At 41.8% G+C, this 243,793-nt stretch overlaps 2 protein-coding genes across 6 annotated transcripts in view; one reads left to right on the forward strand and one right to left on the reverse strand.

Moving 5' to 3' along the window:
• LRBA (LPS responsive beige-like anchor protein) overlaps nucleotides 1–92,496 on the forward strand; it is a 564,845-nt gene extending 472,349 nt beyond the window's left edge. Inside the window, exons 47-57 of the mRNA XM_054717692.1 lie at nucleotides 18,139–18,306; nucleotides 46,206–46,295; nucleotides 52,628–52,820; nucleotides 57,756–57,818; nucleotides 62,614–62,769; nucleotides 68,872–69,039; nucleotides 84,962–85,063; nucleotides 86,335–86,531; nucleotides 89,831–89,982; nucleotides 91,345–91,524; nucleotides 92,185–92,496. Coding sequence (XP_054573667.1) covers nucleotides 18,139–18,306; nucleotides 46,206–46,295; nucleotides 52,628–52,820; nucleotides 57,756–57,818; nucleotides 62,614–62,769; nucleotides 68,872–69,039; nucleotides 84,962–85,063; nucleotides 86,335–86,531; nucleotides 89,831–89,982; nucleotides 91,345–91,435 — 1,380 coding nt within the window. The 3' untranslated portion in view covers nucleotides 91,436–91,524; nucleotides 92,185–92,496. The remainder of the gene's footprint in view (nucleotides 1–18,138; nucleotides 18,307–46,205; nucleotides 46,296–52,627; nucleotides 52,821–57,755; nucleotides 57,819–62,613; nucleotides 62,770–68,871; nucleotides 69,040–84,961; nucleotides 85,064–86,334; nucleotides 86,532–89,830; nucleotides 89,983–91,344; nucleotides 91,525–92,184) is intronic.
• A 7,199-nt stretch (nucleotides 92,497–99,695) lies between these two features.
• On the reverse strand, nucleotides 99,696–232,380 carry DCLK2 (doublecortin like kinase 2). 5 transcript variants are annotated; one of them, XM_028151532.2, is made up of 17 exons: nucleotides 231,949–232,380; nucleotides 211,361–211,695; nucleotides 154,490–154,592; nucleotides 151,239–151,337; nucleotides 150,070–150,120; nucleotides 144,549–144,643; nucleotides 129,178–129,250; nucleotides 127,578–127,686; nucleotides 125,970–126,027; nucleotides 120,897–121,016; nucleotides 120,523–120,669; nucleotides 114,195–114,328; nucleotides 113,681–113,758; nucleotides 107,357–107,453; nucleotides 106,316–106,396; nucleotides 105,187–105,303; nucleotides 99,696–99,893 (listed from the first exon to the last, which is right to left on the reverse strand). In XM_028151532.2, the coding sequence occupies exons 1-17, from the start codon at nucleotides 232,367–232,369 to the stop codon at nucleotides 99,696–99,698; spliced, it is 2,316 nt and encodes a 771-aa protein (XP_028007333.2). In that variant the 5' UTR covers nucleotides 232,370–232,380. The 5 variants fall into 5 exon arrangements, with proteins under 5 accessions (XP_028007333.2, XP_008142221.2, XP_028007337.2 ...); XM_008143999.3 differs by having other exon boundaries at nucleotides 129,178–129,253; XM_028151536.2 differs by lacking the exon at nucleotides 150,070–150,120.
• Nucleotides 232,381–243,793: the final 11,413 nt, after the last annotated feature.

Genomic DNA, 243,793 nt, shown 5'->3' on the forward strand with positions numbered 1-243,793 from the left:
TGTTCTCTTAGGAAGTAAACAAAATACTTCTTTCATTTTAATGGGTCATTTACACTGTGCCATCAAACTCAGAGAATTTACCTCTCATTTCATTGAATTACATATGTTCTGTATATCAAAACCCATATCAAAACTATATCTTTTCAAAGTAGACATTCCTGAGTAATTTAGAACCACCAGGTGATAGCAACATTTCTAGTTTCATACACAAGTATATTTGGTTAAGAATAAAGACAAATTATAAATATGCTAGGGAAGTGGAATGTTCTGATAAACTAAAAGTAATTCAGAAATCACATATTTACTTGGTGAAAATGTCATAATGATAATGATGTTATCTTTCTTTGACAGGCTCTTTGATAGCTTGTGGTCACCATTATAATATTAAATAGAACCCTCCGTAGAAAAGAACCAGTAGTAACTTTGTTTTACTGTGTTATCCCTGAAATGCAGTAAGCTCCTCTGCATTTCCCTTAGGGGCGATTATGTGGCTGCTTTGTGAACACTTTAGTTGACAGGTGGAAATGTGAGTGTATTGAATAGGGAAAGAATGAAGGAAGAGGAAGTTGGTAGATATCTGTTAAATTTTAATTGAATTCCAGCTAAGAAAAGAGCATGTACAGAGATACGGATTACTATTAACCAATATAACATTTTTCAAAACATGTTGTCCCTGGAGAGGAGAAGCAATGAAATAAAAGACACTGAGATAGTTTTTCTTCAGAAAAGGACATCTTTAATAGGTAGTCTTTTAGTATTACTAATTTCTTAGTTTATACCAAGTAGTACTTACCTGTGGGTATAACTTCACTAAGTCTTCCAACAGCTGTTCATCTACTAGCAATGTTGACCCTAATAACTAGTGTTTAAATGATCTTACTCAAGGTTCATTCATTAAAAAAAAAAAAAAAAAAAGGTAGCCAGATTGGAACTATCAGCTTCTGAGTCCCCAGTCCCTTTTCCCTGCAGTCCATACACTATCAGATATTTAAATACTCAAAAAGTTTAATTGTTTTTAGCTATGTTCCAGTAGATTCAAATACGGTTCACAAAAAGACATCCATCCTGTTAACGTGAGTGAGAGGAAGAGAACAATTAGATAATGCAGTAATGTTTTTAGATGTATACACAAGAAGCTCTTTTTAGAATGATTTTTAAATTACTTGACATCAGCATGCCTAAGTTAAACAGGATTTAGTTCATAGTATTTTCTCCCTTGAGAACTGTCTTTCCAAGAGGGATGATAAAGTGAAATATAAACACCCCATGAGAAGTGCACTGGTTTCTAAACATGTCATTGATTCTTTTTAAATAAACAACTGATCATTGTTACCTTCAGTGAGGGTACAGTATTTTCTCAGGTTGTTACATAATGAAAAGTAGGTTTTAAATGTTTTTATATAGTGCATTACATATTGTTTGAACGTGAGCTTCTTGTTAGACACTAAGCCGATCTCTGTAGGTGCTTTCCAGAATAATGATAATGTGCTAATGATAGATACAAATCAGCCTTTTGTTTTAAAAATGTTAGGTTGATTTTGCTTTGCAGTTTTGTTTTTTCCTTTTTAGAGATGTATCTGAGGCTTTTAATCCATGTGTTTGAATAGTAAGTGCTACTGATGGGAATGCTTTCTGGAGCTCAGTAATGAACAGTGGGTTTTTCTGAAGATAAGCAGTATAGGTCCCTTTGATCCCTCCCTTGCACAAGAGAATGAGGACCTCAGAAGACCAAGTAGCACAGAGTACCATGAAACCTAGAACTTCTGGAGAATAAGGACCAACTCCTGGGGTTATTAAAGGCAGAGTTTGAAGGACTACCCACTCTGCTTGTGTTTCTTTAAGTCCTTTTAAATAGCGCACAGCGGGCTTTTATATAATATTCCATAGTCTTGGCCTTATTCATATTCCTGTTTCTAAAAATAAAAAAAAATAGCCAAAGGTAGGGGTTATATTGATAATCTTAAATCTGTTTGTGTTTCCTTTGTTGATGTTAAAAACACTGTCAGTGTGTATAAGGAGAATATTCTTCACAGGAGAAATGTGAAAAAAAATGAGCTAAAACGGTTGGATAGACATGTAGCCCTCTGTGCTTTTTATTGGAATGCATTGCTAAACGTGGTTCAGGGTATAAGCAAATTATTTTATTTGGATTCTAGATTCTCAGCTCCTAATAGCTTTTAAATTTATACAGTTTTGTTTAGCTGTCAAAATATTTAATTATATCATGCCCAAAGGTGTAAAGCTGTCAAATAAATCCGAGTTTAGGCATAAACATTTGCTAAGTTACATGTGCTACTACACACTTGGTTGTTAACTGGGCAGCTTGTGAACCTGTTTGAGAGGGAGGGGTATGTCGGGAACATTAACTCAGCAGGTACAGAACAACATTGGTCCAATGAATTAATGATTACTTGTAAAACAGCAGGTAGTAATGCCCCCAGTCTTTGTAATTCTCCTCTTGTAAAATAAAGCAGACTGGAGAGTGTGGTGGATTCTTTGGGTCAATTTGCACTGTAAGAAAGCTGTCTTTTTGCAAAAATATGTTCTCTTTCTTTCCTTGTCTTACATTACTCTTTTTTGTTTGTTTTGTTTTCTCTTTGAACAAAAGAGAAAGTACCCCATTCACACTATGTCCCTTTCTCTTATTCTAGAGTCTCTTGCCATAGGAGGAATGATCCCAGTGGCACTTACAAAGAAAGCATTTACACTGAGCAACACTAAAGTTTAAAGTTTTCTATGTAAAACATTTTTCCAGCTTCATTGAGTATGGTTGACAAATAACAATTGTATGTATTTAACATGTACATGCAATGTGGTAAAATATTTTTAAAGAAAAGGAAAATTTTAAAATGTTAATTCTCCTTATCTGGTTATTTCATAAATAACAACTTGCTATTTGATGACATTATTTGGAGTTAGACTGTTAGCGTAAATACTAATGCAGACTTTACGAATGCAAAATTCCCTAAGAGGTAGGGGAGTAAAGTAAATTAGTTCTACTTTGAAGCTTTTATTTTCTTCCCCTTTCAAAATGAATGGGAAGGTCCTTGAGAGGCCCTTGAATGAAAGCTGCTTTTCATTAGTGCTACCAGATACCTGCTTGAAAGCGCTGAGTTCTAACTGAACACCCACACCAGAGAAAGGGAAAGCCTCCTTTTTCTGCAAGAGGACCATCAGCTAAATAGCTCTTGGCTTCTCTTTTCCAATCAGGTGGCTTCACATCAGAGTTAATTACTCCAGTCATTTATTCTAATCACCCTCCTCTTATGGCTAGCTGCATTCTGTCATGGGGTGGCATCGTTTGAAGCCAGTTAAGTTTGAAAACCACTGCAGGGTACTTGAGGCTCATTAGTGAGGCCTATCCATGCCTGGCTTTGGATTTGCTCCCTGATTAACTCTGCATCTCTCTGCCTTGTTCCCTCCTCCCGCCATCCACCAGCCCCCACTCCTCAACTCCCTTGCTCTAAAGAGGAATGTTTCAATTAACTCTTGCCTTGCTGTTTGTCTTTTCACCTACATATTTAAGAAAAAATTAAATGTCAATGTTGCTAATAATATATTTGATAGACTCTGGCCTTACAGCTGCATCCTTTGTATTGAATGTAACTGAAAAGTTGTATTTTTGAACAACAAAGGAGGAAAATGATGGTCTCTCAGAATAAATGTCTGTGTCCTTGATCCATTTGTCCTAACTCTAACATAGGTGGTGATTCCCAGTTCTGATTTTACAGTACTCTACTGTGTCTTACAACTTACCATAGAAGTTATCTGAAAAGCTTAAAAAATATCTAACATCAGATTTATTTTTTAACATTGTTGTTTATTATTATAGTGGTTTAATTTAGAAATGTTTGCCAAGAGGGATATGTAAGGGCAGTTAAGTCACAAAAGCAAATGATGATTGTGCTGTGATATTTATAAAAGAAAAGAAAAACATATAATCCATGTCCTGAGTAAGATAGTTTGAGACAGTGTTATTGTATAAAGTATTTAAAACATTTAAAAATTTAGCAAAAACATATACCGAGTTTTGTAGTTAAATGAAAATGTTTATTTAAAAGGGAAATAAGATAATTTTCTTTGTTCTTTTTGCACAGTAGTTTGATTTAAAGAATTCAGATAGTTCAAGTGTCAAACAAAATAATGATACATATTAAAATACATGAAATCACATCTTTTTAAGTTTGCTGATGCTCATGGATGGTCATAAATAGCAAAATGAACTCATTGTTAAGTCTCATCTCAAAATAGTGTAATGGCTTGCTTCCTTATAAGAGTCATTGGACCTAGCAATGAACAAATATGTTAGTATTCTCTGTCTTGCTCTAATTTTTAAATTTGATTTTTAAAATCTCTGAAAGAATAGTTAAATTAATGAAAAATTAGGCCTAAAATGTCTGCTTTTTATTTAGCTCTATTATTGAGTGTCTACTACGTGCTCAGTTCCAAGAGGGCAGATATAATCTCTTCCTTCTAGGAAATCACATTTTTTGAGGAAGACAGAAAACTAATCTAATACACGGTGAAGATTTTAGTTTTAAAAAGATAGGTATAAAAGCAAAAAAAAAAAAAAAAAAAACAGTTGAAAGAATAATAAAACCTGTAAGTAAACCTCCAGGTTTACATGGCATATCAGATTTAGTATATACATAGCGTACTTAATATTAGTGTTATCAAATGATATATGTGAAACCCATTAAAATATTTCTTAGTACAAAATGGTTTCAGATTTTCATAATGTAACTTTGGGATATACCATTCTATTTCAGAAGCTTTAAAACTGATGTAGTAGTTAATAACATGGTTTTAGATGTCAAATCTGGGTTCAGATTGCAGCTCTGATAGATATTTACTCCCTGTGTAACATTAAACAATTTAGCATTCTTAGCCTCATTTGTAAAACAGTTTTTTAAAATATAGTGCTTATCTGGTAGTATTATTGTGAACTTTAAATAAAATAGCCCATGTAAAACATTTTGCGTAAAACGGGACATCATAAGTACTCACTAAATGTTAGGTGCTGCTGTTATTATTATATTGTTGTTGTTTAGCTTGTCAATGAATTTCTTCCAAGTTGACCTTCCGATTCATTTTCCTTGCATAATGTCTTTTTTAGCCTTTGTCATTTTTGTTTGTTTGTTTTTTAAATATGTTTTATTGGTATTTTACAGAGAGGAAGGGAGAGGGATAGAAAGTTAGAAACATCGATGAGAGAGAAACATCGATCAGCTGCCTCCTGCACACCCCCTACTGGGGATGTGCCTGCAACCAAGGTACATGCCCTTGACTGGAATCGAACCTGAGACCCTTCAGTCCGCAGGCCAATGCTCTATCCACTGAGCCAAACTGGTCAGGGCTTGTCATGTTTATGATAGACATTGTTTGCATCCATCAGGAGAAAATAAAATCTTCAAAGATGATACTGTAATATGTACTTTCCTTTTTCTTCTTTATGCTATCATCCTACCCCAAATTTGATTGTGTTTAACCAACTATGGACATCTCATTTGCAATGGCTAGAAGTCACAGAAATTCTTCACATTTTATAAAACTCTGCCAAATTAGCATTGTATCAACTGGGTAAAGTTTCTATGGTCCATTTCATGCTTCTTATACAAAGCTTTAAGATCATAGTTCCTGAGCATAAGCAATGAATTGTGCTAAATCACAAGAATTTCTTAAATACCATTCATTCATTCAACAGACATTTATTAGGGGGCTACTGAGTAATTAGGTCTGTGATCACAGAATTGGAAGAATATGACACCTGCCCTTTGGGGACTGTCATTATGAAGATCAAACAGATGTGACAGTAACTAATTAAAGAAGTAGATTAAGTGAAGTATTTATTTATTCAACAAATATTTTGTGCGTGCCTACTATCTGTCTTTGAGATTATAACAGTGAGAAAGCATAGTGCCTGCCCTTTTCAAACTTATTTAGTGAGGGATATGACAATAAATAAGAAACTAAACAAATAAACATGTAACTTGTGATAATATATACTCTAATATAACAAATAATATAGTAGTTGTGGTATGTACAATGGAGAACAACAAGCCATCATTAGAGCATTTAATATGTATTTGTTTTATTTATTTGTGCATGTAATATTTAGAGATATAATTGACATGTAACATTATATTTGTTTCAAGTGTACAACATAATGATTCAATATTTATATATATTGTGAAATGGTCACCACAAGTCTAGTTAATATCTGTCACTAGACATAGTTTTATATATATTTTATTCTGAGATCAAAAGAGGAAATGCCTTATTTTGCCTCCTGGAAAGATTGGGGAAGTTTTATTAACTGGGGAAACTGCATTTGATCACAATCTTGAAGAATAAGAAGAAGTTTGCCGGGAAGAAAGCAAGATAATGGGAAGGGCATTGTAGATAGAAGCAGTGTGAACAGAAATCTTATTGCTGTAGTATAGCACAACAGCTAAACTTAATTCAGAAGGTAGAGTGCAAATGTGTGTGAGAGAACTGTGAGTGATACCTATGGAAAGATAAGACCACAGGGAGGTTATATAAACAATCTTGAATGCCTTGTAAGTAACACGGACTTTTTTCTTTGGGGTTGTGGTACCCAAAAAGAGATTGCCAGACCTGGAGCCTCAGTGTTTCCTGAGGACGGATCTTGGGCTCAACTCCAGATCCACAGATCCACAGAAACAGACTCTGTTGGGGGATCCAGGTGCTTTCAGGGCATGTTCACTTGGATGGAGATCAGCTGCTCCATGGAAAGGAGAACCATAAAAAGTCTTGGGGGAGAGCCAGCACTTGGTCATGTTTTAGAGGAAGAACCATAGAAGGGAAATTTTAGAGATAAAGAGAACAGTTTGGATAGTGTTAGAATAATTGAATAGAGAAATAATGAAACACAGACGCAAAGATAGTCAAAGTGGAAGAAGAATGAATTTGAGAGGTATTTTGGAGGCTCGTTGTCTGATCCGGTTTTGGAGCGAGAGGAAAAGAAGTCAAAATGACTACCTCAGTTTTCAGATTAGCTGACTGGATGTAGAACTGGGCTGCAGACATAATCCAAAAAGCAAGAAAGGAGGTAGTTTAAGAGGAAAAAGTATTCTTTTCACACACACACACACACACACACACACACACACACACACACACACACACCACACTAAGTTTGAGTTACCTGAAGCACACACCAAAAGAAGTACTCTGATGGTCAGTTAACATTTTGGACTTGACACCTTTACACTCTGGAGATGGTAATAATTGTCAGGTGAGGTAGTTGATGTCTGGCTCATCTGGCCTGAGTTATTTCAGAAACCAGGGTCTGGAACTGAATAATGAGGACAACAAACACTGGAGAGGTAGACAGAGGGAAAGGACCATACATTTAAAATTGAGAAGGATAATCAGAAATGTAGAAAGAAAATCTGGAGGGAGGGTATCAAGGAAGCTCAGAGAAGAGAGAGAAACATAAACACCATGAAGCAAAGAAATGAAGTGAGGAAAGATAAGCACCCATTGGACTCAGACAGTCGGACATGGTCATCTTAGCAAAAACATTTTCAGTGGTGTGCCTGTAACAGAAAGATGATAGATTAGTTAAGACGTTGAAAGGGAGTTAAGGCAGCATAAATAACAAATTTACTTAAATCTTCCAAGAAGTTAAGGTTATTGATCTCATATTGCCCTGATAATCATGGCTGCATAAAAATAACTAAAACTGACCCTATAACTAGTCATTATTCCATTGATAACTTGGAAAGGACCATACCTACTATTTACTGTGATTTAGAGTCTCATAGACTTTTATCACAAATGTGAAAGAATTTCTAGGAGTGGGAAAACAGAGGCTAGTTCCAGCTGCTGCTAAAAGGAGGTGCCTTTTATGAGGTGTATGAATATATCCACAGTGTCTGCAGATTTAATGTAGCTGACTTTTAGTAAACCCCGTGTTCTAATAAATTGTAGTCCGTGTCTATATAGTTCTTAAAGTACATAACTGATACAGCTGAGTAGACAATATGCAAGAACTCTAACCAAGAACTTTTAAAGATGGAGGGTTTACAGATGACATTGTAGTTGGTAGAATTAGCCACTTACTTTTATTGGAGAGGTCAGTCATAGCGCCATCTTTCACATGCCACCACATCTCTTCAGAGATTTGTAAATGGCTAAAGAATATACATGGCAGAACATTATGTCTGTTTCACACTTGAAGATACTATATTTTTTTGCTGTCATGTCCTAAGGTATAGCCATTCTTCATGCGCTGAAAATTATAACAACCTTTTCAGAACCGCATCAAAGGTCATTTTGTAGTCTGGAGGTGCTTTGTGCTTTGGGAGCTTTATCTTTATCTTCAGTAAGAGAAGGTATATTTTATAAAGGGTTAAATAATGCTAATCCCTGCATTCTATCGTATTTCAGAATACTGTAAAAATTTGAATGCAGGTTCAGTTCGGGGAATTGAGTAGAAAGCTTTCCTGTCCAATGTCCACACTAGTCATGTGTGGCTGTTGAACACTTGAAATGTGGCTCATCTGAATGGAGGTGTGATATACATTGTAAGTGTAAGATGCATGCCGGATTTCTAAGACTTAATACAAAATAATAATTTTTACATTGGTTATATGTAAGGTGACCAGATTTTAACATTGGTAAAGCAGGACACCATTGGTGGGGGGGGGGGGGGAAGTTCTTGATTAAAAATTGGGTCTATATGGAGCAACAAAAATTTTCATAGAACGCAAAAATAGTATTGTAATATATTTTTTAAATTTCAAAATAAGTACAATTTACAAATATAATAAATAAAAATTATGTATAGTATTATTTTATTCTTTGGCATATTTCTCATTTGAGTGAATTATTTTAGTAGATTGCTGTCGTTGTTTAAAAGGTCATGAATTTGCCGTAACGTAAGTCGTAAGTGTCACTTTCAAGGCTGGCGCTAGACTTTTTGCTGCCACTATAAAATATAAATAATGCGAGTACTGTCTGCTAAATTCAAGAAAATTTATGTATTTATGAAATAAATAAATAAGTTACCTAAATTATCTGAATAGCTGATGTGTAATGACATCACTTGTTTAACTAGCTTACTAGAACGCAGTATGATGTGTATCATCTGAGAGACAGTTACAAAATGTTTTCGTCGTTGCCAATCCCAAAAAATGCCATTGTTCATTAAGTCCAAACAATGGTGGTCGAATTCTAACAACTGATCAATAATGCGAACTTTGATAAGCAGTTCTCGATAATCAGTTCTCAACAATTATTTGTTATTATTAAAGTGTAACATTATAAAATTAACAAAAATAATATAAAACTCATATCCTGGCTAAATAGCCACATGGCCGCCGAAAACCGCCTATTCCCTTCCCGTTCTCCCGCCGTTCCCTAGCTTGTCGTGCATTCTTTCCAAAAATTGGGACTTTTTTAAAATGCCGCGGGACGCAGGACAAATTGTTAAAAATCGGGACTGTCCCGCCAAAAGCGGGACGTCTGTTCACCTTAGTTATATGTTTAAATGATATCTTCATATTTCTGATTAAATATACTGTTAAAATTAATTTCATCTGTTTATTTTTTAAAATGTGACTACTGGAAAATTTTAAATTATATATGTGGCTTACATTAATTTTCTGTTGGTAGTCACTTTACTACCCAGAATTGTTTTGGCTTGGACATCCTAGTACTGAACATGAACATATTTTATTACTTAAGTAGTATACATATGTCTATTAGAATTAGCTGCCTTAGATTTTAAAAAAAATGCTTAGGGTTAACTTCAAATCTATAAAAGAAAATCCAAAATACTAATATTAATTTCAAAACCGAGTTAATCTTTTACTATATAAACTGTTCCTTCTCCATGATGAAGGCCCAAACTTGAAACCTGGGTGTCATCCTGAACTCCCTTTTCTTCCTCTCTCACATTGGCAATCAGATGGTGGAGTCACATCTTAAATCTTTCTAAAATCTTTCCCCTCCTCTTCACTCCCACTGACACTATCGTGAGGCGCTCAGTGCCTCTCATGTTGACTGCTGTAGTCATCTTAGAGATGGATGACCTTTTGCCTACCTACCCACCCTCCAAAGAGGCATCTCCTCTCACTATCCCCAGAATCTAGCATAGAACAGAACCTATAGTAAGCACTCAATAAAAGCTTGTAGATTGAATGGATGACAGAGCTGATATTAATCAAAAGTTGCAGAATGAAAAAAAGACTTTGAGTCCTACATTTAATGTATGTATATACAATTGCAGACACAAAGTAAATGCAGATGTCATTTTCTGGCTGAACTTGTCAGTGCTTTAAAAAATATTCAGCAACTTTTGTGTTCATTTTCTTTAAGTTTTTCTTTATAGGGTATTCTTGGAGGTGGTGATATAATAAGCATTCTGTTTTGCCAGGGATGTTGATTTGCCAATATAAGTTTATGGCAGTCAGTCCAGGGAGCCACTGGTGCCATGAAGACAGCTCCTTGGTTTTGTCTGGAGTCCCCATGGGATTAAACTACATCTGGCAATAAGTAGAGATTTTGGTCTGGCCCTCTTCAAAGGCAAAAGACTGCTAGTATTTATCAGATCTATGTGGATAAGCAAATGGGAAGGGATTACATATTTTGCTTTTGTGTTCCTTCCTTTTATAACTAACTAGAAAATGAAACTTCCAGAATTTTGTACAACCAATTAAGACATTTTTTCCATGATTTAAAGAAGAAACCTATTCTTTTTTCCAGACCTAGGTGGATCATTGAGAATTTTAGAATAATGTTTTAATTACTTAAGTGTATGTTTTTATAACTAGTGTATCCCAGCACAACCACAATTTACAATACTCAGAATTAATTTTCTAGGGATTTTACCATCCGTAAATATTAGGACATCTTGGTTGGCATTTGGAGGCTTTTGTTGCCCATCTATCTGTGAGGGAAAGTTTACCCAAAATTACTTTCAGAGGAGAAACTTGGACCTGACTCAGGACAGGCCGCTGTCCCTTCTTAGTGAAGATGGGCCTTCCTCTACACATTTTTAACAGATTATTAGCCCTGTGACTCAGCTTAGCTGTTGTTGGAGCCTGTGGCTCTTCATTTAACTGACAGAATAAAATGGCTGCATTCCAGATACTTGTCATGGAGTATAATCTAGAATTTACCATTCAAAGCCTCACCTACGAGAACTAATGTTTATGCAGGGTTGCCTGAAGAATATGTAGTCTCTCCATTTGTCTGTACTTTAAATCTATCTAGGATTAAGTCAGTCCCTTCGAGAGTCACATACCTGGATTCCATCATATTGCCAAGGGAGGAATTTCTTATCTCAGGAATAGAAATAATGTGTTTTTTTAGGCCATCTGGTTTATTTTTACATTATGGTCATATTTGACTCTTGTAAGTGTTCGTGTTTCTTTCTTTATGTTGCCTGATAGAAAGCTGAGAGCCAGATATATGGTGCACCTTTACCAAGTCGGTGGAATTTCATGGCGTGATTTTTATGTACTTCTTATCATTATTTTTATAGTTAAATTTATTTTTATCTTGATGATTATGCATTGTTGTAAGCTCGAAATTGTTTTCTGAATGAAGTCATGCAAAATATAAACAAATAGTAAAGTAGATGGGTATCTCTGTCCTTGTATATAGTTGTTTGCCATCCATTCTTAGGGGATAGAATTTTTTTTAAAGGCTCCATCTCCCTATGTGTATTATACTATAACTAGTTTAAAATATCTGTATATTATGAATTCCTAGATTTTAGATTAGGAGTGACCTAAGGTTGAAATGTTAATTAAATGTTTTAATGTTCTGTAGCTCTAAAGAAAATAGTTGGATAAAATGTCAGCATACTGGACTATTTTAAACATTGGGGGAAAAATCATCTCCCTGAAAAGGAGGGTAATTGTACAAGTTTGCCTAATCCTTTTGATCTTGGCACACAGCAATACAGACTTCAGTTGAGATTAAAACTATGAATTTCAAAGGAAACATGGCCTTCAGTGTGTAAAATATATAACAGCTGGTTGACTAGTCCATTTAAAACTACACAATAACAATCGTAGACAGAATGATTCTCCTGCCAAAAGATGCACGAGTGCTTGATGGTTATATCAAGATATGATACTAACTCACACTTTTCTTTAGTAATGGTAGAAACGTAGAAATGAGCAGTGTGCTGCCGACTCCAAAATCTCTCTCCTGCCCAGCAGTTCAAGGGCAGTTTAGAAGTACAGAACTCCCTTTACTGATTTCTCTATCTGCTTTCAGCCTGAACTTCAATGTGTTGTTGACTAAATTTCATTTTTTAAGCTGTCAGATACAATGTTTTTTCTCAGCATCCAACAGTTTTTTTCCCTTTTAATCCTTGATCCTACTTTTCCCCCTATGGTTTTCATGACTTATTGTTCTTAATGTCACAGCTTCACACACTTTTTAAGCCATAGAAGTTAAACTTTTCTTAGTAAATAGTATAAAATTTTTATTTTCTTTTTTGTTATATATTTATATTAAGGTAAATATCTGAATTCTGAAGCATGGTGATGTATGGTAATCAATATGGGAGAATGTTTACTTCTGTTAGTATATTTCATCAGCATTTTAATATTTTCACTGTTGTGTTTCACCTCAACAAGTAATCCTTAATTGGTTAATTAATAATGCATCTTTTAAAGAAAATGAGGATTAATATGGATTTTCCACTTTTGAATAATTCCATTTTGAAAGCATATTCACATTCAAAATCCATATCTATCCATAATGAAAATATGTTGATTTTTTGTGACCTTCGGTTCTTGAAATTTTTTGATATAACACAGCTAATTTTCTATTCATTCCATTTATTTCAAAGAAACTGAAAATTTGCTAAAGTTACTTGGATTCATCACAAATTCAGAGCCAGCATTTAAGGAGTTAATGTATCTTATTAGGGAGACAGGAAATCTGGCAACTATTGCAGAAACTAGACCTAATGGTGCACACAAACAATTTGTCAGTCTTCTTAAACGTGAATAGCTTTCCGCAAAGTGGCTGCTCTTGCTTTGTTTGAACAGGCTAAACTTTTCCTTTTTGGACTTTAAATCTTAGAAGTGAAATGTGATCCACATATTCAATCAAAATCATTTAATTCAAAGCATATTTTGATTGGAACAAAGTTGACATGGAAAGAAACTCTAGAATAAAAAAGTTGAAAGGACTTTATATCATATATTTAGCAGGAAAATTTGAAACAGTTCTAATTAGGCTGAAAAAAACAGCTTTCTTCAATGTAAATTACAAAGGTCATATATCAATGTTAAGGAAACATTACCACTAGTGTTTGAAATCCAGCACATGCAAACATAACAGACCAGTTCATTTTAAATGTGTGTGTGTGTGTGTGTGTGTGTGTGTGTGTGTGTGTAGAAGGCTGTATTACATGTATTTGAAATGAAAAATACCTAAAATTCCGAGTCTATAATGTTGTATACTACATTCTTGCCAATCCAAACATTAACTCCTTTGAAACATGTCACTATCTACACTCAAATGAATTAATACTCTTAATTGTAAGTACAATTAAAATTTTACAAGACAAATTTTATTTTTTCTTCCATTAAAAATATGATTAAATGCATTTTATAATACATATCAAGTCAAGAGAGTTAGTTATTTTTTTTTTTTTTTAATTTAAAACTTCGAGCCGAGGGCTGTGTATCTCAGAACTGAATGGGGCCTTCCAGAAGCTTGGGCATGCAAGTAGTGGTAAAGGTGTGCAGAAATGTGTATCTGGGCTGGTTATTTCTACACTTAAGGTTTATAAGTAATATTTACTCATTTTGTTTGATTTTTTAATAACAATCATTTCTCCTAAGATGTTAGTAGCTTTTTATTTAGTTGTTTTCTTTTAAATGGTGTGGTATGAGAACATTTAGCAAAATATAAATAAACATTTGGAATTATAAGTATGAGAAACAAATGTACAAGTAAGGTTTCCTGGTCTTGAGGTAAACAATTAACATATAATTTCTTTTGTTAATTGAAATTGATATGCTTGATTATATGTCATTTTTACATTAAAGAAAGTTTGATTGTTTGAAAATAAAAGGAAATTGCTAGAGTATCTCTCAGCCATGCATGGATTAAACACATGATTAATGCCTTTTATTTTAGACTTTTTATTCTCAAATAGCTTAGAGTTTCTTGAAAAAAGCAAACTACTTCTATGGAAGTTATAATATTATTTGACTCCACTGTAGGAAACAAGAATAATTTTATATAACATTTTTTTTACCAATAAATAATTCATCTCCTTAATGGGTTAGTTTCACAAAAATAGATTACATTCTTTCAATGAGATTTATTGTTAGACACATATTCATATATGTTATAATGATTTCTGACACAGGGTTATACAAACGAGTTATTTATGAATAATTTACTATTATCTTAAAATATTAAAGGTTTATTTTTTATGTTCTGCATGCATATCAAGCAAATAAAAGTTACTAATAAGTGTTGTATTTGACATCTGTATACTGTACTTTTTAGCATATCTCAAGTATTTTAGTCTCTATATAATAGATCTCATTAAAAAAACAGATATCAACCCCCAGACAGTTTGTCAAGACTAATATGAGTCCCCCTGGATTGGATTGACAATTTGTGTGAGGCTTCATATGATAGTCTTTTCATAGTCTTATTTGATCCTTAACAATTGGACATTAGTCACTGATTTATTTTATAATAACTCAGCTGAGTTGGATATTATTATATTGTGTTGGACATTTTAGTGGATTTTCTTGTTTACAAATTTTACTCAGAGCACACATTGGATGTAAATGATGTATCCAGCCTGCTAGGGGAGTACTAACACCTGATTGGTTAGGTTTGAGAGCAGCATGGGAAGCCTGTTACTGTCCCCTAGCTGCAAACCATATTTAACTCCAGCCTTAATGAGGACTGCCTGTCCTAAAGGCTTTGAAAAATCCCAAATGCTTAACATTCCACTGGCATGTTTTTATTTATTTGTGACTAAAAATGTGGATGTAAATAAGTATTTTATATGGAGTATTTTTAACAATCTTAACATATAAAAAGGGATTTAAGGGATTTTTAATATGTTTTATGGTTTATGTTTTTTGACTCTCAAAAACAAAAGTTATAAAATGTATTCCCAGGGTATTCTATTTTGAATTACTTGTATTTTTCCCCCTCAACAATTTCTTTCCCCCTTCTTGTCTTTACCTCTTCCCTCAAGTCCTTAGTAAGTCCATTTATATTAAATACTTTTGGTTAGGCAGTTGTCATTCGCTGTTATCAAAAGAATGTTAATGTCCTGAACTGACTTTGTACTGAAATGTACTAAAAGTTTTTGGAATTCTCTTATGTCCTTAACTAGCGGTTCTTTTTTTTTTTTTCTTTTTTTTTTTAAGATTTAGTATATTGCAAGAAATGCTTGAGGACAGTTAATGAGATTTTTAGTGTAAGTTTTTAAATTTTTATTTAAAATTTATTCATGAAGGCAATGTGTTTATCAACCTCTGCAAAGATGTTGCCAATCATTCCATGATACTGGCCAACCCCTTAAGGACTGACCAGTATGACATTGGAAGGGGAGGGCTGAACCATGACACTGGAGTCATTTCTGTGCGTGTGTTTATGGCACAGTGTGAGCACGGAGTCTTTAAATTCAGCATTTTTGCTTAACATTGTGATGTGGGATCAAGGTTTAAGCATCTAAATCTAACCAACTTCAACATTTTAAATATGCATAAAAAACTAATCAACATGTGTAAGACAATTCTTTGTTTGATGACAGCAAAATAAAATTGCTCTGGTTTTTAGGGCTTTAATATTGAGAAAATTCATTTGTACTTTGTCATTTGCTGAGCCTTCTAGAATTTTATAGTTTCAAATCACAATACCAGGGACACTTGGGAGACTCCTAACTGTTTTATCTTATTAAACAATTTTGAAATCATTAATTTTTAATTAGCTTGGATGCAGGGTTTTTATAGTTTCAATAATGTGTGTATATGAACTAAACGTTTTTTATTTAAACTACTGGCGAGAGTATTATTTACATAAATAAGTGTAGGTTCTTTCTGAGAGTACATACTGTGAGTTTGCTTCATATGGTTGCACTTTTTTTGTAGATTCAGATATTACATGCTAATCTATTACATGCAGAGCTTTTCAGCAGTTTATGGACTCAGATTTTGAACAAATAAAAAGGGTGTAATCTCAAAGATATGTAGAGGTTCTTCCCTGATTGAAAGTTCTAATTAAGTGAATTGGAGAAAATTAACTGAAATTAGCTGTCAGAAAGTCACATTTAAATGAGTGATGAGCTAGTCTGGCAGTAAACATTTAAATGATATAAATTGCCATTTAAGTGTATGGTTTAATGTTTGTCATGCATTAATGTGACATGAGACTGTAGTGACAATCAAGCAGCTTGCTCTAATTTGAACATATTTAGGGCTTTTGTGTGGAGTGCACTGCACACAAATTAAGACAATTGCTGTTTTTATGTGTCACTTTAAACATGTCCCCCACCCCCCATTCCTACCCAAGGCCTGAGTTAATGAAACAAATGTATCATTTTGGGGTGCATCTTGCATTAATAGTTCCTGGATTTGGGGATTGATTTTTTTAAAATCCATGTACTTAAAATAGAAATTTACTTAAAGTTATTACAAACCATTCTCTTCTTATGTCAAATAAAATATGAAGCAGTCTTGTGCTCTGTTAGCTATTTACTAAATGTATAAATATGAGTTTTACAAGAAATGTCAAATAGTAACTTTCACTATTGAAACACGCTAAATTTTTTTTAAGGTATACTTTATTTCACGTACACTTGGCAATATGAGAATTGCCTAGAGTTTTATTTACAGAATTATTTTTATATTTTAAAGAACACCATATATTGTGAATCCAAGTTAAATATTAGTTAAAGGAAATACTAGTATATTTGAATTCGGCCATGAATATCTTTCTTATTCTTAGGCATTTATTTTAATAAACCAAATATTTGCATAAATGTACACCTGTGAACTAATAGGAACTTATTTTGTCACGAGATGGTTTATTTCTTACTCATTGCTTCCTACAGAAGTTAGTCAATTTTGTTTTAAAAACAACAGACTTCTTTTTATAATATGGATAACATAGCGAGTCACACCAAAACACATCATAGCCAATCACTTATTAATCTAAAAATAAGAGTTTCAATGAGACATGTCACCTGATAGAACTTGGTACACTTTGGCTCACTCTTCAGAGTTTGAGTTTGAGAGATCTCTGATTTGAATCAGAGATAAAGTAGTCCATAATACTAAACTTTTATGTTGGAATAATATTGAACAATAATAAATGATATAAATATAAATACTTGTCTCAATAATGTCTCCAGTTTTCTTAAACTCTTATTTTTAACTTTATTAAATGTAGCAAACATTGGCATCTATGTGTTTTAGGTACAGTGCCCGTAACTGGGAATGCAATGATCTGGAAGTGGATCGGCGCCCAGCATTTCTACTGAATACTTGATTATGTTCATTCATTATTTATTGGACACTGTTATGGTACCAGAATCAGATAATTTGGACTTGTTTGATATTAATACCTAGAATAATAATTCAGTAATTATAAGTATCCCTCCTAAGATCTCATTTGTTGGCATGAAAATTCAGTTGAAATAACTAAATGATTTGGTTACAGTTGTCGCATGCAGTAAACAAAAAAATGTTTATATTTAGAAAAATTATAAATATTCTAAGTGGACAGTAAATTTTTAATGTTTTCACATTTGCTGTGCTACAGTAGCCTTTACGTTGTATGACCTATCTTTGAAGCATAAATTGAGTACCTGTCAGGCCTTGAGTTACAAATGTGACCAAGACAGAAGCTCATCCCTGGTCTTCACTGTGCTTACTCACAGTATGGTAGAATAACACCAAAATGTTAATGGTAACAATCTATTACAATTCAGCGTGACAAGTGCTGGAAAGACTCTAATTATAAATAAGGGAGAACAGATTCTGGAAAATAGGACATCACTGTTTACAGTAAATTTAGCTTCAAACGTTACTGCTTGATCTCAATTTCTCTACATATTTTAAAAATAGAATTCAGCATAATAATACAACCTATGCCCTTTTTCAGGCCCTGGAAAGTGAATTTGTTTCCTGCCAACTTCACCAGTGGATTGATCTCATTTTTGGCTATAAACAGCAAGGACCAGAGGCTGTTCGATCCCTCAATGTGTTCTATTACCTGACCTATGAAGGAGCTGTCAACCTGAATTCAATAACTGATCCTGTGCTGAGAGAGGTAATTATCTAACTGGGGCTAACAGGTGTCTTTAGACTAGAAGGTAGTAGATGTCATCTTCCTCCTACTTTCATTTGACTAAAGATGAAACTGAAACCAGGTGGATGAAGTATCTTAAGCAGGATAACCTTCCAGTTAGAGACTTAGTTGGGACTTGAACCCAGGACTTTCTTCTAAAAAAATGCTTGCTCAATAAAAAATGAGAGCTTCTTCAAGTTGAACCCATGAAGGGATAAATAACAATACTTATAATTTTTATAACTTTGAAGGCTACTCACTAATTTAAAGTATTAGGAAAATAATTTATTAAAGAAATAAGACTGTAAGCATAAATCTATTTAAATATTAATAAAACACATCCTATATAATAAAAGCCTAATATGCAAATAGACCAAATGGTGGAATAGGCCGTTGCTATGATGTGCACTGACCACCAAGGGGCAGACACTCAACACAGGAGTTGCCCCGTGGTGGTTAGTGTGCTCCCACAGGGGGAGCACCGCTCAGCCAGAAGCCAGGCTCACGGCTGGCAAGCGCAGCAGTGGTGGCGGGAGCCTCTCCTGCCTCCACTGCAGGCAGGCTGTAAGGAGCGAGGGGTCCCAGACTGTGAGAGGGATCAGGCCTAAGCTGGCAGGCGGACATCCCCCGAGGGTCCTGGACTGTGAGAGGGTGCAGGCCAGGCTGAGGGACTCCCCCACCCCCCAGAGTGTATGAATTTTGTGCACCGGGCCTATAGTATTTATATATAATACCTAAGTACCTGTATAGCCATAGAGAAGTTAATAGTAGGAATGAAGTCTAACATTCTCATACATTATCTTCATTCTTGAAAGTCTTACAGATGTCCCCTGTGTTTTTTCCCATTGACCCCCTCCACCCTGTACCCGCTCCTCCCAGTCCTTCACCACACTATTGTCAGTGTCCATGGGTTATGCATATATTGCATACAAGTTCTTTGGTTGATCTCTTCCCACCCATCCCTGCCTTCCCTCTGAGATTTGGCAGCCTATTCCATGCTGCTATGTCTCTGGATCTATTTTGTTCATTAGTTGATTTTGTTCATTAGATTCCACAGATGAGTGAAATCATGTGATACTTATCTTCTCTGATTGGCTTATTTCACTTAGAATAATCACTTTAAAGAGAACATTATGTGTAATAAGTATGGTTTGTCATTTTTCACCAGTACTCAATACATTCCTTTATAATTCTGTGTATGACCTGGTCATGTTGACAGTGCATAATAAGCACATATTTTAAAAAATATATATTTTTATTGCTATTAAAGAAAGGAAGTGGAAGAGATAGAGAGATAGGGACATCCATTGGCTGGCTCCTCTATGCCCCCTACTGAGGGATCAAGCCCACAACCTGGGCATGTGCCCTGACCTGGAATCAAATCCTGATCTCCTGGTTCATGGGCCGATGCTCAATTACTGAGCCACACTGGCCAGGCACTAAGCACATATTTAACTATATTTGCCAATAGGTATTATCACCTGGTTTATGTGCTGGGTAAAGGTTAGTACACAGACAAAAGCACCATGTACTAGATATACATATGTCTTAAAATGGACAGGTTTTGAATCGCTGTTTTCAGTTTATCTTAAAACTGGATCACATGAACTCTTACAGACACTTCAAGTTTTTCAGTTATTTGAAAATGTTCCTACATGTTTTATTTTATTTTATTAGAGCATAACATATAATGCACGTAGGGTTCTATGTATGATATTGAGATTAAAGCAAACATGCAAGTTGTGTTACCAAATAGAATGGAATTTTATTGTTAGAATACAACAGCATAGGCCCTTTACTTTCATTTTTATCGTTTTAACAATATTTGAATACTGCTACTTTGTTCTATAAGTGTCCATAATTCTTCATCAAATATACCACATTTTTATTTTTCATGTTCCCTTATAGTAATTATCCATAACTCTAATTGACTAAAATCATATATGTCTGATTTTATAATCTGTTTTACTTAACATACCAGCATATATCATTTTATGTTGCTATATAATCTGTATAGTTTTAATTTTGAAATTCCATAATATTCTATAGAGTTGCTTTGAAAATGTATTTAACACTATTTCTCCCAATATGGGATCCTTTTTTTTAAAAGACATGTCTATTGGTGTGTCCCAGATAATATAACTATCTCTTTCACCTCATTGAAGTTTTCTGGCAACTTTTGCATGATAAAGGCTGGTCCTAACCCTGTATCTGTGTGATGCTGGTAGTTACAATGTGAAACATTGAATTAGCTAGTTGTCTCCTCTCTAGAACAACCTGCATGATTGGCTCTTTCTTCCTCACACACACCAATGATCTACTAAAGGAATTTCCATATACTGTTTACATGTAATCTGAGAGAGCATGGTTCCAAAGAACTTCCTGTAGTGATGGAAATGTTCATTATTTCTACACTGTCCAATGTGGTAGCCACTAGTCATATGTGGAAACTAGAGGCCCGGTGCACGAAATTCGTGCACGGAGGGGGGTTGTCCCTCAGGCCAGCCTGCACCCTCTCTAATCTGGGACCCCTCGAGGGATGTCTGACTGCCCATTTAGGCCCAGTGGGACATCCCTCTCACAATTCAGGACTGTTGGCTCCCAACTGCTCGCCTGCCTGCCTTCCTGATTGCCCCTAACCGCTTCTGCCTGCCAGCCTGATCACCCCCTAACCACTCCGCTGCCAGCCTGATTGATGCCTTACTGCTCCCCTGCCAGCCTGTTTGCCCCCAACTTCCCTCCTCTGCCGGCCTGGTCACCCCTAACTGCCCTCCCCTGAAGGCTTGATCGCCTCCAACTGCCCTCCCTTGCATGCCTGGTCCCTCTCAACTGCCCTCCCTTGCTGGCCATCTTGTGGTGGCCATCTTGTGTCCACATGGGGGCAGGATCTTTGACCACATGGGGGCAGCCATATTGTGTGTTGGAGTGATGGTCAATCTGCATACTACTCTTTTATTAGATAGGATAGAGGCCTGGTGCATGGGTGGGGGCCAGCTGGTTTGCCCTGAAGGGTGTTCCAGATCAGGGTGGGGGTTCCCTTGGGGCGTGGGGCTGCCTGAGCAAGGGGCCTGTGGTGGTTTGCAGGCCAGCCACGCCCCCTGGCGACCCAAGCGGAGGCCCTGGTATCTGGAATTTATTTACCTTCTACAATTGAAACTTTGTAGCCTGGAGCAGAGCCAACCCTCCTGCTCACTCCGTGGCCGGCAGCCATTTCTGTTGGAGTTTATTATCCTTCTATAATTGAAACTTTGTAGCCTTAAGCGGAGGCCTGGGCCAGCCAGGGTGTGTGGAAAGCTTTGCTTCTTCCATTGCCGGGGGCAACCCCAGCCTCCCGCTCTTTCTAGCTCCGTGGCTGCCGCCATTTCTGTTTGGATTTGTTTACCTTCTATAATTGAAACTTTGTAGCCTTGAGTGGAGGCTTAAGCCGGCAAGGGCAGGCGGAAAGCTTGGCTTCCTCCGTTGCCTGGGAAACCCAAGCCTCCCTCTGCTCTCTGTGGCTGTAGCCACAGCTTGGTTGGGTTTAAACTAACATGATTTCAACTAATATTTTTTATTATAGTAAATAAATATAACACAAAATTTACCATTTTGTCCTTTTTTTAAAAATATATATGTTTCTATTGATTTTAAAGAGAGAGGGGATATAGAGATAGAAACATCAATGAGAGAGAGAAACATTGATCAGCTGCCTCCTGCAGGCTCCCTACTATGGATCAAGCCTGAAACCCAGGCATGTGCCCTGACCGGGAATCAAACCAGTGACCTCTTGATTCATGGGCCAACACTCAACCAATGAGCCACATCATCTGGGCCCATTTTATCCATTTTTGAGCGGCATTAAGTACAATCACATAGTTATGCAACCAGCACTACCATTCATCTCCAGAAGATTTCATCTTTCCAAACTGAAACTCTCTATGCTTTAAACAATAACCCCTTACTTCCCCTGCCCTCATCCCTTGACAATCACCATTCTTCTTTGTCTCCAGGAATTTGATTACTAGATACCTGTAGCAGTGGAATCATACAGTATTTGTATTTTTGTGACTGGCTTATTTCACTTAGTGTAATGTCCTCATGATTCATCCATGTTGTAGCATGTGTCAGAATTTCCTTGCTTTTTAAGGCTGACTAACATTCCATTGTATGAGAATACCACATTTTGTTTATCCATTATCTGCCATGGATGAACAAAAGGTTGTTTTTGCCTTTTGGCCTTTGTGAGTAATACTGCTATAAACATTGGTGAACAAGTATCTGCTTAAGTCCCTTTTTCAGTTCTTTTGGATATATACTCAGAAGTGGAATTGCTAGATTACATGGTAATTTTATGTTTAACTTTTTGAGGAACTGCCATAACAAATACGTTTTTTGTATTTATTTTTCATGATCAACATTTGCTAAAGACTATTTAAAACTTTTGCCTTAAGTTTATTTGACTCCCTTTTCTTTCCTACAACCTCAAGTAGTTAATATTATTAACAAATTAAACTTTGACTGCAGTTTTCCACTCATCACAACTTAATTTAGGTTTATATTTTACTAGAGGCCCAGTGCACAAAATTCATGCACTGGTAGAGTCCCTAGCGGCTGCCGGCCAGGTATTCCTTCCCTTCCCATGGCCGCCTGCTGCCACCACCAGCCAGGGTCTCCCTCCCTTCCCCCGGCTGGCCCTGCCCCCTGGTCGAACTCCCGGACAAACTCCCAGTGGAGGGGACAATTTGCATACTATGCTTTTATTATATAGGATGTTATATAAACATATATTTATATTAGATTTAGCATGCATTCTAATAATGTGGCTTGCTGTGTTCTAAGTATGGTAGATCTTTTTTAAAGAATATATCACTTCATTACTTAGTACTATTTATATAAATATATATGATTAATTCACAAAGCTTTTTTTTATGTAACTTGTCTAGCCAATTCTTTTTCTTTTTATTGAATTTATTATGGTGACATTGGTGAATAAAATGATATAGGTTTCAGGTGTACAATTCTAAAATACATCATCTGTATATTGTATTGTGTGTTCACCACCTTAAGTCAAGTCTCCTTCCATCACCATTTATCCTCCGTTACCTTCTTCTCCTCCACCCACCTCCCTTGCTCTCAGGCAATCACCATACTGTTGTGATTGCCTGAGAGCAAGGGAGGTGGGTGGAGGAGAAGAAGGTAACGGAGCGGTTCTCAACCTGTGGGTCGCGACCCACAGGTTGAGAACCGCTAGCAGGGTCGCCTAAGATGATCGGAAAACACAGATATTTACATTACGATTCATAACAGTAGCAAAATTACAGTTATGAAGTAGCAACGAAATTAATTTTATGGTTGGGGGTCACCACAACATGAGGAATTGTATTCAAGGGTCGCGGCATTAGGAAGGTTGATAACCACTGCCCTAGAGGATTATATGAGGTATAGCGCATGGTAGGTGCCTAGTGGTCCCTATACCATCATAAGGACTCAGCAAGTGTTAGTTCCTTCCCTTGTGTTGTTCACTGTTAAATCCCTGGGCTAGGAAACACAACTATAACAAGAATAGGAATTGCTGATTACATCACAGAAAGAATCATAAAATGTTAACACCAGAGAAGTTATTAGAGACCGTTTCCTAGAGGACCCATGCAGAGTTCACTGTGAAGTGAACCAAGGAGAAACAAAACAAGAATAGGTCATTAATTCATTCCTTTTTAAACAACCTTTCACTAAACCCAAATTATGTAATAAGGTTAAGGAATTGAAGGCCCTGCCCTCATCAGCTGGAGTTCACTGTGTAGTGGGGAAATATTTGTGGGTAAACAAGTATGATATGCTGTAATAAATTCAGTATAGGGTTAAGCACACTGTATGTATGTGCAAGGATAGAGGATTGGTACTAAACCCAGGCAGGAGAATCCAGGCATGTTTTCTGAGAAATGAGAGGCTGGGTCTGTAGATTGAAAGATGAATAAGAATATTGGGTAGAGTCATGAGCAAAGGATATGTACACATAGATGAAAGAGATTATAGCTGGAGAATGAAATGAACCGAAAGTGATAAGATGATAGAGATAGATAGGAGCCAGACCACCAAGGAACTTAAATGTCACAAAAAGTATTTTTACCTGTACTATAAGGCAGTGGATTGAAGGTCGGTTACACCACCACATGTATGGTTTTTTAGAACATGTCTAGAAGATTGAACAGATAAGAACTGAAAAGTACCTATTGGGTTATTCTCAGAATCCTTGGTGACCTTAGAGAAAGTAACTTAGACAGTACAGGGCTGTGCTGTGAATGGTTTCTGAGCAAGTAAACACGGTGGGAAAGGAAATAATTGAAGGGAGAATTTTTAATAGCTTTATTGAGATTTAGCTCACATTTGACACAATTTGCCCATTTAAAGTGTCCAATATAATAGTTTTTTGTATATTCACAGTTTTACAAGCATCACCACAATCTAATTTTTGTCACCCCAATAAGAAACCCCATACCCATGAGCAGCCACTCTAAGGGAGAGCTTTGTTTTTGTTTTTTGGGTTTTTTTTTGTTTGTTTGTTTTTTTTAGTATATAGATTTGCATTTATTTATTATACTAAAAGTTTCCTGTCCCCCTCCTTCCTTTCTGGATATTGGGAGAGAGGTCTGACCCTTTCCTTTCAAATGATCCCCCCCCTCCCCCATGGGGAAAGGTAAAATCTAAACTAAAATTTTTTACAAGTACTTCAAGAGGTTTTTTTTTTTTTAAATGGCTAGATATTTGACCATGTTTCTGTGTTTATTGAAAAGATCCAAAAAGAGGAAAGATGTCAAGCATACAGGAAAGAAAGCTCGTAATAGACTACCAAACTTTGTGAGAAAGAGGACAGGAACAAAATCCAGAACACAGATAAGCCCTGGACAGCAGGGAACAGTAGTGCCTTGTCTGAGAGTAAAGAGGTTAGCCTGGGACCTGTATGAGAAAGTGTGCATGAATTGGGTGGAAAGGCCCGAAGATTTGAGATAATACTTATGGACATGCCTAACATAGTGATGGGTGTTTAACAAATTCCCAATAATAAATAAATAAATATTTCCTTTCCACTTGGTTTCTCCTGTGTTCTCAACAGCAAGAGAGTAGGTGTAGGAACAAGCTTAATAGAGAAGGAGTGTGTGTGTGTGTGCAAAGTATATATGCAGGGAGAGAGAGAGAGAGAGAGCAAGAGGATTTTGCCAGGAAATATGGTGGAATATGTAAAAAAGGATTGAATGTGGAAGGGTGATTGATGATATTGTTAGAGGGATACTACTGAAATGGAGGATCTAGGCTAATTTGGATGAATAAGGAAGGGGCTGATGAATTGGGACAGTTTATTCTTTTATTCATTATTCATTCACTTACTCAACAAATACTCATTTTGTTCAAGGTGCTGAAAATACAGAGATAAACAAGAAAATCAGACAAAGTCCCTTCTTTCAGGGAGCTCACTTTCTAATGGGGTACACAGAAAATCAACAGTAAAGACTAATTTTATTTAGTAATAAGTGATAGGAAGAAAATAAGACTGGGTGAGGGGATTCAGAATGCCTGGGGGTAGTAGGCACTGTTTCAGAGGTTGCTTACAGATGGCCTCTTCCCTCATACACACTGTTTCCTTCTAAACCTTGATAGTGGAGCAAAGCTATACACAGAGACCCAGGGAGGCAGGTCCCACTACTCTCACCCTGGTCAACCACATGCCTGCACAGCCTCCAAGTCAAGTCTTGTCACAGGCCTCCTGCCAATTGTAAAACTCCCACTATTGCCATCTCCTAATTTACTTCCACCCCCATCTTCAGGCTACACCATCTTTTCTTCCGAATCTCGTTCCTCTGAGATGCTTTAACATCTTCAATATTAGTAGATTTGTGCATATACTTGACTTATATTAAACACTAGAGGCCCGGTGCACAACATTCATGCACTGGGGCGGCCCTCAGCCTGGCCTGCGCCCTCTCACAGTTCAGGAGCCCTTGGGATGTCTGCCTGCTGCGGAGGCGGGAGAGGCTCCCACCACCGCCTCTGCGTTTGCCAGCCATGAGCCCGGCTCTGGCTGAGTGGCGCTCCCCCTGTGGGAGCACACTGACCACCAGGGGGCAGCTCCTGCGTTGAACGTCTGCCCCTTGGTGGTCAGTGTGCGTCATAGTGACCAGCCGTTCGGCCATTCGGTCTATTTGCATATGAGCCTTTAATTATATAGGATTATTTCTGCAAAACCACAATAATGGTTCCAGCATAGATTTGTACCTTTCTAGTATTAAAGCAGACTAGACTAGACTTACTTCTGTTCAGTAGCTATTATATTGCATATTTCTGGTGACTGTTCTTTTAATGTTAATTTGGGAACTTAGATCTTCACACAGTCATGCCCAGAAGCAAGTTGTCTACGTACAAGTCATGCCTTCCCCTTCTACTTGAGAAACTTTTATTCTACAGTGAATGGTTAATGCATATGGTATAATAAGTGATCATAAAAATAATCTCTCTATAAAAAAGGCACTAAACGAAAGAAATAATAACCGTAAGAGGACAAAGAGTAATCAGAGAAACAGCCTGCAGCACATTAAACTTTTATGTTGTTTTTAATTTTTAGAAAACAGCTGGGTTATCAATATACAACATTGTCTGCATTTGCATAGATCACACAGCTGAAATAATTATTTTTCAAGCAAATACGCTAATGTTTTCAAATATCTGTGACCTCCAACTAAAGGATATATTCTTATCTTTAGCTGTTTATCTAAAAATCCTCTTTACTCTCCTTTATTTCTGTCTCTTTTTTTCCCTTTTTTCTCTTCCTTTACCTTTTTTTAAATCTGCTGTTTGCCTAGCATAGCATTCTTTTTGCATTTTAAAAAATTGAGGTATAATTGACATATGTTATATTAGTTTCAGGTGTATAACATAAGGATTTAATATTTGTATGTATTGCAAAAATGGTTACCATAATAAGTCTAGTTAACATCCATCATCATAGACAGTTACATAATTTTTCTTGTGATGAGTACATATATTCTTTTATAGACAAGTTACAAAAATAATTAAAGTTTGTTATTTTCTGATTAATTACACAGAATTTGGTTTGACTCATTCACTTATCTTCCTTCATACTTATCAAATGTATTAAGATCTTATCAAGCCTAACACCATTTAAAAAAAAAACCTAAGAATTAGGGAAAGAAGAAATTCAGAAGGAGAGAAAAAATAGGATAATTGAATTCAAGGTGAGAAATGAGTAAGAATAAATATTTTTATTAAAGGAAAAAAACACATTCACAATGAAATAATGTAATGTAAGCATGTTCCTTAAATAATTCCTTTAATATATTTAGAATATAGTATATATTTATAGGCATGATTTCTAGAACATTTTTATATTCTTAACTTATCCAGAATGCACCTACCAATTCTCATATAAATGATATTTGCTATATTCAAAAGTTGAGAGCTCAGTTATCTAGCCCTTAGTTTAAAACAGTTCATTGATGGAGTTTTACTAGGTCAGAAAGAAATTTTTAAAAATTGTATATATTGTGACGTGCTCTGAGTGAGACTGCCAAAGTGATAGTTTAAAGTAAATCAGATCATGTCACTCCTCTATTTAAACCTTCCTATTTCATCTTAAAAATAGAACAAAATCCTACTCAATCCATATGATCTGGCCTTGCCTATGTCTCTGATCTCATGCCATGCTATTCTCTTCCTCATTCATGTGCTCTGTCCACTGACCTTCTTTCTGTTCCTAGTCAGGTGAAGGTCATCACTGACTTAGCACCTTTTTAGGACAGCCGTTCTCTCTGACTGTCCCCAATTTTCACATGCTGGCTCTTTGTCACGTATGCCTCCACTTAAAGGTCATGTCTTCAGTGCGGATTGTCTCCATAACTCCAATCTACTTATTTTTTTGTTATTAATTTTAACTGAATTTATAGCTAAAGTGTGGTATGGATGATACTCTTTGAAATCTGTTGAGACTTGACTCGCATTGGGAATAGGCAATTTTTATAATATGTGTACTTGAAAAACAATGGTTCTACCATTTTTAGTAGAGGCCATTTTACAGTAAGATGGTGAACAAAGAGAAGTGAGGAGTATAATTAGAGAATATGATATTTTGTTATTAATATTAATTATTGTTCTGTGCTACACTTGACCTTAAACTAAAGAATTCCATGGTGCTCTTTTTTTTTTTTTTTTTTACTTCTTGTACTCTTTTAATCTTTTCCCTATTTCTGCCCTCAAGCCATCAGTTCTCACTTCTTGTTACTGTGTCAAGTATGTCTGTCTACTTTCCGGCACCCATCCACCTACTCTACAATTTATTGTGTCTTAGATGCAATAGTCAGAGAAACCAAGTAACCAGATTTGGTAGAACTAAATTAAAGGTAAAATAAATAGGTTTTGATTACTCTACCAGATAAAAAAACATAAACTACAGTAATCAAGACGTGTTTTAGTGAAGGAACTTAGAGGTTCAGTGGAGCAGAATAGAGCTTCCAGAAATAGACATTACATATGAGGGGATATCATAAAGGTGGTATTTTTAATCACTGGGAAAAGGTTTTTTTATTCGATGTGTGATGTAGGACATCTAGCTAATTGTCTAGAATATAAATTAATTCAGATCCCTATTTTACATCTTAAAGTGAAAGAAATTATAAGTGATATATATATTTATTTGGTATAAAGAACGTTATAAGTGTAAAAAAGTGAAACTATAACTTAGAAGATAATATAACTGAGTAGATTTATAAACTTGAAATAAAGGGTCCATTTTGTAAGGCTACTATCAAAATCAAAAGTCATTAAGAAAATGGATGTATTTGGCTACATAAAAACTGAAGTTTTTGAACATCCAGATATCAGGAACAGATACTCCACAAAAGATGAAATACAACCCACAAATGAAAAATAGTTTATCCTCACTAGTAATCAATGAAATTCAATTTAAAATTCAGCAGTATTTATTCATATGAAATTATGTAAGATTTAAAACATGAAAGTTCCTAATGTTGGTTTGAAAGCAGACGTTGTTATATATTTGATGAGGGTCAAAATAGGTTGAGTCTTCATAGTAGTCTGTATCACTTTTTAAAATATTCATGCACTTAGCACTTAACCAAAAGGAATAACTGAGCAAGTATGCAAAAAAAAAAAAAAAAAGCTCAATTATACAGTGTTTTAAAAACTAATACGTAGCCCTGGCCATTGTGGCTCACTTGGTTGGTCATCATCCCAATCAGTGAAAGGTTGCTGGTTTGATTCCCAGTCAGGGCACATGCCTAGCTTGCGGGGTTTGTTGTTTTTCTCTCTCCCTCTACCTTCCTCTTTTTCTAAAAATCAATAAAAAATATTTTAAAACCCCACATAAATGTCTAACAATAGAGAACTGATTTAATAAATACTGGTAAATCCATACAGTGGAGTGCTAGATATAGCACCAGAAATATTGCTCTATAGGTCTGCATGTATTGCCATGGAATTATATTTTGCCATAGTACAGTGAAAAACAGATTATGTTATGAAATACGAGACACAAATTTTACATGTGCGTATGGATATGGTCATGTAGCCAAAGATGGTCACTATCTTTGGTTAGTGAGACCATGGAATTGTTTCATTTGCTACTTTTCTGTTTAGCTTTAAAATCAAGGAGTAAAAGCCAACCCACAACTCTTTTTCTCTTTTGAGGGGAAAAGTCTCTGCTTAACAATCTGAACCTGTGATGCACGTTAACATGAGGATAAGGATTCTGACTGCTTTTGCTGTTTGGAGGTCTTTTTTATTATTTTCTGGTTTTTGGCCATGTTTGCTGTTGCTAGGATAGTGACTTTGTATAACGATCTTTATGTGAGTATCTCCAATCTCTTAATTTCCTATTTTACTCACTGAGTTATGATTTTTGTCATACTTTTTAGCTATTTGAGTTAATTTTTTCATTTTTCCTGTCATATTTGAAGATCAGTCAGATCACTTCTACTTTTAGGGAAAATATCTTAGATATGTCACATTAATTGTAGTTCTTGTCATTTTTTTCTAAAAGCAAGAAGGCTTTTGACCTAAGATTTGTGAATTCTGTATCTTGGGGTTACTACTTAGTGGTGTGTGTGTGTGTGTGTGTGTGTGTGTGTATGTGTGTGTGTCTGTGTGTAATTAAATCCTATCTAATAAAAGAGTAATATGCAAATTGACCATCACGCCAACACACAAGATGGCTGCCCCCATGTGGTCAAAGATGGATGCCCCCATGTGGACACAAGATGGCTGCCACAAGGTGGCCAGCAGGGGAGGGCAGTTGGGAGAGACCAGGCCTGCAAGGGAGGGCAGTTGGGGGTGATCAAGCCTGCAGGGGAGGGTAGTTAGGGGTGACCAGGCCTGCAGAGGAGGGAAGTTGGGGGTGACCAGGCCTGCAGAGGAGGGAAGTTGGGGGCGACCAGGCCTGCAGGGGAGAGCAGTTGGGGGGAACCAGGCTTGCAGGGGAGGGCAGTTAGGGCCAATCAAGCTGGCAGGGGAGCAGTTAGGCATCAATCAGGCTGGCAGGGGAGTGGTTAGGCATCAATCAGGCTGGCAGGCAGAAGCAGTTAGGGGCAATCAGGAAGGCAGGCAGGCGAGCAGTTGGGAGCCAGCAGTCCTGGATTGTGAGAGGGATGTCCCTCGAGGGGTCTCAGATTGGAGAGGGTGCAGGCTGGACTGAGGGACACACACACACCCTGCACGAATTTCATGTACCGGGCCTCTAGTAGTTATATAAAGGTCTTTAAGAACTCATTTATCAAAGTAATACATGTTAACTGTATAAAATTCAAATAATATGAAAGTATAAAGTAAAAGTGGAAAGGTCTCACCCCCAATTTGGACTTTGTTAACTAATGCCTGAGTCATATGCTGACATCAGCTATGACAGTTCCTGCATCATGTGGTTTGATAGGTACCGAAGAAGCCTCTGCCACAGAATACATCGCATTTGCTAATGCTTAAAATTCTATCATCAGAGATCATTTATTTGCTTACAAATCTTGTGTGTGTGTTTTTAAAGAACGCTTTCCAATCATGCAGCTGTCTGTGCACAGGATTTGGTAATAGGTTTTGACAAAAGGGAAAGTAGAGGCAGAACGTGGGGTCTGAGCAGCCATTGTGTAAGGGGTCCACGAGCAGAGCCTGGGGTGAGTCGGGGTGCAAGGGGGGGGGGTGGCGGTTCAAAGGCTGCTGACACACTGCAGATAGGTGTTGCTCAGGAGCAACATTAATATAAACAATATTGTCTATGGTGTTTCATCGTGTCCCTCGCCGTAAGTCCTGCCTACATTTCCTCTGGAAATGTCATTTTCTCTCTTACTTTTCAAACAAATACAATGTTTATATGAGTTCAGAAATTAAAGACATTAATTTCCTTTGTAAAATGGAACTCAGCTCTTTTTACATAGATGGGTAGGGAAGAGGGGCAGGAGAGCCATGATGTTGCTCCATTTAAAGGATTATATGCGATGGGTCTCAACATGGAAGTCAGACCTGAAATTTCTCTCTGAGTTGTGTTTAGTGTCAGGGGCTGGTTTTCTCTCTTCTAAATTTATCCTTCCAAATGCTGTTTGAGCAACACATAATCACTCTGAGAAGGTCTGTTTTCCAAAAGCAGCAGCAGCAGTGTTTAAGTTTACATGACCTCAGCTTCATGACAGCAGTAGCAAATCAGATATCTTATCCAAGGAAAAGCATTTTTGGCTTAGAATTCAATCACTCTCATGGTGGGAGTCAACAGCTTATTTCAGCTCTAACGCTGCTGCAGGAGACTGGCTGCAGTGAATCTTTCAGAAAGCATAAACACAATTGGTATTTATAGCGTTGTTAACATTTGTTAAATAGTTGGGGGAATGGTCTGCCAGCCCAGTTCAAGCAGGTGGGGCAGGAGTCTTTTTTGGTGACTACAGGGAGATTTAAGAGAAGGACAATAGGACAACATGATTGTGATGGTTATGGCAACAGAGTAAATTAGAAGTATTGAATGCAGTAAGGTAAGGTTTTATGCAGCCACAATTCAGTGTTACAGACATAATGCTGCAGCATCTCTGGCCAGAAGTGTGTTACCCAGATGGCATATTTGACACAGTGCAGGGCAGGAACTGTACAATGAAAAGCCAAATAAACTGTAAGGATTAGTCAAGTTTTAATTGAAAACCTACATAAAAAATACCTTGAAATTATGCCAGACTTTTTTGTGTATCAAAACCACAATAATCAACATTTCCCTTAGTGAACCAAATGGACATCAGAGTTGTCAGTAAAGCTAATCTATGTTTTTTGCTAGTTTTGTGCCTATTGCAGACTTCTTTGTTAAATAGTTCTGGCTGAATTGCGCATCCAAGGACGTAGCAGCAAAGTATTGATATTTTTGTGATTTTATTTCACTATTAACAATCCAAGGAGCAATTCTGTTATGCTGATGATTTCTGTCATGAACCTCTGCTTCCTTTAGGCACCATATTTTATTTTATTTTACTTTATTTTATTTTATTGAGATTATATTACATTTATAATGGTTTCAGTGATAATTATTTTTAACCCTTTGCACTCGCTTGCTTTTTTCTCGATTCCTTTATTCTAATGCTAACTGTGTCGAGTCACACTCGACATCCGAGTGCAAAAGGTTAAAACTCTTAATTACATGTATTGGGGTGACATTAGTTAATAGGATTATATAGAATTCAAGTGTATGATTTTATGTTACATCATTTTATTTTTATTCATTTATTTTTTTATGTTTTTATTGATTTCAGAGAGGAAGAGAGAGGGAGATAGAGAAACATCAGTGATGAGAGAGAATCACTGATCGGCTACCTCTTGCACTAGTAATAGAGCCCACAACCCAGGCATGTGCCCTGAAAGGGAATCAAACTCATGAACTCCCAGCCCATAGGTTGATGCTCAACCACTCAGCCACGCTGGTTGGGCTTTGATACATCATTTTAAATCAAGAGTGAGAAAAGTAGTTTCAAATCAAGTGATTGAATTTTGTTCTCTAAATTTTAAACTAAATACAAGCCAATAGAAAGGTTAAGGTGAAGAAAATATTTCATAGACTGGAAAAATCTACATAAGATTGTATGTATGACAGTTTTCTAAATGTTCAGAATAACAACTTTGTTTTCTTTTATTTCTACCAAAGAATATATTTCCTCTTAGAGTATAATCACTGCTTTTACTTTTCATTATCAGTGCAAAGCAGCAACTGACATTCTATTAGTATTTGTGAAACATTTGAGTCAAGTGAAAAATTTTTAAATGTTAAGTATTATTAAACTACTAGAGGCCCGGTGCACAAAATTCGTGCACAGGGTGGGGTCCCCTCAGCCCAGCCTGCACCCTCTCCAATCCTGGACCCCTCGGGGGATGTCCGACTGCCAGTTTAGGCCCGATCCCTGAGATTGGGCCTAAATTGGCAGTTGGACATCCTTCTCACAATCCTGGACCGCTGGCTCCTAATCGCTCACCTGCCTGCTGGCCTGGTTGCCCCTAACTGCTCCCCCCTCATCGGCCTGGTTGCCCCCAACTGCACCCCCCCCACCGTTGGCCTGCTCGCCCCTAACTGCCCCCCAACCCCCACTGGCCTGGTCGCCTCTTTCTACCTCCTCTCTGCTGGCCTGGTCACCCCCAACTGCCTCCCCCTGCTGGCCTCATTACCCCTCACAGCTCCCCCGCTGGCCTGGTCGTGCCACGCAGCCTGCTGTTCGGTCATTTGGTTGTCCCTCACTAACCCCCCTGCCAGCCTGGTCACCCCACACAGCCTTCTGTTCAGTCGTTTGGTCGTCCCTCACTAAACCCCCTGCTGGCTTGATCATAGGCAGCCATCTTGTGAGGGTGTGAGGGTCAATTTGCATATTACCTCTTTATTATATAGGATGTAATAACAGTAAATTTGTTCTTACCTCTTTCTGTTCCTGCCAGTACTGTGTAATTGAAGTAAGTGTGTGTGTGTGTGTGTGTGTGTGTGTGTGTGTGTGTTGCATTTCACATTTTAAGTTATTTGAAGTCAATCTGACTTCTCACTGTATGAACCTCATTTCAGTGTTTTCCTGTAGTGGATGCTTACAAATACTATTGAGAAAATAGACTAAATGATACTTACCAAATGAATGACCAAATGACTGCTTCTTTCTATGACATAGTTTAACCATATTTTTCTGGTTTTACGAAACAATTTAAACTGTTAAATGCAGAAAATTAATTCCCCTGATTTTTCTTTAAGAACTTTCCACTGTGTTTCACTGTGTTTGCCTCTTAACATTGGAAAGTCCTTTGAAGCGGCATTCCACTTATTTTTCTAGGCAGGCGGCTTTATCTACTCATTTCCAGTAGCTGGAGATGGAGGTGTTTTGAATGAGCACATCAATGTTCTAGACAGAGATACTGTTTGAAATTATCCATGAGCACAGTGCCGCTGAACATTATTGAGTGACATTTGTTTCTGTTGGTTATGTCTGCTCTGACTAGCTGGTTTATTTCAGATTGGCAGCTGGGATTATGCTGCAGTGGATGGACAGCTACAAGAAGTGGAGATTGTAGTGAGGTTGGGCGAGGCTTCGATTTAATGTGCCTGGAATGTATAGGCTCAGTTAAAGGCACTAATGGGAAATCCATGAATATTTTCAAAACTTAAAATTAGTTAGTTTTACCCTAGTAACTTCCATAATACTATTGAGTAGATGTGTAAGTAAAAATACCCCTTTCCCACCCTAATTTTCTTTCTCTTGAATTCTTACCATTGCATTCTTATTTTTTTAATGTTTTACAATATTTAGCAAGCTACTCTTTCTCTTTGCTCTTTATATACTCAATACCATCATGACATTTTTATGTCTCCAGATACCTGTTGCATTGTAAAAAGCATATACTTATAATATGTATACACCTTTCTAAATATTTAATTTATACTAAATGATGGTAAACTGTTGCTAAAACTAATGGCTCCTTGAAATCTGATAGAAATAAATTAGGAAATGAACTAAAAATAAAATTAACTTTATAGCAAGGTCTGCTGATTTCATTGTTACAACCAATTTATCAACTAGAGTTGTTCCTAGATGCTTAAAAAGTTCTTCTGGCTACACTATGAATGGGAAAATTGAACTTCATAAAACTCTATCCGATGTTGACAGATTTTTCTTTATATTATTATTTTTTTTAGTTTTAGAATTTTTTTCAAAATAAAAAGGTTTTGTTATTCTTTATTTTTTGGCTTCTCACACTTGCTTTCTGTGAGAAGCCAAACCTCACCAGGAATAACAGCTGATAATAGTTTGGTGCATTCTCTTCCAGATTTTATATGTGTGTGTCCATGTATGTATAAAGATTTCTTGGTAAAGAGTGTTTCTAGTTTCTCTTTTTTAATTTTATGTGAACTCACATAACACACGTAAGTATATGTCTGTTTATATTTTTAAATTTAAGTTTTTACCTAACTGAGATCACATCCTATATTCTTTCATAATTAGGAATTTTCCTTTTGTCAGTATATTGCAGACTACTTTCCATGTTAGGTATATTCAACTCAACTCAACTGACTACATAGTATTTCATTATCACAGGTTAAGTAGCTTTTCCCTAATTTTTACTGTTATAGGATGCTATAATACTTTTAAATATTTTTTGCATTCATCTAATTCTTTCCTTATGAGAATTTATAGAATTGGAATCAGTAGCTCAATCTTTATTTGAAAACATAAAAACCAAATTATTGTTTTTCTCTATGTCTAATTTCTCAAAATTAAAGAAAAAGTCTTTCAAGTCTGAATTTACATAGATTTCTCTTTAATTTAACTTATTTCTTCACCATAGCCCTTTTCTCTATGGATTATTTTGTATATTTTGCTGATTAAATATCGTCTGGTCTATATTTTGAACATTCATCTGGTTGAGTTTTAAATATTTCATATGCTATGATAGCCATGACATTTTTTTTGGATAGGCTATTTCCTTTGTTTTAAAAGTTTGAATTTTATATATTTTTTTATTTCTAGGGCACTTTGAATATTTACATTTCAATATTAAATGATTCCTTTTTAAAAATTTGAATTAGGCTTTTATGTTATTTTTAAAAATTTTTGATGCCTTTAATGCTCTGACTACTAAAAGGTAACTTTGTATTTCTTTCATAGGTTAAGTGTTAGTCTGCACCAACTCCAACATAGAATTGACTAAGCAGTCATTTGAGTAGTGCACTTTTTAGATTTGCTGATACCAGAGCTAGATGTCATAGTGGCCCCAAAGGGCACTGCGCTGGTCACCTAGAACGTTGATCAGTAAACTTTGAGTGGAATATCCAACAGGCTGTTCTCCAGCTTAAGTTCAAATGTGGAAGGGCGAGAGGAATACTGGCATAAGTGAACATGATACGTAACACATATTAATGTGATGGAATCACTGGTGGTCTTAATGTGACTCTTAAAATATTGAAATTCGAGTTGACTGAAATCCAAATATGAAGTCTTGTTTGAATTTTTAAACATTTCTTGGTAAAGAGTTTCCCTAGAATCTTAAGACAGCTTTCTAGAATTTTCTTGGTAATGTAAAAAAATTTTAATATATTAATAAATGGCATGTTTTTTCTTAATATATTTATTAAAATTTCTCTATCTCAATTTTATAGTGCTTTTAGATGTAAATATATAGGGGAAAAATTCATTTTCAGAAATGTGTGCTTAAAAATGGCAGTGTGCATGTGTGTTTATTTTAACTGTGTCCATATGTTTGTAATTTCTTTCCCAAATCCATCTTAAAATAAAATTTTACCACTTTATTGTTGGTTACTAAGTGTTGTATTGAGTAAAATTGTTTCCTCCTTCAGATTAAAAAGACTAGTTCAGAGAGACTAAAATAGTCATTATTAAATTGAAGCCAAATACTTCATTGTCACTAAGCCAAGTCTGCTTTCCTTGACCTTTATTTTCTTTATCTTTCTTCCTTTCATTGAATCTAATGTGTGTATCTGTATTCTCTTTCAGATGTACTATCTCTTTCTCTATATATAGCCTTAAAATCATGCAAGTATGCAATAGTTGGCACAGAAAACAATAGAATACACAACCTGTTGAAAATCTTTTCATAATATTTCCATTTGGCAATCCATTAATAAATTCTCTAGGTAATATTTGAGATGCTGTTTATAAAATATAAATAATGTGGTTTTACTAGACTGTCTCGAGGTATTTGCATAGTCTTTTTTATTGCTATGTATTTCAACATCTGGAATGCTGCCTGCTGAATTCAGGTTTTATTATAGAAAGTAGTAACAGGCTATTTACAGAAATAATTGGGAATTGATGAATAAGAATGTTACATAATAAAGGAAGCTTTTTAGTAGAAATGTTTAATAGAATGTTTTATTCAATGGTGGACTGCTCTGTAATGGTGGTAGAAGTATATTTCTTATCTGCATCCCACTGAATTATGTTGACTTAGATGGCCATTCATTCATTAAGTGAATTGAGCATCTACTATACATCAAGCCCCCAGAAGCATAGAAATATGTGGCAGTCTCTGGTCTCGAGGAGATTTCCAGTGTAATTGATAAGACAGAAACGAAACCAGTATTTAGAATGTTAGATAAGTTGTTAGTATGCACATTGCTCCAAGAGCGACAGGGAGGGACAGCAACAGTTTGGATGAGAATGGGAAAGAGATTTCCCAAAGAATGAGAAAGGGGCAACCACACGGGGAATAGGAAAAGAAAACAATATATACAAATGCCGTATGACACATTACCTCTCACACTATAGAGTATGAGAGGACAGTGGCAGGGGATGAGACTGGGAACACAGAGAGGAGCTAAGTTCTGTTACTCATCTTAATTGAGTAGTTGGTAACATCTGTTAAATGCTTGCTTAACCCTAGCCAGCCACTGTGTTTAAAGTCTTTTATGTGTATGCTATAATAATATCAGACGCTTACTGATATCTTACAATGTGTAAAGAACTGTTGTCTTATGTTAACTAATTTAATCTTCACAACAACCCAATAAAATACCCACTATTATTATCACCATTTTTAGATGAGAAAATTGAGGCCTAGGAGGTTGAGTGACTTGCCCAAAGTCGCTCGGCTAATGTGTGAGAGCTAAGGTTTGAACTGAGGGGGTCTGATTCCAGTCTGCAGACTTAACCCTGTGCTGTGGTGCCACCCCAGGATAAGGAATTTGGATGGAAAGATTTTTACTAGAGAAGTTTCATAATCAAATTTCCAACTTTAAGTTTGAACATCTCCTTGCAAGTCTAGTTGTGTTTAACCCCCACCAAAGAAAGATGAGGCTACTGGCTAATGTTTATAACTTTTGGTCATTGTAGAATATTTGTTCTCGGTGTAGATTCGCAGTAGAGGTAAAAAAAATAAAATAAAATAAACTGTTTAAAGGCAGGAATACTCTCTTATTTTTCATATGGCCTAGACCAGTGGTCGGCAAACACATTAGTCAATAGAGCCAAATATCAACAGTACAATGATTGAAATTTCTTTTGAGAGTCAAATTTTTTAAACTTCTTCTAACGCCACTTCTTCAAAATAGACTTGCCCAGGCCATGGTATTTTGTGGAAGAGCCACACTCAAGGGGCCAAAGAGCCGCATGTGGCTCACGAGCCGCAGTTTGCCGACCACGGGCCTAGACCAGTGGTCGGCAAACTCATTAGTCAACAGAGCCAAATATCAACAGTACAACAATTGAAATTTCTTTTGAGAGCCGAAAACCGACTTCTGCGCATGGGCCACGAAGTTTTAATCACACTGTACATGCGCGCCCGCAAATGGTATTTTGTGGAAGAGCCACACTCAAGGGGCCAAAGAGCCGCATGTGGCTTGCAAGCCACAGTTTGCCGACCACTGGCCTAGACTGAGCTCCTTTAAGATGACTGAAGGCCAAATGTGTTAATAATTATTGAAGTTAACTAATGGGTACATTGGGATTCATCATCCTCTTCCATTGCAAATTTAAATGTTTAAAAGATAACACCTAGCATTAAAACTCTCTAGGCAAAGGGAAGTTCATTCAAAACAGTTTAGGCATTTGGTAGAGTTCATCTGGCTAACCTATTACCAATCCCACTTCCTAAACCTCACACCTGTGTGTTTTCTGTGATTTCTAAACCTCCCTTTGAAATTTTCTGTTGCTCTATGCAAAGGGCTAAAGCAAAAAGTGAAGAGAGAGAGATAGGCCAAGTTACTTGCTGGGCTTTTTTCAATCGCACATTTCCCCCAGGATTTCTGACTTGGCCTCACTGCTTTGGTGAGACACTGGAGTGTTGCCACGTCCCTCAGGTGTGTGAGCTGAAGAAATGAGAATCACCACCTTCAGTGACATCTTTCAGAGCTTCCCTGAAAGGCTCTTTTGGTCTCTTGGTAATAGTAGCTGTCAGCCTTTGCATAACACATTCCATCCTCCCCTGCACGCCTATTTTCCCCTCAAGAACTGTGCTCATCTCTCAAGCTCAATTTTATCCCAGTACGACCCTAGATGAGGCTGAGAGTCTGGGTGAACTTTCTATAGAGGAGACACTTGGTAAACTTTTTTGTTGTGTGAATACTAGGTGCAAGGTACTGTTCTACCTGCATGCCCAACTCTACAATATATGTTATTCTGACCCTTATGTCTAGTTGTAGAGACAGACTAGTAATCTATTAAAGGTTAACTTTACAAGGAAGCCCAAATCAAGTGTGTAATTGGCAGTGTGAACAAGCTATAAGATTGGGAAATGTTTATCAACAAGGCGAACAGGGTCTCCTAGAGATGGGTAGGTCTTAGAAAATTAAAGATGAGGGTGGCCATTCTAGGAAGGGCAGTGGTGTGAGAAATGATAGAAGGTAGGCATGGCTGGTTATATTTGTGGAAGAAAATGAGCCTCGCTAAAAGGAACACTGAAAGGGAGTTGGATGAAGAAATGAACATTGGAGAGGTAGGAAGACCTTCACTGCCTGGCATCAGGCCTTTATCTTTCAAGTGCTGGGGATCAAATAAAGACATTGATCAAGGGAATATTGCATAAAGGAGAACTGGGGCAAACTTGGTGTACACTGAAGGAGGAAACTAAATGGAGACCATTGCCATAGTCTCAATACCTGAAATTATAAGGAACATGGATTCAGAAAGGAGTGATGAATATGAGAAATTTTCTAAAAGAAGTGATTGGGTCTGGTGACTGATTATATATGAAAGAAAGAGGTAACATTTTTAAATGGCAGTGAGATTTTGAGCATTAAAAAATGAAAAGGAGTCTAACCCTTGACTGGGGAATGCTGGAATAACAGTAATTTTTCCAGATTTTAGATATGTTAATTTCAGGTGTGCTGAGACACACATGTGTATGCGTAGACGGGCATCAGGCAAAAGTGTTAAGTGGACTTGTCATAGAAATCAATGGTCCTCTGGTTTTAGATTTGGAAATCGTCCAAACAGAAGGTTTGAAGTTATGACAATAGAAAAGGTTTCCAGGACAGAAAGTTTAAATTGCAAAAATGGGAGCACTAAAAGAGAACTCGCAGTGATGAGTTCATTTATGGCTGAGAAAGAGTAGAAGTCAGCAAAAGACAGAGTAAACGTGGAATAAAGGGGAGCCAGGCTAGTGTAAGGGCATGGAAGCCCCAGAAAAAAAGAGTGTGGACTGGGGGTGATCAGCAGTGGAAACTGCTTCAGAGATCAAGGTGCATAAAAAATGGCAGGTGAGTCTTAGACGCAATGAGACGGATCTAGAATTATCATTTGATGATATAAAGTGTGACTAAATATTTGGGTTATAGCCATTGCCTTACAATCTTATTCCATACTTTTCACATTTGAAAAAGCTCTTTCTATTGTATTTTTATCACCAACAATTTAAAGGTTAGTCAAGAAATAAAGCATTTGTGTCTAAGAATTCTATAATCTTTTTAGTTGTCTTGAGGACTTGGAAAGAGAATTATTTTTTACCTATGTTGGATAATATAGCTTGTATTCTGTTATGGAGACAGAATAATGAGGCCTCTATATTACATGACCTGAAAAAAGTCTTAAGCCCTGGCCTGGTAGCTCAGTTTCTTAAAGCACATACAAGAATCAAGCAAAGAATGTGTAAATAAGGGAACAACAAATCTCTCTCTCTCTCTCTCCCTCTGAAATTAAAAAAGAAAAAAGTATTTTCCTCAAAGAGATCTATAATGTGCAAATTATATTAAAACTAGAGGCCCAATGCACAAAATTCGTGCAAGGGGCTCGGCCATCGCAGCCCCAGCTTCATCCGGAAGGTCGTCCAGACAGTCATTCCACTGTTCGGCCATCTTATCTAATTAGCATATTACCCTTTTATTATTATAGATGTTAAGACTTTAAGTGTTTAAGAGAGGAGACTGGTATTTTTTAAAGTTTTCTCATCAATATTTCTTTTATTTCAAAACAGTGTTAAATACAAAACAGGGTATGTAGTATTAAGACCAGTTACATTAAATATACATCTATAATCTACACTAATAAAAGAGAAAGATGCAAATTGACCGTACCTCTGCGACATCCACCAGCCAATCAGGAGTGAGTATGCAAATTAACCCAACAAAGATGGAAGGTTAATTTGCATACATAGGCACAGAGCAGCCAAGCAGGGCAGGGGGCCTGCTATGAGGAGGAGGGCGGGGGGCAGAGGGAGCTACAGGAGTGGCGCTCGGGCCAGGAGCAAAGACTGCAAGCTCCTAGCCCCAGCTCCATGAGTAAAGACTGCAGGTTCCCCAGTAGCGGGGCGGGAACTTCCGCTGTGTCACCATGGCGACGCGGTGGATGTTCGTGCCCAGTGACCAGGGGCGGGACGGGGAGCTTGCAGTCTTCGCTGGCGCCGCTCGGGCTGGGAGTGAAGATTGCAGGTTCCCCGGCCAGCCGGACCGACTCCGGCTGGAGCGAAGGCCTGGGTCCTGGGTGCCGGAGGAAAACCGGTGCCAGCAGCCAGGTAAAGGAAGGCCTATTCTTGCACAAATCTTCGTGGGCCTCTAATAAAGGTTTATATGTAGTAATGTCTGTATTCTTGGTTTCTCTATAGTAGTTAGCATTGCTGACCACTCTGTCATTGGAACTCTCTTCGTCGGCTTCTTTATCATCCTATCCTGCTCCTCACTACCAATCCCTCCTCTCTGTCTCCTCCATATTGTACCATACACCTGTGTTTCCTAGGGTTCAGCTCTGGGTCCTTGTGTGAGTGTGTCTCTTGTATTTGCTTTCTGCAGCTTAACCACTGGGTTTCTAACTGAGCTGCAAAGCCCTACTATTTCTCAGAATCATCTCTGGAGCTGCTGAGGAAGCTTAATAAAGCTTCTCCCACCTTCTAAGAGAATCATCTCTGGAGCTGCTGAGGAAGCTTAATAAAGCTTCTCCCACCTTCTAAGTAGAACAGCCTTATCTCTGTGTTTTTTATATGTTGGAGTTTCATGTAAAATTTCATTTGAAAAAGTCATTGCTGCTTCAAACAATATATACACACACACACACACACACACACACACACACACACACACATATATATATGTATATATGTGTATATATATATAATCTCCACAGTGAGAGGAAAAGACCATTGACTTAAATTTCTCTTGTACGAGTGACACCCAGATCAATGCCCCCATCTCTCACCTCAGAGCCAGTCTTGGGCTTTCCTTTTGCATTGCACACCTCGACCTGGAGAGATGGCTATCACTATCACTTCAGATTCCACCTCTGACATAAAATGTGCTGTCTTTCTCCTGCCAAACTAGTTCTCCCTAACAGAAATCTGTATTTCCATTCATTACTTTACCACTCTCTCAAATATGCAAGTTCAAAAGAAAGCAATTAGTTTTACCTTTTTTTTTTTTTCTTTTTGTCATTGCTCAAAGTCATCAGTCTCCAGGACTTTTTGATTTTTCCTTGGGTCATGGTTTGCATATTCTTCCCTTTCTCCCAAATACCACAGCTTCGACCAGGACTAGGGCATATAATTCCTCATGTTTTAGAGTGCTCTAAAGAGATCTGTCTCCGGGTGCTTAACTCTGCAGTGTATTTTGAAACCTTGATCCAGATTTCAGTTTTCTGAAATAATGTGTTCATCATTATCATCATAAACTCCTGAAGTATTTATCCCTTCCCTATTCTAGCTGTGTTAAATGGGGATCACACTGAGCCCCACACCTAATAACAATATAGCATTTCATTTAGTGCTTTGTATGTGCTAGGTACTGGGCTAAGCACTTTATTATTTAATTTAATTTTCCAAATGATTCTATGAGCTGGGCGTCATTATTATCTCTGTTTTATAGATGGGAAACAGGATTAGGCTACTTGTCCAAGGTCACACAGCAGGTAATTTGTAAAGTCAGGATTAGCACTCTGAACCTCCGACAACATAGGCCAAGTGCAGAAACGGCCTGTTCCCCCTCTCTCTTATAGGGGAACAGGCATTGGGGCTGTTGGGCAGGGACCACCAAAGGCAGTGGTCAAGGGAAAGGGCACTGGCTTTGCTAACTGCTCTTACAGAAACATAAGGCTCACATTCATCAACTCAGCCCCCAAATCTACATATCATAAAATAACAGTGCCCCAATTTTCTTCTTTGTGACTACTTCTAGGCTTCACGTTGCCATTTTGTTGTATTTTTTCTTCCTCAACCTCAAGACTCTCCTTGATGTTGATCATAAATTGATTTTCCCCCATCAAAAAAACCCTTGAGATACAGTTCTGAAATGGTCCTAGTCTCTGTTCTTCACTTCCTATTGGCCTCTTGTTTCTAAATTCTAGGCCCTGTCTTACCTCCCAGCCCTTGCCTAGCCATACTGCTCTACTGATTGTGTCTGAAAAAAACTTAGTGTACTACATTAATGATGGTGATAATAGAGATACCTTATTGATTCATTCATTAGATTGTAAGCTCATGGTTTGTGTTTTTTTGTGTGCTTAGTCTTATCCCCAGGCCCTGCCATAGGCCCTTACAGATATGGAGAAAGGATAGCTGAATGGTTGAGAGTACAAGATCTAGAATGAAGTTGCTTGGGCGCCAGTTTTGAGCCTGCCACTTAATTACTGTGTGACCTTGGGCATGATATTTAAGTTGTTTGTGCATTATTTTCCTCATCTATAAAATGGATATAACAAAGTACTCACATCATACAGTTTAAAGATGAAATGATATGATTGTAAATCACTTAGAAAAGTTTCTGGTAAATAGTAAGTACTAAATAAAGATTCATTATTGTTGTGTTAGTAGCCCTCAATGAATATTTGTTGACGGCATAGTATTGAGCATCTAATCTATACTAAGCACTTTGCTGTATTTTTACATTTGTATCATTTAATTTGTAATATAACACTATGAAGTGGGCACTATGATTACCCACATTTTACAGGAGAGAAAATAGAAACTGAGAGAGATTAAATAACTTACCCTAGGTCACATAGCTTATAAGTGGTGTGCATTCAGGATTTGCACACAGTCCGTTTGACTTCAAAACCCAGGCTGCTCCACCATACCCCTCAGCTTTCACAGAGGTGCTTCCCAGTCCTAACTGCCCACACAAGTCACAGAGCATGCCTGAACTTCCTGGACTGAATGCATCCAACTATTATTCAAACATCGAATTACACTTACCCTGTTTCCTGTATTAGGAAGACATTCTTCAAACATTGAGACCTGTCTGTGTACATAGTTGATGATCATTGAGTGCACACATGAGTGAATTGCTCATTGTTTCATACAAGTTCATTGTAAAAGGTTATTAGTGCTATTCTCTTCAAATAAAAAAAGGAAATTAATGCTGGATATTGATTATATTTTCTTGTTTATGATTTATTAATTTACTACAGCCCTTCAGAGCATATAAAAATTGAAGACCTGTTTTCTTAGGGGTTAAAAAAATAACATGATGAACATACATTCTCTTATGAATCTGGGACTTTCTTCATCCTGCTACCCTGGAAGTTAAGAACAGTGACTGGGGAGGTGTAAAAGTAGTCTTTATATATCTCTGCTTTCCCCTCCCTCACACATAGCATAGCATCTATTCAACCAGTTTATGGATCCAACAGTGAAGAAGATATATATGGTCCTTGCTCTCATGGGCCTTGTATTTCAGTGGGAGGAATCCAACATAAACAAGTAAACAAGTCAAATAATTACAGACAGTGATGGCATCTGGCATTTCCTAGTTTCCCTGCTGTGGGGGTCGTTGGTGAAGGAAAGTGAGCATCTGTAGAGGTGTGCAGGAGAGCCTGGGAGGGGAGTGCCTTGCACAGGGTGCATGCACACAGCTTTCGAACAGGGCACACACATAACACACATGTTTAGTTTCTGGTTTAACCATCGCATGCTTGGATGCAACATATGGCTTTTACTTTGTTGCTTAGCCACCTAAGTTCAAAGAGACTGTCAACAACAATGCTCTTCCTATGGCAAAACTAATAGCATCAAGCCATTCTCACAGGTGCTCTGTTTCTTTCTTCCTCCTTTCCACTGTCCAGGATGAAATGGGGCCTAGAATCAAAGCCACAATGGGTTTTCTCTATACCTGTAAAAGATTAGCTTTAGTCATCGGGGATGATGCAAGCAGCAAAAAAATGCAAGAAAACAGAAACGAAGCCAAAAAGGACAATTTCTGATTGTAATAGCTGGTTTCTGTTTCATATCACTGAGCAAGATGAGAAAGTTGTGCAGGATTTTGCAGGAATGGCTCCCACAGTACTACAGGATGACCTCACCCTCACTGCCCTTGCCAGGTGCTCAGCCCCACTGTGGAAACACAAGGCTGATTTTCAGCATGAAACAAGCCAGAAGTATGGAATGACATTTTCAGGTGACAGTTGTGGTTCTATTGCCTGTGATTAGCACCTCTTAACCCTCAAACTTGACCATGTCTTTTTCAGGCTGTTGAAGCTCAAATCCGAAGCTTTGGACAGACGCCTTCTCAGCTACTCATAGAGCCCCATCCTCCCCGAAGTTCCGCCATGCAAGTGGTAAGTGGTGCTTTCACTCTCCTCGGTTCTCGCCTCTTTGAGACCACACTTGACATCCTTAATAGTCTTGCCTTGTACTTGAGACTCTCCCCCATGCCTGGGCCTGTTCTCATGCAATGCTTGTTAAACTGCTAACAACCAGCAAAGGATTTCGAGAGCCGTCTAGAAGTCTCTGGGAAAGCAGACTTTGCTCCAGTGCTCTGGTGTTTCATCCATTCGTGTTTTGTGTTACAGAATTTACAGGTTTATAACCATCACATATCCTCACATAAAAAAAAAAAAATCCAGACATAGGAATGATTTGTTTTCTTGTTTGATCCTATGAGTTTCTAGATTAGTTTTGTTAATTATATTCTTTTTTTAAAAATTTAATAAATCTTTATTGTTCAGATTATTACAATTGTTCTTCTTTTTTCCCCCATAGCTCCCCTCTACCCAGTTCCCACCCCACCCTCTGCCTTTACCCCCCCCCCCTCCACTGTCCTCATCCATAGTTGTACGATTTTTGTTCAGTCTCTTCCTGCACCCCCCACACCCCTTTCCGCCTGGGAATTGTCAGTCCACTCCCTTTCTATGCCCCTGATTTTATTATATTCACCAGTTTATTCTATTCATCAGATTTTTTTATTCACTTGATTTTTAGATTCACTTGTTGATAGATATGTATTTGTTGTTCATAATTTTTATCTTTACCTTTTTCTTCTTCTTCTTCCTCTTAAAGAATACCTTTCAGCATTTCATATAATACTGGTTTGGCAGTGATGAACTCCTTTAGCTTTACTTGTCTGTGAAGCTCTTTATCTGACCTTCAATTCTGAATGATAGCTTTGCTGGGTAGAGTAATCTTGGTTGTAGGTTCTTGCTATTCATCACTTTGAATATTTCTTGGCACTCCCGTCTGGCCTGCATAGTTTCTGTTGAGAAATCAGCTAACAATCATATGGGAGCTCCCTTGTAGGTAACTAACTGTTTTTCTCTTCCTGCTTTTAATATTCTCTCTTTGTCTTTTGCTCTTGGCATTTTAATTATGATGTGTCTTGGTGTGGTCCTCTTTGGATTCCTTTTGTTTGGGGTTCTGTGTGCTTCCTGGACTTGTAAGTCTATTTCTTTCACCAGGTGGGGGACGTTTTCTGTCACTATTTCTTCAAATAGGTTTTCAGAATCTTGCTCTCTCTCTTCTCTGGCACCCCCATAATTCTGATGTTGGTACGCTTGAAGTTGTCCCAAAGGCTCCTTACACTATCTTCATATTTTTGGATTCTTTTTTCTTTTTGCTTTTCTGGTTGGGTGTTTTTTGCTTCTTTATATTTCAAATCTTTGACTTGATTCTTGCGAACCTCTAGTCTGCTGTTATATCTTTGTATAATATTTTTTTATTTCAGTCAGTGTATGCTTAATTTCTAGTTGGTCCTTTTTCATATCCTCGAGGGTCTCGCTAAATTTATCGGCCTTTTCTAGAAAATTCTTGAAAAACCTTATGACCGTGGTTTTGAACTCTATATCCAGTCGTTTGCTTTCCTCCGTTTCTTTCATTTGTGACCTGTTTCTTTGTCTCCGCATTTTGGCTGCTTCCCTGATTTGATAGAGTGGCTTTGTGTGCTAGGTGTCCTATAGGCCCCAGTGGTTCAGCCTCCCCAGTTACCTGAGGTGGACACTCTTGGTGTACCCCTTAGTGGGCTGTGTGCACAGTCTTGTTGTAGTTAAGCCTTGATTGTTGTTGGTATCACTGTGGGGAGTTGACCTCCAGGCCAATTGGCTGTGAGGATCAGCTGTGTCTACGCTGGGAGAACTTCTGTGCTGGAGACACCCTTATGAGACAAGACTTGCAAAAGCCTCTGTGCTCAGCTTGGATGGGGCGGAGTCTCAGGGCGGAGCAGACAGCATTGGTTTCCCGTCAGCCCTGCCCTAATAGGCCCCTGTGTCTCAGTGTCCCGTGGTAATCGCTGCAAGCACCTCTGAGAGAAAGCCACCCTCAAGTTCCGCCCGCTGCCAGACAGTCCAGTTTCACCCAGTATGAGTCTGGGTCCCCAGAGTCTTGCACGGAACTGGAATTCAGCGCATTCAGGAGCTTTTGTCTCCCTCCCGCTTGAGAAAGCCAGCCGCGCACTCAGTTACCAGTCCTCTCCGCATGCGCGTCTCAGTACCTCTGCCTCTTGCAGCTCCTCTGAGTCTTATTGTGCCTTTCTCTTTCCTTCTAGTTGTAGAATTTCCACTCAGCCAGTCTTCCTGTGGTTCTGGATGATGTCCGTTTTGTCTTTTAGTTGTAGTTTTGAAATTGTTGTGCAAGGCAGCAGTTTAGGTGTTTACCTATGTCGCCATCTTGGTTTCTCCTCTCTTAATTTTATTCTTTATATCCCAATATGTTTTTCATTTTGGGGATTTTAAAATGAAATCCTAATATATAAGATATTGTTGCTGAGAGTCAGAGACCCGAGGGGGGAAAAAATGATGGTTTGGCGTTCCCAACCATCCAAAGCTTAGTGGCGTGAAATAGTCATCTGTATTTCTTGTGATTCTGAGGCATTTCTTCTGCTCTGCTCACCCTGGCCCCTTCACATACTGCTGGGGGCAGGCTGAGATGTCTGGGCCTCTCTTTTCATGGGGTCTTTCATCATCAAGGACATCTGGGAGGAGCAGGTTCCACCAGAACACTCCTGCCAGACTTCTTGGAGCTCACTTTGGAACTCACACAATATCATTTATGCCACGTTCGATTGGTCAGAGCAAGTTGGAGGCCAACCCAGAATCAGGAGCAGGGAAATGGACTCAGTCTGCAAAATATGTGCTCATTCTCCTTTTAGAGTTCCTGAAATTCCAGGGGTTACATTTTTCAGTGATTGAAGGAAATAATTTCTTTAAAGAACAGACTATGGGTATTATGCTTTTTTCTTAAATTGTCCCTCAATAAAACAGATTATTTGTTACTGTTTTAAATCAAGAATATGAACTATATAATCTGTTTCCATAAGTACAGTGAATAATTTGAGATAGATTCTGACTCCGTGTTGTGGTGCAGAGGTGGCAGAATTTTGACTGATTCTGGACGGAGAGTGTAGCAGCCAAGAGGGGAGAGATGAATTTGATCCCTTCTACCTCTGGCTCTTTTCCGTTTTTCTTTCTCTTTCCACCTTCTTCTTTGTGTCTTTCTCCCTTTTCCCTTCTTTGTCATCTTTCTTCTTCCAAGCCTTTTTTTTCTAGTTATATGAATTGACCATTGTAATGAACAACAAGCATTTAAAAATTATTTGCATCATCTTTTCCAAGTGTTTTTAAACAGGTGAAATCAGATATAAATGAACATAAAGGACGACTTTAGTGAGCAGAAGACTACACAAAAAGTGAACATTTAGCCAGAACAATGGGAGATAATGCCATAAAAATAGTAATAAAAGCAGTAAGGATGATTTATGTGTGGGGCTTGGAATTAGTTTTAGTAATAGCTTGTCTGTGAGACTCAGGCCGTGGTGCTGGCTGATGGAGGCCCTGCTGCTGGTCTGTTGCCATTCTGCCTGGGTCACTGCTCAGCTGTGGTCACTGGGGCAGCCAGAGTTCCTACTGCCAGCCTCCCTCCCCGGCAAAGGGATCACCGGTTCACGGGGCAGGTCAGCTTCACTGGCCCTGGGGTGGGAAGGCACCTGTTCTTATGAGGATGGAAGACCGTCTCTCCCAGGGGCTTGATCCTCTGAATTGAAAAACTGAACTCCTTTTCAGACACGTGCAAATTGTGTTTTTCATCTTACACATATGTGGGTGGGAAGGAAAGGTGTGTTAGAAAGAAACCAGAGTTGTCAACAGTATGTACACTGAATCTGAGAAAACTGGATGAAATTTGCCTCGTAGTTTCCTACTTCTGCCTCAGACTCACCTCACAGACACGCCCAGGACTAGGTGAGGTCTGTTTCCTCCTCCCTGTTTCACCAGTTGTCCTGCCCTCTGTGGCGTTTGCCATCACGGCTGCCCAGCCCTGTGTGCTGGGGGTGCTGCTGCTCCATACTCATTAGCCCTGGATGTGATGGGGCTTGGAGAGAGTTTCCTGCTCTTTGCCCGCGTTGTGGCTGAAGTCAGGATGGACTGTAGGGACAGGCTGGAGGGAGGCCCCTTGTAAGAATGCGGAGAACAGTTTCGGGGGTGGTATCTGCGGCTTCTTGTCTAAAGTGGCTTGTCCTGGCCGTGTGGCCAAGAGTTGCCACTATAGTCACTATGTAAACATTCCTTCTACACGTTGGAGATTTTTCTATGTTTTCTTAAGGGCATAAACACTGGAATTATTCGGCTTGAGTCTAATTGTATTTACACTATGAGCTGTTAAGCTCAAAAATACGTATCAACTTCCTTGCAGTGAGACTTTATGATGTATGTTGTACTCAGACTTTCTCAGAGTTTATAAATTGACTTTCGTAAATATTATTTAAAAAACTACATCATTGAAAAATTAAGCTTGGCAGTCTGAGATGATGTTCACTTCCTTTCCCAGGACTTCTTCATAGCTAGTTAGATTTTGTTTGATGTTACTCTTTGTTTCTCATTTTTACCCAATTTCCCAGAATTCCTTAGAACTGTATAAAAGATCCTTTGTATGACAGAGATTACTTTTTGATTTCAGAGATTTAAAAAATAAAATGAGCAAATGTTTATTGTTTTTAATGCCGTACAGATCAGTTCCCCCATCAACCATCAGTGCACCCCAACACACACACACACACACACACACACACACACACACACCATGCAAGATATAGCAGAAATTAAAACCACGGCATGCTGCGTTGAGTGCATGAGCCATAATATACACCAGGTGTAGTAATTAGCAGGCACAGGAAGGCTGCCTATTTGTCTGGCGTTGCTGCTGTTGCTGTATCCCCCTGTGTTTTCACACCATCAGATAGTTGGATTTAATTGAGGCCACATCAGATGAGGCATTACTGACACCTTTAATTGAATGAGCATCCAGGGAGGATTAACTCATAATATTGATTGGCTTTTAGCCACTTGCTCAGAAGGGTGTCTGGGTAGCTTATTAGTTGCCTTTATTTACACCTTTATGCAAAGAGTGCAAATAGGAATTCTTAGTGCAATATGTTTTTCTAAGTACTCTTAATAACTTTTTTAAAAGGACTGATAATAAAAATGCAAATGTACTTAATTTTTTATTAGCAGTTCTGAACAAATACATGTTAAATATATGTGCTTACACACATTTACATATACCTGGTGTTTTGAAATATGGCCTCAGGAAAGCAGCCAGAAGCACTTCATCAAAGCGTTTCAGTTCTGAATGATACTAATCAGCTATTAGAAAATAGACACGGTAGAAGAGAATTGCTGAAAATGTACAGTGCAATTACTGCATGGTAGCCTGCTCCCCCGAAGTATAAATAAAGCCAGTAAATCAGAGTGGGGTTATATATGTCTTGGATTATGACATATGGGCTCTAGGAATGTTCTAAATCCTTAGTAGTCTTCAAGATTTATTTCATTTCTAGCTATTAGAACAGACAGTGTTTTGTGTGACATTTTTAATTACTTTCTCCTTTTCAGAAGAGAAATCAAAAGGATTTGGGTTTTAGTTTTTTTACCAGAGGGACAGGGGCATCTAGGTATTCCACTTTATTCTTAGCTGCAGCAGAAAACAGTGGCATTTGCATTATAATAGGGCAGTGTTTATGACTTGGTACACTATATAAATATATTGTTTTTACAAGTATATTTAATTATGCATTGCTTTGAAACACTTTTATAATTAACTTTGTGTATTATGTTTGTAACTTATTTCTCTACTGAAATAATACATGCAAGTTGCGTAACTATTGTTTATAAATGTATTTGCTTTGATTATCTCTTTATTTAGTTGTCAAAACCTTCATGCTAACTCAACACAATTTTTGATGATCTTTGGAAATTACCTTGGCTTCCTTTTGTGCCTATTGCCTATTCTCATTCTTTTTTATTTATTTTTTGTACTTGACACATATTAGCAATCAGTATGGTTTAATGTGATCGATCCCCAATACTTTGCCTATTTGGAATCTAAATCAAATCATTCTTGTAGTTCTTCATGAGAGTGGGGTAGGGAAGGCAGCCAATAAAATTTATTGGTTTTTAAAATGTTTTTGTTAATGTATTCTCCTTCAGTCACCAAAAAGTTCAACTGATGACATGCATGAAAACAGGCAAATCCTAAGTGCTGTTTCTAGGAGCCTATCTGCTCTCTGTGCTCTCACTTGCAATTGTGTTAACATGGTCTCCTCTTCTTTTCCTGCACCCTTTCTCTTCTCGTTTTTCGTCGTCTTTTCCTTCTTGTATGTCTGGGTCTTGTCATGCCCACTCAATAGTATCTCCTCCTGCAGAGCCCATTGATGTTCACAGACCAAGCCCAGCAGGATGTCATCATGGTCCTCAAGTTCCCCTCCAATTCCCCTGTCACTCACGTGGCAGCCAACACCCAGCCTGGTTTGGTGACTCCTGCTGTGATCACAGTCACCGCTAACAGGCTGTTTGCTGTGAACAAGTGGCACAACCTTCCCGGTAAGGAAAGAAACATCATTATATAAGGCATGGTAACTGATGAACACTGGATAAAGATGTTGTAATATCTACTCAAATATATGTCTCAACGATTAAGCTTTTTAACTTTCAAGCATTATTCAGAGTCAAAATGTTTAATAATGTGAAAGGCTTAAAGAAATCCCATATGAGGCATATAATACAAATGTTAAAACATAAACTATTCTTTGGCATCTGGTGGTTTGTCTTTATTCTTAGGAGATAAATACTATTTCTAACAATATTTTAATATAACAATATTTCTATATTATATGTTTTATTGCATTTATTTAACACATGTACCCTTTTTTCCACTTATTCATTTACTCAGTAGACATTTCTGATTGTCTACTATGTGCCTTTTGTGTGTGACATGGTGGTATTGTTGTGGATGATAGAAAAAAGAATATTTAAATTGTCTGCCAAAACCCTAAGTACATTCTCTTCTTCCATTCAGTGCTGAATAGTTATGGTAGGTACTGACGGCAAGGTACTGAAGTAACCATTAGAATCATAAACCATCAGCGTATAAGCGACATTAGAGTTCATCTAGTCCAGCCCCACATTTCTCCCGTGGAGACACAGCCGCAGGGAGCTCTCCTCGTTCAGTGTCACGTGGCCAGTCAGTGGCAGGGCCAGGTTTGCACCCATGTTTTCTCACTCAGACTTTATGATCATCCCTCTGTGATTTAGTGCTTCTCATTAGAACAGGAATGTTGGGATCTGGATTTAGCACTGTTCTTTTTGGCCACTAGTTAGAATTTTTTTTTTTTTTTAAGAAGGAAAATCAAGTCCTAGAGGTTATAGGCTTTTCCCCCACAAGCTATTGTTTTAGGTGGGAAGTTTTTAAAAATAGATTTTAATAGTCTGTTAACTTGCCATTAAATCTGGTAAAGTGTAAAAGTACTGCTCATTATAATACCTGAATTGCTTGCAGAAAACATATATATAGTTTTGAACAAGGGCCTTATGCCAAATTAAATGGAAGAGTTCTTATAATGGGATAGAATTGAATTGACATTCAAACAAAAATTTGGCACACAGACTACGCTCAGTAAGGTACCCATGATGAAGAATCTGTGTTGGTATCAGAATTTATTAGATACAGAACATTTTCTTGGCCATTAGAAATGAAATGAATGCCAATATTTGATTAGAAAACAGATTTCAGAAAAAGTTCAGAAGGTAAAAATCAAGGCAGACATTTTTCTTAAAGTGAACTTATTTTAGAAAGGTAAATGTGTATGCAAATATATACTTACTAGAGGCCCAATGCATGAAATTCGTGCAAGGGGCTCGGCCCTCGCAGCCCCAGCTGCGTCCGGAAGGTCGTTCGGCTATCTGGTCTAATTAGCATGTTACGCTTTTATTATTACAGAGATTTTGGGACTAAAGATTATAATTTGATTAACAAATGTGATTTTTTAGAGTCTCTAAATGCCACTCATTAGAGAAAAGCATGCTGGTGGTGTGTTTATCAAATGTGATAAGAGGATTTGCAGTTACCCTTAGAGCTGGTGGAAGCCCCAGTGCCTGTGACATCAGGGCCACCGTGGTGCTTATCCAGGGTGGCTATTGGTGGCGGCTCTGAGAACTTCTTCAGTTTAAACAGTGACACCATGTGTGAGGAGAGAAAACCTTTCCATCTGCTGGAAAGCCTTAATTGTTCTCTGCCCCCATCTTTACTTTAGCTTAGCAAAGAGCTCAACCAGAGCACCACCAGGTCCACAGCTGGGACTCAGTGTGGGCCCGCTTGCTAAGCACTGATGACCGAGCTCCTGACTCCCCTCTGGAGCAAGCCCATTTTCCTGACTGTAAAGCTTGCTTCCTTCATGCTTGGTTGTCAGGTGTCCTTTTCCCAACTTCCAGCTTTTCTATAGATATGTAAAGTGGTTTAGGGGCAGCTTCCCTGTGCTGATGTACCACTTACTATCCCCAGCCCCCTTCACCTTACTGTAAGACAGTAGCTTGGGGACTGCATATGTATTGCCGAGTCTTTGCCTGTAATTCTCCCCAGTGAGGCTGCTTTGTGCCTGTATCTTGTGCCACTCGTGATTTCTGTCCCCACCTTCTGGCTTTACAGTATGGCCCAGCAACTCTTCACCAGATAAACACAAAGCATGGTAACATGGTAATACCTAGTGCTTATCTTTCCACACAATGTGCTCTCCAGTTCTGAGCTGTACCAGTACCTGCACCTAAAGAAATTAAGCACCCATTTTATTAAATCTGTACCTCATTTCAGGTATATTTACATAAATCTGGTCTTTCATCCTATCTTGTGATACCTTATGCCAAATTAAATTACCTGTCAGGATGCCTTGATTTAAAGCATGGGTGGGGAACCTTTTTTCTGCCAAGGGCCATTTGGGTATTTATAACATCATTCATGGGCCATACAAAATTATCAACTAAAAAATTAGCCTGCTGTATTTGATCCAACATTTAATTAACTCACCCGTATTGCCTTGGCAGGACCAGACCAAATGATTTTGTGGGCCTTATAATAGTTCGTGGGCTGGACGTTTCCCACCCCTGATGTAAAGCGAATGTCAAACATCCCTAACAGTTTTCTTCAATGAATATCAAATTCATATTACACTATTGAAGAGGGCTATTAGATTCTGTTTCTTTTCTCAGAGCCTGTGATTTCCACAGCTTGTTGATTAGACCGCTGGCTCCTGACATTTATTTCAGTTGTGTCTGAGTCTTGATTTAGGAAAAAAAAATATCTTTACCCTTCCTTCTCATTTAAAAGCCCTTGCAGAACCTCCAGGGGAAAAAATCAGCTAATGTTTATAGAACACTAGAGGCCCGATGCACGAAGATCCGTGCAAGGATGGGCCTTCCTTCCCCTGGCTGCTGGGCACCGCCTTTGCTCCGGCCGGAGCCACCTTTCCGCCTTCCCACGCTGCCCAGAGGCCCTGAGCGACTGGGGTGGTGCGGAACACCTGCATCCCGCCCCCGCCGCTCGGTGCCTGCATATGCAAATTAACCCGCCATCTTTGTTGGGTTAATTTGCATACTCCTGATTGGCTGGTGGGCGTCACGAAGGTACAGTCAATTTGCATCTTACTCTTTTATTAGTGTAGATATTCTAAGTTCTAAATACTGTTTTAATCACTTTACATGTATTCCCCCAACAACCTTAGGATGTAGATTCTGTATTTAAGTTGAACCATATCAAATTGCCATTTTTAATCAGTTAAGATGTCAGGTATTGGTAATTTCATATGGTTTAGCCTAATAAACCTGTCTAACCCATGGTACAGATTAGGAAACACACAGAGACTGCATAACTTGCCCAAGGTAACACAGGCAATCAGTGGCAGAGCTAGGACTTGAGACATGACCAAAGATGGTTGACCTCCTAAACCTTTCACTGACAGTTCGGTTTTAACATTTCAATGAGGCCGGATTCTCCAGGTGCTAGTGTTGGTCAGTACTGGTACTACTGGAAGTAAATGGCACTGTTGGGTACATCAGAGGCTGTGGTACACTTTCCCAATCATTCCCTGTCTGTATGTGCCCTGTGATTTCTTTACTGGTAGAGCCAGTAATCAGCAAAGAAAATATCTTCAGCAAAAAAGAGTGAGTCCTATGACTTCATTTCTCCAGCTATTTTAATTTCTGATAAACACTCAACTATAATTTTTTGAGTGCTATTATTGTACTTACTCAGTTATTTTATCTTCCAAACATCCTTGAAAAGTCAGTATTTACTAACAGGGGAAATGGTGACATAATAAATTTAGAATCTAGTGCACTCATTGGAATGTACCCCATTTTTTTCCCAGCCCCTCAATTAACTCACCCGTATTGCCTTGGCAGGATCAGACCAAATGATTTTGTGGGCCTTATAATAGTTCGTGGGCCTTATAACAGTCAGAAAGACTTCCTAAAATCAGATGGTTTTAAGCAGAGCTCTAATACCCGCCAAGCAGCTTAGAAATGCTTGAGTCCATAAAAGGCAGATACTGAGCAGGGTGAATGGCTGAGTCATTTGGGGAAAATTATTTGGAAAAGGGCCCAGCACTTAACTATCAGAATTATAAAACTGAAAAGATCATTTATTCCAAACCCTTCATTTTGGGGTTTATGACTTGCCCAAGGTTGTATCACTAGCCGCTGGCCCTACATCCTCTACCCAAAGACCTCTGCCCTTCACAGGGAGACAGCCTAAAAAATCTCTTCTCAATTACCTGAGCCTTTAGAACCGTTTTGAGAATTGAACCAACTATTCTTAGTATGGATTGATTTTTGTTACTCATTTGCTTCTTAGGGTATTTTAAAATAGAAACCATGGAAATAGTAAATATTAATAAAACTTAAAAGAAAAACCTCAAACCTTTAGGAAAATATTTCTGTCAAATGCATTTAACTAAAACATTTATCTGCAGATAGCTTTCTTTATTTTTATTCAAACTTTCAATTGATTGATTTTAAGTGATGGATGAAACAGTAAATGTTCCCTGACGTAGAGCCTTCTCTTTCTCCATCATAAATTGACGTTTTTGTGGATCCTTTGTGCTGCAGCATTCAAAACTGCCTTTTAAAAAGTAACAAAAAAAATAGTATTTGCTACAGTCAGCAGATGGTTGTCACATTTTGTTTTCAGTGCGCTTTACCACTTAATTTTGTTTTGTTGCAGCATCAGAGGTTGCCAGTCAAGCATCTGCTCTAGCTTATGGCCCAGGACTGGAGCCACTGTGATGGCACAGGTTCAGAACAGCACTAATCTAAAATAAATGTTTAATAAGCTCGCCAGGAAAGCACCTGGATTTTTCCCCCCTTAAATTTCACAAAACTGTATAATTTGAGGGTTGGAAACAATTGTACATAAGATTTGACTTGTGCATTTTTATGTAGTTTATGTTTTAAAAAATAATGCTTTTTTTAATCTTTTGTAAATTCCAGCTCATCAAGGTGCTGTACAAGACCAGCCATACCAGCTGCCAGTGGAAATCGATCCTCTCATAGGTCTGTCACTTCCTTCTCTCTTTGCGATTCATTAAGCTCTGTATGGTGGCCCTGAAGTGTAGATTACAGTTGTTTTTCACTTGCTGGTTGCTGGGAATGGAATTTTCCTGATAAACCATTTGCATGCAAATTGGAATGCAATGAGCTGTGGCTATGCTGGTATTTCATCAACTCCCCCTCGTTGGTTTGCCTAATTTGAACAGGCCTAGGACGCGTGTCACTGAAAATTAATATGGATGCTGTAATAATGTGTGATTGAGAATGCGCATGAAGTACTGTCAGGATAATATTGGATCTTTTCATCACTCAGACTTGTTGATGAGCAGGAGCGAGGCGCGTTATGATGAATTGGTGCCCCAGTAATGTGATGGAGCTCCTTTGCTAGGGAAATTTTCATAATAACAGTGGGGTTCTTAGCAGCACTGTGTTGTGAAAAATAAAACTGTAGTGCCAGGGTTTCATCATTAAAGGAGATCAATCCTTTCTTCCTGGACCCTCTGTTCAGTCGGAGGGGATTAATGGGCAATTGCAGAGCAGTTTCAAAGTTGAAATATATTGCCTCGCCAATGGCAGTGTTAAGATATTCGTATTCATTTTCCTAGGGTCCTACAGCCCAATAAATTGCCATTGGAGGTTAAATTTGTTCAGTGGGAAAGAAAAAGAAAAGGGAGGAGCAGAAAGAGCCATGGGGATGAGATGAGTCCCGGCAGCAGGTGACTTAGAATGCTTACTTGCTGTTCTGCCTTTTGAGTAGGTTAGTTAAAATAGCTAGTTTTAGTATTCTTCATCCTCAGGGGTGGGGATTGCAGCTGTGGCTTCACTAAGAATTTAAGCTTCGATATTAAAGATGCTATCCAATAACTTTTAGGATTAAAAAAAACCTAATTGCGTAACTATGGGGTATACTACTAGTATGGGTGCTTGCCTTATGACTGTCAAATTTCCCTGGCACAAATACATTGTTAGGATTTTAAAGTCTTTAAATGAAGCATTTGAGTAAGCTGATTTAGTATTTTGAAATTCAAGATATTCCTTATGTGTATGTCATCCTTTTTGTTTCACCAGAGAGCTAAATGGCCAAGATTTGCAGATAAACTATCGAGAAGAGCTAACATAATCTTAAACTCTAAACTAAGTCATTTATCATTTCCCCAAATATAAGTGGAAATATAAGAACTAATTATCTATATGTAGGATAAATGCTACTCTTTTTCCTAAATCTTGTTTTACTTTGAGTAGACATGATTTGCCATATATTGAAAATTTTTTAAATGCTCACTTTTGTAAAGTTTTAAAAGTCAGACAAATAATAAAACCCATTTGCTAAGTCATTTAAAGCATTATTCCTGAAGTATAGACTTACTATTTACCTTAAAACTTGACAATAAATATCCTATAGTATAAAGTCTATAATTAAATGAATTTGGCAATCACAACCCATTAGAGTAAGCATAGGTAAACATTTTTGGTAAAGGGCCAGATAGTAAATATTTTAGGGTCTGTGGGCCGTAAGGTCTCAGACACAGGGACTTAACTCTGCTGGTATAACACAAAAGCAGCCGTGGACACTGTGTAAACAAATGAGCATTGCCATCTTCCAATAAACGTTTATATACAAAACCAGACATGGGCCATATTTGGCCCGTGGGCCCTAGTTTTCTTTCCTGGTCCAGATCACTGGTCATCAGATTGTTTGCTCTTAAATCTCCTAAAATAATTATTTAAAACCATGTACCTTCCCACACACTTTTAAGTTGACAGCTGAACAGTTTCATCACAAGTTTAAATAGTTGCAAAGTGTATAAAATTTTAAATATATCCAATGGAATCTAAATATGAAAAGGAATCGCTAACATTTTGTTTTTAAAAAATGTATAAAAATCTCTAGTTGAAAATTGTACATTATTCCTTTTTCATCTTGAATTTATATTTTCATTTTACTCCCCTTATACAATTGTAACTAAGATTTATGGAAAATTAAACATTTTAATAAACATTATGAAACATAAAAACATTTATTAGAAATATATTTTTAATGAAACAATTCCTGTGTTCATGGATGAATATTATTCGTTGCTGAATGGGACAGGATTTGTCAACAGTTCTGTTTAGTTTTTTTGTTTTGTTATGGATGGAAACTCTGATGAATGTCACTCACATGAGCAAATAAATGGGAAAAGAAAGAGTTTTGTTTTAATAATGTCACTCAAATCGTTGAGCTCTTTCTGGGTTATGTGAAAATATATAGTGGTCTATTAAGAAATATTGTATGGTCTATCATTCAACAGCCATTTTAACAGTCTGTCATGAAACTTATTTTTAATGATCTATCAATTGACAGCCTGATTAGATGCTCCTTCCATTTGATTGAAAGCATTGAATTGGAAACCACCTACCCTGCAGAATGATTTGCTACCTACATATTCACTTTTCAGCATCACATTATAGTATTTTGAATTTTCCAATTTTTTGGCTTTCAAGAGGTTCTTATATCCTGAGGTGAAGCACCATACTAAGGCTCTAGGTAGGAGAGAAATATGCCTTAATTTAATCTAGTGGAAGAAGAGCATGCGAAAGGCGAGGTTAGAAAGGAGTCCTTAGGCAAACCTGTTTCAGGCAGGAGAACATATGAAAGTTGAGGAACTAGAAATTGATTCCCTTAAAACCATCTGTGCCTGTGTATCCTTGGGGAAATCTTAAATCTCCAGGGGTATGCACACCCAAGTTTGAAGACTGCTTATCTAGACAAATAAATATACCTAATTTTCATTACATAAAAATACTTTTAGTATTGAATCTCAGGAGTATGCCAGAGGAAACAATAAGATAAAGGAAAGGCAGTTGTGAGATATGTAGGTTGTATAGGTTGTATAGATTAGGTAGGTAGGTAGGTAGGTAGATAGATAGATAGATAGATAGATAGATAGATGTTGCAATGTTAACTTATAAGTAAGCACTTACTTAGAATAAAATAATTCATCTGAATGCTCAAGGGGCAACAGCCTTTATCCGTTGGCACTTTGTGGTCAATCAATTCAAAATTATGCACATGCCCAGATCTGTTGAGCTAGGTCCTCCCAAGAGATCACACCTCAAAAGAGACCAGTATCATAGGAGCAAAAGGCATATAACACAGAAAAAGTGGACATTTTTTTCCAATTTTCATGTGGAATTAAATACTGTACTAACCAGTCTAGAAAGTACTACATACCTTGTTTTTAGTTGCTAGGTTTCTTGGGATTAAAAAACAACTGAACTGTATCCCACAGCTTCATCCAGTGGGATACTAATGTCTCTCTGTAATACACGGTGATACCCATACAAGTTCTCATCTGTCAGTAACTTCCCTTTGTGTGGAAGGATGGAGAAATGTTCCCAAACTGGAATCCTGCCCTTTTAACTACTGCTGTTACTTTCTAGCCCATTAATCACCCAAAAGAATATGAATCCCATTATCAAACAGTTACCTAATAACCTTCCATAGTTAAGTTGTGTAGTCAGACACTAGCAGAATTTTGCGGTATTACACATGTGTATGTGTGCCATGTTGTAATGCCCTGAAGGCAGGGAATATTTTATTCCTCTGTGTCCCCAGGTGTTCCCAGCAGAGCACTGGATAGTATTTTGAACACATTTTTCTTCTGTATTATTCTCTGAGCCTTCCATTAAGTTGGCCACGTTAACTTAGTTATTATAAACAATGAATGTAATGTAAATATTTTCCTATTTTTATCATAATGCATTTATAGTACTTTTAAACCTACAGACTATAATACAAAATATGTAATAATCCGATGCAGAAATGTATTGTGTTTGTTCCAATTTCTGATACAATCAAGATTCTTTAGCAATGTAAGGATCATTATTTACGTTGAAAAGTTGGTGTGAAAATACCCCTGAGATGACTAGAAACAAAGCTTTCTATTTGGCTGGCCTCATAATGCCAAAAAAGGCACCTCAGTGAAAATTCCTTTTCTGATAATGACATACTTGATAGTGTGTTTCTAGAGGATTATTACTCTTCCCGCGTGCTTAATGTCGCTCCGTGTCTGACCTTGTGCCTTGTGACAAACCCCATCTCGGGTGCTCTGTAGCACTTTGAAAGCACACTGCCAGGCTGTCTTGTTTTATTGCTTACATAAGGGGTAAGAAAGTGGCCGCGTGCTGTGCTTTGACTTTTTCAATTACAAGTATCTTTAATAAATAGTCGTTCTCCCCTTTCCATACATGCAAGTGCAGCTGTAAACAGGGGAAAGGAGAGTTCACATCTAGTCAAATTAAAGACCTGTTACAGCCAAAGTAGTACAGGATGCTACAATATTTCAGCTATATGACATTTAAATTCTAATATCTCTTCCTTGTGACAAAAAGTTAAAGGTAATGGATTGTCACAACACAAATCCATTCTCAGGGCGATAGGTGTAATGAGATTGTCAGAAACACAAACCTAACCATGATGCAATCTGCAGATTGTAATCTGGTTTGGTCCTGCCCAAGAGCTAGAAAGCGTGGTCCGGGAGTCGCACACTCTTTTTAAATTGTAGCATGTTATTGTTTCTTCCCTCTAGGCAAAATTTCTTACTGAGATGTTGGATTTAGCTGCCCACATTCTTCCAGCATTCGGATGTGTTTTCCTGTTTGGTTTTTCAAATATTACTATATTTAAAATAAAAGGTCAAATATTCCTACCCTGGAACATGCTGCCTCTCCTCCCTATCCTGAGTATGACAAACTATAGGATTTCTTTGCACATGTGGGTTTAGTAAGCTTATTTTTTCTTCCTCTGTTCTCATAGCCAGCAATACAGGAATGCACAGGAGGCAGATCACTGACCTTTTAGACCAGAGTATTCAAGTCCATTCCCAGTGCTTTGTCATCACTTCCGACAACCGCTTCATCCTCGTCTGTGGCTTCTGGGATAAAAGTTTCCGAGTCTATTCTACAGACACAGGTAACTGTTATTTTCTTCATCTGTGAACTAAAGCTTACTGTAAGTAACATTGAGACACTTAGAATGCTTTCTCGTCTTCTTCCTTCCAAAAATTACATGATTCTAACATTTATAAAATAAGGAAAAGACACTTTTCCCCAATCTACTATATAGTCTACCATTAAGTTAGCTTCAGCATATTTTTAAGAGGCAGCTTTTTATAGTAGATTTGTCACCCAGGCTTATGATGGTATGTAAATACCATATGCACATGTGTTTGCACAATCTTATGACAAGAGCATACGTGTGTGCGTGTGTGTATTTTCCCACTTTTGTATTATTTAGAGGATTTTTTTTCCTTACTGGAAATTCTCATTAGGTGTATTTCTTGGGAGTAGAAATCTTCATCCACCCAATTCTGCAGAGAATCTTGCTGAAATCTACACCATCATGAAGAAAAGTAGCTGACTACTGATTTTATATGACAGGTCTTGTTAAAATATAAAGTTTTAAGTCTATATATTCATTTGCATGCAGGACAAACCAAACACAGCTCGGAATTATGACAGGAGAACTGATCCAGTAAATGCATATACATTTTTGCATCTAGGAAATGTAGAAACATTGAAAAATTTCATGGAGTCTCTTTAAAATATTTTAGAAACTGTTAGAGGATTAAATAAACATATAGTAAGTATATAGGTGAATATTTAAAAATAATTAAAATGAGATATTAATGCATTAGAACTTGATGGACACTGTGGAAGTACATATTTCAGCTAAAACAAGTCTCTACAAATATCTTGATTTAAATGTTGTGGGAATAGAAAATTCTTTCTCACTGAAATTTCTAGTTTATTAAATGGTTTATAGCAAGTCATCTTTCAGTCTTGTTAATGATGTTTATAAATGTATGAGTCCATTCTTCTGCCTTAGTAAGTACAGTGTATTGAAAATATAATTGCTGGTATTGAAAGAGTATGTCCTAAGTGTATTTTGGTGACAATATTGTAACAGCTATGAAAGCGTAGGGAAAACAGTTTAACATTTACTGTTCCTACAATAAACCCTACAAGTTGTTTTCAGGCAGGATTTTGTTTATGTTTTATTTTATGGAATTGATGATCTGGGGTTTTTTAATAATTTGCATCTTTATTCTGTATGTCCAGAAAGAAAACCTCATCGTTCAAATCCTTCTTATTAATTGGGCTTTTATTACATGTTTAGGTCTATGAGATTGATTACTGTTGAACCTAAAACTCCTCTAGAATTCGTTAAAAATGCAGTGGGGATTGATACGTTTTCCTAAAATAGCGTATAATTATAATGAATTTTCTCTGATTTAATAACAAAATTTTAACCTTCACTTTCACCATGTGGTAATGCCAACACTAGCACTGTTTGACCTCAAATTGTGCTTCCTGTTTGCACAAATTTTCAGATTAATTGCTTCATACTCTTAAAGATTTTCTTAAATATCCTTTTATATTGCACATGGTTTTTTACACATTTTTGAACATTATTTTTTGAATGTATATGCAATAAATTTCATTATTTGGTATACAGTTCCATTAGTTTGGGCAGACCAGAGTCCCATAACCACCACCACAATGAGGTGCAGAGCAGCTCTCACCCCCAGGATTCCCTGTGCGGCCCCTTTGTAGTCAGTTCTTCTCCCCCATCAGCCTCTTTGCAACCACTGATCTAGTCTTCATTTCTAGGGTTTTGCCTTTTCCAGAATGTCATATAAGTGCAATTATATATTATCTGTCTTTGGTTTTGATGTTTAAGGGCTCTTGAGTTTATTGTCCATTCATATCATTTTTAAAAGGCATTGGATATTAATATTTGAAAATTGACCTTACATTATATAATAATTATAATTAAGATAATTCTTACACTCAGACAGTTCTTTAGAACTTACAAAATTCTTTCACATGCATATTGTTCCAGCTTCACAATAATTCTGTGAAATAGGACAGGTTTCCTTATCCCATTTTTCAAATGATGAAACTGAGGTTCAGAAAGGTTGATTTGTTGAAATTTGTATGGATAACAGTGACAGAACTGGGTTTGGAGCCAGCTCTTCTGACTTCAAATGTAGCGTTCTTCGTGATTATCCCACGTTATCTCATACAGGTGTTACCTGTTGATAATTGCTGAATTTGGAAAGCACTATAACATACAACACTAAGTTCCTAGTGTGTCTGCCATGTTACATTAGACTTAATAAACTAGATTGCATTTCTTCCCCTCTTTCCAAAATCTTCTGTTTGACTGTTTAGTTTTTCAGATAAGTGTGTGTGTAAAACATTTTCATAATAAGTAGCCTTATTTTAAGCTTCATGTTAATGATACTGACTTGGCTTGTACAATAAAAATATTTACACTTGCCAGAAAAGTTGTGAAAAAATTCTCAAATTATAGTCCTCCTATCTTTCTTACTATCTTTTATACAAATAAACTCAGATGCTAGTTTTATTTAAAATAATTTCAGTTAGGATAACTATGTGCCTTACAATATGTGTACATGACAATAGGAATATTAAATATATTCTCCTAAGTTTGGCAGAGAAGCAAGGGGAAAATTGTATGATCAATAACATATAATGGCTTAAAAAGGGGACATCTGTAATACTTTCAACAATAAATATAAATTTAAAATAATAATATATAATGGATAAGCGATCACGAGTGTTGAATTCAATTATATTTTAGCACATAAGCAAAAATAAATAAATAAAAATCCTTCTCTTATTAGGTTTGGGATGGGGAGGGGTAGAAACACGGTTGTAACAGGAAATTCTTTTAACATAAATCATGTTTTCAGGACACAACCAGAACAGCAGAGGCAACAATAAAACCTTCCCTCAGCAGTGGGAATTATTTTCAGGCCACATTTTAGATTCAGTGGTGTGGAGTCCTGAGCTTGAATTTTTTTTTATTTGTAGCACAGCTGTCAAATAAAACATTAACTAGAAAATTTGTTCTGTCAAAAAAGGGATATTCTAGTGCTTGTGGTAATATTTGATATTAGTGTGTGGAGAGATGGACTAGTATTAAAGGAAACAAAAAATAAAGGTTGAAGAACACTTATGAGATTATCAGAAAATAATTTACCAAAAGAGCAGCAGGTATTTATATGCTGTGATTTATTTAGGAGGAGTGAACTTCAGCCTCGTAGCAATAACAAATATCACTGAGAAAGGCTGCCAGAACAGGAAAAAGTTAACTTAAAAAAATAATGTTTTTCAGAGTTGAGCCCAAAGGTATACATTGTAGAGAATAAGATTAATTTGTAGTAAAGTATGAAACCCTTTATATATTAATACTTAAATGTCACTTGCTCATTTTTATCTTCCCTGACGCCCAGTATACTTTTGTTCTACTTATTATTCCCACTAGTCCTACCTTGTACTCTTTCTTTTATACAACTAACCACTGTTCCTGATTATATATCTGTGTTTGTTTAATGTGTGTCTGCCCTACTGGACAGTCAGTACTCTGGGGGCAGGGGCCACGTCTGTTTGCCATGTCTATTTACCACTATACAGGTGTGAGAAGGCCTTCTGCGTGGCACTTAGTGTTTGTTGAATGGAAAATCACTGTGATAACTTTTGGGACAAAATTTAAAACACTGGGAAATTGTAGTTGGAAAAGAAACCGCAGTGAGCGAGTATACATTTTCCTGACACTGATGTTCTAGATGCAGAGTGATGACTCAACTGATGAGAATTAATAAATGAATCTTGGATCGTTCTGTCACTATGCTTACTCCATCCCACTTTTACAGATAACGCTTTTCACTTTGTCCTCACATGAGCTGGAAATTACACGTTACCGAGTGAGTAGCTGTTCTTTTGCAAGTGCCAGATGCACGTGGAGGGCTCTGGTTTCCTCTGCCCCACGTACCCCACATACCTCACGTAGCCACTTGTAGTTATTTCACTCATTCTCACTCCTGCAGCCCACTGAGTTGATGGGTGTCTAATCTTAAATGAGCCTATTCTAAATGACCTATTTAAGTCACTCCTAGTTTATACGCTCTCAGCACTCAGGTACAGGCTGAGCCAGAAGTCGCTGTACATACTCCGTGATCAAAACAATCACAATATTGTGGTTCTGTTTCTTTAGTAGTTAAGACTCACTGATTTAACCTTCAGTTTTCTAACCTGTGCTAAGAGTGACCTACTTAACTTCTCTCTTGGCCTTTCAAAGCCCTGCCTCTAATTTAAGCCCACCCATTTCACACTAAACCTCTACTTTATTTGGCATGAAAAGTGTAAATGATGTGAAAATTATTACTTTTTTTCATGTTTATTTGCTCCCCCCACACTTTTTATTCTACAAAGTCTTGAATTCTTGCCATATTCTTTACTGATAAAGCTAGTTTTAAAAATGAAATGTTTTTTAAAAATATATTTTATTGATTTTTTACAGAGAGGAAGGGAGAGGGAGAGAGAGTTAGGAACATCGATGAGAGAGAAACACCGATCAGCTGCCTCCTGCACACCCCCTACTGGGGCTGTGCCCGCAACCAAGGTACATGCCCTTGACTGGAATCAAACCTGGGACTCTTCAGTCCGCAGGCCGACGCTCTATCCACTGAGCCAAACCGGTTAGGGCTAAAAATGAAATGTTTTAATGTCAGTTTAAAAGACTGAAGGAATTAAAAAATGAATATTTTTAACATTTTGCAGTTAAAACACCTGCTTTGACCAAACTCTTTATTCACAGGAAAAAATGATTAAACTGTACTTTATTAATTTTGCAATTTTAGATTGAAATGAATCTGATTTTAAAGTTACTAGTAGTCTTTGTGCAAGAGTGGAAACACTGTATTTGACTTTTCATTTGATTTAGAACAAGTATATTTCAATGTTTTATTTCTAAATTTGCAGCACTTAAAATAAGCTTTACATTTATTAAAATAGAAAATTAAAACAATTTAATATAAATGTTTTAGTTATATTTATTATTATCTTAAAAAGTTAATTACATGTAGATGCCAATACTTAAGCTTTTGAATAGATTATGATGTGTTCCAAGTTAAACATGCAAACTTTTTTTCAGGTTAGTGTCTTTTTTTCCTTGAACATTTGAGTTATGTTCAAATGACCCCTGAAACACTTATAAAAAATAAAGTCATGGTAAATATTAAGGATAGCTATTCTATGACATTCATTTTTAGATTCTTCAGATATTTCAAAGGCAAATGTTGGCTAGAAACTATAGGGATGAAAGGGAAGATCTATAGGTATTTAATTCTTTGGAGAAGTTTGTATGAATTATAAATATCATATCTAATTAAAACAAAGATTCTAATAAGTGGGGCTTTACTTTTTTTCTGACACCATTATGTGAACAATTCATCCTGTATTTGAAGCCCTAGATATATAGTAAGTTCACTGGGTTCCTTCCCCCACCCCCAAAGTCATTAGTTTAGATAAACTGCCTTAATCTCAATTTTATCATCACACCCCCCAAGGAAATTTTCATCATTCAATGAAATTAAAACAAAGAAATAATGACCTGGTTCAAGTTGCAATCACAGTATATTAGTCCTTTTAGCAAAACGTAGTTCATGTAATCCTGATTTTAAAAAACAGAAGCTCTCCAAAGTGACTTACATTGAAATGCATTAAATCTTTACTAAGTCAGAGAAGGGTTTGTATCAGTGAAGTCTGAAGTATAGAGTACTTCTCAAAAGACAACTAAGTTTCGTTGTGTTTTGAATCATATAAGAGCAATTTAAGAAAATGTTGAAATGATTCCCAATAAGCGTTCCCTGGGCCTACTTCCATCAGTAGATATGATTCGTTTGTAATTTATAGTAGCTATTTTAATGATATGGTATCATAGTCCTTAAATATTATAGTTTGAATTGAAAATAGTTTTTGCCTTTCAAAACATTATTATCACAGTTTAATTTATTTTTTGTTTGTGTTACTATCCAAAGAAAACTTTCAGATTGGACCAGATCAAATTTTATTATAAAATCTGAATTATCAGAATCTGAGTTTATAAGGCTTTATTACCTTGTAAGTGAAATGGTCATGATGAGCAGACATTTTTTTTTTAAAATTTTAAAGCAACTTTTAAGAAAACTGTTTTGTGTTTCAGGAAAATTGATCCAAGTTGTGTTTGGCCATTGGGATGTGGTCACTTGCCTTACTCGTTCTGAGTCGTACATTGGGGGAAATTGCTACATTCTCTCCGGGTCACGTGACGCAACCCTTTTGCTCTGGTACTGGAATGGGAAAAGCAATGGGATTGGAGATAACCCAGGCAGTAAGTACAATTTATGTTATAACTTTTACAAGTGAAATGTAATAACAGTTTGTAGTAAAGTTATCTTTTACATCATGGTGAAAGTGAAACTGAATCATCAAGTAGTTTTAATTGCTTAGTTAAAATTTAAGAAAGGTCTAGATAGCCTCATTATTGACATTTTGTGACCACTGATAATTCAAATCCAAGTGTGAAACCTCATTTTTCACGTTATAGGTTATTCTTATGATCTGAAAATGCTAGTTCTTCATTGTAAATGGCTGTCATCACATAAAATAGAGGTGTTTCATTCACGAACAGTAAGATATAACATAAAAAGAACAATCACATATTATCTTGTTTATTGAATTTATATTTTAAAAGAGCAAAATTATAATTTCATGGAAACAAACCAGTCTTTATGAAATACATGCTTTCATTTACATATTAAAAGGTAAAGCAAGTCATAAAAGGCCAATATGGAATATTCAAATGGTTCTTGGTTTTTCAGATGGGAAATGAAAATGTTCAGCAACAGCCTTAAACATCTTTATGAAACTATGCTGAAGGCAGTAAAACAAAAAATGTGTAACCATTTAAAATTGTAATTCACAGAAGGCAAAAAAGGAAGCAGCTACCATTAAAACCAATCGCACACAGCTGCAGAAAAGAAATGGCTTTAGAAAAACACATTAAGAAGTAGGAAAAAACAATTAAAGGGACCACCTGAAAAATGAGAATTTAATTAAAATGATTATGACAACACTGAAAAGTTCCTGCAAAAATAGCTTTAGATTTTTCATAAGTTGGAGCTTTTTAGCTGCTCTTAAATATTTACAGTTTCTTAATTTAAAGCAAGTTGCAATGTATTTGGCTAAGGAAGGATCGTGTTGTTGCTGATTACTTTACCTGAATCCTGCGGTACATCTGTCACTCAGCCCCAGGTTATGAAACAGTCTGAATACATTTAAGTCCATCGTATTTTGGGTTGACTTCTTTGAGTTGTGCTTATTAAATGTATATTATATGTATGAAAGTGAAACTTTATAATTGAAAGCCTATACAATTTTAAAAAGTATTAGCAAAGTGTTTTTTCAGAGCTGGTTCTGCTTTGTTTGTGTTCGGTTGGTGTGGTTTTTATTCAGTGAACCTCTACTGTATATTTCTTATTTTAATCAAAGCACAGATCATTCTCTATACAAATAGAATATAAAAAATAAGGCTGCAATGCTATGGATAACAGAGTCTTTGTGATCAGATCAACTTTAGTGTGTCTGTATGGGGGATAGTGTGGACATGTGTGTATTTCACATATTTATACAAACAGGCCCAGTTTATATATAACTATGATAACATTTTGAAATATGTAAACTTCAGGAATTTTTTTTCACATTATTTTGAAAGGTGCTTCATGGTCTTTTATTATGGACTCCTACATTCAGCTCATTCTCCTTTCTGGCCTTTTAGGATGAGTGACTAGTTTCAATTTCTTCTTTTCCTGTGTCTAAAAATTTAGTTATTGAGATATACTCACTTAACTCAGACAGACCTAGATTTGACATAGATAATAAATATACCATTTTGTTATTTATTGGAAAATATTTAGGAAGAACTTTCTCTTGCCTTAAAATAGTTCATGATGTTTTATGCACATATAACAATCCAGATGCAAGAAAAAAAATATTTTTTTTTACTTATGTAACCTAATCATGTTCATGTTATTACCAATGTGTATTCTGAGAAGTAGCTAAAGGCTTACTAGCTATAGCACATTTATAGGCAATAGTTGTTACATTTCATACATTTAAGTATATTTTAAAACTAGAAATATTCAGCTTTTCCATATGGGTGAAATATGTATTTACATATTTAAATACCTTATGAATCACCCTAGAGATGGCTTTTACATGCGCATCTTCTAAAGAAATAAATCAGGTAGGATTGACCACATTCTGGAGTTTGGAGTAAAACAAATCTGAGTTCTAAGCTTTGCTGTGGTCCTTGTGTCTTGTCTGCAAAATGAAAGCAACAATGGGAACTAAGGTGTTATCAGAAGCACTGGGTGCGTAGAGCAGATAAATCACCACACAAGCACCATCATGTTAGCATTAGAGTATATATTATAATGTTACATTTTTCATAAAGCACTTCATCTATACCCTCTCATTGTCTGCAGTATGGTGGACATTAACTCCGAGCAGTGCTGGAAATGCAAGGAAAAAATAAAAGAATAATATAATAGCACAGCTAATAAAAATTTTAGAAAATTGTAATGTATCTTGACTAAATTAAATTACCTTTCTCAAAGTGAATCTCATCCTTCCTGGCCCTTTTCTAGCATCTGATGTCCCAATTTAATTTTGCTTTAGCTTTGAAGGGTGGATCTGGGAGAAAGACAAATAGGCACTTTTTCATATAATGAGAATTTCCGCACATTAGAACAGAAAAATGAACAAGCCAGTTAAAGCTTTTCAAAACATAATGATGAGAGAGAGAGAGAGAGAGAGAGAGAGAGAGAGAGAGAGAGAGAGAGAGAGAGATTTCACCGTGTGTTTTAAGCATTCATGCAAGCTGGTTCGGATTTTATAAGCCTCTGGCTCATTGATGGCTCCACGAAGCAGTCGCCGAAGTCAGAGGCTTTCAGATGAGGAATTTTAGGCTGTGCTTATTCCTGTATCATATCTGTTGGATGCAGTGTAAGTGTCCTTTAAGAGATGATCAGGCTTTTATATATATATAATTGCACTGTGGTCTATAAATGCCTCCACTTAAATTTTTGAATTTAGACTTTTCTTGCTTGAAGGGAAAATAGGTAAATTTTTTAAAAACTAGGGTGTTGCTTTTTCTGCATTTCATAGATCTTATTCAAGTATTTTGTGCATTTTTTATTTCAAAAATTACGAAAATAAGCTAGTAATTTTACTTGCTGGGATCATAAGCCTACAACATTTTCTATAAACCTTAGTGCTATATGTAAAGTTAATAGCTTTATTGCTATTTTAAAAAATAATGTTGCCCAATATTAATATGCATATTGGTTGGGCAAAATCAGGCTAACTCTATATGTGGTACAATTTGGGGTTTATGAAAGGATACACGTGTTCTCTGAAATCTGGATTCTGTGGCAGAGCCTTGCTCGCCTGCACAACAGCGAGGTGTTCCTCTCCGTCTGTTGTCTTGTGTGGGTTATCTCCTGTGGAATGCAGCTTCTCCAGGAAAAGAAATAACATAGGATTCCATTTAGTTGTGACTTTTAAAAATAAAATCAACCAAGAACATTTCAATGAAAGATGTTTTTGTTTGGAAGCATATCTCTGCCCGAGCACTCTGTGTGTTTTTTGAACCAAATCTTGTCCACCAAAATGCTTTTCCTGGAATAATCCTTTTTCCTTCAAAATGGAGAAAATGCTGCCCAATACATTCAGTTGATAATTAAATATTTTAAAACTTTGAAATGACCTCACAAGCAAGATGAAAATTTCCAAAATCGTTATTTATCCACCATTTTATATTGTATTAATAGACCATAAAATTAAAATTAAATACTTATTAAAAGTATTTAAGTATTTTTAGCTATCTGAGTGATTTTTTTAAAGCCACAGTTGATTAGCTTTAGAAGCAAATGGTTGCTGACTGTGAGGGTATTGTGTAGATTTGTGTGTATAGTATTTTGGTAAAGTAGTTTTCCATTCTCACGTTCTGTTTTTGATTTGATTGAAAGGTGGCATTTTTTTTCCTTGTTGCAATCAGACATGCTAATCTATGTCAGCTTTCTTCTTTATGGGCATGGCGTCTACTGAAAGAAAGAAAAAGCTAAGTTTTTTTCATAACACCGGGATTCTGTTTTTTAAGAATATTTCAGCACCGTTAATTAGAAAGAAGGTTTTATTAACCATAAGGCTAGCACTAACAGACCACAGAGCTGCTTTTTAAAGTACTGTATGCCATAGCTGCCCTGCTTTTTTTCTCTGTCTAAAACTTCATTTTGTTATACTCTCATCAATCACTTAAGTCATTACCGTAAATCCTACTGTTGTTAATTTTACTAGTATCACCCTAATGAGGCATTCTTGCTATAATTAAAAATGAATTCTAACTTTAAGGCATTCTAAATTTTTTTTAATGAATTTAGAATGATCTTGCCATATGAGCATAAATACCAGATATACATAGACTACTCATCAAGTCCATAACAAAAGTAGTATCATCCAGGTGTGAAATATTTACTGGTTGCCTCTGTGCACATGTCTTATGCATATGTATTTTTGTGCACATATTTAGGAATTATGTTCTTTTTATCACAAAGCCTACTATGTTTTATTGAAGCCACTGATAAATCCTTATTCTTTGTCTTGCCAAAGTAAGGTAGATGCAACACAAACTGTAGGCGTCCTAGAGCACCATCTGCTGGATGCATTTGGGGACTTAATGTTAGTAAATTTGAAAATCAGCACTTGATAAGACAGGTGTACTTAGTTTTTAATTGCCTGTGACGTATTATTTATGGGACCCAAATGTCAAGATGTATGAATATGTGTTGAACCATAAGAGTTTATAAAATAACTCACTTTCTTTTTTCTTATGCCCCATGCCGACCTGGATTTGGAACTTGATAATAAATATTGTTTAAGGAGAAAGTGAGCAAAATATATGCCCAGTGAAACAAAGCATCACAGTTTATCATGAGATTTAAATTCTTATTGACTGCAGGTCTTCAGTAAGCTATAGTTGGAGAAAATTCTTTGGATGGTATTTTAACTTCAGGTTCCTTACCTTCACTAAATTCTGAATAGAAAAGCAATGTTTGCAACAAGTAGCCTTCTTATACCTTGGATGTGAATTTTGATCTACTCTTTTGTCAACAACGTAAGTTCTTGTACATGTCTCATTGGGAGCTTTCCTGTGGCCCTATTCTTGGTGTGCACCTTTGCACGAACACTGAGACTGCCCTGTGTTTTTCTTCCTTGAAGAATTCATCAAGTAGGGTTGGAAACAATATGTTGGCAGTGTTCGAGTTCAGGTGACATTAAAACTACGTCTATGAAATTCTCCAGAAGGTCCAGGATGTTTAGTGCTCCATGATGTAATGCAGGCCCTCAAGTTCCAGCAAAACAACTCTGTATTTACTGCTTGTAACTAATAGTAGATGTGGTAAAAGGAATTATATTCATATGGCAAATGAATACAACCTTAATGTGCACCATATGCAGAGTGGCGGGGTGATGTGCCAATATATCACATTTATTTACCTTGTTTAGTTGCAGAGAAAAATGGCTATACCATTCAGCCCGTAGACTTCAGCCATATAAATATGAGAACAGAAGAACTGATGATTTATGCCCTCAAATTGAAGCTGAGTGTCTTCATATGTAGACTCTCATAGTGCCACACCAAAGAAAGCTGTCTAATACTATATGCTCAGATAGGAAATTTAATTTCAAACAAGTGCTGGAATTAATTTAAGTACAGATTTCCTTTAGTCAACTAAGTATCATTGTATAGGCTCTCAAAGAAAATTTTGAATGTCTTCTTTCATTTAATTGGGACTGAATATACTCTGAAATTGTAAGCTACTTCCTCCCTCCTTTTCGCCTAAAAGCAGGGTTCTGCTTTTAGAATATTGTAAAAGTGTATATGTGTGTGTGTGTGTGTGTGTGTGTGTGTGTGTGTGAGTGAGTGTGTGAGAGAGAGAGAGAGAGAGAGAGAGAGAGAGAGAGAGAGAGAGAGACATTATTGTAGAACTACTAATGATACATTTAATTAATACCTCCTGGAAAAACATATTAGACTAACTTTATCACCTTCCCAAAGTTGGCCTCATTAGAGAAATTATATGACAGCTTTGGCCATATGTACCTCATATTACACTTTAGATATTCCTGAGGATTTATGAAAAGAGACCATTTTTATAGGAAAGTAAGTACTTAAATGCCTCTGTTGATTTCTTTTACAAAACAGCAGTTGCCCTATCTTTTAAAGTTATTTTTGTCTCCTTCAAATAGGTTCAATCTGACTTTTGATTTTGGATTTGAAGTGTTTTTAGATAGAAAAAATCCTCAGAAGCCATTTTTCCCCTCATGGCTTAGAGCTTCATGACTGTTGATCTTTTTCGCTTTTAGTCTTGTAGTTTGTAACTTTCTACACCTTAGAGATCACTATTTCCTTGGGGTGAGTGGGGTCAAGATGTTTTCTTTTTTTATTAATTGAGATATAATTGACGTGTAATACTAGTTTCAGGTGTGCAACATCCTGATTCGATACATGTATATATTGCAAAATGATCACCACAATATGTCTAGTTAACATCCATCACCACACAGTCACAGATTTTTTTTTCCTTTCATGAGAACTTTTAAGATCGACTTTCAGCAAATTTCAAATATACAGTACAGTATTGTTAATTATAGCCACCATACTGCCCATTACACCCCCAGGACTTACTTATTTTATAAGTGGAAGTTTCTACCTTTTGACTGCCTTTGCCAGTTTTCCCTACCCCCACCTTTGGCAACCACCAATCTGTACTCTGCATCTAAGAGCTTTTTTTTTTTTTTCTTTCTAAGATTTCACATGTAAGTTTGATTCTATGGTATTTGTCTTTTCTGTCTGACTTACTTCGCATAATGCCCAGGTCTATCCAGGTTGTCTCAAATGGCAGGCTTTCCTTTTTCTTTTTACTGTTGCTGCACAATATTCCATTGTGTATATAAACCACATTTTCTTTATATATTCATCCATCGCTGGGCACTTAGGTTGTTTCCATGTCTTGACTATTGTAAGTAATGCTGATTAAACATAGGGGTGAAGATATCTTTTCAAGTTAGTGTTTTTGTTTCCTTTGGATAAATACCCAGAAGTGGAATTGCTGGATCATGTGGTAAATCTATTTTTAATTTTCTGAGGAACCTCCATACTGTTTTCCACAGTGACTGCACAGCTCACATTCCCACTAACAGTGCACAAAGGTTCCCTTTTCTCCACATCCTTGCCAACACTTGTTATTTCTTGTCTTCTGGATAATAGCCATTCTAATAAGTGTAAGGTTATATCTCATTGTGGTTTTGATTTGCGTTTTCCTGATGATTAATTACGTGGAACACCTTTTATGTACCTGTTGGCCATCTGTAGGTCTTCTTTGGAACAATGTCTGTTCAGAAACTCTGTTCATTTTTTAATCAGATTGGGGGAGAGGGTATGTGTGTGGTGGGGTTTTTTTTTGCTGAATTGCATGAGGTCTTTATATATTTTGGATATTAGCCCCCTTATCAGATATGTGATTTGCAAATATTTTCTCCCATTTCATAGATAGCTTTTTCATTTTGTTGGTGGTTTCCTTTGCTGAACAGAAGCTTTTCCATTTGATTTAGGCCTCACTATTCATTTTTTACTTTTGTTGTCTGCTTTTGGGGTCAAGTCCAGAATGTTTCTAATAGCTAAAGACGTGAAAACCCTCTATAATTCTCAATAGTGCCTTACTTATGTATCTTTAACAAAGGAACCTTTAAAATGTTAAGGAGGAGCCCTGGCTGGATAGCTCAGGTGGTTGGAGCATTGTCCTGTGCACCAAAAAGTTGTGGATTTGATAACCAGTTAGGGCACATACATAGGTTGTGAGTTTGATCCCTGGTTGGGGCACGTACGTATGGGAGGCAACCTATCAGTGTTTCTCTCTCACATTGATGTTTCTCTCTCTCTTCCCCGGCTCCTTCCTCACTTTCTAAAATCAATAAACATATCCTCAAGTGAGGATTAAAAATAAAATGTTAAGGAGGACGTATTACAAAGAATTTTATGTGACTTGGGTATTTAGGATAGATAGATTAAAAAATTAGTTTTTACTTTTAATTGCTATTCAGAAAAAGCTTAATTTTGAATATCAACAAATATGAATAAGATTGCATGTCAGTAAGTGTTCTATCTGCATTCTTTATTGGAGGCAGAATTGTCTAGTGTTTGTGTTACTAGAAACCCATATGCAGCTACAGAAGCTGTCAGTGAATTAGAACCAAAAACAAGCCCCTCAATGGGGAATCGAAAATGAAAAGTCCAACAAGCAGGAAGAAAGAAGTACGTCAGTTAAGTTTGATGTATCCACATAATGAAATAGTGTACAGCCATTAATGTATTTGGATTTGTGATATTGACATGAGGGATCTGCTGTCTGTAATGTTAAATGTAAAAGATCACCATACTATATGCATAACATGATGTAATTTAAATGTCTATGTCTGTATGTGTATACGTTGTACTCTATGTATATTTGTGCATAGAAAAAAAGTCTAGAATGATAGCAGCAAAAGGTTATCAACGGTTATTTATATATAGTGGGTTTTGGAGGCAGTTTTCATTTTATTCTTTACAATTTACTAATTTATACTAATGTTTTCTAATAAGCATGTTTTACTTTGATAATCAGAGATAATAGAGATATTTTATTTGTGAGAAAAAAATTCTTGTAACATACCTTCACTTTCTGCTGTAGGCTTCTAGATAATAGTGGTTGTAGCAGAGTTTACATGGATTGTCAGGTAAGGTTAGAAAGTCCAAGAAAAGGACAAATGGGAGAATTTCTAGAAATTAAGGTCTATTTTCTCCTTGACAAAAAAACAACAACAAAAAAACACACCACAATAATAATGAGGACCATCTCTAATTGGCATTTATGCAGCACAGAATTATATAATATTATACTTTTCTAAAAGGAGTGTCCACAACAGAGGGTGAAAATATGCATCATTCTGTTGCTGCTGCTGCTGCTGGGCGATGCTTCCTGGGTGCTCACTGCATGCCAGGCGCATTCTCAGCACTTTACACACCGGCTCATTAATCCTCACAGTGGTCCTGTGCGGTGACTACTGTTTCCCTTGCTTTATAGCTGAGGCACAGAGGGATTATAAATATGCCTTTACGTTTCCCCCTGACCTTGAAGCTCCTGCATCTTACTCTAACTATGAGAACTTGCCCAACCAGCGTCACAGAGCTAGCAATGCTGGAGCCTGAATTCAAACTCAGGTCTGGAGGCCATTGGCACCATCCTGAACCACTCAAAAGCACTGTCAGCTGTAGACAGTTTGGTGCAACCCTTTCACTAAAGCTCTCTCAGTATCTGCAAAGGACAGTACGAGATAATTTTGTTATACTGTGTTCTTATGTAAGTATTTGTCATGATAGGATTTTGTGTGTTTTTTAATATTACACATTAAGGGTTATAACTTTACATGTATAATTATAGATACATATCTACACACACCCATTTTCTAATGTAGTCTTAAAGGATGATTCCATTGTCATAAACTATATATATATGCATATAAACTACATATTGCATATGTAATATATAGTTACATATCATAGAGGAAGAGAAAGATTATAAACCAAGATTATCAATTATAATTGATTTTATACCAACATTATCTTGTCTTGCATTAATAATTCTAATCTTATTTACAAGCAGAAGCTACAGTCTGATGGTTGCCACATCCTGAGTGCAGTTATGGCTTTTTTTTCCTGTAGTCTGTATGTTTCACCAAATTAACTTTTTTTTTTTTTTTTTACACCAAAGAGACCATGCTGAATAGAGAGGAGCAGGAAGAGTTGGTGGAGATAGAATGAATAGAACAAATTTCAAATAGTTTCTCTTTGCATACTTACTATATAGTATTATAATGTCCGTTGAAAAATTAGGAAGTACAGAGAACAGACTGACAACTATTAGAGGGGAGGGGTTTTGAAGGCTAGATGCAAAAGCTGAAGGGATTAAGAAAAGAAAAAAACCCCTCATAGACACAGGCAACAGTATGGTGATTACCAGAGGGTAAAGGGGGTTGGGGGGAGGTAGAAGAGGGTATGGCGGGGGGGATAAATGGTGATGGAAGGAGGCTTGACTTTGGGTGGTAAACACACAATACAAATGATATATTATAGACCTGTATACTTGAAACCTATTTTATTAACCAATATCACCCCAATAAACTTACCAAATTTAAAAAAGAAAAGAAAAATTAGGAAGTTAATGGGACAGGTTTAAGAAACACGTAATAGCTAACCTCATTTCCACTTTAGAAAAGTCATTTCTTTCTTGATTTACCATTATGATGAGTCACATGAAAAAGCTTAGTATTCAGTTTTTACATGATATTTTTTCTCAATGAGTCCTCTCAAGTAATCAAAATATAATTAAAATGGAACAAAAGGCATCTGTAAAACAGAAGTATCCATCTTTAGGAAATGACTGGCATATAATGTATAATACTTAGGTTTTTATTTATTTATTATTTTTTTAAAAATATATTTTATTGATTTTTTACAGAGAGGAAGAGAGAGGGATAGAGAGTTAGAAACATCGATGAGAGAGAAACATCGATCAGCTGCCTCCTGCACACCCCCTACTGGGGATGTGCCTGCAACCAAGGTACATGCCCTTGACCGGAATCGAACCTGGAACCCTTGAGTCTGCAGGCCGACGCTCTATCCACTGAGCCAAACCAGTTTCGGCAATACTTAGGTTTTTAAAAAAACACATATATGCTTGATAAGTTTATTAGATTCTTAAACATATTCTTTTATTTTATTTTTAATTAAATTTATTGGGGATGGCATTGGTTAATAGGATCATATAGGTTTCAAGTATACATTTTTTGGGTATATCATTTGTATATTGCTTTGTGTGCCCACCTCCCAAAGTTAAATCATCTTCCATCACCATATATTTGGTCCCCTTTACCCTTTTCTACCCCACTCCACCCCCTTCCCTCTGGTAACCATATTTCCTTTCAACATGAACTCATCCATTCTGAGTATTCTGTTGAAATGATTTTTTTTTTTTTTTAACAAAGCCAGGTTTCACATTTTTTTTTACCTAAGAGATTAGATGCTGTTAGGTTTTACTGTGGGAAATTATATCAGTTGTTTTTATTTGAAGACTTTATTAATTGATGTTAAATATTAATTTTGTATAAAAATTCAACTATAATAGTTTGGACTTCTATAATAGTCAATGTAGCTTTTGGACATTTCCAATTACAGAGATACTTGTAATTTGCAGGTTTACGGGAAGATCGACAAAACCTGCTCAGTGACCATTTGAAATCAAGTCATTTACAAATGCAGGCCACATTTTAGTCCCTTCCTTGTTTCCATAGTCCATTGCACAAAATAAGTACCCACTAAATGTTACTAAGTGAATGGATGAGTGAAGGAATGAATGAACTAAAAAGGAGACATGTTAGCTTCTGGCACAGGAATCTTCTAAACTAAGCATTAATTGGAAGAAATAATTTTATTTCTACAAAAATAAGAACAGGGAAATGTTAAACCGTGCTTCATTTTATAATTAGTGGTATAAAATATTTAAACTGCTAATGAGAACTTTGCAATGCACTGTAAGGTAATTTTCATAAGAATGAGGAGATGATGCCAGAAATACCAAAAACTTCATTCATTTTTAAAAATGTAATTCAAAATTTGCCAGAAATCTGTGTCAGGTCTATTTTTATCTGGATTATTAATCCTTTTGCCTTATAGAAACAGAGTCTTTGAAATATTTTTCTCATTGGATATTTATGAGCAGGATACTAAATAAATTACTGTCTTCTCTTCGCTCAGGTATAACTGTAAGTAGTTCAGAGTCCATTTGATGGAGAAATACACTTAGTAATATGAGGGCACCGAAGAAACACGTTTAATAAAAACATTTGTTATTCTGCCTAATGGTGTAAACCTTTCACCTGATATTTTAAAGCACAGATCGAATATAAATGCTAACTGAGCATATGGAGATCTTGTCAATGCAGTGGGTTGTTACAACAGTGTGTAAGTTACTGCTGATCCTCAGTGTTGTGTGCGGAGAAAAGCACATCTGTAAAAACCAGTGCGCCCTGGTATCTGTGGCAGGATTTGGCCTGTCTTTAATCTCCTTTGACTTGTTCATCTTCCTTTAAGGCCGTCCATAAAGATGCACCGAGCATCCCTTTCAGCCTTTGGTGGATTTGCACCAGTGGTCATAAACCTGCTCTCGGGACAAAGACCCCCTTTCCTTTGAAGTAATTGCTCAAGCTTTTCAAGGCAGTCCAAGAGTCTATCCTCTTTCTCTTTTTATTTTTCTTTGAGATGAGTTTGACATGTAGCCCCTTAAACTAGCATCAAGATAAATTTTTCTCTTGGCTTTATTGAAAGCCATGACGATTTTTCAAGCACTAAGACTTAAAAGGTTCTTAAGAGGATCTGCTCTGCTTTGTGATCTAGCTTTCAGTGGATCCTGCTATCTCAGCCAGCAACAGTGGGGACTTTTGGTATCCATTAACTACTGCAAACTTTTATCAAAGAATTAGCCTGATATTTTCCAGAAGACTTCTTTCCCCCTTGTTCTTTATTTGGTTTGGAGACTTCAGTGAGAGATGGAGATAGCTTTGGGGGTCTTTGAAAAAGTAATATGTGGCCAATATTGTCTTCCTGGAGCTGATTTCCCCCTAGGTAGTAAGTCTGTGGATGACAAGTAGTCGGGAGGGGCAGGTCTAGGTGGGTGCTGCAGTGAGCATGAGTTATATGGTTTCTAGGCTTTGCAAGCAGAAATATAGAGAGATATGTAGGATTTTGCCTTTCTTTTCTGTGGGAGGTGATTGCTTGGGCTCTGGGATCCAGGTGATGTATAACCATGTAACTACAGAGGATCGATTCTGAGCCACATATACCAGTAGGTCTGTGTTCTGCCTCTGAGTATGCCCTCTACCTTTAATAGCTTCAGTATAAGAAGTTCCCGAAATATCTGGCAAACTTAAACAGTTTGAACCTGTTGGGTTTAAATCCCATGTCATAGAATTCTATTCACTCTGGTGAAATATTAATATTTAGAACATTTGGCTTCTTTGCATTTATAAAAATCCACAAGTATTTATTTTGAACAGAGTTTTTGATGAGAAAATAAAAAGAACATTCAATTTACACAGCAGATAATAAGGGAATACAAAGTCCGTTTTTAAGCAAGACTGAAAACAGCTTTTCTTAGGGGAAATGCTATTTCTTCATATGTTGTCATATGTGGATTTTTAAAGGCCGTTAATGTGCATTTCCTAAAGGGAGGGAAGTTAAGTAGCACAATCTTTTTACTGGAAATTCAGTGAGTGTTTGTGAAACCAGTTACCTGAGAAGAACCCAATGATTATAAGTCTGCCCTTATGCTTTTAATTTGTTGTTTTTCTTTTCCTTTCTTTCCCCCTGTATTTCCTGAACTGTCTGACCTGCTTCCTGGGTTAGAGAACATTTTGCCAAACTTCTAAGCCAACATCCTAGCATTGAACAGTTCTTTATTTAGAGATTGGGCCCAAGGAAAAGAAAAAGCCTTTTTTCTGTTTTGAAATTACATCGTATGTGTGTAGAGGCAAACATGATTGGTATGGCGTGGATTTAGTATTTTGCAAATAGAGCATATTTATTAAAATTTTAATTATGAGTTTACAGAAAAGAGCGCTTACAGCTTACCCCACTTTATGGGGTTAATTGGGAGGCTTCCTAAACTCTTGACTTTATAGTCATAGAAAATTCTCAATATTCGAACTGTTTTGCATGAAAGAAATACAGTGTCAGCAATATTCTCACTTCCTCCCCATGTTCCTGGGAAAGTATTCTTAGATCTAGGAAAAGGGAAGTTAGCCCTGACATGCTTAGGTGATAGTGTTCTCTGGGCCCACCATTACCCATCGGCCCTGTGTTTACTTTGGTTGACACTTAGGTCGTTTTCAGTTGCCATCAGTTTTCCTTCAAACCTTCATTTGCCACTAAGGAATTCCAATACAATTCAAATTAAAACACAAATCTCACCTGTCCGTCCCCCCCCCCCCTTTAAAATGGTTGACTTATGAAAACAGAAGAGTAATCACTGAAAATGTATGCTTTAGATCTTAATGATTTTAATTCTTGATTTTAAATAAGTTGCTGATATAATTAGACATTAATTTCAAAAATAACATTGTAGGTATTTTTGTGGCATGTAGAGCATCTTGGGAAAGGGAGGAAGCATGAATGAGGGTGAAAGTATTGGTAACTTTAAAAATATATAACACCTATTTCTCATTTTTGTGGCAAGGCTTATCTCTAACAGAAAATTAAGCAATTCAGATTGGCTTAAATTATGTGTTTCTTTTCTTAAAAAATTCCCCAAATTTGTCTACTTTTTTCAAGGGGGGAAAAAAAAGTCCTTGTGACAGATTCTTTCTTGTTTTGAAAAATGTCAAGTAAACTTTGTAATTAAGGTAGGTTTCCCTCCCCAAAGGAGTTTTGAAACTTGGAATCAGATCAACCTTCTTATTCTCCTTTGCCTTTTCATAGGTTTTTTGAGGTCTCCCTTTATCACTAAGCAGGTCAGCCAGCTCCAGGTCAGGCAGCACGCAGCAGGCCAGTGTGGCGTAGCTTGCTGTGCTGCAGTCTCACTCACAGGGACCCATAGTCACCAAAAGCCACGAAGGACACTGGACACAGCTGTCACTGTGTCCTCCGGTGACATGCTGTAGTGGTGGTGTGTAATGACAAGACATGAAGTAACTGCAGGCTCCGGGGGAAGTGTCTTCATAGTAGACACTCTTCACCTGTTTTTGGTCATGGATATCCGTGCATTCAGTGAAACCTATCCCACCCCCTCCCCTTCATCCTTCCAGAAAAACATAGGCATGTACATACATTTTGCATGAAATTTCAGGGAACCCATGGACCCATTGTAAAAACCACTGCTTTGGAGTTAAATGTGTTTGCCTTTTCAAGGACATTAGGGTCCTGCTGGATTTTCCCTGACCCGCCAGGTCTCTCCTCAGTGTGCCTGTACCAAGGACAGCCACATGTCTGGGTTAGGATGACAAGTTACTCTTCTCTGCTGAGTTCCACAGCTGGTAGCAGTGACCTACTTTCTAAGCGCATTGTCCCATTTGGATTATACGGTGTCATTTATCATTATACTGTGAAGCCAGCCAGGTCAAGGAGATCTAAGAGTGCCGACACCCTGCTCCCGAGTCCCACTTGTAAAGGCTTTTGTGTCTTGGTTCTTAGTGACTATAGAAGTAAAGGACTCGTTTGGTCTTAAAATAGTATCTTTGGGCTAACTATGGAATTCAGTTTATCCTTGTGGCTCAGCATGAATCAAGCCACAAATGAAGCCCATCTTTGTTTTCCTTTTCTGTGCTGGGGCCGGTCATGGTCATGGTGTGGGTTCCTTATCAGCCAATCAGTTTTCTCTTTCGCTGGGGACCCGGGTACAGGATGGCTCCTCCTACCTGTGAGGATGCTCTGCAGTAGCTCCTGTTATGTGGGTACGCCTCCTCTGTCCTCTTCACCCGCTCCCTGATTTGCAAGCACTACCAGTAGAATTACATGTAGGAGCTTTTTTCTCTTTTTTGACTGAATCATAGAGAAATATACTCGGAGATTTATATGTGAGGAACATACATATGCTTAGTAAAATGGTAGATATTTAAGAGGCCTGCCTTGAGACACCACGAATCCTAGTCAGAGCTGTCTTCCTTGTGGCGGGGGACCACAGGGGAGGAGGAGGGGGAAGGAGAAAAGGTGGCTGCTTCTCTTTGAAATGAGAATCAAGCCTAAATCCCTACTTTTATAGTCATCCATCCATAAATCATCTGACCAGGGGGCTCATATTTATATTGGGAGAGTATCTGAGGCATTTTATAATGCAGATTTCTGACTTACTTTACCCTGAGGTTTCAACCATTACTGCCTGATAATCACGTAAGGATTAACATTTAACGTGTGGTCCTCACAACATAACCTAGAGATTGGATCTGGTTCTAAAATAGGGTTTTTGGACAAATTCCCAAACTAAGAAGTAAAAGATTTAGCCATTATGGGAATTAGGAACTAGTTGCTGATCATTTCATCTGAGGAGGTAATCCCCTGCATGAACTTGAATTAATTTGCCCTTTTTATCTGTCTTTTCCTGAAGGTGGGACCACCACCCCTCGGGCCATTTTGACTGGGCATGACTACCCCATCACCTGTGCTGCCATCTGCGCCGAGCTCGGCCTGGTCCTGAGTGGCTCGACAGGTAAGTCGGTGGCTCTGCCACAAACGTGTGCTGTTTGCCTTCATTCGGTGGTGGCTCCAGCCACGTTTCAGGTGCACAATGTTCACCAGTAGCTGCCATATTGGACAGCACACCTGGTTCTGTTTCTCGGCAGGAAGTTCTGTTTCACAGCCTTGCTCTAAGCAGTGGAGCTGGAACAGGGACATCTTTGTCTGTTTTACTCTTCGGAACTCTGGCTGGGCTGCCTCCATCTCACACCTGAATGGAAGCGCCTGACCCATCTGTTCTAACTTCCAAATCCCAGGGCTAGTCAGGAACCAGGATGGCGCCAAGAATGGCGTGGAAAGGTCTGCCCAGAGGTTTGTCCTAGCAACATCAGCATGTATTTAGACCAAAGATACCAAGCAGGCATTCCAAGAGCACATGCTCTTTCGGAACACACAAAAAGGCTCATCTCATGGGGAAGCATGGAGTACTTGAGTCACCTTATCTCTGTTTTGTACTATAATACTTAGTCTAGGTAACAACACTTATTAAATAGTCAATGGATTATGTTTTTGAATGTTTTTAGCTGGTCAAAACATTGAAACACTAACTATGATAGCAAAAATTCTGTACCGACTGGAATTTTTACCTTCTTATGCCCAACGATGTCACATATCCTTAGCTAGCATGAGGTTTGGGGCTAGATGTGGTTCCCATTAGCTATGTGAATGAACCTGTCACACTGAGGTGTGGGACTTGCACGTGACTGTACAAGCTAAAACCGGCAAAGTGAGTTTAATGGTCAACAGGGAATTTTATGATTGGTCCATGGCATTTTTAAGAAGGTTCTCAAAACATTAAAAATTCTTTATACACACGTCTGCATACATACACGTACATATATATGGACATGAAAAAGTGGGAAGAACACACATTTACTTATTAGTGTTCGGTCATTTAAAACAGAATTCACGTGTTTTCTTTGTGAAAGAACAGGACGCGAGTGAGAACCTGCCAACCTGACCAGTTCTCACACTCCTGGGCCTTCAGGGCTCCTTAAAGGGAAGGTCTCTGCTGGCTTCCCTTCTGGCCTAATGATTTCATAGAGCAACTTGCACGTATGTGACTCCGCTCTCCCCTCTCCCAAGGGCAAGGTGAGACCGCGGCACTGGGAAGGTGTGTCATTTTGCAGGCTTCCTGTAACGGCACTGCAGTTCTGACGCCCTTTGACCTGTGCTCACGATTCGTTCGCAGTGGGCTGTTCCCACCTTAAAATGAATCTTGCGTTTTGTTTCCCCCTTTCTCAGAAGGACCGTGTCTCATACATTCCATGAATGGAGACTTGTTAAGGACTTTGGAGGGTCCTGAAAACTGCCTGAAACCAAAACTCATCCAGGCTTCGAGAGAGGGCCACTGCGTCATATTCTATGAGAACGGGTTCTTCTGTACATTCAGCGTGAACGGAAAGCTGCAGGCCACCATGGAAACAGAGGACAACATCCGGGTGAGTGCCTCTCAGGCTCTTCGGGATTTGAGATACTTACCTCAGGGTGGCACGTGGGGAGGGGAGAGGGTTCCATAAAGAAGCCCCTGTTGAGTTGCTGAGGTTCTTGTCCATGCACCCCCTCCCCGCAATGAGGCAGCACTCGGATGAAGCCCATGTACCCCGCCGACCACGGCGTGTCCCAGCTGTGCCGACCGTATTGCTCGGTGTGGGAGCCCTCAGCTGGAGAGGCTGGCTTGCCAGGGCACGGGCTCAGTGTTTCTGTATCTGAGCATCAAATCTAAAATAATGCAATAGAGGACACCTAGACCTGTCTCCTCATTCTAGGCTGGTGGGGTGGTAGGGATGAGGACTATTTAGGATTAGCATCTAGCTCCAGACCTGACTTTTCCGTGGATGGTAAGACCCAGTCTTGCCAAAGTGACAGAGTTGGATTTCACATTGTGATTTGAATTAGGCAAACATCTTCCCATTTTGCTGTGAAGGAACGGTAATGCTAGTGGGCCTTCCAGGGTTTCACTTCCTCTTCAAGACAGGGCTCCCTCAGGGTTAGGTGGAAGGAGGGAGTAAGGACTGCTCTTTGGGAAGCTGTTTGCAGGTCCTCGTCCCACCTCCAGACCTCCTGGTGGAGGCTTAGGGGAAGGAAGCTCTGGCGTTGCCATGATTTTCCAGGCCGAGGGTGGGTGTGAGGGGGAAGCCTGTGCCCGCTGGGTGTGGTTTTAGCTGAGCCTGGACATTTAGCCACTGCTGTTCCTGACCAGGGCGGCTTAGATGACCCCTTCTCGCAAGTAAAACCCTAACTGTAGATTACATGATGAACTCAGGGGCACTTGCTACTCCTTTATTCTGGGATGGGCTTCTTCATTCAGTAAGTAGCGTGGGTCTCTCTCCACATGTCCACGCTGCATCCGCCTCTGCCACAAAGGCAGGCGGGGCCTCTCTCTGCGTTCACTTCCCCTCCTCCCCATAGCGCTTCATTTAAACCAAGTACCCATCAGAGGGCTGCCTTCCCTCTTTGGAATAATAATGCTGACCATCTATCACGCGGAGTTGCGATTATATTGTCAGCTACACTAATAAATCTGTAAAATCATTTGAAATCCCCGGCTGGCTAACAGCTTCTGGGGCTCTCAGGACCGAAGGCTCTGGCAGTGCCTGGAGGCGGTGGTCGGGCTTCCTGCCGACTGTTTGTTTACACTAGTTTTCCTCTCTGTCCTATAGCCATTGCTTTTTCTCCTCTAATATTTCCCACTGGGTTTCAAGCTTAAACAGCCCATTGCTTTTCCACCAGCACTTTTGTACTTTATCACACTAATTGTAAGTGGTGGCACTCTGTGATTAGTAAGCTTGCCTGGCAGGGAGAAGGAGAAGTGGATAAAAGAGGAGAGAGGAAAGACGGAGAGTAGTGTAGTGAGGAGAGAAGAGAAAGGAGAGCATAGAGAAAAGCTGAGAGAGGAAGAGTGGGGTGAGGCGGAGAGAGGAGAAAGGAGAGTGGAGAAGGGGAGAGGACCCAGGCAGCAGGCACAGTGCTTGGAGACCCTCTCCCTTACAGGCCTGATGGGTGTGCTCACCCCCAGCGCAGCACTCGGGATTTCAGAGGATGAGGTGAATGAGCATCTCTGAGCCCATCGAACCCTCGTCTCAACCCCTCCTGGTGCTGAGGCACGTTAACGTTGAGGTCTCCCCGAGTGCTGGTCTGGGTGGAAGGTAGGGCGCTGTTCAGGAGAAATGGACAAGTCCTTCCCGGGAAAGGCCAAGAAGACATCCTCTCCCTTATTAAATGTTCTGGATGCTCCTAAAAGTCCAAGTTTAAAAGTAATTCCAAACAAAACTAGGATTAGAGATTCTCTACTAAAACAGAGTTAAAGATTAATGGTTTTAATTTATGTTTTTATATAGCACTTACCCAGTAAAAAGCCTCAAGCATAAAACTCAAGTGAACCACAACCAGAAGGTTAATGGATTTTCATCAGCTGGATCCTATAAGTGTAGCAAATGATTACCTGTCCCAGGCTCCCTTGCAGGTCCCGACCCCCGGAGACGGCCACTCGTGAAAGGAGGGGAGGCAGAGGATATTGACTTTTACTTACTTTGAGAAATCTTACTGTTCACATTTGGTTTAGATTTGGAGAATACTTCTTATATGTAACTACCTTCCACACTTGGGTTTTTATATCTTAGATTTTTGTGAGAGTAAGCCATATTTAAGAGACCACTAAAAGTTGGCATTTATGTGAATGTGAATTGAATGGCTATGAGACGATCCTTACGATGATTTTTTAAAAATTGGCAAAGGGTAGATTAAAGATTTAAGGTAACTATACGGAAACTGAGCATAAATACATTTATCAGAAGTTAGCTGTATCCTTTCGGGCTTGCTAGCACAGTCTGTATTCCCAGGCCCATGGTGTCCGGGCGGACGGATCACAGATGGCTGCAGTGGCTTGGAGCACTCTCAGTGTCTCCTCCCTAAGAAAGGCGATGGGTCTTACGAAGCTAGGGAACGAAGGTTCGGAGGGCAGTGGAGATAGGAGTAGCTGCAGGGGTGGGAAGGACAAACAGTAAATACGGTGAGCTTTGCAGGCTCTGTATTCTGTTGCAATTACTTGTGAGAAGAGCCATAAACGAGCGGGTGTGGCTAAGTTCCAACAACCCTTGTGTATGGGCACTGAAATGTGGAATGCATATAACTTTCCACCTGTCATGAAATATTCTTTTATTTTTCTCAAGAATTAGAAAATGCAGACAGTCATATAAAAGCAGGCACTGGTCTGCCTGTGCCCCATTTTACAGGATGGAAGAACAAGTTCCGTGTCTGCCCTGGGCAAGAAGAAAATGCTCAGCCTGGGGCTGAGCACCTGGGAGTCGGGGTTCCTACCACATTGTTCTCCCCGCTGCTGTGATGTAAAGGTCCTGCAGGCAGCAGCATTTTACTGGGGACACGAGTCAGGAGGTCTGTCTGCCCGGCCTTGGTACAAAGCGTGCTTAGCTCGTCCCCGGGACTCCTCACTGTAGAGCGCTGGTCCCAGTCCACAACACGCAGCTTTGAAAGCATCCGTAGCCCTGGAAGCGTCTGCCACCTCATCCTTAAAAAGGAAACACAAGAAAACTCAAGCATGGCCTAACCGTCCATTGATTTTGAAAAATGGCAAGTTTCCTAATTTCCTGAAACTCAGGAGCCACATGGTCTCTCCCGTCTCCCTACGCTGCAGTAGCTGCTGTTGCATAGGAATTCATCAGACTCAGAGGGGAGGTTTCCCTAGAGCCACATCTCACCTGAACATTGCTTTGTCTCCCAGGCCATCCAGCTGAGCCGGGACGGGCAGTACCTGCTCACAGGAGGAGACAACGGTGTGGTCAGGGTCCGGCAGGTGTCTGACCTCAAGCAGCTCTTTGCCTACCCAGGCTGCGATGCTGGGATCCGGGCCATGGCCCTGTCTTACGACCAGAGGTAACGCTGCCGTCAGGTCGGCTGACGGCGGGAATTTAAGTGGGCTGGGTTGTGGCGGTCACCTGAGCAGTGAAAAAAGCCAATGAATAGTGGGGTTTCCAGGATACTTTTAAAAAGTGTGGCTTCCTTTCTGATGGCACAACCCCGTGGACAAAGGCTGACTTCTCCGGGAGTGGACTAGACATGCGTAACAAAGGCTCCGCTTTCATCGCGGTTAAGCCTTTTGTTTCTTAAAGTACCTTTAAGGCAAATGCCTGGGTCTCTGTTCAGGAGAATTCCTACACACTCCCAAGTGGTAAACTTGGGGGTGATCATTTTTATCTGGTTTCTTATTGCCTCTTAATAGACAGTCACTCATTTTAGTTCCTAATTGTTCTTGTGTGGCAACATTTTTCCTGAAAGCCACCTTTTGGTATACACGTCCGCGGCCTTAGGTCCATTCACAGTGTTACACTAGTTCAACCGCCGCCACTGTGTGTGGTGAACTTTTCGCTTCTCACACATCTGCTTGTCGATTGAGCTTTCTGTGGACATCTAGTGCCCGTGTCTCTCCTCACAGGCTTTGACTTGAAGCCAGTTTGTTTCTTCATTACTGTTTGCAGGGAATGTCTTTTTCCATCCTTCCCCTCTCAGCCTGCTTGTCTCCAGGCCTAAAGTGAGTCCCTCGTAGACAGCATATATTTGATCATGTGCAGCTGAGCTTGTGTAACGGCACGTTAGTTCCTGATTTTGCTGTGAAGTGGTAGGGAGGATACTGAACAGGACCTCTGCGGCCTGGCTCAACCAAACCATCCAGAGGAGCTCACCCCCTGCGCAGGGACAGGAGAGCAGTGTGCCACCCCCCCACACACACACACACCTGCAGCGGTCACCTCAGGAAGTCACTGTGTTCTGAGGACTGGGCCTTGCTCAGAGCGTGATGGACAGGACTCTCCTGCGGGGCAGAGCCCACACCCGGCCCCTTCATTGATTCTCTACCTGTCAGCAGCATCGCTGTCCCTGCCTGTGTGCACCCCTCCACCAGCAATGACTGAGACGGGGATTCTTCCCTTCGACTGCGATACCCAGTGTGGCAGCCAGGCCTGCTCAGGTGTCCGTGGCGCATCCTGCGCCGACGAGCTGTGTTTTCTGTAAAAGGGAAGCGGTGGCTTGGCTCCTCGTAGACTGGCAGAGGCGGCACTCCGAGCTTACTCAGGGCTGCATTTTAGTCATTAAAACACGTACCTTCGTGGGCACTCACTGTAGCTCTGACCGCCAACTTCTCCTTTACCTGTAGGTTTGGGGAGGGCAGCTCTTTCTGTAGCAGCAGACGCCTCGGCACTGAATAGGTGTGTGACCCCTCCTCCTCTCTGCTTCTCCCAGGTGCATCATTGCCGGCATGGCCTCAGGAAGCATCGTTCTCTTCTACAACGACTTTAACCGGTGGCACCATGAGTACCAGACCCGCTACTGACGGGGCAGCCCACGCCAGCCTTGCTCCCAGCCCAGGAGGGGACGTGCCCTGGGGCATCCTTCCCTGAGGAACAGCGAACACATCTGAATGTAACCTAAATTTGCTCAAAGAAGCAAAATATTTTTTAAAGTTAATTGCTATTTTTGTAGATTTTGCTTGACTTTTTGGGGGGAGGGGAGGTATATAGCAAAGCAGAAAACTGGCTGCTGGGTTCTGTAGTTTTAAAAAAAAATCTATATTTTTAGTCATAATGAGAAGTCTATTTTCACCAATTATGGAAAATATACATTGGAGTGAGTAAACCCACTTATTCTAGCTATATTATGAAAAAAACATTTCCCATGTATCTGTAATCTTGAGAAAGCTATGATTTTAACAATAGGGAAATGGGTTATAATATTGGGATAGGGGAATTTTATGCTGTACTTTGGGTCCTGTATTTTTCCAAACAATTGTGCTTCTTATGAGCTGAACTTTCTGGGATTTAAATAGTAATGTTTAAATTATGCTACATGTAATTTAAAACATCTCAATGAGTTATTTCTATCGATATTCTTCTTCAAGCATGTTATAGACCTAGAAAATTATGGTTAGGGGGAAGCGATTTTATTGTGTGGTTAACATGAAAGGATTTAACGTTATAGCAAGGGTGAACCATTTGCAATGTTTTCCTGATTTGCCGTCTTCATGGCACACCCAAGTGAAATGATGGCAATGTTCTTGGGCTCACAACTTTGTTTTTCTTTAAGTTGCAAGTACCAAAGGTCCCCCCTGAGGTGTGACTGTGCCCAGCACTGAGGCCAAGCCCCATGGGGCTCCCCCACCCCCACCCCCACCGGGTCTGAGGACAGAGGCTGCAGGTGCTGTATTAAGTAACACCCGTTTTACCTTCTCTTTGTTACTATCTTCACCTTCCTTTTGATCAGCAATTTATACTAAGAAACAATGTTATTTTGGTGTTGTATAATTCTACTTTTCTAGTAGACTGCTGTGTGGAATTCTGTGAAAAATATTTGAGAAAAGGTCTGTATTGCATAAATAAACTCTTTGTATGTTGTGAACTTTGACATCCCATCTCTGTTTCTTTTGCAACTTACCTTTTCGACACACTCTGCTCTGCCAGCCAGGACTTGGAACAGCTCAGTTTGACAGAGAAATTAAGTGCCACTGTTTACTGAGTTGTTGGAAATACCTTTTCACTCCCAATTTTAAGACATTGATAAAACAATTATTTACCCCAAAAAATATCTGTTTCAGTCAGATTCTCAACAACCAATAAGAGAGAGACTCTTTTAAATAAAACCTTCTGTGGCCAGATAGCTCCCAAATGAGAACACTAATCTGCACTCACAATGGACCAGAGAGGGAGCTTTGTGTCATTTCATTTAAAATCCACGTTGCTTTTTAAGCCATTAGGAAGCAGTAGCTGGTAAAATGCAGGGAAGGGAAAGTACACCTTAGAATCGCAGAAATGCCCACATTACTGTGAATTAGCCAAACCTCCTCCCTGGTACTAACCTGAGATCTCATACTTGAGAAACTTCAGGGAAAGTGGTAGAAGAAAATTAGGAATACCTAAGTCACGTGCCAGGCATATGATACTTCAGCTATCCCATAAGACAGCCCTAAAGCAAAGTTAACAATAAAGCAACTTCCTCTTAAAGTCTCAGAAGAAAATCAGAGCCTCTACTGCCTTCAGATGACTTTTAAAAATTAGAACTATGGGAAATTAACTGAATTTTCAGTTAAGTATAGTTGGCGTCAACACAAGGGCTTCTGAATGATAGAATTGGTGTAGTGCTGTTTACTCAGCATTCGTTTATCCAATTTAACTCCTTTTAAAAAACATTATTTTGAATAAATATAAACTAATTAGGGGGGAATCAATGCTGGCGTAGTTTGTGATTAAACTGGACCAACTACGTAACAGACGGGAAGTGGGCCACACTCACTACGTGGATGCAGTTGGAAGTTCGGTACGTCAGAGACACAGCGATTCACGGCTGGTTTCAAAGCAGGTTGCCTCAAGAAATTAGGGTTTCCCTCCCTGAGAGTGTTGCCTCTTTCTGAATGTCACCAATCAGGTCCCTGAGGCCCTGTGATGTAGGATTACTGCTAGGTCGCTGGGGGACGCGTGAGGGCTTGGAGACGAGATGAGAATCGGGCGAGCACACGATACAAACTGGGGACAGACCGCTCTTGGATGAGCGGCTCAGACCACAGCCCAGCAGCCCTCCATGGACAAATGTTCTCACACATCAACTCCAGAGAGAGGGGCCACTGTGACCCTGAAATGACATCACCCGTCAGCTGTGTTCCTAAGCATGCAGGGCAAGAGTCAAAGCACCCGCGTGGGGACCGTCAGAAGCTGTGCGAAGGACATGCGGTCGGCACTTACAACCCGGGGCTGCCCTTCTCCATTCAGCCCCACGAGCAGCGCGCACGGGCCAGGGGCCTGACCACACATGCTTGGTGCCCAGGGTCCTCCCACCTCCCTGTCAGAGGGTCAGGGAGATGGCAGAGATCGCGGGGGTCAAGTTCACGAGGTGGCCAGGGAATCCCGGATGCAGCCAGACCACACATCTACTCTGCACCCTTTTCAGCAAATACAGTTGCGTCCAAACAGCAGATGATATAACTGATCTACCAAAACAGGAATCCGAGGGGGGAGAGTGTCACGAGGTGTCTTCAATACCTTCTAACCGGCTGTGATTTCAAGAGCTCCTGGCCACACTATTGCGGACCTACCTGGTTTGGCCCTCCTCTGCGTCAGCCCCGCCCCCGTCTCCAGTCCTGCTAGGGAGCACAGAGGCCCAGGTGAAGGTCCCTCTGCAGCCAGAAGCAGGGTCTGCACAGCTGGAAGGACCTCCACAGAGCAGAGAAGCCTTGCAGGCTCCGGTGTGTGTCCCAGGTCACGGAGAAGCAACCGGCCGGCCCGCAGCCTCACGTCACCACGTGGCATCGCAGTGGGCCACAGCACACTCACAAACAGAAAGGAGGGGGACAGGACTTAAATCTCAAGATCTGCATAACCTGCGTGTCATCAGCACAGGCCAGGGCCTCTCCTCGGCTGTTCCTGCCTCCCCCACAGAGGACAGGACGCTTCCTACTTCCTCCGGGAGAGCAGCCAGCCTCGCTAGCTTCCTCCCTTCCTCAGCTTCCTTCCTTCCTTCCTTCCCTTTCCTTCCTTCCTTCCTTCCTTCCTCAGCTTCCTCCCTTCCTCAGCTTCCTTCCTTCCTTCCTTCCTTCCTTCCTTCCTTCCTTCCTTCCTTCCTTCCTTCCTTCCTTCCTTCCTCATGGCATGCAGTGTGATGTTAACCCCGAAGGCATGGCAAGTGAGTGCAGGGGAAGCTGGGAAGTCTCACACTGTCCTAACTTATAAAGGAAGGAAAGGACCATACGTAGCAAGTCAATAAAACAACAAAATAAAGATTCTATTTCCTCTCAGCTGAGTAGGAGAAACCTCTCGGGGATTTTCTTAGAGGTGGAAAGTGTGGTCCATGATGCATTTCCCGGGTTCCTGGGAGTCATAAGATCACTATTTAAAAAGCTCAAGGCCACTCACTATCAATGACACTGACACATCACTGCCAGCCCTGGCTGCCGTGAACCAGAAATGCAGATTGCTCACACCGGGGGACATCACATTTTTCTCTCTAATGAAACCCAGGGTGGCTGGGCCTCTGGGCAAGCTATCTTCCCGAGACAGGCAGGCGCTCGGCGCGGGAAGGCGGCCTTACAAGTGTGCCTGTGAATTCTGAGACCTCCGCAGTCATATGCCAGAAACATGAATTATTTCTCTCTCTCGGGTTCAGGAATATTTTTCTTTGCCAAAACCAAGGTTTGGGGGCAGCTGGGAAAGCTTGTGATTTCCCCAGACCTGGCAGGAAGCAGCTGGCTGCTTTGCAGCTTTGGGCTTGGATCAGTGGAAAGACATTCTCCAGACCTGACTCCAGCCTCAGCACAGACAGGTGCCCGTCCTCACAGCTCGCCCAACCCCACTGCAGGCCTCTGGTGCCCAGTTCCCTCAAATGAAAGGGCTTATGGTGGGAAGGGCATGTCGGTTAAAAGTGGCTATTACTGTACCAGATATTCCCTTTCTTCCCCTCACCATTCAGTGGTGGTAGCTCCTCCCCACTGTTACTACCCGAGCTCAGGGCTGCAGGTTTGATCACCAGGCAGCCCTTTCAAATGCCCTGAGCAAGATCCTCCAAAGGCGCACACATCGGCCTCCCTCCAGAGAAAGTACTTACACTCTCTTCCTCTGACAGGCCCCACACGCCCCATCATCTCCTCAATGTTCTACCAGTTTGTCAGGTATGTCCCCACCCACCATCCCGCCGCCTTCCCACAAAGCACCTGTGACCACCTAGAGGGACCGCCCAGCTGTGAGATCAGCTGCCCCGGGAGCCGGGAGCCCATCCCAGCTCCCGCAGGCCCGAGGGCTTCCTGACCCTGGGAGTTTCTGCATTTAGTGAGCGGGGATATGAGCATCTCTCTCGGGGCTGCAGGGTGGCTCAGAGACAGGATGAAATGCTCTGTGGACGGAAAGCTTCCGTGGTGGTGACTGTTTAGCATCTAGGCATTTCCAAGAACTAGAGGGTCCCTCCTTTACAACGTAGCTACGTCAGTCCCTGGGCTGCCCTGGGATTAGACTCCTCCTCCGGCTGTGCACTCACCCCTGGCCCCTCGCGCTCCTACCTCCCAACCTCGGGCCACTATCCCGAGCAACGGAGAGAAGCCTGCACCCCTGCTACAGAGCAGGTCTCAGCCAAAGACACCGAGCAGTTGCGCCCCGGTTTTCCTAACTGACACCCGTCCTCGGCTGCCAGGGCTCCACCCCTCACCACGAGGGCCGCCCTCGACCTGCACTGCACACCTCAAGGGCCCAGAGCAGAACTCCACACCCAGGGGGACTGCGCCAACACTGCCCACATCTGCACATACTTCTCATGGCGCGGTTCACGATGACGCCGACGGTTAAGCAGCTGTCGGCACCTCGTGCAACCGCGATCCTGCAACCCTCCACGCCCAGGACGTTCCCAGGCGGAGGTGCCCTCGGAGGCCTCAGCAGTTCTGTAATCGCACACAGGGCTCACTCTTGGGTCTCACCCCCAGGACTGCACCAGTGCTCTCAGCTGCTGAGGTCACCGACCATCAGTTCACCCGCTAAAGCGATGGGGAAGCATTCCTTCTGCATCACCACTCACATCAGATGCCGAAAACCAAAACGGGTAAGAACAGAGACGAGGGCTGCGGCCTCTGCACTGTCCGGTGCGGGTGGCGTGGCCATAGGTGGCTACCAGGACGTGAAGGTGCCTAAGCCACAGCGATGTGCCGTAACTGCCAATACACACCGACTTCAAAGACTTAGTGCCCCAAAATGGAACATATCCCGATGGCTTCTTTGCATCGATTACATGTTGAAATCATACTTTGGACATATTTCGATGTACTGCATTTAAAAAAAAAAAATACACTATACCCTTCATTTCACCTGTTCCTCTTTACTCTTGTTTTTTAACCGGGTACCAGAAAGTGTTAAATGATGTGGCTTCCGTTACATTTCTATGGGACGGCAGCTGCTCCAGGAATTTTTCTCTGAGACAACATGGTCAGTCAATAGTCTTTCTTCCCAGATGGTTCATCTGCTCTGAACTGTCTTTGTGATCTCCTAATTCACATACCGCAGTCTTATCCGTGAAAATATTCTGGGCAAGTGTGGCCAAATGCTTTTAACCCATAGATTCCTCCTATTTCCAGATCTCCACAACCGTTAGGAAGGAGACACACACTCACTGACTCTTGGCCCGGCTGCTGAGCCCAGCTGATGGCTTCGCAGGTCAGCGCTTCCCTTTTCCTACCCCTGGTTAGGGGTCAGTTTCGTTGGGCGCTGATCACCCGCCCAGGTAAAGGAATGAGCACAAAGCAGGCACGTGCCAGTCTCCCTGTGCAGGAGTGGAGGAGCCCGGCACTACACCTGCATTCTGGGAGCAGGAGAGCTCAATGAATGTCCCCTAAATGCATGGGCGAGCGGCCAGCGTGCCTGTGGTGGCAGAACCGTCATCTGGGATCGTTATTCAGATGGCCACTCACACCCAGGCCCTGATTTGCATCTGGATGACAGGGACCTCCAAAGGGACAGGCTTTGGCATCGGCAGGACTTAACACAGCTTCGAGGCTGTCTCCCGCCCGTTCCGTGACCTGGGTTATATCACCGAGGTTCCTGGGCTGCTCTGTCCACCCCACACTCTGCTCTAGGTGCTGGGGATAGAGATGACTCCGTAAGACCTGCCAGGCCACGCTAGGCCCCGCCACTCCTGCTTCACGCTCCTTCCTTTCCCTGGGCCATCCCCACCCCATCACGTTCCTGGCCTCTCGAGTGTGGCACAGAGGGCGGGAGCACGTGCCAGAAAGACGGCGCTACTTCCTCCTGCCACCGGTGACGGGCACTGCCCTGGCCACTTACTAAGTCTTCGGCAAATGTCTTTGGACGTCACAGCTGAAGGGCCAGGGTCAGGCTCCAGGGTCAGGTCAGTGCCAGAGGCCTCGTCCCATCACTGTTTTCATTGCCTGCTCCTCCCTTTATGTTACGTTTCCCCTCCATTAACAAACGCATTTTAATTGGACACCGTGGAGAGAGATGAGCAGTGTATTCTAGAGCCGTCCATCACAGCTTTTGGGAAACCGCCCTCCTCCTGCTTTAATGGGAGCCGGTACCTGCTGCCGCTGCGGGCCAGGAAGCCCATCTGTATTTCGCAGCCAGCCTCTCCATCCAGGGGCAGCGCCAGCCCGGGGGTGGGTCACTGCAGGACCACCTCACCCGTCATCCGTACGGCAATTGGGACAAGAGATCCAGAGCCGACCTAGACGGCTTCGAGGCCTGGGTTGTACAGCCTTGAGCACTGGGGGCAGGTGCAGGGCCGTGACCTGAGCTACAGGCAAGCAGACGTTACAGAGGGAAAAAGCAAGAGCCGAAATGCAGCAGAAGCAGAGGTAGACCACAGAGAGAGAGAGAGAGGGGAGGGGAGGGGGACACCTGCCCTGGCCCCCCATTTCCACGGAGCCTCACCTTCCTGCCGGCACTCCACAGGCCCCGCAGTGGTCACGCCCGTGACCCCGGCTAGCCTTGAGCTTCGGCTGCATGAGCTTCTGCACCTGTAAGAAACCAGCTTCGACCAAAACACACCGTCTCCCCGAGCACCATCCCTCGACCCCCGCATGGCCCCGAGGCTTCGCGAACACAGACACCGGCACCTGCTGACAGCTGGGCCTCTGACCACACGCCCTTTGAGAAATGACGACACAGAAACCTCTGCCCACCCCGACGAGTTTTTCTCCGTAAGGAAGCGTTTATTGCAGGAAGGAGGCAAAAGTCTAACAATGCGAAGGAACTACAGGGCCCAGCAGGTCAGAAGAGAAGCAGGTAGAACAAAGACACGGGTTATGTACAATTATTAAAAAGAGCAGGTGGTGGAAAACAAGGGAAAACTGCCAGCAGCCTTCCAGGAGGTTAGTCACAGAGGGGTGAGCCGGCGCCTCCGCCCGGTGCTGCCGGGGCCCTGGGCCGGGCCGCTCAGGACGCCCGGTGCCTCCCGCCCGCTGGTGCGGAGCCCGTGATGCCGCCTGCGCCAGGCCTTTCCTTCAAAGCCCAAGGCCGACTTTATTAGCGTTTTCAATTCATATGTGGGAAGAGCGGTGGGGAAACGCACAATGTCCAGGGAAGAAAGTCACCTCCCCGGGGGTCTGTGCACAAATAAATACCCAGTGTTGTCGCCGCGAGCGGCGTCTCTGCGCTGCGTGGTGGCGCCTGACGGCCTCTGCGTGGGGTCCTGTCCCGGGGCGCACGGTCCTCCCGGGTGCGATTCTCCACGGAAAGCCAGTCCCCCAAGCCGTCAGCAGGGAAGGCTCCGGCACCTCCCCCAGGACACCCACCCCGGGGCAGGGGCAGGGGCAGGCGCAGCCCTAAGTTCCCGGTAAGAAAAGGGGCCCTCGGAGCCACTCGGAGCTCCTTAATGAGGGAAAGGTCTTGGCCCATCCAAAGTGTTTATACAAAAATGCATCCGATGCTGGGAAAAGGTTGCACATTCTGGTGACGCTGCAAAACGTCATTTTGAAATTCAGATGATTTAAAACGAGCCGCGGCGAACAGGTCACCGAAGCTGACGCTGCCTATGCCACCCCAGGCGCCGAGGGCAGAGCCCGGGGGAGCGAGGCGGCGGGAGCCCCGGCCAGCGGCCCGCAGAGGACGGTGCGGGGGTCAGTCCCGGTGGCGGCGCCAGGTCCCTGCGCGCTCACAGCCCGGGGCGGGGGAGCAGGGGCGCGGGGGAGAGTCCGGGGCGCCAGGGGGCTCCTGGGCGGAGGGAGGAACTGGAGAGGCGGGCTCCGTCCCGGGCCGGCCGCCGTCCTGACAGTGTTTGCTGCAGAAGATCTGGCCCTCCTTATCTAGAGCCGTGTTCTGCGGAGAGACCAGGGGACAGACAGCGCGTTAGCCTGCAGGGCCGGGGCGCGGCCACCACGACAGCGCACGACGAGCATGCAGGGCTCAGGGACAGAGGAGGAGAAATAACCGCAGGCCTCGCCTAGCAGCAGCCCGCGCACAAGCAGGCTCAGGGCCTCTCCCTGCCCCTGCGGCTCCCTGGGTGCCCCTGCGGCTCCCTGGGTGCCCCTGCGCCCTGCATGGCGGCTGCGGGACTCTTCTAGCTCCGAGCTGCACCTGAGTTCTGAGTGTTTCCTCCGGGGCCCAGACCTGGAGCCCAACGGAATCTGGTTCCATAAGCAAACCCTAGGGCAGTGGTCGGCAAACTCATTAGTCAACAGAGCCAAATATCAACAGTACAACGATGGAAATTTCTTTTGAGAGCCAAATTTTTTTAAACTTAAACTTCTTCTAACGCCACTTCTTCAAAAAAGACTCGCCCAGGCCGTGGTATTTTGTGGAAGAGCCACACTCAAGGGGCCAAAGAGCCGCATGTGGCTCGTGAGCCGCAGTTTGCCGACCACGGCCCTAGGAGAAGGTTAGGGCTTTGACGGTGAACCTTTCTCCAGAAAGCTCTCCATCACGGGTGGAAAAGCTACTCGTGGGTCATACAAGTAAGTAATCCCCTTACACCCCACGTGGCTGCTTACGCCAGGGAAGGCCCGGGGACCGATGCTGCCTTAGCACCCGTTTCAGATCCTCCACGATCCCTCACCTGCCCTGCTTTACCTCATCGCACCCCGACTTTTCTAATCTGCTCAGCTATCGGGGAGCACAGAGACAGCCCCAAATGGTAAGAAATCGCCTTGCTTTCTGGCCCTACCCTGGGCGGGGAGACTTTCCCCTCCTCTGACTCACTTTGAGGATTTCTGGTTTGTCCAGCGGGACCCAGCCAGCTCTCAGGCACCTAGCCAAAAGGCACAGCCATCAGAAGGCGTTTTGTAACCTAACTACCTTGGGGGGAGGGGGCGGGCGGCGGGGAATGTACCCCAGGTTCCTTCAGTACTCTGACTGAAATTATAAAGAAGTCTAGAGAAAATCTGAATCATCAAAGGGCTGAGAGAGAGGACGGCTGCCTTAGGGCTCTTGGTGTCAGCGGTCCATGGGCCCTTCCGAGCTCAGGCTGAACATCAGCAATCTCCAAGGACCATTTCAGTGACCGAGCAGAGGTAACTGTGGAAAAGCCAAATCAGATCCTTAGTGTGGCTCTTCCACCAGCTTCCTGCCCCCAGCCACCCCTTGCAAGAACATGGACCAGGCGAGAGGCAGCCTTCAGTTTTTTCTACCCCAGAATTTCTGCTGGAAGAAGAAACCACCAGCCATCCCGTTATTTCTCCTCTTCTCTTCCTGTGGATGCAGTGGAACAAAGCATCGCAGGCAGTTAGTACATACCATGGCCTTGGACCTAGTCAGAGGGAGCAAAGGCAGGCGGCGGGGAGGCAGGAGAGGGGGAGAGAAGCAGGGACAGAAACTAGACTTACTTCAAACAGAAGCAACACGATTGAAACAGTTTTGTCTGTCTTAAATTAAGCCCAAATCATTCCCAGATAACGCGGGAAAGCAGCATAATCCCCCGAGCCTAAAGCACTCCGTTTGCATTCATGGCTCCTCCAAGTCAAGATTCCATGGGAACCAGGTTTCTTGTCGTTCCCTTTTAGCCACAAGGTGGCGCCATCAGGTCCCCAGGCTGGGAGGAAGCCCAATGGGACAAATAGCCTCCTGGGCAAATGCACTGACTTGCCCCTGGCTAAGGACCAGTCGGAGAAATGCAAGTGCAATCCAAAACAGCAGGCCTGTCTTACACCAAAACCCATCCAACAGAATTCTCTTCTCTTATCTCAAAGGCTAGCTGACCTACACTGTCTTGCTGATAAAAACGCCATCTCTGGAAAAGTAGCTGGAGAAAGAGAACAAAGACCTTCACAAAGGTACCCATCTTAGGCTGTCACTCACGAAAAAAAAAAATGCTTTTTCACAGAAGTGAAAAAAAAAAAACATTTATCAAGAGGACTCCTAGGGTCCTCCTATGCACTGGCCAGCTGCTGTTCTGCGAAGGCAGGCAGTGTGGCAGGCCGGGGCAGCTTCCCAAGGGTGTGCTCGGCTGGCCGAGAGGGTGTCAGCAGGTGCAGGAGGCCTGCACCGAGAAGCAGCTGAGAGCTGGCGATGGCGTCAGAAGTCTGAGAAAAGCATGCAGATTTAGGGGGGACGAGAGCGAGAGCTGCTCTGTGAAGCACAGCGTGGCGAATACCAGATTTCTGCTTCAGGAGTCCCCACAGTCTCAACTGGGTCAAGAGTGGAACTCAGAAGTGTGTCTCAAACTGTCAAATCAAACTGTCAAATGAAACGCAGACAACAGCATCAACTGTACTTTCCTTTCACTGGTAGTTACCATTCCTACCCTTTCCTTTTCTCCCAGGAGCCTCAGGCACCAACGTGTCTGTGTTTTTGTTTTTGTTTTTAGGGGGGGCGGGGGACACTAGGGGTGACAGTGGGTAGTAAGGCTCTGCCTGTAGGTTACACAACAGTTACCCGGGGGCCCCACCTCCAACATGTATGCACTGTTCCCACTACTGTCTGCATGGCAGGCACCACATCAGCCTCACATACTCCAGGTGTGGAGAACATGTAACTATCAGGGAGATTAATTTGTGATTTTTAATATGAAAAACATTGAAAACTGTTCCCAAGGACACACAGACACACAGGATAACCACACGGAAGCCTTGCAAGCTGCCCCCACACAACCGTGCCCCCGGTCAGGTCCTCAGCTGGGTGAGGAGGAGCATGACGTGAGTCACCCCTGCTTTCGGGGACCAGCCAAACCTCACAGGCCGGCCCTCTGGCCCTCGGGACTTGGTACCGCCAGAGACAAGCTTTACTGATTTCCCCTGTAGGTGCTGAATGGGACAATGTCACTCAGCAGCTCCTCAGCGCTAACCACCTGCAGAGTTGTGTAGGGAACACGGGGCTAGACAGAGCCCTGCCAACATGCTCCGAGTGACAAGGGAACACACGTGTGAGCACACGACGTTGACAGTCACCAATGGAGTTACAGACAATAGCAGGTTGTTCATTCATAGAAACACCCAGTTAAAGCTCAGAAGTTTAAAATTTGGCTGTGGAACTCCATCAACACGAGGAGGAATGGGTTCTGCCCGAGGGGGTCTCAAGGGCATAGTCCAGAACAGAGCCTGTGCTGAAGCCTGGGGCAGGAGGGCGGGGCACGCAGGAGCCGCAGCAGGCCCCAGGCCTCCGGCCAGCGATGCCCGATGCCCACTGTGGGCCCCGAGTCGGCTGTCCCAGGCCCCGGGGAGGCTCGCCCAGGCCCTGGGCCCAGCTCGGCAAAGGCCCTTCCTCCCGGGACCAGGCAGCTTTATTAACGTACAGTGACTAGGTTTTGATTCTAACAAATCACTCTTCCTAAGGCTCTTCATCGCGTGTCAAGTGCGCCAATGGATAACGTTTTCCTGAATTTTCCCAGAAGTTGCCTAACTTTGGGGCATGTGGCAGGCTGCACACTCCTTATCTCGTGCACCATCAGGGAACCACTGAACATGTGCTCCTGCTGCTGGCTCAGTCTAGGAGGTTCTTTGGGCGTTTTCTCTCTCTCTCTCCCTCTCTCTCTCTCCCCCCCCCCCCCCCCCCCCCCCCCCCACACACACACCCATGTCTCCCTCTTCTCCCCTTTCTCTTCTATCTCACCTTTGCGCCTCCCCCTCCCCCCGGCCCATTTTCTTTGTCTCCATTTCCCTTAAGCCCCAAGGGCCCTTCTTATGCTGATCCTCTATGGCTCACTGCTTCTACCTCTGTGACTTTCTAAATAAACTTTCTATTAAATTTTGGGGGGAAAAGATGGTTCTTTTCAAAGTGTGTAAGCTGTCGTTCTGTGACAACGCCGCCTTTCTCAGGCTTTCTGCGAGCACGGCTGAAATGCCAGGAAAACCACAACTCAAGAGGCCTTCCCAGATTTTGGCACAGAACACCCCAAAGCCCTGAAACGTGTCAAAAGATCCTGTTTGCAGGCTTTGTCGGGGGGGGGGGGGGGGGGGCGGGGGGGAGCAAGCTTTCCAGCAGGGAGAGCTGAGGGAGGTGCAGGGACAGACGGAGGGCTGCCAAGTGCACGCAGCCTCCCCCTGGGGACGGAGGAGGGACAGACCAGCGAGGCCAAGAAGGTGGTGGCTACTCGGCAGCTGCATTTCATCTTCACCGGGGGGGAGTGTGCTTCCACCCCAACTTCTGTGGGATATCCTTAGGTTCCTAGACTGCAGTGCACCAGGAGAATAAGCAACTGAGTTCCTTCCAGTTGGTCCGGAAGCAAATCAAACCTTCCCAGAAGGGGCGGGGCCTGTCCTGCCGTGAGGAGGATGGAGCTGGGGGTCGGCCATTAGGAGCCATAGGTGCTGCTGAGACCCAAGGTTGTCAGGAGTGGCCTAGATGTTAACAACTCCGGTGCTGGTTTCCCAGAAAGTCTGATTGTGAAGACACCCCAGCTGACTCTCTGGCTCTGCGGGGTGGGGGAGGGGCAACCCCTCCCTTGCTCCTGGGGCCTGAGCGGGGTGTGGGCAGGTGGAGAGCCCAGGCCCAGACGCTGAGAGCTGGCTGCGCGGTCCCCCTTTGCCAAGGGCTCGGGTCTGACAGTGCGGCGGGGGGTGCTGAGCGCAATTCTGGCTCAGTTTGGTCTGTTCTGCCCGTATTTCCCTTTCGCTGAACTTTCGTAAACTGGTTGTGTTTGTGGATTTCAGTAAATGGCCTGGAAAACACTTTGGAAGAACGAAGGCCTGGAAAAATATGGCGATCCTTGTTCCTGACTTCTCCCAACATTCTACCCTGGAGAAAACTAATTTCTCCACAGTGTTCAGTACTTTTAATAACCACAAAGGACTGATTCTTAAAAATGGCATTTGTTTCACTTGGGCTGTTTCTTTTTGCACCTCCAGTCACTGTGCTGGAAGCCTGGGGCAGGCAGGGCGTGACTCCCTGGTGCTGTAAACCCCGCAGAGGGGAAAGCAGCAGCGGCCACCGCCCCAGGGCGCTGGGCCCAGACCCGCAGGAGCGCCCGGCGCCGGGGCCCTGGCCTGGCCTCGCTGGGATCTGCGCAATTCCCCGCCCGGTGCGCCTCCCGCGCCAAGCCCATCTCCAAGTGAGAGGAGGACATGGAAGGCGCCAGCTTCCATGTGCGGGAAGCTCTTTAGCTATTCACTTCCCAAGCGTCAGGGGTGGCGGAGTGGCAGGCCGGACACGGCGCTCCCCAGGCAGAGCCGGGCCCACTTACCATGATCACGGAGACCCCGGTGGTGGTGCTGTTCTGTTTGGGGAGCGCGTTATTAAAGTGCTGTTTTAGTTTACCTGTTACTTCGGCCTGCATATTATTCTCCTGGGAGGCGTCATCCTACGGAAAGGAATGGAATACAGTGGTTCGCATTCCTTAACGGCAGGCACACACCACCCACCGCCACCACCACCTCTTCCGAACGGGCCATCTTAGCCACAGGGTCAGGGGAACCAGGACCTATGAACAATGACCCTGTTACGCTGCAGCTCTGGGCCCTCAGAAAAACCTACACCAGTGGTCGGCAAACTGCGGCTCGCGAGCCACATGCGGCTCTTTGGCCCCTTGAGTGTGGCTCTTCCACAAAATACCATGGCCTGGGCGAGTCTATTTTGAAGAAGTGGTGTTAGAAGAAGTTTTTAAAACATTTGGCTCTCAAGAGAAATTTCAACCGTTGTACTGTTGATATTTGGCTCTGTTGACTAATGAGTTTGCCGACCACTGACCTACACCATTCACGGGCTCCTGAGGGCCTGGTGGAGTAAATTACCCCCCCTCCCTCCGCTCTGGGAGCCTCCGGAGCGAGGGGGTGCCGACTTCCCAGGGTCACTGTTCAGGGGACCGTGTCTGCCCTAAACCCACAGGCACCACCTACTTCCAAAGAACTCTGGTCAACAGGACACACCCTCCGCCCGCCCGGCTCTGGAAGGGACTGTGCCTCACTCCCCACACGTGTCGGGGCTCCTGTGGCCGTGGCCATGAAGACAGAGGGATCAGGGTCTGAAACATGCTCATCTCCGGCCAAATCCTGAAAACCCTCAGCCCTAAGAGCCGCAGAAGGCAAAGCTGAAAGGCTCCTTAGAGGACGTCCCAGCCGACCCCTTGCTCCCGCAGTGCCGGGGACTGAGGCGGAGAGAGCGAAGTGGCTTGCCCGGGCCACTCACAGAGCAGAACCGAATCCTCGAGGATCCCGGTGCCAACTCCTTAGAGAGCCCTCAATGGAGAGAGCAGGCCTCTACCTGCCGTGGGAGTGGGTGCAGAGCTCCGCCTGTGCAGGAGCCGTGGCGAGGAAGCACGCCGTGGGCCAGGGGACGCACAGGTGAGGTCACTCCCCGGGAATGGGGGTACGTACCGACACCCAGGGGTGGCTCAGGATTTGCCCCGCAGTACACCGCGCTTCCACGTTGACCTGAAGCATCTGGCTGATTAGTTCCTGGAAAGAAATGAGGAAGACAGCAGAGGTGACAAAAGGGCGACAATTCCAGCACAAACACAGAAATCCGAGTTTGCACCAAGTACTTCAAGGAACAGCCAGCACAGCTGCTCAGCCACCTGAGCTGAAAAGCTATCGTTGCCTCCACTCCCAGCGCCCACCAGGCGGGTCCGCAGGCACAGCCGCCGCACGCGGGCAGCGCGAGAGGAAAGGTCTCTCCTGAGCCCACCTTACGCCCAGATGTTCTCTCCGAAGAGTTCTGGTCGTTGCCACCCTCCCATAATGCAACACTGCGCTGCTATTCCTTTTGGCAATTCAGTCTGTCTCACGAGTCCACCCCCATGTTCCGACAGTGCCTAGTGCGTATTTCTTGAATAAACTAACAAACATTTAGGACTTAAAGGAGCAAAGGAGGATGGCGGATGCCCGCTGGGAGGAGAGCCAGGCCAGCTTCCAGAGCCTGGTTAACCGTGTCCGAGATGATACTATGGAATGAACTTGAGAAGAACCAAAGTCAAGAACAGACCTTGAGCTATTTTTTTAAATACATTTTTTATTGATTTCAAAGAGGAAGGGGGAGAGAGAGAGAGAAACATCAATGATGAGAATGAAGAGAGAGGGAGAGAGAGGGAGAAACATCAATGATGAGAATGAAGAGAGAGAGAAACATCAATGATGAGAATGAAGAGAGAGGGAGAGAGAGGGAGAAACATCAATGATGAGAATGAAGAGAGAGGGAGAGAGAGAGATAGAGAGACATCAATGATGAGAATGAAGAGAGAGAAACATCAATGATGAGAATGAAGAGAGAGAGAGAAACATCAATGATGAGAATGAAGAGAGAGGGAGAGAGAGAAACATCTATATGAGAGGGAGATATGAATCGGCTGCCTCCTACAAGCCCCATGTTGGCTGAGGACCCTTGGACATGTTGAGCCCACAGACAGGCCTGGAGGGTACCTTTGCGGAGTCCGTGATGTTATCCCAGTAGGGGGCTGGGAACTCGAGCTTCCCGGCCAGGATCTGGTCGAAGAGGTCTTCCTGAAGATTGTTCTCACTGTTGGCGACAAAGAAACAGAAGCAGAGCCTAAGTCACCACAGAGTCTCCAACAAAACACTCACGGGAAGGTGGGAGAGGAGTCCAGCCTCGGGCTTGGGCATGTCCCATCTCCACTGCACGTGTGACGACACTTTTCCCTTTAGACATGAATAGTGAGCTTGAGAACACTTCCAATGGCCTGGGAATGAGAGAGAGAGAGAGAGAGAGAGAGAGAGAGAGAGAGAGAGAGAGAGAGAGAGAGAGAAGGAGGGGGAAGGAGAAAAGAGGGAGATAAAGGAGAGACCCACAAAAACTCAAGAAAGGTGCGGAGTGGGTACAGCTCAGCTTGGAGAGATGAAGGAGGCCTGGAGATGGATGGTGGTGGTGGTTGCACAAAACTTTGGAAATGTGCTTCATGCCACGGATCTATATACTTAAAACGGTTAAAATGATTCACTTTGTTATGTGTATTTGCCACAATAAAAATGACAAGAAAGCCCTAGCTGGTTTTGCTCAGTGGATAGATCATCAGCCTTCGGACTGAAGGGTCCCAGGTTCGATTCCAGTCAAGGGCACATGCCCGGGTTGCGGGCTTGATCCCCAGTGGGGGACGTGCAGGAGGCAGCCAATCAATGATTCTCTCTCATCTTGATGTTTCTATCTCTCCCTCCCTCTCCCTTCCTCTCTGAAATCAATAAAGACAAAAAAAAAAGACAAGAAAACATGGGATCCACAAATCCTATAAATCCTCATTCCGGGAACAAAAGCCACCTCAGCGTCTGCCTCACTGCATGGCTCATGGCAGTAAGAGTGGAAAAGCAGTGATGCTGAGTCAGATCTCCTTGCCCTTCCTCTTCCCCCTTTTCCTACCAAACAGCCAAAGATGAGCGAAGCGGCCAACCTGTGAACAAGTCACCCAGAGGCCAGAGTCGGGGCTGGACAGTCAGGACATAATTGGCTCCCCCTGGGAGCCTGGCGTCCGGGAGGAAGAGCCCATGGAGGACGTCAATGAGAATTGCACAGGTTGAAACGAGCTCTCCTTGCCGCCCGGTGGGCAGCATCCCCATCTGCGCCTCACTGTCACTACCTGATGGTAAGGGTGCACTGGCTGGTGCCTAAGGAATACATGAGGACTTGTGACAGAAAGTGCCAGGAAAATGCAGCAATCTGACGTCCCCAGCCCTTCCCTCCCCTGCCTCACTCCCCCGAACCTGCTTCTGCACAGCCACAGAGCCCCCCACCTAATGGCCCACCCATGGCCAGAGTGAGAACAACGTCCTTGCTTTTCAGGGTCATCACCAGGCCCCAGGAGAAAACTCAGCACGGACTGTGGGAGTCAACATCACAACCCAGTGGAGTCCAGTCCCCCTGGCAGGTGTACAGCGTTTCTCTTAGATTCCCAGCACGACCCGCAGCCGAGTGCGCAGGGTGCCCACGGGCCCGGCTCCCAGCCCTGCCAGAGCGGGCAGGGAGTGTGGTGTCCTTAGAGACAGGCAGTTAGGACAGTGCCCACAGCCAGACTCCGGGGCGGGGAGAGGACGGGGCTATCTCATTCTTGTTCTGTGAAAAAGAGTAGCGTCTTTGAGGTTTGCAAATATCCATGACATCTACCCAAGCCCAGTTCAATGCACGGCTGCTGGCCACGGAGCCTGGGTCAGCAGACACCCTGAGAAGCTAACGTCAGCCTGAAAACCGGGCAAGGCACGAGATCCCCACCGCTCTCCTGAAAAGCAGTTTTCTTTGCGTGTGGACAGACTGTTTCTATTTGTGTGTTGTTGTTTTATTTTGTTGTTTGTATTTTTATTTAAATATATATATATATTTTTATTTCAGAGAGGAAGGGAGAGAGAGAGAGATAGAAACATCAATGATGAGAAAGAATCATTGATTGGCTGCTTCCTGCATGTCCCCTACTGGGGATGGAGCCTGCAACCCGGGCATGTGCCCTTGATCAGAATTGAACAAAGGACCCTTCAGTCCGCAGGCCGATGCTCTATCCACTGAGCAAAACCGGCTTGGGCATGTATTGTTGTTTTTTAAGTTTTTTTTTTTTTAATTTATTGAGTTTTAGAGAGAAAAGGAGAGAGAGAGGGAGAGAGAGAGAAACATCTATATGAGAGGGAGATATAAATTGGTTGCCTCCTACAAGCCCCCCACTAGGGATTGAGCCTGAAACCCCGGGAATGAGCCCTTAGCAGGAATCGAACCAGCAACCTTTCAGTGCACGAGACGACGCCCAATCAATTGAGCCACACTGGCCAGGGCAAAGTGTTTCTTTCTAGATGTCTAAACATTTTCTTTCCTTTTCACTTATTTCCTTACTGACTGCACTAGGCTCAACTGTCCTTCAAAATAAGTGAAGGATGTACCTAAAACATAATGAGGTTCCAGAAAAACCTTTAGAAAACCAGAGGACCCTAGTAGACAGTATTAGAAGCTATAAAACAAATCACCTCTTTCCAGATCATCCCCTCCATCCCTCTCTATGACTTCAGTCATCTCCTTTTCTTTTTTTCCTGGAATCTCAAGTGACTTATATTCTGTTAATACATATGGCTTTTATTTTGTTAATAAACAGCTAAAAAGTTGGAAGTGAGTCTGCAGCATTCATTCCGGTTCTTGGCAAACATAGCCTGAGTCAACAAACAGAACCATGGAATGTCCTGGCAATTAGGATTCACCCCGAGCGTCCGTGCTGTGAACCGCCAGCGGTTCAGGCTTCCCTCACTAAAAGAACAGAAAGCGAAAGATAATTTATCCTTCTTAGTAGTCACAGAAGAAAAGCCACTCTGAATCTACACTGGATTTATTACCACATGTATACGCCACAATCTGGCTAAGATGCTTTGGGGCACTTATCCTAAAACAAGACAGCCCCGAATCAAGGTGCTCTACATCTAAAAATGTGCATTAAGAAAAACCTCAAAAACAATGAAAGAATTTTCATCCATTCTCTCTCTTTTCAGTGATGAGTCAAGGCAACGTCAAGGTCAGGTTAGGTAACCTGAGAATGTGGGTGGGTGAGCTATTCTACACGTGATGTCCAAACATTTCATTTACGGGCTGTGCCTGTTTTTAAGAGAAACAAACAAAACAAAAAAGTCTCAGTCCCGTCATGCAAATACTACTTTCTGTCAGTGGCCCTAAAAACACTTGCTTAGGCAATAACTGTCGGTTGCCTCTAGAAAACCAATATCCTGGGGTTGAGAAGACGGAAGAAAGAACTCATGCCAACCTAAGACCAAAGCCTGGAAGAAGAAAAGGGAGAGACTCTAGAGCTGAAGAAGCGGAAACGGTAAACGGCACATAACAATTTCAATTAAAAGGCTGCGGGCTAAAATTACCCTGGGTGTAAAACAAAGACAACGTTTTGAAATATCTGTTTGAAGGACTTTCCTTTTAGGTACACATTTATGCAGACCATCTATTTTATACCAGGGCCCTTTATCATGATTTACGGGATCATTCCACACTGTGCTCCCTGTGCAGATTGAACAAAGTCGGTCCTGGGATCTCTCCAGAAGGTCTCTGTGCTGTGAAGATGCCTCTGTAACAAGCACTTCACATTACAGATTCCCCTTCCTCACAGCATAGGAAAGACAGGAAGCATTTTCGTAAATTTCCTAAGTAAGCTACCTGGAGTTGTGGGACCGGCTTCTGAGTATAATGTTTAAGGGCAGTAGCTTTACTGCCTTTGATTAGCCAGGCTTAACTCCAGATCCTACAAAGAAGCTCCTGTCCACTGGGTATCAGGTCACAATAAGCACATACTTGTTTAATGTGAGCCTCACTTTCGTTAAAAAGTAAAAAAGCAAAGTCCAAGGAGAAAACTCCCCGGCTGCACTGACAAGTGGAAACACTAGAGGGAGTTGTGAGCACACATTCCTCTAACACTGATCCCTCCCTGATACCCTTTTCCCATTGGTCTCCACTTGGGTCAACCATCACGGAGGGGAATTACGCTGTAACTGGCCCCAGGATCGCCAACTACCATAACACTACCCTCCACGCTTCACTAGTTCCCAAAACAGGTCGTCGCTGAAACCAGCCAGGGCACCGCGTGATTGAAAAAATGGCCACAAATGAGTCCCCTCCCTCTAAGCATGGGTCCTTAATCTTCTCCCACACTTGCTCCAGGCTTGGCTGTTTAACTTCACTTGGCCAATAGGACACAGCAAAGGTGAGGCAAGCGGAGACTTGGAAAGTGCTCAGAGGCATGTGCCCTCTTCTAGCTGCTTTGGGAAATCCGGAGTCCACCGACCTGGGAGACCCAGGCTAGCCCACTGGAGGCTGAAAGGCACACAGCCAGGTCATATCTGTTATCCCAGCTCTGTGGTCGGCAAACTGCGGCTTGCGAGCCACATGGGGCTCTTTGGCCCCTTGAGTGTGGCTCTTCCACAAAATACCACGGCCTGGGCGAGTCTATTTTGAAGAAGTGGCGTTAGAAGAAGTTTAAGTTTAAAAAATTTGGCTCTCAAAAGAAATTTCAATCGTTGTACTGTTCATATTTGGCTCTGTTGACTAATGAGTTTGCCAACCACTGTCCCAGCTGACTCTGAGTCAACTAGCAGGCATGTGAGAGAGGCCACGCTGGACCGTCAAACCCCCACTGAGCCAACCCAGGCCAGACCAGAAGACCCACCCAACTGATCCACAGAACTAACTGGCAGCCCTAACTGTTGGAGTCATTTGTTATTCAGAAAATGTTAAGTGATAGGTGCCATAATCCTACAGTCCGTGCAACCCACCTGGGCAATGTCCGTGATGGAAGACCATGATGCCGGTGGCCAGACAGAAAGCTTTCCAGCTGCAGAAACCGAACCCATGCCACGAGGACAAGGTCCCACTCACTTCTACGCCTTTCCCTAACGCTTGTGATTCCCAGCCCTCAACTGAGCATACCCCAACGTTCTGTTTATTTTTCTTGATCCATATTCTTGTGATGTGTGTCTTGACCCCTAAGACTCTCAAAAGGAGACGCTGACACCTCTGTGTCACTCCCGTGCTCACGGTAGTGTCCGTAAAAATGGTCAACTCAGCTGAACATCGATCGTTTCAAAAAGGTAAAACTTTCAACTTTTCTGAATGTTTGAAATCTTTCATAATACGATGGTTGGGTGTGGTGATGAAACAAGCCTGTTTTTCACATACGGACCTAACACCACACTGTCAATACCAGGACCTCAGAGGATATGTTGTGCTCACCATTTGATTCCTGACATTTAGAATAGCTCGTAGCACACAGCAGCTACTCAACAAACAGTTGTGGAGTGAGCAAAAGAAGAGGTTAAAATGTAAGAGCGCTCAAGAAAGACCAGAAAAAAATCGAATGTGCATGAATAGGTAAACTTCTGCTTCAAAGTCACTCCAAAGAAGGAGACGGAACTGATCAAAAGAAGTGCTGAGGGCGAAGCCCCATGTCAAACCTGTACACATGCATGCCGTGCCTCCGTGACACACCGTGACCCGCGTGTGCCCCCTCTGCTCCCAGGGGCATGGTTACCAAGGAACCAATCCCTTTGTCCCCAGGCCTATTTTTGCTGAAAGTGTCTGTAATTCCACTCCCCTGAGTATTATGTGAGTGGATAAAATGAATGTTCTAAGTTCTCTGTTTCGATGAGAACTAGGTTGAATGCTTTGGAAAATGAGTGGTCAAAAAACTGTTCCCAAATTAAGTAGGAGAGACAACTATTAAAAATTGGAAAAAGGTTTTCCTAGAAGGATCCGATCGCTTCGCAGGATCTTTAAATCTCACTCCACGTGAAAATAACTGGGAATGGAAACTGCAGACACTGGACGGTGGGTGTGGTTTATAGAAGAATGACCAGCCAAAACCGGTTTGGCTCAGTGGATAGAGTGTCGGCCTGTGGACTGAAAGGTCCCAGGTTTGATTCCGGTCAGGGGCATGTACCTTGGTTGCGGGCACATCCCCGGTAGGGGGTGTGCAGGAGGCAGCTGATCGATGTTTCTCTCTCATCGATGTTTCTGGCCCTCTGTCCCTCTCCCTTCCTCTCTGTAAAAAATCAATAAAATATATTTAAAAAAAAAAAAGAATGACCACACAGCAAAGGCCCTGGCCTCACAAGGGATATACATGAACAGGTTGTGGAATAAGATAAAAAGTGAGAGGCAGGTCTCTAAGTTTTAGCTGGCATTGTCACTGACCAGCTCTGGTCCCGACTGCCAGGAGTAACATCTGCTTCCTGATCCAGGGAGAGGGTTTACAATTCAAACGTTGTACTGACCTTCGGAATGGCGGGAATCCACAGAGAAGTATGTACGTGATCACGCCCGCCGCCCAAATGTCCACCTTCAGGCCGTAGCTAGGGAAACAAAGTGGGTGGAAGGGGGAGAAATAACGATATCACCCCCAGAACCCTCCACATCACCCGAGTACTTGGCCTTGTGAGAAAAAAAGGGCCTTTTCAGTATCGAACTGTCCATGTCACGTAGAGGAATTCACTGCCCTTTGGGCAAAGGCATCTGCTCTTCTCCCAGTCCTAATGACAACCTGGGGGACACTGCCATGTTCCCAAGACCAGCCTGGGGACAAAAGTCCCGGCCCAGGCCCAGGCCCAGGCCCAGGGCTCTTGAATGTAGAAGCACAAACTTAAGTTCCCAAGATCACAGTCATGGTGCAGGTAAGCCCTCTCTCCCTCCCTCCGCCTCCTCGGGAGTCACGTGAAAACACAGGAGGATGCCCCAAATATACCTTTCCCACCAAAGAAGGGCACTAACCCAAGCCACCAGGGGTCTCACCCGGTTTCAGCGATGATTTCTGGAGCCACGTAGGTTGGGGTGCCACAGACGGTGTACAACGGCCCTTCCACCACGGTGGCCAGCCCGAAGTCGCCCAGTTTCAGAGACTTGGTTCCGTCGGGATACTCGCACACCTGGAACAGAAGCCAGCCGACTGTCAGACGTTGCTTTTGGCCTCAGTGATTCCAAGAGGGGCCTTGGAATGAGGTAGAAATGGCACCGATATACTGACCAATAAACTCAAAAGAAACCTCTGCTTGTGATAGTAACACTATGATTTGTCTTTGATGCTTTGAAGCCCGAATGTTGCTCTGGAGAGATTTTTGCATGATTGCGTGGAATTTGAAAAAGACATTTCCTACCTCTGCAAAAAAAAGGCCCTTCCCTAGGAGTTTACTGAACACGTGCGCATGCTCACACAGCAGGGAGGGATGCTCACCTGACGTGGCTTGAGAGGCCTCTCAGCCTGGAAGCGGGACCCTGGCCTCACTGCGTGCTTCCCAGAGGGAGGTCCTCGAGAGCCTCGGAAATGTGTTTATTAAGTGCCATTAAAGCACTAGTTCTCTAAGAGACTTGTATGTTTCATTTAGAAAATAAAATTAGGACTTGTTCTCTGCAGAGTCAATGATGAATATAAACATTACATGGGGGAACCTTGGAAGTTTAGACAGAAAATGAACGTTGGAATCAGACAGCTTGAACGTGAATAACCAAGCACTCCCCCTCATTTTCTGGCTGTGTGACCTCCGAGAGTCACTCACCCTCTCTGAGCACATTCCCTCTTCTGCGAAATGCGATGATATGGGATTGGTGTGAAGATACAAGGAGAGCAAGCTCGGATCAGGGCTCTGTGAACGTTCCTTCCCTCGCCTGGAAGGTCTGGCTGGTTCCATCAGATAACCATGATACTGGAAAAGGTCTAACCATGTTGCTGAGATGTCAATGTTTTTGCTTAAATTGAAACAACTTTTCTAGACAGCATTTCAGCAACATGTACATTTCTTAACATCATTTATAACCTTTGGTCCAGTAAACCTACTTCTAAGAACCAACCCTGAGGGAACAGAGATGGACCCTGAGGTTATATACCAGGGCATCAATCTCAGACTTATCTTTTAAAAAACTAGAAGCAACATAAATCATGCTACATCCCTGCAATAAAATATTATGCCATCACTAATAAGCACATTTCAAAAAATATTAATCATATGGACACACTCACCATATTACATAACATAAAAAGGAATATTCAACATTTTAAATATGTGTGTAATATAACACACCAAAATGTTTAGTGTGTCTATAGGCGTTAACACTGAGGATTACTTGAACTTCCTCCCTTTTATTTTTCAGTAGTTTCCAATGAACATGCATTGGTGCCATGATTAGGAAAACTTTTATATGTAGGCAGATTTTCCTTATGGGACCAAAGTCTGGAAGCTACATCCTAAATGGATGGATCTGGAAGCAATCCAGCGTGTTTGAGAGCATAATATAGGTTTGACTATAACCTCTAACGTGCTCTCTATTTGTCTCTTGGATGTCCATTCTGAAAAGCCCGAGTTTCAGAGACTAGCTGCAAAGGCCTAATCTGGACTTGTGTGACATCTTCTCTATTTTCATACTTTATCGTTTTCTTGCCCTCATATTTTACTATGAGCTACCCAGATTTTCACCCAAATTACTACTTATGAGAGGAGGTAAAACACTTAGAAAATTATGTTTTTTCAAGATAAGCATGTTAACAACATCATCCATTAGTCTGATACTTAAAGAGGCGAGTGATTTATACAGCCCTCAATAAAACACATCAAGGGCCTCGGGCGCCCCCATCTTAATGACCCCCAAATCTTTACAGGCATTTCATAAAGGGTCACCCTGAGGTGCCGTCTTTCTGTGGGATGTCCTCCTGAGTTTGAGAAGACAGTTTTTCACCCGGTTTGGATGCCCGCCTCCACGCTGATGTCCTCCACGCACACCCAGCGCACAACTGTAGGCGTTCAAGTTTCACAGGGGCGGCCGCGAGGCCTGGAGCCCCTCACAGACATTCATCATCCCCAGTCACCCCGACTCAGCAGGACCATATTCAAAGCTCCTAATGGTTTAGCCTGAAGCAACAGAACCCAGGCTCAGTCCTGCGTCGTAGGCCGCCTGTCCATCCATTATGCCTAACGTAAACACGGGTGAGAACACGCGGGTGGAGGAAATTACAGCCAGAATTTATGACGCATTTACCAGAACCCAGACGTCAGGAAGAAATTCCCGAAGTAATGGCAGCGATAAGAACATTATAAGCAACATTATGATTCCAAACGCACGATGAGAGTTTTTTTTTAAAAAAAGTTTCATTAATGTCATTGTTATTTTGTTTTCATAACTTTAAAATACACTCATTAGCTACGTTTTTTGAAAAATAGTGTTTATTTTAGACATTCAATTTAGGGATGCCTAGGGGTCCTCAAGGGTTGTTGTCAGACCCTCAGGAGTCCCAGAAGCCCCGTTTTTCACAGCCCCTGTGAGGAGTTCCCAGTCAGTCAGAGGCGGGAGCAGAAATAGGAAGGGGCTGAACAGTCCATAACCGCCGAGTTATGTCTGAGCAAGTGGTGCTTCTTGGCCAAACATCAAAAGGGAAGCGTCATCAGGGGCAGACGAGCCTGAAATAATAATATTTTATGAGTCATCTCTCCCCAGGGCTAGACACAGAGGCAAGTGTGTGAAAGACAATGTGAGTACATTTCAAATCTCCGCTGGAGACTCTCTTCAGACAGGAAACATCTATCTACCATCGGTCTATATGCACGCGCGCGCGCGCACACACACACACGCACACACACGCACATACACACACGTATGTCACTGCTTTAAGAGGCTGATTCGCACACACACGCACGGGGTCTGCATTACCAGTGTGAGCTGGAGAAGGAGGCGAGTGCCCCGGGCTCCAGGCGTTCTGTCTGGCAGAGCTCAGTTCTCCCCGGTCACCCGCATTCCCGCAGGACTTGGGAGATTTCTATATTCTCCCTGGACCGCTGTCCCCACCCCGCGGGACCATCAGGAAGAGAACTGTTGCCTCCATTTCACAGATGAGGAAACTGAGGCACAGAGAGCTCTCGTGAGCAGTGGATACCCAGTGCACATTATCCAACCAATACCACTGCCGTCCTAGGGCAGTCTGCTCTGAGGAGCCGCAGGCCTGGCAGAGCCCCACACACACACGCAGGGATTCGGGGTGCAATCAGACAGACCCCGCTGTGCGCGCCGCAGCCCCGCCACGGGCTGCGACGCCGGTGAAGAGCGGCTCTCGGAATGCACACATAAAAAATGTGAGGAATGCAGATCCCACAGACGCAGCGAACGCCGCGTGTTCTCTAAATAAAATGTCCACGGGATGATTTAGAAGGACTTCAAATGTGAGAAACCAGCCCTCCGCTCTCCCGGTCCCCGGAACTCCTGGAGAGCGGGATTTATCACGGCCGCACAGTTAACTCTGACAGGGCACCGCCGGCCGTAACTCACCCGGCAAGGGCCACCGCCGCGCTCCCTGACACGGCGACCGCGCACCCCGAAGGCAGGCCGGGTTTAAATTACGGCCCGGCCCGGCCTGGCTGCCAGAGGAGGGGATGCAAATCAGATGTCTGCTCTGGCGCTTAACGAACGAACGGAATGGGTCCTGGAGCAGGAAGAGGCTGGCAGTCACTGTGTGTACTTTCAGCGCCACCGGCACGTCTCACCCTCGGCCTCACCCCCGGCCGGTGCCCACCTGCGGGCGGAATCTAGACTCTGCTCAGTGGTCTGGCCGGGATTCCGAAGGCAGGCACGTGTGTTCTTAGACACGCGCAGCCAGGGGTGTCCGGAGGCTGGCCCGACGGCCCTTCTTCCCATTTCACACACTGGCTTCATCCAGACATCGGTGTGGTCACCTTTTTCTTTCTCCTCCCTTCTGGGTGGCACAAGGGGCCTGGCCGCACAGACGAGGAGCTCGAGTCCGAGGTCCCGGTGACATTCTGGGGCACACCGCGTGAGACGTCACGCCCTGTCACAGCATCTTCCGCTGATGCGTTACACTCTTTCAGATTCCGAGACTGGACGTGCACTAAAGATTGTGAGCGGAAAAGAGAAGGAGAGGCGAGCGTGGACTCAGGGAGCTGGGAAACGGACACGCAGGTCCACAGGAAGGTCACGAACGCCCCGGGCAGCCTCCTGCGGGGCCCAGAGCTGCGGCTGGGGCTGGCTCCACAGCAGCCCATGGTTCGCGGGGGCCTGTGGCTCCTTTGTCCACAGGGAACGTCGATCACGGCAGCACTGGGGTGAAGGGGCACGGACGGCTGGGAGAGATCAAGGGGGTGGCCTCACTAACACCACAGCATCTGTGTCTGGCCACACTCGGGGACAGTCCTGTCACCTCTGCCGGCAAAGCCCTTAGGCAAACCCAGCCAGACGGCGGGGGAGCCTGGGCCTGCCGTGGGCGGACGCCTGTTTGGAGGAGAGCACACCACGTCCTCGCCTCCATCCCGAGGCCCAGGTACAATGCGGTCTCCGTTCCTCCAAGTTCCTAAGACTGAATCCACACTACATCTGATTTTACCGAGCAAGGATATTTCCTTCCCTAACAGGAACATCCAGAAACAAAACGCAGTGCCCCCCCCCCCGGCAGGAATCAGTCAGAAAAAAGTCACACACTTTCAAATGGACGTTCAGAAGTCGTCAGATGGTATTACCCAAAGGGGAAATACACCGTGGACGGGCAGGAAGCCCCCAGCATGGCCTCAACGCCTGTCCATCCAGGCACATTCCTTCCAACGATTGTCTGCGTGGTGCAAGCACGACTCGGGCTGTGAAGATGCGTGCCCCAGCGCCAGCAGCTAGCTAGCCGAGGGACCGTCAGCCAATCTCCAAACATTTCCTGCACATCCACTGTTCAAGGCCCGGGGATGCTAGGGTAACTGAGACACAAACCTTGGCCCCACTGGTGCTTACGATCTAGAACAGGAGACAGACGAGTAGAGGATAAAATCGGCGCACCATGGCAAGTGCAGCAAAAACCAGAGGTGGCCACCACTGACTCTGCCCAGGGCTGAGGCCAAAGAAGTCGTGCCTTTGGCTCAGTCTCACAAGATCGGTGTGTCTGTCACAGTGCTGGGAGACAGGGCAGCGCAGAGACCAGTATGGACGTAAGCAGACGAGGTATAATGCTATTGATAAAGTCAGTTTTAACTAACTACGGGGAATGGGGAAGCCTTCGTTGAGATTAACATGATCTAGAACACTCAAGTAACCCCACCTCCCCAATAGTAATGATGATGACAGCTCAGCCCAGAAAGGTAGAACTAGATAAACCACCTGTCTTGTGTATGTGTGTGTGTGTGTGCGTGTGTGCTCGCACAACTCCCCAGTCAGCCTCTCTAAAATTCCTCTACAATGTAGACACAAGGATGGGCTCCATCAGCAAGCTTTGCTTAGTTAGTCAAGCCACCAGGAAGGTGTGTTAAAGGTGGCTTGAAGGTTACTGCCACCTGGTGGGATGGGTGGGGAAGGGCTGGTAACAGAAAGGAGGCTGGAAAGGTAAATGGACCAGATTAAGCAGCACTTGGAGCCCAGCCAGTGTGGCTCAGTGGTTGAGCATGGACCTATGAACCAGGAGGTCACAGTTCGATTCCCAGTTAGGGCGCATGCCTGGGTTGTGGGCTCAACTGCCAGTGGGGGGCGTGCAGGAGGCAGCCACTCAATGATTCGCTCTCATCACTGATGTTTCTCTCCCTCTTCCATCCTCTCTGAAATCAATAAAAAATATATATACTAGTATATATATATATTTTTAAAGAAGCACCCTGAGGGCCACAGAACACGGTTCTTCTGTGGAACAATGGGGCAAATGAGACTTTTCAGCAAGAAAAATTAGCATCTCTGGGTCTCAACTTCTGTATCTCTGAAGCTGAGATGAATGGACTAGACGCCCAAAGTTCTGTCCAGCTCATAAACGGACCCTCATGTTCTCATTCTGTCTCCCATTTATTCTCCAGACTATTTTGCCTCAAAAGAATTTCCCTGTTCACCTTTCTTCAGTCAGTACCGTCAACAAAACAGAAGTAAAAGCACATTTTCTAACATCTGGTAAACAATACATGCAGAAATGCAATTCATTTGAGGAAATACATTACTATTTGGCGGTGACTGACTTGCGTCAGACTGGTTTTCGAAATTTAAACTCTCTCAGTCCCTTGTTGCAGGACTGGTCACAGACTCTCAAATGTCACTGTTTGCATGTGATTATGGTCATTTTAAAGGAAGAGAGGCCTGAGGTGGGACAGAAAAAGCAGAGGTGGCGTACCAGGAGGTTCTCCGGCTTGATGTCCCTGTGCACAATGCTGAGGCCGTGCAGGTACCTGAGGGCGTTGGCCAGGTTGTACACCATGGCACTGCCATCCCGCTCCGTGTACTTGGTTGAAGAGGTAATTGCATCAAAGAGGTCTCCACCCTGAAGGACACGAAAGAACACATCAAAATATCAACAGTGGCAATCCCATGAAGGTAACAAAGAAGGTCATGGGTCTGGAGTCGATTTTTTAAAATGCTACTAAAATGGATGATTGTGGATAAAGCTTCAAGGTAACAAAACACGTTTCTGATTAGGTCCTGGAAGAATACGGTTAAGTCTCTGGATTTGGCACCAGGGAAACCTCTTGAGAGCTCTCCCCCTCTTACCTTGACCAATTCCATCACCAGGAAGAGCTCGGTAGCCGTTTCCATCTCCTCCACCAGCATGATGATGTTTGGGTGTTTCACTTGGCGCAGGATGGACACTTCATTCTCGATCAGGTGCTCCTGTCAAACAGGGGGGTGGGGGAGGTGACCAGATGGCCAGGACCCCTGCCCTGTCTGTACCCCGGAGGACATCCGTCTGTAGGGCTGGTGCTCAGGGAAGCAGCTCCCTCGGTGCAGAGACACCCAACCCTGGCCTCGCTAGTTCCCACAGGGACAGGTCAGGGTGACATCTCAGGGTGACTAACAAAAAGAGCAGGCACCATTCAAAACAGCCCTCTGCAGGGCTCAGGGGGGCCGCCCTGGCACATACAACACACGGCCTTCCTGTCTCTTCACGGCCTCCTAAACCTCAGGGGGCTGTGACGCTATGAACCTGCAGGCACACGGCACTGTGCTTGTTCTTCAGCTGGAGCCACGTTTTAATCCCCGTTTCCTCGGAAACAACGACTGGGCATAAAAGGAAACGGCATGCTTGTGGCATAGGACGTGGGCATTAACATTTCGTTCACCAGAGGATGTTCCTGATGACCTTGTATTTCAGAAACCAGGAAACATACGTGCTCATGGGGACCACGATTCTGATTTTAACCCTCCTCACTTCTCTGAAAATACCACCCGATTGTCAGGCCTGGTGAGTCGTGTATTGGGATCTGCACTGCAGCAACCACTTCACTCACGGCATGAAGGAGTTATTCTCCACACGCAACTAGGAGTCATGAACAACTGCTGCTCTATTTTATCAGGAGACATGAAATCCCTCAACAACATCACACCTGACGGTCCTCATGAACTACAATAATGAATTATTTTGAATTTGGGGTACACTCTGTAAAATTAACAAGCTGCCCTCTGACACATTCTATAGACACCATTTGCTACCTAAACACACACACATATGTGTATATCCGTGTAAGTGTGTGTGTGTGTGCGCGCGTGTGTGTGTGTCCCTTACACTGTCCCTTGAGCCTCTGCTATCATAAACCCCAGAACTAAATTTAGTGATGCAGTGGGAACACAGTTATCTTATCTCTAGTTCAGGATACTGTTTATGGTTCCTCTCTTATCTTCATGCATCCGTGTGAACGTGTGTTTTCACCGTAAGCCATCTCAAATGCTTTTCTGACAACAGTTGGAAGTATAAACGATAACAATAAGTAACACGCAGGGAAAATCGGTTGCAAGCGGCGGCACAGGATGGGCTGTGTTTCTTGAGTGTGGAATGCCCTATGCTTGTCCAGGTCAACACTGGCCAATGACGGCGCAAAGGCTAACCAGAGGCAGGGGAGAGAAAAGAACCGATGCTGACCAGGAATCCAGTCACTGTTTGTCCATCGCTGTGCAGGGTGCTTGTGCAACATCCTCACCCTTTATCCTTTAGGACAGTGCTTTGAGGCAGAGTGCAAACCCCAGGTTCCCGACATCCAAGCCCACACTTTCTGTGCTCCACAACGTCACCTTTCCAAGGAGATTGCTTTAGTAAACGTCAGGTTGGAATTTTTCAAAAGGAAATGATAGCTGCACAGCTGTACACATTTAATTCCTCCAAAAAAACAGGAACGAGAGGCTGCATCATAGCGAACTGGGCGGTGAGGTGGACCCACATCAGGCTTGGAGCAGGAAGGAAAACCTGTGCCCTTAGCGAGCAGGGCTGGGAGCAGAGTGAGCTGTACTTTCCTGAACACAAAGGGGGAAAAATGAATCCATTCCACGCTCTGTGAAGCCAGGATAGCTGTCGCTACCACTGTAGTAAAAGAGGCATTTTTAAAAAATGCTAAATGGATATATCACTTCAGTTCCACCTCCTCCCCATTTCCACCCAAGTTGGAAGAGCCTGTAAATTGACCTCTGTTTGTGATGCTAATTTAGAGTGATGCATGTAAAATGATCCCCATCACCAGGACCCAGGAACTCCCTCACACTGGAGTTGAAATAAGATGTCTCCCACCTAAGGAGACTGAGCCTCCCCAAAGTTGTCTTTTCCCATGAAAGGCGTGACAGACAGGCTTCTGGGCCGTCATGGAGGACTTTCCCCTGGACGGCCGGCAGTGCTGCAGTTCAAACAGTGCAGCAATATTTTCTCTGCCACATTTGTTATCTCAGATCACTGTGTCCTACTTGACAGCGGGCTGGTATTCTAAGCACAGAGCAAATGCTGCTGTTGGGATGTGGGAGCTGTTAGCCTTTGTTCCCAGCCCCTGACTGCGCCTGTGTGGTTGTCTATGAATCCACTTTTAAGCGAATCACCATCAGTAGCAAAACAAAAAGCAATGCATGAAAATCTCTACAAATGTTATCTTCCCATTTCTCGGGCAACCCATAACTTATCTTCGCTCCTAATACCTAAAAATACTCTCTAGATTTCATTTTCCAGGAAAAGATTTCTAAATACAATAGGAACACCACTTTTGCCTTGAACTGCACTGAACTAAACATTGTTCGACCATCTACCATTATTTATGCTAAGTGATTCATGGTTCCGACTCCGAATAATTTACATATGAATCATTTCCTGGCAGTGTGCCCTGGTTCTGTGTGAGTAAATGACAAGGAAACTGCTAACTTGGCAAAGGATACCCCGCCTTATCTCTGGCTGTGGAGGTTTTGAAGGCACAAAAGAGACAGAGATAGAGATAGATAGAGAGACAAAAGGAGGAGGAGGAGCAGGAGGAGCGGGAGGGAGGAAGGGAGGGAGGGAGATTAGGGAATAAACAACTCTCCCAAACCAAACTAATCATCCTGTCTCCACACTTCCCAGCCCATAAAACACACACAGTCCTTTCCTCCAGTGCCCTGTCTCATTGAAGGAACCTGGCTGACCAGAGCAGACAGAAATCCCCGCCCCCCCAAAAAAAACCCTCCCTCCCTCACTCTCCAGTACAGCTCCTGCATCACCAGGTCTACCTTCTCGATAGCCACTGGATCCATCCACTCACTTCCATCCCCAGTGCCATCTCTCACGGAGACCTCTAGGCATTTGCACAGGTACTTTCTCCGTCTGGGATGTTCTTTCCCCACATCTTGGTGAATTCCTGTTTATTCCTCAAGACCAGCTTAGATCTCACCTCCTCTACACAGCCTCCCCTGCTGGGTGAGGTAGCCTCTCAGCTGCTCTCAGGGCCCTCTGTGCTGCTTCCCGGCACAGCCCCTATTGGCTGACCTGGAGACTTTTGTTTATCTTGCTCTCCAGTAACGGGCCCAGTGAGTCCTGAAGTGCTCGAGTGAGTGAGGAAACATATTGCACATGGCTCTTGAGGGGCACTGGCTTCACAGCTGGTATCGCTGTGCCCTCTGAGTATCGCTGAGGAGGATGCAGTCAGAGAGAGGGATGTTTAAATCACCGTCTGTGATTCCTGTGGTGGAGCTGTGTAGTGGATTGAATAATGGTCACCCAAAGAGAACAAGTCCCTGGAACCTGTAAATGGTGCCTTATTTGTATGTGTATGTGTGTGTGGCGGGGACGGGGAAGAAGGACTCACAGATGTGGTTACGGTTTCTGCAAGAGCTCGCTCTGGATTAGCTGGGTGCCCTCACAGCTGGCCTTAGGAGATAGGAGGCAGAGGGAGGTTTCCCGCCCAGAAGAGGAAAATGAACACGCAGGAGAGGGAGTGAGGTGAGGATGGAGGCCGAGGTGGGAGTGATGTGGCCAGAAGCCAAGGACCACCATCCGCCACCAGAAGCCATTCAGTCAGAGGCGAGGCGCAGGTTCTCCCCAGGGCCTCCGAGCTGTGAGAGAATAAATTTCTGTTGTGGTAAGCCACCGAGTTTGTGGTAATTTATTCCAACGTCCTTAGGAAACGACTACAACATTCATTTGGATTTATGTCCTGTCTGGGCTCATAACACGTGGATAATGAATGCAAGGCTGTGGGAAGAGAAGGAAGGACCACTTCTAAGTACCATAACAGGAAGCTCAGAGCTTCAGACACTGTGGGAATTCAATAAATATTCATTTAGAATGAATATTATTTAGCATATTAGACATGGAAGAATTCTAAAATTTACAAACACCACAGCCTTCTCAACAGCCTCCATAAATCTGGCCCCAAAGCTGATCTTGCAATACTCTCCTGCTCAGAAGGTCTGAGCATGCTCTCTGTGCGTGGGGCCTTTGCTCAGGCTGTGGCCACAGGCAGGAGTTCCTGCCATTGCTTCCTGCTGAAAGCCTGCCCACTGCTGGGAGCCCAGCGCAAATACTTCTTGCTCTATGGTGTCTTCTCTGATGGTTTCTCTCTCATATGCTTCCCCACAAACTCCCCAGTTTGCAGAACTGGTATTCATTTATATGCTAAAATACCCTACTTGTAGCTCAGTACCTCGCACACGTCAAATTTTAGGTAAACTTACCTAATAATGCTCATGGATATTGCAGACAAGCAAACCGAAGAGCAGAGAGGTTAAGAATGTTTCCCCCGGGGTTCTTATTACACGAACAATGGAATAAATTTAACTTGGAGAGGGAGCATGATAGACTGGCCAATGTATAGGCTGAGCAACCAACTGGCCCCAAATTCCTACCCCTGCTCTGCCTCTGCTGTCTAACCCGAAACTCTGTCGCCTTTTATGTAAAACTGGAACATCTGCCGGCATCATTAAAGCAGGAAGGCCAACTTGTTAGTTTGAAAGGAGGGTCAAGTCTCAGACTTCTCACACCTTTCGTGTGTTCCTGGGTTTTATTTTGAAATGTGCATCTCCCAGAGAAGAGATTAAAATGTAACATTTTAATCTTTATTGTTGACCGTATTACATATGTCCGCCTTTACCTCCATTGACCTTTTCTAGCATATTTTTTTGATAGTGAGGACCAAGATCAAAACAATGTACTGTTTTAGGATTAAGGTTTCTGAAAAATGGCAGGGGAAAAAAAAAAAAAAAGCTTACAAGTGTTTCCTGCACTAGTTTCACAGGTTTATTCCTGTTATGGACTTGGCAAATCCCACTTCAATGCCCTCAACACAAGAATCATCTTACCAAGGTTTCTCAGTTTCTTTTACAAAGCAGTTATGTATACTGTACCTTTCCACAACATTTAGCTTTGTCTATAATCTTCAGGGCAAACTCCTTTCCGGTGGCCCTGCGGAATAATCAGAGGAAGGCCTTTTAAAGCTGTAAGTCATAGATAAGCTAGTGCCATCCTCCCCATTTCCTCCACAGCACAGACCCAGGGAGGACCATGCGGCCTGGGGTCCGGGAGAAAGGTACCCCCAAAAGGAAAAGAAAAAAACCCGAAGCCACACTGCCCATCTCCTTTTTTACGTAGTATTATGAAATAATTTACATATTAAAAGTACTTAAATCCTGGGGTATCCGACATGGACAAAACACTGTTGTTTTTCCCCCCCAATACTTAAACCTCAAGATAGTTCTCTTAGAAGGCAGAATAAAATTAGGAAAAATGATTCAAAGTAGCTGAAAAACTTCCTATTGCTAATATGTCTTCACGTTAACCTATGAGTCCATCATTCCAACCTGAAAAGTCCCCAGACTTTCAATATCTATTTCTCAGCTCCAGCTCCATCTGGGGCCATCTTCACCACACCTCCCGATGCCCGCCTCTGGCACCAGAGAGTTCATGTACGCGGACGTGCGACTCTTGTTATTTAACATTTAATCACCTTTCCCACATTTTAGTCTGAACCTGCCAAAAGATATCTTTGCATATAGGAAAACAGTTCAACAACGAACGTTTCAGTAGTTCTGGAATACAGCAGTTCCGACCAGTGGTCACACTACCCACCAGTGAGGCCACCTTGGAAAAATAACTTTTATTTAAGTTGCTTCCCTATCACATAAACCAAACCCTGCCTCGGATTTCTGACGGGTCCTTAGAAGTCCTGTTTTCGATGCTTCACTTGTTGCCGGGGTGGCACTCTGTGAAGCAGGCAGAGCTAAGGAGGAGGCTGAGAGGACGGGGATGGGACGGGGGGGGGGGGGGGGGGGGACCACTACAAGGAGGTGCAGCAGAATGGACAAGCAGTGGTTGCCAGAGCTTCCTGGAAATTCCCCACAAAGAGTAAAAATACTACTGGGAACAGGCAGGGAAGCGGCAGGCATATAAACACAGGGACTAATCTGAGTCTTTTCCGGTTTGATGTTGTTTTCGAAAGGCCTGCAATTTGAAAGAATGCATTTCTTACCACTTGAGAATTCAGGACCTTAAAATAAAGCCGGACACACACAAATATAATTCTAATACAGGCAACAGTCTAAACACTGTTCTTCAGTGGAGTCCGAGCTCATGCATCCTGAACTACTGGTCTATGCAGCTGAGTATTAACTGAGAGGGTCACTGTGGGGATTCAATGAGTTACACCACTGAGAACCGTGCCTGGTACAGGTAAACGAGACACGGGATTTTAAAAGAATACATCTTATTCTTTCCCAGTGTTCTCTGGCTCGTGGATGAGACATGATATAGTGCTCAATCCAAAATCAAAGCCGGTGTATACTCACTCTATCGGTATACATGTGTTTTTTCCCTGACAAACTGCTTGTGGGCATGCAAAACAGCTGGTGCCAAAGTTAGGCTCTTTCATAAAACCTTGTGTTCACTCCGGTAAGAATAAACTCCAAGGAGAAATGTATGTGTAGGTGGAAAAATGATTATCCTCACCATCCACTCACCTGTCCATGCACTCTTTGACTACTGCAAAATTGCCATCACCAATAACCTTTCCAATTCTGTACTTCTCAAGAAGAGTCGAAGATTCAATGCACCTGTTTCCGTTCACGCCTATGAAAGAGGATAAATGCAAAGCTGAAAGAACACACCAACATTTCATCTTGATTCCTATATACTTGTCAATAATTTGCAATGCATTTATATCTAAATCTATGGTAAAACTATAAGGAAAGTCTCTGAGCATATTGTCTGAATAGAATACCTGAATCACAGATTTTCTTTTGACTTGACTGGTTGGAATCAGAAACCAATAAAATCAATAAAGATAAATATCTGAAATACCAGCTAAAATAAGCAATTAGCTTTGTGTAACAAAGAAGTCTAACTAAAACTTCAAACCTTTTTGTCAAATTTGAGAAAGAAGAAGGGGATGATGTTGGGATTTAACCTTAGAAATTGTCACAAGATTTCTCCTCAAGATTTTCTAGTAAAGAAAACTCTAGCCAGCTAGGATGCCTGTTAAAGCTAATAACCAGCTCAAAGAAAGACAAATACCATATGATCTCACTTATACGTGGAATCTAATGAACAAAATAAACTGACAAACAAAATAGAAACAGAGGTATGGATACATGGAACAGACTGACAGCTGTCAGAGGGGAGGGGCTGGAGAGACTAGATGAAAGAAGGTGAAGGGACTAGCAAAAAAGAAAGAAAAAAAAATCAAACCACCATATATAAATAACACATAGACACAGTCAACAGTGTGGAGATGGCCAGAGGGAAAGGGGGTGGAGGGTAGGTGGAGGTGGGCAAAGGGGCAGAAAATGGGGACAGAAAGAGACTTTGCTTGGGGAGATGGGTGCACGATGTGGTATACAGATGATGTTTTACTGAGCTGTACACACTTGAAACCTGTATGGTTTTTTGAACCAAAGTCACCCTAATAAATTCAATTTATATATATACTAGAGGCCTGATGCATGAAAATTCGTGCAAGAGTAGGCCTTCCTTCCCCTGGCTGCCGGCACCGGCTTCCCTCTGGCACCCAGGATCCAGGCTTCCTCCTCCAGCCGCCCGAGGGACCTGGGACCCGGGCTGGCTTCCCTCCAGCCCTGGCTTCATCAGGAAGGACGTCCGGAAGGAAGTCCGGAATGACGTCCAGTCTAATTAGCATATTACCCTTTTATTATTATAGAAGATATTATAGCTAATTCCTGGCTCAAAGTCTTCTCAAAAAGGTGGTGATAGTGGGCGGTGGGGAACAGGAGGAAGAAGTGGTTAAGGTGAACTACTTTTTACAATGTATCTCCAATACCCAGGACATTGCACACATCACATAAGGAAACTCTTTTGTTAACTAATTGAGAGAAAGAAAGGTCTACATTTAGGACTTGTGAGCAGGTTGCCACTAAGGAAAAATAAAGAAAGCTCAAGTCTAAACTGTGAGACTGGACTAGCTTAACAACCCACGAAGACCAAATTGGTGACATGACCACCTCCCTGCTTAGGAAGATAATTGAGCACATGTGGATCTGGGGTGGCCACCAAGGTCACACGGATGACTCCCTTTATACACGTAACCATCAGATTGAGAACTACCTTCGGGACTCAGGCAACGATCAAGTTCAGGCCCACCATTTATGTTGGAAGAAGATCTGCCATCTGCAGAAACCTGCTGAGAGAGGAGAGTGACCATTACTTATCAGGAAAACTTGACACATCTTCAGCTCGCCAGTCCTTAGTTAACAGAAAATGCTTATGGAATGTAAAATACAGGCCCAGAGGAACAGAGGCGGCACTGCCTTTCTTTTCCTCGCACCTCTCTCCCTACACACATCACATTAATGCATTTTATCCTCAGAGACAACATTTTCAATTAGGATTAGACATCAGGAAAATTGACAGCGTGTTACTCTTTGATATTGTGTTACTTTTGACAATGCAATAAAATAAAGATGTCTATGGCATCGAAGTTCTATGGGGTACTTATGAGTAGCAAAAGAAGGCTTTGAACTACAGATTATTCCAAGTCAGCAATGAATCCCCAGATCTCACAGCCGCCCCTGAGGCTGACCCCAGGGCGTCCCTGCTAAGGGCAAGCCCTTCTGAGAAGCCAGCCCCACGCTCCTGACGGCACCACCTTCAGGGCCCAGCGTGCAGCCCTGGCTCAGCCCTCGTCTTTACCGACCCTGAGGTAGCAGGAATCCCTCCTGAGCACCGTGAGGATTGTCATTACCAGGATCCAGAGGGAAATAAAATATAAAACCAACAAAAAACTGAAGCTCCCATTCTAACACAGAAATACCTCTAGTTATTAGTCAAATTGAAAAACTCATGTTATGAATATTATTCATATTTAAGTTTATTATTCTGTAGGCTTATGGAATTTTTTCTCAATCCCCAAGGGCTCTTATGCTTTTGAACTAAAATTTCTCCCTTAGATCTTTAATTTTCTCTCCTCTTCTCTCTCTCTATCTCTATCTCTACCTCTATCTCTCTATTATTCCTTTCAGGAGTTTACAGGGTCAAAGGACCTACAATATCTTGAGGAAGCATCTTCCACATTTTTTTTGTCTTGGTATGCTTCCACACTTGCATCTGTGCCCAGACAATCCAACTATCCTGGTGGCTTCTGGCCCATCTTCATGACTGCATCCCCCGTAGGCAGCACCATGTCTGGTACCCAGAGCACTGAACTCACGCGTGCGCCACAAAAGCGTCAAGGACACAGGCCCACGGCAGGAACCGCCTTTCCCAGAGTGCCCAGTAGTTGGAGTCACTGGGTCTATTCTCTGAGTGAGGTGAACTTCACCGGAACTGGGTTTGGTTCAAACCCCGCGAAAGCCCAACACTTATAAAACATCCCTTCACACAGGGCCATCCACAAGTTCTTCTGGAATAAAAGACGAGGCTTGAGAATGAGAAACATGCAGACACCAGGCTGTTTCCTCAGACCCCAGGTAACCGCGCCTGCGTGGACAATAGAACCGGCAGCAGCATGTCCTGTGAGGAACCCGAGGCCACGGGAAAGGGACATGGGATACACCAAACAAGCCAACATCCGGCGTGGCACACCCCCCTCGCCAGGGGTCTGTTTTCTTCCCTCTGCCCTGGCAAGTACCTGTGCAGGTGCGTGGGGGTCCCTTTCTGAGGGGCAAAGGCTGCACTAAGCTAAACACCTGACTCCCCAGAAGTCAATCATGTTGCTTCCTCACAATACAAGGTAACTGGTCAACAAGGAAGGGTTTTAAAAATTGAGCATTTGCATTTGTTTTGTTGCTTTAGGTTATATGCCACTGCAATACTAAGCGGCTTCTAAATGGGCAGGAGTCTAAACGAGGATGTTAAACCAAGGCCCAGAGTGGGGATGTAAACTGGTGGGAAAGGAAAACCACCACTCTCCACTGTTCTGTCCCCGCAGCTCCCACCTCGTCCCTGTCCCCCTCATGCTTCTCTCGGCAGCTCATCAGCGGCCCCCTTCGTCTCCCCCGGTCCACGCACTGTTGCCAGAGAAACTTCCACGGGACGATTCTGGTATCAGCCCCAGGATCCAAAAACCTCAGTGGGTCTTTGTTACCAACAGAATAACCCCCAGATCTTCAGTGTGGCTTTCAGATCATGATGTCCTCATACCTGCCTGAACCATTTGTTTCCACTACCTTCCCCCCCTACATTTAATACTTAGATGAACTCATATCATCCTGTTGTTAAAAAGTTACTTAACCTTCCCAACTCTTATCTTTTGCTCTGAATATAGGGACAGTAGCAGCACCCAGCTCCAAGATTTGCTAAAGAATTAAAACTAGCTCACACCGGTAAAATCATTTAGCACAGCCACTGACATGGAACACTAACTCAGTATCAGTTATTAGTGTCTTTCCTTAAAACCTCTATCCCACACGGAGCCTCGAAGTGCGTGACTGCGGACTGCTTTTAAGTTGTTGAACGTGCAATGGCTAGAAGAGAACTTCTGCTAATGATTCATTCCAAGTCTGTTCCTCCTCCCATCCAACCCTTCCGGGTCTGAAAACTGTCAAGGGAAAGAGAGATCCAAATTCAATTCCTATCAGCCAAATTCTTAATGGAATCAAGACGAGAGAAGTGTCCTCTTTTTGAAAGTTGGGTCTCAGAAGATAAATGGAAAGACCCCCCCGCTTGATGGCCGCTTGCCTAGATTGCAGTGCTGAAGGAGGACCGTCAGCGCCCAGAAACAGCAGTGAGCACAGCTGACCTGCGTGTCTAAACCTCACCGCCCAGACGGGGCAGCCCCAGCCTCGGGCCACAGCTGGCTGGTCAGGCCTGGGCCCCAGGTAGGAACTGCCCCCTCCCCACCCTCAGAGCCGGAGGGAAGTGTGCAGTGTGCAGGCCCATCGCCCCTGCGGAGGTCCTGGGCCCCACCTGCCTTTGTGCCAGGCCTGCTTGCTTACTTTTCCTGGAAACAGGTAACTCTCTTCAAATAAGCCCCTTTCTTGAGCCAAACTGAGTAAGCTTTAGTTCACTGCGAGCTGATGTCTTCTTTCGGACTCCAGGGCTTTCTAAGAAGGAAGTCTTGAAGGGGCTAAAATGCAGGCATTTTTAGCTCTTCGTACATTTTCACATGGATGGGTGACCCCCTCGGAGTGTTTAATGAGCGTCTATGCCCCACTGTGGCTTACCCCACGTTTACTTGGATTAGACCCCACGCCCACCTGTCCTGATTCCCAGGACAGCCCAACAGAGACCAACCTGGTTGGTGTTGGGATTTGGGGGGCAGCAAAGAGCAGAGACAGACCAAGAGACAGAGCAGGTGGCAGAAGCTGGTTCTCTGGCGACTAAACGAGGGTGGCAACAGGCTGAAGGCGTGTGCCTCCGAGGAGGGGACAGCCTCACGGAGAGGGTGAGAGTGAAGGGTCAAATGAAAGCCAGCTTCCGTGTGTACCTGACAAAGGTCTCATGAAATCCCCTGGAAATGCAGCTTTCTCAGCCAAGAATGGCAAAAAGGACATTTTTCAAAATTCTCAAATGGAATGATGGTTTTTTTTAAAAGCATTTAAAAAATAGAGTTAACAGGAGTGATATGTAATTACTTATCCAAATATGTTCCTTTAATAAAAAATAGAGCTTTCCTGAAGAAAATGACAACATGAAAAACTAAGGGGAATCCCCTTATTCCAGCCCCACTGACTAGACAGTGACATGACTAGACACAGGGCGGTTCTCCTCTCCTCCCTCAGCAACGACCTGTGCTGGGCTTTTAGAGGCGGCAACGGTGAAGGGACACGCTTGGTGCTGCCCAGAAGTTTGCAATCTTGTGAAGAGGCTCCTGTGTGCACCTCAGCCCTTCCACACGGCCTCGACATCCAGGCTGTGGCTCCTGCGGCTCCGAGGGTCTGCGAGCTGGCGAAGAGCCCCTCAGCTCAGGCGAAGATCTGCACTTCCAACGCTTGTGCGCACAGCTGGTGATTAAGTTCACTTGACCTCCCAGGCATGGAGCCCGGTGATCCAGGGTCCCAGAAAAGCCGGGTGTTCACCACGATCTCTGGACAGATCCCGGGTGCACGCAGAGCCTGTCTACTGGGAGCTATGGAGCAGAGCACTCCCTGTGTCCCGAGAGACACGCAGACAAAGAGCCCTGAAAACCAACGGGTAACGCTGTGCCTACGGAAGTCTCCCCGTTTCCCAGGCACAGTGTACGCGTTTCCCTGTCTCTGGTAAGAGAATCATTCTCGTATTGAAGCAAGGGTTGCATTAGCGCCGGAGTGATTCAAACATGGCATTCCCGATGAAACCTGTCTCGTTTCCATTGTCTAAGAACGAACTGTTATTAAAATCTCTTACCATGCTAATGCGCTTTCATGCTCCCATCAGCAACGATGATGCTGAGACAGCACAAAGAAAGTGCCTGGACGCTGCCCGTTGGGGAGGTCCCCCTCAATAAAGCGTAAGTGGATGACAGCATCTGGGCTCTTTCAAGATAGCTTCCATAATTACTGAGCGGTTCAAAGCGATGGGATTGTGTTGAGGGGTGGGAGGAGAGGGGGACTATTTCCTGAGGAGGCCCTGATTGGTCCAGGGGGGAAGGTGATGAAAGCTGTGGAGATATTGGGGAGCGTGTTCTCCGTGACCTGCACCGCTGCCCTGCCCACCTCCTCCTCTGGCAGGAGCAGCTCCGTTTTTATGAGCAGGGAAGGGAAATGCACATGAATCCGCTTCTGCTAAGAACTTTTTCAATAAAAGACTTAAAACAGAGCGGAAAAGGCTATAAAGTGTTCTCAGCTGCCAGGATCATTTAGAAAGGCACTCAGGGCTGAGTGAGTCCATGTGATAATGAGTCGCATTCCAGCTTTCTGCATTTTTAGCCAGAAGAAAGTCAGGGCAGAGTGTCCTACATTAAAGTTCTTTCATACATGGATGATTAAATTTCTACAAAACCTAAAATTTAAAGAGGAATGGGCCCTAGCTGGTTTGGCTCAGCAGATAGAGCACAGGCCTGTGGACTAACGGGTCCCGGGTTTGATTCCAGTCAAGGGCACATGCTGGGGTTGCAGGCTCGATCCCCGGTAGGGGGTGTGCAGGAGGCAGCCAATCAATGATTCTCTTTCATCATTGATGTTTCTATCTCTCTCCCCCCTCTCCCGTCCTCTCTGAAATCAATAAAAATATTAAATAAATAAAATAAAGAGGAATGGTAAGGTCTGTATTAAAAGGCTTTGTTCAGAAATAGGCAATATTTTTTTTAAGTAGCAAAAGTGGCTATATCGATGCATTAGAGCATGTGACTATTGACTTTTGAGGACACTATTTGATTTTCCATGGAGGGAAGAACTTGAACAGAATCTAGGAGATATTCTTGTGTAATAGGTTGACTTTTTTGAATGCATCTTGGAAAATGGCACTATGATTCCATTTTAAATGGCCTACTGCAGGGGTCAGACACATTTTCTCCAAAGGGCCAGAGACTAACACTTTAGCCTTTGTAGGTCATACGGTCTCTGTCGTAACTACTCAACTCTTTTTTTATAACATGAAAGCAGCCCCAGACCACATGTAAACAATTGAGCATGGCTGTATTCCAATAAAACTTTATTTATAAAGAACAGGCAATGGGCCAAATTTGGTCATAGGCACACCTCTGATCCACAAGAACTTTCTTGAGCAAGCTTTTTCTCCAACAAAATACTTTAAAACTCTAGACCAGAACCACCTTCAAGGTAGTGTTTTTGCTTTAAAGCAGTGTCTCTCAGTCCTTGGTTATACTAGGAAAGGCTGTACATACTGGTAAGATTTGGAAAATTCTATTGCAGGCTGTCCCCCAGATTAAAGATGGATGTAGGGCCCAGACACTGGTGCTTCTTCAGTTTCACAGAAGATCTAACCAAGGTGCAGCCAAGGTTGAGAACCTCTGTGGAGGAAGTTTCTGGCAGCAAGTGTAATTAATTGTTCAGCTACTTTACGTTCTCCCTGTCACTCATCCAATAACATAGTCATTGCAAGTCACCTATAGCCAAAGAACAACTTTCTCTTTGTAAGAAAAGGGGAGACGACACTCATTACCATGTATTGAATGCCTACTTTGTGCCAAGTCCTGAAATGAGTACTTTATGCCTTATGAATTACTATCATCACACCCACTGATTTATGAAAAACAACAAAGCTCAGGGAGGTTAGATAACTTGCCCAAACACTACAGCAAATGAATCTAAACCCAGGTTTGACTCCAGAGCCCAGAGGCTATTTGGCTAATCTCACACTATTTCCTCTAAGAACAGGAAGAGAGAAGTCTTGCAAATGTTATTAAATTAACCAAAGAATGCCACCCAACAGTAGATTCACTGATGAAAATATTCACTGTGGTGTCTCTAGATCATGCTTTCAGTCACATCCCTGTAAATTTATCATATACGGTAATATACAAACATAAATTCACAGCCTATCTTTACATAGAGACCTTAATTTTTTTCTTTGAAAAGACCTCTGAAATGTACTAAACATTTTTAATTAGTATACTAGATATTATTTGCAAGCAGATTTTGCTTCCATTATTATTTTTGCGTTTTTTTTTTAAATACCAGAAATATCAATTCCATTCTTTAGAAAGAAAGTCAGTGTCAATTATTACAAATATTGAATTGGGCAGGCATTTTAAAACAGAAAGCTTTATCATTTTATATTAGAATTTGTGACAATTTACTCTGAAAGACTTAGTACCAGTAGTGAGATATATGAACAATTAATCTGAATCAGCACCTAGGGGTTGGTAACATTCAAAGTATTCTTATCTGTAGCCACACCTTAGACGTGGATTCATTTAGAAGAACTAATGGCCCTTGAGACTTGTGATTGGTTATTAGTGGTGAGCAGTGATAAACAGAAACCCCCAACTGTGCAGGTTTAGGTTGAAGACAGCAACCAGCTCAACCGTCTAAGAACGGGCTACGTGGAAGAGGCCGACTTGTGCCTTTCTGTTCCCTGAGTATCGATCGCTGCCCTATCGGTGGACTACATGGCTACCTTCCCAAACCAGCACAGAATCTCAGCACATTCCAACAAGTGAGCTTCAAGCAGTGTTGGCTTATTAGATTCTGAGCCACAGACAGATGGTTAGGGCCATGTCTGCCTGCTTTCAGTGAGGGGTACCATCCATTCCTAGGTACCTCCCACCAAGGTGGTGGGAGAGGTGCCTGTCCCTTCGGTTTCAGCTATGGAGGCTACCAGTGGTGCACACTGCACAGGCCAGTTCACTACAATGAGCTCTAAGTCTTAACTCTTACCTCCGCCCAATTATCTCTAATGCACTGCCCAGAAGCATTGTTTTTTTTTTTTGGTACCATCACTTCCATGAGTTAGGGGGCATTGAAGATGAACGCGTGTGGCTTATATTCAAATAAAGTTTTCACAGTGGCTCCTATCTGTACACTACACGGTGCTTCACAAACTCCCCTTCCACTCCCACAAAGGGGTGCTGCAGCCTCGTTGAGTCCTTTACCCACCAAATGCCTCTATTTACTGAGCAGCTTCCATGTGCAAATCACTGTCCTCAACCAGAGTCCGAGGCTCATTAAGATGATTTATTTTGGTAAATAAATAAAGGCACTGGAGTCTTCAAAACTGGTCGGTCCCTCTTTTGTTTTTGGATTCTGTCAATAAAATCAATGACTACATTCAAAGATGAAGTTACCACCCAACCTTTCTGGGGTAATAAAAAGGATCTAAAGGGAGTCGGTCTCTTAGTACCGAAGATTCTTAACCGGTTTGAAATACCAAAGAGAAGCCAAAGCTCCAGGGAGAGGCACAAGCATCCAAGGTCAGCCGCTACTGGGGATTTACATTTCACAGCTTCGAAAAGAAGTTTTGAAGGTCAGAAGGTCAAAGAGTTACATTTAGCTCTGCCAATCAGTATGAGATACTACCAGCCCTTTCATCACACCTCACAAATCTGGAAAATCTTTCACCACCAGCAGGCCCAGGAGACATCATCAGATAAAATATCAGCACACCAGACAGTTTATAACCTCAAGATGTTGGATAACTGTTCCAAATGTACTTTTTTTTTTGTTTCTTCTTTCAACCAACAAGAATGCTCACAGTAGACAGCCTCTGGGCATACACTTCAGCCTCAAAATGTGAGACATTTTATTATTCAGTGTCCGCAGATGTGCCCCGGATTCTGAAACCTGAAGTTACTACCGCCTTGAAAGTCTTAAATTGGGATGTGGATGATGAATTAAATTTCAGGGAAATGCTTTCTTCATCCATCTGGCAGCTGATGACACATTTAGTACTCTTTATTGCCTCTCTGTCCCAAAGAACATGCTGTGATTTAAGCATAGTAAATATTCCCATGCGGGGGATGGGGGGGTGGGGAGTGATCAGCTAGATGGAAGGGACTCTGCGGAGCTGGGCAGAAGAAACAGGAGGTCATGGCTGAGGTCGAGGGGAAGACAGAGGGTCAGGAAGATGGGGATGAAGAGAAGAAAATGTCAGTGGAGGTGGGATTCTAGGAGTTGAAGGAGAGAGAAGGGAATGGGGAGGGAGTGAGGGCTCTAGAGAACAAAAGGACTGGAAGGAGAACGAACAATAACAGGGAGAGAGAGTTGTATGACCCTCCCAAAGGACAGTGCACAGAAAGCCATGGAGGGAGCAGGGCTGGCCTAAGAAAGAAACTTTGAGTGGCTTGATACAGAGATGAAAGCAGAGAGAAGGGGCGTGGTCGCCAGCCTCCAACGTGGTTCCCATGGGTCTCGCCTCCTGGCGTTCATGCCCCTGTGTAGTCTCCTCCCATGCGGAACTAGCTGATGAGTGTGACTTCTAAGCTACGAAGGAATTGGCGTCTGCCTTCCATGGCTGGGTCAGAGAAAGAAGAGGTTCTGCATGGCACCCCTGGATCTCTTGCTCTGGGGAAACCCAGCTGCCCGGCTCGGAGGGTACGCCGGCCAGTTATGGAGAGGCTCAAACGTCGGAGAACGGAGGCCTCCTGCCGAGAGCCAGCATCCTCCTGACACCACAAGAGTGAGTCACCCTGGAAGGGGATCCTTCATCCCCAAACAAGCCTTCAGGGGACTGCAGCCCCCGTGCACATCTTGACGAACAACCTCATCAAAATTCTTAGCCAGAACCAGCCAGTTAAGCTGCTCCTGAATTCCTGACCCACAAAAACTGTGTGATAAAAAAAAAATAAAAAAAAAAATCTTCTTTTATTGTTGTTTTAAGCTGCTAACTTTTGGGATAACTTATAGCTAATAGAATTATCTACAGATTACTAGTAGGATTGGAATACGGAGAGAGGGCTGGAAAGAGAGAGTTGGGAGGGAAAGTCCTCATAGAAAGTGGTAATAAAGCAGAAGTGGTAATAAGATCTGGAGTCTGACTTGTCTCGCTTTCTCTTTTCTTCTCCTACACAACACTGCATGTCCATTTCTTGTTGTACGTGAAACTTCCCTCATGAGAAAACCGAATCTGGGAAAACCCTAAGAAAGAATGACAAAGCTATTCTGAGGCTTTTTCTATATTTAACCAGTTAATCTCAACCGAGGGCTGCAGGTCCTATTCCCCTTTTTATAACGAAGGGTTACGTGACTTGCCCAAGGTCACAGAGCTAAGTGACTAGCCAAGCAAGACCAATCCCAGGCACTCGGGCACTCCGGAAAGCTTTAACTATGAAGGAGGGCAAAAGAAAAACAGAGTCCTGACGAGCCATCACCTTCTTGATACGGGCCCAGAACAACGTGGCAGGAACTGGACTTACTGCAAAGGCCTTTGGGCTCCCCGTGTGCCTGATGGCAACACTGTGTGGAGGTGGCTCATGCCTGGCCTGCAGAATGCCTCCTCTCCGGGTGACTATCACCATGAGTGGCATCGCCCTTCAGGAAAGCCAGAGTCCCTAAGTCCATACAAAAGCAAAGCCAAATTCTAATACCTAGGGCCTCGGTTTTGGGGAAGGGGCCCAATGCAGACTTGCCAGGTGGCCCTAGCATCTCACCTAGTGAACATTGGGTCTGACCGCGTTGCTTCCAATCATGTTTAACAGACTGGTCTTGTTTTCTCACAGTGTCCTTGGAGGCTAGTAATGGTTATGAGCGTGAGTTCTGCTTTCCAATCCCAGCTATGCCACCACACTCCTCACAACAGGGATCTCATTGCAGACCCACCATGTAACGTTAGCTCAGATCCATTCACCCATGCGTTTGCTGGGCCTGGACTATGCTGTTTCCAACCTCCGCCAAGGTTGACAATACCCAGCTCCAAAGAAAGCCAATACCCCTAACCTACTGTGAGCGCTGGCATTTTACTATAAAACTTTATAGGGTCAGGACGAAGTGCTGGGCACACAGTATAGACAGACCATTTCACGTGAAAAGAGCTCTCATTAGATACCTCTTAGGAAACCCCGCGCCCCCCCCCACCTCCCCCCGCCGCCAAGTCTCCCGGGAAAAGTTATCAAAAGGAGTTCTCCATCTTTCCACCCCCCTTCATCCAGCCTCTCCTCCACTCCGGATTGTCCCTCCCTTTCCCAACCCTTCCCTACTCGTTCCTTTCCCAATCTCTCAACCCTTTTTCATTCAGAGCTTTTGTGCAGAACTAAACCCAGGAACTCAGCAAGCAACCCAGGCCAGCACTCTTCCTCCTAAAAGACTGGCCCGGCATAGCTCCTCCGTAATAACCACACGGGCTTCCCCCTGGGGTGCCTGTGTTGGAGTCCTTGATGCAGACCCACCAGTGATGGGGGAAACCAGAGGTTAGGGACACAGACCCTGACAGGGTCAGAGATCCCACTGGCTACTGGGATCTTGAGCGAATCACATCTCTGAACCCGTTTCTCCAACTATAAAACGAACACTACATTAAAAGACCCGAGACCACTTCCAGGTTTCACGTGCAATGGTTTGAGGTAACTATCTAGCAAAACTGAAAAATTATAACCGAGGTACAGCTCGCTCTCAGTGGTCCTAAAGGCTCTCGGAACCTTGATTACTCAGTCACCACGTTATTTTTTAAGCTCCCGTCCTGCAACAACTTTTTACAATTTGAAGAAGCTTCGCTTCCTCTGCAGACTGTCCAGCCCGCAGAGCGGGGACGTTTTCTGGATGCGGACGTCTGCCCCTCAGGGGAAGGGCGGAGAAAACGCCCAGTGCTCTTGTGGAGGGAGGGCTGCTTTGGCGTCTCTCGTCCTTTTCCACGGGCAAACAGAAATGCCACCGACACTGTGGTCAGAGATTAAACATTACGCCGTCACTCTGTTTTCACTTTCAGTTCTTCCAGTGTTCCCACCAAAGCACCAAACCAATCCCCAGAAATTGGCACAAAGGCGGGATAAATTGTGGCAGAACACCAAACTCTACTTGCTTGTGACTTGTTTGCTTAAATTCCCTACAAAGTAAAATCCAGATAGTAAAACATAAATAAATAAAATCTGCCTAAAGCTGTGTCCTAGCAGACAGAGAGACATGAGCGTCGACGCCTGCACACGCCATCCCAGCTTAACTTGCTTTGTCAATGCTCTGATTCTCTGGAAAAATATTATCTATCCCCAAAGCCATAAAGCTTCTAACGAGGATAAATAGTGGTAAAAAGTTTCAGCCCATGAAAAACAGTCCTCCGTTGTCTCACATCCCCTCTTAATTGATCTTAATGGGTGATTTTAAATGAAGGGGAAAGAAAAAGCATAGCACTAACACATGGTAATTATCTGTAATTCTCCATTGGTAATGTTGCTGAATGGGGAGAATAATGCAAATGTGGACAGATGCTGACTAGAGCTTTACAATGACATTGAAATTAGGGTTATTTTGTACAGTAAGTAACATATGACTAAGTTGTAGTTCTTCCAGGGCAGATTTTCATCCTGATGACAATATGCACCACAGATTGCTGGGAAGGGTAATGAGATGAATTTTCCACGAGGCACGACCCGTGGGAATAGGCAGGGGTGGAGATGTTCAGCATTGTGTCCTAAAAGCTGATCAGTGTGGCAGGGACTCATTTAGCTGCTAATATCTGATGTAAAATTCAGCGATTCTACATCAGCTTTAAAGTGAGATGAGAAATAGACTCCCCAGCATCCTAGATAGGTTTTCTGGCAACTTAAAAAAAGACTATAATCCTAGCACTTTTAGAGGTACTTTAAAATCAAGCGTCCTTATTTTACAGATGAGAGAAAGAAAACCCAGAGGTTTCACAGCTGTTAGCAAAGCCCACGGGGCTCAGGTGTGGTGGAGGAGGGGGTGGGTGAAGGGGCCTGGAAAGATCTCTGCTCTCTACCTTACCGATAATTTTATTTTACCTCCAGAAATCAACATTTCCCTTTATTCTTCTTGACATCAATAAGTTACCCTTCAGAATTTACTGTGTGCCCCAAAGGGACCTGTGTGCTAAATGCTAAGTTACTATAATAATTAAGACAAACTTAGCATAGTGAGATTAATCATCTAATGCAGGGGTCCTCAAACTTTTTAAACAGGGGGCCAGTTCACTGTCCCTCAGACCGTTGGAGGGCCGGACTATAGTTTTAAAAAAAACTATGAACAAATTCCTATGCACACTGCACATATCTTATTTTGAAATAAAAAAACAAAACGGCAAAAACACCCGCATGTGGCCCGCAGGCCGTAGTTTGAGGACGCCTGATCTAATGTCTCAGCAATGATACAAATCATCACATTTTTAAAATTTCATGAATCTTCAATCCAGAAATGTGAGTGATCTGTGGGATTTGTACGCATGTGTGAAGGAGTGATGTGCACTCTGAGCACCTAGCAGCACCTAGTGACCCAGGGGCATCAACCAAAAAGGACTGTGTTGGTTCAGAGTTGAAGATGGACCAAGAAGAAAGATGGGAGCCCAGGTTACCAATCTACACCAATAATAGACAAATATGTAAATTTACCATACCTCCACGACGCCCCACAGCCAATCAGGAGCGAGTATGCAAATTAACCCAACAAAGATGGTGGGCCTGTAGGGGTTGCAGAGGTATGCAGGCGCAGAGCGGCCGGGGGGGAGGGGGGGCGTCCCTGAGACCCTGCCTGCTTAGAGCCTGTGAGCAGTGTGCACATGCGCATGCCAGCACCAAGCGGCCAGGGTCTTGGAGACACCACTGGAGTGTCCGGTCCTATCAGCTCAGCCTAGGGACGGCTGGAGTTCACAGTCCTTTTCCTTTGTGCAGCCCCTGGACTGGAAGCGGGAACCAAGAACACGGGAAACACCATGAATTCTGGGAATCGTAGTTCTGGTGGCAGCCCCTGGACTGGAAGTGGAAACCCAGAGTGCAGGGAGCACCAGGAATGCTGGGAATCATAGTTCTGGTGGCAGACACGTTGCGGGATCTTCTAGACACTAGAGCAAAGTGAGCCTGGAGCAGGTTACTGTTGCTGATGGGGGATGGAGGGAAAGCAAAGGTGGGAGACATAAGTAAAGTCAGAGTGTCTAGGAAAAATTAAAGGGAAGATATCCTGAAACTTCTAGGAAATCTCCACCAATGGAGCAAAGAAAAAAAAAAAAAAGACCTCTATTATTCTGTGAGCACCAAACCAAACTGGGTTGGGGTCTCAGACAATTCGCTCATATGATTGCAAAGACAGACAGAAACTCCCGGATTGGAGAGGGCTCCCCTGAGGGCTCCCAGATTGGAGAGGGTGCAGGTCGAGCTGAGGGACCCACCCCCCGTGCATGAATCTTCGTGCACCGGGTCCCTAGTGGATAACATAAAAGGGGAAAATGACCACGACCCTTGGTAAGCGGGTACTGAAGTACCAGCCTTAGGTCAAGGATCCCAGCCCTGCCTGGAGCAACGGCCCGGAGGAAAATCCCAAATGACTTTGCACAGGCTCACCAGACAGCTCATGTTGGGTTAACAATTACCAGCACTAGGAGCCACTTGCTTTTGCTTCAACAAATGATAAGACAACTGAAACTAGAAAAAAGGTGAATCAACTCGTATTTATTTTTATTTTGGTTCTCTTGAAAGTTACGCAAATTAAAAACAGTGCACCTTTGATCTATTCTGGGGAAAAATAAGTTGGGAAAGAAAAGCTAAAAATACTTAAATTATAGGGAACTTATAATTTACATGATGTCTTTTGGCATTGACGGTTCGGAACCCCATTGGCATCCGACTGTGAACTGACCTATGCCAATTCAGCGCTTCAGAAAACGCCTGGCTGTTATAAATACAAGGCGCGCCCAGCACGCAGAGGTAGGTGAGCGCTAGGGACTTCCAATCCCAAACTTACTACTGGCCTCAGTCCAAATCCTGCCAATCAACAGAAGCAAGGAGACACAAAAACAGTCTGTCTTTTTCTGGACAAAATTTCTTTTTTTAAAATTTCAGGCACTTAAATGAGAACCATGCAAGTTCACTCTGGGGTAGACACAACATTCTTAGGGCAGGATGAGAAAACTTCAGAGTCAGAGGGAGAATAAAACCCTTTGAGAAGTAGGGGAACCACAGAACTCACGGCTCTGAAGGGGTCAGGATGCCCCACTTGGCGAGTTCTCATTCCTCATTCATTCAAAGTGGGGGGGAGGATGGTGTTTCACCAGGTAATTCACTAAGGAAAAACATTTTTCATCATCCTTAAAAAAAACAAACACTCAGATGATACTAACCGATTCTGGAGAATGCATTCCTCATGGTAATATTTCCACTGTCAAACCCAACACGCCAGGAGCATGAAAGTTAATGTACACATTCACATATACACAGACGGCACTCTATGTATTTAGGTTATTCTCAGAGTACATTCCCATAAAGTCCTCACAAAGACAATCTGACTGTTTCTACAGAAGGAAACTGTCCCTCTTTAACCTCAACAATTTATTGCTACTTTACCAGGAACATTTTCTCTTGTAAATTTAAATTGTTGAGAGCTACTAAGTCAAATTAAGCTTGTTGAAATTTTTCACCTTTGCTTTTACTCATAATTTTTCTCCCTATTAGATAAAATGCCTATGAAACCAACTGGTAATCATGTTAACTTACTGTTTATATAAGGACATCACATTCAAAACTTAACATTTACTTCTAAGTTCTTCACCAAAATGAATATATTGGTTTTTGTGTTACTACCTGTGTATATAAGTAGTTATAAATGCAAGGCCAAACTATGTTAGCAATATTAAAGTCGTGATTCAAAATGAGGTTTTAAGAAGAATCTTTGAGTTCTCCAAGGCTTCATCATTACCAGTCATTTTGCTAATAACAGGAAAACTACTACTGACAGTATTTTGCCATGTTACCTTCAATCCTAACCACAACCTTCTAATCCCATTTCAGGTAAGTGAACAGTTCAGCTCAGAAGAGTTAATCAAGTTGGCCAACATTACAAAATGAAAGCGGATACAGGATGCAAAGCCATGTCTTTTTGGCTCCAAATCCCGACCTCTTTCCTTCTCGAGTTGTGACTGCACCCAAGCCCCTGAACAAATTAAACTATTCAACTATGCAACTCAAAATACCAAAGTCATACAGACATGCCACATAGACTATTTCATACCTTTAATCCTCTGAAACTTCCTGGGCTAGTTGGAGAGGAACTGGAGGATTTCGTAGATTTAGGGGTGGAGAGCTGGCTGCTGGGAGTTCCATTAACTGACCAGGAGACACAAAGGAATCAGAGGTCACTGAAAACTCAAGACAATCAGACCGTGTCCAAACACTAAGCACATGCATGAAGCTTCCATTCATTTAAAGCTCAAAGCAGATGGCAAACCAGCAAAAAGCAAGAGCAACACATCGTATTGTATTACAGACAAAGTATTAGACAAATAAGGAGTGGAGCTAGGATTATTTTCAGTAATAGCTTTCCAACGGTGACATAGACAAAGATATAGAACATTATAGAACTAGAGATGAGACTGAGAACTTGTCCATATATCCTGCCTACCAGCAAGGGTAGGGATGAATGAGTGTTATCTTTGTAATGGTTTCCTATGCAAATTATCTCATAACCTCCAATATCCGCTATCTTGTCATATATATATATCAGCCTGAATAATCAAGACTTTCTATGGCTCCCCCAAATCAGTTCCACCATAATCCAAACACATTTTCTAAGTGCATTATTAATGGAAAAAGAAAATTAATGGTCATTTTCCTTGTAATATCTACTTATTTGTTTGAAGGCCACACAAAAACATTCTTCAACTTTTTTTAATCTAGACTAGTTATTTCTAATTCATTTTCTTTTCTTCGCAGATTAACTTCCCCATCATTTAGCAAATTTGACGTTGTTGTTTTGTTGTTGTTTTTGTTTTGTTGTTTTATCTTATACACCCTCCTCCAAACTTCCACATACTTCTCAGGCTGAAAGTTCAATTCAGAGCCTATGCTTGGAAGAATGCGGCCACTGCTGCTCCAGGGGACGGCAGGTCGCAGAGCCTACACTACAAAACGCTCGCTACACAGTTCCACATGACTCATGCTTATTCCTAATTGATTCCCCTGGATCTATGTCTGCTGTAATTTCACAGAGCGGGTAGTTAACATCAAATATTGGTGTAATTTTTTTTCTTTTCTAAGGAGTATTTATAACCCTTTTTTATCATGAATCTTTAATGCTTTTGCCCAAAGTAGATCAAAATCGCCATTCATCTCTACGGAAAGGAAAGCAAAGTGCATCTCCTTTTCTTTTTTTAATATGAGAAAGCAGACACCTATTATTTTAAATGATGCTAATATGTATAAAAAGCAAAATGCAGTCATAAAGGTCCTGACTAGGTGATTTAAGAAGGTGAACACCAGCCCTAGCTGATTTGGCTCAGTGGATAGAGTGTCAGCCTGAAGACAGAAGGGTCCCGGGTTCGATTACTGTCAAGGGCACATGCCTGGGTTGCAGGGCTCGATCCCCAGTAGGGAGCGTGCAGGAGGCAGCCAATCTATGATTCTCTCACATCATTGATGTCTCTCTCTCCTTCTCCCTTCCTCTCTGAAATCAATAAAATATATATTTACAAAAAAAACAACCAATCAGATATTACAAACACAATAAAAAAAAAAAAAAGATGAGTACCAGTCCTTAGGTGGAGGTAGAAGTCCTGGGTCTGGTATTTGGGATTAGATAAATCCTAGGTCCACAGGGGTTGATAGGGATCCATGAAGTCATGTTTGCTTATGTATTGCTCATTTTAAAAATTCAGTGAAGACCTGGCTGGGTGGCTCAGTTGGTTGGAGTGTCATCCTGTACACCGAAGGGTTGAGGGTTTGATCCCCAGTCAGGGCACATAACTAGGTTGTGGGTTCAATCCCCAGTTGGGGCATATACAGTAGGCAACCAATCAATATTTCTCTCTCATATAGATGACTGTCTGAATCTCTCTCTCTCTCTCCCTCTCCCTCTCTCTCTCTCTGAGTCTCTTCTCCTCTCTCCCATCCCCTCTCTCTAAAAGTCAATTAATTAACTGACTTTAATTAATTACTGTGTAGGAACTGGTGGCCAATACAGATTGCAATGTCCTCCAGTGAGGATTAAAAAAAAATTCAGTGAAAACGAAAAATTGTTCTATTTACTTTTGAATTACCAAACTTTAATTTTTTTCTAATTTAAAACTACTCAAAATAATTATCAGTTATCTACATTTTCTTAACAAATGTACGTGGGTATTTAGAGTGCAAGTACAAAACAAGTAACTATCCAATTAATTAAAAACTTTTAAGAGTATTCAACAGCCCTGATTTTTTGTCAATTAAGTTACATTTCAATTAATGTTATAGCTTTTTAAAATTCTCTTTAAAGGGAACTGGTGGTAGGAATTCACATAAAATAGAGATGATTATGGACAATGAACTAGTAGAGTTGCTGTGAGCCTAGATCTTTTTCCCTACGTACCACACAGCAATCTGTATTGGCCACCAGTTCCTACACAGTAAGTGCTGTTAGCTCTCAGTAATATTCAGACACCACACTAATATCAAAGCCTTCCTTGGAATGGAGATAGAAAAGGGACTAAAGGAGAAAAAATAAATTCCTGTCAATGGTGATCTGTGTAGCAGACCAATCTCCCTAACAGTACACCCCTGGCCTAAACAGGGTTTCTTAAGGAAACTCACTGCCAGGGTTTAACTGCTGTCCATACCTACATGTCCACATCCCCCCCCCCCCAAATAACTCTCATCCTAAAGAGACACTGTCACATGGAGCCCTCTAAATTCCTGATAGCATTTGGAAGGTTCCAAACATGTTCTCTAATGAGTAGTCCTTAGTATCCCTTACTTGCACATTTGTCCGGTCTTTGGGAGGGGATGGGACATGGGGCAGGGCTACTCCCTGACACTGCTGCCGCCCACTGGGAGGTGCGCAAGGACCAGCGGCATTGTGATGCTCCCACACCTCCATTACGCCCCTGATTCTCTCCCAAAGTGAGGCTTCTATCCTCCTCCCTCAACTTCAGGTAAGAAATAAACCTGGGGACTTTACTGTTTGCTTGTTTTCTCTGAATACTTTTTAAAAAATATATTTTATTGATTTTTTTTTCAGAGAGGAAGGGAGAGGGATAGAGAGTTAGAAACATCAATGAGAGAGAAACATCGATCAGTTGCCTCCTGCACACCCCCTACTGGGGATATGCCCGCAACCAAGGTACATGCCCTTGACCGGAATCGAACCTGGGACCCTTCAGTCCGCAGGCCGATGTTCTATCCACTGAGCCAAACTGGTTAGGGTTTCTCTGAATACTTTTTAAAATACTGGTTAATTATGAAAGCATCACAAGCTAGAAACCTAAAGGGAGAATTATGAAGGCTCCAATTATGGTAACTATTACCCACTTATGTTTTCCAGATTAACTTCTATGTGCTTCTTACACACTATTTTGCTATTACAATAAATTAGAGTTTGGATGAGGAATGCAGTCAACCACAACACTCATGGGAATATTTCTGTCCCAAGATTGAAAAAGTACAATATTATTTTTACAAAGTCACTAGCTCTGTTTGAAATTCCAAGCAGTCCCCTGGAGTTTTTTAAATGGTTAAGAGGTAGGCCACAGTTGAAGCAGTCTATAAAAGCAAGTTATACTTCTGGGTACTGTGGCTTTTAATAATACAAAACTCTTTCCTTGCTGGAAGTGGGGAAGAGAACACAATATTAGTAAATACAGACCTATTTGTTGGTCAGTTTATTCTGTTCATGAGATTCTACATATAAGTAAGATCATGTGATGGTTTGTCTTTCTCTGACTGACTGGCTTATTTCACCTAACATAATAATCTCCAGGTCCAGCATTGTGACATTCTTTGGAGTGAATAAAGCTATTGTAATAATCATAACTTGCATGTCTTTCTCCATACGAACAACTGTAAACCTACTTTTGCCCATCCCTGCTTAGCAACTTCCTTCAGAATCACAGTGAAGTCCCAGCAACTGACTGGGGTCTCAGTTTTCTAGAACTGCATTGTGTGGTGAGGTTAATCTCTTACAAAGAAGCCGCTTGCCCTCTGAAAGGTGATTTTAAAAATCTCACACCTGCCCTGCAGACGTGGCTCAGTGGTTGAGCGTCGACCTATGAACCAGGAGGTCGGGGTTCGATAACACAGTCAGGGCACATGCCTGGGTTGCAGGCTTGATCCCCAGTGTGGGGACGTGCAGGAGGCAGCCAATCAATGATTCTCATCATTGATGTTTCTCTCTTTCTCTCCCCTCTCCCTTCCTCTCTGAAATCAATAAAAATGTATTTTTTTTTTAAAAAAATCTCACACCTTTTACTTATGTAAGATCTATTCTATTAACCCAAATCCAAACATGGACTATTAAAAATTTGGGGTACTGGAATGCGATGATTCTTGAATCAATTACTAAGCATTCCAAATTCAATTCAATGTAAAAAGATGTATGCATTAGACTACTAGAGGCCCAGTGCATAAATTCATGCACTGGTGGGGTCCCTTGGCTTGGCCTGCACCTTTTTGCAATCTGGGACCCCACCAGTGCAAGATCGGGGCCAGGGAGGGCTCCAGGGCTTATCTGGCCCATCTCACCCAGTCCTGATCAGGGCAATGGGGCCAGGAGTTGGGGAGGGGCCACAGGAGGTTGGCAGGTCAGGGAGGGATTCAGGGAGAGTTCCAGGGCGTGTCCAGCCTGTCTCGCCCAGTCCCAATCAGCTGAACCCCAGCAGCAAACTAACCTACCGATCGGAGCATCTGCCCCCTGGCGGTCAGTGTGCGTCATAGCTACTGGTCTATTGGTCAACTGGTCAAATGGTCGACTGCTTGCTTAGGCTTTTATATATATAGATCTTATGAAGCATTTGGTCTGAAAGACAAATGTGGCTATGAAACATGCTTTCAGTTCAGTATGTTAATTTCCCTTTCGACCTCAGGGAGACAAACTTGGAATCATCATAATACCTGATTCTGGAAACACTCTCCCCACTTTTATTTTGTTATTTTACTATAGGATAAGCACCTGTAAACCTATCACTAAATGAAAGCTAAGAACCTGACAAAAATCTACATCTTCCATATGGTAAGCTCAGTTCAGTTCCTTTATGCAAATTTCCTACTATGTTAGCTTTCCCAGTGTGAGATACTTACAGAAAGCATCGAATAAGCTTAACAGCAGAAAGATGCTTTCAGTTAAAAATACTCATATCTGTCTACTCTTTTCGGAAGAGAAAGGAAGTATTGAGCCTATTAAGCTCTAGGTCGGGAAGAAGGCGAGGACAACAGAATAGTACAATTGTGTCTGTGGCCATTTTCACATTACCAACAAACTTTAATCTTTTTCAACAGGATATTTTCCAAATTTGACTAGCAACTAACCCCCGCGAGGCACTGTGCCTCCTCCATCGCTTAGGACTGTGACTACACACAGACAGGCACTTGGCGACCTTCTGACAACGACTGGTTCTCCTGTAGGTAAGGGAGGCTGCAGCGTCCTCCGTACTGTGAAGCATAGCGTACTGCACAGAGGCACACTGGGACCAGCCAGATACAGTCATGGAAATGGAGCAAAGGAAATGTGGCAAACGACAACAACAGAAACTCAGCTGAGTGACAAAGCCATACTAACCATGGCTCACCTGGGGATTTGGCTGTAGAGTAGGCACTGGAGTAGGGGCCACCCCTCTTTACTGTGCACATTCAGTATACACAGAGGAGGAGGAGGAGGAGGAGACAGCAAGGAGAGCAGTTATTCAGCAGGTTTAAACTTGCACACAAACAGAAGGGTGAACCAACCCAGCCCAGAGAAAGTAGGGTGGGTGCTGAAGGGGGAAGCAGGGAAAAGGAAAATGGTCCCCCAAACGCAGTATTTTATAAAAAGTTCGATGCTTGAGACAGTTGTTGATTCTACTTTCACATATTCTAGATGGCCCACACGTGAAATCATGGTTTTTCACAAGCCTTTCCCAAGGGTGGGGAGCGTCCGGCCCACGGGACACATAAGGCCTGAGAAATCATTGGGCCAGGCCCTGCCAAGGCATTGGGGGTGAGTTAATTAAAATGTGTGACCAAATATAGCAGGCTAATTTTTAAGTTTAGAATTTTATAGGGCCTGAGAATTACATTATAAGGTGAAGATCCAGATGGGCCTTGGCAGAAAAAAACGATTCCCTGCCCCGGTAAGATCAGCTAAGCTATTCATGATTACACGATAAACAAAGCTTGTAGGATTGATACATCAAGATGTTTATGGACGTTTTTATATTTTTTAAAAGCCAAAAGAGTCAAAATGATGACAAGTCTATGGGCATAGGGCCTGAGAGAAGCTGAAGTACAGTGAAGTCTGACTCTTACACAAGTAAAGCACTTCTTTCCAAGAAGAGTCGCTGCTACTATTAAATTGCGTGATGAAGGAAAAGCCTGTGGAAACCTATCGAGTAAATACGTTGTTATGCCAGGTGTGTGTATGTGTGAGGTTTAAATTGACAAGAGAAGAAAATGTCCACAATCATACAGCACACCATTTAAAATGCAAATGTGGTCAAATGTGAAACTTCTCAGAAGAAGAAGTGGGCTAATAAGATTGTTCTAAAACAAATGTGTCAGAACAAAACAAGCCAGTTTCTTAGGCGACTTAACTACAACTTTGAGAAACAGACTTCAACTTTTCGTTTTAAAAATCATGGAACCTGTTCTGGAACCTGGCTGCATACAAGCAGTGGGAAGACCAAGGATCCAGAATCATTGAAGAAAACAAAAGGAGAGTGAGATGCCTCTCCTTGGCCCTCATTCCTCCCCCATTCACTACCTGAGGCTGGTGACTTGCTGCGACGAGAGGGCCCAGGGCTCTTGGATCCAGAATACTTAGCTGAGGAGCGAGAATACGATGACTTCAAGACACGGCATTCTAGAAAGGAAGCAAAGTGCATTCAATAGATCTGGTGTTAATACTAGCCAGAGGAAGGTCACATGGGAAAGCAGTTGCCTGCCTGGAACCATTACCTGATCATTTTTCTATTACCATCCGAAAAGTACACCTTGAGACTACACACCTTTAACATCACCTCATTATTCCAGATGGACACAGACAGCCCAGTGTCCTAACTTGATATACACACAAATCCTAACCTAAACACGTGCAATGGTGTTTAGACGCAGCATGGGTAGGCAGAAGCTACACTTTTATTATTCTTTCCAAATCTTGAACGTATGTTGAAAGGGTATGTAGAACCCCAATTCATGAACCCCTTCCTGTCCCATCTTTCCAAAGTGTGGAGCACGAAACAGGAGGAAACTAACTTTAAACAGTAACTTTGGTCTTCCCATAAATAGCCAAATAACATGTAGGGTATCAGAGCTAATTACAGCTAACGTAAGCAGTTCTGACTGGAATAATTAAGAACATAGCTTTTAAATTCATGACAGATTTTGGATGAATCATGGATTTGACTTGGTCAACTAGGGCAGTGGTCGGCAAACTCATTAGTCAACAGAGCCAAATATCAACAGTACATTGATTGAAATTTCTTTTGAGAACCAAATTTTTTAAACTTAAACTTCTTCTAACGCCACTTCTTCAAAATAGACTCGCCCAGGCTGTGGTAGTTTGTGGAAGAGCCACACTCAAGGGGCCAAAGAGCCACACGTGGCTGGCTCGCAAGCCGGTTTGCGGACTACAGAACTAGGGGGACTATGGTTAGACTCTAAATCTCATTTTCCCCCCCTTGAAATGGCATAAAAATAAAATCTGCATCACAGGATTGTTCTAAGGATTAAATTAGATAACATACTGTCTGTAATTTGCATTAAAATATTTCAATTTATGTAAGATGATTGAAATGTGGGTTGGTTTTAATGGATACCTCAGGGGCAATAAATTAACATGTGAAATACACTAATCAGGCATATACACACCAGGGGACAATGGTTAGCATTTGAAAGACTCCAATCAAAACCTCCCAGGGAGGGGGCTGTAGCAACTTCAGTTCAGTTAATCAGCCTTTGGATGTTACTAAATATTCCACCATTGAAGGGAGTGGTGTGTGAATGAGTCAGAAACATCTTAAAGGCACTGCCACTCTTATGAGCAGGATATCTAAACCTACAGAGCCAGTACTAGAAGCTCAGAACTACAGCCCAGGATTAGGAATCTGAGTCCTGCTTCCAGCTCTGAGGGTTGTGTTACTTGACTAAGACTAGGTTAACTGGTGTTAATTAATGCAAGACGTTGTGAGGAATCTAACAGGACAGAGTTGGGATTTCATCAAGATTACAACCCAAGTTAAATGGCTGACTTTGAAAAAAACGTTGCCTCCTAATAAGTGTACCCTTGGGAGAATTAGGTCTGAGACCTGCTTCCATTGCAAAATTTTGAGACCTGATGGTGGTGGTATAATAACAATATGAACAACAGCATAGCACATACTATGTAACCAAGTACCCTTCTAATTGCTTTATATCTGAACTCATTTAATCCTCACAGAATCTTGTGAAAAGGCCACTATTGTCACCCCAGTTTGCAGAAGGTTCATGAATTAGCCATTGAGAGGGAAGCAACCAGTAGCTTCCACTTCTCTCTAACGAGTCTTTCTGTAGCTAAAACTACCAATGATCCAACTAGCTTAGGAATGTTTACAGCATATATGTCAACGGAGTACAACGCTGGCGTGTACACAGCAAGTGCTCAATACATGTTTCGTTATTGTTGTTTTTGTTGTTAATCAAATTAACTTTGTAACCCTAGAGCATAGCATTGAGTTTCAGTGTCTCAGCTTTCAAAATGACCAAGATGGACATCAAAGAAGTACTGTGAAATGAAATTATGCTAACATCAAGAAAGATATAAAATACAGATGACATGTAAATGCATGTTTTGTGCAACCTTAATCATCCCTGAGAATCGGGGAGAACGTTACCTGGGTCTTAGGAAAGGACATCACCTGCAATTCTTTAAGGACTTTGCAGTCATATTACCAGTTTAAAGCAGGGCTGTCCAAGAGATTATGTAGGACAGTACAGAAACACTCAAAGAAATGTGGCAGCCGTGAGAGATACAACAGGAAAACAAAAAAGGAGATCAATGAACCACAAGCACAAGGTACATAAATCTCCCCGAGGCAACTGTGAAAGAGGGAGGATGAGGCAGAGGGGATCGCATAGGAAGTTTGGTTCTACAGAATGGACCATCTTGAATTTTTAAAAGTCAATGGATCGTCATATTTATTTGGTAATATGCTTCTCTAATTCTGGACTGTCAGAATCACTACAAATGGAAGGAGTCCCCCTGAGTCTAATTTTTGAAAAACTTCCCTCATTCATGAACTTAAAGCATGAGATTGTATTTCTAATATTCCTCTTCTCTGTAAAATGTTATGCCTGTATGATTTTACCTTGTTACAGATGAAACTGATTTCACTGGTGGAAATAATCACCATTACTGTAATAGGTTTAAATTTAAAGCAATATTTCCAGAAACTATAACATTGGAAATTATCAAGGTTATTGCTAATTAATTGAAAACTCCATCTATTGGCTAAAATAAAAAGAAAAGAATTATCCTACCCCATCAATGAAAATTGCATTATTTTTCTGCATATATAAACAATACATGTTATTGCTTTTCTAAAGTTATAAACAAAACAGTAAGATAAAAATCATTAACAACTTAGTTATTATTTTTTATCTCTTTATGGATATGGAAAATGTACAACTGTTTCAAGTTCAACACTATCCATACAATTAAGGTAGCACAACCAGCCCCCATTCTGAAAGAGGGCAGGAAATTCATTTCTAAGGCAAAACAATGCAGTAAAGAGATAAAACAAAATTGCTAAAAATGAAATTTACTTAACTATTGACTTGGGATTAGTTGTTGTTGTTTTTTTCACAACTAGGTAAATACTCTGATTTTATTCTCTACTTCCATTAATTCAAAGAGAGTGCTGCCAATGCCATCTTTCTTCAAAGATGGGCTAAGGACCACTTAACATGCCCCAAGTGCAGCACTACATCCCAAAGCCCTGCTTCAGGGTCACAGAGGTGGTCCATGAACTGCCTTACCGCTGTGATCCAGGACAAAGTCATCTTGGGCATAACGGAATTTTTCAGGTCCACATGCAATGAAAACATCATCATCACCAAAAAAGTCTTGCAGGCAAGTAACCTAGAAAAAAAAATCACATCCAAGAAACAAATTAGATAGGTTAGAAGTGAAATAAAAAGTCAGCAAAATTAAATACATTTTTTTTTAGGTGGGACATGCTTTATTACGAACAAAGCAGCCCAAATTAAATACATTTTTATGCCTTATTTATAATATTGAGTTGGAACCAAAAGCTGTTTGGTATCACATTTCCAAGAATTTTACTCTTCATAAGGTGCTTTCGGAGTGTCTCCTGACCTCAGAACACCAGAATGAGGTGGTCACAGCCAGTACCAATATTCCTGTCTACCCGGGAGGTCGAGGACACACACACAAGGTAGAGCGATGTTTTCCAGGTTTCTGACTAATGGGCATCAAAGCTGGGGTGTACAGGGGTCTCTGCTCTTTGTTTAGTCTCTTTACTACCTACCCTTCCTCACGCTCCCAGCAGCTCCACCTCCCAGCATGGCACCCTGGCCATGACTCTCTGTCCCTCTGGTAGTGAACATTTGGGTATTTGGGGATTCATGTATGAAAACTGGTTGGAAAAGTACAGGATTCTCCCTTTATCTGCGGGGGGCAGAGGGGAGGAATACGTTTCAAGACCCCTCAATGGATGCCTGAAACTTTGGAGTGTAGTACCAAACTCTATACATACACACCCTTTCACTTAAAGGAAGCACTATGCCTTCTCTTTGGCGTATCTGAATTGGCAGCATCACTACTTTCATGCCTTGGGGTCATGATTAAATAAAATGAGGGTGGCCTGAACACAGCACTGCGATACCAGGACATTTACGGGGTTCCTAAATCCCAGTATTCACTGCTCCCCTAGTTTCAGGCATCACTGTTCTCACAGGTGTGGAAAGAAAAGATTGCAATGCTATATTCTGTCTCTCAAAGGTACCAGGATGACCACACATCACCGAGGGGCTTCCTTCATGGACAAGATGATGCTCCTTCTTAGGGCACCCAGGACAGACCCGCCAGACCCCTCCTCCCGTCTCCCCTCCCCCAACTCTTGTCTTTGTCATTTCTCCTGCATACTTCCACCTCAGCCACATCAACACTACCTTGCATTCCCTATCTGCACAGTGCTGGTGGTTCTTTTTTGTGAAACAGCTTTATAGAGACGTAACTCATGTACCATACAGTTTGCTCATTTAAAGTATACAACGTGCTGGTTTTAGTATATTCAGAGTTCTGCAACCATCACCAAACCTATTAGAGTATTTTCATCACCTAAAAAGCAATCCCATGTCTATTAACAGTCATTCTCCAGGCCTCCCTCTCCTCATCCCTAAGCACCCATAAAATACTTTCTGTATGGATTTGCCTACTTTGGACATATCCTATGAATAAAACCATACAACATATGGCATTTTGCAACCGTTATCTTTCACATAGCGTGTTTACAAGGTTGGAGCACATCTCAGTACTTCATTCCTTTCTATGGCTGAAGGAATACTCGGTTACATGCATAAACAGCATTGTGTTTATCCAGTCTTGTTTATGGATGACATTTGGGTCACATCTACCTCAGTGCTGGCTCCTGCCACTGTATTTCCCCTCCTGCTGGTCCTCAGCCAGAGTTGCCTTTCTGACCACTCTTTAGTGCCATGACCTCCAGATGAGCACATATACTTCCTGGTCATTTCCTAGGCTCTAGTAGAGTTCTAGCTTTGCTGAATGCTCAATACATATTTGTTGATGCAACTGTGGCTTGGTATGGAGTTGTTCCTATTGGAATTGAGTTCACAGACACAGAATAATTTCTCTGGGGTGGGTGGTGCCACAGATGCCATCTACTTTGCCATCTTCACCACCAAGAAATGCAATTATTTATTTCCTGTGGTTGAATTTCACAAGTACATGGGACTACATGTTTCATTGTTGCTAGCAGTGCCCCAAACTCAGTTGATATTTTTAAAAGTGAAAACATCTAACAAAATGCCCAGGGTCTAATGTAAGTTAAGATAACTCTCTCTCCCCAATGGGAGGCACATTAATTTACTGCTGTATATGCATTCTGACTTCGATCAAGTACCAGCTATATGCCAGGCATAAACAGAAGACAAGGAGCACACAATCTAGTCATGGAGATGGACAAGAAAGTTAGTAATTTCAGTGCAAAATGTTGCACTAGGAGACTAATGAAATAAGGAAGTACAAAGAATAAATAACAATGAAAATAGCATCCCATAAAATATTCAATAGCTAAGACTATTTCATATGTTTGGACACTGAAATAATTCTATCTTAAAACATATTTCTTGTTCTTTAACTCTGGTGGTCTGTCTGTTCCTTTTATCATAAAATTTTAAAAAACCGAAATGTAACCTTGAGTTAGGGGCCATGTCACCACATCTGACTCGGAAAAAAAAAAATAGCAATACCATGAATAATGTCTCAAAGTCATTTTTAACAAGGGTAAGGGAAAGGGTATCAGTTTAGAAGACCTCCTGTTTGCTTTTAATTTCTTCTTCAATGCAAGAAGCTCTTCAGGGATAATGGATGTTATGTGCCTTATAAGAGAAAGCTACACAAATGAGGGGAAAGTAATATTTCTGCTAAGGTACGAAATTAAAGCAATCAGCAGTATCTAATGGGGAGACGTCCAACTGAGAAATAATGTATCTATGGGAGCATATCTAAGCTCTCCAAATGAATGTGGGCCATTTAAAAACAGTAATTTTTCGGTCCTTCGGTAGACAGATTAATTAGGTCAAGGGGAATAGGTGGCAGCTATAATTTCAGTGCTAGTTCTTAACAGATTGCCACAACCACTTTTCTTTTTCTTTCCCTATTTGGTCTCTATTAAAGGATACAGAAACAGATACAAAGACTGAAGATACTCTGCACATACTAGGAGCACAGAAAATCCTTTCTTCAAAATAAAAAAGGTAGAGGACACGGGATTGCCATCTTCCCTGCACATTGCATTGTGAACCAGAGGAGGTCTCCATTTCCCGACCCATTGGCGCTCTTTGGAAATGGTGTTATTTCTTTCCCTTTCCAGAGCTACAAAGGAGAGGCTGGGAAAGCAGGTTGGCTTTCTCTAAGAGCTCTTCTTCCTACAAAATGCTGAAGTCTGTTTTTGTTTCTAAGAAAAGCTTACATATTTATATTTTTGGAGACTTCTTTTGGAAAAGTGGAGTGTAATCTTCTGGAGAGGGGAAAAAAAGGAATACTATTTTAAGTAGGTAAACAGTATTGCCCACTTGGGATTTATTTCTGTTCAAGTTCAGTCAAAGAAATCTTCAACAAAATCTTCATGTCCTCCACATCCAGGTGTTCCTTCAAGGATCTGTAATTTGTCCAACATAGACATTACCATTGAGGTAATGATCTGGTTTTGTGTCCAGACGTCTCAGTGGACTCTGAGCTGCATACATACAGGATCCTTGTTTAGCTCATCACTATAATTCTAGCAGAGTACATGGCACCTAACATGCAGGCTTTGTTAAATGCATTTCTTTTGAAATAAAAAAAAATGCTTTGAGTCCCTCTTCCTCTAGGGAACCCTCTCTAGAGGAGACATCTACACTCTTTCTGTGAATTCCTGTCAACCCAGTAGCATGCAAGGTAGTCCTTGTTATAGGACTTATATTGGCTTTCTAAGCCAAGATAATCTATAAGCTCCTTGAACACACCAGTCACATCCTTTAGCTCCTTAAAGAAGTTATTCTGCAAAGAGTTGATCAAATTTTGGCTCTAGATACCTTCAAGTAACTTTCTGAAAACTCATTTTAGATCACGTAAGCTCTAATTGAGGAATTAAATGTCTTTCATCATTATTTTAGGGTGTTTTGAGAAAAAGATACTTGTGAAATCTACTACTAGAGCCATTCAGTAGAGGGGATTCAAAGCAAAGTAATTCACTATTCAATCTTCCATTTGTTGGAATTCAGAGACCTGAGGTTGTATTTAATAACAGGCTCCTGAGGTACTTTCCAAGTGTATTTGATTTAACAGTTCCAAGATCTGATAAAAATGCAAAAGAAACATCATTGGATCTCAGTGAGAGACTAGCTTAAACTGGCATCAACTTATCTAAATATAGTCAGGGTCAAAATCTTAGCACCCTTGAAATGTCTATCTCGCAGAACAAAGACCACATTTTGTAGAAAAAAAATAATGTTAATGATGGATATCAGGAGTATAAAATGCACCTTGGAATTTTTTTATAGATTTTCTTTAATTTTATCTGTGTGTGTGTGTGTGTGTGTGTGGGAGAGAGGGAGAGAGGAGAGGGAGAGAGAGAGAGAGAGAGAGAGAGAGAGAGAGAGAGAGAGATGAAAGTCCACACCTCCTGTTAAAATTAAATGCTTTCATCATTCAGCTTTAAAGGGTTGTGGCTACTGAAGAGTAATTAAATAAAAAATATTTTTTTTCTAGCTCACTTCTAAAGAGTATTTGAAGAAGCTCAGAAAAGAAGTTTAGTAAGTGGCTTATATTTGAAATTAAAATTATTACATAAGCTTTTAATGGAACTGCATTAATATCCTTACTGTTTCTTCCTAAGAATGGTCACATTACAAGTCATAAATTGTCAAAAGGGAACTGCACTTAATTTTGAACTCCTCCCAAAGGCTTCTCTACCATACATAATTTTTCCATCATGCAAACAAATAGAAATACAGCGTTTAAAGATGTAAAGAAAATCCAAATGACAATATTAACATACAATAAAGGATAAGCCTGATAGCTTCTGAGCCGTTATCTGTCTATTGCTAGCAGGGGACATTAAAAAAAAAAAATACTGCCCTTGCAGATCCTTAAAAGCCATCAGCTCAGCAGACTGAGTTCACCATAACTAACATTATCCCAGACACCCACCACCACCACCACCACCACCACCACCTTTTTAAACCAGTTCTATCTCTAGAATATAAGATCTGCTAAAATGGGGGAACCATATCTGAAATAAAGAAAAGGTTAAGTCATTTGGTTCCTCCAAAATGTTAGGAACAATACCAGAAAACCAAATTCACAGAGCAGCAAGCAGGGGCTCAGATTCTCTCTCCATTTCTTTACTCTCCACTCAGAATATAATTAGCATAAATACCCTGCTTTGTTCCCAGTAAATGTTGGCGGGCATACAGTAAGAGAAGGATCCCGTTCTACAGCAAAAAGCCAGCTACTCAGAATAGCAATGTTTTTCAGCTTCCTGTAAAACCATTCAGCCTGGCACTCACCCACCATCTGGTTGCCATGGAAACAGAACTGAAGCTAAAAGATGGCAGTACTTACAGTAAAAAGCTTCTTAATTGCATCTACAGACAACTCCCTGCATTTGGTTTGCTTCCATTAAAAAATATTGGATCTAACCTTCCTCCTCCCACTATAGTCTCCTCATAATGACTATTCACTAATCATGACTAATCATAGAATCTTGAGAACAACAATTTGGTTTCAGTAAATATCTCTATCCACAGGATGGAAGGGTCTTGAAAAATTCATAGATATTCAGCTACCAAATGTATTCTGGGAGCAGAGACAATGACCACTCTTCCTATTAAATAGGTAATTTCAAAGCTGACCCTCTGACTGCCCCCACTGAGGGCCCCAGTTTTAATTCCCTCAGGGAAAAGTTCCAAATCTGCTCTAGAGCTTTCCACTAAGGGAGGGAGGCTGGAGCAAAATTTTAGAAGAATTCGGTCAGGAAGTCAGAGGAAACCTATTAAGCCAACCACCGCGAGATTTCCTCTAATTGTCACATCTGGAGCTAAACGTTTTCATACAGATGTCACCAGAACCTGAGTCAACACTCTCTGGGACTCAGTTAACTTCAAATAATAAACAAAAAGGGAAATCATCAGAGTTACAGAAGAGGTGAATAGGAACCAAAGTGAAAGGCGACATTTTCTAACCCAAATCTCTGTTCCCAACAGGAAGGGAAAGGGAACCAGCACGGAGTACCTAACTATACATTACACACAAGGAGTCTCATTTACACATGACTTGCACTTGCCCTCAAAACAACCTAGTGAAGTTGGCATCATGATTCCCATTCTACACAAAAAGAAACAAAGGCTCAGAGAGGTTCAGTAAACTGTTTGAAGTCACACAGCCAGTAAGGGAGGAGCTGAGATCTGAATGCTGCCTATCTGACTTTGTACTTGATCACACAATGTCTCCCTAAGGAAGAAAAAAGTGTGATTTAAAATCTATGAAAAACAACAGAAGACAGTTTATTAAGTCAGAGAAGTTTTTATACTTGTCTAAAACCTAAATAACCAGACCATTTTTCTCTGTCTTACTTTTATGAGTAAATGAATGAAAAGTATGCAAACTTAAATCTAGAATTTTTTTAAAAGGATCAACTTCTAAGTAATGTCATAAGGTCAGCACAAGTTCGGGCCAACCTCTATACTTTAGGGAATAATGAGTATGTTCTGAAATTGATATCTTCCAACAAATTGGCTAACTCTTTCTGAAAACAAATTAAAAGCACAAGTTAGCTTCATATGGTTTTAGAATAGGACTCCATTTGCTGCCAAACTAGAAATTGTAAGAGTATAAATATGTTATTACTATTATAACCTTTAAATTTTTAACATAAAGGCAAAACCGCCAACATTTTCCAGAAATATATTCTCTGCACACAAAAACCCATCCTCAGATTAGTCTACACCTTTGGCTTCAGTTTAGCATATGGTGAGCGCATCCAGGTAGCTAAGACCTTCCTTGGAATAGAGACTAGAAGAACCATCAGTTAAGGTGGTATGAAAAAACTCCATCGATTAATTCCACACTTGTTCTGAGAAACATCGACCACTCAGTACTGTCAGCACAAACACGTTACTATGGTCTACTATAGGGCTATTTAGGTTTATATGAAAATCATCCCTATGTGAAAAAAAAATCATGTCCCCTTTTTAGGTTTCTTTCATCTTAATAAAATTATTTTTCTCCTCCCTTGCCATCATGCTCTGAACTTTCACCTCTTACATCAAAAAGATCCCCCCATGACCCTTTTAAGCAGTTCCTCTGCCCACTTCTAACTTTGGGCACTTAATATTTGGTGGGCTTAGGGAGAGGCATTTTTAGTTAAAAAAAAATTAGTGTATAATAAGAGTAAACTGGGTGAGGGTTAGAGACTTTGGAAGGAAAGAAAATAAACTTTAGTGCCCCAATTCCACTGTCTAATGACAAAGTTCCTTCCCTCTGTGTATTTCCTAGTTTGTTGTCTTTTTTTTTTTTTTTTTTTATTGTTTAAAGTATTACAAATAATAGTACATATGTCTCCCTCTCCCCCCCCCCCATTGACCTCCCCACAGCCTCCCCTACCCCTGGGCACATGCCCTCCCTCCCCCGCACTGTCTTGCGTCCATTGGTTATTCTTATATGCATGCATACAAGTCCTTCAGTTGATCTCGCACCCCTCCCACAACCCTCCCCTGCCTTCCCACTGTAGTTTGACAGACTGTTCGATGCTTCTTTGCCTCTGTATCTATTTTTGTTCATCAATTTATGTTGTTCATTATATTTCACAAATGAGTAAGGTCATGTGATATTGATCTTTCTCTGACTGGCTTATTTCACTTAGCATAATGCTCTCCAGTTCCATCCACGCTGTTGCAAATGGTAAGAATTCCTTCTTTTTTATAGCAGTGTAGTATTCCATTGTGTAGATGTACCACAGTTTTCTAATCCACTCATCTGCTGATGGGCATTTAGGCTGTTTCCAAATCTTAGCTATTGTAAATTGTGCTGCTAGGAACATAGGGTTGCATATATCCTTCCTGATTGGTGTTTCTGTTTTCTTGGGATATATTCCTAGAAGTGGGATTACTGAGTCAAATGTCAGTTCCATTTTTAATTTTTTGAGGAAACGCCATACTGTTCTCCACAGTGGCTGCACCAGTCTGCATTCCCACCAGCAGTGCAGGAGGGTTCCTTTTTCTCTACATCCCTCTCCAGCACTTGTCGTTTGTTGATTTGTTGATGACAGCTATTCTGGCAGTTGTGAGATGATACCTCATTGTTGTTTTGATTTGCATCTCTCAGATGACTAGTGACTTTGGGCATGTTTTCATATGTCTCTTGGGCTTCTGTATGTCCTCTTTCGAAAAGTGTCTATTAAGGTTCTTTGCCCATTTTTTTGATTGGATTGTTTATCTTCCTTTTGTTAAGTTGTATGAGTTCCCTGTAAATTTTGGAGATTAAACCCTTATCAGAGATAACATTGGCAAATATGTTCTCCCATTCGGTGGGCTTTCTTGTTGTTTTGTTGATAGCGTGGGTCAGCCTGATAAGTAGGTAAGTTCTGAGTCCAAATAAATGGGGGCATTTCTGGGCTGCAGAAAACATAAGACTTTGATTTCTCTAGCTGCATCTACTTTCACATGACAAATAAATTTCATTTCAATCACAATGTTCATTTTCAAACCAATATCAATCCCACATGAAAAGCAAGGAGAGAAAATTTCCCCAGGGCGGTCTTCAGAAGGTTTCACCTCTACAGCCAAAGAAATCCTCTGAATAAGTTACGTGCCTGTGGCTAGTCAGAAACAAAAAGCATGCCATCCATTCGAATCATTCATGGCAACATTTTGAAACATGAAACTGATATTGGCTGAGGCAAAGACCACAATTAGATTTTTCTGTTTAGAAGGCACCTGTTCCTGATACACAGCCAAAACTTGTCTCCCTAACATACAACTGATTTGCAAGTTGTTAAAATAAATACTTAGTTGGGTAGCTCAGCAGTTAGGTTCATTGGTTTATCAAGACCTGCTCTAAAAAACACAAATGCCTCCCTGGCCGGGTGGCTTAGCTGGTTGGAGCATCATCCCAATACACCAGGTTGCAGGTTTGATCCTCCATTAGGGCGCAAGGAGAGTCCACCAGTGAATGCATAAATGAGTAGAGCAACAAAATGATTTTTTTATGAGAGAGAAACATACAATCAATAAAAACATTTAAAATAAATGCAAATACCCATAGAAGGGCCATGTCTATTGATTGTGCACCTCTTCTTACATTTATGTGGAACTTTAGAATAAAGGTAGAAAAATCCTTTGTTAGTTTTCATTTTAAGATAATTTATATACTTAAGTAATTTAGGACCAAAGCGTACCGCAAAAATGTCCAGCCCCCAGAAGTAACAAATATTTTTTCATGTTTGCCTCGGATCCCATTCATATAGGAAAATAAAACATTATCAGTTAAAATCTCTTTTGTTCCTGGTCCCCAGCCCAATTTTTCCTCTCTCCCTCACTTCCTTCCTCGCCAAGCCAGGAACATTCTATCACGTATTTTCTCGGGTCCTTCCAAACCATGCGTTTAGACTTCGTGTTACAGATGCGTATGTCCACAGACAACCAGGAATTTTGTTTAGTGTGCTGTAAAAATTTTATGTATGGTATATCATACCAAATATGTCATCCTGAAGTTTCCATTTTTTTTCTCACTCAGTATTGATTTTACAACCTAACCAGGTCTTGGTTTTTCTTACTTATTCTAACTCTCCCCCTTTTTTAGCTCACTGATCTATTCCTAAAGTTTCTGTCTTTTTAAAAAGTATCATTTTACCATTTAACATGATTATTTACTTTTGATAAATTACAAAGGTAAATTCTATGTACCCTCAATATTTCCAAATGCTTTCAAATAAACCTGACTTCCTCAGGATGTTCATTTTAATGTCTATCTGACAACTATTACAGTGACTCGGTTCTCAGATGGGAGAAAACCGTGTGAGGCCATTCCCTCTTTGCCCACAGACTTCGTCTCCAATTAGGAGACAGAACGGGCAGCAAGTGCCTGACATTTCCCTCTAGAGATACAGGCAGAACCGCTGTTCCAAAGAACCGGGTTTCTTGACCTAAAAAAAAAGTATAAACTCTGGAAGAAAAGACATTTTAAATTAGTAAAACTTAAAATTATTCATGATAGAGCTATATCTATGCTTCCAGAAAAAAACAAAAAAAAAACCAGCCAGGTGACAGAATTACTAACTCATACATGTAGCCCCTTTCTAAAGACAAAGGAAAGGAAGACAAAACAAAATCGTATGTCAGATTTACTCGGTACTGTAACACAAGTCAGGTTTTAAAGGCACAGGAAACTTCTGTGTCACAGGGAATGCATAAAAGGAATCCCTCCCTGAAGAATTCCGTAAGCCGGGAAATACTGATGAACTGCATGCACGCAGAATTTCTTATCTTTTCCTTGCATCCAGAGACATGATATTCTTTCAAAGAAACATCTATGTATTTATTATTATTATTATTATTTGCAAATCTCCAGGGGTGTCAATTAAACTGGGACTGGGACCAGTGAGGAAGGGAAGTTGTCTGTAAGCATTTATCATCAAGTTCTATGTCTTGCTTGGGGAGCCAGCTGTCTTAAATAACCATTCCCTCCCTGGGGCCCCGAGTCTGGGCAAGAATGCTACTCATGTCAGAAACTCATGTCAGGAGATTAGATGTGAATGGAAAAGCAAAGGGAATGTGGTCTCTCTTCTCCAGCTGGGATTGATTATCCCCTTCCCAACAAGGAGGCTGTTATCCGCCTGAAAAGAAGAGCCTCTTCCCTCCTTGGCTATTTGCCAATCCATCGTGGCACCTGAGTGACCTTGAGAACACCCTGCCTCGCCACGGCTTTAAGGCCTCTCTCCAGGAAGACGATTTGGCACATTATTTCCCCATCAGTATAAACAGAAGTCACCCTGGGGTTCTTGTAGCGTGGCAAGGTACCTTGGGAACCTGGGCAGGTGCACATGGCCAGATGGAATATCAAGATGGGGGCTTAAGCAGGTCAGCATGAGCTTGGAGCAGCCATGGAGGATGGGGAAAACATCCGTCTCCCTATGGTACCCAGAGTACTCAGCATCAGGGACACTCGGGAACTATGTATTGAATGAATGAGTGGATGAGGAGCACAGAGGCAGGGCGCCAGGTTCAGCAGCTCATGGTAGCAGATTCACGAGGGGGGAGGGGCAGCTTTTACCACCAGCAGATGCATGGAGATGTCTATGGAGAACCAGAGGGCTTAGGCAGAAAACAGATGTGAGAAGGAGAGGGAGGCATGGCTGCACAGTGGTGTGGATTTAAACACTAGCAGGGCCCCAAATGTAAGCAAACGTTATTGCCGCAATAAACTCCATCCACCTACCCTCCACCAGCACGACAGGTGTGTCTCCAGCAACGTAGACAACAGGAGGGAGTACTCCCAGCACACAGGAAGGACAAAGACCATCGGGACCCCGTGGAGACCTCAGTGTCAGGAGCACCACAGACAAGAGGATCACATGGAGGGACAGGCAAGGAGCCGAGCAGGAAAGGGCCACGTCGCCTTACTAAAACGCGAGAAAATGCAAAGTGGGCTACGGTAACCGTGATCGAATCTGCATGTAGGGTGACAAATTATGGAAATACACATACATTACTGCCATATAAATGCATTAGGTGATTTTTAAAGACTAAATATGCAACCTTCACAAATGTGAGGCTTGGGCCAAATGGACCACAAGGTCCCTGGGGAGCAGCCCTGGCCGGGGAGCAGGGACGAGTTCCAGTCGGGTGGAGGACAGCCCTGTCCCTCGCCTCCCTCTCTCCCCTGTTCTGCCTTAGTCTGGCTCGAGTCCCAATTCCCCTCCATAGAAACGCCTGTCTCGTGTCCCTCCTACTACAGGAGGACTAGCTCACAGAGCAAGAAGTCAGTTCCACCTTTGCTCTCCCATTTCAGGACGACAGTCCCTGCTTCCGTTCAGCGCGTGGTGGTCTCGGCAGCACTTCCCTAACAGTGTTTGGAGTGTCAAGGCAGGTAACTGCCTGTGGCTGAAATCCTCCTGGGCTGTCTCACCAGCACAGGAACCTGATGAACAAAGTGTGTCATGTACTTTTTAAAGTGCCATTTTCACTAAAAAAAAACAAAAAACCCACATTATTTCATGATTTATTCAGAAACACGGCATTCTGAAGTGAGTATGCTCCTATTTTGAAAAGCCAGGTCCCCCTTCTAAAATGAAGCATTGCCATAAAACAAATAAGAACGAAGTGTAAGGGGGTGGGGGATGAGTGAAAAGGGTGCCGGTTGTAAAATTAGTCACAGGATGTAAAGCACAGCATAGGGAATATAGTCACAATAATCACAAAAACGATGTAGGGTGCCAGTTGGGTACGGGACTTACCATGCTGATCACTTCCTAGGCATATACATGTCTAATCACTATGCTGTACACCTAAACTAATATAATATTATACATCAAATGTAATTTAAAAATACGTTTTCAAAAAGTGTCTCCTAGTTGCATCAATGGCATTCCCAGCTTCTGATAAACATGACTAGTCTGGGCGGAGAAGGGACAAGGACATGTTATGAAAAGAGGCACTATTTTTGCATTCTTCACTGCTTAGGAGACCTCCTTGGGAATATTAACACCAGTGAGCCACCGGGTGAAGAGGTCTGACAGTGGGAAGAGATCCCAACACTTCCGTCCCGGGGCCAACCGGATGCAGGAGGCTTCTCCGAGGGAAGGGCAGTGCACAGCACAAAGCGCTGGTGACAAGGCCATCCTGGCACGGGCTCCTGTGCCTGTCTGTGGTGCATCGGTGAGGGGTGCCCTTGGATCTGTGCGGTGGTGCCGGCCAGTCCCCGGGCTCATTTCCTGGGTGTTGCTGAAGCGCAGCGTTTGAGGACTTACTGCTGTCGAGTCATGTTTTGTTATATCTGCCTTCCTTGCCTTCAGTACAGTGGGACTAATATTCATGGAAGATTCATAACCCTTTCCACTTCACAGGAGTTCAGCAGTCCTTCCCTCGTAAATCATGAACATCAGTGTGGGATCCATAATTTAAGTATACGCTCATCACTACCATGAGCGGTACATGGAAGTCGGCCCCCGCCGCCGGTCCCCGCCCCCTTCCTTTTGTTGGAACCGCCTTGGCTCTCTTTCCTCTCCCAGCTCAGCCAGGAGCAGCCCTCCCCTGATCATTCGTGATGTTTCCCTCAATGCAAGTGTCTGACTGCAGCTGTCATTTCTGCAGTTCAAGGATCTTCATATGCCTGTGAGGACAATGCAAGTCTCCCACTGCTACAGAAATAGGTCAAGGTCAATTTTTCTATTTCAGTTCTGCTGCCCAAAGTGTACGGAAGCAAACACACACACACACACACACACACACACACACACACACACACACACACACATCCTCCCATCCTCCCATCCTCCCAGTTAGGCTCAGCACTTAAGAAGAGGTGAAGAGGGCACACTTCGCTACCCCCCCTGGGAGAGCTGCCCTGGTTTCCCCCACGATGGCTCGATGGCTCCGGAAGAGCCTCCTTTTGCTCTTTGTGTTACGATGCGTCGCAGACATCGAGACACCCAGCTGAACCACAAAAGAGGAACTGAAGACAGAGCATCAGACCCCCTAAAGATTCTCACTGTCCCAAAGTCCACAGTCATCCCGTGGAGGTGGCTGGATGTTCCATCCTGTGCTACCTGGAGAACGAAGGGCAGGAACGTGGAAACCACCAGGTCCGTCTCACAGGACGGCTCAGATTCACCGGCTAACCCACCTCTCCCCTGCCCCTCGCTCCCACTCATGCTTACACTCTTCACTTTTGGCAAAAGCTGTGGAAACACTTCATAAGAGGGAAGGGAGAGAAGAACAGCACACTCTTAAAATCCTCTGAAAGTCAACTTAATTCAGACCTACCTCTGAATTCCTGAGGGAGATAGAAGGGACCTAGCGTTCACGTGATGCTGAACTGCCGGCGCGCCCCGTTTACAGATGTGGAAACAGAGGCTTAGAGAAGGTAAGTGAGGTCTCTAAGGCACAAATGAGCGGCAGGGCTAGAAGAAGCAGGTCCCCTGACTCCCAGGGGCACCTTCTACTTTGCTCTTTTAACAGGGAAGGAGAGAAGCATACCATAAAGAGATAGACAATCCAACACCTTGAATCCAGCTCTTGTGCTGCCAGGCAAAAATGAGAAAGAATAAGGCATCTTAAAGAAAGAGCACTTGCTAGAGTGAGGTGAGCTTGATTCTAGTACCTAAAATGTGTTTGGTAACGTAAAGAAAGTTCTTAGCCACTCTGGGTCTCAGTTCTCTCACTCATAAAGCTCAGGGCTTGGGGTACAAGACCTGTAGATTCCTTCTGGTCACACATGTGCACGTGGTCCACACACATGTTTGCTGAGATCAACTACGTGATCCTGGCAGCACATTAGACACACACACACACCCACACACACACACACACACACACACAAACATGAAGAAGAGAAGGTTCCTTTCATCAAAGAACATTTCCACTGTCTGGTACGTCAAGCCTGGTCTTCAATATGAGACAACAAACAATCAGGCAAATTATGTTACTGAACACTAATGCACAAAGCACCATACGTGGTATTGGAGAAATAACAAATACATGATCATCTCTTTAAGCAGAAGACACATTCATGTGAGAAGTGAAATACTTCAACAACATTACTGAGCCGTTCACACAGTATAGATTTTTTGAGTCATATGTCACCATGAGATCATTTAACCCAAATTCCCTTAGTTTCTAATAAGGAAACTGTGATGCTACTGATAGGAGCCCAAATAAGGCAGAAATATATGTTGAGAATATTGTGAATCTGGTCACATAGGAGGAAGGATGCAGATACTAAAACTGAGAAGGTATTTTGGTTATTGCTGCTTTGAATCCTGCAATAATCCCTTTTACACAAGAAAGCTCTCTTCCAATGTCTCCATGATCAAAAGTACTTGTCTGTACATGGATTGACTCTCAACTTAAGGTATGTCAAAGCCGTACTGTCCAGGTTTTCAGAAAGGAAGGGTCAGAGACCAGGGTTTGCTCTTGGTTCTGCTTCTAATGACTATAAAAATGTGACCAGGTATCTTAACCTCTCAATATTTCAGTTCCAATTTCCTTCCAGAGGAAATGAAGACAGCAAATCAAGTAATCTATAAAGAACCTTAACACTGTAATACGCTATTTTTCATTTCCCAAGATCAGAAGGAATACAACCAACCGTCTTTTCTAAACCATGCAACTCCTCCTGCCTGTGTATTTTCTACCCACTTCCCTTTTCTCATTGTTTCTAGTCTAACTGAAAAATTCTAATTTCTTGTACACTGGACTGAAGTCAACTTTCTTACAATTGCAGTAATCAGGATACACTTTTACTGATTTCCTCCCTTCCCCACTCCCAACGTCAGCAGAGATATTTCTTTTAACTTTCTTCTATTTTTCTTAACCTTACCTGCATTTAGGGCTGTCAGATAAAATACAGGGCACCCATGTAAATTTAAATTTCAGATGAACAACAAATCATTGTTTTAGTATAAGCATGTCCTATATAATTTTTCTCCTAAATCTGACAACTCTGCCAGCATCGATGAATATTCTTCAGTTCAGTCCTGTGCAAAGACTTTTTTAGAAATTAATTTCTATGTTGGAGATATTTCAGAAATTTTCCCTAAGGAAAGGTTCTACTTATGTGTGATGAGAGGTTTCTCCAATCAGAGTTAGCAGTCTTGGGTGTCAATGACCACTCTCCTTCACTAGAATAGCCAGGGGCCTGGCGGGGACACGCAGGAGCCGGAAGTCTGAAATCTGACCAACACAAACACAGTGACTTGTAGAGTTTGACCCCCGTGCTTCCCATGAATAGTGATGGCAAAACATGCTCTTACTGAGCCCCCGGAAGCTCATAACATCTATTAAACATTACATCTGCAGATCAAACCAGATCATCTATCTTTGACCTTCAAAAGTGACATCACCTTGGAGAAACGGAGATAGCTCAGCTTGGTAATCAGTTCCATAGTCAGAATAAGCTAAAATCTAGACTTGATCAGTGAGAAATGTGGGTGAGCCATTTCAGAGCACTGACTGATTGCATGAAGAACACATGCTACGCGAAGTGTCACTGCCAACTCGCTGCAACGCTATTAACCTGTAAGTATTAATGGAAGGCCATTACAGTCTTGGGATTGCAATAGCTGCCACACAGACCGAACTATAGATCTTGGTTCCTGTCCTGGTTGACTAATAAGCTAATGGTAGCACTACACAGAAAGGTATCCCTCTCCCTTTTGGGGAGGTGACAGGAAACCACAAGATAGAATACTTTTCTAGCTTTTCCACTCAAGTATTAGATTTAAGTCTCAAATTAGCTTCTGTTAGGTCTTAACTAAGGATAGTTGTATCATCTGTCTGACATATAACGTAGCAGATTGGTGCAAGGTGAGGAGGCAGATACAAACTATTTTCTTCTGCAACTTTATCGGAAACCTGTCGTGAATGTTAAATACACGAAGGGTCTCTTTCACAGTGACTTGTGTTGCCACCGAGTCTGCCCTTTCATAAACCAAGGTTATAACTCTTGCAAAGGCCCAGAGAGCACCCTGTCTGTAGGCTTGATGCCAGGATGTTTATTCCTCTCTCTGCCTTCCAGTTGAAATAGAAAAAATTTTGGCATGTTTTTCCCCTTGAAACGAGAAAAGCTCATTCTAAATTACCTTAACTAAAGGATAGTCCTCTGATGAGTGCAATTTATCTCCTGAATATGAAAGAGAACCCCCTCAACCCCACCCCAGTAATGCAGCTCCCAAGAGAAAAATGCACCCAGACAGGCCACTGAGCTGCTCTTTAATCAGGGCTATTTTACATGATCACACTCATCATCAGACACTGTCCCGCCCACCATTTATCCTCCTCACAAGGAAGAACTCTGAAAAGGAGGCTAGGCTCCCTGCCATTCAGGGGGTCTGAAAAAAAAAAAAAAATCAGAAACACTGCTTTTTGAGGGTTGTCTCCTAATCAGAAAAGGACCGGCAATCAGCCAGGCGAGAGCCTCTACCCCCTCCCCCCCTCCCCCCGCTCCCCTCCCCCTTCATGACAGCACACAAAGCCTGCGTGAGCAAGAGGACCTTTAATCACTGCTTGGGGCCTTGCTCTAATTACAATCTGCATTAACACGTGCATCTTGGGTCGTCATCTGTCACACAAAGGAAACAGGAAAATGTTGGCTCTTCATACAAGTCGGCGCCCAGACTTTCCTCCCTTCAGAGATAAATCTACTCTCCATTTCACAAGCAACCAAGAGTGCTAGGAACAAGTGGAACTTTGGTGATATTTTAAAACAAATATTGTGTTGGTATTAGCATCTAAACTCACTGCAATGACTGGAATCCAGACTCAGACACTGGGTGAGCCCATTTAAATGAAGGCAGATAACTGTAAAATGTAACCGGAGGATTCAGGGAAGCCCTCTGTTTGTTCTAAACAGGAGACTCACAAATACAACATCCTAAGAAGGTGCAAGGTTTCTACTCTCCTTCCTCTCTCTCTCTCTCTCCTCTCTCTCTCTCTCTCTCTCTCTCTTTTTTAACAGATCCATTCATATCCTCTCTCCTCCAAGCAACATTCACTAATCCACCCATAAAACGTCTGCCATGTGTTCAAGCTAATACAGTGTCCAGCTGCTTATGGCAACAACTGTGGCTGCTCACAGGCTGCATGTTTGAAAGCAATCGTTAGCAATTGCGGAAAATTCCCCAATCTAACCAACTTTATGGGGGAAGGCAGATTAAAAAAAACAAACCTCAACCCCAGGCAATCCAATCAGCAGCAACTGTATATAAAATTACCACCTAATCTCAGCAAACAGCCGTGGTATTTCTAACAGCTGCTAGACCTACAGAACAGAAATAGTGCTAAGGCACCCAAAAGCAGGCAAAGATCAGAAGAAACCACAGAATAAACACTCACAGCGCAGAGACCACTCTCATTTGATTACAAAACCCCATAGTCCAGAGTTGTTAACAGTTATGTGTTTTCACAAGGAAGTTCCTTCCCAGAAGGTATGTTCCATCATTAGACACAGAAGCAATATTCATGCCCTCAGGGAATCTTCCCTAAAGGTTGTGAATGAACTTGTCTCAGGATGACTGAGCCCATTTCTTGCCTACAAAATCAAAGATTACTGAAGGAAACCAAAACAGTTCTTTTCATAAATCAGTGTGATAAAAATCTTTAAAGGAGAATAGTCAGGTCTTACAGAGTGATAGAAATCAAGGGGGCGTTTTGCTTCTGTGTAATATTACTAGGGGCCTGGTGCATGAAATTTGTGCATGGGGGGGGGGGGTGGTGTCCCTCAGCCCAGTCTGTACCCTCTCCAATCTGGGACCCTTTGATGGATGTCCGACTGCCTCTCACAATCCAGGACTGCTGGCTCCCAACACCTCACCTGCCTGCCTGCCTGATTGCCCCTAACCTCTTCTGCCTGCCAGCCTGATCACCTCCTAACCACTCCCCTGCTAGCCTGATCAATGCCTAACTGCTCCCCTGCTGGCCCGATTGCCCCTAACTGCCCTCCCCTGCTGGTCCGGTAACCCCTAACTCCCCTCCCTTGCCAGCCTGGTCACCCCTAATTGCCCTCCCCTGCTGGCCTAGTCCCCCCACAACTGCTCTCCCCTGCAGGCCTGGTTGCGCCCAACTGCTCTCCCCTGCAGGCCTGATCGCCCCCAACTGCCCTCCCCTGCTGGCCCCGTCACCCCTAACTGCCCTCTCCTGCTGGCCTGGTCCCCCCCAACAGTTCTCCCCTGCAGGCCTGGTCGCGCCCAACTGCCCTCCACTGCAGGCCTGGTCCCCCCAACTGCCCTTCCCTGCTGGCCCAGTCACCCCTAACTTCTCTCTCCTGCTGGCCTGGTTCCCCCCAACTGCCCTCCCCTATAGGCCTGGTCCCCCCCAACTGTCCTCCCATGCAGGCCTGGTTGCCCCCAATGGATTTCCCCTGCAGGCCTGGTTCCCCCCCCCCCCCCCCAACTGCTCTCCCCTGCAGGCCTGGTCCCCCCGCAACTGCTCTCCCCTGCAGGCCTGGTCCCCTCCAACTGCCCTCCCCTGCAGGCCTGGGTCCCCGCCAACTGTCCTCCCCTGCAGGCCTGGTCCCCCCCCAACTGCCCTCCCCTGCAGGCCTGGTTCCCTCCAACTGCCCTCCCCTGCAGGCCTGGTTGCTCCCAACTGCCTCCCCTACAGGCCCAGTCCCCCCCAACTGCCCTCCCCTGGCAGCCCAGTAGCCCCTAACTGCCCTCCCTTACAGGCCTGGTCCCCCCTAACTGCCCTCCCCTGCAGGCCTGGTCCCCCCCAACTGCCCTCCCCTGCTGGCCTGGTTGCCCTCAATTGCCCTCCCCTGCAGGCCTGGTCCCTCCCAACTGCCCTCCTCTGCTGGCCTGATCACCCACAACTGCCCTCCCCTGCCGGCCATCTTGTGTCCACATGGGGGCAGCCATCTTGTGTGTTGGAGTGATGGTCAATTTGCATATTACTCTTTTATTAGGATTGCAACTCACAATAAACCATAACTACCCAAAGACATTTTATAGTTAATCTACACTGTACCAGATTTCAAATACTTTTAAACAGTATACACACATTCTAATTTGTCTTTTAATGAACAGCTGTGAATCTATACTAGTAGTGTGTCTAGAATTGCTACAATTGTTCAGGAGTCACAGGCTTTAATTAAGAGGAGGGGTAGGAGGTGGGGAAGGCATGTGTACTAAAAAGAGTATTTCTTACAGCAGTGGTTTCCACCACAGCCACATAATTTTAAAATGCTGATGCCAGGGGTCCCTGCTCAAGACCATCTGATCTCTTTGGAGCATGGGGTCAGGCATCTGTATTTCATCAGTGGCATTCAAAACCTTCCCCAGGTGATCCTAATATGCATCTCTGGTTAAGATCCACTGTCTTAGAGAATAGAAATTCTACCCTCATTTCCAAGGGAAAAACTAAAGGTTACCTTTACTATGCTGGCATAAAAACTATGAACGTCAGGAATACCATGGATATGGCAAAGTGTTAGAAAGATGGTTTAATGGTTTGGTGCCGTCCTTAACTATGGAAATTTGAGAAAATTTAAAAATAAAATAACTAACTACCCAAGATCAATGAGAACTTTCATGATCCTTTATCTTTTTTTCAAAATTTATTTCTTTATTTTTATTTTTCTTGTGCCATCAATAAATCAACAAACAATTGCTGGCGAGGATGTAGAGAAAAGGGAGCCCAGTGCACTGTTGGTGGGAATGCACACTGGTGCAACCACGATGGAAAACACTACGGAGTCTCCTCAAAAAATTAAAAATGGAACTGCGTTTTGACCCAGTGATCCTACTTCTGAGAATATATCCTAAGAATCGCAAAACACCAGTTCAAAAGAACATATGCACCCCTATGTTCATAGCAGTGTTATTTGCAATAGCTGAGGTCCGGAAACAGCCGAAGTGCCCCTCAGTAAATGAGTGGATAAAAAAGCTGTGGTACATGTACAAAATAGAATACCACGGTGACCCTTCATCTTAATCATAGTTATTAACTTTCTTATTATGAGGTTCAAATGGGAATGCAAGCCAGGGCATTTTAGAGATAAAAAAATCTGAAGCAAATTAAATAAGTGTGCCTCTCAAACAGAGTATATTCTTGAGCTTACCTACACAATGTTTTTGTTCCATAGCAAATACCTAATAACAAATAATTTTTATTGAGTTCTTATTATGTACAAAAGCTAGAGAAAACACTTTCTGAAAGTTCTTTTAATCCTAAGAACCACCTTGAAAGGTGGGCACTATAATTATCCTCCTTGTATAGATAAGGAGAGGGACTCAGATTAACTTCCATGATCAAGTCATGGGCTCTGAACTAGTATAGAACTTAGCTGTTATTAAAAGAAAATGAATTATTTAAAGGTCTGGTTTCAAAATAGACTCTATTTGATGAGGTGACTGCCCTACAGAATGATTAAACAATTGCTATTTTGGAAGAAAAAAAATGTGTCACACAGCCATAGTTCACTCTCAGAACCACTACCCATTAGGCAATTCTACTGCCATAATAAATATAAGCTGAATGATGGAAGCAGGAAGCAGAATAAGGAAGTGAAAAGATTTTTCCTAATTTGGGTCTGAGTCATCGCCCTCAGTGTTACAACTACTTACAGACTAAACTTATATCAATACCCTTGGAATCAAAAGTGCGTACAGCAGCCTGGCTGATGTGGCTCAGTGGTTGAGTGTCAACCTATGAACTCAATCAAGGTTAGATTCCTGGTCAGGGCACATGCCTGGGTTGTAGGCTTAGTCCCCAGTAGGGGACATGCAGGAGACAACCGATCAATGATTCTCTCTCATCATTGATGTTTCTATCTCTCTCTCCCTCTCCTTCCTCTCTGAAATCAATTATATACATATATATATATATATATATATATATATATATATATATGTGTGTGTGTGTGTGTGTCTACAGCAAGGAGAGCCTTAAATAATGTGGGAGAAAAAGCTGAGAAAGCATCATTAAAAATGATCTGTGCATGTGATTTGAAACAATCTCCACTAAAGTACCTTAGGATATTTAGGTATGTACCATGTTAATGGAAATTAACTTTCTAATCTTTCCTAATATGGAACTGAAAATTTAGAAGGCCAAATATCTATGGAGGATCTACCATTTGATTGATTTAGGCTGGTCCTAAATCCCCACCCTTAGAAAATTGCAGAGTCTGGAGTTACTCCCCTGTCCCTAAGAATTCAACTTTTAATATGTTAAAAGCAAATGAAAATCAATAAACAGAAGGTGGTGACAAGAAGAAAAGTCACGGCAGGGGAAATGTTCACGGCTCTGCTGGGGCCTGACTGAGCTTGGGGAAGAGTCACAAACCATAGGCCCCGAGTCTCCAGGATACAACCTGGAGGTAGCTCCCCACTACCGATGTAAGGAGTCAGGCATAATATCTTACAACCTCCTTTTTAATTTAAGCTCCCTGGACGATTCAGCTCTCAAATAATTCCACAAATCGCGAGCTCTCATCTCCCATTTCCCCAGCCTTTTGTAATTTGCCGACGGAATAAAATACTTACAAATGGAAACCCCATTCTGTGGATGCCGGGCGCATCTGTGCATACTTTTAGATGTATGCGATCTGGTTTCCTTCCTTTCCTCACAAACTGTTAATATATTAGAAAACCAAACTGATTCCAGAGATCTTCTGTGAGTTACTGTACTGAATTATGGGGCGTCACGGGGTCTTTTATCAGTTTCACATCTTATAAATTATCTGATATAATCTAAAGAAGCAGAAAAGATCTTAAACCTCTGGGAACTAAAAAACTTGTTTTGTTCCTGTGTGATGCACATCCTAGATGTATTGCCCTCTGAACACACAAACACAGACTGGTATCTAGTTCTTGAGGGAGAACCTATCAGATTCACCGGCACCCATTAATTTTTCTAATTTATGGAGGTTAGCTGAGCCTGCAAATAGAAGGCACATTTATTACTGTTTTACAAGACCCTTATGAGTTAAAGGATAGCCTACATCTAGGTATTTCTAGGCTGATTTACATCACAAAAGGGAAGCTTAAACGAAGTTTTCTACACCCCCAGTGACTGATTTTTATAGTTCCTGTTCACAATCTATATAATTTAAAGTTCCTACAAAGCAATCAGATGTTTGACCTAAATATTGCTTCCCTCCTTTTTCTCATTTCCTCTCAATACGAATGGTTTTCTCTAGCTCAGTGAGTTGTTGCATTTTTGTTTTATTAACCTTAGACCAGTGGAGATGATGGGGGGAAAACAACACATACACACACTGAATTTGGAATCAGGAGTCTTGTCACCAAATAGCTGCATTATTTCCATCGAGACGCAGCCTCTCTGGATCTTAATGATCTCACCAATTAAATGAACACAGGGTATTTTTAAGGGTCCTCCTACCTTAAGCCGTGAATGTTTCCCTTCCTTTTCCTCCTCTCAGAACTCAGTGCACGGGGAAACTTTTCGGGGGTACGGGATCATCGGCCTCAGGAGCACCCTGTCCAACTTCACTTCTGGAGCCTCTGAGTGCGCAAGGGTCATCAGTCCTGAGGCTAACCCAACCCACTGGGACACAAAGCAAGCCCCTTTCTTGAATACTGCCATCCCCACACCCTTGCCACACCCCTGTAGAAGCTGCAGCGAGCCCTTTAACATTCTTGAGTTTTGGCTGTTAACCACTGAGATATCAGGATCCTAAAACACCTGGCTGAAGGTCACTGTCATCTTCAGGGCCTCCTGATTGAACATGGTGCTAGAATACAGACTATAAAAAAATATCTTCAAAGCTGCAAAATAACAAACCTGGTTATCAGGGGGCGGGGGGGGGGGGGGCAAAGACCAAGCTCAAAGCACTCCCCACGAGGAAAGTCATCAGGGAGGGTCTGCAAACAAGAGGGGGAAGAAAAAGGAAATCTCACTGGCTCACCATCTTTTGCATGCTGGGGGCCACTGCGCATTTTACAGGCTTCTCTCCTAAGTCCCAAGCCCAGGGCTTCCTGCTCTTTCTATCGTGGAAAAGAAGAAACATATTCCTACCTCTTGGCCACCTCCTCACCCCGGGTCCCAATTCCTATCTAATCAAACTCTGTGTCGCCACCAGGATTACTCTTCTCTAACACGTTCCTGATCCTATCACGTTCACTGTCATTTCCCAACTCACCTTTGTGCAAAATTGAAAAAGGTATACTTTAGGACTTGTGGTCGGCAAACTGCGGCTCGCGAGCCACATGCGGCTCTTTGGCCCCTTGAGTGTGGCTCTTCCACAAAATACCACGGCCTGGGTGAGTCTATTTTGAAGAAGTGGCGTTAGAAGAAGTTTAAGTTTAAAAAATTTGGCTCTCCAAAGAAATTTCAATCGTTGTACGGTTGATTTTGGCTCTGTTGACTAATGAGTTTGCCGACCACTGCTTTAGGATACTATCGCACCCCATGAAAGCTCTGTTCAGGGGAACCAGCGTGGGTCATAGCTTTCCCTGTACGTACAAAAGCCCACACTCTCACCTGCTCACCACACCCGCCCTCACCCGCCAGGGCACACATGCCAGAAGTGTGCCCATTCCCCTGGGCCCTGCCTTCCAGCCGAGGTGACTGTGTCTGGTTCCAAGTTGGTGAGCGGTGAGTGCTAGGCCCCTAAACGTGGCAGATGGGCTAGAGGAGCCACCTTAGGGGGCATCCAGAATGTAGATAAAGTGGTGCAGCAGACACATATCCGTGTGCCATTAGCTTATGCGTGGATTCCGTACATGCTGGCGGGATCTATGCAGGAGGGCCTCGCCTCTGTGGCCTCCCGGCTCACCTGAGACGCCTGGCATCTCCCCACCAGCCACTCTCAGGTTTGTACCTAGAACAGGGTATCCTTCTGGAGGGCGCAATCTAAGTATCTTACAGGACCTCCTTCCTGCTTGCTCTGTTGAGTCCTCATTGCCCAAAATTCAAATCCCCTAGCAAAATCTTATGCAATGTCCTTCAGAATCAGGCTGCACATCCCACCCTTTCTTTCCCCATCCCACTCCCTAAGGTTTCCACACACCCTGCTACTCGTGAGTCTTTCAATAAGCCCCGCACTTTCACTCCTTCGTGCCCGTGATCCAGCTGGACTTTTGCTTGAGCTGCCCTTTTCTATATTAAAAAAAAACAAAAAAAAACATAGCCAATTCACCCTTCAATATCCCCCGCATATGGCCCCATTCCCAGGGAGTTTTTCCTAACCTCCTTCTTGCCGCAGAATTAGTCACCCTAACACTTTGATTATTCAGCCAACAGATATTCGTTCATCATCTCAGTCTGTTAGGAGTGTATCTATCCTATTACACTGCAGCATTTCAGTTTGTGTGCCTGGGCATTCCTTGAAGACATATTTATTCCTGGAGACTGACACGGTGCCTGACATATGTTAGGTGCTCAAACAGGAATGAACCTTAAACATCCTTATACTCGGTCCACAGAGCAAAACCCACAGTCATCTTTACCAATCAGTTCATACATGCTCAAGAGGAGCTACAGTGCCCCTGAGGAAAGTGAAAATAGACTTTTGAATAGATTTTTGGGGATGGTTTTATGGACTGATTTGTGTCCCTGCGCCCTCCTCCCCCACACCCCTTCATGTGTTGAAACTTTAACCCCTAGTACCTCAGAATGTGATTGTATTTGGAAAATGGGGCCTTTAAAAAGGTAATTAATATTAAATGAGGCCACATGGGTGCTCCCTAACCCAATCTGTCTGGTGTTCTTTGAAGAGGAGGAAATTCGGAAACATAAAGAGAGATATCAGGGATGTGTACACACGGAGGAAAGATCATATGAGGACACAGCCAGAAGGTGGCCATCAGCGAATCAAGGAGAGAGGCCCCAGGAGACACCAAATCTGCTCTCACCTTGATCTTGGACTTCTAGCCTTCAGAACATTGAGAAAAGAAATTCCTGTCATTTAAGCCACCCAGTCTGGTATTTTGTTATGGCAACCATAGCAAATTAACACAGGGGGCAAAGTTATCTTAGCTATTACAATGGTTTGTGGCCCTCCCAAGTTACAGCCTACCAGACAAAACTATTCATAGTATTAAAGTTATCTCATTAGGGTGAAATGAAAACATTTTGCGTTAATAAATGTGTATATTACTTTTAATTTTTCTCCTCTGAGGATGACAATGAAAAAGGAAAGTTGAGAAATACTGGAGTGGCTAATACAAGTGTCTATTGTAGTTGTCAAGTCTGGACTGAAACAAACACACTGGAAAAGAGTAACTCCCCAGAATCTATATACACACCTGTTCTTTCCACCTTCAAACCTACCTCCCTCCTGTCTTCTCAGAGAACCTTGTCAGTTTTCCCTTCTTTATGGGATTACTAGAGGCCTGATGCACAAAATTTGTGCAGAGTAGGCCTTCCTTCCCCCGGCTGCCGGCACCGGCTTCCCTCTGGCACCCTGGGACCCGGGCTTCCCTCCAGCACCCGGGACCTGAGCTTCCCTTGCAGCCCCGGCTTCGTCCGGAAGGTCGTCCAGAAGGACATCCGGTCTAAGTAGCATATTATGCTTTTATTATTTTAGGTTTGTAAGAGCATTTGCTTTATTTCTCAAGTGTTGCCCACCTCAAAAACAAGACGTCTCCACAAACCCCACCTAATCTTCCTCATCTGCCTTCCCTTTCACAGCCAACATACCTGGAAGACTGTCTTCCCTCTCTGTTTCCTCCCTGAGGGCACTCTGGTGTGGCTTCTACCACCCCGCCTCACAGCAGGCTCTTGATCACCAGCAACCTCAGCCAAGTCCAATGGGCATATTTCAGTGCCCACTGCCCAGTGATTTCGTAGAAGCATTTGTCTATTTACCTCCTTCCTGAAAGACTTACACCTTGGCTTAAAAAAAAATGTTTTGTTTTTATTGATTTGAGAGAGAGAGAAAGGGAGAGAAAGAAACATCAATGAGAGAGAAACATAGATCAGCTGCCTCCTGCACGACCCCTACTGGGGATCGAGTCTGCAACTACATGTGCCCTGACCGGGAATCAAACTGGTGACCTCTTGGTGCATGGGTCGATGCTCAACCACCGAGCCGCTCTGGCCAGGCTACCCCTCGGCTTTTAATTCACCTGTTTTCCCCAACCTCCCAGGCCCGTCCTCCACATATCATCCTCCTCCTGTCCACTTCTGCTGGAATTCTTCAAATCTCAGTCCTAGGCCCCATCTGTCTTCTTGGTCTGCACTCTGTACAGAAGATTTGTTCATGATTTCAATTACATGTCTAACCTTCCTTCAGGGCTGCCCATTTTCCTGAATGCTCTTCTATCCACCCATTTGCACAATCTTGATGCTGCCCTCCTCCCATTATTTCTAGGGTAAAAACTCAAAATGCCCAAGCTGATGTGCAATGTCCAGCATAACCTGCCTCGCTGGAGCTCTCAAGATTTCCCCCCTGATGTGTGGAAGCCATTCTCAATACCTTATTGTCGGTAACCAGTCAGCCTCTCTAACTCCCTCAGCATTCCTGACCCTCAGAGGGGCATCCCCATGGCGCAGGCCACCACGGTTACCCAACACATTTTCAGACAGGCTACAAGCAGTTTATTCACTTTTCAAACATCGTACAGACATTCTCTTCCTTTCAGCAAGTAGTGCTTTGCTAAGTACAAAGACCGAGCCTCACCTTGAAAAACGTTCCAACCCTAAAGTTGAAATGGATTAATTACATATATCCCAGCTACTATACAGAAGGAAAACAAATGGCTTGATCCATGAGAAAATTATGCAGCATATGTTTACCTACATGTTGGTGAGGCTGGTGAGTTCAATCTTCTGAATTCACTTCTGAGTCTTTTTCATGAGTTATTGTTACTAAAATGAGGATGTGCATTCACACACATTGCTTATTGCTAATAAAAATTACTTTCTAACACAACAAAGACAAAAAAAATAAAAACCCATCACCCCATTTCTGTCTCTGCACACTTACCTAGCTGAGGCTTACACAATTAGTTGATTCGTTTCCTTTACATGTTTAAAGGCACATGGCAATAATAAGAATGCTTGCTTCCAAAAAAAACCCACAAAAAACAAAAAGGAAAGAAAGTCGTATCATCATTCCACATAAAATTCAAGCTGGATTTGAAATTTAAATATCTTTACAGAAATGAAGGGTCCTGATCTGAAACCTCATCATTAAAATGGAATATTCAAAGTACCTTTCAGAACTGAGTCATGATAAGCACCCTAAGAGAATAGAGTCCAAACTTGTTTACCCTTTGCACCCCTAACACATAGCAAGATTTCTGGTACAGCCCTGACCGGTTTGGCTCAGTGGATAGAGCGTCGGCCTGTGGACTGAAAGGTCCCAGGTTCGATTCCGGTCAAGGGCATGTACCTTGGTTGTGGGCACATCCCCAGTAGTGGGTGTGCAGGAGGCTGCTGATGGATGTTTCTCTCTCATCAATGTTTCTAACTCTCTATCCCTCTCCCTTCCTCTCTGTAAAAAAAAAAAAAAAAAAAAAATCAATAAAATATATTTTAAAAAAAAGATTTCTGGTACAAAATGGATACTGACACTATTGAGCTGAATAAATGAATCCCGATTTCAGGGAGCTTCTAGTGCAGCGGGGGAAATGTAATTAAAGGACTCTCATCAGTGGCCATTAGCAAATGAAGGGGAAGAGTGACAAATGGAATATTGCAAAGACCACAGACAAGGAGACGTTGAGCCAAGCTCATTTAGCAATCTGGGTTTTGGCACCCAACCTCTAGGTCCCCACTTTTCTGGTAACAGAACACACTTCTTCCTTGGGGAACCATCTGTCTCCCCTCAATCCAGGATGGCCTTGGATCAGTGCAATCAGAGCACTGTCTCTAAGTATTATTTCGATTCTGAAATTATGCTACAACGGTAGAGTTCCCGTAGAGAAGCTTGCAGAAGGAATGAGGGGAACCCGGGTCTATGTCAGAACAGCCCTGAAACTGCCCAGGGACCACAAGGAGAAGACAAACCCCAGAGCAATGGTGATCTCTTCAACCAACTGCCAAGAGCTCCATGGACTTTGGATGCCTCTGTTCAGATGACCTCAAGTTCCTTCCTCCTTTACCAGCTGAAGTCTTACTCATTCGTCAAAGACTTATTAAAAATGTTCCAACCTTCCCAGAAGAGGGAAGATCCTCTCAGTCAGAATGAATCATTCCTTTGTTCCTGCAGTATTTTGTTTGATATCTTCAAGCATTTACCAAGTTCATGACTCAGCTCTTCTTGCCGACAAATGAATACTATTGGCTTTGAAGTTGCTCTGTAAGCCTGTTGCATTTGAAGCACTATTTTAAATATTCAAACACCAGCAAGACAGGGTGTGTTTTTTTCTGTCTTCCTTTGTAAATAAAAAGAGATGGGTTTTATTTTTTAATATGTGTCTTTGAGCAATGATGATGTGTATTTTTGGTCTTACCTTAGCCATTTAATTATAGTCATTTTCAAAAATTCAATCTAAGATGCCATTCAGCTACTCTGAGGTCAGCATATGGAGAATTCATTGTTTTGGACCAGTAAGGCTTTCACTTTCTCCGATGTAAAAAAAAATCATTTATGTCACAGGAGTGCTTTCAAATTACGTATGCGTTCCCCACTCACAAACGCTGAGATCAGAAGATGGGATCCAAATCTTGTGGTTGCTATGCTCACTGTTCCCTAAGGTTTTTCTCTTCTGTTCTCATTAATAAATATATTTAATATTAATATATAAAAATGCTTCATACACACCAGTGAACAATTTGGTACATGATTCAAATTGACACCAAATACGTGAGTTGAGTGAGCTGGTATTACAATAACAATATTAATGTTATTATGCACAGCAGTTCATTTCATTACCTATAGATCTTAACCAGAGCTACATTAATACATTTTTGTAAATCAATAATTCCTGGGAAAACTTCACTGGAGCTTTTTAGGTCTTATCTAGAGACATGTTTTTCATATCAAGCTTAAGAAATGAAACATTCAAAATACTATTTTTCTAGACTTCCAAAGTAATTAATTCAGTGGTCCTTATCTGCAGAAAAATACCAGTGGCCTCAGGCAAAAAGCTAAGCTGTCTTCACTGTAGTACAGTGATTTTTTAACCTTTCTCATCTCATGGCACACATAAACTAATTACTCAAAATTCTGTGCCACACTGAAAAATACAGTTTTTGTCAATCTGACCAAAAAAAAAAAAAAAAGGTACAATTTTGATTCAGTCACACTGGATGGCTATTGTAGTATTGGCTGTTGTCATTTTTAATTTGACAATCTAAGGGGAAAGAGGTCAGTGCCCCTGACTAAGTAGTTAGTGATTGCATGTTTTACAAAATCTTGTGGTTGAAAATCAGTGCTCTAGTCTATTCCTTTCTGGGGCTTATAGAGGTTATATGTGACCTTCCCAATATCCATTTAAAGACCTTGACTCTTCCATGGGCTCAAGTATGTTGGCCAGGATGCTTCCCCTGACCCACAAATCATTCAGTCCTCTGCAAATTCTCTGCAGGCTGCCCTCTCCAGAAATAAAGGTGTGTACGATGATTGCCCTCCTTCCCTTATAGTCAGAGTGTGATCTGAGAGGGATGAGAAGAGATTAGCAAACCACTTGGGCAGCAGCAGGAGAGCGGGAGACCCACAGGGCAGTGAGTGCTGAGGCACCCTGTACCCGAGAGCCCTTCCCAGCAACTGCAGAGAGGGAAGGAAGGAGAGGGCCTGACCATCCTTTTCAGCTTTGCCAGCCTTAATATCAGCAGGGAAGGTTCCCACTTGGGGCTCCACAGGACAGGCCAAGAGCAATTCACAACTCATAAATGGCCAGCCGTTCACCAGACAACAAAGGCCAAGATGCAGCAGGAATTGGCTATTAGTCCCTTAGCTATAATTTCACTCTATTTTGGGGCATTAGGCAAGAGATGGAAGGAAGCAGGCCTGAACAGTGTGTCCAGAAGTGCTATTACTCAGCACGAGGGCACTGAGCCTTACATAAATGGAAGTGTCATGCTCAAGGGTAAAGGCCTGGAGCAATCACCTCTGTATTTTTAAAACGATAAATGCCACATTTATCAAGCACTGACTCTGTGCCAAACACAGTGCTAAATGCTCTTAATATGTTGCATCTCACTTAATCCTGACAACAGCCTTGGGCGTTGGTATAATCACTCCTGCTTTATGGATGAAAGAGGCCTTATTGCCATCATTCTACTGATGAAGAAACTACGGTTCAGGGTGATTAAGTGGCACGCCAGACACCGTGCAGCCTAGGGTTTGAAATCGAGGTGTCTGGCTCCAGGTCCAGTGCTCTTCCTGTCAAGGGATCGCATATCTTCTTTGTCTCGTAGCGAGTGAAAGACTATTGTCCAGGCGGTACCCAAACCACAATGAGTCGTCTTACGATTTTTTTCACTTTACAACGGTGCCCGAGTGAAACTCATCAGTAGAAACTGGCTGGGCTACGCTATGGTGTTCGGTCAGCTTAGGCATATTAAATATTTCCCACTGAAGACGGATTCCCCGAGATGCAACCTAATCGTAAGTCCAGAAGAAAATCTACTGATCTTCCTGCAATCGTGAGACTAGGCATGGCTTACAGGATATAAACTGTCCCCTCTTTCTAAAAAATTTAATCTCAAACACATTTAGTTAAACTTCCCATTAAACAATGGAACTCTAGGGGAGTGGGAGAAAAAAAACACCTCTGTCCATTTTTGAGAAGTGAGCATATTATATAAGCACTCACAGGAACTTCAACTGTGCTCTTTGCTCTTTGTCAAAATGCTGTTTGAACAAAACAGCAAAAGCATTCATTTGAAAACACAAGCAACTTAAAAATGTAAGTGATTTTTTTGGACCAAAATTTGGTTCCTTTGGTTCTATAAGAACTGGATGCACAGTTCAGTAGCATTTTAAGTCACTAGACCACCTCTTCTCCATCCCCACCAGCCCACCAAGATTTCTTCCAGGCAAGTCCAGAATCAGCACAGATTTTCCATATTAAACATAATTCCAAAGCCGAGAGCGAGAGACGTTCACAGTAGCAAAGAAAAATGTGTTCTTGTTTCTTGCCCCAAGAGAAAAAAAGGCTTTCATGTTGTGAAACAGCACATGTTGGCCAAATGATCTTAAACTTCACGAAACGTCAAGCAAAAAAAAAAAAAAAAAAAACCCCTCCAAAAAAAACAGAACACAAAACACTTCATTTCATGCCAGGAATCTTACAGGCAGTTGCCAAAATGTATACTATAGTAAAAACTTGCTGATTCTCTCTCCACGATGCTCTCCATTTCTTCTGTGAAACATTCTAGCTTAATGAGAGAGATGCTGAATGCTCAGTACTCACAGGCTACCTTCTGGGACCCCAAACACATCAGCTTCCACTGGCTGAGTTTAATACATACAAAGGATCAGTTTTGTTTCTTCCCAAACCTGCTTATGCCAGGTGTGCTTGTTAAAATCATAAATGTGACTATAAAACAAAGTTTTTCATGGAAATTAATTTGAATTATTTGGAAATACTCCATAAAGATAGGTTATTAAAATAAATTGCTATTGAATGTTTTCAAGGCATCTTGGATTTGGGGGATGAGGCCTAATAAAAATATAAATGGGTCCTGCCCTCAGATAGGTTCACAGGATTGAAGGTCTCACTCCAAAGAACTGAAGCTAGCAATGACGGGCTCTTCATTTGTAGATGTGGTTTATACAAGAGCGAGAAGGTAGAACTTTCCTCGGCTGATCACACTCTAAGCAAAGGCCTGGGCTGTACATCAAATGTTTGTAGAATCAAAGCACACTTAATGTTTTAAGTTAAAATCTACTATAAAAAACATGTAATTTGTTATGATCCTTTCAGGTAAGACTTTTCATCAATCAACTACTATAGCAATACATTCAAATAAGAAGATTTCTACAGCAGTTCTTATTGTGGGCAACTTTTTAACACTACCACAGTTCACCTTCCAAGGCAACCATTATTTCAGCATCTACCCTATTCATCATTGGGCAAAATGTTTTCCAACACCAATAAACAGTGCCCAGATTGGTAATTCACTTAATCTGTTTATTATAACTCTCCATGAAATGTCAAATCATGGCTAGAAAGAAGGGAAATGCACTGGCAATGTTCTCCCCAAACTGACATGCCGGCCGCTGAGTATACTGTGGGTTGTGCATCCGACCCTATGTACTGCCAGCAAGGCTGCAGGCAGGCAACCTCCTCTGAAATACAGCTGCTTCCTCTATAGTCCAGTTTTCCAATGCAACTAATTGCACATCATGGGCTTGAACAACAAGGGTGTACAATTTGCAGTATATGAGGAATAAACCTAATTATGACCTGATCAAGCATCAGGAGCCAGCAAGAACCAAGCACGTGGGACACAGTGAGAAACTGAGTCAGCATTCCTTGAAACATCTTATCTCACTGTCCTTCCGAGGCTCTTCTTAAGAAAAACCTTACACAGAATTGAGGATTTTAGTCCTTCTTAATGAAGCTGTTTCTTTATATTTATTTAGACAATTCAAACATAAGTTCACTAAAGTTATGAACCACATCTTAGGGACTTTTCCATCTGCTAAGTATAGGATCTTGAATTTTGGGGTACTCAAATAATACTTGACTTATTATTTTCCCTGAAGCTTGGCTCATTGCTCACTCCAGCAGAGATTCCACAAGTAAAATGCTTGAAGTCAACTCTGATGTCAACAAATACCAGAGGAAACGGAGTCTAATTTGAAGCATGAGTAAAGAAAACAGATGCGATAGAAACTTAGCATGCTAAACAACAAATAAAGGACACAACAGAAACTAAAAACATCCAGGAAGGATTTTCCTTCTTTTCCTTCTTTCCTTCCTTTTTTCCCCTCCTTCCTTTTAAAAATATTTTTTTATTGATTTGAGAGAGAAAGGGAGACGGAGAGATAGAAATATCAATGATGAGAGAGAATCATTGATCAGCTGTCTCCTGCAAGCCCCCAAACTGGGAGGCCGAGCCCACAGAAAGGCATGTGCCCTGATTGGGAATCTAACCTTGACCTCCTGGTTCATAGGTCAATGCTCAACCACTGAGTCACGCCGGCTGGGTATTTTCATTAAAAACAAAAAAAAAAACCATACATTTTCTTGTTTTGTTTTTAAATTTATTTTTATTGTTTAAAATATTACAGATGTCCCCTGTGTGTGTGTGTGTGTGTGTGTGTGTGTGTGTGTGTGTTTTCCCATTGACCCCCTCCACCCCGAATCTGCCCCTTCCAGGTCTTTAGCACACTATTGTCTGGGTCCATGGGCTACACATATATGCATATAAGTTCCCCAGTTAATCTCTCCCCCTCACCCCCTACCCCAACCTACCTTCTGAAATTCATCAGTTTTATTGATTTCACAGAGAAAGGGAGAAATACAGAAGCATCAATGAGAGAGAATCGTTGACTGGTCCTCCTCCTTCCCTTTCTCATTCCTTCTCTTCCTCCTTCCTTCCTCCCTCCCTCTCTCCCTCCTTCTCACCCTCTCTCCCTCCTTTCCACCCTCTCTCCTTTCTCCCCTCCCTCTCTCCCTCTCTTCCTTTCTTCCCTTCTCCTCTTCCTTCCTTCCTTTCCTCTCTCCCTCCCTTTATTCTTTTTCCTAATTCTATTCAACTGAAAAGGGTGCAATTGTTTAGAAACCATTATCTACTATTAGCCTTCAGAGAAGGAAGGTCTGGGGTCAATTATGACATCTCAAATTACCCATCATCCCTGCTGAGTAATTCAGATGACACCACCGAAGACACTGCATTAATTATATACAAGATGATGACAGATGTGCTCCTGAAAACTGATTGCAGATTTAAGAAGGGAGTGAGAAGGGAATGATGAAAGAAAGATTCACAGAAGAATATGTGGCAATGCAGGAAATTAAATGCAAACTACACTAAATAATTATTTTACTCAGGACAATTTCATAAAATTTTTTCATTAGTAACGGGCAAAAATTCAGACATTTAATGATTTTTTTTCTAAAAGAAAGATATAGTTTAGCTGAACACACTATGATTTCATTGTTACAGAAATTTTTCCTACAAGAGGACGGAAGCATTTAGCATGTCAAGCATTAAACCTCAAACTGGAGTTGGAGCCAATTTAGTGTGTTATAATCATAGCTGTGTGATTCTCCACAGCAATCACAGTCCAGGGCATGAAATCATGCTCCTCTCATGAGGAAAGGTTCCTTGTCTTGGAAAACAAAGTTGACAAACTGCACAAACAAAAAAAAAATCTCAAAGGCATCTTTCAAACCTTGGTAAAGCAGTTTGTATTTGCTCTAGAGTCACGTTTTCCATCATATTTTTTTTTCCTACTAGGAAATGAATGTGTACCTCAAGTTTATCACGCTCTATTCCTTAATAGCTTTAAGATTCTCCTTGGTGCCATGAACTGTTTATAGATACTTTCAATGGAAACTCTGAGAAGACAAAGACAATGTTCCCAGTAGACTGGTCTTATTAAGGATGCTGATAAATAGAAAGGCTAAGAAACTAACAAAACCCCATGGACCAGGTGTCTTCAATGGCATCCATCTCATAAGAACCCAAACCTTAAGGCTTATTCTTCTGTTTCAGCACTCCCCTCTAACCCCCCATTTAGATCCTCAAAATGAAACACCAACAGCAACACTTGAGAAACAAACCCTAACCCTGTCATCACACTCACAGCTGGCAGAGACCAATGGAGTCTTCAGGAAAACAGCCAAGTGCCAAACTCTAAATAATCCAGCTTAATTTACAAAGCTTTTCCAATACAACTCTGAAAACGAGTCACGATCTGAGGAAGGAAGGCTAGCATGAATCATCCTAAAATTTGTATAAAGTTAAACTTCAGAGAATTTAATGAAATGTTGTCCCACGTTAAGAATTAAGAAATAAGATATAATTAAAACTCTTGCAAGCTGACAGCTGTCGGGGGAAGGGGATGAGGGTGGGGGTTGAGTAAAAAAGAAAAAAACTCATAGACACAAACAAGAGTAGTGGTGATTGTGGCGGGGGGTAGGGGGAGATGGAGTATAGGGGGGTTGAATGGTGATGGAAGGAGACTTGACTTGGGGTGCTAAACACACAATACAGTACACTGATGATGTGTTGTAGAACTGCACCTGAAACCTGTATAATTTTGTTAACCAGTGTCACCCCAATAAATTCAATAAAGAGGCACAAAACTCCTTGGGCTAAGAAAATGCCATGCCAACTTCTGCCACCCTAAAACCAGATAATCCAAAGCCACACACGGTTTGTAGTTTGGTTTAAAACCACAAATGAAATAGCTAATTAACTGAATCTGCATGCTTGAAGGAAGAGAATGAATTAGGATGAATAAGCAGCATTCTTGCCCATAATTAGGTAGACAGTTTGGTAGGTAAACACTTTAAAAATCTGAACAATGCATAAATTTCCCAACCGATTTATCTACACATTCTACAAAAGTTTTGAAAACCAGTAAGTACACAGATATGATAAATGTGTGCTATATTCTAGTACACTTATTTATTTACCAAGTTCCGATCTTTTCATTGTTATTATCAACAAATTATTTTAACCTCTTATAATAGTCCCCATCTCAATGTCTAAAAGGATACACTAATAATAGCAAAAACATTTTTTTTAAAATAAAAATAAAGCTGCAGCACCTTCAGGGATTTCTGTGAAAAGCAAACAAGAAAAGATTAGGAAGGATAAATGGGATATATTAAGTTTCTCCCTAGCACATAGATTAATCTTCAACCCTTGAGCTTATGGCAGGACACAGTCCATGGATACTATAAAACATTTTGTGAAGAAGTCCATTTCTCCCAAGCAGCGGGTTTGCGAGTGACTCTGACCCTTCCTCCTGCCTGCCACTCAGCTTCCCCACGGCTGCCCTCGGCCATGTGGGCCCTGTGCAGGTCTTGTCACAGCTCCCACGTCTTAGAGACCCACGAGGCTGCGGGAGGAGCCTCCGTTTTTGCTGGGGGAGGCCTGTGGCATATTTCCCCTCAGACCCAGTCAGCTGGAGAGAACAAGATAAAAGGTAGCTAATTTCTTCTGTAGGAGATTAAAATTCAAAGAAGTAAGGAACTAAAAGATCACAAATAGAGACGATAAACTTAACAAATCATCCCTTTTCTGTCTGGCTTTAGAATTTCTTTTGTTACTTTAATATACTTGATGAAAAAAAAAAATCCATTATGCATATGGTTTTTGTGAAGTGGACATGATATTCTACATTTCCGTCTTTGACTTTTTTATTACCAGTCTTATATTCTATTAGATACAATTGTTCCTTAAAGCTTCATTTTTATTCCATATTGAGATATAGACCCATACCTTTAAAGACAATGTTAATGCTAAGCTCCAACTAAGTAGTGACATTTTTCAGGCATATCTTACCTGTGACATTTGCCAAAAAAATATAAAAATAAACCATATCACTTGAATAATAGGCAAACAAAATGCATTTCCTATAAACACTGAAATTATACTTAAGAAAAAACAAACTCAGATTGCAGAGATAGCCATGCTCAAATATACTGGAATATACTTTTGGCCGGCATTAGCTTTGGCAATGCAGAGCCATACCCTGGCTACACCAGTATCCGCCTCCCCGGGCGCCAGCCACCACCACTTCCTTGTGAATGACACAGGACGCGTTGGCCCTGTGAGGAGACCCACAGCATGTGCGGGCCTGGCTGTCTCAGCACTCTCCTGGGAAGAGGGGTCTTCAGAAGCACTGCAGCATCAGCTACAACACTCCCCTCTCCCTCTGTGGATTCTCAATGCAACTGCAAGTCCCCCTGGTCCAGACCGCGATTCAATCCCCAGCCGCTGTGTAAGCGAGCACAGAACCGCACCATGCTGTGGCTAACCAATTGGCAGTCACCTGAACCCACGCTATCAAGTTAAGGATAGCATTGCACTGGCACCTGCCCAGCAGTTTGGATAGGCACTCCTCCACAGCCCCTTCCACACCATATCACTTAACGCTGCCATCAGATGGGACCATTTTTGCTTTTCCCAACTGCCTGCTAGCTTCTTGAAGGTGGAGACCATATCTTAACAGCTTTGCTAGGTGTAACACATTACTGTACACGTGGCCAGTCCATAGTAAATGTTGATTTCTTTTTGCAAAATAATTCTCACATTTACTTATTTATTTGATTTCAGAGGGAGGACGTGAGGGAGGGAGGAAGGAAGGGAGAGAGGGAGGGAGGAAGGAAGGGAGGGAGGGAGGGAGGGAGGGAGGGAAAGAGAGAGAGAGAGAAACATCCATTGGTTGCCTCCTGCACATGCTCCAACTGGGGATGGAACCCGAAACCTGGGTATGTGCCCTGACCGAGAAGCGAACCTGCCACATTTGGGTATACGGGATGATGCTCCAACCAACTGAGCCACCCAGCCAGGGCTCTCATATTTAAAAAACTGAGACTTGAAAAATCCCAAAGCAGATATAACCCTTTAAACTTTTCCATTCAGATTCTTAAATTCACAAAACGTACCACATATCTTAGATTTGCCTTAGAGATCTCTGAGCGTTTAGTTGGCCAAATGGCAACTTTATATTTTATTTGTTGTAGCAAAACATGTTTCCCTTACTGAGCACTTACATTGGGTCCCAGCTAAAAGGTTTACATACACTGTACCTCACTGAATCCTCCCAACTACCTCAGAGCATGGAGAAGATGCTCAGTCCTTTTTCAAACCAGGAGGACCTGAGGCACAGGGAGATTACCTACACTGCCCAAATCCCACCGCTCCTGCGAAAAAAGGCAGAAATCAGACCCAGGCTATTTGGTTGTGGAGCTGAAAGCTTGGAGAAACTACTATTTATTAGTGGTTTATGATACTGGATAACCTTGAAGCTACTTTCACATACTTTATTACCATTGATCTCAATAACTAACCTGTGAAGAAGGGTAGATATCATTACCGATGAATAATAGGCAGAGATAAAAATTTCTTGCACATAGTCCTAATGAAAGTATCAGATATAGTACCCAACTACTCTATCTTAAAGTCCAATGTTTCAGGCTTCCGTGATAGATGGTGCCACTGTCTCCTATTCTTCATGCCTCTCTGCACACACGTCTCTTGCGTGTATTTCATTACCCCTTGACACAAGAGCTTGGCCATGACTCACTTTGGCCAACAGAATGAGGCAGATGTAATGTTTTAAGTCTAGGTTTCAAGAAGACACATGTATTTCCACTTGCTCTTTGCACTGTGATATACTGTAAAGTCTTCACTTGACATCGTTGATAAGTTCTTTGAAACGGAGACTTTAAGTGAAACGATGTATAACGAAACCAATTTTACCATAGGCTAATTGATATAAGCAAGCGTTAAGTTCCTACAGCACATTTCTGGTCACAATAATATCACCAAACTTCTAAATAAAGACCCAAATAACTTCTAATATTAAACATTGAGATAAATGTGAGCTAGACATATATTTTAAAAAGATGAGTAAAAACAAGCAAGATGATGGTTTTCCAACCTGCTTATCTAGTATGGGGTTGCGGGTGGCTGGAGCCTCTCCCAGCAGCTCTGGGCACAAGGCAGGATCCACCCTGGACAGAATGCCCTTCCACTGAGGGGCCACTCCCCACATTCACTCAGACTGGGACAGTGAAGACCAATTCATATAACACTTTTGGGGTGTGGGAGGAAACCAGGGTCTCTGGAGAAAACCCATGCAGATGTGGGGAGAACCTGCACATTCCACACAGATAGTGTCCTCAGCATGGAATCAATGTATTTTTCTCATCAACATTATAACAAAACTAGAGGCCTGGTGCACGAGATTCATGCACAGGTAGGGTCCCTAGGCCTGGGCAGCGATCAGGGCCAATCAGGGCCTTCCAGCTGCCAGCCTCCCTTTCCCAGCCGGGGCCTTTCTTCGTTCTGCACCACCACCTGGTGGTCAGCACACGTCATAGCGAGCGATCAAACTCCCAGTCTCCCAGTCGAACTCCTAAGGGGACAACTTGCATATTAGCCTTTTATATATATATAGATGAAGTTAAATGAAAAGACATTAATCAAGGAGCTAGTATACCATGAGAATGTCCGAGCTGGTCTGAGGTGGGAGGAGAATGAAAATGGGGAAGAAAGCTGCCCTAGCTAAGCCAGCCCCATCTCACTCCCGGCTCCCTTGCAGCTCACTGGGATCAGCGAGCTACTGCAGCCAACACTAAAGAATGAGAAAGAAACCCTTCCTTATACACACCCTTGAGTTTGGGGTGATTTAGTATGCAACAAAAGATAACTAATACAACTTGTGAATTGCAGTTATGTGCTAGGCAATTTCACATATACCTTACTTAATCCTGACAACCTAGGTAAGTTTTAATTACTAGTCCTACCTTCTAACTCTACCAGTTCATAGTTTCTATTTATATTAAAATTGTTTGTACAACCTATACCAGGCCTATTCATAGTCTAGTTTTTGCCTCTCTTTCACTTTTAGGCAGGACTTCAAAGTCTATGGGAGCCTGGGACTTAGGGCATGTCAAGATCACAGTGAAGAATGACAAGACTAGGCCTCACCCTGTTGGGACAATAGATTCCAAATACTCCTCCTCCCTGCCACCTTCAGCCAACTCCAGGCATCTCCGCAAGGATGGTGCCCAGGACCCATGGAGGTGCTAATGAGGACCTCTGCAATGATCGGTCTGGGCTAAGAGCTTAAGCATACATCTCACGTCATTCACATTTAGAAAAGTGAACAAGATTAATAATACTGTGACAAAGGCCATACTGTTAATGGTGAACCCAGGAGTCAAATTCAGGTCTGTCGAACTGCAAAATTCTCATTCTTGATCTCCAAAGGAACCAGTTCAGCACCAGCAGCTCTCACAAAGGCTCTATGAAACATGTATTTGAAGCAAAGACCTCCCAAAGGTCTCCGGGGATGAGATGCAGACTTAAGCCTGGCCACTGTCAGGAACAAGGTGGGATGGAAAAGATGGAACAGGGCAGGGGTATGAGACATAGGGGTAGGGATCAAAACACGATCACAGACAGAGATCTGGGGGCAATCATTTGGAAAATAGGGTAGCGTGTTACAGAACACTAGTCCAAGGGGATATTAATAGGGTATTATGCATGAAAGGGTTCCATGACCAAATAATTTGGGAAATGTTCTAATGGTTTCTTCACTGCAGGACACCTCAAAGCCTTTAACGTGCTAATGAGCACTGTGAATCTCCAAGAATTAAGCTTTTCCCAAATATAACTAAAACGATGGAGTGAAAGAGAGAAATTGCTTTTTTGGGGGTGGGGGGTCTACTCCTCCAGAGAATAGAGAGAACTAATAATTTAGAAAAACAATCATCTAAAATTTGTCCATAAATAGCTCTCAAGCATTCTAAGCAACCATTTCATCATGAAATTGGGATTTCCTCATTGTCAAAAGTCTCACATTATCACCTGGTTTCGGTAAGTTTTTAGAAAGGTGTATTCGTTTAAAGAATCAAGCAGCATCAGAAGGGAGAGCGGGACATCGCTAAGCTAGCCTCCTTGGTGCAGTGAAGGCTACAGGAAAGAACAGGATTTCAGGGAACTGCAAACCAAAACTGTTGTCCAGTGCACACCAGGCTACAGACACCAGGAGGGAGATTTAGAAGGCAGAAAAACAACTAAAAATTTAAGTATTTAAAAACCTGCAAGAAAGCAAGATGCCTAGCCTCTAAGACACTGGGCCACCACTGTACAGAATTGTTTCAGGGGCGATAAGGCAACACAGTGAGACAAAAAACAAACCCCTCCCCCCCCAAAAAAAACCAAAACAGAACACTGATATATAAGCCCTCACTACACACATTAATGGCAAGTGAATAACAAACTGCTTCTTATGAGTGACTAACATTTTCTTCAAGACATTTTCAGTTATCTTGTCAACATAGCAAGCGCTGCCTTATCTAATTTGATTATTTCACAAAATAGTTCCTTCCACGGGAACATCTCAAAATATTTGGAACACATAAGTGACATTCATACGAGAATGCTTTCAAAATGTGTCACTCATTTTCTAAATTTCCACATTCTAACACAAATACTCACTGAACTCTGTTTTCCAAAGTAATTCTTTTAATCATGAAATAATTAGAGACGGGACAACATGTGGGGCCATACATCAGGTTCTTTTAAAGGCATGCAAAGCCCTTATCCTCTCTTCCTATCTGAACCCTTTCCATCCCCTCCCTTTGGTATGGCCTTTGTTTACACAAGATGATTTGATCTGACACTAATGTAACCTACTGTTAGTTGGACCTTTTATTTTTGCACATTGTAATTAGTTGACACTTAATGATTATTATTAGCACAGCTGGTTATCAAACCCACACCACCTCTTCACATTCTCTTATCTGAGGGCAGTATACGCATTTCAAGTTTACTTTAGGAAGTCTGACACATTGCCTTGTGAATGTATATCATCCTGCTGTATCAGCCCTTTAGAAACCAACAGTCAACTCTTTTTGCCATGTTGATAGATGGCTTTGCTTTAAGACCTGCTCCCTATGACCCAAGAGCTAAAATTCAAAATACACTTGGTCCTCCACATCAGCAGCGTCTGTATTTGCAAATTCACCTACTTGCTGAAATTTATTTTTAGCCCCTAAATCAATTCCTGTGGCGCTTTTGGGGTCATTTGCCGACATGTGCTCAGGGGTGAAAAATTCGAGTCGCCCGAGGATCACATCCCACAGCTGAGCGTGAACAGTGAGGCTCTGCCGTGTGGTTTCAGTTCTCATATCTTGTGCGGCCTATTTAGTTGTGTGGCCACATTATTTGCATTTTGGTGGTTGTTGTTGGTTCTCCGCTTCCAGTGGCCCTGGTACAGTGCTGAAGTGCTGTCTCAGGTTCCTAAGCCCACGAAGAGTGTAATGTGTCCTCTGGAGAAAATGCACGTGTCAGACACCCTTCCTTCGGGCGTGCGTCACAGTGCTGCTGCCCCTAAGTCCATGTAAATGAATGAACAATGCATATTCAATAAGGTGTCTTTAAACAGAGACACACACAAAGCAGGATCATGTGTTTGCTAATTCAGTGCTTGTGGCAACTTGATCGAACCTAACTACAGTGAACAGCGAAAAGCAACTGTACCAGGGCAGGGAAAGCTCCCCAATCTTGCAATTGTTCCTGAAAATAAACCCTAATACTACTCTGCACTCGAGGTTCAGTCCCACCTGCACACCCGGATTCACAGCCCTCATTTGTATGCATTAGCATGCAGTCTAGCATGTGACTGTCAGAAGTCAACCCATCCTCCGGGAACAATGCTCCCCTGAACAAAACCCACCCGAGGGCAGAGGGGCTGGGGGAGCTGCCGCCCTCCTAACCGCTGGACCACCAGCAGGCGTGTGAGGAGCAGGTGGGAGAAGCATCCCGTCTCTGCCCCTTCTCCATCTAGGCCAGGGCTGGGGAGCCTTTTTCCCGCCGAATGATTTTGCAAGCCTTACACGCACGGCCTGCGGGCCGGATGTCCCCCACCCCTGATCCAGATGGAAGGCAAGGCAGCCCCCCTGTGCCTCATAACACCCTGAGAGAGGTCAAGGTGCACGGAGCCCCAGGCTTGCTTTCCTGTTCTGATGTTGCCGTCTTGAAATTCGTAATAATATTTTAATAAGCAGCCCTGCATTTTCATTTTGCTTTGGGCCCCACAAATTATATAGCTAGTCCTGCCCACAGGACTCCTCCACTGTGACTCAGAGCGTGAGTCCCCAGAAAGGGAAGCGCACCTCTGCCCAGGAGGGAAGGGCAGCACCCGTCACCCACAGCGGGTGCAGCAGGAGGCACCCGTGCCCCGGAATGTCTCCCCAGGCTCCTACAGCGTTTTCACCCCCAATAAAAAGGTTTGGGACAAGAACGGTGCCTCCAGGACCCAGTCCCCCTGGAAACCTAGGATGGCTGGAGGCGAAGACAAGGGACCCAGACAAACATTCAGAGGGGACTCGGGCTATTTTTCCACAGGAGCGTGGCACAGGTTCTTACACATGTTCTGCAAAATTTGCTCCAGTCACCATGTAGTTCTCTGTCACATTTTTCGAGGTCACATTAGCCTAACACCAAAATAAGGATGATCTGCTACGTAAAACTGGGTTTACATTTTACTTTAAAAAAGAAGTTTGTTTTTCTTCACACACACACACACACCCCTACTAAAAAAATACACACCCACAAAACTCCCACAAAAGCAATTTGTGACATGTAAATAAACAAAAACATTATTTCTACCTCATCAGGCCAACAATAAAGTGGGTCTTAAAAAAATAAATGTAATTTAATCCTAGATGAAAATGAACTAGGCTTTTTTTGCTACCTCAGACTTAATGACGAATTGCCATGTCACCTAAATAAAATGATCGACGTAGTGTAGAAGGCATACGTTTACTGATATATAGCTACATCCATCTATATATAAAAAGCTTCCAGGCAATATCAGTCTTGGTATGTCTGCTTGTTCGACCTTCAGTGGCCCGTTAGGAAACAAGGACTGTAAAGCATTTCTGTGGTACGACTTGTAGCCAGCTCTGGGGCTTGGTAACGGTACCTAGGGCATTGTGTTGCTCTTAGCACACTCCCCTGTCCCCAGGGGTCCACGCTACAGATCTTGCACTCAGTCCATTCCTCTGCTTCACACCTTTGCCTCTGTCCACATCTGCCAGGCTCTCTGGACCACACCTAGACTGCTGGGCGGGATTCCTGCTTGGCTGTGTGGTCCTCCTCTCATTTTAGCATCAGTCCAGTGACAGACTGACCCCAAAGCACAGTTTTATTACGTTGTTGTTTCATCAAAAGCTGACATTCTTGCCCGGCCAGCATGGCTCAGTGGTTGAGTGTCAACCTATGAACCAGGAGGTCATGGTTCGATTCCCAGTCAGGGCACATACCCGGGTTGCAGGCTCAATCCCCACTGTGGGGCATGCAAGAGGCAGCCAATCAATGTTTCTCTCTTATCACTGATGTTATTTCTCTCTCCCTTCCTCTCTGAAATTTATTAAAATATATATATATATATTTATATATATATATATATACATATATATATATAGATGGAGAGAGAGAGAGAGAGAGAGAGAGAGAGAGAGAAAAGCTGGCATTCTCTCCCCCCACAGCCTTCTGTTTGAACTTAAGCCTATTCCCCCCCCCCCTCCAAATTTCTCCCAACTCATTTCCTACTATGTCCTGATGCTACTTTCATTCCCCTTGGTGCTGCCATTCACACTCACCCTTGCTTTTCTCCCCTGCTGCCGCCTGTGTTTGGGAGGGTGGCAGTGGAGTGGGGGTGGGGGAAACAGTCTTTCCACATCCGTCTCCCCAGCTGTAGCCCAGTTTGCATTTCATTTTTTTCACGAACTCTTCCCTACCCCATTGGTTCACACTTCCAGCCTTTAGCTGAATAGCAATGTCTCTTAGCCCTTTGTCATTGTCTAATTGTGTCATGTTTTCGAATTTCTCACCAAATAGAAGATATGAACCTCAAGAGCAGGGACCTTGACTCCTCTGCATTCTGACCGTGACCACATGCTGAACACCATAGCCTTATTTAGATTCCAGACTCAGTAAGTAGACTGGCAGACTGGATGTTTGCCAAGCAAGTAAATTTTATATGCATTTCTATAGAATATACATAAAGTATATAGATGCCTATATCCCTATATTTATAGAACCCTCCAGGCAAAATGTCCACAGACTTAATCTTGCTCTCTCAAATCTCTATATTGATGCCTAAATTGCTCTGAATATAGTTTGAGGAAGCCATTAACCAGAATCCATTATACAATATAAACAATTCAAAATTGTACATGTCACCAAATTAGCCTAGCGATATCAGCATGAAACTGCAAATACAACTTCATAAAAAGCCGAATCATTATTTGTTTTTAAAATAAAGTAGGGGTCTAGCTGGTTTGGCTCAGTGGATAGAGCATCAGCTAAGGGCACCTACCTCCATTGCAGGCTCGGTCCCTGACCCAGTCAGGTAGCATATGGGAGGCAATCAATCAATGGGTCTCTCTCACATTGATGTTTCTCTCTCTCGGTCTCGCCCCCTCCCTTCCACTCTCTCTAAAAATCAATGGAAAAATCCTTGGGTGAGGATTATCAAAAAAATAAGGTAGAGATAGGTCTTCAACAATTACTTTAACAATATGCTTCTGATAACATTTTACTAGCTAAAGCCTAGGAGCATTTACATTTTTAAAGCTATCAACATTTTGAAGGTATGTCACTAGATCATATTATTTCAGACTCATGAGACTGGGCCATTTCTTTTCTATGCCACTCTAATAATTTCAAGGAAAAGTATTCTTATCTATTGCTACCAAGAAGCACCTTTTTGTTTGAGTTTCTTAGTTGTCATAGTGACTATATTTTTAAATCAACCTAAACAAATGTGTTATTGCAGACAGAAGGTTTCCGGACTGTCACACTACAGTAACAGGTTTCCCCCAATACAGATTTGCCTCATGGTCACCGATCACCTGCTCGATCATGTCAGGTGTGTGCTGGGAAAGGAGGGGGAGGCAGTCACAGTTCCAGTAGGCACTGAAGAGGCAGTGTTATCGTCGTAAGTTTACACAGTGGCAGATGATTACTAGAATTAGTGGGGTGATCTCACCATAGGGTATAAAAATGTTGAATCACTACACTGTACACACCTGAAACTAATGTAGCCAATATAAGATTGTGTATCAATTACACTTAAATAAAAAAAAAAAGATGAAAAGAAAAGGCAGTGTTTACCTACACTCCAGCATTGCTTCTGAATAAGAATTCTGATACCCATCCTGCCACAAACCTTTCAAATAGTCTGGCAATACAAAAAGCACAGGGAACATGAAGGCTCTCTTTCAAACCCTAAAATTTACAATGAAATACCACTTCTTTCTAGGCACTATGAAGATTTGGTATAATCGTTAACCAAATAATACTTTCTGTCTATAAATGTAGACTCCACCCCCCGACCCATTCTATCTTTCTCATTTCCTGCTAAAACCAAACCTGTCCCCTCTGGAACTACTTAAATTTCTTTAGGAATGTCTGCTTCCTACCTGGAATAGAGTTTAGGAAACGCTTACCATTATCAATTCGGAAACTGTGTAACATATTACACCTCTGAGATCATATTACCCGAAACAGCTCCCCACTCCCGGGGACGTTTGATCCCTTAGGATTGCTCATCTTTCGTGTGCCCATGTCACACGGTCCAGAGTAAACCTCCTAAAGTGCAACTTCGATCCTTACAGGTCCTCCGTGGCAGCCCAAAGCCCCGTCGACGAGGTTTATCCTTTGGAAATGCAGTGTACACTGTGCAGAATCTTGCCCTTGTCTAACTTTTCAATTTAAAAAAATCTCCACTCAACCAGACATACATACCTACATCATTATGCTGGCCATTCCAAAGCCACATGCATGTCCGTCAGAGCAGTAACACGGATCTTCCTTTGCATCTTAGAAACTAGCTCCAAGAGTTTAAAAACGTCTGGGTCAAAGGCAGCCACACGGGGTAAGTACACAGTCATATCCAAGGGGTCTAACGGAAACCGAAGGGCGACAGGTCTTCGGACGTGCTCTGAAACACTCCTGCATAACGATATTGCCATATACCTACCGTGGGGTGAGCGTGAGAACAAATGACAACATGTGTCAACAGCCTGCCACAACAGCTGGCACTACAGATGCCCTCCCCCATCATTAAAAATCCTTAATGACATTCCTCGATGCACAAGCACGAATCTTGCCTCCTTCAATACTATAATGCGGTGGTGAAATGAATATATTTAAATCAAATTTAGATTTGCATTTTCTGACTCCAATGCCTATAGTCAGTTCCTCAGGGCACAAATCACACTGGCCAAAACTCGCTTTACTCCTGGAAGTTCTCAAGAACTGACTAAGACCCTGGTGCTGCTTTAGCAGGAACGCTCTGGAAGTGAAAACCAGTTTTAAAACTTCCAAAGAAGTTTAAAACCTTTACACTTTTTATCTACATGTAAAAATCTGGACTACTAGATTAAGTGAAAAAGACATAAAATGTTAAAATTTGGATTCAGTTACCTAACTGGGCTTTTACAAGTTTCCATTTACACAACCTCTGCTTTATTTATAAAAAGAAAACTTTTTAATTTGCAGTTTCACAACAGCATGTGTCAGCCATAATCTTTTACCACTGAAAACATATACCATAAGTGATCCTAAAGATTAGGTGTTTAATAAACTTAATCCTTCACAAGCACAGCCATGTAACTAATGTCAGTTTTAATAAGTGCCAATACACAGGTATTTAAAAATCTCCCATAACTCATACTTACAATGGCATTTTCATGATTTAGCATGTGGGGAGAGCAATATTTTCAAATACAATCAAATGTCTTTATGCTCACATTTAGAGACGCTTGCCATACATCATTACAAAAACATTTTTAAAATAAAACTTTTACTATTTCAAGTCTTAGGGAGAGTCTGAAGTACATAAGGAAAAAAAACACACACACAAAAAACAGAATGTTCCTTTTGGGTAAGCGTTGCTTCATTTCTAACAGCCTTCCAGCTCAGAGAATTACACTTCTGTGGAGGCAAACCTTTAATGACTACAGTCTTCCAACACTCTGTGCTGGGAGTCTGGCAGCTGCAGCACGCTACAATTAAAAAGTCCTAAAAATATACAGAGAACATTCACGGGAGCTCATTTCACTGTTTGAAGTGTGGTGTTCTTCCTTATACACACCCACAAACAAAAACCTGCAAGAGGTTAATTTTCAAATCTGGAAAATTGTGCAGGGTTACCAACACAGACTCTAACACTATTTTTCCCCCCACAAAGTAATTTTCAATTTAGATTCAATTAACTCCTTCTCTATGAGGCAGCACCCTAAGAGGGTGGAGGACCATGGGTAAGCTTAACGTTTGCTCTAAAAAAAGTCAGTGACTACAAGGCTGAAAATGAGTACTTCCCCCCAACTAAAAGAACCAATAAAAACAGGCCAAAGCAGAGGTCATTAAATTTGCACTGTGATCTACAAACAAGCTGACTGGACACAAGATTTTGAGTCAGGCTTTTGTCAAGAGAAGCAGCACAGATTTCAACAGGTTCTATAAAATTAGCAAGCTGGACTAAATAATGTTCTACATCAGCTGTACATTCTAAAATACTATATACTGACTTTGCACCTGTCCTTGTTATCACGAAGCATGATGAATAAATGACCCTTTCATGAAGTTCAATAAAACTTGTAAAGTAACATCATATATTGCACATAATGGTAGAAACTGGGATTAGCAGACATTCATAATATTTTACAAAAACAACAAATGTAAAATTTAGTGGTGACCCACCAAAAGCCATCAATTAACTTTACAAAGTATCCATTTCAAGTAACCTTGACTCAAAATATCACAAAGCAAATGTTACCCAAATTCACTAAATATGGGATTTTTGGCATCTACAAAGGTTAGAAAGCAAACATTAACTGAAGCATTAGGTCTCTTAGTTCACGATTAAGGCCACATGCTATCTAATAAAAGGGTAATATGCAAATTAACCATCACTCTGTCACAAAGATGGCGGCACCCAGTCCCCTCAGCCCTGCCGGAGTCCCCCAGTCCCCAGGGGCGGCCGCTGAGAGCAGGCAGCGTGAGCGGCCTGGCAGAATGCTTGCTTCGTTGCCACAGTGATGAGGCAAGTGTCCCGCCCCAGCCACGGAGGGCCTCTGGGCCGCGGAGAGCCGCTGGGCAGCAGAGAGCTACTGGCACACGGATTCGTGCGCAGGGCTACTAGTAGTTTCATAATGTGGGTTATTTGCTTTAAAAGTTTCCTTTTTGTTCTCCCTACTGAGCTTAATATTTTCAAGACTAGCCCTGAGCACTAGCCTCTGGCATAAAACTGATAGACAGGTTAACCGGCTTTTCTCCTCAAACTATTTTCTAGAACAGAAAGTAGCAAAGGTAGAAGTGATAAAAGGAATGCATGCAGGTGGGTTTCACTTTCACAGAATGTGTGTTTTCTATGCAACAAATTAAGCATGCACATTGTGCCTGGCCGTCACAGCTAACCTTTACTAGTCTCTCCCAGCTACGGAAATACTGGGGCACCTGGCCATCATGTTGCCAATGAGGACAAATTTTTGTCTACGGCTTTGATAATATCTCTCAAGCCCCAAAATACTTAAAAGTCTCTTCTAGTAATTAACCTTTAGGAATCTATCCTAAGGAAATGATCCAAGGCATGTTGAAATCTATAGGCAGAAAAATGACTAGAGACTAAAAGAATGAAAAACTGGAAACCCAAATGTCGAGCAATAGGTTAAATAAATTAGGATGCATCTAGCCAATGGAATAGCATTCACTTAAGTATGAAATATGAAGATTATGTAACATGGAAGAATATGATTAATAAGTGGGGAAAAAATAAGATATAAGATTACAGAGAAAAGCCACATTATATAAAAACTATGTGTACATATATATTTAAATTGCATTTACAAAACTGTTATTGGTGATTCCCTTTAAGAAGCAGAATGAGGTTTGGGAAGAAGAGCAGATGTGAAAAAAAAAAAAAAAAAAGGTTCACTTTTTGCATTTCTCTGAATTGTTTAAATTTTTCCAGTAGAAATGCACCGATTTTACTTGCATAGTTGTCTCTTTAGGAACAAAGAAAACATGTATATGAAAATAAATAGATAGACATAGTTATAAAAAGTATTAAAATGGAAAGATTGTATATTTATTTCTTCCTATATTTTCTAAACTTTCTGTGGTCATAGTCTTTAATTTTTAAAAATAAAATCTATAAAATAAGTTATTTTTTGTCAAGTATATAATCATTCCTTAACCTATTTTTTCATGTTTCAGATCCTACTCAAAGAATAATCTTACCACATTTAGATAACCCCCAGATAAAACTGCTTCACTCTAAAGCCTAAAAAAAAAGTTTTTAAAATAAAATAATCCAATTAGCTTATTAGTTTTTTTTCCTGTTCCTCATTATCACCGACGACCTTCACAAAGCCTGTCCACAGAGGCTTAGAGCACAGCTGTGAAGAGCAGTGGTTGGGGTTGGGGGAGGCCTAGAATCACACTTCCTGGGTGCGAATCCAGCTCCCCCAGCAGTATGATTTTGAACAGGTTACTTGATTTCTCTCTGTTTCAATTTCCCCAGTGTAAAATAGGAATTAGAACACCTCAAGGTTATTGTGAGGATGAGAGGAGACGGGTAATGGAAAGCATTATCAAAATGCCTAACATAGGGAGCTACTAGCTCTTTATTAGCTACTTAGGCTGCTAGCTATTATTCTAAGCATTGTAAAATTCATATGTAACAAAGTATACATTTTAATAATTATTATAACCACTGAAAAATACATTTATAACAAAAATGAAATGAATTTAACACAATCTTTACGCTCCATCTGTTACTCCAGCTTAGACACCAAAAGAATAAATAAGGAAACGAATTCACAGTGATGTCATTTTCATCTCACCTACACCTTGAGCATCTATTCTGCTAATTTGCAACTGCAGTAATTAGGAACAGGATTTTTGTGTTTGCGTCCAGTTTCCCATTAAAAGGGAAAAGATCTTATTAAAGGTTTGGGGAAAATGCTTATACAATGGATCCCAGAATGGCAAAACACTAACTTTACTTCGACAAAGTTCTTCTTTCTTCCCACTCTTTGAAAAAGAGGTGTTCATGAAATTAAAAACCAAGATTAAGCCTCCCCTGACCTTTTCTGCTTGGATCAGGGATCAAAGAACAAAATGAATGTTTTCTGCCTTTCTTTTACCTGTACTTCCTGCTATTCTGGGGAAAAAAAACCCACTATAGTTCCTTCTGTAGTCTGTTGATTCCTGATTGAGATAATTTTCCGTTACTTGAGATAGATCAGGGTGAACCATGCTTCAGAGGTATGGAGGTATCTAGTCAGACAAAACACAGTTGTCTGAATTTCTACTATCCAAAAACATAAAATAAAATCCATGCATGGGGAGCAACATGAGAACTAAAAATCAAACCCTGTCCTCATCTGCTTCAAAGAAATATTATATAAGGATCAAATGAACTGTAGAAAATATTTATAAATAGGTCTCAACCATTTGATTTCTATGTAGCAATTTTTGAGAAGAGATTGCTTTAAATAAGAATGGTTGGGTCATTACAAAGAAATGAACCTTTACTAGAAACTGATGCCAGAAAAGTTAGTCAGGTACAAAATAAATGTATTTATATCATGCTACCCATGAAACACACTTTTTGAAAAGTGAGGATGGAAACCTTCATAAACCGTACGATGACTGGTAAGATGGAGGCACTCCATGATCCCCGAGGAGGACCCGCTGCACGTGGGCATCCGAAGGCTGGCAGTGGTCCCAAAGTCTGGAAGTATTTTACCCCCAAAGCATCAACTGCTAGCAATTTCTGAGTCTGTTTTGCCTCTGCCCATGACAAGAATCAACTTGTTCCAAAATTCCACTAAATATGTTTCTTTTATGTTAAAACTCTGCTGTTTCTGGGAAAGCTAAAAGTTAGAATTTTTTACACATGTGGACAAAAGCTATATTTGGACCTTTCAGTCCCTTAACAGAATAAAGACATTTTTAAAAAGAACTCCCCCCTGCTGCAGTTTATTATAAGAAACTCACCCCCCCGCCGACTTTTGAAATTTAAAAAAGTAAACCTTGTTGTCCTATATAATGCCTTTAATGTAAAAGTTCAAGGTTCCATTTGTAAAAAGAAAAACAAAACTAAAGCATTTAATCTAAATTAATTGCAAGTTTAAAAAATTATTGAAGAGAATAGTCATGACTTCTATTTATAGATCCTTTTTTTCTAGTCACCCCATCTATAAATGCATAGGTTGTGGATTTCTTTTAAAAAAATTGATGCTCATCACATCATTTTAAGTATTAAATATTTAAAACTCCATAAAATCATCTTTCTTTAAATACATGTAAAACCATCTTTAATTGCCTATGAGGCTGTTCTCCCCAACTACATGTCAGCCCTACACAACAAGACAAATAAATGGAAACCCAGGACAACAAAGACCATAAACCATGACATTCCAACACACCTGCCTCAATTAGATGAAAAGTGCACACACAGGCTATGGGGAAATCTGAAATAAAGTTTAGCATGTGGCCTCGTTGATAAAGTTAACATTCAAACAAGTGTCATTTCCTTTTGAATCACTTCACTTACTTCACACCTGGTTTTCTGAACCTCAGCACCATTGACATTTTGGACCTCTGAGAATTATGTTGCGTTTGTTGTCTGTCTGTCCTGTGTACTGTAGGCTAGATAGCAGCATCCTGGCCTCTACCCACTACATGCCAGTAGAATCCTCATCCCCAGTTGTGGCATCAAAACATGACTCCAAACTCCATAGAGCAAAAACATGCCCAGTTGAGAGCCACTGCTCTATACTAAAGCAAACCCAAGAGTTAAAATGGATAAATCCTAACATTTGATTTTATTTGAAGGGATTTTACAAGAGACACAGAATATGTGAGTTAGTTGTACTAACCACGTCAGGCCTTGTAAATTGAGTCAATACCACTAGGAAGACGTGATTATCCATTTTGGCAGAAAAAACTCAAGGGACATTTTGTTAACAGCATAAATGCTACTAGCACATGCCACACCCTTCATTGCCTCTTCAATCGGGAAAGCTTTGAAACCCATAAAAAAAGATAACCAGGGCCCCTGAAAACTCTAACATGGGTATCAGGAATGGAATTGGTAACTGCATAATGAACTGCCTACAAACTGTTTATCTCCGCTTGTGTCAAAGATCAGATTAATTTAAGATGAAAACTACCAATCTGAGGAGGAATGCACATAGGAAGTTGAGGCAGATGGCCTAAAATTTTGTGCAGGAACAACTCACTAGCAGATCCTACTTTTCTCATTCCTCTCTCTTCACCTAAGCAAAGCTGTCCTTTTGAGAATTTTCAGAAAGCAGCTAGTTTTACATGCCCCCTAAAAAAATCAATTTATAAAGTAAAATCAGAACAAACAATGCCCATTTAAAGATATACATTCATCTTAAGCGTAAGACAAATTTCTTATGCTACTTCAAAGCAAGATTTAATGTCCTCTTTATATTTATAACATATCAACCACACAACAGACATGAAGTTTTAAATAACAAGTCCATCTAGAGTACAGATGTTGAATCAACGCCAAGAAGACTGTAGCTGTGAAGGATACCTGGCACTCTGAAAATACAATATCCAAAATTGTGCCTATGAAAACCAAAATCTAAATTTTTCCGAAGAAATCTTATTTGAAAGTTTAAAAATACCTCTTCTCTTTGCACATGGGAAATAATGTTTAGACCTAAACAGTGACAAAAGTGATGCTTGTAACATTTTATAGCCACATGCAAAAATTTCAAGGATTAACTCATAATGTTTTAATTTTCACAATCTGATTGAAATTGGTCTTTGTTTTCTTTCTCGGTGCTTGAGTTTTTGCTTTTAAACAGACATGAGGAAGAAGTAGTAGAAATCAGAACAGCAAGTACTAGGTTTCTGATGGCAACTATGATTGTGTTTCCTTCTGAATTAGTTCTTAAAAAAATTCTTCCTCTACTTTTCTTTAACACAAAATTGAAACCATACTACAGAGTTTATTTCCTGCCTTTTTCACTTAACATTTCCCCATGTCTTTAAATTGCCCCCAAACAATTTTTAAAGGCCACCCCTATGAGTTCTATGGTGATATTATTTAACTGTTTTCTATTTTAGGGATTTTAAATTGTTTTCAATCTTTTGATCTTATTGCTGGGATGAATTCTCATGCATAATTATGGCATAATTATTTAGGATAAGTTAATTTATTAGGCCAAATGGAAAGGACATTTGTATAGTCGTACAAAACAAACTGCTTTCCATAAAGATTATGAAATTTACACTTCCATCATTCGTTAAGAATGCCAATTAACTGCATATCAAAATATAATGGACATTTTCTTTTTCAAAAACACGTCAACTTTAAATATTAAAAAAAATCATATTGTTTTCATGCACATTTATTTAGTGAGATTGAGCTTTCTTATACTTAGTATTTATAATTCTACCTTTTCAAATTGTCTGTTTGGTGTTTGATTCATTTTGCCATGGCAGTGTTAAGGTTTTTTTCATATTAAACTATTATGATTTAATGTAAAAGTATATAACCCTTGCTTATAATAGCCAGAAAGTTTTAATTTTTATGTTGTCTAACCAACCTTTTCCTTTGTGATCTTCCCACTACATTTATGCTTAGAAAATCCATTCCCATGTCAACCTAACTATTGACATCTTTTCCTTTAGTTCTTTGGTTTCATTTTGACATCAATATTTTTAAAACACCTGGAATTTATTTTTGGTATACTATGAGAAAGGTGATTTAATATCTGGTAGCATGAGAGCCCATTAATCATTATTTCCAAAATTTTCCTGCCTATTTTTTCCAGATTAACATTTAAAATCACTTTGTCATGTGTCCCTCCCCTGCCCCTCCCAAAATCATTTAGATTCTTATTGAAATTGCAATTAAACCATAAATAAAAATCAGAAAGAATGTATAGAAGAATGTTGAATACTGCTGCTATCAGGCATCCTTACCTGATTATCATAGAAATACTTGCAGTATCTCATTTGTATACCAATTACACAGACCTTTTGTTTCAGAGAGGATTTTTTAGTCTGTTAGGGAATTCTCCATTTTTATTACTAAATCTCTAATTAAATTTAGATTTTGTATTCTGTCAAGTGCTTTTGTGATATATTTTTTTTGGATTATGTGTGCAATAACTTTATCTTCTAGATCCCATGTATTAACAGGTTTCTTAACAGTAAGTCATCCTTTCATTCCTGTCATAAATCTTCTCATGGCAGTGTATTATTTTTTAATAGGTTGATGAATTTGGATTGCTTGTGCTTTAGTCAACATTTTTCCATATAAATATTTCTCGTCTGGAGTCTTTTCAAATATACATTTTTTAGATAACTATTAAAATTTCAATGATTACTATTTCAATTAGACATTCAACTTCATTTCACTTAAAATTTCCCTAGAAAACATACATTTGGATATTTCCAAATAAGTTTCAATTTTTAAAATCTCATCTGCATGTACTATCTATATGTCACTTAGGTTTTCTAATTTGGCATACTTACAATTTTCCTTTTTTCTTTTGTTAGGCATCTTAAATATCTGTCTCTATAGTTCCTATTCCCCCGTGCCCACCAAGAATTAGCTATTTGATTTATCAAATCTCCCTTTTTCCTTGTGGTCACTTACTTGCAGAATAAATCAACTTGTAAAGTGGCTATTTCCAGTCATCTGAACCTGTCTCGGGGCAGGCTGCCTTCTAAACATTAATTTAATTAATTAGAGAAGTCACAACTTCATTAAACTCTACTGGAATTTTTGGAACCTATTTTTAAAATTTTGTTAATGATTCAGGAAGCAACGTAGTAACTAGATCTGGTCTTAGAAAACGATTTTTTTGCCCTACCAGAAGACACTTTTGCTCCAGTGTTTAGTATTATTCATTTTCAGCACCACATGAGCCAAACACTTCAAAATAAATTCTTTTCAAGAGAAGAAACAAAATTAAATGAAGAAACAAAGTGAATACTGGAAACTATGTTTATACAATGTAAATATAAACAATTTAACCTCATTGAAACTAGGGAAAATACACTTCAGAAACCACATGTTTCCTTTTAAGAATGATAATCTGATTGTGGCAAAACTCTGTATTTGTGTAACTGCTATTCATGCGTACTTGCAATTTGCCCAATTTTTTTTTTTTTAGCCCATTAGAGTTCCTGGTATATTGTTACCATAATTTGGCATGCATTTCCCTGTATAATTTATATGTGTGTTTTTTCAGAAATGCTGATTAATTACCTCCATTCTTCCGTATGAAATTCATATGAACATTCTCATGAAAATATTTTCCTTTAAATGCATTTTCCATATTATACATGAGTGGGGAGGAAATGCTTTGCTAAAAAAATGTCAAATATCTTTACTTTTTACTTCTGTGGCTTACCCAAACCCATAATGACTCTACTAGTCATTAGGTGTCCTTCTTCTTAAGTAGAGAACATCCCACTTAATGTAGGAAGCCTCCTCAACGTACACTTTTCCCTTACAAGTTTACATTTCCCTTCCAGTATCCATAAGAATTATAGATCTCTCTATATATATAATTTTGAGACATTTGTGTAAAGAGACAGGTGAGCTGCTTACATCTTTCATGATAAAGGCTAATTCATACACATGCACACGTGTGTACACACACACACACACACACACACACACACACCCTCTCAAGCAGGACTACTAAAATATCTAGCAGATACAAAGCTCATCTTGTCAAACATGTAACTGCCATGGTACAAGGAGAATTTAAAAGGAAGGTGGGGAGCTGGGGGCCAGAATCAGCGTACCTGCTTTCCGTCCAGGGTGCAGAGCCTCTTGACCACTCCTGAGTCTAGTTTAATGGCTTCGGTGATATCGGTTAAGACTTGTTCAAAGGAATGTGCGGTCTTCTTATTCAGAAGAATCCGCACGGCTTTTCTAGGCTTCACTCCGCTTCGAATCACAGTCACTAGCTTGGGTTTGATGAAATCTTTACTTTCCTTCACTTCACTTTTCACCGAGGTGGCAGCAGCCAAGGCTCGGGTGGCCCCACCCTTGATGTTCACAGACCAGTTTGGGTTAATATTTTTGGTGTAATCAACTTTACGAAATGGCTCGTTCGATGCACACACGTAACTCTCACCTAAAAAGCAAACAGCGGTTTTATTAGCATGATTTCCCCACCATGGGAGAACAAATGCTGGTCACCCACTGAACGAACCCCTGAACTGGGCAGGTTCACTGAAAGGATCCATGCCCTTCTCCGGCGCTCTCCCCACCCTCCCTTTGTTTTTAGTAGCATCTAGGTGAGTATTGGGAACGACATGCATCACAAAGTGAAAATCACTGGACAAAGAAACAAGAGAGATCAGGGTTTTGTTCTGATCCAAAGTGTCTTCCTGGAAAATTCCTCTGCAATCTGGGTCTCAACATCATTATCTGCAACGTGAAGTTGCTGCAACAGATGAATTCTAAAGTATCCTTAGTTCCAAAGTCCATTAACTAATTTAATTTTTAAATAATTTCTTCTGGAAGAAATAATTATATCACAAAGTAATAGTCATATAAATAAAACTATTTTCCTCCTTCCTCCAATTACAGATTTCAGTCCCAATCAAAGAATGATCACCACAACTTCACATAACTGACTAAATTATATTCAGTTACAGGATCATTTACCCAATTAATGAAGCACCACAAAAAGGAAGAAGAGTTTTGAAAGCTCAAAGAAGCATACCTCAGCATTTTTTCCTTAAAGAATGTGGATTAAGAGAATTAGTTTAAATAGATACCCTTTTCTATATCTATTTACATGGGAAAGGATATTAAGTAGTTAAAATGATGTGTTCATCACAGTCCTCTGCTCAATTTTTATTAAGAAAAACATAAAAACTATACTATGTCAATGGATTTACTGAGTAAATGTTCATTAAAGGTCCAAAACTGTATGTTGAAAAAGAACACATTTTGATTGAACAAGCATAATTATATGTTTAAAAATATTTTTTCCTTTTGCGAGATTCAGAAGCCACCAAGTATTTTAATCTCAACTTTTTGGCATATAAAATAAAAGGGTTACAATCTAAGAATTTCTCTAAGATATCTTCTAACTCAAAAAGAAACCACTTTTTCATCCATTCTGTGTAATAGTCTCATTCTTAATATTATAATGATAGGATAAAACCCTTAAATGCTGTGAATGCTTAAAACAAAAATAACCAAAATACTGAAGGAGAAATTCTGAGGAAAACCTATTAATATAAATAGGTTTAATTGTTACCAGGATGTTGTTTAAATCCTGATTACTGGAGAACTTGAAGACTTCCAAAGGCACACAAACAAGTCAGTCACAGATCAGACATATAAGAGGGCCTAAAAAGGGTCCCTGTCCAAGAAAACTAGGGCATGGGTCACAGGCTCTAATGCTGTGTCCACACCAGTAGTTTGAAGTCCAGCCCAACCATCACCATTTAGAGATTTTTCATCTCTGTAGGTTTATCTACATCATTTTTCATAGTATAATCATCTGGGAAAGTGTCACATACTTTCAAAATAGGTATGAATTTAATAAAATAGAACCATATAGCATGTGCATGTATTAATGAGCAAAAATAAACAATTATGATTTTGCTTTAACTTTACAGAGAAAGCAACTCTGACACTGAAAAGCTCTTACTAATTTTACCTATGATAAAAATTAAATTGTATGTTCTGATCCAAAATACTACAATAAAAAAAAGGAACCTCAGCAAGAAAAAGGTGATTTTCTTTTAGAATCAGAGAGAAGTCAGCTGGAGAAAAGCCTTTCCCAATAGAAAGAGAAAAAGACACTGGGGGGAAAAAATAAAACAAGAAATATTTAATATGTCATATTTACTTGATCTATGTAGTCCCTGCACAGTCAACATATTAACCAAGAGAGCTGCCTTTTAAATCTTTCTGTATTTTGCCTCTTTACATGGGTTCAGAATATCAAAATGAAAATAGGCAAAGGACGCCTGTCTTTAAATTTGTTTTTGTGTGGTTACAGATAAATTTTCATTCTCTCCTCTTCTCCCTTCCTTCATGTTTCTATTTAAAACTCCTAGATCAGTTCCATAATAACTTTATGTATAGTTTTGAACCAAGGCTGGCCAGTGCCTGCTAGAGAGAGCCTCACCCCTTCTCCACATCCACAGGAGATGTAAATAATAATTCATAGGATACTCTTCTGTTAAGCCTAGAATGACCTTCATAATATGCACTGAACACCTACTATGCACCAGCTCGTGTGCTAGGTGCTGACATGATATGAAACCTACTTTGGCATCCTTGGCACTCAACATTTCAACACGGCTATCCAGGACATGGTTTTGTGTTTCTTTATACTTGGCATATAAAACGCTATAGTATAGATGTCATACCTTGATAACAATACCACCACAATACCCAGGCCAGCTTCCCTTGTCATGTCCCCATCCAGACCAAACAATCTGATTGTAATCTTGTCACTTACATAGATTTGCCTACAGCAAGAGCTTTGCCTATGTGCTGACAAAAGAATTTAAGATCTTGGTTCCTTGGGCAGTTTCACAATAAATTACTATTCTCTGTTAGATACTAGACACCTACAAGATTGATTAGAAGCAAAGGGTCTCGCCCCAACCAGATTCATGCTACTGCGTGGAGTCTTGTTTAAGATTTGTTACTCCCCTGCCAGTTTACCACTGCTCCCCTCCTCCCCATCCTGGGGAGCAACTTCGCTTCCTACTCAAACTAGTCAGCTAGAAACTTAGGGGTCAGTACCTTCTTTCTTTTGGTTCCCTAAATACATCCTGACATTGAGTTCTGTCCACTCTAGCCTTTAAATATTTCTGAAAATACCCTTCCTATCTGCCTTCATCACCACCTACTTCCCACCAGGATCAGTGTAAGCATCTTATTTCTGCTCATTCCCAGGAAATATAACAAGTTTTCCAAATGGAGGTACATTTTATGCTACTGAGACAGCTGAAAAAGTATATTCTGAAGTCTCGATATACTGATGAAATACATTATGAGAGAATTGAACTCTTCCCAATACATGGTAATACTGCACTTGCCAAAGCAAGGAAAGGATAAGATCTCATTAAAAACTAGTTAAACTAGGATATAAATGTGTGTGTGTGTGTGTGTGTGTATGTGTATATGTGTGTATGTATGTATGTATGTGTGTGTGTGTGTGTGTGTGTGTGTATATAGATAGATAGATAGATATATATAGATATAGATATAAAGAAAATTAAGCAGTGCCTGAAGTCCAGATCACTAACATTCATAGCTAGACTTGATGTGATTTCAAGCTTGTCTGATGCTCACAATCAGAACTATGTTCTCCCATGGGATCTAATCTCACAGAATAGCTATGTCAAACAAAGTCACTCTGAGACTACGATAAAGTGACATGAAAATTAAGTCATTGTGCAATCCACACAATATTAAATATCCCCAAATATCCCTCTCTCACACTCAATGAATGACAACTTCTTTATCAATTACAGCTTTTTCCTCAATCTAGTTTGCTCTCCCTGTAAGATTTAATGAGATACCCAATTATAGAAATGCCCTTCCTTTTGACAGCACTCACTACAGAATGAGTCCCTGCTTCCTTAGATCCTCCCTGAAAGTATCCAACCGAAGCCCCAATTCTAAGACAGATCCAACACTCTTCCCGAGACACCCCATAATGTCATCTTATGCAGTGACTAATAAACCCAACCATAGTTGTGTTCTTGGCTGAAGAGAATTGAGATACACTCTCTTTGATACCAGCTCCTTGACCATAAGATACTAAGAGGAAACCATTTTGAAAATTATGATCATATGAGTGCTACATACAAAGAGGATTTGCTTTCTGTACAGAAAGAGAATGGATGGAAGCATAAGCAGGTTATACCACTTAATTGTCTTCAAGCATGGTATAAAACAGTCTTTCAATTTCCTTTTAAGGGTCTCTCCAGAGGCATGGTTATGGCTTTTTCCCATTGACATTTGTTCAAAGACATTTTTTATGACTATGTTTAGAAGGTTGACAAACTAAGTGTCCATAATGGTGTAATACAACCTGTGTACTTCTTAACCATTAATTTTTATCCTTAAACAAATTAATTGCCTCCTACTTAAGAGGCAAAAGGCTGTTAAAACTTAGGAACTTGTGAATTTCTTGTTCTCTGAAAACCTTCTTCCCTACAAATATATTTCAGTCTGTGCCAATTTTTCCACCCCCCTCTCCCTTTTCAGTGATACCTCCTAGTCATTGTTAAGTCCCTCTACCAGGACTTGGGTCCTTCCCTCTCCTCATACTGAGATTTCAAGAGCATTCTTCTCTCCTCCGTTAAACTAGACAGTCCTCTCTACAATATTATTGTACACAGTGTCTCTCACACACAGATCCTCCCCTCTTCATTCCTCATCTCACTCAACCTAATGGGCTTTTGGCTTCCATTCACTGCCAAGGTAAAAAAAACATTCCTCATTGGAACCATAAATGACCATGAATAGCCAAAGTACTCTTAAGGAAGAGGAACAATGTCGGAGGTATACACCCTATCTGATATCAAACTACACTGCAAGACTATACTAATCAAAACAGCACGGTACTGGCATATAAACAGACACACAGAACAATGGAACAGAATAGACAGCTCATAAATAAACAGAAGCCTATATGGTCAATTAACCTATAACAAAGGAGGCAAGAATATACAATGGAGTAAAGACAGTCTCTTCAATAAATGGTGCTGAGGAAACTGGACAAATACATGCAAAAATGAAGCTAGACCACTTTCTTACACCACATACAAGAATAAACTCAAAATGGGTTAAAGACTTAAATGCAAGACCTGAAACCATAAAACTCCTAGAAGAAAGAAAATAGACTGTAAAATATTTGACGTTGCTCTTAGTAATATTTTTGGATATGTCTTCTTGGGCAAGGGAAACAAAAGAAAAAAGTAATCAGATTAGATGACATCAAACTAAAACATTTCTGCACAGCAAAGGAAATCAACAAAACAAAAAGGCAACTTACTGAATGGAATAAGATACCTACTTATGATATATCTCATATGGGGTTAATAAAATATATAAAGAACTCATACAACTTAACAGCAAAAACTCCCAAACAATCTAATTTAAAAATGCGCAGAGGACCTCAATAGACATTTCTCCAAAGAGGACATACAGATGGCCAATAGACATATGAAAAGATGCTCAACATAACAAATCAGAGAAATGCAAATTAAAACTGCAGTGATTTGTCACCTCACACCTGTCAGAATGGCAGGTCGCTCTGACCCCCATCAATAAATCAACAAACAAGTGTTGGTGAGGATGCGGAGAAAACGGAACCCTTGTGCACTGTGGGTGGAACTGCAAATTAGTGCAGCCACTGTGGAAAATAGTATGGAGGTTCCTAAAAAAAATTAAAAATAGAACTACCATATGATCCAGCAATCCCACTTCTGTGTATTTATCTGAAAAAAATCTGAAACACTAATTCAAAAAGATATATGCATCCCTATGTTCATTACAGCATTATTTCAAATAGCCAAGATATGGAAGCAACCTAAGTGATCATTGATAGATGATTGCATTAACAAAGATCTCTCTCTCTCTCTCTCTCTCTCTCTCTCACACACACACACACACACACACACACACACACACACAGAAATATTATTTGGCCATAAAAGGAATGAAATCTTGCTATCCGTGACAATATGGATGGACCTACAGGGTATTATGCTAAGTGAAATAAGTCAGAAAAAAACCACACACCATATAATTTCACTTATGTGGAATCTAAAATACAAAATAAATGAACGAACAAAACAAACAAACTCAGATACAGAGAACAAACTGATGGTTGCTAAGTTGGAGAGGGGTTGAGGGGCTAGGTGAAAAAGGTGAAGGGATTAAGAAATATAAACCAGAAGTTACAAAATAGTCACAGGGAATATAGTCAATAGTGTTATAACTACGTATATTGCCAGGTGGGTACTAGACTTATGGGGGGAAGATGATCACTTTGTAAGTTAAATAAATGTTTAATAACCATTCTGTACCTGACACTAATATAATATTGAATGCCAACTGTAATTGAAAAACAAATTAAGCACTCCTCATCTGTTTTCCCTACTTCCTCACCCAGCATTTGCTCTTAAGCCACTGCATCATCACTTCTGCTCCCTGCACTCCGCTGGCTGAAACATTGCTCACCCTGACACCCAAGTACTTCTTTCTTAACTGTTAAATGAAAAGCACATCTTTCTAATTTTACTTGATGTTTTCTGAGAGCACTGGACACCAGTCATGATTCTCTTCCTGCAGATCCTTTCTCCTTGGCTTCCACGATCTAATTTCTTTTGTTTTACCTTTTACTTTGATTGTTCCCTTTTGGTCTGCTTTTCAGGATCCTTGTCTCTCACCCATCCAGGCATCCCTCAACCCCCTTAGATTCTCCACCCTCTTTTCTTCAACCACCACCTATACCCAGACGACTCAAACAATGAGGACATCCCCAAGCCTAGTCCTTTCTCTTGAGTTCAAGTCACTTACAGAACATTTCCACTAAATAATATATGGATATCACACATGTTACATGTCTAAAACTAACATCATGCCCCATCACTGCCATCCTTACCTCAAACTCTCTTCCTCCTGAATTTCACAACGTATTGAAGGAAATCAATATAGTCACATAAGCAAAAACCAAGACTCCTGCTTCTCTCCTCCCTTTCCCCACAAGACTGTTCACTTTGGTCAAAGCACCTCTGGAATCCACCCTCAACCCTGCCTTCTCTCATCCTCCCTAGATTAAACTCCGTGTATCAGGCCTCACCCCCTCATCCTCCACAGAGCTGCCACAGAAAGGTTTGTAGAATGTGGGTCTGATATCTCCTGCCTGCTTCCTTGACTTTAGAACACAGGACAAAGTCCTCAACACATCACACACTTCCAGCCTCATCTTCCGCCACTTTCCCACAGGTTCCCAAGTTAGCACCACACCAGTGTATCTGCAATTTCCTTCAAATCTCATCATACCCTCTTAGTCTCATTCCTTCTTATACACCTGAAATAGCCTCCCTCCTCCTTCTGCCTTGCCTCTTTTTATGACTAGTCAAGATTAGTTGCCACTGACAAGAAAGTAAAGCAGCAGAACCTTCACATACTGCTGGGAGGATTGACAACATACATAACATGGGACCCAGAAATCCACCCCAGGCAAGTACCCAAGAGAAATTAATGCACACGGGCACCAGAATATATATTATCTCTCTATATATACATACACATACATGTATGTTCATAGAAGTATTACTCAATAGCCAAAGATGAGAATCAATTCACATTATCCAACCTAGATTACAGTGCGGTCATAACAGTAATGCAAATGAACAAACAAGCTATGTGAAACAATAGTGAGCAAAAGATGACAAAAGACTATATGAAGTAGGAGTCAATTTCTGTAGAGTTCAAAACAGACACCAGTTAACAATTCGGATTAGTATGTCTTCATTGTAGCAAAAATATAAAGAACTAGAGACCTGATGCACGAAGATTCATGCAAGAATGGGCCTTCCTTACCCTGACTGCTGGCAATGCCTTCGCTCCAGTTGGAGCCGCCTTTTCGCTCCGGCCCAGAGCCGCCTTTCTGCCTTCCCATGCTGCCCAGAGGCCCAGAGCGGCTGGGGCAGTGCGGAACACCTGCATCATCGCCATGGTGTCCCACCACGCCCTGCTTGGCGCCTGTATATGCAAATTAACCTGCCATCTTTGTTGGGTAATTTGCATATTCACTCCTGATTGGCTGGTGGGCATCACAAAGGTATGGTTAATTTGCATCTTACCATTTTATTAGTGTATATAGCAAGAGTCAGGCTGCTGTTCCCCTGGAAGACATAGCAGGGAAGAGGCCCAGGGAGAGCATCTCCGATACTGGCATACATGGCTGGTAATCATGGAGGTGTTTGCCTCATAGTAATTCAATAGGCTGTGCATGTATGTTTTATGAACTTTTTGTCAGGTATATATTTCAAAATGTTAAAAGTAAAAATTTCAAAATTACATCATCCTTGGGCACTCTTGTACTGTGAATTTTCAATGTTAATTTCTCATAATCATGTATTCTTTTTTTTAAATCCTCAACTGAGGATATGTTTCAATTGTTTTTTTGTTTTTGTTTTTGTTTTTTAGAGAGAGAAGAAGGAGGAGAGGTGGGGGAGGGGGAAGAGGAAAAAGAGAGAGAGAGAGAGAGAGAGAGAGAGAGGAGAGAGAGAGAGAGAAACATCAATGTGAGAGATAAACATCAATGGGTTGCCTCCCATTTGTGCCCTGACCAGGGGTCAAACCCACAACCTATGTATGTGCCCTGAATGGGAATCAAACCCGCAACCTTTTGATGTATAGGACAATGCTCCAACCAACTGAGCCTCCAAGCCAGGACTTATAATCATTTATTCTTTATCCGTCTCTCCCAGAGGTTATGAATAGAGAGTTTTTAAAAATCAGGTGACTATGTTTTATAGGTACAGATGCCCAGGCCTCGCCACAATTCAACTAAGCCACAATCACTGGAAGGTGGTACACCAAAACATATAGGTAAGGTTTTTAAATTTCACAGGTGAATGTGCAAACAATCCCTCATTGCAAACCATTGCCTGGACTAGCAGCTCCTTAAAAAAACTGACTGTACCTTTTTCATACCACCCACATCTAGTGCAGCACCTGGAATCTAATAAGCACTCAAAACATGTTTGTCAAGTAATGACAAAAATATCTATTTGCAAAACAAACTGATTTGCATTACTTTTCCACAGCATAGCTGTTTACACACGATGACCTGGGAGGCTCAGGGTCAGGCTCCTGAAAGATGTCATGCATGGTCTGAGACACTTTTAGGTAATGCTAGTCCCACAAAAGGTGACCTAAGCCATATAGGAAAACAAGCAGGACATGAGGACTATCTAGTACCCACCAACATTCTTTTTTCACTCCAAAGCATCAGGATCCAGGATACCTTTTCAGTCCAACAGATGTAATGTCTCTTTCAATTAATGGTATATATATGTGTGTGTGTTTTTATATATATACTAGAACCCCGACACACGAAGATTCGTGCAAGAATGGGCCTTCCTTTCCCTGGCTGCTGGCACCGCCTTTCCACTTCAGCCCTGGAGCCGCCTCTTTCCGCTCCGGCCCCACCTTCTGACACTGCCCAGAGGCCCTGAGCAGCTGGGGCAGTGCGGACCACCTGTATCATCACCATGGCAATGATGCAAGCGCCCCGCTCTCCCCGCCCCCCGCTCGGTGCCTGCATATGCAAATTAACCCACCACCTTTGTTGGGTTAATTTGCATACTCATTCCTGATTGGCTGGTGGGCGTTGTGAAGGTATGGTCAATTTGCATCTTTCTCTTTTATTAGTGTAGATAGGTATGTATTATATATACAGACATATAATACATAAGGTGTCCCCCAAAATGTATACACACACTTTGAATAATTAAAAAGGCAGTGTTTATTAAAATACATTTCATTTTCAAAAGTTAGCCATCAGCTGTTAAAGTGTATATATATTTGGGGGAAGCACTCTATATATTCTCTATATCTATTTAATAGCTAAATTACAATAATCCCTCAACATTTAAAATGTCAAGTTACTGTGAGAAATCACAAATAGCTACATGCAACCATATGCAGTTAGAAATTCAACAGCAGTATGTTTTAGCCTATTTTTCTATCAGTTACTGTCAAGTCTCTCATCCACCTCTATTAAGATATCTACATTAACTGTCTAACACCATTAGTAGTTTGTAATTATAAACTATTTTGACATTCATGGCAGAAAGTAGTTACACAAAATTTGGACACCAAAACTATACTTAACTCTTGCAGTGACAGCAAGCACTGAACTTTGATGAAAAGGAAAACTTGTTTATGAGTGTATGGTACAAGGACTCTCAAGCTTAGAGAAACCCCCATCCAAAGATTTAAATATGTTAACATAGAAAAGGAAACACAAAAAGACACTTTACATCTAGCACCAGAAAAAAAAAAACTAAATTCTTTTCTAACTTCCAAAATGAGAAAAATTACTTCCAGAGGAATGTAACCAATGAAAATAAAGCTGGATGTGTTGCATCTACAAGGTAGTTTGATGTCCTTCATCAGTATAGCATCCGGAAGATTTTCCTACAGGTGGATTATAATGTGCATATCTCCACTTAAAGAACATTAGAGAGAAGCTCCCACACCCAGCTGGTTAAGAAAAACACAGGGTGAGAAAAAAGACTGATTTATTACTCTGTGTAAACAACTTAAGTTTACTGCCTGAACTGTACAGTGCCCAGAATTTAAACTCGTGGGGATCAGTAGAGGAACACAGAGTTCATCTCTCAGGCCGGGAGGCTGTTCCCACTCTGCATTCATTTGCGGTGTCTCTGATCCAATGCTGTCACATTCACAAAATGTATATAATAGCCTTTCCTGCAGGGTAGAACTAAGGGCACAAAATGAGATCTTTCACCTCTAAGACCAATGTTCTTTCAACACATCTGATGGCAAGTGGCCAAAAGAAGTTTTCTCCCAAAGTCACATCCAGCTTCACCATCTGTACCATCCACTGGGGAAGGGGCACAAAAGCTACATCTGAGTATCTACAAAGAAGTATGTCCACAAATCCACTTTTCACCATTGAAACTTATGGGGTTGTTTAAGATTTAAAAAAAAATATGTAAAAGGAAAACAAAAATTCTACTCATTAACCAAAAAGCCTTCAAGCTTGCTCACTGGAAAATACTAATTGTATCTAATCTCCTGGTAGGATGAAACCTACAGACCTGCTCCTCATGTCTGAGCCAGCTGGACGCCACAATCTACAAGAGCTCACCATGGCCATTTTCAGTCTGTGCTTATTTTGATGATTAAAATGTTTAGATCGCCCAATTCTGGAACCTCTGAACAACTGCTTCTGAACCAAGGACAGCCAGGCCATTGTCCGCAGCCTCACCTCTTTTGGCATCAGGTGCTGTCACTCTGCTGTCAGTTAAGGAGGAAAAGTGGACTCGAGGAAAAGACGTGCACAGCAAGTTAAGGCCAGAGGACACAGTTTTACTCTGCAGGAATGAAGGCTCATTAGCAGCGCAAAACTGACTCATCACTCAGCCATCTGAACTCAGCATTCAGCACCACGGTCACACTGGGAACAACAATTTAACTTGAGCAAGTAGTATCTGCAGCTTTATGTTGCTATTTTGCATTTTTATTGTAAATACCAATACAATTTTATTGGTATTTCCGTTATCAATTTGTTTGGGGTGTATCGGTGTACAAGACCTATATGCATAAGTACACACCTACCTTTATATTTATAAATATTTAAGTAACAATGTAATTAAAGTAATGAAGGCAATAATGGGCTTCTGCAATTCGGCTGTTAGCTTTTTACAGTTTTCATTTTTAAGTATCCCAAACTAAAATTAGAGAAACAGTGCAATCTTAAGGATTTGAGAGAGAGAGAGAGAGAGAGAGAGAGAGACCTTCAGACCAAAATGTATCCCTCTAATAATATTTGCAAATAAACTGTGGTATAAAGGATATAGGGTCAGTCCTTCAATTGCTCATCATCCAAGCAGAGGTAAAACTTTCCTGGACAGAGTTTCCCCAACTTCTGGAGTTCTTTGTCAATACCTTTCCCCTTCATCCCTGAAACCTCACTGTGAGATCTAAGAGGAAGGCCGGGCCCCAGTTTTAAGTTAGTGACTGATGATGAGGATGGCTTGCAAAGCTTCAGGGCAAATGATGAAGGACTCAAAAATCAGATGTGTGTCCAGAAAAGAGGTGTTTAGGGGGTGGGAAGGAAGGGGAATGGTGGAGGAAAGCATGAGCACTATTTCAGAAGCTTGATGAGCCTTATGGAGATCCAAATGGTGGCTCTAGAATTACTGGGGAGGCGGGTGCGGGGGTGTGGGGTGGGGAGCAGAGTTACAAGGACACAAATTTTGTTTTAAGATGCTGAGGACCACTACTATTTATCAAAGAGCCACTGCCTGCTAGGGCTCTCTGCTCAGTGTTTTATTATAAGGTTCATGTGGAATCTTCTGGCTATTGGCCTTGATCGCTAACCTAACAAGAGATGAGTTTACATTGGACTATTTCTCAAGTTCTTTCTTGCACCGAGGCTTGATGAACATGAGTATAACCAACAGTAAGTTTCCAACACTCCTTTTTTATTTTCTTGATTCTTTAGCAGATGAGGCAAAATACTGTGAAGTAAAAAGACTAAGATGATGAGCAAGGGTATTGGGAAAGGGCACATCAATCATTGCCTTTAAGAAATAAAGATCATGAATATCAGCACCAGGTTCAGAGTAAGCACTCAATAAAGGCTCAGTGTTGTTGTTTTTTCTTTTTAAAAAAATTTAAAGATAATCTTAAGTTTGCAAAACATACAGAGTGAAGGAAGAAATAAATCAATGACCATACTTTAAAACATCCACTAGGATATATTTTGGTTGCAGGTAATTATAATTTTATCAACATATAAACAAAAGGTAATATAGTAGGTCATAATTATAGATTATTGTAGCCACTTTGTTTAAGATGATAGTAAATGTTATAGTATAATCAAAAGTATTTAAGTTGATCTCACAAACCACTATTTTACCACAGTCTATAAAGTAGTAGCATCTGACAAATTACACAATCTAACTAGTTGACTGATTTAATTTAGGCTGCAGAAGATGTGGCAAATAGAATAAAACACTGAATTACAATAAAAATTAAAGCATGTTTTAAGAGATGAAAATTCTAGCCTTAAAACAGTGGAACTTAAAATGTATCTGGTAGTATTAAAACTATACATGAAATAAATTTGCTATTGACAATGCTTAATAATACAAAATATGAACAAAACTGATTATAAGCTATGTCAGAGAACTAACTCAAAGTAGACACTGAAAAACTTAGGGGCTTAGAATAATCCTGGGATTTAAACACACACACTAGTAATAAAAGTAGGAGAATATGCTTATGACAGATGTCCACAGAGAAAAATCAAGTCAGGCATCTTAGAAGCAGTGAAAATTATACATTATTAAAATACATTGCATTATTTTTCTTGAACAAAAACATATTTAAAAACCAAAATATGAAAGGACACCAAATACTTGATTTTCACATGAACTTATTCTACTTCTGCAAATCTAGCTAACTGTCCAGCTAGCTGTCTTAATGAGAAACATTTTTAAAATACCTATATCCACCTATTCCCACTATTTAAAATATCTCACATATGGCACAAAAGTAACATTAATTATCAAACATCGTGTGCTGGAAGTATGTGTTGCATGGGATAAAGAAATCAATGAGCCCTCACTTGGTTTGCAATTTTTCCTTTCCTCAGAGCATTTTACGAAGAAGACCCTTTTATAAGTTATTGGGGGGTTCTAAGAACTTTAGCTAAACCTTGGTAACCACATCTGATCAAAAGACCTGGCCAACTTTTATTTATTTTTATTGTTTTAAAATGTCTTTAATTTTTGGAGAGAAAGGACAGGAGAGGGATAGAGAGATAGAAACATCAATGATGAAAGAGATACATTGATCAGCTGCCTCCATCACACCCCCGACAAGGGATTGAGCCCACAACCTGGGCATGTGTCCTGGCCAGGAATTGAATCCAGGACCTCTTGATGTATGGGTCGATGCTCATCCACTGAGCCACACCAGCTGGGTGACCTGGCAAACTTTTAAAGAGGTACATGGAGCCAGACAGAGCCAGAAGAATTTCCCAAGATCACTGAACTTCAAAGGGCAAAGGGGCTTTAGCAATTACCTAACCCGTGGTCGGCAAATTGCGGCTCGCGAGCCACATGCGGCTCTTTGGCCCCTTGAGTGTGGCTCTTCCACAAAATACCACTGCCTGGGTGAGTCTATTTTGAAGAAGTGGCATTAGAAGAAGTTTAAAAATTTTGGCTCTCAAAAGGAATTTCAATCGTTGTACTGTTGATATTTGGCTCTGTTGACTAATGAGTTTGCCGACCACTGACCTAAGCCATCTTTCATTTACCGGATGAGAAAACGGAGGTCAAGCAAGGGAACTCTGCAGAACCTGAATGCAGAGACACTACCTTGCAGGTGTACAGAATGGTGTGTTTTATCCAGGAACCATACAGGAAGCTTCCTAACATTTTTTTATGCCCACAGTGACTGAGGCACTACTGCAATCTTCATTACCCAGCTCTAAATGATTAACACTGGGCTGCACGGTGATGGAGGTTTGGACTGCTGATCTATTATGGCCTAGTCAAACCTCAGGGGTCGAAATGGACCCCATTTCCTCACAGGTGGTATAACATAGCAGTTAAGAATACAGAAGTTCAAAAGCCAGGGAGAAAGGCCTCAACTTCCAGTCCCACCTCTTAGGGTTAGCGCAAGGGGGCAATTTCCTTATCCTCTCTGAGCCTCAGCTTCCTCATCTGTAAAACAGGGACGACATCGCTGCCATTTTTCACAGATATTACAAGGTTAAATGTGAGAAAACACATCAAGTCCCTCACACAGTGACTGCATATAAAACATCTAATACATAGCAGTAATGCTGAGAAGAAAAAGAATTCCTAAGCAGGATAGTTGTTTATTTCATCAGAAGAGATTAAAAACAGAATTGGGAGCATGAGCAGGTGGGGTGAGGAGAAAGAGACCTGGCTACGAGGTACAGACCTACAGCAACTCTCCTGGTCCTACTAGCAATGAAGTAAGCAGTTTGACCAGCACTGCCCAAGGGAATTAAGCTTCCTTTATTTCACATCACAGGACCATAAAATATCCATTTCTGTATTTTAAAGCCCCATAAAATATTTATCTCTTCTTATAACTCTAGAGTATCATTATGGCATACTCTAATCATATAAATGCTCTCCCAAATATTCCCTTTCTTTCCCCAACCCTTTAGAATTCTTTATTCTCCAAATTAAAATTTCTCTTCACATTATCTCTGGAAAGAGTCTATTTGCTGCTGTATTATTGCACATCTGAATTCCCCCGTTTTAAGTAAATGAAATGAAAATTGAGCCCACAACCTGGGCATGTGTCCTGGCCAGGAATTGAATCCAGGACCTCTTGATGTATGGGTCGATGCTCATCCACTGAGCCACACCAGCTGGGTGACCTGGCAAATTTATAGAAGCAGGTTTTAGGCAAGAGGCATTCTCCCCATAATAAGGACTGAGCACAGCACCTTCAAAATGTAATCCAATTTTTCAAAATACATATTTCCACATTTATATAGGAACAACCCTATTCAAACTTAATTCATAGAAAACTTCCCTTGACAGCCAGGGGAAATAAAATCATTTTCTGTACTATTTATTTGAAGTAAAATTTATTACTTATTTCTAAGTAATTATTTATTTAGAAATAAAGTAATTTTCTGGACTATTTATTCAATGAATTTATTGCATGTCCAAGATCCCTGACCTCATGATGCTCTCAGTCTAATGCAAAAGACAGACCAATAAACCACTAACTGGAAAGGTAAGTGGTATAATAGAGGCAAAGAAAATGCTGTAAGTAGAGGGAAGAGTTATAAGCTTGACCTCAGGCTTTGGCTCCAACATCTGTTCCCCTGGGAAGCTTTTTTCATCATCCAATGTTGCACTTTCGCTGGAAAGTGTGTGTGTGTGTGTGTGTGTGTGTGTGTGTGTGTGTGTGTACATGTTTGCTATCTCTTTCCCTCTAACTGTGAGCATCTTGAGGGAAAAAACTGTACCCCTAGCACCTGAAACAATAAAAATATGCTCTTGATCAACAACTATTTGAGACCAATGTCCCGAGGTGTGAAAAGAGACTTCCCAGAGAGATAATATGCAAAGCAGGTCCTAAAGAATCTAGTAGTCTGCCAAGCAGAGAAGACTTTGCAGACCTAAGATTCAATGTTAAACTGCCATGTCCAATCATCATAGATGCCTTTAATGCATACAGCTTTTGACTTATTTTTGCAAATATGTCTTATAACTCACAGTGCAGAAAGAATGTAATCCCATAACAAGTTCCAAGAGCTAAGTTTCTATTTTTACTATAAAAATCCGCCTTCCAAGGGGAAAAAAAATCCTATGATATGGGTTCTTAGAGACTTATTTTTTACTTAAAACTCTCTCAGTAACTACATTTTAATTTAACACCTTCAAAGAAATTGACCTAACCCAGCAGATTCAATAAACTAGATTTAGTAAGAGAACCTCAGAAACTTGAGTGCTTAATTTCTTTACAACCTTACTTTCCTTAAATTCAAATTAATTCATGTGAATTTTCAAGTTAACTTGAAGAATGGAAGTATCACTTATCAAAATCATAAAAATTGCCCTGGCTGGGTTGGAGCATCATCCCATAAGCCAAAAGGTTGCGGTTCAGTTCCCAGTCAGAGGTGCATGTGGAAGGCAATCAATGCTTCTCTCTCTCTCTCTCTCTCTCTCTCTCTCTCTCTCTCTCTCTCTCCCCCTCCCTCCCTCCCTCCCTCTCTCCCTCCCTCCCTCCCTTAAATTAATAAAAACATGCTCAGTAATAATTATTTTTAAAAATCACAAAAATTCTCTCACATGCCAAAAAATTCAATCAGCTTATTTACTGTTGACTGAGGGGTAACAGGCAGAGATAACACAAAACAACATTTTACTTTTGGAATGAAAGGCAGAGACTGGTGGCTATTAATTATTTTGGCTCCTGGCAAACACTTCACCAGAGCCACACACCCACTCCCTGCTTGAGAGGAGGACAGCTTCAGCCTTGTCAGTTTTCTGGGAGGTTCTGAGTGGGGAAAGGCAGCCCAGGCCCTCATATACTCAGTAAGTAGCCACAGAGGTAGAGAAAGAGCATGTCCTTTTAGACCTGAAGGGGTCTGACTTGGAGAGGCGATCTGCCAAACTTTCAACCTTTCCTTAAACAGAAAAGGACACTGAGGCCCTGGGAACTAGGCGAGTTTTCTTCAAATCCACAGTCAGTAGAACTCAGGGATCTTCACTTAGCCATCATTTCTACGATCCTTGGCCATCTCTCTTTAGGACATCAAAATTTTACAAATACAGCCAAAATGTTCAGTAGGTGAGAACACTCACGGAACAAAGCTGAGACTTGGAGTTCTGACTCTTAGCTTGGAACATGAGAACTTACGAGTGAGTCATCAGGACAGCTTCAGTTATGTATCAGAGATGATACAAACTCAGCTGGCTCACAGCTTCACCCAACTCAGTCTCATTTTCCCCAATATTGATGGTTATGACAAACAGTCCTCCTCTGAGAGAAGGTCCCCATCCAGTTTTAAAGAATAAACAGGACTGCCGGGAAACCCAGCACCAACCAGTGAAATTAAGCTACCAAGGTGAGGTACAACAAGAGGCTGAAGATGCCCGCTGGGCAAGTGTAGCACAGGAGTGCCAGCAGACACCAGCACACTGTTTTTAGTTGCCAGAGACTCTCAACATCAAGGGCAGAAAAAAAAAATCTGGGTCATGCAAATTTCTTTTGTCATCTGAGTTCAATGGGATCGGGGTTCTGAACCAGTGTTCATGCCAAGGGCAGTCTTGAGCCATCACCTTCTCTATTCCTCACTGAAAACGTTTTAGGAAAAACAATGTTTCCTAAACTACAAACTTCATGGGATAGAAGAGGCAGAGGAGAAGAGAGTCAACCATAATGGTGTAAAAAATATCAGAGAATCTTGTAGTCAATTTTGGCGACATGGGCAATATTACAGACCCATTTTTACTGATCAAATAAAACCTATAAGTTCTTTTGTGAGATAAATCTAAACACTGGAGCACACAATTTTAATTAAAATGTGAAACTATTTAAATTCTCTAATTGATATTAGAGCATAGATGGTTTTTTTGTTTGTTTGTTTTTCTTAAAATCTTTCTTGCAACAGGGTACTCCACTCATTACTGGAATATTCAAGACTTAGACAAAGATCCATTGTCAGAGAGAATGCCACTATGACAAAAGAAGTGCACAAATTTTCTTCTCTTGCAGTAACTGAATACTGCTAGAAACAAGCAGTCAATTGACTAGACTAGGAAAACATTTCTGTTGTGCAAATATTTGTTGCATCATTATGTATCATATGATGGTATAATTTGGACTCTATGGGTCTCATCCTCATGGGAAGAAAATGTTCCAACCCTTCCATGTACAGCGGAAACTACAGTTTGAGAATTAGACTCAGTGGACCATGTACTGCCTAGGCAATGACAAACTCAAGTGTACAATATGTGTTCTCATTAATTAATGTGCATAATGGTTACTTTGACCAAATTCCCCCTACGATGATATTCATCTTTGGAGTACATTGATTTCATGTAGCAAGTGTACTGTTAAAATTACTTCAGAGGAAGGTACTAAAATCTTCGGAGCACCCCAGGCACAGTATCCCAAGGGCATGCCAGTAACAGGTGCGGAATCCATAGGCATTGCCTTGATCTTTCCATGGGGCTGCTACTCTAGTGTTGGGCCAGTCAATCTGTTACTCAGTTTTGAAATATCTACACAAATGCTGCTCTTAACGTTTCTAACACCATAAAGAAAGGGAGTGATAAAAGCCTGTTTAACAATGTATCTTTATTTTACATCTACTCCTCCAGTTGGCATCACCTCCTCAGGTAGCCTTTAAAACCCAAACACAAGAGAATGTGTGAAGTCACTAACACACACACAGGCTGAAGAGACAACTTAAGTTTGGCTGGGTCCTCATCTAGCCAGACAAGGGAAAACTTCTGGCAACAGTGACTAAATAGAGAAACTCAACCACTTCCAGGACTCCTCAGTGAGGTCACATCAGTGTATAAGAGGTGAACTGTAGAAGAAAGAGCATCTACTGCAGTAATTACGGGACAAGTCATATTACTTTCCTCGTGTGTGTGTGTGTGTGTGTGTGTGTGTGTGTGTGTGTGTGTGAAATGGGCACAGTGCCTTCAGAACATAACATAAGAACAGGATGAAATGATATAAGAAAAACAGTTGGCTCAAAGTTCAGTTTCCTCTCCCTGCCAAGCCAATGTTGCTATGACTATAGCCAATGTGCCATTTGCATGAAGAAAGATGCATGAGGGCAGACTGTATGTAAGCATGCAGGCAGCAAATACTTGGGTTCTGGGTTCTGTCTAATCTTTACAGGTGCTATTTAGATCTGGAAATAGGTTCTATTAACTAAAGGCACACCTCGTTTTATTGGCATTTCACTTTATTGTGCTTCACAGGTGTTGCGTTTCTTTACAAATTGAAGGCAAGACCCTCCACCAGCAAAAAGATTACAACTCACTTTATTGTAATCCTGGCTTTATTGTGGTGGCCTGGAACCGAACCTGCAGTGTCTCCTAGGTATGCCTGTACTTACTTAGTAATGCTTTTTTTCTTCTTTAAAAGGAAAGAAGAGTAAGTATTGCAGGAATTCAAGGATGACACAACATACAACCAATCAGTCCCTTTGAGCGAAGCCTGGTTGACACTTGAGTGAAGCAGTTGCCAAGCAACTGCTGATTCCAATGGCCTCTAACCATCACCCTAACTAGCTAATTTCAACAGAAGAGAGGGCCAGAGAGATTGACCTTGACTCACCTCATCACCAACCAAATGCAGAAAACCCTTCAGCACAGTGGTTTTCAACCTTAGCTGCACATTCGAATCACCTGTGGAGCTTTTACAACTCGGGACGCCCAGACCACACCCCAAACCAATTACATCCTAACCTGGAAGCGGAGGGGGCGTGGGGGGGTGGCGGGCACCTATGTTTTTTAAAGTCGCCAGTGACCCAAGATGCAGCCAAGGATAAGAACAATGGCCTAGGATCACCCCTCCTGACCTCATATAACTTCTGCTGGGAGTCCAAACTGGAACGCCAACCCAGAGCTTTCCACAGCTCAACCTTCTGAATAAAGCAGACACAACAGGGTCCCTCCCACAGGCTGGCACCACAGGTGTCTCCAACGGAGGTCGACACACAGGGGGCTGAGCAAACAGCTTATTAGCGAAAGGGTTACCCAGATCCTCACTGGAGAACCTCCTTTTCAAATAGTTTGCAGTAAAAAAACACACAAGTTCGCCAATTTTAAGAGATGTCACCGAAGTCCAAAGTCCTTTAGGATTTTTTTCTTTGTTCTTTTCTTTTTAAGGCAAATCTCTTGGGAAGGACAATCAGAGGATAGCGCGCTCCACACAGAGCTTAAGGAAAAGCAGACAGAACAGACCATTCCCGCGGCCTAGAAGACACCCCGTAGGCGCCCCGCGCCCCCCGCCCCCCGCCCCCCTACGTGGGTGTGCGCGCGGGCCCGCGGCGGCGACTGCACCTGCTGGGCCGCACCTGCTGCGCTGGGCCCTCCCCTCCTACCTTCCAGCAGCTCGTCCAGGCTGGTGACCTTCCTGCTGCCGTCGATGGTGTAGATGGTGCGGACGCCCTGGGGCAGGTTCACGTTGTCCGACAGGGAGCGGGTGAGCTCCATGAGCAGCGCGTCGAAGGACCGGAAGCGGTCGCCGGAGATGGCAAACACCAGGCCCTTGAAGTAGCGGTCCCCATTCCGGTAGAAGCGCGCCTTCTTGGCCTTCTTCTCGGAGCTCAGGGCCTGCAGGGTCCGCGTGCGGTAGAAGCTGCAGTGGGCGCTGTGCGCCGGGCTGGGGATGAGCCCGTTCCCCTTGGGGCCCGAGCTGCTGCTGCCCCCGGACGAGCTGGGCGCCCCTCTCCGCGACCCGGGCCGCGGCCTTTTGTCCCGTTCCTCAAAGTGCTCCAGCTCAATGCTCCTGGTGCTGGCCATCGTGGCGGCTCCGAGGGCTCCCCGCACAAAAACACACACACACACAAAAAAAAACACGTCCCAGCCAAAGCCTGCAGCTAGCCCAGCGTCGAGGCGAGAACCAACTCCGGAACGCCTGCCCGCGAGGGCCCTTTATAGCGCCGGGACACCTGGCCCTGGCATCCCGCCCTCTGCTCGCAGGTGGAGCCGCTGAGCCGCGGAGGCGCCGGCCCTCCCGCGTCCTCCTATAAGGGGCCGCAGCGTCCGGCGGCCGGGCTCATTGTCCGGCGCGGCTGGCTCCGTCCCTCCCGCCCGCCGGGGAGCCCCACGCCCCCGCCAAGCGCCTCCTCTACCAGCCACGCCTCACAACGCCCGCCGGGGAGCCGGCCGAGAGCCGCCCAGAAGGGCCACCCAAGGCTCGCCCCGGGCCCGCGGGCGCACACAAAGCTCGGGCGCCCGGTGCGGCTCGCATCCGCCGGCTGCTGCCCGGAGCGCTGCGGGGAAGGAAGGAAGAGGAGGGGGAGGGGCGGGGAGCGTGGGAGCGGCGCCGCGGGCCCGCCCACGCGCCCCGGGCACGGGCGTGGAGCTGCGGCCGAGCGGGTCCCCTGGCCCCGCGGGAGGGTCGGCGCGCGCTGGCTGGGCTGGGAGCGCCCGGCGGGGCCCCTTCCTCCCCCTGAGTCCGGCCCTAGCGGGAAATAAAGCAGCCCCCGCCGTCCCCACCGCAGGCCGACCCTGCCCACCGGCGGGCATCCGCGCTCGGCCCCCCCAAGCCACTGGCGCGGCCCGCGGTCAGGGCTGGCGGAGTTTTCCGCCCCCGAGAGGTGCCAAAACCCCGGAGCGGGGTTGCGAGGTGAGAGGAGGGGGCCGGACCGGTCGGCGCGGAGGCGCTGCAGTGCGAGAGGAGCGGCTCCCCCTGGGTCCTAGGCAGCCTCCATCATCTGACAGCTACAAACCCGCGCGCACACGCGCCGTGCGCTCCTCTGCCTGGGAAATGTGTACGCACAGGCCAGAAAAAAAAAAAAAGAAAGAAACTCACAAAGGAAGGAGATTCAAGGGCAGGGATCACACCCCTCAGCCAGCCTCCAAATGAGGAATCCAGGACAAATTAGGCAAGACATTTGAAATATGGCACCGAGTTAGGGCACAAATTTGAATTTTTAAAAGATTTGGAGCTTCATTTAGAAATTCTTTGGTAGAACAGCCTCCACAATTTCCACTGGAGGTTCACTAACTTGGCACATTCAGTGACTTAGAATGCATGAATGATGAGAAGTTGTTGGTTTTTGAGGGGTTTATTTAACCTACAAATACTTATTAAGAGCATGCAGTGTGCCAGGCATTGTTTCTGTCACTGGGGATGCATTAGTAAAAAACAACAACAAAAAAACACACACACAACAGACACAAAACATTCAATCCCTAGTCCCACCTCTCCTCCCCCACCTCTTACATTCAGGTGGTACTTAGTGTTGCCAATTTGAGCTATTTACTACATAGTAGGTTGAACATTTGTAAGCACCCATCATATTGGAAATCTTAATTTAGTAGTGTCTGGTCAACAGTAAAGAGTATTTTCCAAAGGCTTGTGAGAATCTTAGTTACCAACCTTTTGCCATCCAGGAATGATGAAACTAAAAAATGTTTGGTTGTATTCTGATAGGTGTGTAAACTACCCCGAAACCTTGGATTATTCAGCACCTAGTTCTGAGTTGCCCTAGACATCAAATCCAAACTGACTTGTACCCATTGTTCCTTCAGGGCAGTTCAGGAACATACTTGGGCATACCTGACTTCTAGAACCAGGACTGGAGCATGCTGGGAAGTCAGAGCTGATCTGAGACTTCAATGTAGTTTTTCCAGGGGAGGAATTCTGATCATTAGATCCACAGCCATGATAGACCTCAACCCAAACCAATTAATTCAGAATTTCTGGGGATGAGCTTCTCCAACAATATTTTTAAAAAGTGCTTGTAATGTACAACTAGGGTTCCCATTAGGAGTCAAATCAGGGCGTCTTCTCAAACTTTGATGTTCCTACATGTACTGGGGGGATCTCATAAAAAAGAGATTCTGATTCAGGTCTGGGGTAGAATTTGTAATTCTATATTTTTAACAAGTTCCCAGTTAATGCCAACACTGCTGGTCTTGGTACAACACTTTGAGACACAAGGAACTAAAAGGCAAATTCCTTGAGATAAGGCCTAGTAAGTACTAGTAACCACAGAAGCTATCAACTTTGTAAATGCCCTGAAATGGGCATATTCATTTGTTTTGCTATTAGTATTTCTTGGTGGAGAAAAAGATTTAGTAATATATTGCTGAAATAATAAATGATTCCAAACTTAGTGATTTTCAACAATAAACGTGTACTATCTCAGCATTTTCCGTTGGCCAGGAATCTAGGAACAGTTTTCTTCAAGGTCTGATGAGATTCGAATCAGATAATGACTGGGCTGCATTCATCTGAAGATTTGACTGGGGCTGTAAGATCATCTTCCAAGATGGCTCACTCACACGGATGTTGGGAGGAGGTCTCATTTCCCAGCCATGAGGACCTCTCTAGAATCTCTTGAGTGTTATCACTTTCTCCAGAGCAAGTATCCAAGAGAGAACACGGTGAAAGTCATGTCTTTCATGATGTAGCCTTGGAAGTCATACAATATCATTCCCCAAATATCCTAAAAGTTACAGGTAAGCCCAATTCAATGTGGGAGGAGACTGCAAGGCCATGACCACCAGGGCTCAGGGATCATTGGGGTCATCTTGCAGGCTGGTAGCACAGGCTTCCATCATTAAACCTTTAGGCTTCAATCATTCAATTTAGGACACTGACATAAATACATTTTCTCATTCAAAAATTCTTGATGAAAGATTTTGCCCTTTTAAAATAGAGAATACAATCTATAATAATGAAAGTGTAATATGCTAAATAGACCAGACAGCCAAATGACCTTCCGGAGGAAGCCATAGCAGTGGGGGCCAAGGCAGAGGCAGTTAAGGGTGATCAGGCAGGTAGGCAGAGTGGTTGGGGGTGATCAGGCAGACAGGTGAGCAGTTAGGGGCAACCAGGCAGGCAGGCAGAGGTGGTTAGGGGTGATTAGGCAGGCAGGCAGGCGAGCAGTTAGGAGCCAGCAGTCCCAGATTGCAAGAGGGTGCAGGCCTGGCTGAGGGACTCCCCCCACCCACCATGCACATATTTAATGCACCGGGCCTCTAGTCTATAATAATAAAATAAAAGTGCAATATGCTAATTAGACCAGACGTCCTTCTGGACAAACCCGGGGGCCCGGGTGCCAGAGGGAAGCTGGTGCCGTCAGCGAGGGGAAGAAAGGCCTACTCTTATCCAAATTTCATGCATTGGGCCTCTCGTGATATAATACGTCAGTATTTTGACATTATTCCCTAACATTATATCCCCAAGTTAAATAAAGATTACTGCTTTTAAAGAGGGGTAGAGAAAGAAGAGAAAGCTGTTATTTAGTTTAAAAATATTTTGTTCCTGCTCTTTGCATTAATCTGTTTGAAGAATTTTACTCCTGAACCTCATATAAGAATTAAGATATAATCACTTGTAGCCCTAACCGGTTTGGCTCAGTGGATAGAGCATCAGCCTGTAGACTGAAAGGTCCCAGGTTTGATTCCAGGCAAGGGCATGTACCTTGGTTGCAGGCACATCCCCAGTAGGAGGTGTGCAGGAGGCAGCTGATCGATGTTTCTAACTCTCTATCCCTCTCCCTTCCTCTCTGTAAAAAATCAATAAAATATATTTTAAAAAAAGATATAATCACTTGTCATAAGATATTTCCTTAGTGAATATAGTATATATCAAGACCCAGCTGGCAAAAATTGGAAGATTTATTGAGGTGGAAAAAATAGTTTAGCATTACAATTCTAATGCAAACAAAATTTGGGGGCTCTAGGTAGGCAACTATTAACTAATTTGGGTTACTCCATGATTTAAAATTCTCCCCTTTTAAGAAGTTGCAGAATTTGCTGAGTAAAATGTTTTAACTACCATTTCCTTTGTTGAGATACCCCTTTTGTCCTGACCAAGAAAGAGTATCTGATTACCTAATCATTTGTTCTTCCAGAGATGGCCTAATTCTCCTTGGTGGTTGCAAAGTCTACCAACTCTGTCTGCCAGGTCCTGATGTAAAAAGGGTTTCATTAGGAGTCCCTGACCCTGATTCTTCACCACGCAGAAAACCCTTGACCTTAGCTCTCTGTGGGCTGTCATTTTTCTATACCTTTTTCTAACCCCTCTTAATCAAACACGGAATAAAATCTTTTGTGCAGAGTACTTTAGAAATGGCTTCATTCCTATGCTACAGAGAATCCAAGAATTTCAATTCAAAATCTCTTTTCCATTTTTTTTCGCATGATTAGAAATCACTTCTTTCTGCTCTTGATATGCAATCATTTTAAATTTCACATCCAGTGGATGTGAACAATTTGTTGGTGATACCCACGAGGGGGCTTCTCAAAACTATGTGGGCAGAAAAAGTCAACCAAACACGAAGGAGAAGTCAGCGTGTCTTGTTCTCTACACTTCTCTTTGGCTCACGCAGATTAGCAATACCGTTTCAGAGCTGCCTTTACCCACGTGATAACTGCTTCTCCCCTGCTCACTTCCCCCACCTCCACCTTGACAAAGACATACAATGCAAATTTTTATTTAGTATAATTTGTTTAAATGAGATTTTATTACATATGTACTTCCTTGTGGATGTTTACATAAGGAAACTTGCCTTGAATATCTCCTGGTTTTTGCTTCGTGCTACTTTATTTCTCAAATGCATTGGCAAATCTTTAATTTTGGCCAGAAACTTCTGCTTTTAACAGTAGTTTTCCAGTGACTCCATTATTTATTACATAAAGGATGCTGACAACCCTTTTAGACTGCACTGTGCTGAGACTTTCTGCTGCCTCATGTTTTCATCAATCCTGCTCACGACGTGCCAAGCATTTCTCCCAGAAGCCAAAGTGATGAAACAACTGTTTTTCAGTGAAAGTGCCTGGTGACTAGGAACTTGAATTTTTGAAACTGAGCATTATTTTTTATATTATTGTCTTTAATGATTACAAATTCTCGTGTGTTCTGTCCAGCTTTAATGGGGAAAGGGCATAAAGCAAAACTGTTCAGAAAGAGTCTCTCCAACCTACCCCGTAACCTGTACCTAAACTGGGAAAAGTTTCTGACAAATTGGTCTCTCATTTTGCTGTTGCACCTTGGGAGCTTTGCTGTCCTTTGCAGCCATGATTCTTATAGCACTTTACAAATATACTGACGACTTCTTTGGAAATATATAGGAGTATTTTTGTTACTCATGGAGGACCCTGATAGTTTATGCTAATGAGGTGGCTGTTGGGTCCCTGGTTTATTCTAAGGAGATGACTAATGGCCAGAGAGGGGCTGGCCATGCCCAAAAGACAACCATGTGATTAAAGGATTAAGGATTTGAGCCACATGATATCAGCCTGACCTTCACTGAGAGGTGGGGGGCTGGAGGTGGAGTTCAATTAGATGGCTAATGATTCAATCAACCATCTGTAATAATCTATAATAATAAAAGCATAATATGCTAAGTAGAACACATGTCCTTCCGGACGAAGCCGGGGCTTCGTGGGAAGCCCGGGTTCTGGGTGCTGGAGGGAAGTTGGTGCCGGCAGCTGGGGGAAGGAAGGCCTACCCTTGCACGGATTTCATGCATCGGGCCTCTAGTACCTATATATGAGGGGATAATTAAAACTACCTTCTCAGTTCAGAACATTTAAATTACTGATAAGCCTTTCAAAAATTCAAGCTTATTTCTTATATAAAAATATCAGTTGAATTGAAGAAAACTTCCAATATGGATACTTTAAATGTACATAGCACACAAGCACTTTATTTTCTCATGAGAAAATGGGTTGAATAGTTGGTTCTTCCTATTGGTACATTTCACTTCTACAAAGTAACTAGGACAAAGATTACTACTTTTTGCCCTCGCTGGTGTGGCTCAGTTGGTTGGGAGTTGTCCATCCATTAAAAGGTTGCTGGTTCGATTCTTGGTCAGGGCTCAGAAGACTTGTTTTTCTCTAAACAGAGTTAATTGTCGTCTTCTTACCTTGTTGGCTGAGTTTTTTAGTCCTCTTAGACTGGGACTGAAGCTTTTGAGGGTCCTACCTATAAGGAGGTATCTCTGTTTCTACTTTCCCCTTCAGTTGGGCCTAAGAGGGCACCTGTTCCTGAGGATTAAACCCTGGAACAAACCAGGAACCAACAACACTGCTCCCATCAGCCTCAGTTCTCATATTTATCAGTCTAGCTTCGGATTCCCTCCATGTTTCTAGCACTTGAAGGTTCCCTTTCTTTCTGGAAAGAGCAGTTAAAAATAACGTTTTCTGTTCTTGTAGTTTTCTTTACCCAGTGTTTCTAAGGGCTTATCGCTGGAGGGCTTCCAAATTAGCTTCGTTCACCATGTTGCTGGAACCACAGAAAAGTAGATGTGCATCCATCTACATAATATCTACTTCACCAGAAGTCAGCCTAATACATATCATAATAGAGAAGTCAAGGAAGTCCTATGATAAGTCATAAAAGGAGCAATTAATTGTGATTGCAGAGTTTGTGTGTCTTAATTGAGTAACACCTTTGTCTGTTAAGGCTGCTATAACAAATTACCATAGCCCGAGTAGCTTATTCTGTAGGTTGGATGTCAGTTTCAGCATGGCCAGATGAGGACTATCTTCCAAGTTGCAGACTTCTCATTTTATCCTGGTGCAGTGGTCGGCAAACTGCTGCTCTCGAGCCACATGCGGCTCTCGAGCCGTGGTTTGCCGCTCTGTTGACTAATGAGTTTGCCGACCACTGGGATAGGGGCTTAATCACAAGGAACAACAACAGCTTGTAATTATTGGAATCGAGAGTCTAGGTCAGTGGTCGGCAAACTCATTAGTCAACAGAGCGGCAAACCACGGCTCGCGAGCCGCATGTGGCTTGTGAGCCGCAGTTTGCTGACCACTGTCCTGGTGGAAAGAAAGAAGGAACTTGTGGGATCTCTTATAAAAGCACTAATCCTCTTCATGAGGGTTCTACCCTCATGACCTAAAAGTTCCCACCTTCTATAACCATCATGTTGGGCATTAGGACTTCAATGTGAATTTGTGGGGTGGGGTGGAAAACATTCAACCCCTTACAATAATTAACAACTGAACGGGCTTTGAAGAATGGATAGGATTTTGATAGGAAGAGAGGGAGGCATGGAATCTGGTGGAGGAAATCTCAAGTAAGAAATGAGCAATCAAGCCCACTGATGTGGCTCTGTGGTTGAGCGTCAACCTATGAACCAGGAGGTCATGGTTTGATTCCTGGTCAGGGCACATGCCTAGGTTTCAGGCTCGATCCCCAGTAGGGGGCATGCAGGAGGCAACCCATTGATGTTTCTATCTCTCCCTCCCTCTCTTTTCTCTCTGAAATCAATAAAAATATATAAAAAATATTTAAAAGAAATAAGCAATCATGACAGTGTATGTCATTTTGCAAAGTGGATTATAGCTCTGTGTGGCTAAACTTGTGTGTAGACATGGGGCATGTGGCTGAAAACACTCCATACAAGACCTTTCACAGAGATTTGTGTGTCCTACATGCTAGACATTTACTGAATGAATAAATACATGTGAGAGAATATCAACAAACTAAGAAGATGCTGAGTGTACAAAATAATACTCAACTTCTCTGTTCCCTCACCTGCAAATAACAGGATAGAATAATGTGACTCTTAACATTCCTTTTGGTTCTAATATTCTATGGTAACAATTTATGTAACTTAGTGACAATCTTAATTAGTTTCAATTTAAGCAAGGAAAACATGGAGATAGCTGTTTGTTGTGGGGAGGTAAATGAATTTGGTTGTCTATCTTCCAAAGGGAAAGAGAGTGAAATGTAGTCTCGAAAAATGCTGTTTAATGCTGTATTGGTCAGAACAAAGAGGATCAGAGGGTGATCCACTGCAGGGCTATATTCTTATAACCTGCTCAAAGTTGCTGCTATGTTAGGCTGGATAAAGAGCCACGGCCTAGAAGTTCCCTTTTGAGATTCCAGTTTTCAGAAGCTTTCTCTATCTGCAACCTCTACTTTCTAAAAATAAACAAAATAGGAAGACTTCTCCTTGGAGGGAACATTTAGCAACAACCACAAAAATTTGAAAGTGAGACTCATGTCTAACAAAAGGAAGGAGGAAAATCTAGCTTTCTTCTATTTTAAAAAATATTTTAATTGCTGAGTTTTCTAAAAGTTCCTCACGTAGAAACAGAAGTGTGCAGATGATGTTTTGTTGAGTTGTACGCTTGAAACCTGCATGGTTTTGTGAACTAATATCACCCCAATAAATTCAATAAAAAAGAATACTTCAATTTGTACTTGAAATAAGAGAACAACCCACCATCACTGCATCATTTAGGAATATTTTTTAAAGAGGATAAAAGAAAAAAGTCATGATTGTCATTTTTATGATATCCACAATGCATTTATTCATTCATTTATGAGTTATTTGTTGAGCATTTAATATGTATTAGACATTGAACTAGGCACTAAGCTGATGAGACCTAATTCCATAGTGACCCCTCAACATGGTAAACTCAGCCTTTCCTTCTGGGTGGAAATAGGTTCAATTTTTAACATTCTCCTGGTATGTTTTTCTAGATTACAGGGTGTGCAAAGGTGAACATTTCATTTCCCATAATAGATTCCTCCAATTTGGTGTACTTGGATGCGATTTGGGAGGCAGAAGTGAAGCAGGGGCCACTTTTTTCTGACTTTTGCCCTATTCCATTGGCAAATAAGGTCATGAAATGTGAAGTTTTCTGGTCATAATGTTACCATGTTCATTACCCAGCCTTCCGTGTATTGAGAGAAGTTACTATGGAGGGGAAGCTGAATGCTGTGTACAGCTTCTCCATTCCCACTTCCTAATTTCTCCACTACAGCTATGACCAAATGTTCTTGAACCCAGTTGTTCAAATGCTAGCTTCTGAAGAATGGCTTCCCAGCGAATTGGTTCTAAGAAGTGGCTTCAGGATTCATTTCTAGAGACCAAGCTCTTCCAGACATTTCATTAGCACCTAATTCTGTGTGTTTAGTCCTTCTCTGTTTAAGAGTGGTTTCTGTTTCCTTCACTGAATCATGCCCAACACACCCTCCTGTGTTACTTAGGAATGATATCAGAACTGTTGAAGATGCAGCATTTGGGACTGTGTTAGTTATAACTGATCCTTGTGTATTCAGTTCCTCTTTTCTTACCAAATATTCCCATAGAAATTAGCATACAAATATATTAATTGGCCTGTGAAATGAGAAATATGCCACAGGGGTTAAGAGCACAGGCTTCAAGTCCCCAAAAGAATGAGAACTTCTTAAAAGCTGGCACTTCAGTTCACCATGGGTTCCCCAGGTTCTAGAGGAGATCTAGCACAAAACAGACCCTTGTAATACACTGCTTTTGAATGAATCAGTGTGACGTCCTCTTCTAACACTTATTAGCTGATTACATGGCCACATTGGGGAAGCCAGATTATGTGCCTGGTACTAGAACCTCCTGGGGCAGAACTTCCATAGGTCCAGGCATTTTAGGCATGGGTACAGGGCTGCTGTAGATCCTATCACTACGGGTGAAATGAAGATTGGGCCCACGCCTGGCCCTCCCTCAAGGTGAGTCTGGGAGAGCTCTGGGAATTTAGAGATGAGCGGCATTGGGTAGAGCTCTTCGTTACACAAACAGGTAGAGCCAGCATCTGCTCGACCCAGCACACCCATTTCTATTTACATGGGGGCTATGACCGGTCAGGTACACAGTTCTTCTGCCAGCCTAACTCTGGAAAAACACAATGTTTCCATTTCTTGGTGAGAACAGTGTGTATGTATCTGCTGATGATCACCTGGTTGCCGTTGGCCTGCCACAAATATTGCTCCAAAGAGAGAAAACACTGTTTCATCAACTAAAATAGCTTCCCAGCATGATGTAGAGTAAGGATTTAGAGTATGACAAGTAACTTGAGCAAGTTATCACAGACTTTTCTAAGCTTCAGTGCCGTTAAGGGTCAAATGGGGGAAAGTAATGGTTAGCAGGGAGTTGAGAAGATTAAATACATGCATGCAAAGCAGAGGTTTTCCCCTGTCTTCTCCAGGTTTAAAAAGGACTCAGAAATTTGTGCTCTCCACCCGCTCCTCTCTGAGAATCTTTAACCCCTCCCTGAACCTCATCTCATGGTTTTGTGCAGTATGTCATTCATGTGAGACTTTTGTGCATTATTCATTGAGCACCTATTATTGCAAAACATTGCAATATAGGCTATGAAGCACACACAGATGAATATTGTACAATTATTTATTTTTAATACAGTAGTAAATACATACAATAGCATTTAGTTGCATTATATGAATTTTTTTGTTTTATAGGTCAAACAAAAATGGTCAAACTGTTCCAATATCATGTGGTTGAACTTATCTACTCTCGGAGTGCTCACATTCCAGTGAGACATATAAGTAAGTGCCTTAGGGAACGCTACAACACAGTTACACACAAAATGTGTGGGTAAAAGTGAAAGAAAGATGACTTCTGATGAGGAAGTTATGGAAAGAATTAGTGGAGTAGGTGGGATTTACTACAGCCTAGAATTAAAGGACAGGGGCATGTCAGTCTTACAAAGTAGAAGCCCAAAGGAGGCATTGTCCAGTGTTCTGGTCCAGTGACATAGTCCACTGGGTCATTTAGAAGAGCAGCTGCAAACAAGTGAAGTTGGGGTATTTGTTTTAGAAGGACTAAAAGCATTTCAATTGGGTTAAAGAGACAGGACCAATATTCCTATAAGGGAGGGCGAGAAATGCATGTCTGTAGCGAGAATAGCAAGGTCCCCCAAAGAACTCTTAAGTCTCATTATTCATTAGCATTTTACTTTGAATAATAATTTAAGATAATGATGAGAAACTGTGATGATGGAACTCACTTCAAACTTAACAATTAAGGCCTATAAGTTGCCGGAGCTACTTTTAAAAAATTGTGGTAAAAGAAACATTAAAATTTACCATGTTAAAAAGATGTACCACGTTAACCATTTTTAAGTGTACACTTCAGTGGCATTAAATGTGTCCACATTGTTACGCAACAGGTATCCCCATCCATCTCCAGAAGCTTTCCACGATTCAAAACCAAAACACGGTGCCAATTAAACAGTAACTCCCTAGTCTCTCCTCCCCCAGCCCCTGGCAGTCACTGGTCTCCTTTCCCTCTCTATGAACCTGACTATTCTAGGCACCTCACAGAAGTGGAATCACACAGTACTTGTCCTTTTGTGTCTGGCTTATTTCATTTAGCATAATGTTTTCTAAGTTCATTCGTGTTGTAACATGTGTCAGAATTTCCTTCCCTGTTAAGGCTGAATAATGTTCTATTGTATGTTTATACCACA

This window comes from Eptesicus fuscus, chromosome 6 (genome assembly GCF_027574615.1).
Source record: "Eptesicus fuscus isolate TK198812 chromosome 6, DD_ASM_mEF_20220401, whole genome shotgun sequence".
In the NCBI taxonomy this organism is placed as follows: Eukaryota; Metazoa; Chordata; class Mammalia; order Chiroptera; family Vespertilionidae; genus Eptesicus; species Eptesicus fuscus.

Excerpts from the sequence above, each read along its gene's own strand:
- DCLK2 (XM_008143999.3), bottom strand. The coding sequence starts at position 232,369 with ATGGCCAGCACCAGGAGCATTGAGCTGGAGCACTTTGAGGAACGGGAC. Across the intron at positions 150,121-151,238 it reads CAGCAAGTCACCAGCCTCAG|TAAAGAGGGGTGGCCCCTAC; the intron begins GTAGTGAATGGG and ends GAATGTGCACAG. Across the intron at positions 121,017-125,969 it reads AAGCTAAATGTTGTGGAAAG|GAGCACCTGATCGAGAATGA; the intron begins GTACAGTATACA and ends CCTGTTTGACAG.